The sequence below is a fragment of the Arvicola amphibius genome, chromosome 6, assembly GCF_903992535.2.
Source record: "Arvicola amphibius chromosome 6, mArvAmp1.2, whole genome shotgun sequence".
NCBI classification, from domain to species: domain Eukaryota; kingdom Metazoa; phylum Chordata; class Mammalia; order Rodentia; family Cricetidae; genus Arvicola; species Arvicola amphibius.
The window spans coordinates 93372927-93661284 of NC_052052.2; the positions used below are offsets into that span (position 1 = coordinate 93372927).

Genomic DNA, 288358 nt, shown 5'->3' on the forward strand with positions numbered 1-288358 from the left:
TATCGCCTTGTCCACATGTCTCTCAAATGTATCTCTCTAAAGGTATCATCAGCTCTAATTGCTCTTCACATTGGCAGGTTGAGAAAAGACAGAAATATCATTTCCCCACAACCTTCCAAATTTCCATGAAAACCAAGTTCAGGAAAGAGACTGGGTTTATTAATGTTATTTTGGTTAACTGTCTGGAAAAACTTAAAGTTAGCAATTAATTCAATAATTTTTAAATGCTTACTCTATACCAAGATATGTGCTGATATTTTCACACCTCTTGACAGGATCCTTGAGAACACAAAGGAAGCAAAAACAGAAAAGGGTAGCGGACTCGGCCAGGTCTGTCTGCCCCTGGAGTTTGTTGGTTCAACAACAACATTGTTCTCCTATTTCCATTCTAGGAACACTGATGGTATCTGCCACGATGCAGCCACAACAACATTTAATGCAAATTTTAAAGGAGTTTTTGGTTGTTAAATCTGTATTATAACATGGTACTACCTAGCCTTTCCTGGGAAAAGTTACCCTTGTAAAATGACATTTCTCAACTTTGGGTAAGAAAATGGCCTAAAAAACAAAAAACATAATACTGGTAGATGGTACCTATTTGTTCATTTCAAGTATAAAAAATCCTCTGATGGATCTTGCCAGCTTTCCTTTGAACTGATGAAGTCTAGAGTCCAAGCATGTGTTGACACCACTGTGCCTTCATCTCCGCTAGAGAACTGGAGTTCTCATCTACACCATGGCTTCAGCTCCTGGCGCCGCGGGGATGTGTTCCATCATCATGTGACATCATAAGTTCATTTGAACAAACAAAAAGAAAAATTCTAAAGCAATTGGAGTAAGAATTGAGTCATATGATGTCAAGGAATTATCATTAGCTTATTAAGCGTGAGAACAGAGTTATTATTTAGTGTAAGGTCCATCTGTTTCAGTGACAGATACTAGCTTGAGTAGGATTTAAGATCTACATCTCTCATTTGATCTCAAGAGAGGTAAATGTCAAAAGCCGGAAGATGAAAAGGGGATGGTAGAGAGTATTTGGATTTTTAACTCTGGGTGATGGAGAGAAATGCATGTGCTTAGAGTTCATGGTAATGAAGGCATGAGAATGTAATATTAATGTTCTGCCACCACATGCTGGCGTGTTTCCTCCCTGCTCACTGTGGGAGCGCAAACATTTGCTCTCCTGTAAGGTGAGAGAAGAACATCTAATTTGTGGGATTTTTTTTTTGGTCTGGGGTTGGTTGTTTTGGGTATGCTTAGCCCTAAAGAGGTCTCCAGTCGATGTCAGTCTTTCCCTCCAGCTTTCCTCTTTTTTTATGTGTCATATGGTAAGATGACATTTAGGTGGTAGCTTATCTCTTTCTACCAAGTGCACTTCGGTGGTGCCTTAAAAGAAACAAATTTCTGTAGTGCAATTGTATGACTCCATTTATAGCAATAAAACATATAGAAGCGTGTGCACAGACCTTATTTGCATGGAGTAAGATGCAACTGGAGTAGGAAGTGATAGTCATTTGAAAGAGGTTCTTAAGTGCTGAACAACAATTTTCAATGCATCATTTCAATGTTTTATTACACTGTTTGCCTGTAAGTATAATTCCTTAATTAATATATTTGTATCAATACAATACATGTTGTACAAAACTTTCAAAATACCTCAACCTTTATCATCGATATGTTGCTGAAATTTCTGCTTAATACAGTTTTATGGAAATCTTTTAAAATCAGAACGGATGCTGAAAAAAACCTCCAGCCACATTGTAACTACACTGTGTTTCTCCGGAACTATAAATAACAATGTCCATAGGTAGACACACTCTTTTTACTTGTACAACGCTGGGGGTTATTAATGAAATAGCAAAGCGTTCTGTCTAAACGAGGCAGTCTTTGAAGTTTGATGAGTCTCAGCTGTGAGAGCTACTTTAAGAAGAAATATGGCCCAGAGGCATCTCTTTCCTCGCTTGCCTCTCAGGTCACCCTGCTATCGCGTATGGGTACTAAAAGTGCTGCTTTAGAAGGCATTTGTTTTTGAGACTTTTACAAAAGAGCAAATTCTGTGCCACATGGACAGTTTAAATTTTCAATTAAGAACACACATTCATCATTTCACTAGCACAGACCTGTGCCCGGACTCTTCTAAAGGGCAGTGGAAGAATTTAATACGTTAAATCCTGTCAAAAAATAACCTGTCAAGGGATGGCAAAAGGAACTCCAACTTTGAAGCTTGTAGAAAAAAAATGTATTTCTCTGTGAAAAATCATCCATCTTTAGGATCTGTTTCATGTTTCTTCAAACGTCCCATGTCAACCCTTCCCCCAAAGCAAGATTTGAAATGGAGTTATATAACTTATTGTCATGCCTTAAGCATATTATAGTTCTCTTTGATAGTTTGAGACCGTTTTTTCTTCATAGGTCTCTGGGAACAGAGAGAGGACTCTGGACTGACTTTTGCTGTGGAGAATTGAAGGGTGGCAGGATTTACAGAGACAAGAGGCTTATGGGAGTAATGGAGTGGGGGCGGGAATGTTGCAGAAAGAGCATTTGCTAGTCTGAAAGCTGCAACCTAAAGGATTTGTGTTCTGAGCACAGAAACAGGATGGGCGCTCATTGCCAAGTACGGTACCAGTAGGGGCATGAACTGTGTGTCTCATACAGCTTCACTCAGTGCGACAGAGGCACACAAGAAGGAAAGTCGTATCTATTGGGTATCTCCTTGGTGGCATGATTATGGCAGGTGGATCCTTTGCACTTGCCATCTTACGTCATATGCTGCATGAGACAGCTGCTCTTTCCCAGTGCATAGGTCAGGAAGTAGGACCTCAAAGGAACCAAGGAATCTCTCTTAAGTGGCCTCTCAGGTAAAGCTGAGCCCCAGTGTGTTCATACGAAGCCTGGGATTTTTCTCACAGCAGAAGCTGATTCACCGCAACAGCAAGTTTCTGTGTTCTCCGTGGCTCCCAGTTGATCAAAGGCAGATAAAGAACTTGCGGGATGAGTCTGTCAGTGCAAGACATTTAAACCATAAATTAATGAAAATCAATGAGGAAATGTATCTAAATGACACAGACGCGGAAGTTGGGAACTGGGTGAGGCAGTTTCAACCATACATCTATCATGTGACTCCACTGTTCTTCATCTCTGTGTGGCTCATGGCTTCCTGTGAGACTCTGACAACAGCTAGGAAGTTGAATATTTACACAAACCTACAGGGAAATGAAAGATCCCCCCAACACACACATTGCTGGTCTGGGGGTTATTAAGCCCTTCATCTTATTTAGTATAAAATTCATATAGACATGAAAATATCTGTGCGTGCCAGTGAAGGGCTCTTGGATGCCCTTAGGAACTTGGTGAACACAAATTTCCTCAATATTGACTACTGTGGCAGCAGAACTCTTGAATGGATCCATCAACAGTAAAGATTACCCAGGGCCTTGGACAATGAAGTCACTCATCTCAACCAAATCCATCAGAAGGGAACCATACAAGAAAAACATGTTGCTATGTAAAACCTGTGACATTATCCCACCCCTTGGAGCTCTGAATAATGCATGAGAAGTTTGTTTTCACCCATCAGATGAAATTATGCCCTAATTATTGCATTAAATTGGTGCCAGACCATATGGAGCAGGCTATGGGACTCAAAACATGACAGAATGAACCCTTCATTCACAAGTCAACTGCCTACAAAAAGGAAGGAAGTTGTAAGAGGAATCAGAACCTCACTGCCCACCACCAACTCTCTTCCCCCCAAAATGAGAAGCTTCAAGAAAAACCCAGGAGAAAAGTGAAGCAATAGATGGCACAAGGTAGCAAGCATGAGAATTTAAAGGGGGGCTTGTGTATGGAAGGGGGTGCCTCTGCTCAAGGCAAGGCGCTTTAGCCAGCTAAGAGAGCATTATGTAAGTCGGAGGTTAGGAAGGAAGGAGGAAGGAAGAAAAGAAGGAAGGAATGAGGGAGGGAGGGAGGGAGAGAGGGAGGGAGGGAGGGAGGGAGGGAGGGAGGGAGAGAAGGAAGGAAGGAAAGAAAGAAAGAAAGAAAGAAAGAAAGGGAGAGAGAAAGAAAGGGAGAGAGAAAGAAAGGGAGAGAGAGAAAGAAAGGGAGAGAGAGAAAGAAAGGGAGAGAGAGAGAAGAAAATTGGCATAGACAGGACATTTTACGGCACTGGCATTGTGATAAATTAGTTTACTCTGCCCATTGTTATTACTTCCTTTTTATATTTTGATATGCAGTGTTTATTAGTTAATATTACAGACTCAGCAAGATAATTTCTGGCTTGGGATCTGCCACCAATTAGCTCTGAAATTCAAGAATGTCTCTCTGGGACTTAATGAGACCTCATCAGTCTTTCTAACCGTCTGGAATACTGTAAGGCACAGCAGACATGCATGAAAAATCATTCAGTGGTACAACAGAATTAGGAAGAGGAAACTTTGGCACCAAATCCAGTGGGGTCACGCTCTGCTACTTCTAGCATGAAGGAGAGAGCTGAAACCTGAATGGATCCAATTCGTTTTTCCTTCTATACTAAGACTGAAAGCCGGAAGACACGGCCAGACAGGGACCAATCAATAAAGGGAGCAGTTTGTGCCCAGCACCACCCAGTCTTGGCTTCAGCCTTGCCGCCTCGGATCCCGTGTTCTTTCTCCCATCCTCCCCGCCACCTACAAAAAGCTTGGTTGCTGTGGTGTACCCCATCTTCTGAATTGCCCTCACCTCAAAACGAGTCGGTGACTGTCCTGGCGGCGGAAGGAGGCTCAGTTCCGTTACCTCATCAGAGAATCAGCAGGGGTGAGGGGAGCAGCAAAATACTACACATACATTGTTCCACAGCCACATTAGACTTAGTCCTCCTCTTCTCTTTTAGGTACTTTTAAGGGAAGTAACCCTATTGAGCCAGTTTACACTAAGCTGTGAGTGACCCAAAATTCTTTCACATCCTAAAGTCATTTGCACTTTAAATAGCATCTTTCAGGGAGTGGGGAGAGGGATATCATCACTTTTGATGAATGGATAGAAAGGGTGAAGCAAGTACACCAAAATCAGTTTTCTCAAGCAAGCTTTTGGCACGAGGGATATCTGAGTACAGGCAGATCAGATTGTGAAGTTACCTATGATGGGGAACCTCCTTACCCCCTTTTACGCATTCAGTTACACACTTATTTTACACAATTCCTTCCATTCCTCCTGTTTTGAATCCAGAGAGAAACTTGGAATGTTCTTGCTGGCCCTCCCCTCCGGCCAGCAGATTCCCAGGCTGAGATAGGCTGAGTCTGGCAGTGGGGATAAGGATAAACATTTGTAACTGTCTGTTATTTATAAGTCGGAAGCTGTTTATGTTAGTAAGATTTCTAAAATTCCACCACCACATTTGTGGCAATAACACAAACACCAAGTTAATGCCTAAAATCAAATCAAGAAATGGAACACATCCTTCTCGGAGGCGTTTTATTCGCTGCTTGTTTCACTGTTCAGAAGACACGAAGGAAGGGGTGGGAGAGAAAACTGTGTGGTTTTGGTGGTCCTGAGGATGGCACTCGGCATTTGGGCAGGCTGGGTTAGCACTCTGCCACTGAGCTGCCTCACCAGTTCTGAAAGGCGTTATCTCATTTATTCCCTTATTTTCATGTTCTTTGTTTAGACAGGACTCACTGCGTAGCACTGTTGGCCTGCAGCTCTTTGTTGTAGACAAACTGTCAGACATCTACCTGCTTCTGCCTCTTCCATGCGAGGGTTAAAAGCTTGTACCACTATGCCCAGCTTGGAAGAGATTCCTAGTGATTGCTCACTTAAAGGTTCACAAGCACATGGGTTTGGGAGGTCACAAATGCTGTGATATCTCTATATACTTTGAGATTTATAAAAGTGATTTGGGAATAATTAAAGCAAGGTCTACATCCATTTAGTATCTACAGAAGTTTGTGCATGCACATATGTGAACAAGCAGATGTATGAACATGTGACTGTAAACAAACTAAATATGTATCTAGGCATTACATAGATAAATATACACACATCTACATAATTGGATTTTGTTCTAAATCTATATTCTTTGCCATTCAGTTAGCACACTTCAGTTAAAATTTTAAAATTTGTATTACCACTGCCCGGCTTCTGCTAGTATTTCTTGGGGGAGAGAGTCTCATCATAAGTGATGGAAGCTACATTAAGGAGTTTTGGACAATGACTGGCAGGGAAAAATGTATACAAGAGAAAGGGGAAATGGAAGACATGCCCTGTAAGACCCAAGCACAGACTGAACCAATGGAAAAACAGAGTCTAGAGTACTGTTTCTCAACATGTGGGTCATGACCCCAGAGTGGTCACATATCAGATATTTACATTACGATTCATAAAAGTAGCAAAATTACAGTTAACGAAGTAGCAATGGAACATTTTTATAGTTGGGGTCAGCAAGACATGAGGAACTGTATTGAAAGGTCACAACATTGGAAGGTTGAAACTCTAGAGTCAATACTACAGAATCCCAGTCTTATATTTGCCACCCACTAGCTGTATGACCAGGACATGGTTCTGACCTTTTCTCATCTACATAATGAGTGTAGCAGAACCCACCCCAAGGTAGTCTGTGAACCATTTATATGCTACGTCTCTGGTACAGCAGCAACAGTAGCTGGAGATCTTACTAGATGGCCAAGGTATGGAAGAATAACTCTGATCCACCCTGACCTATCTTCTCTAGTTTATATGAACTCTGAACTCCTTATATTTGGGACTGTTCTGGGCAAACTGTCATAGGATGGAATCAACAACATTCTCATCATAGACAGACAAGTACGACTCTGAATAGATAGGGGTTCCTCTTGGGTTATAGTCCCAACCTCTGTGTACATGTGGGTTTAGTCCTACCCAATACATACATACATACATACATACATATTCCTGTGTGTATATGTATTATTGGTATATATTATTACCTATGTGTGTGTGTGTGTGTGTGTGTGTGTGTGTGTGTATGAATGTGGTGATGGAGAATAAAGCTTGAACATTTGCCTAATATGTTAACATTTATAATGTGAGCAAAACAACTTGGCAAGGAACATGGAATCTGGTTCCTCTTAATTACCCCCCTGGGTAGAAGCAAATTTAAGTTTATTTAGTTCCTCCAGTGACCATATCAGTGGCCAAAACCTGTGTTGAAGCTTGCCATGACACGAGGGGCAGGGCCTTCACGAGCTGAGTCACAGGGCCTCTTGAGCAGTTGATGTTATCTTCATGATGGTGGATTGGTCATCACAGGACTGATTATGCTGTGCAGTGACTTTGTGCTCACGGGCCCTCCTCCCCAGCCTTCCGTCCCTGTCTTTCTTCTCTTTTCCCTCCTCAAAATACCTTGCCACAGGGCACAAGGCCCCTCACCAGATTCCAGCACCTTGATATTGGACTCCCATCCTCTGACGCTGTCAGAAATAAACAACTTCTCTTCTCTTCATAAATTCCCCAGCCTTTGGCATTCTACAGCAATATAGAATGGACTAGACTTAAAAACAAATTTGCTTACATTTTGAAACCTCCATTCTCTTTATACATTAATGTCACGCTCATCTTTCATAGCTATCTTGAACATCAACATAAGATAATGTATATAAAAGAGCCTTGCAAAGTGTACATTCTAGATAAATATGACTATATCTGTTACAAAAATTAGAGTTGTTCAACAATGATGCTCAAACCTTGCTGTAAAATTGCTTCCCTGTCATCAAATTTAATACAAAGCAGATCTTTCTCAGAGCTCATCGAGGATCATTTACATAATGAAATATCTCTGTAATGTCATTTTAAGGGGATGTAGTATGTGGATCAGGCCCATTATCTGGGGGGAGGGGCGGGGTGGCTCCCATTCTCAGATTTGCCATACAGAAAGCTTTTTGATATTCACACTTTACTGAATCCAGCGATCTCACCAAGGAACTCCCAGGATTGTTGAAATGGTTGCTTTTTAACAATGCATGTCTTTTCGTATTTCAAAACACATACAGGTTGTGTGAGCCTTGCTTCTCAATGGGAACTGCTATCAATAGTTTAAGTCACAAAGTCCTGCTTTTTAAAAGGATGACAGTGTGAGGCTGGGGAGATGGCTCTGCGGACAAAGTGCCTGTCCTGGAAACACAGACGCCAGCACTGAACTCACCAGCATTGTGCTGTGTGTCTGTGACCCTAACACTAGGCAGGCAGAGACAGGCGGTTCCCCGAACATGCTGGCCAAGCAGACAACAGGTCAAGTGCTCTCCATTCAGTGAGAGACCCTACCTTGAAAAATCAGGTAGCAAGTGATGAAGGAAGGTGCCTAACATTGCCTCTGGCATCCACATGCACATAAGAACACAAACCCACACTCACACATACAACACACATAGCAATAATAGCTAGGAGTAAAACTGTGTCAATATATACACATATACACAATATAGCACAGAGACATAGATATGAACTCTAGAGTTAAAGACGCTCTCTGAACTGCAGGTTTCATCGTCTGTCTTTTCGCTCAATAACACATCTCAGATGCCTTCATGCCATCACGACAGCAGAAATTTAATGACTGTAATATTACATTGAACACACCTCCTGCTATTTATTCATCCAGCCTGGGCTCTGAGCTATGTTGTCTGTCCTCTTTCTTTCTACTGTGAACAATGTTAAGAGCATTCTTGTTGCTACATCATTGGCTCAGAACAAATTACCAGTCACTCAAGGGCTATAGGAAGTAACAAAACTGGTGGTAATGATTGCTGAATTTCCTTTCAGACAACATGCCAGCTGGTGCGTATTAGAGTGGCAATTTCCTGCTGTTGTTTATACTTATACTGGATGCTTTTATTATCGCATATTTGCTAAAGAATGCTTTAAGGGCTGAAAAGACGGCTCAACAGTTAAGAGCACTGGCTGCTCTTCCGAGGAGTCCCAGGTTCAGTTCCTACACAGTGGCACACAACTGAAACTCTAGTTTCAGGGGATCTGATGCCCTTGCCTGGCTTCTGAGAGGGCACCAGGCATCCATGTGGCACACAGACATACATGCAGAGTTGAACACCCACACACATGAAATCATTTTAGAAGAGGGCTTTAAAACATACACAGCCCCCAAAAGTCAAATTTGATTACTCCTCTACTTGACTGATCAGTTTCATCATCGACACCCTGCCGTACATCTCTACGGCATTTGTAAGAATTTATATTGTGTTTTATTGCACAGTTTTATGGAAGCACTTTGGTGTCTCTACCTTATCAATGTCTAAAAAGTTATTTTCTGAAATACACACTGCAAATATTTTCTCCTGTTTATTTCTGTGCTCTGGGAGCTGGGAACCAAACCCAGCCCACCTACATGTTCATTCTCTGAACCCCGTTCAGACGGAATTCTGAGGTGGGGCTCATTCTCATCTCCATTGCGCAGACCTGGTCCTCCCCGTTCTGTGTTGGTTGAGACCTGGTCCTCCCCGTTCTGTGTTGGTTGAGCAGGGCTTCCCACTCACTCTTTGCTAGCTCTTCCTTCCAGCTGGAATCAACTTGGTATCCAGTGCATGGCCAGCAAGCTTATTTTTGTCCCTCAAACAGCTAACCAATTTTCATAAGACATTGATACTTTCAGAAAAAAATGACCATTCTATGATTGATGGGAACGCCTCTGTGCCCCTAGGCTTGTGCACAGTTCTGTCTGTTTTGTTTAGGTCTCTGATTCCTAGTGTTCTGTTCCACACTCAGCAAATGACCTTGGTTTCATTAGAAAAGTTTTTCTACTCAAGATTGAGAAATTTTATTTTCTATTTAAAAAAAATACTAGAATTACCAAAACAATAGCTGTTTTGGCTGTTTGGTTTTGTTTTTTTTTTTAAAAAAAGAATATCATGACAATGTACTTAAACTCTGATTGGCCTCAATGTATACAAGTGTGAGCACACACACGCACACACACAAACACAGATAAAAACACACATACACACTCAAACTTAGAATCGGGTGTGTATGGGAACAGGGCACAAGACACTCCATCTTCCCTAAAGTAAAAAATCTGTACCAGTCAGATGCAAAAGGAATTTCCACTTGCAGACAAAACAGCTGTTTGTGGAAAATGCGGCAAGTTCCTGAAGTTTCTAGGCTTATCGACACCATTCATTTCCATACTGTTCCTCCATTGCAGTGGAACTGGGGATAGCATGGAGATTTTGTTCATCCTGCCCAGGGTTGTCTTGCTGACCTGAAAGTTAACCCTGCTGATTTGCGCCGACGTGTAGGGCTTGGTGTTGACTGGCTTGCAGCCTTCTTAATATTCTCTGGTTGTTTTGATTTCTAGTAACTTTAATTTTTAGTCAGCACTACATTGTCATTCTAGCCATTTCTAATAATTTATATTCTATATTTTTTTCTGTTTCCTGGGCCCATTGCTTGTCAAGTGGAGCCTGTCGTCCAGTTTTTTACTTTTTATTTTTTTCTTTGCCGTGATAAACACCCTACCAAAAGCAAGACAAGGGACAAAGGCCATTCTGCCCCACAGTTCAAGGGTACAGTCGGTCATGACAGGAAAGTTAAAGCGTCAGAAGCTTGAAGCAGCTGTCATATTGGATCTGAAATCAGGAAGCAGAGAGAGATGAACACACGCTGCTGCTCAGTTCCCTTTCTCCATTTCTGCAGCCCAGGGTCCCCTCTAGGAAATGCTGCCACTCCTCAATTCAATCAAAACAGTTCCCCACTGGCATGCTCAGAGGCCCATTTCTCAGGTGACTCTAGACCCAGTCAAGGTGACAAGTGAGACTAGCTATCACAAGTCCCCAAAAGAAACAGCAGAAAATAGCAAGCATTACATTAAATGATTTTAATTATGCAATTTAAGCGTATGTCCTAGCCGTGGTTAGAAATCCACTTGAACAAGTGAAATCATATTGAACACAAATCACCTCCAGGTGCAAGGGGGTTCCAACGATTTAAAAAGTTTTACAAAACTTCTGTATTTTGATTTCTATGTTTAAAACACAATATTATACATGAAGCCAATGTTAGATAGTCTTTGTCTTGTGCCAGAATTCTTGCCAGGACTTCTCGAGCTTAATCTTCAAGGTGAATGCTAATGAACGAATCCTATGATGTATTAGTATATTGTCCCTCACTTGATAAATCAGAAAATGGAAGCACAGAGAAGCTAAGCCATCTGTCTGGAGGCACACAGCCATGAAGCACAGAGCAAGGCAACCAGAGTTTACCATTGAGGCAGGCATCATTACACTGAACACTGAATGTGGCCTCAATTTCAGAAACCACAAAAGTGATCAATTTGTTTCAGAGTATTGACATATAAGCTTCCAGGTCAGTCAACATTGAAACATGACTGATACATTTGGAAGCTAAAGTGCCTGAGGCTCAGAACTGAACACATTTACAACTGCTTTTAAGAGCTATGAAAGCTGTCGTGTCTGTTCAGAGCTTCTACAGCAAAACACCAAAGGCGGGGGATTTACAAAGAGAAAACCTTCAGTAGCAAGTTTGGTTGTCCGGTGAGGACTACTTTTTGCTGGCAAGATAGTTGCAATGTTAGTAAACTTTCCATCACAATAACTATCTGAAATTAATCAGTTTATGAAGAGAAAACGTTTACTTTGTCCCCCACCCCCATTTTGGAGGCTGAGGCAGCTCAACATGGCAGAAGCATGGAGCTAGGTAGAGCACAGCTGCTCAACACTTGGCTAGAAAACAAAAAGGAAGAAGGCAGTGGCAAGATCCCGCAATCCCATTTGAGGGCACACACCCTCTGATCTAAACACCTTTTACTAGGCCTGGACTCTTAAAGGGCTCTGCTGAGAGGGTGAGTCTTCATCACAAGGGTTTTGGGTGTTATTCAATATCTTACCCATACCTGGCACCTGTTTCCACACCTGCAGGAGGAACCCACAGCCTAGAAGATGGTAGGAAAAGTATAACCAAACACCATCGGAAGCTCCTTTATCATACGAAGAGCTCATTGACATGGAGAGGGGCCCTCACAGACTAGTCACTTCTTCGAGGCCCCACCTCTTAATGCTGTCACTTCTTAACAACTGAAGTTTGGAGGAGACACAGTTAAACCATAGTGCTAAGAATAAAAGTACAGATTTATAAGAAATCAAGAAATGCTGCGGGTGAAGAGATGCTCCTCAAGTTTTGCTGGAGTCACAGCCTGATAAACCCACTGTTAGCTCTTAGTCATTGCTCTATTGCTGTGAAGAGACACCATACAGGTAGCTATTATAAAAGAAATAATTGAATCGGAGGGTTGCTTATAGTCTCAGAGGGTCAGTCCACTTTCATCGTAGTGGGGACATGGTGACATGTAGTAAGCCCTGGAGCAGTAGATGAGGGCTACATCCTGGTCTGTAGGCAGAGAGAAAGACTCTGGGCTTGGCATGGGCTTTTAAAACTTCAAAGCCCACCTCCAGTGACACACTTCCTCCAACAGGGCCATACCTCCCAATCCTTCTAATCCTTTCAAATAGAGCCACTCACTGGTCACTCGGTATCCAAATATATGAGCCTATGCATGCTATTCTTATTCAAACTACCACACCCATCATTAACTGAAAGTCTCATAAGGTGAAAATTTAAACCACTTATTCTATAGACTATTATAGTTTAACCTACTTCATCTCCAGACTGCCCAGGACATACTAGCCTATAGTTGGGAAGATTCATGAAGTAAAATTTAACTTTAAAAAACATTTTGTCTGTATGATCGTAAAACCTGTTCATGAAAGCACTAGCAGCAAACTGTATCACAGAGGGAGTTGTTTCTGTGTAAAACTGCACAGCTCATGGGAGGCTGTGGCTCATACCACAGCCAACATCGCAAAATAGGGTTATATGCCTATAACTACCCTCAATATCACAAAACAGGGTTATATGCCTTACCCTACCCTCAACATCACAAAATAGGGTTATATGCCTACCCTACCATCACCATCACAAAATAGGGTTATATGCCTACCCTACCCTCAACATCACAAAATAGGGTTATATGCCTATCCTACCCTCAACATCGCAAAATAGGGTTATATGCCTATCCCTATCCTCAAAGCTCAAAATTCACAGTGTGCACATAACTCTCACAACATCTTAAAGCTCAACCATCATAGGACAAAACTTCAGAAGTCAAGGGCTGTCTGTGCCCACATAGGAGTGTGTAAAATAGAGCAGGTGAAGACCCAGAAGGTGCTTGATGCCAAACCTGATGACCCGAGATCCATCCCTGGGACCCACATGGTAGAAGAAAAGAAGTTGTTCCTGCAAGATGTCCTCTGACCATCCACGCTGATGCTGTGGCATGTCCATACACTCGTACACATACACAAACACACAGATATGAATGAAATACAATTTTTAATGTACAAAGTTTTGAAATAATACATTATGATCAATAAAGACAGAAATATCACACGGCAATATCAATGAACTTGATGCCACCAAGCTTATCCAAAGACACGAGATGAAGCAATATTAGAGGAGTGGAGAAGCAGTTGTTGGTCAATATTGTGCATGCCCAGAACATTCCGAGCTACTGATAATGAAGTGAAATTATTAGGCTCATCATAGTGCGGCTGGCTTATGAGGTTTTCAGCCTTCTGCAGCAAATGGGACGAGATTTGAATTACAGCAGATGGCTGCTAATGAATGCACCAGCAAGGGAGGGAAGAATGCAAGAGTTAAGTGTAAGGAAGAAGAGCCAAGGCTTTAAATAAACATTGTCAAGCACATACTTGGTATCTCATCATGCCAAGGGCTTGTGAGGGTATTTTTAAAAGGTTCTTCATGCTACCAGTTCCATACAAATAATACTGACCCATCTGCAAAGACGTGGCCGAGTTTTTAAAATAAATGTGAAATGCAGATATAAAAAACTGAGCATACTTCAGTGAAATCACATTGGGTGGTATGCTGTTATGTCTTATCAGCTGTGGCTGAAGTTTCTGAAGATTATTTAAAACCTGAGACAGGGAGCTGGGAAGATGTCTCAGTGTACAAAGTGACTCTGTAAGCATTAAGACCTAAGTTCACATTCTTAGCACCCACTCACATAAAAAGCTGGGCATAGCTTAGTTTTTTAATTAATTAATGATTTTTCATTTTACATTCCAACCACAGTTCTCTTTCCCATCCCTCCTCCTGCCCCTGCCTCCTTCCCTCCAGCCCATCTCTCATCCACTCCTCCCAACGGGTAAGGGCTCCGATGGGGAGTCAACAGAGTCTGGCATATTAAGTTGGAACAGGATCAAGCTCCTCCCCTCTGTGTTAAGTCTGAGCATGATATCCTACTCTAGGGAATGGCTCCATCCAATAAGCTAGCTCATGCACCAGGGATAGATCCTGGTCCTACTGCCAAGGGCCCCTCAGATACTCCAATATTCACAACTGTCTCTCACATAGTTCGGTCCCATGGAGGCTCCACAGCTGTCAGTCTAGAGCTCATGCATTTTTTTTTCACAAGTTTGGTTCAGCTGTCTCTGTAGATTTCTCCATCATGATCTTGACTTCCCTTGCTCATATATTCCCTCCTCCCCTTCTTCAACTGGATTCCCTGATCTCTGCATCTGGTTCCATCAGTTACTGGATAAACGCAGTTGAGGTATTTACCAATCTGATTACAGGGGAAGGCCAGTTCAGGCACCCTCTCCACTCTTGCTAGGAGTAGGGTCATCCTTGTGGACTCCTAGGAATTTCCCTAACCCCAGGTTTTTTCTTACTTGCACCTGTAATCTCAGAACTGTGAGGTAGACTGGAGGATCTCTGGGGCTAGGCTGTAGGGCTAATCTAACCAATCGACTGAAACCCAGGACTGGAGGATCTCTGGGACTAGCTGTAGGGCTAATCTAACCAATCATCGACTGAACCCCAGGACTGGAGGATCTCTGGGGCTAGCTGTAGGGCTTATCTAACCAATCGACTGAACCCCAGATTTAGCAAAATAATGTCAGGGGAGAAACTGGGGGCAGGGGTAAGGGTACTTGATGTGCAAGCATGAGTTCAAATCCCCAGAGCACAATTTTAAATGTCAGTATCTGTAATACAAGCACTCTTATGCTCTTACGGAAGAGGAAGGTAGAGCCAGGAGAATCCCAGGAAACTCAAGGGACAGCTAACCTGGCATACACAATCTGGAATACATCAAAAAGACCTCGGCTCCAACAAAGTGGACAGCAAGGACTGGCTCCTGTGGCTGTCCTCTGCTTCCTCATACTCTGAGCAAGCTCCACATTCACACACACAGCTTCTCTCTCTCTCTCTCTCTCTCTCTCTCTCTCTCTCTCTCTCTCTCTCTCTCTCTCTCTTTCACACACACACACACACACACACACACACACACAAATAAAGAAACAAATATTAAAAATAAAGCTCTGAGAACTGTATCAGATCATTTCCTGAGAACTCCCTTTAAAATCTGGTATGATTCTTTGCTTCTAGATTTTTATTATGTGTTAAGTATTATAGAGATTCTTTCTAAAGATCTTCAAAGTAAATTAAAAATATTTCCTTATGTTTTAAAACTAAAGCAGTATTTAGTGATTTACTATGCAAGAAATAATTACTTTTAAACCTTAATAATAATAAATAATCTTGAAATTTTTCAAAGTAAAAATAAATGTTTCCTCCCAGAGAGAAATACTATTGTTTTTTTAAAATAGATAATGGCCATTCTTGTAAATATTTTCTCTACTTCCTGAGATGAATGGGATAATATTTCTGGTAACAACCAATTACCGAGTGTCATAGTGTGGAAGCTAACATAAAGTACAATTAGAGCATCATGAAATAAATTCTAGGTTAAAATTTCTTGTAGTCTAATTAAAAAAAATCTTCTAAGACTCTTGAACTGTAGGTTTGGCTTCCAACACCTTTGTCTCCAGTGTTCAGAGGTGTTACTGGGGCATCACGAGGCCTCTAACCTTATCAGTGGATTAGTGCATTGATTGACACATTTAGGTGGTTATCCGGAGGCAGTTGAAACCTGGGAGGCGGGACTAATAAAGAGAAGCAGATCACTGAGGACTGAAGGGCTCTCTCTCTCTCTCTCTCTCTCTCTCTCTCTCTCTCTCTCTCTCTCTCTCTCTTTCTCTCTCTCTTTCTCTCTCTCTCTCCATCTCCTCCTCCTCTCCCCCCCAATCTCTCTTTCCCTCCACATACACGTGAGCTCCACCACAATGTTCTGCTTTACCGCAGGTTCCCTGTGCCTGATGCCATGATGCCAAGGAACAAGGCTGAAACCTTGCACCAAAGTATTTCCTTCATTAGGTTTTATCTCTTCATGTCTTTTGTCACAGTAACAGAAATGTGACTCCCACACTAAATGGGACAGGCCATTCAATGCAGCAGCAATCGAATGCGCTAATTTTATAAGCACAAGGTAGAAGCGGTCCTGGAACTAACTTTCCTGCTATGGAAAACAGTTTGTCCTCTATCAGTTTCATCCGCTGCCATGAGCCCATGTGGCACTGGCCATTATTGAGCAGGACCTTCCTAGCGAGGCTTTTATCCTTGCTCAAAGCCATGAGGGGTTGCTTTGATTTATCCCATCCCAGAGGCAAGCACAGCTGTCGGGATACTTTCCTGACTTAAAAACTTGTTTGAAAGCATCCTGGTGTCAAGGCACTAAAAACACCTCTCTAAGGTGGGAGTGGGTATAAAATACCTTTTGTATTTTATACTCCACAGTCGTGGGTCAGAGAGTTTGGAAGCTGTCTCCAAGAGTTCATCACAAGACTGGTTCAGGTCAGCTGGCGTTTTAGAAGAAACACTGCAGCGGTTGGCTAGTGAATGGATGGGGAGAGAATGGGAGGTCAATGAAGAACCTAGAATCAGACTATGGGAAACACAAGAGAAAGGGGCTTATATGCTTGGCTGTGATTCAAGCTTAAAGCAAAAGATGATTCCTGACTATTGGTGGTACCCTAGTAAGGCAAAGTACAAGAAGTATGGTTTGAATGACTCTAAAATATTATGCAAATAGAACTCTGTCACGTAAAAAGAAAAAGATAAAACCACGTTTGTTTATGTGGTTTTGGGTTTGGGAGTTTTTGAGCTAGGGTCTCACTATGAAGCCCAGGCTTGCTTTACGTCAAGATTCCCATCTCCCTCTCCCCAGGGCTGAGATTACAGACACAGGCCACCCATCCCACAGAACACCTTTATTTGTTATTTCCTCACGCATGAATGCTTTGCAAAGAGAAGGGAAACCTATCTCCCCCTTTTGTGGAAAAGAAGGGGTGGTATGTGAGCCTTGCATTTGGAGAGAGTTGGTGGGAACGAGTCCCAGGAGCTCTCTAACCGTCTCTGGAAGAGCCTGGAACTCAAAATGATCAACCTAAAGCCCAGTGAGACCTTCCTAGGGACACTGTTTCCCCATAGTCACAGATGACTAGCTTCTACTCAGCCTTCCTCAGAACTCCACCGCACCCAACTGCTACAAGAACATCTTGAGAATATCAAAGACGACACAGAGGTAGCATACCTAAGTCCAAACTTTTGCTTTCTTCCCCTTCACACCTCCACCCCCATTCCTCACGCCATCCCCCACCCCCTAACTTGACTTTCCCCATTACTATCTATTTCAGAGATTGTTGTCATCCACCAAGACAGCAAACAAGACAACAACCTTCTCCATTACCCTTGACCATGGTCGTTCCCAGTGGCCTATTAATCACTGATATCTGTCATCTTCCTTTCTTTCAAATCCATCAAATCTCTCGATTCCCAATCTGTACTGGGCAGCTCTGGGGTTTCCACCATCATAGCCTCCTGGAGTTGGACAGACTGTGGTCTGTCCTGTCACTGCTGTGGTCGTGTGAGTCTACACTCTACCTGACTATGGAAACCTTTCCCCAACAGTTTCTTCTTCTCCTCTGGCCACACTGCTTTGTATCTCCAAAAATTCTAATAGTCTAAATCTAATTCTGCATCCTTTCCTTGTGTGGACTCTTGCTGCTCTTAAAATAAAGGCTGGGCTTGTATTTATGGCTCAGGAATAGATACTTGTCTAGAATGGATGAGGTCCTAGCTTTGGTTCTCAGACAACAGTAAAAATTAAGACTTAAGTCTTTAACATGTTCTAGGTCTGGGAATAGAGAGTATAAAACCTTAAGTGAAATTCTCAGCACCACACCTAGAAAGAAGAAAAAATGCCCTGCACTGTCCAACACACTCTGCTTCCAGAGCTCCCCCAGGGTGTTTCAGGACGCGTCCACATAGGTCTGTGGACTCACCATGCCCTCTTCCTGACCTATGGCTCTGCACATGCCTAGTTAATCCCTTCTTATTTGTTATCAGCCAACCAACTGCAAAACTCTGTCTCTTACAATCAATAGACATTGATTACAGCTTAGAGAGCTATGGTCAGCGAGGTGGCTCAGCTGTTCTTGCCCAGGCTGCGCTGCCGTGGTGCTGGGCTTGTTCATTTAGCGGAGCAGCTGTGGCCTGGCTGGTGTCCGCTGGCTGCATGGCTGTTAGCTAAGGTGTGGACATGGGGGCAAGCGCCTGTGTGTCTCATCTTTCTTCGGCCCAGCCAAGCTTATTTTTATAACAGAGTCAATTGTCAGGGAGTGACTCATCAAAGCTTATCAAAGCCTTTGTTCAGCATTGATTCAATGTTACTTCTTCTACAATCTATTGACTAAAGTAAGTCCTAGAATCAGCTCAGAGGGAGAGGGGCATGAAATGGACACTTTTGAGGGGAGGAGCTGCTGCAAGACCTTATAAAAACGTGGAAATAACCGGAGCAATTTTTGCTGTCCAGCTACCACATCATCTTTTAGGTTTTGGCTGGAGAGAAGATTCTTCAGGAGAGTCTTCACTAGCCTTCTACCTGGAGAAGATCACACTGTGACAGGCTCACCCTGAGAACACATTCCTAGCACGTGTCACAGTTGGAACTGCCTGTGTATTTGTGTGATCTTTTGCCTATGGTCTGTTTCTCCCCTGCCTTACACTGACTGCTCCAAGAATAGAATGGGAGGGAAACCCACCCTCTCTTTGTACTCACCGTGGTATTTCTAGCTTCTGGCACAAAGTAGCTCCTCGGTAAATATTTATTTGATGAGTGATGGCACTTCCCATTTTGTTATTTTCAGAAGACACTCTGTCTCCCTAATAAAATGGTTTTCTTTGTTTTAAAAAATCAAGATCTCCTGAGTAAATTGGGAATGTGAAGGGCAGGTGGGAGGGTAGAAGAGGAGTGGGAAGGAAGAAAGGGGAGTGGGGGAAATGTATAGCTCATTTAAAAACAGTAAGTAAAGTTTAAAAAAAAATCATCTTTGGGGACAGGGATATAGCTCCGTGGTCCAGCATTTTGCTGGTATGTGCAAAAGCCTAGGTTACATTCATACTGCCTTCCCCCAAGGGACTTAAAAGGGAAACTATAAGAGGATATTGCACCCCATGCAGAGGAGAGAACCCAGCTGATACAGTGACAGTTAATGCCTTTGCCATCTGGAACAGAGAAAGGACAGTAATTTGATATTTAAAATAGAGTCTCCAACAATTTTTAGCCAGGCATGGTGGTGCACACCTTTAATCCCAGAACTTGGAGGCAGAGGCAGGCAGATCTCTGAGTTTCAGGCTGGCCTACTCTACAGAGCGAGTTCAAAGACAGCCAGGGCTACACAGAGAAATCCTGTCTCGAAACAAAATAAAGTAGTCTCATGTTGTGCTTATCAACTGAGACCAAGCGCAATGGCTGAACTTGGTTTTCAGGTTGACACAGCTAAGAAAAGCGAACCTCAGTTGAGGAATTGCACCTCCGTGGAGCCTTTTCTTCCTTGCTATTTGGTGCAGGAGGGCCCCACTCTCTGTGAGTGACAGCATCCTTAGGCAGGTGGGCCTGGGCTGCAGAAGAAAGGTAGCTGAAAGTGAGCCTGGGGGCAGCCAGCCAACAACACCCCTCTGTGGTTTCTGCTTCCAGCACCTTCCTGAGTCCCTGCCTTGACTGTAACCCATAAGCCAAATGAACCCTTTCCTCCTTAAGTTGCTTTGGGTCATGGTGTTACACCATAGCAACAGAAAAGCCAAAAGAAAAATGATATTTAAGAATAAGTGAAGGTGAGACTCCAGAAAATGATCTGAGAAATGAGAACAGCAGTCAGAAAAAGCCAGCGTTGGAAGTAAGAATCAATTTCAAGAAGGAGGAAATGGCCAATGATACCCTGAGCAGCTGGGGGTCAGGGAGATAGGGACAAAACTCAAAATGACCTGTGCTGTAGAGAGCAGAGTGGGCACTGAGGGAAGTCCTGAGAAAATGTGTGTGTGATCCACAGAAGGATGTCGAAGCCTTCGCCCCAGGGTGAGGCTCAGAGGCAAATGGCAAAGCCTTTCCTTCTGGTCCACCTGTGGATGCTGACGTGTGTGTAGAAAATATCCAGCATACCTTTCTCCCTCCAGATATTCATAGCCTGAAGACTGTTCCCCACAGATTGCACCTGTTGAGATCAGTTAGACCTTCCTCCTTGTCCAACTGTACACCAGAAACCCTGCCTCCTAGTTTATCTCTTCCTAGTCAACTCCATATAGTAGACACATGGAGGAGAAGTTGGGGGAGGTTGTGGTCTCTCCAGCAAAGAGGTCTGTCTACCAGACCTCAGCTTCCTGTCTGTCTGTCTTTTCTTCTTTCCCAGGCCACTCAGTTATGTCTGTCCCTGAAGCCATGCTGGATGAAGCACTATGCTGTCTATGTTATGAATGCTTTCTCTCAAAGTGTCAGTATGTAAATTCAAAACTCCTTAGACGCGGATGGTAATGCAGACGTACTGCAGTCGACACCTTGTAACTCTGGAGATGAACTTCCAGCTGGAATGATTAAGGAAGACCTAATCAGATTCCAGTTCCCCTCCCAGTGTGTGGCATGGCCTTCATTTACATGAACATGTGAGATTATTTTAGTAATTGTCACTGCCTCTTGTGATGGGAAAAACTATACACAAAGCTGCCTGTAATCCCGTCACTCAAGGCAGGAGGATGATGAATTTAATTCCAGACCTGGCTACACACCAAGACCCTGTCTCAAAAATAGTCAAGAGCTGGGTTTGTTGCTCGGTGATAAAGCATGTACCGCGTCATTGCAAGCACCACCCAAAGAAAAGTTTAGCTTAAGTTTAATCTAATCCCATATTCCACCAACTCTTAATAAAATATCATTTGTATCAGAATACTTCTAAGAACACTTCAAAACAAAACAAAACAACAAAAAATAATATAGTGAAGCAGACAGGACAAGCTGGATCCTACTGCCAAGCGAGAACACAGCTGCCAAGCCTAGAAGAAATCCTCCCATTTATTAATTTGTTAAATAAAGGTTCACTATTGAGTGATCACCTCAACCGTAGGACACCTCCTCTGGAGTTTGTCTTTCCAGAGAATGATAACATAAAAATAAACGTCGAATAAGGTGGTCAAAGTTACCGAGAAGGAAATACTAAATGTACCAAGATGTAAGAGTGCCCATCTGTTCCCTTATAGGGGCTTTTCTGACACCAAACAGTCATAGCTGGGCAGGCATGGCGCACGCCTTTAATCCCGGCATGTGGAAGGCAGAAGCAGGTGGATCTGTGAGTTTGAGGCCAGCCTGGTGTACATAGTGAGTTTCAAGACAGCCAGGTCTGTGTACAGAAACCCTGTGAGAAAAGAGAGAGTGCAGGTTGGCTTGGCAGTTTTTAAATAGAACTGAACGGCATCAATATAGGACCTGTCGTGAAAGAGAAACAGCTGACTTCTGCCCATGGCCAGTCAGTTACATAATGGATTTTCCTAATAATTGAGATTCTGTCTAAAAATTTGGTATTTCCATTCTTTATATTTGCATTTTTTGGTCATAGATCATTCCTGTAAAAAGAATGCATAATTTTACTACTAAAATACAACACAAAGGGTTTTTGCAACGTTATCTAGTTATCTATAGTACAAAAAAAGAACATTCAAAATTTGCCTAAAATATTTTCCTTAAAATTTTCCTAAAATTACTAAGCATACTCTTAAACTTCCCTATTTCCTTACCTCTCCATTTGCACATTTATAGAAATAAGTAAATGAAGTTTAAAGATTGAATGATTTTTAATCAACAATATCTTTTTTTTTTTTTTTTTTTTGGTTTTTCGAGACAGGGTTTCTCTGTAGCTTTGGAGCCTGTCCTGGAACTAGCTCTTGTAGACCAGGCTGATCTCGAACTCACAGAGATCCGCCTGCCTCTGCCTCCCGAGTGCTGGGATTAAAGGCGTGCGCCACCATCGCCCGGCAATCAACAATATCTTATCACCTAAGAGGAGCACCATTTTTACAAAGAAAAGTTCGTACTAAAATTTAAATTTTTTTTTGTGTGAGTTTGACTCTGTTAAGCTGTTTAAGTTAGCACGGCAATAGAAGGTCATGTTGAATTTATGTTCAGAGGGGCTTGCTGAAAGACAGCTCAGAATTTGTACTCAGCCAGAGACACTGCCAGCACAATTTTAAAACAAAAACAACAAAAATAAAACCAATATGGCTGAGAGTTTGGTAGTGTCCTGTGGGAACAGTCCATTCATCTCGGTGCAAAGAAAATCTTACTAGAAACATTTAAATTACATAGTTTATTTATTCTGTGTGCACGTGTTTATGTGTTTGTGTGTGGGTGTGTGTGGGTGTGTGTGCCGCTGGGTGTATGTGGAGGTCAGAGGACAACAGGCAGGAAGGAGTTGGCTCTCTCCTTCCACCATGTGGGTTTCAGAGATGGAACTCAGGTTGTCGGGCTTGCGGCAAATGCCTTTACCCTCTGAGTCATCTCGCCAAGCCCTACGATGTTAATCTTTCAGGGAATTGATAGATGGTGAGAATGGTCATGAACTCTTTCCCTTCCTGCATCTTCTAAAATGCCTTACAGCTTTATCCTAGGAAGATAGACTTGTGTCTTCACCCATAGCCCTCTAACTTGACTTTGCAAAAAGGGTGTTAGCAAACATCACATAAGTAGAGCCTTGGAAGCCATTTGTACATAAATACCTGGGCTTTTGAGCTCCAGCAAACGCCCTCACCCAGTGGGAGAGTCTAGGATTGTCTCCTAGAAATTGAGAGACTAGAAAGCTGAGGAATTGAGCTATTCCAATGGAACTCCCAATACCTATAAGCTTTCAGTTTGTTTAGAAACTAGCACAGATCCCTGTGTGGACCCAACCCCCACCAGTAGAACTACCCAGCTGAGATCAGCTCCAAGGGCCCTTCACAAGCTCACACGCTATAGAAATGCTTGGTGTTTGAGGACACTAAACTGGAAGATGGTTTGTTACACAGCAAAAGCTAACTGACACAGGAAGAAAGAACTAAAGTCTCTCAGAGATCTATTACTAGTGTTTGTTTTTTTTTTTAAAGGCTAAATTGAAAATACAAGAATATTACTTGGGTTGGTCTAATATATGAAGCTAAAGCATGGCTTAAAAATCCCATAGTTTTGTTAAAAGTAACATTGTTCAGTGAGGATTTTGAATAAAAACAATCTAAACAATTAAGGTAGAATCTATGTTGTAATTACTACCTTGCAATGGCCCTAGACAACCAGAAGTGCTGTTTGTCTATCAGATTATTACAACCTAATTCTGACGGTAGTGCACTAATTCTTATTATAACTACAGATTCTAAATAATCTAGGCTACAGCTGGTTGGTCTGTGAACCAGTTAAAAGGAGTGCTTCCTTAGCTGAGAAAGGGTATGTTTCTACATTTAGAATGTTAAGTGTTCGTTTTTTTATTGTTTTAAAATTGTGGGAAATATGGAAGTTTTCCTTGCTGATGTTGAGTGTTCTAGAATCTTGATTTAGTTTTTCCTGGACTTTCAATAGTTAGACTCTTAGGGTTTTTTTTTTTATTTGTTTTTGTTTTACATTACAACGTTACAAAAATGCAATACTTTCAATAGAAGTCATTACTCCAGGTGTGCATTTCGATACTTTCCTGGACCAGCCATAAGTGACAGGAGATGCTCACGTCACTGGAGGTGGGGAGCACCCCTGTCACTCCCCATGCAAACCACTAGGTGAAGCAAGCTGTCTGTCTCTTCAGTGTACTCTTCACTAAATCATGATTCACTGAATGAGTTTTCTCATTTCAGTTTTCGACTGGTGATGCTTTCACCGGGATAGAATTTTATTGCTGTGAGTCAAGGCATGGCCGGGGGTATTGGGGTTAACTTCTTAGAGGTTTACAAGCCAAGGAAGCCATCAGTCTAGAAGTCATTGGTTCTCATTTGCTTTAAACAGAGTAAACATCAGCAAGACAATGGACAATGAGAATTGGCAAGACCTGAATCTGTAGCAATCAGCCTTCTGTTCGGAATGATTTGCATCATATAACCCTCATTCTCTGCTTGGCACTGAGGGCCACAGGCCTTTTGAGAAATAAAGCCAGATCCCTGCCTATCTCTGCCATTTAGCTGGACAATTGTCTAATTCTTTTCCTTTTTTCTTTGTTCCTTCATTTCTTTCTTTCTTTTTTTCTTCTTTCTTTCTTTCTTTCTTTCTTTCTTTCTTTCTTTCTTTCTTTCTGTCTGTCTCTCTTTGTTTTTTTCCTTTTTTTTCTTTTTAAAAGACTTCTCTGGGGTGGGAGGATTGCCCCAGTGCACTTATGTAGATCAGAGGACAACTCAGAAGAGTCAGTTCTTTTCTTCCACCACATGAGTCCCAAGAATCAAACTGAGCCTACCAGACCTGGCAGCAAATGTCTTCATTCCCTGAGCCAGCCCCAATAGTCTATTTTTTTTTTAAACCAAGAATCATTATTTAACTGAAGCAAGCAGTTTTCATGGTAATATACTCCCCAAGTTGATAAAAATAATCCACATTTGTAATAAAGTATTTAAAACATGGCAATCTTACACAGTTTCTAAAATATCCAACTTGCCACATATAAAGCTTACCAACATAATTATTTGAACAAAATTTTAGACAAACACCACCAGGTGATTGTAGCTTTGAGATTGGGCTGATTCTCCTCCACATGATCCCAGGTTACCAGGACGGGAACTGATGTTCTTCTTCTCTGGCGTGGGGTGTATCGCGGAGCCGGAGGAAGGGAGACCCAGGACGCAACCACGTGCATGGGAGGATTGTTTATTAAGTGAAGGGGGGTGCTCCACAGTGCGGGTCAAGGGAGGGAGGAAAAAGGGGGAGAAAGATAGAGAGATAGAGAGAGAAAGAGAGAGAGCAAGAGAGAGAGAGAGAGAGGGAGGGAGGGCGCGTGTGCACACGCAAAAAGGGGGGCAGTGAGAAGAGCGAGAGAGAGGGAAGAGATTCAGGATGACTCCAAGAGACCAGAGGTCGCTGGGAGTGGGCGTGGAAAGGGGCGGGGACCAAAAGAATAACATTCCCGGGTATTTCTTACAATAAAAAGCAAAATATTAGACATCACAGTTTGAAGGAATTGGGGCGAATTCTCAAGACTGCTTCCGGCTGATTGTGGGCGTCGTCTTTGGGGGGGGGACCCGAGAGAAGGCTGGGTGCCGGTCACATCCTGGCATAGCTGGTCTCTTTGCTTCTGACCGGTGTCTGTGGCATGGAAATGTCTGGTGTCTCTAAGGTATTGGCAGAACAAAGAACAAAGTTAAATTAAGGAAAAAAATTTTTTTGGACCAGGGAATTGAGCGGGTATCTGACCTGTTTAAGATGGATTCCTTAATTTGGCTCCCTGGAACTCACAAGAACTCCTTGGGTTTGTGAAAACAGAAGTTTTAAGAGATAAATTTGTTTTGAAATTTGTTTGGTGAGGTGACCTAGTAAAACCTCAACCTGGTAAAACCTCTCAGCTGTCAAACTGTCAGAGATCTTTGAGAAGGATAAGATTTTACTTGAGTTACCGATTAAAAATGACAGAGAACTTACTTGGTTGGCATCCAGAGCTACTCTTTTCAGGTCCTCCATGGTCGCTGAAGGTTGTGCTTGACCTTTTTTATTTAGCGCAGTCCTGCCAGGTTCCAGAAGACTCTGTGGGCTAAGAAATCTGTAGGAAGACAGGCCTACCTTGACCTGAGCAGCTAGGCTGTCAATTCCAGTGATTCTGTCCACGTCTGGAGGTCTTTGGATGAAAGGCAGTTTTGCCTAATGGTCAGCGCTCGGCAGTTGAAGCAAACTGCAGGACGTTGTTCTGCGAGCGTCTGTCTTCTTTGGAGGGAGAAGAGAGCTGCTGCTAGGGGCCAACCTGTCTCTTTTTGCTATGAAAAGTTTTTAATAATTAAATATTTAAATATCACATTCCCCAGATCTCTGAATAGTTGAGGGCTGGATTAAATATAGCTGCAGTATACTGGCTCTTAACAGGTAAGATCCAGACTTGTAAAAAGGCAGAAAGAAACTGCTGGCAATAGAAGGTTAATGTCAGAATTGACAATGGTAGAGAACAGCTTAAGGCATTTTTGTAAGAGACTTAAAAGTACATACCAGTTTAAAATATGAGATTTAGGATTTTGTAATCTGAAATGAGATGTAATGAACAATTATTATACATAGAGTGAACAGGAATTGAGCAACGTGGATGACTCTGATGGGCCCTATCAGAGACATACCATTTGCACAAAACACATGTAGCAGAGTTAACAGGAGAATTTTAGTGAAGACCTGGTGAAGAGGCAGGGTGGGTCACCTGACCTGGCTCTCAGCCAAGATGGCGACGAGTCACCTGATCCACCTGGCCCTCAGCCAAGATGGCGGCAGCCACGTGTTGCGGGGGGGGGGGGGGGAGTTACAATTTTTGAGCTGTAAGGACTTTAAGTTTAATGAGAGGGACCTAAAGGCATGATCTGCTCTGTTGCTGAGCTGCCATGACATAACAGAAGCCACAGAGGGGAAGGACAAAAGGCTGAAACCAAACGGCTTGGACTGCTTGGCTCCCATAGCTAGACCGTGAACACGCCCGCAAAAAAAAACCGTAGCACTTCAAACCTGAAGGACCGTTTCTGGCAGGTGAAATGCATGCAGATGGAACGAACATTCAGGCGCGTGACCCAGCGTCCTGGTGCCACACGCGGAATGTTATGCTTGGCTGGCTGAACCCTCAAGTGTACAAGAGGACCATTCCTCAGACAGGAGGGGTGCAGCAAGACCAAGCCTCCGTCCTGGATGGGAGATCACACCGTAGTGATCACGTGGAGAGTCAGAAGCAGGGAAGGAAGAAAAGAAAAGAGAGCCGGGAGCCCCGGGCCCCGGGTGCAAGCGGAGTGAGAGGCTTTTTTGCCGTCTCAATCACGGTCAGAGCTGGGAACGCAAGCCGGATTGAAGGCTGGAGAAGGGGACCAGAGAAGTCCCCCCCCCCCGACCCTAGAAACAACCAACAGGCCGTCGAGCGCTCAGTGACAACCAGTGGGTGGGCCAGGGTCGTTTGACCAGCTGGAAGGGAACTAACTCACGATTGAAGCCGGTGTTGGATGAAGAGCCGCACACAGGCAGGTGTTGAGATGTGAAGCAGGTGGTTTAGTCCATAGGGCCTCCGGTCCTCAGGTCTCAGGTCTCCAGTTCTTCAGCCGGTCCAGCACAGTCCGGGGGAACCAGGCTGGCGCCAAGCCCAGAGCCCCAGTCCCGAAATCCGGGGGACACAGCCGTCGGGTTCGGCACCAATGATGTTCTTCTTTTTTTGGCGTGGGGTGTATCGCGGAGCCGGAGGAAGGGAGACCCAGGACGCGACCACATGCGTGGAAGGATTGTTTATTAAGGGAAGGGGGGTGCTCCACAGTGCGGGTCAAGGGAGGGAGGAAAAAAGGGGGAGAAAGATAGAGAGATAGAGAGAGAAAGAGAGAGAGCAAGAGAGAGAGAGAGAGAGAGAGAGAGAGGGCGCGTGTGCACACGCAAAAGGGGGGCAGTGAGAAGAGCGAGAGAGAGGGAAGAGATTCAGGATGACTCCAAGAGACCAGAGGTCGCTGGGAGTGGGCATGGAAAGGGGCGGGGACCAAAAGAATAACAAGAACAATGTAGTGCCTACCAGATGAGAAGTCAGACCTACGCACATGAGGAGACACACTGTATGTGCAGGGCTTGGCTCCAAAGTGCCGCAAGCTTAGTGGAAGTAAATACGAAGTGTGTATGTAGCAGTGGACAGTGCTTGCTTAGTATATGTGAAACCCTGGGTTCAAACCCAGTACCACTATTTAAAAAATAATAATAATAAAAGCAACAAGCTCTTCTCCTTCTAGACCAGTTACTCTCCACCTTCCTAATCTGTGACCCTTAATACAGTTCCTCACGTTGTGCTGACCCCCATCATAAAATTATTTTCATTGCTACTTCATAACTGTAATGTTGCTACTGCTATGAATTGTTATGTAAATATCTGTGTTTTCCAGTGATCTTAGGTGACCCTGTGAAAGTGTCATTGGACACCCCAAAGGAGTTGAGACCCATATGCTGATCTAGACCTTTCTACTCCCAAACAAACCTTACTATTAAATAAACTCAATTTGAAGAAATTATATCTGAATCGACTATCTATTAAATAAATGGAAATTCATTCCATAGTCTCCCTGAGCTTTTTGTATTATTTCCAGCATAAGTCTGGAGTAAGATATATAGCCTGTACCTGCCACTGAAAGCTGAAGGTTAACTGCTTTGCACTTGTGTTTAGATCATTTCCTTTTAAATGATAAAATGCAACACTATAATACCCATTCTTATCTCATGTACTTGTGCCTTCTGGAGAGCACAGCCATTCTTACTAAAACAGCAAATTAGGCTAGGGGTGTGGCCTAGTGGTAGAGCACCTACCTACCACGGAGGGCCCTGAGTTCGATCCTCTGCACTACGCATACACATGTGCACACACACAGAAAACTTACACCCCGTTTTAACACCTATATTGCACATGTTTGCTTCTATAAGCAATGGGTGTGTGTATATACATTAGGTATACATCATAGGGGAGAAAACGCTTTCCCTCTGTGGACATGATTAGCACATACCCAGAGGAGAAACTCAATGACAGATAATCCAAGGAACTGGTCTAGAATTGGGACTCATGTAGCCTCTTCGGTTAGATTCAATTTATGCAGAAGAAGCAGAAGAAGGGAATGAATGGGGTTTAGGATTTTTGTGGTGGCAAGCTAGCTAGATAGTAAAGGGAATCTTAGGGTAAGTAAGACAAAGTACTAGTTTTTTTTCCTTTTCCTTTCCTTTTCTTCTTTTTTTTTTTGTTTTTTTTTGTTTGTTTGTTTGTTTGTTTTTTCCAAGACAGGGTTTCTATGTATAACAGCCCTGGAACTCACTCTGTAGACCAGGCTGTTCTCAAACTCACAGAGATCTACCTGCTTCTGCCTCCTGAGTGCTGGGACTTAAGGCATGTGCCACCAATGGCTGTAAATGCTGGTTTCTAAGGCTTGTTCTGCAGGCTCCTCTCTGGGCTAGGAAACACAGTGACTAATGAAAATTGACAACCTATGTTTAGACAGAGATAAGGAAAACAATCATTTACTGCCTTTGGCTCAAATTAGTCCTATCCCAACACACAGTATTTGGGGTTACATAGTCTAATCCTCTATAACAGAAAAATATTAAATTGACACAAATCATCCTGCAATGTTTTTAATGCAAATTTCAAGAGCCACACCATGTCCATTTAAAAATATGTGAACTCAAACACACTCATTTTAACAACTTCTGAATGTTTGATTTAGTAATCCATTCTCCTACTGTTGACCAAAGTGACATTTAAATTTTTGGGGCTATTGTGATAATTCTGCCTTTTTTCATACTTTAATGAATGGATGTTAAGGTGTTTTCCAGGAAAGTAGGATGCAGGACAGGTAACACATATTTTCACTTGCACCAGATAGTGCTGCTGCAGGAAATTGTACTGAGTCCCAATTTTCCGGGGGGGGGGGGGGGGTGAGAGTTTGTACTGTTAGATTTTGAAAATATGTGCCAATCGCCTAAGAGTACTGTGCATATTTACTTCAGAGTATTATCCTAAGTGACAGTAGCTCTTCTCTAATAACCTGAATATTTAGTTTTGCAAATAAGAAATCTACTATCAGTTTAACTGTCATCTTTTCTAGTGACATATCTTTTTTAAAAATTGTTTTTCTTGCCAGGCAGTTGTGGTGCACGCCTCTAAGCCTAGCACTCAGGGAGGCAGAGGGTAGGTGGACCTCTGAGTTTGAGGCTAACCTGGTCTACAGAGCAAGTTCTAGGACAGCCAGGCTACACAGAAAAATCCTGTCCCCCCCCCCAAAAAAAAACCCTCGCTATGGGTAAGATACTAAGTTATACGGGATGTTGGCAGCTGTTGCCACTTTTATTTTCAAAGTTTCAATCCTCTCTGTTTAGAGATGGTAAATTTGTTTCTTCTGTTATTATTATTAAAGGGATGTTTAATGCTTGGGATTGAAGCTGTGTTCTTATGCTTGCCCAGGAAGAGGTCGACCATTGTGCTGCATCCCAGACTTAAAAGGGGCTTATATACTAAAATTGGATGCACCTTAGGCATAGTGACCCTTTCACAGGGGTCACCTAAGACCATTGGAAAACACAGATATTACATTATGATTCATAACAGTAGCAAAATTACAGTTGTGAGGTAGCAATGAGAATAATTTTATGATTGGTCGTCAACATGACGTGAGGCACTGTATTAAGGGGTCGCAGTATTAGGAAGGTTGGGAACCAGTGATCTGGCGAGAAAAGACCAATCAGTTGGTCTTGACAACAATGCCTATAATCCTTGTCCTCAGGAAGCTGAGGCAGGAGGATTGTGAACTTGCAAGCAGCTTGGGATATACAACAAGTTCCAGGCCAGCGTGGGATGGAGCAGGTGGGAATGAACCTCATTCCATCACTGACAATAGCCTGGATGAACTGGAGGACATCTAAGTGAAAACCAAGAGCAGGACAACAAACAGCTCACAACCTCATTTACAATTGAAAACTAAGGAAGTCAGCTTCCAGAGAAGAGACTGACTGTTCCTGAAGGCCAGGAAAGGGGCGATGCTGCTCAGCAGTGCAGAGTTCCTGTTACACAGGATGGAGACACACTGGAGAGCTGCCGCATAGCAGGGCACAGCAGGGCAACCACAGCTGAGTTCTGTGCGCCTAACACCGAAGCAGCAGCAGCAGCACCCTATGGCAGACTTGGAATCTGCTGAGAAGGTAGACCGCTAATGCTCACACACAGTAGGTCCTCCGTGAGGTGAGGGTAAACCGTTAATGCTCACACACAGTAGGTCCTCTGTGAAGTGAGGGTAAACCTCTAATGCTCACATACAGTAGGTCCTCCGTGAGGTGAGGGTAAACCTCTAATGCTCACACACAGTAGGTCCTCTGTGAGGTGAGGGTAGACCTCTAATGCTCACACACATTAGGTCCTCCGTGAGGTGAGGGTAGACCGCTAATGCTCACACACAGTAGGTCCTCTGTGAGGTGAGGGGAGACCGCTAATGCTCACACACATTAGGTCCTCCGTGAGGTGAGGGTAGACCGCTAATGCTCACAGAGTAGGTCTTCCGTGAGCTAACCGATATGCTAATTAACTTATTGTAACCATTTCACAATGCATACATGCATCAAAACATCACATATAATTTAAAACAAGTACATATACAATTTTTGTAAATTTTATTTCAATGAGAATGGAAAAAAATGAACAACAAAAGTATAAACTAAACAAAATTTAAAAGGCAAAGTTTGTCAAAGTGAATTCTTATTAAAAGGTCATATTTTACCCTACCTATGGTTTAAATATAAAGATATACATAATTTAAAAGCAAAGCAATACAGAAAGACATTTTGCTACTATTAAGCAAAATAATATTGAAATAGTTTCATCAATCTCAGACAACGCAGACTAGAACATGAAGAAGTTGCCAGGTAAATTAAATAAATTCATATATTCTTGTTAGGTACTTACTACTAAAGTAATCAGTAACAAATAGCCTATTATAAAAGAAAGCACCAGGCTAGTGTGGGTTCATTAATAAACTCAACCCACATTTAAGAAAGGAATGGTATTCGTTTTCAACAAATGTTTTCCAGATTGACAGAGGAAGCAGCGCCTAACTCAGTCTGTGAGGCCAGCATGACTCTGTCAGCAAGATTACACAGCAATATGACACATACAGAAAATACCTAGACTAGTGTTCCTAATTAGAAAATCAAGTCTAACATGTAAGACGAATCATATACCATATGAAAGTGAAGCTCACCCCCCCCCCCCACCAAATAAAGGCTGGTTCAACATTCAAAAATAAGGCAACATTATCTTCCATGTTAACAGCTTAAAATTGATGAAGAAAAAGCATCTGGCACAAATGAAACTTTTTTTTCCTGATTAAAAACTCTTAGCATACTAGGGAAAAAGGAGAATTTTTTTTCAATTTGCTAGAGGACATTTACCAAAAACTTATCATCGTGTAAGGCAAGGAAGTTCCCTCTTATTACATGGGTCCATCATCGTGTAACAGAAGTCCTGGCTGGTGCAATTTAAAATAAAAATAAGTAAAGAGTACATGCAGAAGAAGGAGGTGGAAATGACTTTGTTGACAGGGGTATCTGTCTATGTAGAAATTCCACTGAATAAAAATGAAATAGCTGGGTTTGGTGGTGCATACCTTTAATCTCAGCATTCAGGAGACAAAGGCAGATGGATCTCTGTGAGTTCAAGGGCAGCCTGATCTACATAGTGAGTTGCAGGACAGCCAGGGCAACCTAAAGAAACACTGTCTCAAAATAAACAAAAAAAAGGAAACTAACACCTAGAATATAGGATATGAGGATAAGATACAAGCTCATGGGATGCAAGATTAATATGCAATAGTAAGTAGAATGCACAGCTGCTTTTCCATACAGCAGTGATGAATAACTAAATTTGGAGCTAGAATACAATATAGTTCACAAACAGCTTATCCCCATATGAAATACTTAAAAGTTAAGGGAAAATAGACTACATGCCTGATCTATGTTTAGGAAACTGCACATTTTTGACAAAGTATCTATTTAAATCTCCAAGCAAACATATTTCATATGAAAATGTGGATTGGAAAACTCCACATTAAGGTATCAGTTCTTCCCTACTGAATCCATAGATTCTACAAAATTCCAACCCAAAGCCTCAAAGCTATTTCACAGATATTGACATAACTACTTCTAAAGTTGATTCTGCAAGGCGATGGACCCAGAATAGCCACCAAAAATGCTGAAGAACCAAGTTCGAGAATTAAAGCTACCATCTCAAAACTTACTATAAAATCTATAGTGTCCGAGACAAGGTATTGTTGGCAATTTTATATGCATACAGATCAAGAAAATAAAATTCAGAGTCCAGAAAAAGAATCCTGATCTTTGACAAAGGAGCAGCGGTAGTGCAATGGACAAAGGACAGTCTTCAATAAATGCTGCTGTCACAACCTGAATACAGAAAAGAATAAAGAACACAGACACAGCTGGACAGTGGTGGTGCACACCTTTAATCTCAGCATTCAGGAGGCAGAGGCAGGCTGAGTTCGAGGCCAGCTTGCTCTACAAAGTGAGTTTCAGGACAGCCAGGGTTACACAGAGAAACCCTATCATGAAAAAAAAAAACCGAAAAAAAAAGAAAGAAAAAGAATGCGGACACTTTACACCTTTCACAGAAATGAACTCAACAAGAGCACAGACCACACACACAACAGAAAACTCTTAAGAGATTTTCTAGGAGAAAGCATATGAGCCCTTGGTTTGGATGGTAAGGTTTTAGATACAACACAAAACATGGATACATAAGGCTTCATTAAAATGTAAAACATCTACTGGTAGAGACCTTGCTAAGAGGATAAAAGGACACACCAAAGATAAGAAAAACAACAAGAAAAAAAAACGGCAGAAGATATCTTTACTAAGAGATTGTTCTAAAATAAACAAAGAACCTTAAAATTGAGATGTTCATTTTCTTATGAACATATTGGGATGACCATTTTCTTTAAACTTGTCAAAAATCTGAGAAAGAGCTTTGCAGATATGACTAGAGTCAGGATTTATTTATTTTTTCCTCTTGGATGTTTAGGATCCTAAGATGGAGCCTATTTTGTCTGTGTGACCCATGTTATCTCTGGTGACTTTATGAAGGGGGGAAGCCACCATCAGAGACGGTCCTGCGACAGCTGGGGTAGAAAGATAAGGCCCTGAAGATGAAAGTACGGATCAGAATCAGAGACTCCAAAACGCTGAGCTGCTGGCTATGAATGTGGAGGATGGAGTCAAGAAATGCAGCAGCCTCTATTGGCTGGAGGAGACAAGGAAATGGGTTTCCTTCAGAGCCCCTGGAGTACAAGCCTGCTAGACTTTGAATTTAACCCCTGAAAGCCATCTCAGACTGCCGACTTCCTGAGCTAGGAGAGAATCAATTTGGAATGATTTAAGCTAAATTAAAATAATTTGTTGCTCCCCTCAAATTCTATGCCAAGGTCTCTAGCTGGGACCTGTCCCTTGGTCGGTTCCGAGAAAGTGGCACGCCACACTGATAACTTGACTGCAGTTGGGTTCAGGGGAGAGAGGAAGGCCTTAGAGAGTCTGTGGAAAGCAATCTACTTGTGTGGATGGCAGTTCCTTGTACCAGGCAGCTTCTTTTCTATTGCCCTTCTGTGGCAAGGCAGGGTTTCAGCTCAGTGCTCAGCTCCTGCTCTCAAGGCTGTGTGTGACTCCTGGGAAAGTCGTCCCGGGAGTATTTCCTTAGCCAACCATCCCTCCAGCTCTGGTCCTGCCAGCTCTCCCCTTAGCCAAGCATGGTATCTCTTCCCCTCCTTTTTACCCTTTTGGCTTTTAGAAAATTCTTTTTATTTTAGCTGAATCATTTACTGACAATATTTTATATTTCTCCTTCATTTCCAAGCAATGGTTAGGGTTAATAGACTTACAATGGCATGACAGCCTGATTTGTAGAGGGCGAAAGTGAAACAGGAGATGAGATGCAGGCGAAGCTGTACTTTAGTAAACATTTATAGACTGAAAGGCATCTATTATAAAGGAATAACGATTACAAAGAATTAAATACACAAAACACCAAATTAATCAAGACAGTGGAACAAGAATAAAGAAATCTAAAAAAATGAAGAGACTTTAAAATTGGAGCCAGATGTGGTGGTGCACACCTTTAATCTCAACTCTCAAAAGGCAAGGGCAGAGGTAGGCGGATCTCTGTGAGTTTGGGGCTAGCCTTGTCTACATAGGGAGTTCCAGGACAACTGGGGTTATTCAGTGAGACTCCATCTCAAATAAAAAGCAGAAGGGAAGGAGGGAAAGGGCACAATGAAACCAATTAGAATGCCAGCAGCCAGCAATCACACTTAACAAACTGTTGAATATGTAATGTCTGATGTTGGCAGAAGGAAACAAAAGGATTCCCTTGACAAAATTGTCAGGAGAACAAAATCCTTATGGAAACATGTAAGATCTATTTGAAGGAAATAATCAGCTTTACTGATGACAATAAAAGAAAGCTTTGTAGCAAATAAAGCAGATGGCCATAGTACATCCTTAGGTAAGAAGCCCCAATGCTATATGATTGTCTAAGCTCAATTTTGTCTGTAAACTTAAAGCAATTCCAATAAGAGAAGCTCATTCTCAAGTTCAGAAAGGAGAAAAAAAGCTTATATACAATCAAACTTTTTTAGAAATAAGAATATGATAATGGAAGATTTGACTGACCAACAAGTTGCCAAAATATGAAAATACTGTGGTTTTTAAAATGAATGATTATGGGAAAATAGATGATAGACTACTGGAAATAGTCATCACACATTTTTGTCTAAATAAAAATTTACTTAGAAAGTGATATTTTACATCAATCTTCAGGGAAGACCCTATTAATAAACTATACTGGGATATCATCACATACCATGAGTGAAAAGCTCCAGAGGAATTAAATAAAAAGGCATTATTAAAAGCATAAAGGTATTCAAAGAATACGTAAAATATTTGTGTGATAATAGAGAAGGGAGGTATATAAATTTGACTATCTTGAAATGTAACATAACTTTAAAATAAATATTTTTTTTTTGAGACAAGGTTTCATTATAGCTTTGGAGCCTGGCCTGGAACTCACGCTGAAGACCAGGCTGGCCTTGAGCTCACAAAGACTCACCTGCCTCTGCCTCTCGAGTACTGGGATTAAAGGTGTGCACAACCACTACCCTGTGATTTAGATAATTTAATAATACTTCCAACATATATACCACACAGACTATTGGTGTCCAGGACAAAGGACAAAGCCCCTCTGCTAAAAATATAAGGAAGCGTAAAGACTGAACAAACCACAAATTAACAAGCAGGGTGCAAGGCATGAGCTGTGGTGCTAGGCTGAGTATTTACTTCTTCTGCTGATTTATTCCCGTGTGAGCCCTCTTGAGGCATTTCTCTCTGTGGAAAAGACTCTTCACCAAGGGCATGCAGTCTCAGGCTTGTCGAAAAACTGACAGAGGAACACGGAGCACAGAAGGTCAGCGCTGAGAGATCGGTAAGTCAGGGACACCCAGGGGCCATTGTCCCGGCACAAAAAGAGAACATGTCTGTAGATTAAACCCAACACACACAAACACTGGGTTTGGGTGGGGCCACCCAGCTCTGCCTGGCTCCTCCATTTCACTTAAAGCAAATAGCTCCACCAACTGTAATAAAACTAGCTGTTTCTGAAAAGAACTCCAATAGCATAAGAAAAGCCCCCAAGAAATGATAAGACTCCTGACTAGCAAAATAAACTCAATGCAATGAATAGAAAATCATTATCAGTATATTTCAGACAAGGGATTCATCTCTAGAATAAATAAAGAACCAAAGATTCTTTATATATTGAGCAAAGATTAAACACACATACATACCCGCACCCTCCAAAAAAAATAAATAATGGAAACAAACTCTGCCAATTAACCAGTGAGCAAGTGACCAAACAGACAGTTCTCAAAAGAAGAAATAAAGAGTCAATAAATATATTTTAAAGTGTTCAACATTCCTAACCATTGGAGAAATGCAAACTAAGGTTACTTTAAAATTCCGTCTCATCCCACCCAGAACGGCTCTCGTGAAAAGAACACACGCTGGTGAGGGTGTGCAAGGAAGAGGAGTGAGCCTCATCTCTTGTGGGTGGGATGGTGAACTAGTGTGGCCACCATAGCAATCAGTGTGGAAACTTCTCAGAAAAAGTAAAAGGAGAGCTGTCATGTGGCCCCGCACTATCACTCCTGGGCAGGTAACTCATGACCTCCACCTAGAGACACACGCACGGCCGTGCTCATTGCTGCTCTTGTTACAACAGCCAGGAGATAGAACCGGCTTAGATAACCATCAGTGGACAAATGAATAATGAAAAGGTGGTGGAATGGATTCGGCTGTAATGAAAAACAAAATTATGAAACTGGCAGGAAAGTGGATGGAACTAGAAAATGTTATATTAAACAAGGGAACCCGGGCTGAGAATGACAAACAGCGTGTTTTCTCTCAGACGCAGAGCCTAGCTGCTAATTGCTGAGTATGTATTTAGGTGGGAGGAAATGTGAGCAAAAGCCACAAAACTAGAAAAGGGCCCGAGAGACAGAAAAAAGTGGCTTTCATAAAGGGAGGGCAGAAGGAAGGCAACAGAGCATGAGAGACAAAAGCAAAAAGGGAATACTGGGGCGGAGAGTACATCAGAAAAAGTGGAACCAGAGGGAGAGGTTGTTAGAAACTAATCCAAAGGTAATATGAATTAAAATACCACAAGGAAACCTGTTGTCTTGTAAGGTAATTTAAAAGAATGAAGAGAAACATTTTTTAAAGGAAAATTCATTTTTAAGTGCAGGTATGCTAATTTTTCCTCCAGGCAAGGTAAAATAAAAAAAAAAAAATCAAAACTTTCTCTAGAAGGGAAGAGAAAAATTGACTTCTTGTGTCTTCTGTAAGTTTTGCTATTTGCCTTTTTTATACTTAAAGAATTACACATTATAATGTTTTCCAACCCATTTTATTGCAGTACTAAGATTGAGACAACAATCCAGATTTAATCAACATTTATGAAACTCAAAAGAAACAACCAAAAGCATGTTGAGTGTTCCTGTGTAGCTCAAGGTTAGAGTGGTTGCTTCATGTGCAGGAGGACCTAGATTCCATCCCTAGAACTGCAAGAACTACACCTCCCCCAAATGCCTACACTTTTCCACCGCAAGATTATTAGCGATGTGTTGGGCACTAGAAGAGGATCTAACTAAACATCAGTGCACTGTGCACCAGGAGTCAGCAGACTTTTGAAGGGAAAGGCTGCGCAGGTCACCTGCCCTGTGCCCCAGCTGTGTAACTGGACTGCAGGGGTGGCCCCCAACCAGCCATATACAATTCCTAAAGAGATGGGTGTGGCTAGTGCTGCTTAATTTACAAAAAAAAAAAAAATGGGCATAGGCTGTTCCAGGGACCCAGGAAGCGGTTAAAAAGTGAAGTTCAGGGCTGGAGAAATAGTAAGGAGCAGGAGACCTGGCCTGAAGGTTAGAGGGCAGGATGTGCTGGCAGGACCAGATTTGCAACAACGCTCTCTGATAGGCTAAGGGAGCAGGGGTAGGGCGTGGCATAGCCCTCTTCACAGGATGCTCTTCTGTAGCCAGGGATGACAGAAGGAAAAGCTCTCTCTGAAGGGAGCTATAATCCAGATAAGTTTCCAGAGCCCTGGGCCTGAGTGGTGGAGATGGAGGTCATTTAAGCAGATGACAGGAGCTGAGCTAACAGCTGTCTGTGGTCTCCATTCCAAAGCCAGAGACATAAGCCTCTGTCCCCTTTGTCACTCCTAGAGGAAGGGAATTGAGTTTTCACTGAGCAGTCCCTAATGGAGACAGAGAATGCCAATTTAATCTTGAAAAGCCCCCATCAAGTTCTCCGCTATTGAGTAAACAGCTGAATGAACTTGAAGGTGAATGAAGGAAATTATGAGAACTTCGTATACATGACATTTGTGATAATGAGATCTGTCACTGTTCTTCCCATTGCAAAATGCTCTAAGCATAGTGTTGCAGAGAGAGGAAGCAGTACGTTCCGTGTGTGCAGTATGTTCCTGTCTACATAAAAGCAACGTATATGAGAGCCTGGTAATGGCTATGCATAGAAATGAGGTCAGAGGCGTGTGCTGGGATGCTGAGCAAAGGGCAGGGGAGTAAAGGGGAAATGGGAGGGCAGAGGAGCGGGAAGTAGGGGAAGGGGACTTCCCCTGTTTAGTCCATTTGCTTTCTGCCACTTTCTCTCTTTACAGGAATGAATTTGACCAATTTAGTACAAAGGCAATGGCGGAAAAGCCAAATCTGGCACACCGCAAGTGCCATCACCTCAGGGCTCCCTCTGGACCCCACAGTCCTTCCTTCATCTGCCCACAGTGCTTTCTCCTTCCTTTCTCTGCATTCAGAGTGCCACCCCTAGAATCCCACTATGGCATGCCCCAAATAGCACAAAAACTAGTTAACTTCAGGTTTATCTTCTCCACCAAGAAGAGCCAGGAATGTGTCTCATTCATCTCCACTCTGAGATCATCTCAACTCTTAGTGCATAAGCAATGAACAATGAGGAAAAGAGATAACAAGCCCATTTCTGTCTTCAGATACGTTTCTCTGAGTTCTATTTTACCAAGGTTTTAAAATACCAGTTCAATGACCTACTTAAATTTTGATTTTGAAAGCTAAAACAGAAAAGGCTTCAATGAAGAGAAGAAAAACCTTCATTGAGGGTTAATTTTGACAAACACCAACTCACCGAGGAAGAATCATGCCATGATTAAGACGATGCAGGCAGGACAGAAATAATACCAATAGCCAATGATCCCTAGTCTTTAAAGTCCAGACCTAATGTTTATGTAACAGTGACGTGTTTGGCACCTTCTGTGTAATACAGACTGCTAGCTGGCCCTAAAAGTGTTTTTAAAAATTAAAAGGTTTTTTTTTTTCTGAGTATGTTAAACCTATGAAGCTTAACTTTGCCAAATTTTACAAGACTTGCAAAGCGACTAGGGCATGTATAAGACACCAGGTTATTAACAGAAAGTCACTAGCCCGTGACACCTAAATCCCAAATGGAAAACACTCAGAAGCAGGATTGTGAGGGCCTTGGACAGGGGCAGAGAAGCCTTGGCGAGTTCTTAGTCTATGATACACTCCTTGGGAATGAAGCTGCTCTGGGCTCAAGGTTCGGGAGCGTGGGAGTGAGGCACACAGGAGGACCTGGGCTGTTATGACAGCATGTGTCCCTTGACTGATGGCTCTGCAGCTACTTCTGCTTCTGCGGGAGGCCTCAGCAGCTTTCAGGAACTGAGAATGGGTGAAGAGGAAGTGGAAACCACCAGGGGAGCAGTGGAGACCACTTTGGTACCCCTAGTTCCTCCTAGTGGCTGGGAACTGCCTGACATTAACTCAGACCCTTGGTCTGAACAGGACAGAAGGAAGACCACTGTTCTTTGCTTTTGCTCCTCCACTCAAGTTCCCAGAGGCATGGAGAACATGGGCAGCTCTCTCTGATGCACACAGCACCTTGAAGTCAGCCTTGAGCTGTCCTGGTGACCTCATGTCACATTGCATGAGGTTTATTCCAAATATATGCACCAATTATTTTTCTAGATTTCCTGCCTTCCTTGTCTTCTCTCCTGTCCCCTTTCCCATGTCCTTCCTTTCAATAGAAGTCCATACTGGTTTCAAACTCAGAATCTTCTTGTCCCAATCTCTCAAGTGCTGGCTTATAGGTATGTGTCACTTTACTGGGGGCCTAGATTTTCTTTAGTGAAGAAGCAATGTGACAAATACTCCTCCTCAGAAAAAAGAATAAGAAAACAAACAAACAAACAAAAACCCAACCCAGCCAGGCGGTGGTGCACTCGGGAGGCAGAGGCAGGCAGATCTCTATGAGTTCGAGGCCAGCCTGGTCTACAAGAGCTAGTAGTTTCAGGCCAGCTCCAAAAAAATCTACAGAGAAACCATGTCTTGAAAAACCAAACCAAAACAAAAAACCAAACCAAACCAAACCAAACAAAACAAAAACAACCCAACTCTATTAAGGAAACTTTAGGTCTGTTTCTAGTGCTGGTGAGACTATAAGAAGCAGGACCAGAACTGCTCTTTTAAACTACCTCCCGGCAGGGAGCTCAGGTTTGCAGCTGCACCCCGCCCTACCCCACCCCCACTTTACAGCACTCCGCCCCCTCCCATTAGCATCACTGCCAAGCTTCCAGATTTCTGTAACAGTCTCCTCATTTGATTCCTTTATTTGACATTTAGGTCTCTTTCATCTCTTTGCCACCCTAGAGCCACTGGGATCGTTTAATAAACAAACCCTCTAATTCCCAAGCTCCTGCTGCATCCATTCTTTGCTAGGTCTTGGTCACTGGCCTCCATAGCTCCTCTCGCTCTGTGCTCTGACTGCCTCCCTCTGCTGTGCCAAGGCAGAAGCCCTCTTGCTGGCCGGCCCACTCTACCTGGCTGACTCCTTTTCTTCCAGATTTACAAACTTTTCCCTTGGAGAGGTTTTTCTGAGTCCCCCCTTCCCCTACTCATATCTTGTTATATATTTCAAGCTGACTTTAAACTTGTGGTCCTCCTGCCCCCACCTCCTGAGTGCTGGATACAGCATGCACAACCCCTGGGCTGGGCTTATTTTCTGCCAGGCATCTGGTGAGGGCCTCACACTATCTAATAGGATGAAGGGCATCAACGGTGAGATAGGCAAACATGCTGGAGAAAGTGCATTTTCATAAGCCACTCCTCAATTACAAATGGACTGATGTATTCTTGATGGTTCTTACAATCCAATCACTTTTCCAAGATACTACCTTTCAAATTAGACACATACTTTCAGGGGTTAAGTTCCAACATGTAAAATTGGTGGGGAGGGGACACATTCAAGTCATGCCACCTCCCTCATTCCTCCTAGGGCATTAAAAAAGCAAAAGCAGGGGGCTGGAGAGATGGCTCAGCAGTTAAGAGCATTGCCTGCTCTTCCAAAGGTCCTGAGTTCAATTCCCAGCAACCACATGGTGGCTCACAGCCATCTGTAATGGGGTCTGGTGCCCTCTTCTGGCCTGCAGGCATACACATATACAGAATATTGTATACATAATAAATAAATAAATATTTTTTTAAAAAAAGCAAAAGCAGAAACAAAAGCAAAACTAATACAGTAGCTGGAGAGAAGGCTGCGTGGGTGCAACTGCTTGCTGGGCAGACATGAGGAGGAACAGAGTTCAAACCCTCAGCACCCACAGAGAAAGCTGGACATGGCCTGGAACATCCATCTGTAACCCCAAACTGTGGACAGTGAAGACAGCAGAATCTCTGGGGCTTTCGCCTAGTCTCCCAGTCTCTGCAAGTATGCCAGAGATAGACACACACCATATACATGCACACATGCAAACACAAAATCCAACAATAAAAGAAATAATTGTGCCTTTATATAGTTCAGCAACAGAGACCTTGCTTAGCATGCTTACACAAGAGGCTTTGGTTTGATCTAGCATCACAACAGCCAATAAACACCCTGCCTTAGTTACTAGGCATTCTTTCCTTGTCATTGTGAGACAAAGTTTCACTATGTAGCCTGGGCGGGCCTAGTCCTTGCTAACCAGGCTACTCTCGAACTCACAGATCTGCCTGCTTCTGTCCTGCCCCCAAATATGTCTGGACCACCAAGCTTAGCTTAAGCATTCCTAGTAACATATAAGAATGTATTTACAGACTCTATTTAGTACATTTTCTCTGTATTAGAACTTTCATCAATCATTATGCATGTGTACAATAAGAAAAACCAATCCACAAGTTGCTTGTAAATATTGCCTAAATTTACATTTATTAAAAATTTCCCACTCCACGGTGCTGTGTTTTGCAGATATTTAGTCACGTTTACTATTGCTATTGATTTTACCGTTACCTTTGGATCAATTATTTTTGTCACAATTTAAACTTTTTTGGTTGAGTGTGGTGGAGCACACCTTTAATTTTAGCAACTGGGAAGCAAAGGCAGATGGATCTCTGTGAATTCTAGGCCAGCCTTGTCTACATAGTGAATTCCAGGACAGCCAGGGCTCTGTAGAGAGATTGGTGGTTCTTCCTGCATTGGAAGTTTGTTTCTGCTATAGAGTTCTATCTGCTAAGACCTAAACCTAGTGTGTTGACTCCTGTCCACTACAGCTTCCTGTCTTCCGTGGCTCTGGCTTAAATTCTTATTCTCAGAGTAAAAACTGGGTAACAAAGACAACCCAGGGAATGACTGGCCCTTGTGTTGTATCTTTTAAGCTCTATCTTCCCCAAGTCTGATCTGCCCACACCACACTAACCATACTGCTACCAACTCAATAGTAGATTCTTGGAATTGCTGTCACTATCCAGCTACAGAAGCCAGAAGATGTCCATAGATATTTAAATTAGGGTGAAAAATCCCCCAACTAGCTTGTGTAAAACCCCAGCCAGAAGGGGTTTGGATATCATAGCCCAGGGATTCACAGATAGTAAGTTCTGCCACACCACAACAGTATCTTCCTACAGAAAGGAACTCAAAGTATCATCATTGAGTTACAGGAGCCTACTTAACTGTATTTGGACCTTACTTGGCTTTTAGCTGCCTAGTAATATCAATATATTAACTTTAATAAAGGTCTTCCAAGTGTTTTGAATAGCAATGTTATATACCACATAAGCTCACTGTGACTTGTACATAAGGCAGTAAGAAGGGCCTGGGGGTGTATCTCAGTTCATAGAGCACTTGCCTACCACATACGAAATAAATAGGAGTTGTTTGGTATGGACCTATAATCCCAGCACTTAGAAGGTAGCAGCAGGAGGACCAGGAGTTCAAAGTCATTCTTAGCTATAAAGCAAGTTCAAGGCTGGACTGAATCACATGAGATCCTATTTAAAATAAAATAAAAGAAGGCACATAAATGCATCCAGATAACATTAAACCAAGGAATTGGAATTATCCAGTTGAAGAAAAATTTCTTATCAAAAGGGTAGTACAATTAAAATCAAACCACGTGTGGTGATGCACACCTTTAATCCCATCACTTAAGAGGTACAAGCAAATGGCTCTGTGACTTCAAGGCCAGCCTGGTCTATATAGTGAGTTCTAGGCCATCCAGTCTCCAGGGCGGAGGGGGAGGGGAGAGGGAGAGGCAGGAATGACAACAAGAGCATTCATCCTATCTCCACCTTCATTTCTGGTTGGACACCTTAGTCATCCTGACACCTCTATCCTTGTTGCTTTGGTAGAGTGATTCATACTGTTTTATGTGTGTGAATCAAGTTGGTTACAGTAAAAGACGGAATAAACAAAGTAAGAGCTGCAAGAAGCCGTAACCCCTCAACACCAGGATCTTTTCAATACCATACATTTCCCTGTCTTAGTACTTGGCTTCGGGAACATTCCTGGCATAGAGGATGTCCTTGACTTCAGAACAAACAGCAGGACAGTTCTAATGCAAATAGATGGGTCTCCCTTGACGGTGGAGGCAGCCTGCTCAGGTGCTGAATCAGGATTCAGCAGGATGTATCAAGGTTTCATGATTCTACCTGTGCTCTCCTGTCCTTGTCTATGCTACTCTCAGGAAAAATGACCTCTGCCCCATCTGTGTTCATTTTTCTCTCTGAAGGATCCGCTGACAGTGTCCAAGGGTGTCCATTTCCTGTTCTTGTAGGCTCAACTAGCTCTTTGCCCTCACTGAATTAGGTTTTTCAGCAAGCCCATTGTCTTGCATTATTAATATACAATTAAGTACATTCCAGCCATCGTGAACAAATACAGAGCTACAGAGGCACTGAAGTGGAAGGATTCATTTCAGCTGGAGGCAAGAGGTCATTGTTTTCCAGGGCCAGGGCTGCTACAGGTGTATGTGGAGTGGCGATGATGAGCAATAATCGATGCTGAGAAGCTCTTGAGTCTGGGTCAATGAAAATTTGTTAAATAAATAAACTCCTAACTGGATTAACACCACTATGAATGTTATTTCCAATAGAGCATGAGAAGCAACTTGTGAGCTGTGTAGGATGTTGGATTTGGTTGTGGATGTGTGTGTAAGGGTGCTTGTGGGCAGGATATGTACACTGGTTTAGCCCAACTCTTTTCTGAGGTCAGGGTAGAGTTTATGGGTTAGCAGCAAGGTAAGGACTGTACACTTTTTTTGGCAAGGTCTCTTGTATACCAGGCTGGCCTCCACTGAACTATCTGAGGATAATCTTGAACTTCTGATCCTCTTGCTTCGTCTCCTGAGTGTCAGGAATACGGATTTGCAATGTTATGATCTACTGCTGATTTTTAGTGTAACAAACATTCTGTAGACTAGTCCGTAAAGTGGCATATGTCAGATTATACCTATTAACACAAATAACTCATCTCTGTTTAAGCAGTTTGACCAGCTAGAGAAACTATAGGTCAAGTCCGCGAATTCTAAGAACCAATTTGGGCCGTTTTTGTTCTATCCTCTTCTTAGCCATTAATAGAAGCAAGGTATCATTCAGAGTATGATCAAGCTAGAACGGCCAAGAGGATGTAGGGGGAGACCTCAGAGTTGGAAAGTCAAATGAAAAAGAGCAAAGGAAGGCCACCACAGGATCTGCCACCTCCCTTGGTTCCCACTATCTCTTATTCTTTATCTTCTTGAAAGACCAAAGTAGGATATTAGACTTACTTGGCTTGGTAAATGTCAGGATGAGGGCTAAATTTCAGTGTGGGCGTGGTGGTGGCAGAAGATGAAAACATTTTCAAGTTAGGTGAGTATACTGATTAAGAGAAGGAAGGGGTAGCACGCAAAGTGGTTGATGGATTCCAAACAAACTGTACAGTTTGGGACAGAGTGCTTCTATCCAAAGCATGGGCTTTCAGGGAGGAATCCCAGGGTTGGCTGTGACTGACTGTCTAGTGTTGCAGCAGCAAGGGAAGGCCCAACCAGAAACCAAAAGGCATAAGGTTAGAAGTTCAAAGCAGGGACTCTCTGGCAGACAGCTGACAAAGAGGAGTCAGCCAAGGTCCTTTCCCTCGAAGCTGGGAAAGCCCGGGTCCCAGTAAAATGCTCCCGGTCCCATGAACTCTCCTGGCCCTTGGCACGGGAAGAGAAGGGTCCAGGATATTCCTGTCTGCCCCTGGCCCATGCATCTGGGGGTTCCCTCCTCGGGGTTCCCGTCACTCCGTATCCTTTCCTCGCTCCTCCTAGGACCAAGGGAGGGATGCTTGCGCGAGTGCCCGCACTCCCTAGCAATCTCCGCTGAGGGTCAGTCGTGGCTGTCCAGGGAAACTCGCTTGGCGCCGGTGCGGTAGAGCAGAGAACAGCCTAACGGTCCGGCATCCGCATCCGCATCCGCACCCGCCCCGCCCGTCGGCGCCGCTGCCCCGCCCGCCTCTGCGTCATGACGCCGGCGCCCAACGCGGAAGCCGCCGGCCGCCTGGACCAGCCGCGGGCTGTACGCCGAGCCGCGGCGGGCGGGAGCCGGGCGGGGGCGCGAGGCGAGCGTAGCTGCAGCTTAGGCGGCTGAGCGCGCGGAGCGGGCGGAGCGAGCGCCCAGGGCCGAGCGCGGGCGGAGCGGGGCTGGAGCTGTGGCGCAGCGGCGGCTGCCCCGGGGGATGCGGTTGCTTCCCCGGGCGGGCGTGTAGGGAGGGCGGGTCCCTGGCCTTGGCGGCGAGGCAGTGGAGGGGACCGAGACTGCGGCCATGGCGACCCCCGGCAACCTGGGGTCCTCCGTCCTGGCGAGCAAGACCAAGACCAAGAAGAAGCACTTCGTGGCTCAGAAAGTGAAGCTGTTCCGGGCCAGCGACCCGCTGCTCAGTGTGCTCATGTGGGGGGTCAACCACTCGGTAAGTCTGCTCTGCGGCTCGCTCCTCTTGCTCCTCGGGCTCTGCCTTCCCAGCTCTGCTTCTCTTGCAGCTACAGCGGTGGCAGGGCGGGGACCTCTGGCCGGTTGGCTCGGCCGGTCCCGGGCCCTCCGGCTGCTCGCCTCTCCGGGTGCCCCTAACCCCACGACATGCGTCCACCCCCTGGGTTCCTCCCGTGCGGCTTGCGCCCCCTTTGGAACCCAGGATGGGTGCGGGATGAGAAGCGTTCCATGTGCTTCTGAGCCTCCCCGCGCCTGTGCTGCCCCGCATCCGTCCTCCCGCCGGTCGGTGCCCGCTGCCCTGGAAGTGGGAAGTTTGTGCGGGGACCGATTCCTCCTCAGCTGTCAGCCCCGGCGGGAGAATGCTCAGGGCCCAGTCCGAACGATCGCTCCCTTCTCCGGGACCGATAGGCCCGCGTGTCTTGGGCCAGTGGGCAGGTGTACCTGTCCCGCCCTGTCAGGGAGCGTCCGGAGCTTCCCGCGGGAGGACTGTAGTGAACCAAAAGATTTTGGGCGGCAGCTCGAGAGCGTAGCTTTCTTTTTTCCTTTAAAGGCAGTATTATCGGACTCATTGAGGAAATTTATTTTTTATTTTTTTTTTGCAATGGAAAAAGGCAACGTAAATATGGCCCTGATGCTGAGCGTCTTCGTCCTTTTCCCGCATCGCCCGGCTGCTGTGCCCGCTCCAGATCTCCTGGCGGGGAGCCCCCCCCCCCCCCGCCCACCTCGGGGAGCCAGGCAGAAGTCACCGACTGCGGAAGGGCAGCCAGGGTGGTGACAGACGGAGGGGGACCCGGCGTGCGCGGGTTGGAGGTGGTCTAGAGTTAATTACGTCCGTTTGAAGGGTTGTTTAAAAGGCTGGAGGGAAGCGCGTTGGGAAGGTTAGCCTAGCGCACAGCCAGGGGTGGAGGAAGGCGCGCGGCTGCGGACTCTGCAGACTGCGGTGTGAGGGGCTGAAATAGCCTCCTGCTGATCTGACAGCGACACAACTCCAGCAGCTTTAATCTACTTAGATGGGATCAAGAAACATGATAGGCGCTGTTGGCTGAGCCGTGAAGTTTCAATGAGCTTGTGAATTTTGACCGTGACCTTACCCACTGCAGTTAGCCAGCTCGGGAGGCAGAGCTTGAGACTGCTGCCCTGCTTTTGATTTCGGTGGATGCCCAGGTGTCCTTTTCAGTGTAATGGAAATGACAGAAAGCCAGCGTGGGTTCTTACACTCTCAAATTAACGGAGTTGTTTAAAGTGGCTCCATATCTTTTATTTGTGCTTTCCCAAGCGGAGCTGGGGAGAGGTGAAACAGTATAAAGATGATTGTGTTTGCCTGGAATGATTTAAAAAGTTGAGAAGTGGTTATTTCCTACCAGTTTACTGCCTGGTTTACTGAAGTTCTCTTTAACTTCCTGACTTCTTTAGCTGTTAGGAATGTCAACTGTTAAAACAGCAGACACCAATGCCCCCCCCCCCCCCACACCACCACCCAGTTTTATTACAGATAATGAAGTTACAGTTTTCCGTTGTAATAAGCCTATAATTTAGTTATGTTTGCTTTTGTAAAGTTATTTTTCTATTTCCGTTGCTATTTGCAGCTCCCAAATTACTGCAATGGGGCCCTATAAATACAAGTAGGTTGCTGGCTGTGGACCCATGTTTATGGGCTTCCTTCCTTCCTTCCTTCCTTCCTTCCTTCCTTCCTTCCTTCCTCCCTCCCTCCCTCCCTCCCTCCCTTCCTTCCTTCCTTCCTTCCTTCAGAGTTCTGGTGTTTTGGTAGAGAGAGAGAGAGAGAGAGAGAGAGAGAGAGAGAGAGAGAGAGAGAGAGAGAGAGAGAGAGAGAGAGAGAGTGTGTGTGTGTGTGTGTGTGTGTGTGTGAGACCAAGTTTAATAAAAAGAGTAGCTGTTTGGGAATTAGTCTGAATTCCAGTCCACTTAAAAAAGTTGTCTTTGGGCGTGCTTCACTGTAACAGTTGGCTTGCTACCTTGTGTTTATTTTTGAGTTGCTACATTTGTTTTCCAGTTGTTCTACTTGGAAAATAGTGAATGAATGATGGCAGGACATGTAGAATTACTTTCTGCTGCTCTCAAGAACAGTTTCTAATTAATTCTAAGAATATACACCGGCAGAATAGTGTTATGTTATTAATTAATTATTAATTAATTAATGTAATTAATAGTGTATCATGTTATTAATGCAACACATACCAGCACGTGCAGAGCCTGCCACAGTGGAGAGGGTTGCTAAAATGCCTCTCTCATCAATGCCCATGTGTCTTTTTTTTTTTCAGGAGCATGGGTTGACAAGAAAGTTTTGTTTCTTCATCTTCTAGCAATGTGTTATTTTAAAAATAATAAACCTCACATACTTGGAAGGCATGTATTTTGGTTGGTTTTATTTTAGTAAATGATTATTGGTGCCAGAAAGATGTTTTATCATGCTTTGCTGTGCACCAAAGTTTATAGTATAATGTTAGAATAAGTAAGTCCACATTATCAATAATGAACATGTATATAAATGGGGACATTTGAGAAAGCGTGGCAGAGAGGCAGGTAATTCAAATCAGAGCCTTTCCCCTGCAGTTCTAGGATTAGCAGGGGCAATTTTATAATGTATATAGTTTTTTTAAAAAAAATTTCATCAGACTTTTAATTGGATATTTAAAGTAACCATAAATTTGGAGCACTGAAGGGAAACCATACATTTTTATCACATGAACATTTTATGGCGGAATTGGGCCTCTCCCTTGTGCTATAGTAAAAAGCTCATTGAGTCTGTTTGAATTCTATTTATTTATTTATTTATTTGGTTTCTCAGTGTAGCCCACATTGTTCTGGAACTCGCACTGTTGACTAGGCTGGTCTTGAACTCAGAACTCAGAGATTTGCCTACCTCTGCCTCTGAGTGCTGGGATTAAAGATGTGACATCACCCCCTAGCTGAATTCTGTCTTTAACTGTGATTATTCACCCTGGCATATTAGCCAGTTTGGGGGATCAATGTTTATACCTGGGATTGTCGGTAGATGAGTTGCAAATTTTTGTGTTTGTTTTTTAAGTTGACAATTTAACTATTTTTCCAGGTAATGGTCCAATAGCATCATATTAGGAGTCCCAGAATATGCAGCAAGCTTTTGGGGATGTTTCAAAGCCTGACTGGAAGACAAGTCTGTGGTGGTTTTAGAAGGCTGAACGGAGTGTGCCAGGTTGATTGTAGCTGAGCTCATTGCCATCTATTGAGTCAAAGTCTATTTGATTGAAATGTAGAAACTTGCAATTGGGGCCAAAACCTTCAAGTCCATTGTAGTGGAAATGAAAATCTTGATTTGGACGATGCGCAGTGTGGAGAATAAACCTGCCATTGTACGCTTAATTTGATATGTTACTGCTTTCTAGCCTAAAATCTCCATCAGGGAGTGGATCCTTGCCAACTTTTATTTTAAGCAGAGAATATAATTGAATACATAAAGGAAAAGATGACTTAGGAAGGCAGTTTTATCTTGTTATGTTTGAAATTAAACTAAAAATGATCAGGCAGCTAGCTTCTTAAAATGGGATTTTAATAGTGTAGGGAGTATGTTGAATGCTATGCGCCAAGACTTGTTTTAAATAGATATTCTAAAAGATTTTTATACACTGTGAAATGTGAGCTATTTGGATTAGTAGTTCCAACTATTTAGATATAAGAAGGAAGGCATAGTCTTATCTGTATAGAGAAACATGTAAAACAAATATTGTTTTTAGAAATAACCACTTTGTTGATATTAAAGTTTTGTGGCTTCAAGCCATAGAAACGCCATAGGTTACAGGAAGAGTCTTAAGTATGATGGTAACTTTGGAGATCGTCACAGTGGAAGGGAGGGTGGGAATGAGTCTTTGGGAAGAACCAGGTGCTTTGCCATCTGACTTACTTACCTTTCCCTCTTCATAGCCGCCTGAGGATCTGCATGGGGCTGGGAACCGAAGAGTTCCTAATTTCAGCTTGTCATTTCTGCTCCCCACAAGGGCTTTCTGTCTCCAGTTTAGGCCTCAGAATGCCACCAATCATCTTGACTTGTCTGGGTTCAGACAGTGGTAGTTTCCTCGTGGACTAAGTTGTAAAGTGTCAGGTGAAGAGTTGCCCAGAGAGAGTTCTACGAGCTAGGGGCGGGGGCGCCAGTGTGAGGCAGACATCTACCCTGGTATAATAAAGTTAGTGTTGATCTTGATGACTGTTGGAATCTATACGTGCCAATCTTAGGACAGCGTGCCTTGTGTGTGGTTTGGAGAGTGTAGTTTTCCGTGTGGAACATCTGAAACATGCACTGTCTTCGAAGCAAGGTAGGGCCTGGAGATAGATAATATTGTATGCCAGAAATGTACTTTCTTCTGGATTTATATTTAGATATAGACAAAAGAAGGAGGAGTCTAGGTGTAAAAGTGATTTGGATTACTATGGAATGATAATGACTGAAAATAACATAATGAGGCAATTAAAATCTAAAGTAGCTAGCTATCAAATGAACTCACCAAGTGGAACCCGACTAGCCATGCATTCCGGAACTAGTCCCACACTGTTTTTTTCCCCTTTACTTTTCAAAGGAAAGAAGCAGTCATCCCGGAGTTTACTACTGAGGCAGTGGTCTACTGCTCCCTTCAAAGACATGATTATTATTTTCTTCTCCATTAATCAAACACCTTAGCACGTCTTTAGTATGCAAAATGCCACCCTAAGGCATAATGAGCTGCTGTGCTTTAGAAAGACTGCCAGCAAGAATTGTAATAACCAACAAAATCTCTGTTAAGTTGATAGAACATGCTGCAGTCGTGAGTAGTTAGTTCTGCCAGCATGCTCTTGAAATACATAAATTTACGTTGACATGAGTTGGTGCAGTTTGGCCAGGATGGCTTGTGGTCAAGTTGAGCAGGTTCAATTCCTGCTTCATTGTTTGTTCATGGGTCTTTGAGCAGTTTGTTTATCCACCTGAGCCTCAGTTTGTGCATTCTTAACATGGAGATAATGGTGACTGCCTCAAGGTGCTATTTTGAAGGTGAAATGAAATAATCTATTAGAAACCTAGTGGTGTGTAACAAGGAGTCAGTACCAAATTTGGATGCAGTCAAATTGGTAACATATTACTAAGCACTAGATCAGCGCTTTTCCAAATTTATTATGCCTATAAATCCCACGGCTCACTTGCGGCTGTTCAGATACTGATTCGGCAGTCTGATGAGGATGACAGCTGAGTCTTTCACCTTTAGTATGATCTGAGGTGATGCTAATGGTTCGAGTCTCTCTGGGCCGTACTTTATGAAGCAAGGCAGCAGAAGGAATGACATTAAACATAGAAATGTCTTCACAGCAATAGAAAAGTGACTAAGGCAGCCATCAAGGATTGTATTATTTACTATACTCATTGATGTGATAAAATTCTTGACAAAAGCAACTTAAGGGATTGCATGCTTTGGCTCACAGTTTGAGGCAACACCACAGCATGGCAGGGCAGCTATGGTAGCAGGAACACGAGGGAGAGATCAAATCTGCAATCAAGATGTAAGAAGAAATGGATGTTGATGTTCAGCTAGCTCTCTTTCTCCATTTTGATTGGGTCTGGGACCCCCAACCCATGGGATAGTGCTGTCTACATTTAGGGTAGATCTTCTCTGCTCAGTTAAACCTTCCAGGAAATACTCTCATAGATACAACCCAAAATATGTTTCCACTGTGATTCAAAATCTTGTCCTGTTTGCAATGAAAATTAACTACCAAAGGGTAAATTAGATCTCAAAAGGGGAAGGAATGGTGGGGCCTGGCTTTGAGAGCAGGACAGAGGAAGAAAAAAGAGGAAATAAGAAACAACTGAGTGGAGCTGTTCCAGATAATACAGGGTTGTGGATGTGCATTTTGAGGGTTATTGCTTCAGGGACGGAGGAAGAAAGAGAGATAGAAGAGGAAGAAAGAGAGATAGAAAGATTAAGTATCAAAGTTGTGAATGAGTAAAAAATTTCTTTTAGGAAGATTAGGAGTGGAAGGTGAGAAATGCTATCCAATGTAGAAATGTATTTTCTTTGACTACATCTTGTTCTTTTTTGGGAGGGAGGGCAGGGTTTCACTTTAGTTTTAGAGCCTGTCCTGGAACTAGTTCTTGTAGACCAGGCTGGCCTTGAACTCACCTTGAACTCAGATCCGCCTGCCTCTGCCTCTGTTTCCCAAGTGCTGGGATTAAAGGCGTGCGCCACCACTGCCCAGCTTGACACCTCGTTCTTCTGTTTTTTTTTTTTTCTTGTTCACCTTTGTTGGCTTTATTTTCCTTTTTCCTAGATTGTTATTAAAGCCTTTTAGGTCTCTATGTGTTTTTATTACCATTTCTTTCCTTTATTGCTCCATGGGGTCCCATGGTAGTGAGATAGAAGCCCAACTCCTACTCTTAAAATAATGCTCCTAAATGAATCCTGTCGGGTTCCCAGTTCCTGAATTCTGTCCATGGACCATGCAGGGATTCAGGAAGCCTAGCGGAGAACAGGGGTGTATAAGTGATGCTGCACGGTTAACAGTGGGCCGGATGCTGAGCCAGAGAACTCAAATAGGCTGAATTCATGAACCACTGCATTGAGTGTCTGGTATGTGTGGGATTTTGCCCTGCACCCTAACCATTAGCTCAGGAGTCTGTTATCATTTCTTCTAGATCTTTTCTATATAGTTCCTAGTGTTAAAAGCTGTTCTTGGGTAGACAAATCATAAGCTATTGGTACTGGGTAAAACTGTTTAAAATCATTTTTTCCCCATGACAGAGAAAGTCATTTCTGTGGAAAGCATGTAGGCAGAGAATAAATGTATAATTTATTCATGTAAGACATTGTTGAAGAGTTTTAGAATAGTAACTTACTGTGTTGGTCAGAATTTTTGTCACTTTGATAAGTGACATCCTAAACAGAGAGAAACAACTGACAAACAAAAGAAGTTTGTTTTTGGCTCATGTTGCTTTGGGCCTGAGGGGAGGCAGTGCTGGGAGCAGGGGACTGGTGCTGCTCAGCTTACGGCCTCCTGGGAGCAGAGTGGGAGGACGGGAATGTGTCAAGGGCAGAAGTACTCCCTTCAATGATGTGGCTCCAGTGCCCCACTTCTTAAAACGAGGCCCTACCTTCCACAGATACCATCTCCCAAAAGTCTTTTAAAACTTGAATCTCTCAGGGGTTAAACTGTTGACTATGTCAGAGAGTTTATGCTTTAATCCTCTCTAGAAATATTTTCATAGACTCACTCATCTCTTAGACTAGTAGATATGACAATCAAAATTAACCCCACACTTACCTAAAGATGAATTTGTCTGTCTCTTTCTTCTTTTAATTTTTAAAGGTTTGTTCTGGCTCACAGTTTCAGAGGGTTTTTATTTAGGTAAATTAATGTATTTATTACTTGTGTTCTGTGACTTGTGTGGAGAGCAGAGGATGAGCTTGGGAAGTTGCTCTCTTTCCACCTTTACATGGCCTCAGGGGATTGATCTCAGGTGTCAGACTTGCTTGGCAAACGATTTTTACTTGCTGAGCTATTTTTCCAGCCCAGTGTTAAGTGTTTCGAGTGTAAGTCTTAATAGTTTTTCAAATGGAAGTGGTTAGGAGCTGGGTTGTGGCCGGAGCCTCCTGTGATAACACTTACTCTGGAGATTGTGATGTGGACTGTTAGTTAAGATGGGTATTCTTGACCTGGCAGCAGGGTTACGTCTTGATAACCCTCGCATAACTGAAAATAGCCTGGATGCTTTTACTATAACTTTCAGGACATCTAGCTCAGCCTAACCTAGTTTAAGTGTGTTCAGAACACTGGCACTGGCCTACATTTAGGCAAGGTTATTTTTCCTGTTGCTATGGCAAATATTTATTTCCGCTCACTATTCCAGGTTGTAGTCCATTACAACAGGAAGTCATGGAGGGAGAAGCTTGAGGTTGTTGGTCACATTGTATCCATTGTTTCCATCCATCACATTGTATCCATTGTATCATCACATCATTGTATCCATCCATCCATCATATTGTATCCATTGTATCCATCAATCGTTGTATCCATCCATCACATTGTATGGGTTCAGAAACAGAAAGGGATGAACGCTTCTCTCTAGATCACTTCTTTATACAGTCTAAGATTGCAACCTAGGGAATGACGCCACTCACGGTGGATACGTCTTCTTGCCTCAGTCTAATCAAGATAAATCCCATACAAGCATGCCCAGAGACCTTTCGCCAATTGTTTCTGGATCTCATAAAGTTAACACTGAGATCAACCATCACATGATGTAAGATAGAGTCTATATTGTTGAAATAAAGTGTTGATTGTCAAGTAATTTATTTAATATTACCTGAAAGTGAGAACTGAAATGGGTATACGAGTATACCTTATACCATTGGAGGCTGAAAAATTGCGTCATCACCAGTGTTTTGGACTGTACTTGTAAAATGCCTAAGTAGTTGCTGGCACATATTAAGTTCTTATTAAATGGTAACTTCTATTATTATTTTAAAAACACCATAAGTGTTAAGATATGGTAAGTTATTAGGTTATAAGTTAAATTAATTGTTACTTCTTCCTGGCTCATAGTATCAGATTATCATTATATCTGGTATTATGTATCTGTGAGTTATGAATTATTATCTTAGAATTTTCCATTTGCCCTAACTTTGCTTTATCTCTTTGTTATCATGTTTATTTTTGTATCTTTAATGCCTTCACTAGTGACTGGATGGCTAAAGGTGTCAAAGTCTAATTCACATTCATTATTATAAATTACATGAGCTTGAATTGATATCTCACCTTTTTTAAGAGAAAATGAGACACTTTAAGGCACTTCAGCTGCAAATTGTACACGTTATGGGCCTTCAAACTGCTCATAACCTTAGGGAAAATAGACACAGGACAGACATATGCACACACATCTGGAGTATTGGAGATTCTGGGGCAGAGGCTGTTGAGCAGTGTGGGCAGGCATAAGCGTTGCTAAGATCACACTGAGCACAATCGCAATGAAGGTGAAGAGCTTGGGCATGAAAATGGAGGAAGACCACTTGAGCCAGAGGAACCAGCTGCGGCAAAGGCCTAGAAGCTCACAAGGAAGGCTGTATGGCTGTAGCAGAGCGAAGCAGGGTGGTAGGAAATGGGGGCTGAATAACGAAGAGCTGGATTATGATTGCTTCATGAAGAAGTCTTCAGGAGAGGTGACATTGAGGGGAAGTTACAAAAGACGAAACATGGTCTGTGACAGCTGGCAAAGATAGCGGGAATGAAGTAAGTAGTTGGCTCTGGCTATAGGGCCCGAGGCCTTGCCTCCTACTCTGGGGCTCATGGGACAGTGACACTAGACATTACCCCAGAAACTGTTGGGTTGTGGGCCTCCTGGAGCACAATGGGCATTTTAACTAGCAGGCACTTTGTGAATAGTTTGGAAAAGCACCAGCTAGAGCATTCTGCTTTCAAGTCCTCAGGGTTCTTTGGTGTGCCCCAGAGGCTGATGGGAAGGGCAGATTGCCTGTGGAAATTAGCCCCACCCTACCCTATCCTCACCCAGAGGTTGTTGGTTTCTTTCCTTCCTTTCTTTGCGGCACTGGATGTAAATATCCAGGCAGTCTTCTGCCAAGAGGATTGAAAACCAAGGGGCGAGTTGTGGGAAGCCTCAGGAGAAGGGTGGAACAACAGTTTGGGCTCCAGTTTGAAGAGCTGAGAAGCTGATTTTAGAGAAAGTCACAGCACCGACAGGGTCACTTGCTAGTCTTTGTAAGTCTCCAGTGGCACTCACTCTCCATTGTGCATTTTCCACTGAGATAATTCCCCCCATTTCTTCAGCATAGACTTAAAGTCGTGTCTCTTTTCTCTCGCAGTGGCTGTCCTTCACTGGGCATACAAAAACCGCTAAGCGTTGATCTCTCCACCGTCCAGTCTAGTCTGCAAATATGCTCGCAGATATGCTGGGAACTGCCTACTTTGGTGGGTACTGGTCACACATTGCTGCCTTGATTTCAGATAATAAACCTTAAATTCAATTTCTCGGTAGCCCTTTGTAGTTAGTGGCTACTGATTGGATATTATAGCTGAGGTGTATCCCCTTCAGCTATTGGGTGATGCTGACCATTCTAGAAATTTCCATCTGAGGTGACAGCAGAAACACACTTCGGCTATGGTGTCTCTCACTTTAATATGTCCTCTGCGTCTTGTCCATTTTCACATTCAAGATTGAAAAACCAGGACTGACGCTGTTGCCTTTGTCCCTGGTGGCTGCAGTGCCCCACCCGTTCACTAGCCTTGTCCTGAACTTGCTCCAGCCCATCCATCACAAGCCCCTTCTTTTCTACCGTGATGGTTGATCTCAGTTGTTGTCACCTGGAGACACAGGTCCAGGCACACCTGGTTAGCCTCCGGGCCAGCCTATAGTGCTTTATCTCATTCCGGTTTACTGCTGGGAGAAGACCTGCCTGGTATGTATGTGTGTGTGTGTGTGTGTGTGTGTGTGTGTCCGGGATACTGGACAGTACAAATGGAGAATGGGAGCTGAGCAGCAGCATACCCTCTCTGTCTTGAGCTCTCAGCTCAGTTCCTGACCGGTTGTCTTCATGTGAATCCCTGACAGGCATCCCCATCCTTCCACTCCTCCACTCCAGCCTTGTCTAAGCCTGTGTCTTCACCTCTGTAAACAGACACAGGTATTCAAGCCAATGCCTCAGCATTAAGCTCCAGGGTCCTTTTCTTCACTGCTCCAGGCTCAGGCTCCTCTAAGTGCAGAGCCTGCTTGCTGCTCTTGTTATGTGCTGTCCTGAACACAGCCCTCCTGTAGTCTCCCATTCTTGAACCCAGATTCTCTAGAGAAGTGGCAAAAACTTCTGACATGTATGTGATCGCTTGTCATTTCCTCAGTCAAACCCTCCAGAGGTGTCCTGCGACACCCAGAACAAAACTTGGACTCTTGTCTTTGGCTGCTGTATTACTTTTCTTATTGTTGTGACCAAAAAAAAAAAAAAAAAAAAAATACTGACGAGAAGCAATTTAAGGGAAGGATTGATGTTGGTTCAGACACAGAAGACATTGTGTAGAGAGCAGCCCATGGCTGTGGTGGCAGTGAGGCTACCTGCACACATCTTGCATAGATAATCACTCACAGGTATACTTGGACCTGTGTCTCCAGGTGATTCTGGATCTCACCAGAGATGAGAGGGAAGAGAGAGGGGAGGCAGAGAGTGGACACACTTAGACCAGAAGTGGGGCTTGGCCCCTGGCAACCCACTTTCTACAGTTGGGACCTATCTGCTAAAGGTTCCACAACTTCCCAACAGTAGGCACCACCAGCTGGGGATCAAGTTTTCAAACACATTTTGTATCCCAGCCATATCATCTCTTGAGGCCTTGCTGGCCTCGCCCCGCTTCTCTTCTTGCCACCATCGGTTCCCTCCCTTGGTTTTTGTTGTTGTTGTTGTTCTGCAATCACATGAGAATACCCACACTGGTGTTTTTCTGGTCCTTAGACAACTGCTCAGAGCAACCATAGCACTTCTGTGTTTATTTCTTCTTGGTCCATTTACAGTGTTCTCTCAGATTCTCGAATGGTTCCTGTACAGCTAGCCTCTCTAATCTAATGTTGGTACTGTTGCATACCTGGATTTTATTCTCTCCTCTTAAACAAAGTGCTAATTTGCAGAACAACTGATGTCTTGTCATGTCTACTTAGCTATGCTCTCTACACTGAGAACCTGCTTGTATATATACTGTTGTTGGCTGAGTGGCACAGGAGGCCCTTCATGCCCTTCCACTCAGTCCTCGTCGCGTGTGAAGGTTGTTTGGTGTGACTGAGCACGGTATTAGAACATGCTGCTGAGCTGGTTGTGCAATGCCCTGAGAGTGGGGGAACTTGCTGCAGGGTGGAGATAAGAAGTGTGGGGAACCACAGGGCTGTACCCAAACAGCGCTGCGTTCACAGAGCAGGCAGGAACTTTGCCTGGTCTTTGCCTCGTGCGCAGAGCAGTCTTCAGAGAAGCAATTTCCTCAAAGGCTGATGGAAGCGAAGGTTCACCCAGTGAGTCCTGTGAAGACTGGAGCTGTTTCTAAGTATGTGATGTCATTATGTAGCCGAGTCTCACTGCAATGTGGTCACAGCTTAGTCCATGGGGCTTACCTCTCTGGAGGCCTTCAGTCCCCAGAAGTGTGTCGTAATCTAGATTCCATCAGCGTGTTAGGCACGGTGGCAGTCCCACTGTCCCAGGTGTTTGTGGGTATTCTCTACGGTGTATTGTTTGGTGTATTGTTTCTGCTGAGTCTTCCCAGGGCTCCTTATTGCCATGCCCACTTGATCGTCTTGACTGTGATCCGTCCATTTCCCTTGGACAGTTATTGAGGGAGGATTTCTTGAATCTTAGGATGGAAGACTGTTTTTGTCCAGTGCCTCTGGGAACTGTGGACTTTGAGCACACTAACATAAACTCACAACTTGTCCTATTTGGATCTCTTGGTAATTTGAATTTGGGCTGCTTCCTTTGGGGGAGGAGTGGATTTATTCTCCTGGCCTGGAGGCTGTCAGTCTTTAACACATGAAGAGGGGGATCCTGATGGACTCCTTGTTCAGACTCTGCTCCCTGTTTCTACCCCACAGTCAGGGATAGTCACTAACTTGCTTGTATATCCACTTTGACCATGGTGTTGGCAGGCATCTCCCCCTGTTGTTGTTGTTGTTTGTTTGTTTGTAATGTCTTTAAGAAGGTAATCTGAGAACACTTTATTCACGGTGCCTGCTTGTTTTTAGTAGCAGAGCTGATTGGAACAACTCTGTTGGCAGAATTTAAAAAAATGAAGCCTTAACTACCTTCCCTTCCTTTCTTCCCCTCCCCTGCTTTCTCCTGCCCTACTCTCTCCCCTCCCATTCCTTTCCCTGTAGTTGGAGCTTACAAGTTTGGGCCACCATCCTGGTGTCTTGTTTGCTTTCTGTTTCTGCGATCAAGCAACTTGGAGAGGAAAGTGTTTATTTCAGCTTGCTGTTTACAGTCCATCAGTGAGGGAAGTCAGGCAGGAACCTGGAGACAGGAACGGAAGCAGAGGCCATGGAGGAAGGCCGCTTACTGGCTTGTTCCTCATGGCTCACTCAGTTTGCATTCTTATGTAACCCAGGGCCACCTGCCCAGGGGTCAGTCATTAATCAACAAAGCACCCTAACACTCCCCTGCAGACAAACTGAGGGAGGCATTCTCTCCACTTATATTCTTCCTCTCAGATGGGTAGATCTGTGTCCTTCATGGCTGCTGGGAACTCAGGTCCCCTGTGTGTGGCAGGCACCTCACTGACTGGGCTCCAACCCCTCCCCCATTCTTTAGTGACCTGTTAAGACATCCGTAGAGGTCCCTTCTTAACTTCAACATTCTGGGGTGAAAATTTATCTTGGTTTCTTTAAGTGTGCGCATATTTTAGTTTATTTCAGTGCAGAATACTTGCCCTTGTTTTCAGTCCAAGCCGACTGCCTTATGAGTGGGTTACTAAACGGAGAACACCAAGAGTGTGGTTGGTTAAGTCCAGGCTCAGAATTGGACAGGGAGACGAGGCTCTTAGAACTAACCCAAGGATTCCTACTGATTATATCGAGAGAGGAATTTTTATTACCTTTTCAAGAAATAGCATTGGTTTTGGGATGCCTGAGTCACATACCCATTGAAAACAACTGCGTAAGAGGGATGGCTCTTTTGGCTCACCGCTTCAGAGGATTCGATACAAAGTTGCTTGGCCGCTGTGCCTGAGCCAGACATCGTAGCAGTGCAAGTGTGTAGCAGAGGGCAGCTGTTGGCCTCAAGCACACAGGAAGGAGAGAGCAGCGGGAAGTAGCTGGGAACAGCGCACCTTCTCCATTTAGGCCCCATCTTTAGAGCCTGGGAAATCTCCTAAAATAGCCGCCAGCTGGAGACCAAGTGTTCAAAACATTATCTACGAGGAAGTTTCAGATTCAAACCATAACAAATAGTCTCCCCCCCTTCAATAAAAGGGAGAAATTTTCAGTGGATTTTTTCTCACATAATATATCCTGGTAATGATTTCCCCTCCCTCTACTTCCAGGTCTTTCCTACCTCCCCTCCCATCCTGTCCCACTCCCTTTCTGTCTGTCATTAGAAAACAAGCAGGCTTCTGAGAGATGGCAATAAAATATAATATGATAAAACACAAACTAACAATTCAGAAGGAAAAGGGCCCAGGAAAAGACACAAGAAAGAGGTATAGGGGCAGAGATCCACTCATTGTCCGTTCAGGAATTCTGTAAAAACACTGAACTGGAAGGCATAGATTATACATAACCTGTAGAAGAGAGAGCAAGTGAGATAGCAGAATGCTCGTGTGAGAGAGTGTATGGAAATAAAATAAAGTAAAAATAAAATATAACATTAGAAAAAAAGATCCTGATACATTATGAGACAGGCACCCCCAAAGATGCTATTGAGTTTGTTTTCTGGTCACCATCTACTCTGTACGGTAGCCTACCCTTAAGATTAGTTTGTTTCTCCAGTGAGAGTCTTTTGGAGAAAACGAAATTTTCATTTGCAAATGGTTATCGATTGGAGATAGCTTCTGGATTGGGGTGGGGCATGTATACACTTCTCCCAGCTCTAGGACCTCATCTCTTGCAAACCCATGCAGGCACTGTGCATGCTGCCTCGGTCTCTGAGTTCATATGTGCATTGATCCTTCACCGAGGCTCTATGTGGGTACCAGCTCGACTCTCTCCATGTTCAATGAGTCATAACAAATATTCTCAACCAGATTCTTAAGAATAAGGTCTTTTTATTTATTCCATACAAATTTATTAGCCATTTATTAAATATTAGATGCTGATCAAGGTCTTAAGAAAAGATGAATGGCAAAGTCTTTGCTTGTAATGAACAAGTCCACATTCTGACTGGGAAAATAGACAGGGGATTGTAAGACAGGAAGTAGGTGGGGTTACTGAAGTGTCTAATTCTTTGTGTATTTGGTGACATGTAACAGTTACTAATCAGAGTAGCTAAAGGAAAGTGGGGGGGAGGTACAGTTGATGAGTAACCCATGATGCTAAGGGGCAGGAGCCTGACCAGCACCCCGCCCAAAATCAGGACTCAAAACAGGTTACTTTCTCTTGGGGTGTTGCAATTTACAGTCTCTAATCTTTGTACATGGTTTTTTATGGTGTGTGTCGGGGGGTGGGGGTGGCATGTGTGTGTATAAGCATAGAGGCCAGAGGAGGAGGTTGGGAGTCTTCCTCTGTTGCTCCCCACTGTGTTGAGATGAGATGGGGTCTCTCTTGAACATGAAACAGCATTCCGGCTAGACTAGGAACGTGTGGCCGCACCTGGTTGTATGTGGGCATGGGGGGATGGGGGACTTGGAGCTCACGTTCTTTACCTTCCCAGCCAGCATTCTTATCCACACAGCCACCCCCCTAGCCAGAGCTTGAGCTTTTCTGAACCCTTTCTCCAAGTGTGTTCATTTTCCTGGTGTTTGTAGACGAGAACCCACACAGTGCCAGGTTTACTTGTCCCTGATTTGGGTACATTTAGATTATAATCAGTCACGCTGAATCCTAGTTTCAGGTTTATTAAAAATGAGACAAAGCCTTGGTGCACACCCAGAGACAACCCACTGTGGCTTTTGGAGCTGGGTAGCTGGGTACTGCCTGAATGGGTGTGGCTGTTCTCAAGCCTTACAGTCATCCTGGGAGGGGCACTCCCAGCCACTCAGACACCTAGATGCACAGATGTCCAGAGCATCAGAGGGTTTATACACTGTCTGGGGAGACTTTGTGGTATTTGAGTGGGATCTTGAAATTCCTTAGGAATTAGGTTGGAATTCACATGGTGGGGAAGCTAGGGAAAATGGGGCATAGGCACGGTAATTAGCAAATGTAGAAGCCAGAAGCATGAATGGCTCGGGGACTGCTGAACCTTTCTTCAGGTACAAATCTGCTTCTCTGTAATTTGGAGGTCTCTCTCTCACACGCTAGTTCTCAAATAACCATTTAGAGACTTAATATTACTTATAAGTGCTTGACCGATGACTCTGGCTTATTATTAACTAGCTCTTACATTTAAATTAAAACCTTTTTTTAAAATCTATGTTTTGCCACGTGGTTCTTGACTTTACCTTATTTTTTACATGTCTTGCTTCTTTAGTGGCTGGCTGGAATCTCCCAGACTCCACGTTTCTTCTCCTGTTATCTCTGCTTGTATTTCTCATCTGGCTCTATCTTGCCTTGCCATAGGCCAAAGCAGTTGTATTTGTCAACTAAGGAGAGCAACACATATTCACAGTGTACAGAAAGACATCCCAAGCATTTCTTCTACTTAAGAAAATTATTTTCTGTGCATGATACAGTACTTTGCCTGCATGTATGTATGTGCACTGCATGAATGCCTAGTGCCCTGGAAAGCCAGAGAGATCATCAGAGTCTCTGGAACTGGAGTAACAGGCTCTGAGCCACCGCGTGGGTGCTGGAAAATCAAATCCCGGTCTCCTTCAAGAGCAGCAAGTACACTCAACCACTGAGCCATCGCCCATCCCCTCTCCTGCATGTATAGGTTTAGTCATTTCCATTTTTTAAGGACATACTACTGTTTAAATAGCTTTTGTTTGCATTTGTTTCTATAGGCTTGGTCATTTATGACTTGAATCCTGTCTGGAAATGGCCGAACGATTCTACTTTTAGAGTTGAGGTTGATACAGAATATCATTTGTAATAAGCTTGGTTGTGGGTCATTTGTTTTGAAGGTGCCCAGTAGCAGTAAACTCTCAGGGTGAGTACCCCAGAGTGCCACATAAAGGCCCTGGCTGTGGGAATCCGTGGGAGCTGGTTTGAGCATTGCCTTGTGCACATTGTGTCCAGAGCTGCCTTAGCCAGACAGGCCATCTCTCCCACCTGCTTACAGGAACCCAGCAGACTTTCTGATGTGCCTGGAGGCACTGCCAGCACCCCAATTCATTCACCCAGTCTTCCTTGAGTCCAGCACTCTTCAATCATGTTCTCAGATGTAATCATTTTTGTTACTCTGACAAAATACCCAACCAAAACAACTGAAGGACGGAGGACTTTACTTTTGGCTCATAGTTTTGGGGTACTTTCCGTCATGGCAGGGAAGTCGAAGTAATGTGAGGCTATGTAATGCTCATCATGTTACACCTGCTCTCAGGAGACAGAGAGTGAATGCCGGGGCTCAGCTCACTTCCGCCTTTTTATGCATCCAGGCCCACATCCCTCAGACAGAACTGTTGAACCAGGTGCCCTGCTGACTCTTGGGTCTTTCCACTCCACTCCACTTAGTCCAGAGACGTCTCTTTGGCGAGTCTAGATGTTGTCAAGCTGACACTACCAACCCTCACACCAGTATCTGTATCTCTGAGGAAGCTCTCAAGAGGCGCCTTTGCTGGAAAGAAGGGAAAAAGTCAGATGTTTCTGCAGTGTTCTCTTGGCAGGTTTGATTCTGTTTCAGAAAATGCAGGATTATGCGATCTTCTCTGCCCCATGCTTGTTAGACATTCAAATTCATGTGTAGAGGATAGGGGAGCTGAGAATGGATCCTGTGATGCAGGAATCCTTCCTTCCATGGTTTCCATTGGGCCCATCACTGTTTAGTGTCCTCAAGTAGTTGTAGCTGGATGCAAAGCGCATCAACAGGGAGGCGGGAGAGAGCTTGGTAGAACAGACGGAGCACCTTGCTCAGCTGGCAGTGGCTTTCCCCTGCGCATGGCCCAGACACTCCGTCTTGGACTATGTTTTTAGAGTTGTTTTTGTTTCTTTTGTATTTTTCATTCTAGTGATAGAGTTCTATAGATTTTAATAAAGGTCTCCCTAAAATCCCCCGCATGTGTAGAACATAAAGCTTTTGGGGAACACACACACATTTCATCACAACAGAAGGATTTGCATTTACAAGTTATTGTGGTCAGCTGTGTGCCCAGCCTGACATCCTTCCAAACAAATAGTCATGGTTGGTTAGATGATTGGTTCCATGGACTGGAGGCCTTGCTGTCTAAATGATCCCTTGCCTAGAAAGTGTGGAGACACACTGTAAACATCAATGAGTAAAAAGTGTAGAGACTTTCACACAGTAAACATGAATTTTTAAAAAGAGTTTAACCCTGAGGCTGAGACCACAGCCATGTGTATGCTCCACAGCAAGCTTTACCTCCAGCCTGAGAACAGATTTCATTATGGGCCCCTTGGATTTTCCTAGGAATCTTCCCTTCTGCCCGGTCTGTTGTCCCAGCGTCTCATACTGCAGAGACTATTCAGATCTCTCATGGGCGTGCTCTGACCCTTACATTACTGTGCCCCAGAATGACCCTCTGTGCTGGTAAGCCACTGCCTTCTTCAAAATCCACCCTTGCGGCCAGCTTGCAAGTGTACATTTGGAACAGGACCCAGTTATAAATTAGGTCCTGCCTGCACCGAGGCAACAAGTCCAAGTGCTTTGGCATAGAAAAGTCTCTTCAGCAATGATTATGATAAATCAGCGAGGCACACCTCCCTGCCCCACCCTGAGCCAAAGCAGGAAGAGAGCAGTAAACTTAAGTGACATTTTAAAAAGAAAAAAATAGATTAAAGGAGCTAATGCATCCCTTTCTCTTGCTTTTTTTCTTTAGGTTTAAAGGACGCTAGTGAATATTTGATCTAGTCCCTAGCCAATGGGAATGTTGTTTAGTGTTACAGACATATCCTTAAGTGTCTTTAAGTGGTGTGTTCACATAGTTTGAATAGAATCTAAGTTTCATGAGGTACTGTTATATGGGATATTTTCTGAGAAACTTGGAAGCTCACCTAGCTGTAACTCTAGAGAACGGTAACTATAACTGCCCTATACACAGCAGCCAGGGTTGTTCACCTAGCTGTAACTCACTCTAGAGAACAGTAACTATAACTGTCCACTCTAGAGAACCGTAACTGTAACTGTCCTAGACGCAGCAGCCAGGGTTGGTGTTGTGCTTTCTTCCCAGCATCTTTTTCCTTCAGTTTTTGAAATTATACTGTCTTTATTTTCCCATGTTTTGTGTATTTTTCACAATGAAATTTTAATTGTTTTTCTTTTTAGACAAAATCTCATGATGTAGTTGTGGCTAGCCTAGAACTTGCTTTTTAGACAAGGTTGACTCACAGAGATCCACCCCCCTCTGTCTTCCAAACTTGCATGCCACCACACCCTGCAAATTTTAACATTTAGTGCATAGCTTTAGGCCAAGAAAGCTTTCATATTCTGTCTAGTGGTTCTAGTCTTTGCTGTTGCAGATCTTGCTGTTGTCTGGGTAACATTTGTTCTTGTTTTCTCTGATTCCATGCAGCAGTCTCCTAGGGAATTACTTGGTTGAAATGTGAGAATATTACAGGGTCTTGACATGTGCTGCCAAATTCTAAAAAAAGTTTCTCCAGTTTTAATGGGAGTAAAATGGGCCTAACTTCATCCTCTGTCTTGCTTTAAGTATTTCAAAGTTGAACAGCAAGGCTTCTATTGCTACACTCTTATTTATTATGACCTCTGAAGACCCAATGTTACCAGCTATTGCCCTGTGTGGATGGTGCATGGTATAAGGAAGTGTGGTCAGTGGAGACATTCCCTAGAAGGAAATTTTGTGGCCCCGGATCCTTCTCTCTTAACTTCTCTTTAGCTCCCTCTTTCCCCGTGGAGGAAATGGGTTTTCTCTACCAGATGCCAGGTAGAGATGAGATGGTCCATCATGATTGACCGTGCTAATGTAGACCCATAGTAGCAGGCTAAATAAGCAGGAACCAGTAAACCTTCCTTCTTTTGAAGTTGATTATTTCACATATTTTGTCACGGTGATGGAAAGTGGACTTGTATACACTGAGATGTCTATTTATAGGAATTTTCTCCAGCTTCACTAAATTGGAACATGTGTGTGCATTGGGAGTGTCAGGGCTGGAGTTGTGAGCTCTTCTTCCAGAAAACCACCTGGCCCGGAGGCTGACTGGAGGGTGGCTGGGCAGTGCTTCTTGGGCTCTCCTGTAGATGCTCATGCTCTCTGAAACAGAAAGCACGTTCGTGTGGTTGCTGGTGGTTGTTTACACCACCACGTGTAAACAACATGACTGAGCATATGCCTTCCTGGAAGCCCAGGGTCTGGCAGTTGGCTGGGGTGAAGCAGGATGGTGGTGGTGGTGGGACAGCATGAGCTGGAGGTTGATAACTTACCGGGCAGATGGTGCCCAGACTCCATAAGGATGTTAGCACCATTTACACTTGGCTTATGTCAAATGGTCTAAGCCTATGTGATGTTTATTGTACTCGGGCCAGAGCATTCGATGGCAGAAGTTTGTAGCTGGTAATCCAGCCTGACCATTCACCATTACACCTGACCTTTGGATGATTCAGGTGAAAGTGTTGAGAAAATTTAACATGACATCCCTTTGGGTCCATAATTAGAGTGTGCATGTTTGCTTTCAGAGGTTGGATGCTGTCGCCGTCTGTGGTCCTGTCAGCCTTGGCTGTTTGATTTGGTGTGTGCCTGCTGTGTTGGCTGCATCATCCGGTGTAGTGAGGAGCTGCGGGCAGGCCTGCTTTTCGTTCCGCCAGGCTCCTGCATGGCTAGCTTTACACACGAAATAACAACACACAAACTGTATTCTTTTAAATACTGCCTGGCCCTTAGTTTCAGCCTCTTACTCACATCTTGACTAACCCATATCTAATAATCTGTGTAACACCATGAGCGGTGTCTTACCTGGAAAGATTCAGCATGTCTGTCCTGGTGGCTGGCTCCATCGCATCTCTCTCTCTGAGGAGAGGCACAGCAGTCTGTCTCACTTAGGAGAGGCGTGGCATCTGACTGAGCCATCTACCTCACTTCCTTCTTCCTGTTCTGTCTACTCCACCCACCTAAGAGCTGGCCAAGGCAGTTTCTTTATTAAAACAGAAGAACTCTCCCACATTATTTCCCCTTTTTCTGTTTAAACAAAAAAGAAGGCTTTAACTTTAACAGCAGAATTACATATAACAAAACAGTTATCAAGCAAGAATTACAGTTACAATATTTATATCTACTTTATCTTTTATCATACATAAGGAAAACTATAACTATCTATCTATTCTTCAACTCCATCAAAGACTCCAGAAGGATATAATATTACCTAAGTAAATGAGAAGTAAGCAACTTGCAAAACTCTAGAAATCACAGAGACATCTTGCTGCCTGGACAGTCAACCAAAGTTTTTTTGTACTGTTGGGGCATCCATCTTCAGCCTACAGGCCCATAGTATCCAGCAGACTTTTCCATGAAGCAGGAAATTCCAAAGACAGTTCAGTCACTTTCTGCTGTGTCCTGCAGAATGTCTCGCAGACTCTTTCATGAATCAGGAACCCCGAAAGACCATCTCACCTTTAGGCAAGTTCAGCAGTCCTCTCTTTGTGGGTTCTTTGTGTCCAGTCTATGCATCAGTCCAGGCAAGAGCAGTTTCTTGCCCAAATGACTATCAAACTCCATAAGTAGCCTCTTCGATGCCCATCTTCCTCTTGAAGTAGCTTGTGCTGCCAGGAGCAGATGTGTCTCATTGTCATGAAAAGTCCTAAGTTATTAAGACATTTAATGCCATATTTTGCAGTCTTTGAAAGATATGAAGAATGTCTAACTGAAATATATCTCTATATATCTAGAAAATCTAACTAACATGACTATAAGCTTTACTATTATCAATGATTATTCCTTAACAACCTATAATCCGGTGTTAATACGTTAGTCACCTGACACTGCAGCCCTTCCGAAGCCTGACATAGCCAGCTAGCGGAAGAGGAAGCAGTGAGAAAGTGAGGCTTGTATTCTAAAGCTCCTCTGCCACCCACGCCTCCACTGTTAGAATGCCATGCTACAACCTGGTGACTGTCATTGCCACTTCAGGAACTGAATACAGGATATAAATAAAGACCTTGGAAAACAATTTCTTTAAATCTGAACCTTAATTGATTCTGTTTTTTATTTTTACGTCTATGGGTATTTGTCTGTGTGTGTGTCCTTGTGTGCCAGGTGTCTGTGGAGGTCGGAATAGGCCATATGACGTTCCGGAACTGTGATGGCGGACTGTGAGCTGCCATGTGGGTCCTGGCAGTCAGTCCATCCTGGGTCCTCTTAACTACTGAACCATCTCTTCAACCCCCTGATTCTCATTTTTTAAAGTTTAAAATTAAATTAAAGGGCCTTTTGTAAAGATGATAGTATATATTTTACTTGGATGCTTCTAATGACAAATTATGCCTTATTCTATTATCACTTAAAACTATAAATGCTGGCACAGAATGAACCATTCTTCATAGGCTTCAGGAAACATGGGGCTTCCCAGTGGGAAACAGAATCTTTAAAAATTATGGGTATGAATCTCTTGTACCCTTTCTATTAAAAAAAAAAAAAACAAGAATGTAGCTTGTTTCCTCCTGCAAGAGCTTCATGGGTTTTCAGAGGAATGTTGTGAATGAATTATTTTTCCCTTTAGCTGGAATTACCAAATACTTCTTTAAGATAAATATAGTTCCATTTTTGGAACTTCAAAACAAGATGCCACTGAAGAACACACTTGGTTGGACCTTTTATATGAAGACGAGACCCCTGCGGTGGTGTCTTGAGTTCATCAGAAAGCTTTGCTGAGACGTTCAGGTGCACCGAATGAGAGGAGGTACAATAAGTGACTGCCGTGACACCAGTAGCTACTGAGGAGGAAGTGGGGACGCTCAGGAGACCTCAGCCCCCGAGGCAGAGAACTGCAGGCAACTAAGGAAGTTGTGAGTGGGAGAAACAGTCTTCCCTGGGAAAAAGCACAGCGGTTGCTTAATCCGCACCCATGGTCAGCCCCGTGGGGGAACAGATTGCAGTCAAACTAACAGATTCTTACCAAAGTGCACCAAAGAGGTGGCCAGGGGCCACTGACAGTGCCCAGTTCTGCCACATGCAGCCTAAATGTGGGCTGCTGGTGCGTTACAAATTCTGTGTTTCTTGTCCTCTTTAGTACATTTGTTTATTGAGTATGTGCATGGGGAGACACATGTGTAGCTCCCTTACCAATTGAGCTGTCTCCCTGATTCATATTTTTATCTTTTAAGGTAAAATTAGCTACAAGTAGGTGTTCTGATATCTTCTCATGTAACAAGTCTCTCTGTTCTGACAACCAGCTCCCAAATAATGACATGGAGACTATTCTTTCTTATGAATGTCCAGCCTTAGCTTGAATTATTTCTAGCCAGCTTTTCTTAAACTTATCCCATCTACCTTTTGCCTCTGGGCTTTTACCTTCTGTATTTCTGTATATCTTTTCATTCCTTCCTACTCCGTGTCTGGCTGTGTGACTGTGTGGCTGGTCCTTGGCATCCTCCTTTTCTTACTCCCTGTTTCTTCTTCTCCTATTTGTTCTGTCTGCCAGTCCCACCTGTTTCTCTTTCCTGCCTAACTATTGGCCATTCAGCACTTTATTAGATTACTCAGGTGTTTTAGACTGGCAAAGTAACACAGCTTCTCAGAGTTAAACAAATGCAGCATAAATGAATGGAACACATCTTTGTATTATTAAACAAATGTTTCACAGCATAAACAAATGTACCACACATCTTCAATTAATATTCCTCAATACTTGACCTTAGCTTAGACTTGTTCTTAACTAACTCAACTTAAATCAATCCATTTATATTAATCTATGTTCTGCCACATGGTTTTACCTCTCTTCCGTCTTGCACCTCCTATTTCCTTTCCATGTCTGACTGGTGACTCTGCCTTTCTTCCTCCAGAAGGTCTGCCTATACTTCCTGCCTATCTATTGGCCATTTAGCTTTTCATTAAACCAAATCACAGTGGCATAGCTTTACACAGTGTAATCAAATATCTCACAACATTCTTACACCTGATAGATTGTCTTGCTTGCTCCTTTCCTTAAAACACCCCTTCAGAGACTTTTCCATTCAGTAAATGAAGAAGCAACTCTACATTGTGCATCTTTCCCCAGGTTCTGGATTTATTTCAAAAGTTTTAAAATGCTAAATGTGGACTACTTCTCCCATCCCTTATTTTCTGCTTGGGAGCAGACAGGAGCCCTGGAACAGTACCTCGCTGCTCTGGACCGTGCTCGGTGTGCACTAAGTGCATCTGTGGGTAGTGTGGCTGCCTGGTGGCTCTCCTGCTAACCTGTGGGCTCTGCTGAAGTCGGACTCCCTGACAACTGGTTTCCTTCTCACGATTTCTGGCTCAGTGTCTTTGCATCCAAGCATATGGCCTTGACATTATCTACTTGGTTCTCTTTTTATTTCCTTCTTGTCAGACACATAATGCTTCTTCTAGTTAGGACTGGGATGTGGAAGTGTTTTCATAGATTGACCCTCATTTCCTGAGATGTAGCTGTCTAAGGGACCAACATGCACTTGTAGAATACGTAATCAGCCTTAGAAGGAGGTGATGGTGAAAGCCTTATTCTTCAAAACCCTTTGTAGTGTTTAACAATAAAAATGTAAGTTTTTTTAAAGTCACTGAGCATCCAGTAAAAATACCAACGTACACAGAGAGGGAAGAGGATACATTTCCTCCATAGCAGTAGCAGAGCTCTTGAGAGGGAGGCTGATCTTTGAACTGCACACCTAGCACGCAGTTTCTCAGCTGGGTCAAAGTTGTAGACCAGCTTTCTGGAGACTGCCAGTTTTATTTTATTCCCAGGTTTTGAGAGAAATTTGTTATGAGGGCATAAGCAACAAAATAAATGGCACCGGTAGATTAAAAAAGTTAGTTCTCTTAAGGGTATTGGGTTTGCAGAATTATTACTAAGTTCTGTGAAAGCAGAGGCACAATGCAACCTCGGGTATTATGTGGCTGCTAGTGTGGCTCTCTGCTAGTGTGGTCATCTGCTAGTGTGACTCTCTGCTAGTGTGACTCTGTGCTAATGTGGCTCTCTGCTAGTGTGAGTCTTCTAGTGTGGCTCTCTGCTAGTGTGACTCTGCTAATGTGGCCATCTGTTAGTGTGACTCTGCTAATGTGGCCATTTGTTAGTGTGACTAGGCTAATGTGGCCATCTGTTAGTGGCTGTCTGTTAGTGTGACTCTGCTATTGTGGCTGTCTGTTAGTGTGACTCTCTGCTATTGTGGCCGTCTGTTAGTGTGACTCTGCTATTGTGGCTGTCTGTTAGTGTGACTCTCTGCTATTGTGGCTGTCTGTTAGTGTGACTCTGCTATTGTGGCTGTCTGTTAGTGTGACTCTCTGCTATTTTGGCCATCTGTTAGTGTGACTCTCTGCTATTGTGGCCATCTGTTAGTGTGACTTTCTGCTATTGTGGCTGTCTGTTAGTGTGACTTCTCTCTGCTATTGTGGCCATCTGTTAGTGTGACTCTCTGCTATTGTGGCCGTCTGTTAGTGTGACTCTCTGCTATTGTGGCCGTCTGTTAGTGTGACTCTCTGCTATTGTGGCCGTCTGTTAGTGTGACTCTCTGCTATTGTGGCCGTCTGTTAGTGTGACTCTCTGCTAATGTGGCTGTCTGTTAGTGTGGCTCTCTGCTGGTGTGGTCGCCTGTTAGTGTGGCTCTCTGTTAGTGTGGCGCCTGTTAGTGTGGCTCTCTGCTGGTGTGGCTATCTGCTGGCATGGTTGTCTGCTGGTGTGACTCTTTGTGACTGTGGTACTATGCTAGGGTAGCTCTCTATTAGTGTGGATTTTTTTCCTGTATGGCTTTCTATACAGAACAAACATGAATAAATGATTCCTTCAAAAATAAGCCTTTCTATTCTGACTTGGTAGCAAATTGGGGTTATTATTAGGGGCTTGAGGAGCATGGCCTCTGTCTGCTGGCTGATAGAAGCCGCCTGTGCCATGTTGGTAGGAAATGTGATGGAGGAGAGTCATCTGTCTATGTGTTACTTTCATTGGTTAATAAAGAAACTGCCTTGGCCCTTTAATAGGACAGAAAATTAGGTAGGTGGAGTAGACAGAACAGAATTGTGGGAGAGAGAAAGCAGAGTCAGGCAGACGCCTCAGGCAGATGCCATGCCTCTCCTCTCTATGATGGACACAGGTTAAGATCTTTCCTGGTAAGCCACCCCTCGTGGTGCTACATAGATTACTAAATATGGGTTAAGCAAGATATGAGAATTAGCCAATAAGAGGCTAGAACTAATGGGCCAAGCAGTGTTTAAATGAATACAGTTTCCGTGTAATTATTTCAGGGCATAAGCTAGCCAGGCGGCCAGGAACCGAGTGGCGGGAACACAGCCCACTTCTCCTTCTACAGAAGTGCTTCCTTGTCTTGTCTTGGAGGCACAGCCTGGATTGTGGACAAGAGGGAGGGCCTGCTTTACCTTTCTAGAGGAAGATCCTGGGCATTTCTTCATTTTTATCCATTTGTTGTTTATTCCTTGACAGTTTTGAGCACGTTTAATGTATTTCATTTTTCGCTTCCCATTGTTCTCATCCAGCTTCACTGAGCCCATTGTTCACAAATCCCTCTTCTTATTTTCTTGACTTGCGTTGTTGTTCATTTCTTTTTCTTTTTCTTTTCTTGTGACCCCCTGAATTTAGAGTTGCTTGCATGAACATGGATGGGGGATTATTGACTAGAACACGGGTAGTTTAACAGTGGCCACACTGCTGGAGAAAGCTGACTTCCCCTCCCCCAGCAACCATTAAGTGGCGCATCTGTGTATGTCACCACAGCTGCCGTGAGTTCATGGGTGAAATGCCATGTCATAGGCCTTCATATTTCTAGAAAGCCCCCAACAAAACCTTCAGTGGGAGCCCCCGAATTCACAGCTATAGGTCCGACAAGATAATGTATGGAGAGAAAGGTCAAGTGCTCAGTGTTGGAAGGCTCTTCATTCAGCATGTATGATGTTTATTAAGAATATTCCGCGCTGCTCTCCTCATCTCAGATAGTCCGCTGTGTCTTGCAGCTTTCCAGTGTCGGGGGTGCTGATGTGTGGCCCGGACTGCCAATGCCAAGGAACGGGGACTCAACTGTAGTTCCAAGATGCTTTGGGCAGCCCTTTCATCGATAAAAATACATTTTTCATGAGACTTGTGCTTTCTTTCTTTCTTCTTTTTCTTTTGAGTTTGTTTGCTTGATTTCTTGCTTGCTTTGAGAGAGGGTCTCCTTATAGCCTAAACAGACCTCGAGTCTTCTTGGTCTTCTTGCCTCAACTTCCAAAAGAAGTTGAAATGCTAGGGCTATCATGGGAGTTCTGAAGTATGACCTTGAGGGGTTTGACCTTGAGGTTTATAAAACAGGGTTGCCATTGCCTCTTCTGCCTTCCTCAGGGGACTCCATGGGGGACCACAGAGAAACCAAGTGTTTAAATCCTTGCTTGAGCCCTGAGCAAGGCAGGCAGGGAGATTTTTTTGCCCGGTGTCCCACAGCCCCTTTGTAATAGCATTTGACCTCTTTGTTATTTTTCCATTTCCATTTCCATCCATTTACATCCAGAGGAAATTTAAATTGTCGATTTCAAAAGTCAAGGCGGCAGAGCATTTAAAACAGCAGCAGTGGCAAAAAGCTGGCTCTGGAGCCAGACTGTTAAAAGTCTAGCCTGCCATTTGCCCTGGACAAATTGCTGATTGCCAGTCTTTCCAAGCCCTATTTTTCTCCTCCCTGAAATGGTTGTCTTGTACTGTGTTGCCATGGCACAGAATGAGGCAGAGTTACACAGCGTCGGCAGGGTTGATGGTTGTGGCTCATAGACTTTTGTGGTTTGTATCCTTTGTAGGGAAACTCCTTTGGAAGGAGACACTTCAGCTTTCAGAAAGAGAGACCAAGAAGAGTGGGGGAAGGGAGGCCATTCCTCTTGGGAACCTTGATTTCAGATTTAAGAACTGATGGACCAGCTGAGGTCCTGGCCTAGCTCTTCCTGTGTGACCGTGAGCAAGCCAGCTATCCCTTTTGTGTCTCAGTTTTCTATGATGATGGTAGAATTAGCACATAACTCATTGGGTTGTGTTCCCCACTTAACCAAGGTAAGTTTTGACTTATAAGACACACAGAACTTTAGAACAGTGGCTGGCATGCACCCACGCTTTTTGTGACTATCTTACTGCTGCTGTGATAATATTACAGTCCAGATGGATGCAAGTTTAAAGAAAGGTCTCCTTAGAGTAAAGTCTGGGATAAGCAGTCACGGGGCATCTTTATTCTTTCTGTGGGACGCCAGCATTGAAAACAGTGAGCACATTCTGGCCCTGTTTGGGGACGTTCTGACGGTGACCATGCTCTTACACACTGGTCTTCCCCAACACAGCCATACTTAGGCTTCCGCAGTGGGGAAGATGTTGTGGGATGTTTGCACCTCTGGGCAGGCTGCAGTCGTCAAGCTGTTAGGTTCCCTTTCATATATCTGCTCTTCAGGGAAATGCCTTCGCGTGTTGCTTACATTTCCGAGAGGAAGCCCATATTCCTTGTCTGTCCATCCTTGGTGCTATGACAGCATGGCAGAGCAATGTAGTTTTCTCAGAAAAATACTTTTAGATATGAAGGGCCTCTTAGTAGTCAGAAGTAAACTCAGTACATGTCACCAGTGTGTGTGTACAAGGTGGTTTGATATAGGGCAAGGAAGGGGGCTGGGGGAGTGTAGCCTGGAGTGTGGGGAGATCAGGGGCTAGCCTGGTCTCCCAGTCTCACCAAACCCTCCCTAGGGAGAACAAAATGACTGGTCTGTGCATTTGAACTTATAGACAGACGGGCTGGAGAGATGGCTCAGCAATGACACTCACTGGCTGCTCTTCCAGAGGACCTGAGTTCTGTTCACAGCACCTACAAGGCAGCTCACAACCATCTGTAACTCCAGTTCCATGGGATCTAGTGCCTTCTTCTGGACTCCACAAGTATCAGACACACATGTAGCATACAGCATACATGCAGGCACATAAAATAAGAAGATACAATTTAAAAATGAAGTTAGAGGCAGACAAATGAGTCTATATATGGTTCTTTTTGCAAATCTACATTTGGTTTAGATAGTTGGTTATTTTGAAATGTTGACAGGTTATGAAAAGCCCAGATACTTTGCTCATGCTTCAGGATGTGGGTCCCTGTGAGGAGCTCCCTGGGGACAGGAACACCTCCTCATCTGCACTAGTGACTCTGTTACAATTGATAGAGAGTATCAGCCACCTGTTTAGGGTGAACTGAACCAGAGACCTCATGCATGTGCGTGTTTGTGCGTGTGTGTGCGCGCTCGCGTGTGTGTGTATGTGTAGTGTACAAGCGTGTTTAATGGACTCTCATGCTGAGTGTCTACAGTGCTGTCCTCCCTTGGCACTCGATGTTAACAGCTAAGTGTTCTGTCACCAACTTCAGGTTTTTAATGTTTGTTTTATTACTACCTTTTAGAAGAATTTTCTCTTCAAAGACTGTTGTGAATCATTTTCATGTTTGGGGATATTTATTATTGCTAATAAAATGCTGTCTACATGTTGAGATTTTTTTTAAAGCTCATGCTGGGGGCTTCTCCTGTCTTTGTAAATAACCTGTAGATGTTTCTCCTCCTTTTTCTGTCCTGATTTTCTTTTTTAAAACTTTATTTAGTGTTATATATTTGAGTTTTACATGATGGTATTTTAGGGTATGTATAGATAGTGAAGTGGTTACTATAGTAAAGCAAATTAACATGTATTTGCTCCTGTGATTACCTTTTGTGACAAGGGAAGCAAACATTTAAATGCCATGAAGCTTTAATTTACAACAGCTCTGTAGACTTGTCCTGTGTACCTGCTCTTCAGGCCTGTGCTCTTAGTCCTGTGTTAAGCCATCTCTCCTCCTGTGTTATCTTATTTCCTATCATCTCTTGGTCTTTTGTAATTCTACAGATAAGTGAGATTTTGAAATACACTGGTTCTGTGTTATTTCACTTAGGAAAGTGTCCCCAGGTTCCCTGTTGTGGCAGAGGTCAGGATCTCAGCACTAGTTTCTCGGCTATATGAACTGTGAGTTGTTGGGCCCCGGGTACAGGACCCAGTTCAGCACAGCAGACTATAACAATTATTGATGAGACCTTAATGTAATAGGATGAACACTGCACCTGAACAAGTGTGGATGAAGCACCTACAGCTTGAGAGACTGGCTGTGTGCCTGCCTCGGCTTCTGGAGTGCCCACCATAATAGATATGTGCAAGTGGAGTTGTTATTTTCTAACCTCTTAAAGACTGCTGTTGTTGGGGCTGGAGAGATGGCTCAGAGGTTAAGAGCACTGGCTGCTCTTTCAGAGGACCTGGGTTCAATTCCCAGCAATCATATGTCAGCTCACAACTGTCTGTATCTCCAGTTCCAGGGGATCTGACACCCTCTTACAGACATACATACAAGCAAAACATCAATGCACATAAAATAAACATAAATAATTTTTTTTAAAGACTGCTGTTGCTGAAATTCTCTGCACTAGGTGAGTGGAAAAATTAAACACTTTCCAGTTCTTCAGACAGGACCTTATGTAGCCTACACTGGCCTCTTAACCAAATGCTGGGGATTACCTGTATAGTTACCATATCTGGGTTAATTTTTTTAAAATCTCCGGGACTTTGATTCTGTCATAACCAAATTTCACAAGGAAAAACTTCATTTTAGTGATTCACCTTTCTTTTGAGATTTGTTACTATCAATATTGTAGTTCAAAGAAATAGAGACTTTAATTCTTAGGTCTTAACCTACTCTGCCTATTTCACAGTGAGTACTTGGTACTAGTTATCAATTACTGGCTTTAAAAAATGAGGGTCATATAACACTGGTCTGCATATCCTCTCATGCTGGGTAATTATACATTTTAATTGCAGCCTCATAATTTTACATTCTTTCAAAGGCCTGCTGAAAATGTAAACATCAGAATTCTTGAAGAAACACATGTGTATATGGCAGCTGTGCAGTGGTCAAAATGAAGTGATTGTCATGGACTCTAAAGTTCTCTCATTACATCTGTTCCTTATGGGGGCAGTAATCCTACAAGCTCACAGGCTTGCTCAGTTGGACCCTTGTAGAAGTTGCCAGCTATGCAAAGGTTAGACAGCTGCGTGTGGTATGCTTGGGGGGGACAGCTGCAGGCAGGCTGGCCTGAGAGGAGCAGCCCGCAGCACAGCACCTCTGAAGAGGCTGAGCATGGAATGCAGGGTGACAGTAGAACAGGGCAGCACCCCCACCCCGTGTCCCCAAGGACATTCAGCAAGTGGTCTCTGTGTGTGTCCCCAGGGCAGCTGGTTCGTGACTCCTTCTTCTTCTTCTTCTTCTTCTTCTTCTTCTTCTTCTTCTTCTTCTTCTTCTTCTTCTTCTTCTTCTTCTTCTCTTCTTCTTCTTTCTTCTCTTCTTCTCTTCTCCTTCTCCTTCTCCTCCTCCTCCTCCTCCTCCTCTTCCTTCTTTTTCCCCTTCTTCTCTTCCTTCTCCTCCTCCTCCTCAACCCTCCTCCTCCTCTTCCCCCCCCTCCTCCTCCTCTTCTTCTTAGCTGTACGTTTTTTCAGCTCCCCTCTCTGCCTCTCCCCTTACCCCTTCAGCCCTCCCCCAAGGTCCTTATGCTCACAATTTACTCAGGAGATCTTGTCTTTTTCTACTACCCATGTAGATTAGATCTATGTAAGTCTCTCTTAGTGTCTGCATTGTTGTCTAAGTTCTCTGAGATTGTGGTTTGTAGGCTGGTTTTCTTTGCTTCATGTTTAAAAACCACCTGTGAGTGAGTACATGTGATAATTGTCTTTCTATATCTGGGTTATCTCACTCAAAATTATGTTTTCTAGCTCCATCCATTTTCCTGCAAAATTCAAGATGTTATTAATTTTTTCTGCTGTGTAATACTCCATTGTGTAAATGTACCACATTTTCCTTATCCATTCTTCAGTTGAGGGGCTTTTAGGTTGTTTCCAGGTTCTGGCGATGACAAACATAGCTACTATAAACATAGTTGAGCACATGTCCTTGTGACATAATTGAGCATCCTTTGGATATATACCCAAAAGTGGTATTACTGGGTCTTGAGGAAGGTTGTTTCCTAATATTCTGAGACATCGCCACACTGACATCCAAAGGGGTTGTACCAGTTTGCATTCCCACCAGCAATGCAGAAGTGTTCTCTTTTTAGGCGTGACTCTTCTTACAGGAAAGATTCTCAGGAGACTCAGGTATCTTACAGATAAGTGATTCCTTCAGTATAAGGAGTCTTCAGCCATTAGAACTTAGGGTCCTCTGATAGAAAAGTTTTTTTGTTTATTTGGAGCTAGAAATATTTTTAAGGGGACAGGGAAAACCAGTTGAATATATTTTTATTTGAGTTTATTGCATTTGTCTATCTATCGTGTGTATATACATATGTGTTTAGCATGTACACCATGGGGGTTACAGGGAGTAAACTCAGGTGGCTAGGCTTGGTGGCAAGTGCCACTACCTACTGTGCCACCTCACCAGCCCAAAACAGTTTTTGAATTATGAAAAAATATATACAGTAGAGTCAAATGAAACAGTTACAAGTCAAAGAATAGCTACATCATATGTGAGCTGTGGGGTGGGTTGATGGATAAGCTGGAAGATTTATTAAGTGTTTTGCTCAGCAGAAGCCGGCTGCTTCAAGGGAAAAGCAGGGTGTTAGAGAGGGCTGTTGACCAGCTGCACTGTCAGTACCGTGGACATCCATGCTGGTGTCTGATAAAGAAGATTCAGCCAGGTATGGTAGTATATATCCCAGCACTCAGGTGGGTGAGGCAGGATTGTGAGTTCGTTCAGCCTGGCCTACATACTAAGATCCTGCCTCAAAATAGATGAGAGAGAAAATAAAGAAAATCTATCCTGTAATATCTCTGAGATTGTTTAAATTTACATTGCAATGATGGTAAATCTAAAAGTTGATTTGCCCCCAACCCCAGACTGAACTTGGGAAATTTAGTGTATTAAGTATGTACAAGTGAGGTCATGCACTCATGATGGTGTGGGAAAGACTACATTCTACACCTAAACATAGAACGTTGCACGTCTGACCGGATAGATGTCACCCAGCTTCTGTCAGGTTTGGGTGCTGTGTCCCTTGTGGTCAATGTCAGGATGGTCCAGGCTGTTCTAGAACAAAATGAAGAAGATGCTCCAGGCACTTGTTCTCACATTTTTGTGCCCTGTGCACAGTCACGTGTGTGTTCCATCACTGTTAGGAGCTAAGCTGCAAAGACTGCTGGGAAAGGGTAAGAGGATGAGTTGGAAGAGGCACTGTGGTTATGAGAAGAAATCACAGTGGAGAAAGATGCTGTAGAACAGGGCTGAGGCTAAGGCTGAGGTCTCCAGCGTAGGGAAAGACAGATCTTTCCAATGAAGCTGGTATTAGAAGGGACACATAGATTGATGCCTTCTGCAAACCAACCCTGCAGAACTGAGCTCGGGAGCTGCTGGTACTCATGGGGGCTCGTGGGAAAGGGTAACATGGTTTAAGAGTTGCTATGTTTCATTTCTCAGCTCCTGTACACAGCAGTGAGGGGGAGAGAGTGGACGCCTCCGAGTTCTCATTTGACAGAGTGGAAGTCAGCTCAGAGAGATTGATCAGGACCACAGCCAGCTGACTTGGCCCTGCACCTGTCTCCTGAGCCACACTGTGGGTGGTGAGGATACAGGATCCAGGGTACCGTGTGTCAGACTGTCTCTTCTGTCAGGCTCTTGGGATGAAAAGCTAGAAAATGTGACCACTACTAAGGTCCTCACAGGGCCCTCGCTTCTTTCCTGTGTCGGCTGAGTCTGGGACAGCAAAGTGTCTTCTCAGAGCCCTTCTTAGACACAGTGATGATTGCCTGGAGTAAGGTGCTCTATTTTATACGGTGTGAAATCTCTTCATTTTTCTGTATATGTACCACACAACATACTCCTGCTTATAAAGAGACAGCCTCTGCCAGGCCAAAAAACAAAAAAACCAAAATGATCCAAAGGATGATTGTCATGTGAAAACAGGACTATGGGTGGCGTAGACATGATGGTGCACAAAGCTGTCCTAACTGCTCAGCCTGTGGAAGATGGTTACCCAGACTTCCCCTAAGTCACTGCCTCCGTCATGACTGGTGCAGCTATGCCTATGTAAGGGTTCCTGGGCCATCTGTCTCTTCAGGCCCTGGTGGGGGTTCCAGGTGTCCTGCTGATGGTTCATGTGGCACCCAGAGACGGGGATGGGGGGAGGATTCACTCTTTTGTCGTGTTTAAAGGAAAGGTGGAGTCTCTATTTTTGAGACCCTGTCGTATCTTATGTGCTTACCAACTCCTCCCTGTTCCTGTGGCCTCCATTGTTCCTTTGCATACTGCTTGCCAAAGCAGGAACTACAGACCTCCAGCAAACACCTTTTATTTTATCAGGAATAATGTGGTCAGAACTGGGGAGTCTTCTGACTGAGTGAGGGCCAGTATGAGCAGCTGTGTTTGAGAGCAGGCCTTTCAGCAGTGGCGAAACAGCTTTAGAATACCAGCAGGAGGTTTTCCGGGAAGGTAGCATCACTCTTCAGGCGGACCAATGGAGGGCAGGAAAATCACAGTGAGGGTCCTTGGAGCTGTTACAGTTGGCGTGGGAAATATCTCCACAGACTTGTGTGTTGGAACACATTGCCCCAGTTGGTAGTTCCGTTTGGGGAGGTTGGGGAACCTTTAGGCGATGGGCCTAGTTGGAGGAAGTGGCACTTGGGGGTGGTGTTTCTAGACCCACAGGGCTTCAGGCCCTATCCTCTCCATGGAACAGGAAGTCCTAGACTCAAACCACGCCAGTTCCTCTCCTGCCATGAAGCTGTGTGCTAAAAGTCCTTCTAGCCCTAAATTGTTGCTGCTTTCTGTTTTTGTTCATGTATAGACGTATGTGGGGTGAATGTACATGTGTGCAGGGTGTGTGTATGTATGAGAGAGAGAGAGAGAGAGAGAGAGAGAGAGAGAGAGAGAGAGAGAGAGAGAGAATAGACTCTGAGCTGATAGCTTATGCCTTCCTCAATGGCTGGGGATGTCTCCTGCTGAATGCAGACACCACTAATTCCACGTAGTCTCGCTAACCACCCTGCCATGAGTTCTCCCTGTCTTTCTTTCTAATGCTGGGGTTCCACATTGCTCCCATGCCTGTACGTTTCTATGTGAGTGCTGGGACTCTGAACTCTAGTGGGCATGTTTCTAAGGCAACACTTCATCTCCCCAGCCCCCTAGACTCTCCTGTAAGGTGTTTGGTCCCAGCTACAGAAGACCTGGTGCAGCGGGTATGGTGAGTAGTAGAGGGTACACCTAACATAGGATCCTGGATCCAGCCCCCAGCCCCCAAATAATGGGAATCTTGCACACACTAGACACGTAGTTTGCGTTTTCCTTTAGTTAAGAGAAGAGTGGATGGTGTGCTCTGCACATGGGGCCTGTCTGCACATGGGTGCAAAGGTATGGGTATTATCTTGGACATTTGGATTGACTGTAGAGTAAAATATGAATCTGCTGTAGAAGGTCCTTCCATCCCACCGCTCATTGTGTGGAGCCAGGCTGCCTTTGAACCTGCTGCTCTGCCTTTCTTCCTTAGGATAGGATTGTTTCCCCACCGCACACTGGCGTGAAGTAGCCAGTGAGGAAGTCCCCCCAGTGTCCCCGCCTCCAGTCTGGATTAGTGTGATGACGCGCATGTGATCTTGCTCTGCTATGATATCACTTTAGGGTCCATCAGAAAGTGTGGTGCCATACTGGTTGATGTCGAGGTCATGGGGCCACTAGGGAAGTCTGGCTGGCAGTGTTTCTTTGCTGTGCCCCGGGGCACTTCAACATTGTGTATGATTGAACAGGAGATTGGCAAGGCTGAAACTTGGCTGATGTTTTTCACTTAATTCTACCAGAAACACTGGCATTTTAAAAAATTGAAACAATTAAATTTGAAGACACCCCTGTCTTTCACTGTGGTGTCCAGGATTACCCTGAGCTCGTAGACTCAAATGATTCTCTGGACTCTCCCAAGCCAGTTTGCTCAGCTGAATATAATTTTTGCCACTTAATTTTTGATGCTTTAAAAGGAGTTAAAGGGCCAGGGAGATGGGCACTTGCTGCATAAGCACGAGGCCCTGAGTTAAGATCCCCCAAAACTTACACAGAAATACAGGGCATGACTGCGCCTATAATTGTAGCATAGCTGGAGGCAGAGACAGGAGGGTCCCTCAGCCTTGCTGGTCACTTTCTTACCTCCAGATTTAGTGAGAGAAGCTGTTTCAAGAGAAAAAGGCAGACGATGGTTAGAACAGCATGACCTCTGGCCTCTGCATACACCTGCATATACATGTGTGATCTGACCCCACTAAATCTTAACAATAAACGAACCAAGAGACCTAAACCTTCCAGACACTTTAACTGATGTCCTGGTCCTATGAAATCTGTGACAATATAAGCATGGTCAGCTGTTCATTTAGACAGAATCGAGTAGCCGCGAGTGTTTCATATTTTTAGATTCTTTTAAGAGCCCTCAGTGGCCTCTCACACCGACTCTTCATTACATTCACCTCCCAACCTTTTAATAAACCTGGAAACCGCTGCCATTATGCAGGCCTTGGTGAGAGGACCACGTTATGCGACAGCACTGGGTCGAGATGCTAAGCAATATTTTAGCTTTATTTTGAGGACATTTCCCAGTGCTTTGGGAGGATGGTATTGCTTGCCATTAGCTAAACTCAGCCAAAGAATGTGTAGGAATCTTGACAGTGAAGGGGGAGGGGGATGAAAGTATTTTTAAAAAATCCCTTTGTTAATGGAAACTATAAAACCCTCCAAGTTTCTCAGGCCTGCTCTGCCAGTCATTCTGCAGAATCCCATATGGTAGGTGCTCACTGTCATGTGACCACTGCTTCCTGTGTAGCAGCTGGTCTGGTCTGAAACGGACTGTGTCACCCCAGAGGCTGCCTTGGAGACCCTGGGGAGCTCTTCCCAGGCCTTCCTGTCTAAACGCCTTGCCTTCCGTGCCTGTATCCGAGGCTTCCCTTGTACCGCTTCCACAGCTGTAGCAATTTGTTGCTTCCTGCATTTCAGCCTGACCCCTCCTATTCACTGTGAGTAGGGAACCCTGCTAGGAGAACCCCCAGCACATACATTGTACTCTTCTTCCACTGTCTTTCTGTTTGCGATACTGAGAATTGAATCCGTGGTCTGTGCATCACAGGCGAGCGTACTGTCCTAACTATCACATAGAAGAAATACAAGAAGAATATATTGTGATACAGCAGTGTACCCATGTTTCTAGTCCTGGCAGGTAGACTTTATCAGACTAACCTGCAAGCTTTGCAGACAGAATCAGCTCTGAACACATGCAGCCATGCATGTGTGCACATGTGAGGAGTGTTGGCCCTGGGCCACACCAGGCCTCTTATAAGTTATCAGGCAGGCCTTTCCTGACTGAGTCCATAAGTCGCTAGCCACTTAGGTCTGGCTCCTCCCACCACTTCTGACCCAGCCTTTGCCGGGATACCCAATACTAGCTGCCTTCTCTCTCTCCATTAAGTCCATAAGCACGAGGATGTTTTCATCTTCTGTTCTTGACTGTGCTCAACACCAAGAACACTGCCTGGAACTGTAGAAGGTTAAGTGGGATAAGCCAGTCCTTTCTTCTTGCTCTCCGCTGCTCTCCGATTGTTTTGCTAGAAGGGCCCCTGAATCGCTGGATCGCCCACAGCTGTCTCCCAGACTTTCCGGCTGAAGGGTGTCTTACCCTCGCTCCTTGTGTTGTGAAGTGAGACAATGCAGGAGAAGAAGCAACGCCTGTGATTTCACACTATCTCACACTTGGCAATGCATACACTAAGTGCTATTTTATTTAAGTACTGAAGCAGAGGCAGAGACAATCAGCTTGAAGACTGAGGGAGAGGTTCTGCTGGAGAACTGACTGGTATCTGAAGTCTCCTGGGAGTCACATGGCAGCTGGGAAGATGTGTCCTTACTGTAAACTTTCATCGATACTATTTCTTAAAAGAAGGAAATACATTTTTGCTTTATTTAGATGCCATTATAACCTTAGTTACTGAAACTGCTACTTGGTGTAAAGTCTAAAAGCAATAGAAATCTTTTACGATGTATCATAGTTTCTGGTTCTGAGACCTAGTTTTTCTAAGTCACCCAGGTAATTTGCTACATCTCCTGGGCTCAAGCTATCCTCCTGCCTCAGCCTCCCGAGTGTTTGGGATCACAGGTGCCTACCACAGTGCTTCGCTGGACCACAGGGTTGGGGCCCATGCTGCAATGCAGTAACACATTTCAAACGCTGAATATAGAAAGAGATGAAAACAGAAGCACTTTGGGGAAGAAGAGGAACCACTCACACGAAACACGGAAACAGAATAGAAGCCACGAGGGGTAGCAGTTTGCCCACTTCCCTGAGAATGGTGGTTGGAAAATTCTAGTCAGCACCTCCGTGCCACAGTATCTCAGGAACAGATAGTGTGTAGTACATTATTTTATTAAAAGATAAGCCCCTTTCCTTTTCCAAGTTAAGAAGTTAAAAAAAAAAATCGTGTCCAAGATTGACAACCAAAAGCCACCAAGCCACTGGTAGTGCTGTCTTTGTCTCCCAGGCTCTGAGTAGAGGGGACGTGACAGTCCATGTGTGTGAGGAACTTCTCATGTCCTGAGAAGCATACCACACTGATCACCATTACACTTGGTATAAAGTAGGTACACTGCAGACACTTGTGGGCTGTGCGGCTGGATGGCTGACAGAATGAACCTAACATGGTGATCTCGTTTAGTTGCTCAAAACATGCTCTCTCTCGGTTTTCTGTGTTATGGTTCTTAGGAGAGGTGAGCACTAAGCATGGGAAGAGTTGGGGGGGGAGGGAGAGAGAGAAGGAGGGAAAAAAGAAGGGGAAAGGTAGGTTAATGTCAGAAGTCTTCCCCTGTGGTTCTGTATCTCATTTTGATACAGGGTCACTGACTAAACCCAGAGTTCCCTGAGTGGTTAGACGGACTGGCCAGCCAGGTCCAGTGGTCCTCCTGCCGCCATCTTCCCAGTGGCAGGATTACAGACATTTGGGACCACACTTGGCTTTAATGCGATGCCTGGGATTCAAACTCAGGTGCTCATGCTTCTGTAACAGGCGGTCCTGCCCACTGAGCCCTTCTCAGCCCTGGAGCATGGGCTTTCTAGGGGAATACCTGCCCAAAGGCTGAAAAAGGTCGGTAGAGCAGTGTAGTGTGAGCACCGTGCTTCACAAGGCCCCACAGTGCACACAGCAGCGTTTGCTGGCTGCAAATCTGTCTCTGTGACCGAGTGCTCCGCTGTTAGCGTGCACGCAGTAGATACGCCACCAAATTAGAAACAGGAAAAGCAGCCGCTGAGAGACAAAGGCTCTGTTATAGCCCCGAGGGCGGGGTACGATGTGTTCCTGCACAGCAAACCTTCTGAGGAAAATAAGTCGGTTTTCAGTGGGGAAACAACTTTTCATTTGGCTGTAATATTCCTCTGCTATGGCTTCATGAATTCAATAAAACAAAACTAAAGAGAAACCTATTCTGTTGGTGGGAACATATAATTAACCATAGAAATTAGTGCCATCGAGTAATTACTGAGGAAAGAGGATTAAATGCTGGGATGAATAAAAATAGTCTCTGATATTGTTCTCCCCGGGATAAGATTGTAAGGCCTGTCAGTCATGCTGTGCAAGGGTCTGACTTGTTATTGGTTGGGTCGGGAACAGCACTTTCTCATTCCCTATTACATAACAGCACAGCAGAACATGCAGGAGGGTTCTCCCCCTTCCCAGAGGGTGTGGTGTGAGGAGCTGCAAGAACAGGGCAGTTATGTTGCTGGACATTCTATTTCGTATATGTTTAAGTTGCATTGCCATCATTTTACACCTTTTAAGATGACTTTCTAGCTGAAAAGAATGCTCAGCCGTTTAGAGCACAGACTGCTCTTGCAGAGGACCATATCTGGTTCCCAACTCTCACACAGGAGGCTCACAACCCCGGAACTCCAGCTCCAGTGGATCCGAAGCCTCTGGGCTCTGTGGGCATCTGCATTCACCTGTCATCACCCGCTTCTCTGAGCTCTTCTCAAGGCTTGAAACAAGACCTCTAGCCGGGAGCTGGGACAGCTGATTTAACCCCTCCCCCGCCTTGGTCGGCTGTGGTTATTTTCCCTGCTTTAAGTTTTGAACATGTAAAAGTGAGTCAGCTCCAGTTCCTGGCATCAAGGAGACTGCTTTGTTGGACAGCCATGGAGATGAGTATTCTGTGAGGCAATATGCACGCGCGCGCGCTCGCGCGCGCGCGCGCGCGCACACACACACACACACACACACACCAATGGGGCAGGACTGTTTGCATGGCAAAGGGAATAAAACTCAGGCCATCCCTGGTTTTGAACCATGGGGAAGACTCCCCAGAGGCGAGGCATGAGCCACACATGGGTCTAGGGGGTCATTCAGGCCAGAGGCGCTTGGCAGCAAGAGGAGGTGGGACTTGAGGCTGCTCCCAGGAAATGGCCGGACCCTGGTTCTGTGCCTGTGCATGAAGCTGTGTTGACACCGCGGAACTCTGGGGGAACTTGGAGTTTCTCACAGCTTTCGTCTACTGTTCCGCTGTTGCCCACACGTTTAGAGTTCTGAGGGATGCACATTTTCTCTCTCCAGTTTGACAGAGTTTTAGAGAAAGACATCCAAATGAAAGTCGACATGACTCAGGTTTGAGTTTATCAGACTCAAAAAAGTCCCGTCCTCCAACACCCCCATTCTCTTGACTCTCATCTCCCTGTCTGCCTTGTCTAGACCTCTGTGTCTTTCTGCCCCATCTTAATCAGCCCTCTGGAATTTATCTCTGGATCCACCTCCTCGGGACTTTATTTCTCATGCCCTTCCTCATTTCTATCCCATTTCCTAGAGATGTCCTACAGATACGGCTGGCTTGCTCCCCATCCTGATGCCTCTTCTCAGGTATACCTTTGGCAGACACATTCTGTGTTTCCAAAAGCTGGCATTTACCAAAAAAAAAAAAAAAAAAAAAAAAAAAAATGCACGTCTAAGAACTAGATCATCTTCTTAGAGTCACAGCGCTAGAGCTGAGGAGTGGCTTAGCATTTTGTGACTGTCTGGAGAGAGCGGTGAGGATGGTCAGGGCCGTTGCTCTATTGTCCATTGTCCCTCATTCCTGTCCTCCCCGTGAGCTGTTGTGCAGTCAGTAACTGTTCCCTGAGGGCTGGCCTCTTGTGTTACTCAGGGTTGAGTGGCCTTTGTGTAAGACAAACAAACAAAAAACCCAAACAAAAGAGTTAGCTGCGTTGTATCTGTTTGTGTTGATTTCCAGAAAGAAACACTGGGAGCCTTTTTTTTCTTCTCTTTAAAGAAAGAGATGTTGGCCGGGCGGTGGTGGCACATGCCTTTAATCCCAGCACTCGGGAGGCAGAGGCAGGCGGATCTCTGTGAGTTCGAGGCCAGCCTGGTCTACAAGAGCTAGTTCCAGGACAGACTCTAAAAAAGCTGCAGAGAAACCCTGTCTCGAAAAACCAAAAAAAGGAAAAAAAAAAAAAAAAAAAGAAGAGAAAGAGATGTTGGTTTAGGCTCAGACATACCTTACATAGATTATGTTAGCAGGACTGAATACAGGTAAAATGTACCTCCTTGTTTTTATAATGGTTTTGATGTTTGTCAAAAAATTGGCTATCAGAAGAAATGATTACCCATTAACAAATGTTACACTACTAATTATTTGATAACTTACTCTTCTCTGTAGATGCTAATTCAGTCATTAATTTTTTAAATTTTGTTTACTTTTGAAACTTTAACATTTCTTCATGGTCATGGGGCTGCCCACCTCATGAAAGAGCAACCATTTCTTTATATTTGTAGAAAAATATCCTCGGAGGTAAGACCCAGCTCACCAAATGGTATGCACCAAACGTGTGTGCTCACACATGTCAGACTCCAACTAAATCTGGATACCCAGGCAGTTAAACTGGAGGACTGTCACTTTCCAGTAGCCTTTTTGTGAGAAGGCCTGTCAAGCCCCTTAAGCTCTGACTGTACCCCTGGACCCTATACATCTCTGTTGTAACACCCCACTCATTGTAATTACAGCTCCATCGTGGGGCGTGGACCGTCTTGCTGTTACCGTACTTAACAGCCCCCAGTGGGTCTGCCCTGCCCAGCCACATGCCCTGATGACACGTGTGGGTGCAAGGACCCTGGGACACTTAAATCCGTTAGTGCTGTGCCTGACCAGGATGAGTGTATTCAATAGCTGCTCATTAAAAATTAATCGGAGATGCCTGTGTCTGCCCATAGGCAATCGGCAGCTAAGGTTTCTAACTTTCCGCTTCCACCTTTGTAGTTAATAAAGTTCATATTTCCTCTTAAATATTTCTTTCTTGCCAAGAAAAAAGTGGTCAGTAGTCTATTAGCTATTTGGTAACCCCGGTATTTTTATTTTATGTATATTCGTGTGTGTAAGGATGTGTGTGTGTGTGTGTGTGTGTGTGTGTGGTTTTCTTTGGTCTTCACAGAGAAGTGCGTGCATCCTCCTGTGTTCACGACTGACTGTGGAGTGGTTGGCAGAGGGAACGCATCCCTTCGGCCTTTGAAGGGCCAGTGTGAGATACCAACACCAGCTTCTCCTCTGCCATCTCACATTAGCCCAGTTTTCAGGAACTTGCTTCTCACTGCAGGTACAGCTGTAATTGTAAATTAATGTTTGCTTCTAGGGTCAAATACATATATTACCTTCTTTAAAATTAAAGGCTAGAATTGTATTACTATCTTCACCAACAGGTTTCCTTTGCATTTGCTTTTTTATATATGAGTGGGGAGGGGATGAAGCATGTGCCATCCTTTTGTGAAGATATCAGAGAACCACTTGAGGGAGCTGGCTCTGTTTCCGCCATGTGGGCCCCAAGGTTTGAACTCAGGGTATCAGACCTGGCTGCAAGGGCCTTAATCTATTAGCCATCTTGCCAGACCCCTTAGCAACATGTGTGTGTGTGTGTGTGTGTGTGTGTGTACACGCACGCTTGCTTACTCACATGTGTATTCTAGAAATTGAACTTAGGGCCTTGCACATGTGAACTCTATCACTGAGATATATCCTCGGTCTTTAACAACTTTTTTGTTGTTTGTTTGTTTTGGATAATGTGTTATTTATTTCATGGGTCCACACACATTAATGCACTTCTTGAGAACACCATGAGAAATGCCTGCTAGAGATCCATGCATCCTGCTGGCAACACCAGAGAAACTTCCATTTTAGAAACAATACACAAGGGGTAGATACATGGAAAGATGAAATATCGCAGAATTAACCAGTTGCACCAATTGTAGTCTGTTATGTTTCTTCTCAATTTGAAGCCATTTTAGGGTTAAACACAAGCATGCACTCTTTAACCATCTGAAGCGCTGAACTCCGCTTTCCTTCTTTACTCTGCTGTCGCAGTTTTGAACGTTTGTGTCTGTTCTGAGTGACGTCCTGAAGTTTGTTTCAGTCACATCTGCTTCCACAGAGACAACCTATAAGGGTTATTTGTGGGTGTCCCTCCTCCCCTTCTCTCGGTGATAGGATCTTTTGCTATGTCATCTTGGCACCCGATACTATGTAGCTCAGGCTGACCTTGTACTCCCAGCAATTCTCCTGTCTCACCTTCCTTATTTATTTTTACTTAAAATAACTTATGTAAAAGCTAGAGAAATAGAAAAATGCATTTTACTAATTTAGCTTTAAAACCATAAAAAATGATAGTCCTCATTATGAAAAAGCTTTTACTGAGCCATTTTTGAGTTTCCTATGTAGCCCAGGAATCGAGCCTGACATACACCATCTGCAGCCCACTGAATAGGTGAATGGGCCTCGTAGCAGACGCCATACAGAGGTAAGGACGCAGCTTTGTATCTGAGAGCCTGTCTGTAGTCCAGAACTTGGGAGACTGGACACGCAGGGTACTTTTTTAGTTGTTTCCTTACTGTATCTCTGTAATTAAATACATTCAGGTTAGAAATCAGGAAGCCATCAGGTTGATAGACCTGTGTGGAAGTGACTTGCTTAGTCTCAGCTTCCACAGCTGCATTGCCTATGCCCTCCACTTGGAAGCTGAAGCTACCAGCATTGGGTGGGCACGAACTGATTCTGCAGTGATGCATGAGGAGTAGGCGGGGTCCCTAAGCTCCCACCGTTGTGCCCGTCCTCTTCGCTCTGCACAGATGAATTCTCGCCACTCCTGCTCTTTACAGCTCACCTCTCTACTGAAAATTTACCCCCTTCCTTTAGTACATGCGTACAGCCTTTCCGTCTTCAGTCTCTCTTTCCTTTTTACTCATTTTCTTCTGATTATAGTTGAAAACCATGACAGTTCCTGTGAGGGAGTTTCACAACCGTGAATCTTTTATAAATTATAATAAATTATATATTTAATTCTTTTTCTTTATTTTTTTTCTCATGGTTTATTTTTTTTTTATATTTAAAAATTTCCATCTCCTTCCCTCCTCCTCCCCCCTCCCTCCCCTCCTCCTCCCCCTTCCCTCCCCTCCTTCTCCCCCTTCCCTCCCCTCCCCTCCACCCATACCTCCCCTCCCTCCCTCTCAAGGCCAAGGAGCCATCAGGGTTCCCCACTCTATGCTAAGACCAGGGTCCTCCCAACTCCCCCCTGGTCCAGGAAGGTGATCGACCAAGCTGAGAAGGCTCCCACAGAGCCCGTCCATGCAGAAGAATCAGAGCCCAGAGCCATTGTCCTTTGCTTCTCAGTCAGCCCCCACTGTTGGCCACATTCAGAGAGACGGGTTTGGTCGCATGATCCATCAGTCCCATTCCAACTGGAGTTGGTGATCTCCCATTAGTTCTGTCCCACCGTCTCCATGAGTGAACGCACCCCTCTCGTTCCTGACTTTCTCCCTCATGTTCTCGCTCCTTCTGCTCCTCATCAGGACCTTGGGAGCTCAGTCCAGTGCTCCAATGTGGGGCTCAGTCACCTTCCCCAAACCGTGAATCTTGTAGTTAAGCACAAGGCTTACATGCGCTGTTCTTAAGTCTCCAGTGACATGCTCAAATGGTCGCCTCAATAAATTTAGGCTAAAAATGCGCTACATAAGGATAATGCTTTATTATCAGATAACAACAAAATGTAGGGCACTGAAGTCAGGGCTGTTGTGTTGAAAATGAAGCATATTAAAATGAGTAACAGCAAGTCATGAGGATTACAGCCTCAACTCTTACTATGAAATTATCTCATCTCTTTTTAGGCCAAACCCACCCATGTTTATCTGAAAGCTTCAGCCTCCAAGAAAAGAAAAGTTTTCTTTTATAATTTTAAGTATTTTGTGTAATGACTAAACGTTGCAGATAGGATTAGTATGTAAAAGGAAATTGTGTTTGCATCTTCTGCATCGACACGCATGCGTCGGACTTTACAGGTTATACTTTTATGGACTTGCTTAGTAAGAGAATTCTGTTCCTAACATTGGCTATTCTGGATCTTGCACTCTGAGTTTTGAATAATGAGCTCAGAAACTCACTTTAAGAGAGCCCAGCCATTTACTCAGGACCTACTTCATAAGCCAACAGCATGCTTACTGGGTACCCTGCTCAGACGTAGTCAAGAAGCATCTAGTTCACGCAGCGCAGCTTTTGCTCACCAGCCCAGAACGACTGGGGCTTTTGCTTTGGAATCACCTCATTGTTAGCGGGGTCTGGAATGCGGAGGACCGCTGCGAGGCTCCCCTGCTTCGGTGTTTCAAGGCGGGGCTTTCAGAGACAGGTTACACATGACACCGAAATCCAGAAAACTCTACAGCTTCTCGTATGTAGGAGCCATTATCGATTCTAAAAAGTTCATCCTACTTTTTGGAAAACTATTAACACCCGAACAAAGGTTTCTTGTGTGTCCTTTGTACATGTATCAGTCTTTCCACATGCCAGAGAGAATTGTGTGAAAGACACATTTTCGAGTTACGAAGAAAGGCCAGTATTAACTTGTCTAAGGGGAGTCCAGTTTTATAATTTTGATTTATTTGAGTGTGAAAAATTTGTATCCCATGGATTCTGCCATGAGGAAAATTACATTTGTTAGATGTCGATGACAGTTTTTTTTTTGTTGTTGTTGTTGTTTTTTTTTTTTTTTTTTTTGGTTTTTCGAGACAGGGTTCCCCTGTAGTTTCTAGAGCCTGTCCTGGAACTAGCTCTTGTAGACCAGGCTGGCCTCGAACTCAGAGATCCGCCTGCCTCTGCCTCCCGAGTGCTGGGATTAAAGGCGTGCGCCACCACTGCCCGGCGACAGTTTTTTTTCTTATGACTGCTGATTTTTTTAAATAATTCTCAATTTGTTGAAAAAAAAAAACAAGTCAAACTCCACAAATATACTGTCCTGTTCCTGTTTTTATTTTTGGATGAGCGCAACACGTTTGGAGCCAAAGGGCCATTCGTAGAATCTTAAGGTATGTGTTGCCCTGGTTAAGACCTGGTGATCCACAAGTCATTGTGGTCTGTTTCGACAGCGCTGTGTTGTGTTGTGCTTATACACGCATCACAACTTTCTGCTGATTTTCGTCTTGCGAGCTGTTAATTTGACGCTAGCTAATGGAGTGCCACTGAAACCATTTGCTTTCATTTTCTTGCTGTTGGTCAAGATCTGGCCTTTTCAGCGTCTCATAAAACCGTTAGGACCTCCGTTTACCTGGTTTATTGATGTGTTTGACATGAGGGCGGAAAGTTTCATTCTGACTCCAGTGAGGGATTTTTGTGCTAGGCAATGCATTTTTATCTTTACACAGTTATAGTGTGCTGGAAACATGCATTTTATCTAAAGCTAGTTTAGTCAATACATTATTATCTTTGTGCAATTATATTGTGTGGGTTAGAAACATACATTTTACTTAGAAGTAAGTTTTACTGTAATGAATAGTGAGTGGATTCACCTGATCTCAGAGAAGGGGTGTGGGGGCAGGTGGGAGAGAACAAGAATGAATGAATGAACACCCCCCACTTGGGATGGAACCTGGGTCCCAGTATGTGGTAGGCAAGTACTATACCTGAGCCGCACTCCCAGCCCCCCACCCCAGTCTGTACTGTTCATGTATGCCTCATAAAAATACGTCGGCCATGGACCGAGTTTCCTGGAGAGGAGCAAATCCCATCTATTCTGACAATGTGCCAGAGTGTCATTCCTGCCAGCAGGGGATTATTGTCTTTTTTTTTTTTAAGTTAAAATGGAGATGTGTGTTGAGGGATCTTATCAAACATGAGTGTCTGTTTGAAGCTCTGTTTCCAGTGGGGCCCGTTTTAAAAGAGTAGCTGTCCTGGAAACAGTGTGCTGAGAACTTTAGAACATTGCAGGTTGTGTGGCTGCACATAGCATTTGAAGATAAGCCGGCTGTGAACTGGTGCAGGATGGCTGAGCTCCTCGGTGTCTAGAACTGCCATCTGAGATGCTTTTAGAAGCGTCTTTCTTCTTGGTTTTCTTTAAGATTATAGCTTTTGGGTTGATGAGCTTCCTAAATTAATGCCATCTGGTCCACCTGCATAAAACGCCACCTTTTTGTTGCTGAGTTGGGAAAGGGAGCTTTGAAGGACTGTGGTTTCTCTTTGGATTTTTATCTCAGGTCCCTGTCCCCATGGTTAGATGACAAACTGAAGAGTGTGGTTGGTGGCCAGGAAGTTTTCTGTTGACGTCAATGTAGCTCCACGTTTCTAGGTGTTCCTTTTGAAATCCATCCTAGCCGAGCAGATAAACTCCACTTCCGCACTTCTACGTGCAAATTCATAATGATATAAATTGGGGTTGGGAAACAGATAATGATAAAAGAAACACAATTGGGATTGGGATTTGAAGAGAATAATTAAAATGTGTTCATTGGTTAATCTCTTTTTCATTAAGATACTTGTATTAAGATACAGTCTTTGCTTGGTGAGATTTCTTAGAATTCTGTCTCAAACATCATAGAGAGTTCTGTGTGTTTAGTCATTCTGGAAAAAAAAAATTGGAAAAAACTATCAATTTTTAAAAAATATGTAGCTTTTAATCCCACAGTCATACTTGATAATCTATTCCATAGAAATAGAAGTGGTTCACCGGTTAATAACAAAATTGTGCGTGTGTGCGCGTGCGTGCGTGCGCGTGTGCGCGCACATGTGAGTATAAATGATCATTGTGTGTAATAGTAGAACATTGAAAACAAAGAGAATGACCTTTTAGTACTGAAATAGTTTGGCCGCAGTGCATCTATTCAATGGGAAAATTTAAGTTAGTTAATTGGGTTAGACCAGCAGCATAGGAGGAAATCTACAAAATTCTATAAGGTTCGGTGAATCATATGACATAAAATATTTTTAAATATCTTCTAATCATATTTTAAAAACACAAAATGTTTTTTGTGTTATTAAAGATTCATTTTAAAATTATTTTATTTAGGTGCATCTGTGTGTTTGGTATGAGTGTACATAAGTGCAGTGCCCACAGAGCCAGATGAAGGCATCCGATACCCTGGAGCTGGAGTTACAGGCAGTTGTGGGCTGCCTGGAGTGGTTCCTGGCACAGGTCCTTTGGGAGAGCAATAGGTGTCCATCATTGCTGGACCACCTCTCCGGACACACCCCCATCCCATTCTTCCTTCATCAGAGCATGGGTTGTGAAGTAAAGTGATAATGATAGGTATTTAAGAGACACTTATTCATGTAACTTTGTGTGTATTTGTGTTTGGGTGTATTGAATGTAGAAATGAATGCATGTGTGCAAGAATGATCAGAATATTCATGGTGATTGTCTTAGATATTGGTAATATAGAAAGATGTTTATATTTTTCCTCATTTTTTTCTATTTGAATTGTTGAAGACCCATAGTTACAGAATGTTAAAGAAAAATAAAGCTTTGTTGATCAGAGGACAAAAGAACCATTATGTCTAATGTTGATTCTGTGATACCTACAAAAACCCAGGGCTGTGTCTACAGAAAGTGTTAATAGAGACTCAGAGAATACCCATCGTTCTTCAATAGTAATATATATTGAATTCATACAGCTAACTATTTCTTTTGTGATGAGTCTCTCAAACATCACCAGTTAGTGTCAGAATCCAAGGTAGCTTAGTGTTACAGAATTCTTGTCTGTAATGCACACAGATACTGACCTGGAAATAGAAGAAAGACTGAGAGATTGACCCACGTTAGAAAACATGATGGTCAAAAGACGCGGGCAGATTGGTGGCACAAAGGCTTCTTAGTGTGTGATCAACATGAAGGGTGTGTCTGTAGAACATGGGCGAGAAAACACAAACGGAAAAACCACCAATACAGAACTGTGAATGACCCACAAGCTCAGTAATGTCAGTGCAAATGAAACAATGCTTAATGGAACTGGTGCTAATTGAACAGAAGCTGGGAATACATCTTATACACAAGAATATATGCCCAGTTCCATAATTCCTTTCCTAAGGACGTATTATGGTGTAGTGAATTAGAAACTTGCTTATGATGCAGCCTGTTTGTAATGATCGAAGTGAAGGGAAAATTACAAATGTGTAAAAATAAGGTGATATTGTATTTTTTTGGGGGCGGGGATTGGTCTTTTTCTTTTTTCTTTTTTTGTTGCTGCTGCTGCTGGTTTTTCTATTGTTGTTATTGTTTTGGAATTTTTTGTTTTTGTTTTAGGTTTCCCTCCTTTTTTTTGCTTTTATCCTTCCTTCCTTTTTTCCTTCCTTCCTTTCTTCTTTTTTTGTTGTTGTTGAGACAGGCTTTTTCTTTGTGTATCCCTGGCTGGCCTGGAACTCAGTTTTTACACTAGGCTGGCTTCAAACTCATGTAGATCTGCCTGTATCTTTCTCCTGAGCTGGGATTAAAGGTATGCGCCACCATGCCCACCAAGATGACATTATATTAAGAACTATCCAATTGAGATTTATGCCGTTACAAATCACAATATAATTATGCATTCAGATGAAAAAATTAGTGAAATTAATCTAATATTTGAAAGGGATTAAAATCAGTAATTAGTTAATAATATGCATATATTATTTTGTAAAATTATTTATAGAACGTTGTATAGAAAAATGTCTAGTGATTGCATATCAAAATATAATAAAGTGGCTTGGGAAACTGGAGAGATGGCTCAGTTAAGAGTACTTACTGTTCCTGCAGAGGATCCAAGTTTGATTCCCAGCACACATATCAGACAGATTACAACTGCCTGTGACTCCAGTTCCCACTGGCCTCCCCAGGCACCCACACACATGTGGTGCACATAAACCCTCGGGACTATCACCTATAATAACTTGATCGATCTTAAAAATGCAGTGACTCGGGCCATTGAGATGATTCAGGATAAAAGTGTGTGCTGCACAAACCTGATGACTTAAGTTTAATCCCCGAAACCACGTGGATGGAGAGAACACTGATCCCTGGAACCACATGGATGGAGAGAACATTGATCCCTGAAACCACATAGATGAAGGGAACACTGATCCCTGAAACCAACTGGATGGAGAGAACACCGATCCCTGGAATCATTGGATGGAGAGAACACTGATCCCTGAAACCACGTGGGTGAAGAGAACACCGATCCCTGAAACCACGTGGATGGAGAGAACACTGATCCCTTGAACCACGTGGATGGAGAGAACACTGATCCCTGAAACCACGTGGATGGAGAGAACACTGATCCCTGGAACCACGTGGTTCCACACGCTTGCTCATGAGCATATGTGTGCAAATTCACAATAGTACTATCATGATAAGAATAACAGCAATAATAAACTCAGTGGGTATTCCTGGATAATCTCTTTTCTCTCTCTTGACATTGTGTCACCATTCTGAGAAAACTCCAAACTCTTAGTAACCATGCTGTTGGTATTCAAATAAATACGATTCTGGGTATATAAATGTGCTTCTTATAATTAGATAAAACGATCAGTTGATACTTTAAGAAAAAAACAACTCCAAAACACATAAAAATTACGTATTACAAGATTTCTTCACAACTAGGGGAGAAGATGAAGGTTAAGCTACTTTATTAGGCACTTACTGTGTGCCCTTTCTTCACATACATTATTCTAGCTAAGTGTTTGTTTATTTGCTAATTTAGCAACTTTATAATGGACATCTGTTGCTATGTTATGGTCCCAATAAACAGTCCTTTTTATAGGCAAGAAAAGAGTCTCATAAATCTACCCTTGGAAATCACATCGCTAGTGAAGTGGAAAGCCAAGGTTAAATCCAGCCAGAATTGTCAGGATTCTCCCGAGTTGTTGATGCGAGGCTACAATGGTTGGTCTGCCAATGGTCACCCGACTGTCAGTAGGAAGAGTAGAAGCCGAAAGAATGATTCCAGAATTTGGGAGTTTCCCATCTGCCAGCATGATCTGTCTGCAGAGCTCCATGCTAAACCAAGTGGACTGGCACTCCCCAGTAGGCCCAGGCTGGGATTTGTCAGTGACGTTTTCTGCATTTCCTGGTGCTGTCTGTGAGCTTTTAAATGATGCAAGTGGACGTCAGGTTACAGGCTCCTTTTTCATGTGCTCAACTTCACTGTGAAGTGAGATTTTAAGCTAGCTGAAAAGTCTGTATTTCTCCCAGTTGAACAATAGTGTACCCTGCATATTAAAGGGCAGAGCTGAGCACAGGACGCAAGAACCTGTAATTACGTGCAGAATGTTTTCAGTTGAGTCTCTTGGCGTGCATACAGATGGCAAATCGAGGCTGCCCTTTGGAGAGCTTACAGCACACCACCTCAGAAACCATCTCCAGGTTTCAGTGGAATTGCTCAGAAATGCTGAACCAGACCAGGGAGAAACTCCTCTGTATTAGGGAAGGCCTTGGTTCTTTGAATTGTTTAGGAAAGGGTTTCCCCAGGGGGCTGATGTATGGAGCTAGAGGCAGAGCTGATACAGAATACAATGCAGTAGAGGAATGTTGGTGCCTGCATTAAGCCAGTGGGCTTGCAGGCATGAGCAAGGGGCAGGCGAGACTGGTCGTGGGGGCCCAGTGGGGAGGGCAGCCAGCCTCTTCTCCCTGGGACGTGAACTGTGGACATTCTTGGCGTCTTCCTCTTGTCATCTATTGCTCTCACCTTTCCAAACCCTGGGTTTGTAATAAACTGCCAAGGTTATTGTATCTTTCAGGTAAGGAACTTTAATTTACGATCCTTTGGTGTCTGGCCGAGTTCCTTGTCAGCATTCTTTCACTGTGCCGGTCCCCTTGCTCAGAGTCACGCTGTTTTCTCAGCCCCCCCCCCCCCCCCCCGTTCTCTTTTCTCCACGCTGGGTCCCTCTCTTCCAGCACCTGTAACTTCCTGCCCCCAGACACTAAAAGGCAAATATTTACTTGCCAGTCACCCGGTCATCCATCAGTAGTTGTGTCAGAGGAGTGCAAAGCAGTAACAAGCAAGTCCCTTGTCCTCGGCCAGCTTGTACACCTCGGATGTACACCTGCCTAGCCCACACTGTTAGCACGACGTATGAAGGCAGTGCCCCAGAGCTTTAGAGGCCGCAGGATCTCCCTGAGCGGTGGCTGCCGTCCACTGACCCTGCCATTATCCTGGAGGAAGGTCATCTCTTCTAGAATACTCCCCTCTGCTGGCTTCCACACACCACCTGTTTCTTTCCTGCCTCAGCAACCCAGGCCCGTGGCTTTGACTCTCACCATTGTTCTCTTTAGAAAGTGCATCTGGACAGATAGATGCCTCCCAATACCCATGGCTCAGACTAAGAAAAAGGTGAATTTTCAAGAATTTATCAGTCACAACAAAACTCCGTGTGATTAGTTTTCAGGTGTTTGCTGATTATCCTATCTTTGTTGCATGTGGTTTGCAAGGGTGGCTAAGGTCTAAGGCCCAGCACTTAGCTCTCAGTAAGGTACACTATCTGAGATGATTCCTGTTCTGTGTCCCTTTAAAAATAAACTTTATTTCTGAGAGCCACTTCAGGTTCTCAGTGAAATTACTAAGAGGAATGGGGAGTTCCTTTGGGCCTCCTATCCCCACACACTTACAACTTCCCTCACTTTGATTTTCCATACCACGGGGACACGTTTATTAAAAATCAGTGTTCCTACATTGACACCTGCCATCCCGAGTTCAGAGTTCACATTAGAGTCCACTCCCAATGCTGGGGATTTGGACAGATACATAGAAATGAGAATAATGACAGCTCTCTACCTGTTGAATGCATAAGTCAAGATAATCAGCATCATAGTAGCATACATATTTTTTTTTACTTTCAACTATCATGTACGTTTCTAGAATTAAAAGGTACAGTGTATTGATGTGAAAGGGAGCATAGATTATGAAAGAAAAGCCTGATGAAGTGTTGTGGTTGATAAAGGCGTGGCTAGTGAGGGCCAGCACAAGGCTGACTCAGCTTACAAATCTTGTTATGTTTCAGGAGCACACATCTTGCGCAGACAGAGATGGGCCAGTGCTGGTATTGGTTTCCCAGGATCCTGTGACTCACAGAGGACAGAGATCCGCCCTCTCATCTAATTTCCTACCTGCCCTTCAAAACAGAAAGTTCAGAATCCTCTAAACATTTCTAGGACCCTGATTATGTACCAAGCATTATGGCAGGGAGTAGGTGCCACAGTCAGGGGTACAGGAAATAGGTTCATACCTCCCTAGGAGCCAGTGTCCTGGAGACAGTCCTTAAAGGAGACCTTGCAGCCACAGGGCCGAGGGTTTTGCTGTGGATAGGAGGGGTGTAAGCTTCATCAGCCAACTCATGACCAACCCTACACCCTCTACAGCAGTGCTTCTCGACCTTCCCGATGTTGCAACCCTTAATCTTCATGTTGTGGGGACCCTAACCATAAAATTATTTTAGTTGCTACTTCAGAACTGTTTTTGATACTATTCTGGGTCATAATGTAAATATCTGTGTTTTCCAGTGGCCTTAGGCAACCCCGTGAAAGGATCATTTGACCCCCCCAAAGAGTCTGTACCCATAGGTTGAGAATTGCTGTTCCAGAACCAGATCTATCCTTTACGGCTGCTAAATAAAAGCTTTTTGTCCAGCTAATACTCATGGTGCTTGAATCGTCTTGTAGCTTCAAAGGACATATATCATGAGCCTATGGGCTATGCATGTGTAGGGAAAGGGAAAATAAGGCATTGACGGCTAGAGAAAGTTAGAGTCTTCAAATGGAAGTTTCATAGAGGAAGGGGCAGGCCTTGTCCATCTACCTTCTGCACATTGGAGGGAGAGAGCTGAGATGTAGCTCCAAACTTGTCAGACATGAGCTGTCCCCAGGAGTTTGGAAAAGCCTGGAAACTTACTTAGAGATATTATAGAACCCTTATGGAGAGGATACAAAAAGCTTAGAGCTAGATTGTCCAATATTTAGAGGATTAAATACAAACTTGGGTAAGTTATTAAATTTCTCCCAATTCAATTTTGTCTTCTTTAAAATGGAGATAAAAATCCACCTGTAATGAGATTGTTCCGCAGACTTTCAGGGGTAATGTCTGTAAAACATGTGTGATATTACTGGACTTACAGTAACTGCTGAGTTAAGACGAGGGTGACTCACCCCCTGGGGTCTGCAGCCGCAGACAGCTCTGTGGTGCCGCTGGATTGGCATAGCTAAAAGGCTAATCATTGTTTTTAAATCAGAGAAGTGTGATTTTTATTCTGATTGCTGATCTTGAATTCACTATCGTTATGTTTTGGTCTTTTGCTAGGTTACATCTTTTGTTCTTGCTGTTGTTTTGAGTTTATTGACATTGGTTTTCAGACTCCTCTATTTTGTAGACCAGGCTGTTCTCAAACTCAGAGATCTGCCTGCCACCGCCTCTTGTGCTGGGATTAAAGGCGTGTGCCACCACACCCAGCTATATTATTTTGTTACTGTTTTGATCCAGAAGTGAACTTGCTGGCTAGTTTTTTTTTTTTTTTTTTTTTTTTTTTTGCCCCAGCTTATGTCATTCTCTCAGCTTACGTTTTCTAGTTTTCTAGTTATATTTTTCCAGAGTGACTTGTCTTGGGCATGGCTTGTGCCACCACATTTCAAAGAGCAAACCTTCCAGTGTGTAACTCTGAGATCAACAAAGAAAATTGAGGAAACAGTTCTGTTGTGGGGCGAGCAAAGCACTAGTGTGTTTTATTCATAGGTTGCGTAGGGAGAAATTATGTGTTTCTTTTTCTGCCTGCACTTCTGGTGCCACATTTTTATAGCAGTGGCCTCGGTAGAGGTTGTAGTACCCCCAAATACGTAAGGCTCGCTTTCTAAGGCCAGCTGAAAAGTTATTTTTTAAATAGTGCTCGTGTATGTATCTACATCCACCCCAAATCCTGAGTGTTAAATTCAGTGTAGGTGCACCCGTTTTATTGATGATGCTAAGGGCATCCTTTTGGAGATCTTGTGGACAAAGAGGAAAGTCTAAAATTGCTTCTGGAGGAATTGTCACAAGTTTACAAAAGCAAAACTCCAAAATGTATGCAGTTCCCTCTAAAGTCTGGCATGAGCCCCTAAGATACGAAGGCAGGGGCAAACTGGTGGCTGTGTTCCTAAAAAGCATCATTACCATAAGTGTTTGAGAATGGTTCCCAGCCTTTCTGGGGACTTCTGCAGGTGATGCTTCCTGTCACCGAGGCAGGAAGTCCTGTACTGCCAGCAGGGTTGTCTCCACCAGTGGGCGTGGACTGTTGACGCTTATGAGAGTGTTGTGTTCCTGTGGGAGGCCTGAACTCTGCAAAGTGACAGTCACTGCGGGCCATGTCAACACAGTATTGTGTGCTGGGGCAGATGCAGAACAAAATAAAACCTGACCCTGGACCTGCTGAGTGCACTGACATTGAATGCTGAACACTCTTTGGATGCCCTTGGGAACCAGGGCACACTTAATCAGGCTAAGGGACTTTAACATCTAATTGACAAGTCATTTGGGACTCTTTTCAAAATCGGGTTTGCAAGTGGCAGAAAATGAACTGTTTTAATCAGAATGGGAAGTCCAGGTGTTGCTGCAGCCAGAGGCTCACGTGGGTAACTGCTGCTGGCTTCAAGCTGTCCCTCTGTGCTCTGTGCTTGATTATCTTTACCCTTAAGGTAGCAAGATAGCCCCAAAGCTCCAGCCTTTCTTTTCTCATCATCGAGTGCAGCGGGGCAGAGTCACTTGCCCCTAACTGAGAGTCCAGATCGTAGGCAGGGCAGTAGCTGGCCCAGTTGGGAGTTGGTCTGTCCCAGCAGGAGCTACCATTCTCACTGCACAGGAGTGCCTATTTTCTGGGCGCAGGTCAAGTTCCGGCTCTGGAATCAGAAAGGGGCTGGCATACAAGGTGAGACCGTGGGAAGTTGTTACCAGAGAACTGAGGAGAGGCAGGGCAGAGCAGCTAGGGTCCAGCAGCTAGGAAGAAAGAGGAAACAACAACGACAAACAGAACACTTAAGCCATAATCTGTTTTATATATATCAATCATACACTATCTCCTTCAGTGTGCAGAGAGAACTGGAGTCATTGCGGCATTAATGTAGAGCAGATGGATATGAACTTGACCCTTGAGGATGGGTACAACTTTTGGTTTAACATTCCCAAAGTGCTAAAGTGTGGGCGCTTCATAGCAGAGCTTATGGCATCCGTTGCACCCCCTGTGACTCTCCCATGGAAACTTCCTGGAGAATAAATAGTACCATACTACATAAAAGACACTGCCCTTAAGACAGGAACCAAGAAACGGGATTCCTGACTTAAAATATTGTACCATTTGAATGTCTGGGGAGTGGTCCGTCAATAGTCCCTAAGAAAGTGAGTTATGGTAGAGATGCATGCTGGGATATTTTCTACCCTGCCAGTGTGTTTACATTTCACTGACTAGTTGCTGAGCATCCACTCATGACCATATTTTGGAGAAGTTTACAAGGAGATAAGCCAAGCTACAGAATTGCTTCTAACTTGAGCTCAGCCACCTGCAGGCTACTTCAGAAGGAAATACATCAAAAGATCAGTGGTTGCTTCTGTTCTTGATGTTTTACCTGTAGTTTCAAAACAAAAGCCCACACAGCTGTGAGCTGGTGAAAAGAAGAGGCTGCGCTGGAAGCATACACCATCAGGCTCCTGCAGGGACAGTTCTAGAAGACATAGCAACTGTCACAAATGGTGCCTCCAGCTTCTGCAGAGGCCCCATCCCAGATAGCTGTCTGCTTCTGAACACACAGGAGCCGAGACTAGTGTACCAAAGTAAGAACTCACATGCCATATAAGAGTCTCCGAAGGCAGCGTCGTCAGTGCTGATCCCGTCTTGACTTTCCACACGCACCTCTGTCCCTCAGTGTCCCTCAGGGCATCCCATTCCTCCCCCACCCCCACCCCTGCCATCCTTTCATCTCTCCTCGGAGAACTGCCTCTCTTTTCTGTCTCTGGATTTTCCTCTGACAACCCCCAACCCATTTTTGCCACAGATTTCTTTATTTGTAATCTGTAAAGCCTTCTTTTCAGATCTCGTGTAGTACCCTGTGATACAGTGTTATAATCCCCAGTTAAACTCAGTAAGGCTGAACTGAGCATGGGCGAGCTCACACCCACCTTCCCAGGATTCACCCCACTGCAGCAGGGAGTTTGCAAGTTAAAAGACAGTCCGGGTTACCTAGTGAGGTTCAGGACAGCACAGCTACATAGTGGGATCTTCTTACCAAAGAGGGGAGGGAAAGCCTTGGCCCAGTGATTTTAATGTGCCTAAAATTAAAAAAAAAAAAAAAAAAAAACAGATCTGCCCTGGACTATGGCCCTCACTGCCTTGCTCCTGAGGAAAGGCTTGGCCAGGGCCAGCAAGAAGACCACATATTTGCTCGAAATTACATGCATAACCAACCTAAGGAAACTTGAAGACTTTACTTCTTAATGACAACTAACTAGCTCTGTTCAGTATAGTTAGCGACCTTCATTCCTGCTGCCTCTTCAGATGGTGGTGCATTGGGAAGGCAGAGGTATGTAGGCAGACTCTTCTGTCTCACCTGCCAGCTCCCAAATAACCACACAGAGAATTCTTATTTATTACAAAAGCTCAGCCAATAGCTTAGGCTTGTTTCTAATTAGCTCTTTTAACTTAAATCAACCCATTTCTATTAATTTACTTCCTGCCGTGTGGCTTTATTACTTTTGCTCTGCCCATGTTGCTTTCCTGCTTCCTCTGTGTCTGCCTGGCGACTCCTAGCAACTCCTCCCTTCTTCCTAGTGTTCTCTCTGCCCTGGAAATCCTGTCTAGCTATTGACCATTTAGCTTTGTATTAAACCAGTTGCAGTGAAATATCTTCACACCATGTAAAGAAATATTCTACAACAGGGGCAGACAGATCTCTGAGTGCCAGGCCAGCCTGGGCTACATAGTGAGACATTGTCTCCAAAATAAATAATATAATAAAGTTCTTGGCCTACGCTAAGGAGTCTTTCTTGTTTTAGGTTCTTCATGCCTTGTAAGTTGGATAGTTTGTCTGCTTCCAGTGCGTGTTGGCATTACGGGTCTGTTTCCAGTGCGTGTTGGCATTACGGGTCTGTTTCCAGTGTGTGTTGACATCACGTGTCTGCTTCCAGCATGTGTTGGCATTGCAGGTCTGTTTCCAGTGTGTGTTGACATCACGTGTCTGCTTCCAGCGTGTGTTGGCATTGCGTGTCTGTTTCCAGCGTGTGTTGGCACATCCCTTTCTCTTTCCCCAGTACATTCTTGGAAAGTAAGAACTGTATTTTCCATTTTCTTAAGAATGAATCTTCTCCCAGGAAGAAGTTCAATAAGGGCTGAGTGACTGACCGACCGACCCCGAGGAAATAAAGTCATTTATCCTCTAGGAACATGTTTATAGCATTTCTGGAAATAATTATGTGATTCAGGGTTTTTTTTGAAAATTTTACTATAACATCTGTTTTTCACAATTAAATTGGAATTATTAATGGCCTTGGGCATCTGTGCCCAGCAAAATCATTTGCCTTTCCAGAACCCCTCGCTGTGGGGTTTCCCTTCCTGCTTATTACATCAGGGCTGAGCAGCAGGCGGGAGCACCATACTCACCCACCAGAATCCAGTGACTGTTTACAGAGACTCCCAGGCACCTCAGACACTACAACTGCTTCCTCTTCCTGTGAATTCTGATCCACAGATCAGCAGTCATTCGGACCCCAGGATCTGCTGAAGGCCTCCCTAATGTTGAGACTGTAGGTGAGCCCGATGCTGTGGGGCCTTCCCGAGAGTCACAGCTCTCAGGAGGTTGACACAGGGAGAGCCACTGGAGCCGCAAATTCAAACCCAGTCTTGGCACAGTGGTGAGATAGCGAGACCTCATCTCAAAACCAAACACCCAGCATAACAAACCAACACAAAGTCAGTTCGGATGACAATCCCAGCACACAGTCTTGGGACAGGATCACTAGGGCAGTGCTGTGACCCACTGGCCTGTGGGAGGAAAGGCACTGCTGTGTTCCTGTTTATTCCTCACACTGGGCATGGACAGTTGTGTTTGTGGCATTGAATGTAAGAGAAAAATGAAGAAGGTGGTGAGACAGCCTGCTGTCGCCAGGGGACTCAGGCCTGTACACGTTCAAGAACAGATGTTCTCATCACCGTGGCCTGGGGATGGAGGTGTTCTCAGAAGAGGGCTGGGAGCGTGGGAAGGAAATGGCTTCCCTTGGGTTAGAAAGTTTGACCTTTGACCTCCTTCATTTCCTTATGTCCCCTCCCCCCCATATCTGAGGGTTTCCTCATTTTCCATACGTTCCTTATCTATCCTGGCAAACAGACTTGTCCATGGATGTCGCCCTGAGCTTAATTTACCAGATGATTCATACCCCGGGACGGCCGTTGCTGGAATGTGTTTTTCAATTGGGATTTTCTTCTGACATAGTGTTCACTGGATACATATCATTTCCCGCTTCTCTGGCTGCACACACGGACTGTCATCTGAGTGCTGACTGAGTTTATTAGGCAGGGGGATGGAGATTGATTTTCCATGCGTCATTTTAATATCCGTTGGCTGTTATGAAAGTAATAATTACCATCAACTCATCAAATAATATGCTTCAGGATTTTCTTTCTAAATCATAGCTACTTAAACCTTCCAATTTTACTTATTTCTTAGGGTTGCTATAGCCAGGGTGTCTGTCACCATGTAGACATTACTTTGCAGAAATAGCTGCCAGAATGGCACGGCTCGGTGCAGGAGGACGGTGACTGCGAGGAATAGATAAGAATGGTCACGTGTAGCTTATCAAGTCATGAATATTAATTACTGGTTGTTAAATACATATTGAGTCCTGTATCACTCTGAGTTCAGTTATAGAAAACAGAATCTTTGGGGAAAACTGATTTGAGTCGCAGGTTTCTGCGTGCTTGTGTTCACACACAAAACGTGCTCACACCCTTTAAACATCATGTGCTCACACACATGAATAACACATGCACACGTGTACCACAGAAACTAATTTGAAAGATTAGAACTGTGCTGTGCTGATGTACAAATGCTACTGAAATGAGAGTGTGTGCCTGAGGCCGAAACTCGCCTTATTAATAGTAAACTGAGAAGAAGCCCGTGCTCTTGCTTGCATAGTGCTCCAGCAGTGTTCTCTGGTGCTCCGTGACAAGGTATGAGTGCAGGTACTCCCGCTTCCATTTTACAGTGAAGGAAATGGGGACTGAGAAAGAGTGCTGTGGCTGTATGGTATTTACAGCCACCTGCAATTCCTGTGATGGGCTGTCTGGTCACCAGTGTCCAAGAAGTCCCTACCGGCTTGGGAAAGAGGGGTGCCATTTGTGCTGGAGGACTGGTCTAGAAAGGTTTGGGACACAGTCTGGCCATGTGTGGGTTTAGTATAGTGCTTAATGAGCCAACCCCATGATTAGCTCAAACTTCATTTCTGTCCCCAAGGATTTTAAAGGAGTAAGTAAAGCAGGTACAGCACACAGAGACTGAGCTGTCTTCTGTGTGCAGGGAGAGACTGCCTGTGAGGATTGAGGACAAGGCAGGTGATATGAACGGCCTTAGGAAAATAGAAACAAAATGGTCTAGGCTTTTGGCAGGGACTGCATGGACTACACCACTCACTGAGGGGACCGCTGTGGCCGTGGCCTGCCCCTCCTGCAGGGCTGGTTTTGTGTCTGCCGCTGCAGCTGTACGGAAGGGAGCCAGCTTGCTCTACTGTCCAGTTAACCATTAGCCTACATCCACCTCCTGCCTCTCATCCTGTATATCACCTCTCCAGTCACTTCCGACCCTCAGGCTGCTGTCTGGCCACCCCCTCTGTGCCCACTACAGTGGCTCTTCCATGGGAAGCAGTGACAACTGTGGACTACTCCACAGATTCAGAGCAGCGCCAATCACTGCCTGTCTGTGTAGAAGAGAATTCAGGCGACAGTCAAGTTGATAGCTTAAGAACACGAGCTCTAAGGGCATGCGTGGGGGCACACCCGCAGGCCCAGCAGTGGCCAGGCTGAGGTAAGAGGACCAGAAGCTTGAGGACTGCCTGCAACACGCAGTGAGACCTGGGCTCGGCAAGAACCAGAAAGTTAACTTTAAACAATACAGAAACTTTTCTTTCTGAGTGGGAAAAATACAGTCCAAAGAGAAAGACTCTTTCAGACATTTGTAGACCCATCTGATAAAGGAATACCGGAAAATGTTAAATTATTCATAAGTTGCCTGATAACTGGTAAATAAATGCATGATGGAGCATTTAGAATTTGGCACGGCCTTCTAGAGAAGCCATTAAACAGATGTATTGTGCAACAACAACAAAAGGTTTTAGTGAAATTTTTATTCTTTTAAATTGGACGACAGACAGCTAAACTCCAATTAGATCTACAAGTGAACATATTACCATGGTCTAGTTAGTTAATTATCGTATCAGGGCCATTTGACTTAGAAAACTGGCATTTTGAGGGAAGTCAGAAGACTGACTCTTGAAGGTCAGCTGCTGGTGTGCGGCGCGTGCTTGCCGCGCATCTTCAGCCCCACTCTGACGAGCACAGATAACCCACTGAATTACTTTCTTTCTGTTTGAAGAACGTGTGTAGTCTCCAGCTTTTATTGGCCAAATTGATCTCTCAAAGACATTGTGGTCTGGCACGGCCACTTCTTGCTCATTAGGCTTGGAGTGTATTCTAAATAGCTACATTCAATTATACTTGTTGCCTGGGAACATGTGGAGAAAATGTGCCTCTTGCAGACCACAAGAGCCAGGAGGGGGTTGTGTTTGATTGTGGTTAATCTGCTTTCTGTGCTTCCTGGAGAGAAACTGCTTAAGTAAAGATCACATGTGCTGGGGTTTCTTCCATAAAAATCAAAAATATGTATGAAATAGCAGGGAAAAGTCACATATTCATGACCGTTTTCCATTCTGAGTGAAAATGCTGGGAACAGATAAAATGCGTATTATCTAGAACATGTGCTTAAATACTTTCAACGGCACCTGTAAAAATCGGAATAAGAGGAATAATAAAAAGAAGCTGCCCTGTGGGCGGACCTCTTTTGTGAGGGCTCTTCTTTGGGTAGGTAATAGCCCAAGGCCTGTGTAATGCCAGCTAACGGTATCAGCGGTATCAGCGGAGTGCCTACAGTGTAAGGAGTTAAGGAATTAACGGACTCTCCTACATTTCTAACTGTGAGGGGTTTTTGTTCTCTAAGTATTTTCTATGCTTAATATCATCCATTGTTAGGCATTTAATGTTTCTTTTTTTACTTGTATATCAGAAGCTGGAATCTTTGTAGAAGAGAGGGGTGTGGAAAATAAACAGTAGATAACCCCTGGGTCATGTGATCTAACTGGTGGTAGCCCAACAGGAAGATCTGGCAGGGCCACAATTTTCCAGGCAGGCTTTGAAAATGAAGACAATCAAATCTAAACAGTCTTGAAGGAAGGGGTTCTCCAGGCCTGGATGATGGTGGGTCGTAGAGAGGAGAGACGTGCCCTTGGAGTTTTCATTCCCTGTGTATTTTTCTTGGAATTTTGCTCTTCTTTTCACATACGATATTTGTTTGCCTTTTCTTAGCCCTCTGCTAGGCCTGATGCTGGATTCTGTAACTAGTCTTTCTCTGCCCCTCCAGCCAGCTCCCAAATAATGACACGGAGACTTATTGATTATGAAAGCCCAGCCTATAGCTTAGGCTTGTTCCTAACTAGCTCTTATACCTTAAATTAACTCATTTCTATTAGTCTACATTTTACCACATAGCTTTTTATCTTTCTTTCTGTGTGTCCTAGACTCCCTCCATGTCTTGTTGGTATCCCCCCCCCCCCCCCGTATCAATTATCTCATCAAGCTTCCTCTCTCTGTCCGGAAGTCCTGCCAATACCTCCTGCCTAGTTATTGGCTGTTCAGCTCCTTATTAAATCAATCACAGCAATGTATCTTCATACGGTGGGCACATATCCCACATCAGGATTCTCCTGCGGCATCTTGGCAGTGCTGTTGAGTACTCCAAAGGGTCCTCATGTTCACTTGTGAGTTCATGTACATGGAGTCACTTAATGGTAGCTGCACTTCAAGCTCCCTCCCTGGACCTGATGAGCAGAAGATTTCCACCATCTCCTCTGATCTGTTAGGGGGTCATATGAGATGTGTGTTCATGGGAAGAAGTGTCGTGGGCCAGCTCTCACATCGGCCATCTTTTCTTGTTGAATGCGGGCAGTGTTCGCGCTGGCTTTCCCTTCACAGTGCTAGGTGAGATGGGTCTCATGTTATCGCTAACTCTCAACGCCTCCTTCACCTTTCATTTTCTCATCTGGGTTTGTGCTTCTACCTCTGCTCCTGTAGCCTTCCATAAAATAATGGCATGTTTACTTTAGGACAGAACAGGAAACACATTGTCATTTAGATATGAAATTATCTGCACGAATCTTATTCACCCGCCCCATGCTGTGGTGCTGAAGATCCCCTATGCCCTCCCTCCTTCTTACTCATGGTCTCTAGTCCTCCCTGCCCCACTTATTATTTCTTGGAGCCCATGAAACAATAATAGCAATATTTATATATAATACGTATATATAATAAAGTGGTATATTTATTATTATTACAAAGGCATTCTGTTTCCTACCCTGCTCTCACCAGCCCCTCTAAGCTTCCTGTTTGACAGTCTTTGTGGTGTTATAATAAATACTCGGTTTACTTTTCTGAGAAAAAAAATGCCCCTTGATCATCCAGTCATTGACTATCTCAGCTCTTGGTCCCAGGAATGACCCAGCAAGGCCCCAGTATATCTCTTTGGTAAGTGGTTAAAACTGGGTCAGATCGAACTATATTACACCATAGGTGGGGCTCCACAGAGCCCCCTTGGCATCCTCGGAGGGCCACCCCTCTTCCTGAGACACCCTGCCTGAGCCAGAAGGGGCATGAAAAGTGCTCTTGGCACTTCTGGTGTGGCAAGGGCCTTTCAGCTTTCACCCTAACCAGCAGCACATTCCAGAAGCGAGGGTGCTCTTGATGGTGTGCCAGTCAAGCCAGTTGACTTCCTGTCTCTCGGGAGGTTGTATATTTGTGGACTGAAATCTGTCACCTTTGAGAAGAGAATGAGATGACTAGACACAGAACGGAAATGGAGGCCCTGGAACTGCAAGCTATTTTTGTGAAATAAAAGAGGAACAAGCCCTTAGCTGAGGAGTATCTGAGTTCATTTGATAAGAATGTAAACACAAGTCTGGAAGAAGTCTTAGTCTCCTGTCCTTTTGGTTTGATTCTGGCCACAGCTGGGGGTTTGCCGAGAGACACCTACCTAGAGGTGAGTCCTTCAGAAGGAAAGTCCTTCCCTGAGCAGAGTAGCCTGGTCCTGCCAGAGTGGAGCATGCTGGCTAGTGTACGCCTCTTAGTTTTTGAGAGCCTCCAGACTCCTTGGTTTGCCCGGGTTGTTACATTGTTAACAGCACAGCAGATGGGCTCATTGTTTCAAGACAGTTTCTACTTGTGACCCAAAGCAATGTCTATGGTCCTGTCTCTTACTTGTTATATCCCAGGAAAATGAATCCCCAAGCTCTGGTTTAAAAAAAAAAAAAAAAAAAAGGTTGCGTGGGGTTTGCTGTCTTGTAGGTTTGGAGTCACACCCATCTGGAGATTGCTGAGCAGTTGTTTGCCTTCTGCAGTTAGCAGGGAGTTATTGCACATACAGGACTCCTAGGTTGGTCAGTTTAGTGAACTGTCTTCATTTATAAACCGTAGGTGGTTTGATAGCCCTAGTGTAGGTCCTGCTTTCTCTCCCCTCTTCCCCATTTCTTTTGATTCAGGGTTTCACTGAGCAGCTCTGCCTAATGTGGAGCTCACTGGGAAGGCCAGCTTCAAACTCATCTCCAAAGTGCTGGTTTAGGGACATGTGACACCAAGCCCATCCCTAGCTTAGGACCTCTTCCAGGCTGCATAAGTGCGGCTATGCACTGAGCTTCTTATGTCAACTAAACAAGGGTCTTTGATTAATTCTTTTCCTGAGACAGACTTATGAATAAACCGTGGTTGTCAAAAGGCAGTGACTATTTTAGCCATGACTCCCACACAGTCCGTTACTTGTGTGTGTTGCTTACCTCTGTGTATAGCTTGAATGTAGACAAAGATAACATGGAAGCAAATGCTGACGTCTTTGTTGGTTTGTCTAAAGATTGCCGACCGCTGGGCCAGACTGGTTACACGGGAGAGGGACCAAGAAGAGGTGGGAAGTGGTAGGTAGCCTGGGACCTGCTGTAGGAAACTAGAGCTCTGAGGTCCCAGCCGTTGTTCTGGCTCCGTCCCCATGAGGAGCCTGTCTCATTTCTACATTCCAAGTGGGGAACAGTCAGTATGTAGTGACACAAGATGAGACAGATTTGAGGTGTAATTAGGATGCATTAAAGTCACAGGAAAGAAAGGGCAGCGATAATTATAAAAATACAAAACTACCTAGGGAAATGTGAGGGTTATAGGACTTTAATGAACAAGACCAATTTTTTTTCTGGGAGCCAGAGTGTATAGTTTTCATTGGTCTATTCCAGTCTAGGTACTTTCATTGAATTACTATTTTCTACTTATTATTTTTATTTTTGAGACATGTTCTCTGTGTAGCCCAGGCTGGCCTTGAACTCACCATGCTCCTGCCCCACCTTTCCAAGATTACAGGCATGCGCCATCTTGCCCACGGCACGTGTTGTCTTTTTAACTGACTGAGCTGCAGGTCTGTTGAAGCCCATTATAAATTCATGTCCTTTGAGAATGGAACACTACGCATCTACAACTTCCTACTCTTTATCTTAGTAAAATGTGCACATGGTTATATTTTGAGTGATGAGCTCGATTTTTGCTAGCTTCCATGCCTTTTATTAGTATAGTTTTATTTGATTAGATGTTAAGTATCCTCAAAACAAAATGGAGTAAAGCCTAGAGGTTTGTGAGTGACAGAAACCCAGGTGCGCTAGGCAGAAAGGGGAGTTTCTCTGCAGATCTAGGGACAGTCCTGCAGCCCAGGCTGAGGTTGGGAGGTGATGCTGGCCAGGACCTTTCCCTGTGCCTCCTGTGTCCTACAAACTAGATGGAACGCTGTCTACTTCTGCCTTTGTGTCTCTGCTTTGCCTGGTGGGGCCGGCCTGGGAGAAGCTGAGAAAGAAGACTCGGTACACCTGCCCGGGTCTTGCTCGCTCATGCACTGGGCAGTGTGTGGCTAGGGAATGAGGAACTGTGCTGGTTGGGGAGCAGGTCGTGGCCATAGAGTTACTGCTTCAGTGAGAACCAGACAGCTCTGGGCATTGAGAAGGGTAGGATACACATGGCAGGCCGAGCATTCCGAAGAGAAGGTTGAGTATATATTAATTATGTAACCATGAAAATCTTTCAAAGAGAGTGCACGATCTGTCCGTCTTCACTGTGCTGCAGTCCCTAAGGATCTGTTTTCTGAAATAGAGTCTCTGTCACGACAGTGGCCTTGGTCAGCTCAGCACCCTTCACAGCTCACGCCCTTCTGTGGGTAAAAGTGGAGCCTTCTGGAGGAGCCATGGAGTCTCCCCCACTTCCACCATGTATGACCTCAGTCCTAGGACTCTTTATTTGCAAACAAGGAGTTAGGGTAGCTGGTCTCCAGAGACCCCTCCAAGTCCCTCTGCTGTGTGTGCGTGCAGCACCGTATGCCATCAGGTAGACTAGCATGGACAACGCGGAGTACAGGGGTAGATATAAGAAACTGCAGCCACATTGCTTTGTCTGGTCGATAAGGCTAGAGCATGAATAAAATTTGGCATTTTTGTCTGAATCTTTCTCATGCCTCTTAATGCTGCTGATCGCTTTTTGGTTTGGTAATTTTCCCCTAGAAAGCTAGCCACCATGTTCTTGCTGTGTGTTTAGAAAAAGAAATGTACTAGTGCTCTTTCTTTTAATCCAGCTGCAGCAGCCCCTCTCTATTGCATCTGCCCTTCATTTCCCCTTTACATTAGGGAATACAAAACCAAGGCATGTTTAAGCAACTTAGTGTCAATCATGGAGGCTAGAATCCATTTTCCCAGGCCGAGGAGAAGGTAAATAAATTGGATCTAGGGAGAAGGCTGAATATTAGGATGTGCCCATCATTGTCTCTTTCAGCGGAACTCTGTGAGGAGGATGGCAGTCCTTGAGGCTCTGCACAAGTTGCTGGGCGAGCTGCCTTATAATACAGCATCAGCATAATCCACTCTTGGGTCCTTTGCGGGGCAGTAGGTCCCAGCCAGCCAGCGTTCCTGTCCCAGCTGCTGCCCTGCAGGCCAGTTATGCTCCTTTTACCCTTTAGTGCCTCAGTCTCAAGAACAAGACCTGGTGCCAGTGAACAAACCCAGCCCTCTGCAGAAGGAGTCCTAGCTTCACTCTTTCACTGGGAGTACCCTTCTGTCCACAGAGAGAGCACTTGATTGTCACCAAGGTTTGTGGGTAGAAAAATACCCGGTGCTGCTAAGGGAGAAAATTTCCCAGGATGCAGTTCTATCATCATCCTGTGGTGAGTCCCTGTTAAGTTAGACCCATGTATCTTTATATAATAGTCTTAATAGTTTGAGACATCCAGCAAGCTTCTTGTAAAGGGTTGTGTGAAATATCTGCTTAACTCATGGCTTTAAATTCTAACCAAAGCTCTCTTAATCCTTTGCTTGAGATAGCCTGATGATTTTTTTGTTTTTTTTTTCAAAAAGGAAAAAATAAATAAAGACAACAATGACTGGTTAGTTGAAATTTGATTCTTCGTAGTACAACTGCCAGCTTTAATTATGTTTGGAAATTAAAGTACGGCTGGATATTGGATGAAATTTGGCATAATGATTTTCTTGACATACACTGAAGTAGAGATTGTGAATTTGTGCTGACCAAGACGTTATATGACCTTAATTGTTCCTGGTTCTCTGAATTAAATATGTCTGTTTTGTTGGTGCTTTGAAAATGCAACAACAGCAAATTTCAGGCCAGGCCAGGCCAGGCCTGTTGGCAAACACCTTTAATCCTAGCACTTGGGAGGCAGAGGCAGATGGATTTCAGAATTCAGGACTAGCCTGTTCTACATAGCAAGTTCTAGGACAGCCAGAGCTATGTAGTAAGATCCTGTCTTTACAATGTGCGTACACACACACACACACACACACACACACACACACACTCACTCAATACCACACTAAGTTGTACTCTATGGCTCTTTGTATTTGCTATAATAAATAGCCATAGGGTTTCTATGACTTTTTAAAATTGGAAAATTGTAATTGTATATTTATATGATATTCTGGTACACGTGTGCTTTATGGAATTATCAACTCTGGGTGATTAGTATGTCCATCACCTCACATACTTGTTTTTATCTCTGCAGTAAAAATGCTTAAAACCCTTTTTTTTTTTAGCTTTTTCGAAAGATAAGTTATTTATCCTAGTGTACATCGCACTGTGAAATACCAGAATTCACCCCTTCTGTGTAACCGAATTTGTTACCACTAATGGCTATCTTTTTTTGGGGGGGGGTTAATTAGGAAAATTAGATAACCTCGTGTCATGAAACATTGTACTCTAATCTCAAGGATTTAGAGGTGAATTTGCTGTGAACTTTGCTGCTCTTTTCTTACCAGTTGGCATTCCTGATTTATCCACCTGTTTCTTCTTTACCTCCAAGTCAGTTTTGCCCTGAAGGCGGTGGTGGTGAGAATATGCATACATTTAAAAGGAGGAAGAAAAGCCAGGCAGTGGTGGCACTTGTAAGGCAGGCAGATCTCTGTGAGTTCCAGGACATCCAGGGCTACACAGAGAAACGCTGTCTTAAAACAAACAAAAGAGATAAAGAGAGTGAAATAGAGAAACCTCACACAACTCCTGAGAAATTAGGAGAAAAACATTTTTTTGAGTGTCATTAAATTAATTCAAACATTTTAAAACTCCCTTTGAATGGCTTTTAGTGCAGCTCGCGTTGTCTCTGATGTTTTGGGAAGCACAGCACATACTGTCTCTGCTCGGGGTGTTTGTTCCATGTGTGGAGGACAGCAGTACCTTCTCCATGTTCTTTCTTGGTTTCCTTAGCTCCACCAGATCTATCCACCTAACTCATTTGCTTCCTCATGTTCTGTTTGGTGGATAGTTCGTGAAGAGTTGTTGTTGTTGTTGTTGTTATTGTGTTTACCCCTCTCTCCTCCTGACCACAGTGCTGACTGTAATTGGTTTTCCTTTAGGTATAAACAAACTAATTGGAAGGTGAGTTCCCGTGCTTCGGGCTGTAGCCTCCAGATTATTCCTTCCAGCTAGGTGGCTTCTCAACCACTGTCCCCTCAGGGTGTAGCAACACAGAGAATACATTTTAAAAGTTTTAAAAGTGTGCTGGAGACCTTTGGGGACCAAAAAATGTGGCTAATGACTCAAAATAGTGTATCACAGGAGTGCTGCATTTAGTATTCGGGAATAGCAGTGCCACAGATAGTCTAGGACACATGAGTGTAAGACCTTCAGTAAGCTTCAAAGTCAAACATATGTCTTGGAAAACAAGTTCGCCAGAAAATTTCTTTCAACTACATAGAGAGTAGCAAAAGAAAGGTGCTTTCTCTCCCTATTAAACTCTCATGTCTGCTTCCTAGCAGAACTGAATACTTCCTTTAAAAAGTGTTAGATGGAATCGAGAAAGTGGGGGATATGAGTTCTGCTAGATTCCCCGTGCCCTTCTGTTTTCATGCTTATGTAGGAACACTTAAAGACACACTTTAAAGAATAACTGCCTAAAAGTACTGAGAGAAGCTGTAACATTAGGTCAGATTAGCTGGGAGGTGGTGGCACACGTCCTTAATCCCAACACTCAGCAGGCAGAGGCAGGAGGATCTCTGTGTGTGTTCAAGGCCAGCCTGGTATACAAGGATGGGCTCCAAAGCAACACAAAGAAACCCTGTCTCAAAAAACCAAGGGAGAAGAAAGAATTATGTCCAATTAACCAACGCATATGACCGTGTGTATAGAGAGATTTAATAAGGAAACTTACATAAACAAGAGATTGTTAAAAGCAAAGAGGCAATATGAGAAGGACGATGGAGTTCATTTAGAACGATGTACTTTTAATGTCCCACACTCCAACTTTATATGTTATAGGATGTTTTAAAATCAAAAGCAAATGCTTTTCTGCTTTAATTATATCCATTCTAAGCAAGTACAGCCAACTGGGAGGATGAAACCTGCTCCAGAGTCTACACCACCGTTTTCTACGACCCAGCCTCCCCGAGCCGCCCCGGGCTCATTACTGCAGGTTGCACCACAGTCCAGCTTCCAGGGGACTGCTCAGGACATGGGTGATGGGAGTGGCTGATGAACTATAAAACACAGGATCTCCAAAGGGACAGACTTTGCAGAGATGATTTTCATTCATAGATCTGTTACAGGATAATTTTTAAATTATCCATTCAGGTTTGTTCTGTGGATTAGAAAACACATGTTTAAAAGTACTGCCGTGGGTGTCTGACCAGGTACACCAAGAGCTGTGCACCCCAAGCGGGGCATCCTCTGAGTGCCCCTCTGAGCCAGACCATCTTGGCAGTAGCAGGGCCAAGCATGAATGGTTCTGCGTCATTTGAGGCAGCTCTTTGTGCCCTGTGCTGCCTCACTGCCTGGCTGAGTGCACCGGACCATTGCACTCCCTTTCGTACCTTCAAAATGCCACTCAGTTGACTGACAGTTCTTCTGGTTCACTTCTTGTAGCCACCTGTGGACGCTAGGGTGTAGATGAACTAGAATGCACCACCTACACACACACACACACACACATCTGGTGCTGACTTCGCTTAGGCTGCCACAAGAAGGCCAGGTCCAGGCAGAGTGTATCATACTTGTGTTTGGACGTCGTCTGCTGATGTCTTGCCGGCTGGAGCAAACTTCACAGCAGAGAGCAGTGTCCATGCTGGGGTCGGGGGTGGGGGTGCTGTTATTCCTTAGCAATTACTAGTACGGAGTTGACTAAGTTTGGACTAAATCTGGACCCTTAACTTGGATTCTAGTAGTCTGCCCTTCAGACTTGAAGGCAAGTGTTTGTATGCCCTGTTCTACCTTGAAACTGTGCAGGAAGTAGCAGTGCGGCCCTTGTGTAACAGAAGCTGCACCTGCAGTGGAATAAGAGACAAAGTAAACGGCTGGTGATGGTAGGAGGTCGCTGTAGTCCCTCAGCGTGGCTGGAAGGGAACCATCTTCCCCCCTTCTTTCCCAGAGAAACCCTTTCATTGTTCGTTGCCACATCCTCTGTCCTGTTCCAGGCAAGCATGGCACCTCATTGACTCTGAATCCCTTTGTGACATTATGAGTTCCTCTAACGTGGTTCTTCCTGGAGCTGAGCGAAGATCAGTTTGCAGATTCTTTCGAAGCACTTCTAGCTGCAGAATCCTTTTTGTAACTGCACAGACATCCCACGATGTGTCTACTCACACTCCAAAATAACGGGTCATGCACTTGTTCCACATTGGTTCCTCTCCTGTTGTAGCAAAGCTTCCTGTCCAAACTAAAGCCCTGTTCTGGCCACTGCTCCCTCTTCCCCATTCTCTGTCTTCCCCCTCCTTCACTGCCCTGTGCCCACTGGTACTCAGGCCAGCTCCGTAATACCTGGCATGCATCTTTCATCCTTCCACCTCACTCTGTGGCATCCATGGAGTTGACGTGGAGAGTTCCTCGTCATATGACCACCTCTAAGCCCTGACTCCAGGCGCTTACAACTCATTGTATGACCCATGAAGTCATTCCTTTCCCGTTCCCTCATCCAAGCCCAAGTCCTCTTCCTTCCATTATTTCCTCCGCCAGTCTCTGCTCTCAGTAGTATGCAACCGTCTCTTCCCTTCCTGTGCTCATCCGACTGTTTCTGTCACTTAGTTACGACCCCTCCTCCATCTTGGTTTCTCCGTACTACATACCTCTGTAAACACAGAGCTACGGAGATTATAGCTTTAAAAGCCCAATCACAGAGCAGTTTTTAATCCCAGCGTGATGCGTCACGTCTTCAGTCCCAGGACATAGGAGGCGGAAGTGGGAATACAGAGTGTGCAAGGCTAGCCTGGGCTACATGATAATGCTCTATCTGAAACCAACGCAAACTAAACAAGCAAATAAGGCATAGTTACCTGATGGGGGGGTGGGGGGTGCGGTTGCTCAAATTTGGAGTTTTGGAAGAGGATACAAACCTGTCAGGTTTGCAGGTTGCAAACATGACAGAGCAGGCTTTTTTGGCTTTTTCCCAACAGATTAATATGTATTGAGTGAAATTAGAGGTAAATTTTGCTTTATGTGATTTTTATGTGCTCAGAATGATTTCTCTATAAATTTAAAAGTTAAAAATTCTTAAGAGAGTTTTCATTTCTGCTTGACAGAGGAAACACCTTGGGAAGGAGCACTTCAGTTAATTAACCCCCTTAAACAATCTCTTATAATTTAAATAATTATCCATTAATTAACTTTACAAATCTGGACTTTTAAAGATGATATTTCAGAAGCCGGAGAGATGCTTCAGCAGTTATTATCATTCTCTGCTTGCCGAAGAGCTTAGTTTGGTTCCAGCACCCCCATCGGGCTCCCTAGTGCCTGTAATTCCAACTCCAGGGGATCCGTGTGGACACTGTGGGCACCTGCATTTACCTGCACATCCACAGGCCTGTGGATCCACACACACACACACACACACACACACACACACACACGTAAATAAAAAAAAGTGAAATCTGTTAAAGATGCTGTTCATTATAATCAAAGTAAATATGGGGGCAGTGACATGTGCAGGATATAGCGGGCAGTGACACGTGTGGGATACAGCGGGCAGTGACACGTGCGGGATACAGCGGGCAGTGACACGTGCGGGATACAGCGGGCAGTGACACGTGCGGGATACAGCGGGCAGTGACACGTGGGGGATACAGCGGGCAGTGACACGTGGGGGATACAGCGGGCAGTGACACGTGGGGGATACAGCGGGCAGTGACACGTGCGGGATATGGCAGAAACAACTTCCAGGGAGTGGGAAGCACTATAGGAAAGTCAGGTGACCTGATGCCCTGCGGTACACTTTACAGTAAGGAATGATACAAATGGAAGCAGACATAGCCAGTTCTAGAACGGGCGCCCAGTTTTGTCACAGCTGCCTTCCCACACCCCTCAGCTGACTCCTCTGCCCCCGCTGTCTTTTCTGGACAGCATCTTGCAGGTGGGTTGAATCCATTTCAGCTGTCTGCCCTGTTGGTGGCCAGCTGCACTTCCTTTCATCACCAATTCATGCCTGGAAGTCAAATGACTGTGATTTGAATTTGATTTACCAACATTTTTCTTTCAATAAAAGTCAGTAAAGATATAGTCAGTGTTTTCTCAGGGAGAGTGGACAGCAGTGGCAGGCCCGCTCCTGTGCATGCAGAGCTGACAGCAGTGGCAGGCCCCCTCTTGTGCATGCAGAGCTGACAGCAGTGGCAGGCCCGCTCCAGTGCATGCAGGCAGAGTGGACAGCAGTGGCAGGCCCGCTCCTGTGTGGACTCTATTGTAGGAGCAGGGTGTGCACACAGTAGCCTAGGGCACTGACACTGGACGCCCCATGCTCCGGAGACCCCACCTGAGATGCCTTGTCAAGAGTTTGACTGACTTGTGTGGGCCGACCCCTTGGTCCCTCACTTGCCGACCTGCTGCCATACTGGGGCAGAGATTTGAGGAAACAGTGTTACACTGTCATAGCCATAATCTGTCTCATTGTGTGGTGCTCACTTTAGGAACTCTTTTCAGGGCACTCTGTGAACAGCTTCTGAGTATAGCATTGAAGAATGATAATTCGAAGCAGGCATGGTGGCTTCTGCCTGTGATTCCAGCACTTAAGGGGCTGAGACAGGAGGATTGTAACAAATTCAAAGCCAGCCTGGGCTACATATTGAGTTCCAGCCCAGCCTGGGCTATAATCTGTGACCCTCTCTCAGAAAAGAGAGTGGCCGTCCAAAGTGGAGCCCAGAGGTGCACAGCTATCATCTTAGCTCTCAGGAGACAAGCAAGAGGAGCTTGAGTTCAAGGCCTGCCTGGCTGCAGAGTCCGAGCCTGTGCCAGCAGAGCTGGAGCTGAGGATTGGAGTTCAGTGGTAATGCAGCCTAGCGCGTGCAGGGTCCTGGGCCTGGAAATCAATGACAGCCCCCACCATGTATCTCATCCACTCCCTGCTAGGGTTTGCTCCCCAGTTACTCTGTCCCCACCATGTATCTGATCCACTCCCTGCTAGGGTTTGCTCCCCAGTTCCTCTGCCCCCACCATGTATCCCATCCACTCCCAGCTAGGGTTTGCTCCCATGTTCCTCTTCCCTTTCCTTCAGCTGGTCCCTTCTCTCTGCTGAAGGCCGTACCCTATCCTCAACCACTGTGCCCCCTCTCTTTATCTGCAACTGGGGAAAAGCCTTGGTTCTCAACGCGAGGAGGTAAGGTAGGAAGAGCAGAGGATCGTGTAGACCTGCAAACACTGAGAGTCTTCTTGGAAGCTTTGTGTGTGTCTTCTCTAGTTGCTGTCTACCTGTAAGCAGCTTTCTTCTGGCTCCTGTAATAGCCCACCCAGCAGGTTTTCTTTCCTTGTAAAATGTATGCCCTTTTCATTTATTTATGTGCATATAAACAAGAGGCCTCCCAGCACCACGGCTAAGAGATACAGTGTCTCCAGCCCTGACCCTTAATGTACCGACATGTGCAGATGGAGTGCCAACATTTAAGGGGCATTTAAGGTTAAATGAAGAACATGTTCTAGAGGCACAGCAATGGGCTGCAGCACGGAGCCCTGTTTTGGGGGTACAGTGATGAGCTGCAGCACAGAGGCTGTGATGCCCCTAAATCCTGGCTCTCCTCCTCCTCCCCCAGGGGTGCAGTGTGTGAGAGCTGAACCTGTGTCACAGGCTTGTTAAAGTGACCCCGTAGGAGAGACTGTAGAACATGAGCAGACACCTGGTGTGTAGTGAGCCCCAAATAAATGCTGGCCTTGGCGACGCTGGATTCAGTTTTCGGAAAGGGTGGATGCTGCTGATGAAAAGGGCTGCAGGGACAGAAAAGCAAAGATTCATGGCAGTGTGTGAAACGGAAGTGTTTGCCCGATGGAAAATGTCTCCACTTTCATCCTCGTTCCAGTGTAGCCCAGGCTGGGATTACAGGCATGTGCCACCATACTTGGCTATCCCCTCCCCCCATAATTTCTATTTAAAAACAGTCCATAGGGGTTTAGTATTCATTCAACACTGAGCTGGACGTTCAGAAATGCGGTTCCTACGTGTGAATTCCACCGCTCCTGCTTATGGACTGGGAGAGATGTGGTTTACCCAGTGGGACCTGACGTAGTCCCGAGATGCATTCTGTGGTGCAGAAGCCTCTCAGACCAACTAAGTTGTAGACTAGGGAGAGAACCAAATGACGCACATTAAACTAAATACCATCGGGATCTTCATTTTCAAAGAATTTCCGTCAGATAAAAAAAATGTGACAAAGCGAAGGCCAAGAGTCCCCAGCCTGTAAGAGGACCAGCAGTGCTTGGTCAGGGTGGCATCAGCTGTCTCCATGGTGAAATTATTGTCCCCTTTGCTCTTGAGCATCTTCCTGTCACTATCCTGCTTCTCATCAGACATTTTAACACCTGCTGCTCCTTCTTAGCCTGAAGTAATTAGATTTGCACATTGCTGCATTTCCGTGTTTCTGTTGTCCCTCCCACGGTTAGTGTTGGAATTCCACTGTAAGGAAGATGGGTTCTTTCTTCCTCTTTAGCTACTTCTCCAAAATTGTAAAAATAAGCACAAACTCAAGGATTCTTACTTTGCAGGTTGCCGTGCTAGCCAGTATGGGCTGCCATAACTAGAGACCGTAGTCTGGATGCCTTAGACAACAGATACGGATTCCTTACAGCTCAGGGAGCTGGAAAGCCCAACATTCCTGGTAGGGTTGTTTTCTGGTGAGATAACCTGCACAGGCCACCTTCTGGTTCTGTTTATACAGCCCTTCGCCAGACCACGTACTTAGCATGACTTATAGGGAGGTGTGGGGGGAACAAGTAAGCTTTCTAAATATCCCTTATTAGACACTAACCCTGTCAGATCCAGCCCCCCAGCTCTATGACATCATTTAACCTTAATTGCCTAAATGTTGGTACTCCATCTCCAAATGTTAGTACATTAAAGATTAGGGATTTGACATACAACTCAGGGCTGGAGACAGCAGACAGATATTAAGGCTAAAATAGCTATCACCTATTACCGTTATTATTTATAGGAAGCCGTTTTAAAAAATTAGTAGCAAAGATTATTATTTATTGCCTCTATACAGAGCACATGGAACATAGGGCATCGTTTCTTTATGGTGGTCGCATTGTGGTAATTTGTCATTTTAGTTCCTGCCCAGCTCCCACAGCCTCCATTTCCACGTCATTAGCCGTTTGGTTTTGTTCCTTTGTGTGGATGGTGCTGTGGCTCGAACCCAGGACCTTGCTCATACTGGACAAACACTCTCCCATAGAGCTCCAGCCTAGCGTCCGCTCTATTTAAAGAGGAGAACTGATGTGTCCTACCTAACTGCTGGCTTAGATGGACCCAGGCTGACTGATGGACACTGAGCCACCCCTCCAATCTGCATGTCCTTGCTGAGGCTTAGGGGCCATTGCAGTTCCAGAAACCAACACTTAGAACATAAGGTTTTTGTTGTTGCATTGGGGGTGCTTTTTCTTTATTCTCTGTGGCTCGTTCTAGTGTTTTATTGATAATCTTTTATTTGCTGATGTCTGAAAACTGAACGGTAGTGTCATTGATCTAAAGGGAGCAAGCACAACAGTTCCTGAAGCTGCTGAGTCAGTGGACTCTCACCCCCAGGGGAAAGCGGTTTCGTGGCCGAATCCCCATCACTTAGAAGAGTCGTTCTCTCACTCATACTGTAACAGTTGTTTAGTGATTCTTACTAAGCAGCTACTTTGATATGGTCCAGATAACTACGGAATAGTGCACTTAACATGATGTTTATAACCTTAAAGTATATAATAAGCACGGTCAGGACTCACAGTGTTCTGTGCCCTAGGGGTTAGAGGAAGCAGGCTCAACCACATAATGAATACTGTGATCACTGGGGCAGAATAAGTCATCATTGAAATTAGAAGTTGGGAAGAGGAAATGGCCCACAGTCTCTGACAGTTTCACATCACACAGGGGGCTGCTGGAGCCTCGCTCCTGTGGGCACTGGCAGTCACATAGGGCTCGCTGACGACACAGAGAGCATTGTGTAGGTGGTCCAGTCAGCTAAGGGGGAAAGCCATCCAGATAGCTTTCTTTTCCCCCGTCATCTGTATTAGTGTAAGTAGCTTCGTCTGGCTTGGTTTGCTTCAGTGTATACTCCGCCTGCTGATTCAAATCGGCAGAAGAAAAGTAGAGTGACTGAGTTAACCAACCCACAGACCGGGATGGTGATATCTGCCAAAGCTGTGCTGGAGGGTTTGTCTTCTGGCAGAAGTGGGAACCCACTGAAAATTTAAGTTATAGGTTACGTTATTTGAATCTTCAGTTTATCTTCGGATATTGTTTATGGACTGTTTAAAAGTCCCTCTCTTCTGGGAACATGGCTTAGCGAGTAAAGGGTTCGCTGTGCAAGTCTGAGGACCTGACTTTAAACCCCCATACCATGCAGAGCTGGGTGCAGTCATGCCCAGCTGTAACCCCGGTACAGCAGTGGCAAGATGGGAAGCAGAGACAGAGAGCCCCAAACTTGAGGGCCAGCCAGCCTGTGGACACACACTGCGCACCACAAAGAGACAAAGGGCAGAAGGTGAGAATTGACCTCCACGTGTGCATGACACGTGGGCACGTGCATATACACTCACATATACACAGAAGTAAAAACTTAAAAATTCACTCCCGGGCTTTAAAATATATAGAATTATGGGGTGTTTGAAAAAGGATAGCTTGTTTATAATGAGCTCACCTGGTAGACTGTTTTTCATAAAGTCATTGCCCACTTGAGCTCTCTGCAATTGGCAGAGAAGCCTCACGGGTCTAACCTGCTCTTTATCCAAATTCATGAAAAATCCGTGAAAACTAGTCATGGATAGCTGGGCAGGAGGGGTACACACCTTTAGTCTCAGCATTCTGGAGGCAGAGGCAGGCAGATCGCTGAGTTCAAGGCCAGCTTAGTCTACAGAGTTCCAGAAAGCCAGGCTACACAGAGAAACCCTGTCACTGAAAAACCAAAAAGGGAAAGAAAAGAAAACCCACACTAGCCATGATACATATAAGATACTAAGTTAACCAGGCTGTGGGCAGCTGTTGACACTTTCATTTTCAAAGTTTCAGTTCTCTGTGTTTAGAGATGGCGAATGTGTTTCTTCTATTATTATTATTAAAAGGGATGTTTAATGCTTGGGATTGAAGCTTTGTTCTTACTCTTCCCCAGACAAGAGGTCTACCATTGTGCTCCATCCCCTGACCTTGAGATAATAGGCTCAAAGGTGCTTATATATTAAAGCTGGATGCATCCTTAGGCATTGTTTGATTGGCTGTTAACAGACTGTATGAGAGTCACAGGAAAGTTCTTTTTTGTTGTTTGTAGTTAATAAGAAAAGCTACTATTTCCTTCTATACACTTGAAAGTATTTAGGGTGCCACTTTCTGGTTATTTCCTGGGCCTGGGAAGGTGATAAAGGCTCACAAACGTATATAAAATTATAAAGCTTATTTTAATACTGGATGTGGACATTCTTCTTTAATTTAAAACATGATGCAGACACACAGAAGGAAACCTCTTTCTTAAGAATTCCTCGACCAATGGAATGAGTGCTTGGTGAAGATTTTTACTTCATTTACAAGTTTTATTTGTTTGGAGTAAATATGCTTTTATTTAATCAGATCAAACTTTTTGCCTGGTAAATGAAGATTGATCCTGTGTCTTTCTGAAAGATCTCTAAGAATATTAAAATTCACTTTTCTAGATACAATGATCAAGTCACATTTTCAGTTTCTAAGTAAAGAAATTAGTTAAAACTGTCCCTCAACTTTCTTGTACTTTGTCCCCAGGGATGGACAGGAATGTAGAAAGACAAATCTATGTAGTCTCTACCCTTAACACACTTGTAATCTGGGAGAGAAGAAAGCTATCCGCAGGCCAACTTTGCTCTCATCATGGGATGTTTGTTTCCTCTGCAGCTACAAGTGTTGGTTCTGTTCTTCTCTTCTCCTCAGACTGTCTTTGTATAAAGAGTCATCAGAGTTCTCAGATAGTTGCTGTTACTGAACACTGTGGGTCTTCTTCAGCTCACACAGGCAGAACCCTTGCGTGGTTTGCTGGGAGCAATGAAAAACTTAATTTATTAGGCATCATAACAAATTTGCCCACTGCCACAGGAAGTGGGTTCTTTTTCATAATAGATTTTGGCTTAACACGTGCAAGAAATTTCAAGTAATTTCTTAGATTTCCATCCTTGATGAGCAGGAGACAGTGCTGTCTCTTTAGGTTACCTGGAGTTGATGCAAAAGAGACAGGTGCTCATGACAAGTTGTTAGAGAAAACAGACTGTTCAAACCGTGCATGGCTTCTCCAAAAACCTTTCGGGACAAGGGTAGCTTGTTCTAGAAGCACGTTGGAAAAGCCAGGAGCAGAGGAAGGTTACCTTAAATGCCTGCAGTTTGCTCATTATATTGATAAAAGAGATTAGCCCTAAATTTCTCAGGAAAAAGTCCATAAAGGTAGTTGATCTGTCATGACAAGAGAAAGTTTTGGATGTTTTTGTAATAGTTAAGAGTACAGTTTCCTGTTCAAACTTTTAGAGATTTCCAAGTTTAAAATCCAGAGAACTGCCTAAACTAAATCTGGGTAGATTGTATCCTAAATTCATGTTCATAGCAGGTGGATAAAGAGGCATTACTGTCAGCTGATCAGCTAGGAATTAGGATTCTCTGTCATCTAATTCTGGTGAATTGACCCCTCTATTTTTGTAGTGATATAATATGTAGAATGATGTGTTAAGAAGAGGGACAGAAATGTTTCTGCCATACTCATGTGCAGGCAAGTACTCTTTTTTATAAAGTAATTAATAAAAACAGTAGTACTTTTGTTCTTTTGACAGTTTGCAAATGGAAGTATTTGTGACTAGAAGATATGTTAATTGCTGTGGCATGCTTTTAAAAATTAATGAATCATTAAACTGCGACACTTGTTTTGTTTTTAAAGCTTGTTGCATGTTGTTATTTCTAAAGCACTCCATCACATTATTAGTGAGTATGCAAGCATCTGAGAAAAAGTTTAAAAGTATCCAATTTTAGGCTGGGGTGTAGCTCAGCGGCAGAGCATTTGCTGAACTTGCAGAATCTTGGGTTTGATCCCCATACCACATACCCACACCCACACAAACAAATCCTGATCTCAACCACATATCTACTCTTTGCATCAAGATATAAAATGAGGGTTGGGATGTAGCTCAGCTGCTGGAGTGCTGCATAGCATGCATGAAGCTCAGGCCCAGCCCCAGCCCCAGCCCCAGCACCCCGGAAAACCCTGCGTGGTGATGGGTCCCAGCGTGCTTTCTCCTGCTGTGATGAAACAGTATGGCCAAAGGCGTCGTGGGGAGCGGTGGAAAGGGTTTATTTAGCTTACACTCCCATATCACTGTCCACCTGTAAGAGGTGGACTCAAAGCAGGAACTCAAGCGGGAACCTGAAGGCAGGAACTAAAGCAGAGGCCATGGAGGAGTGACTTCCTTGAAGCTGCTTACTGTCTTGACCAACTTACTTTTCTTATACAGCCACTCATTCAGACATTGGTTGGGCCTCCTGCATCAGTCATTAATCAAAAACAAAAAATGCCCCCCAGACTCACCTAGAGGCCAATCTGATGGAAGCATATTCGCAAGTGAGGTGCTCTCTTCCAGATGACTCTAACTTGTGTCAAGTTGACAAAAACAACAAAGCAAAAACCCTCACAAGCACAGTGGTGCAAGCCTCTAATCCCATCTCTTATCAAGCGGAAGCCGGAGAAGCAGAGGTTTAAGGTCATCTTTGGCAGCCTATGGAGGATATGAGACCCTGCTGCAAATAAATTAATTAAATTTTTATCTAAATAAGTGATTTTCTGTAGTCCACTGTGACTTGTGTGGGCATGGTAAGACCCAAGCTGCGAGATTCTTAGAATAACTCTTCAGAGTAGAATATCCTCTGTTCGGAAATGCTTTCCTTCACAAAGGAGAACTATGCCAAACTCGTCCTCTGCATGCCTGCCTTAGACACAGCATTGTTTCGCTCAAGTACAGCAGCTTGGGAATGCTGTTTGCTAAACAGTTACTTCTTTTTTAGACAGAATTTGAGTTGCTTCTCAGTTTGCTTGCTTGCTTTTTCCTCGGTGCATATACACATGGCTGAGATAATTTTAGGCCAAAGAATGTGACCAGCCAGAAAAATGTGACGAGTTCAGCATATCAAATAGGAAGGTTCATAGCTTAGTTAATGGTTTTCAGTACAATATGTTCTAAAAATTGAGGGAGAAGAAACCATCATAGAACATAAAATGATTTATGTACTAAAAACTCACCCATATAATCATTGGGTATCTTTTTAAAATTAATTCTCTCTGTCTCTCTGTCTCTCTGTTTTTCTCTCTCTCTCTCTGTTTCTCTCTCTCTCTCTCTGTTTCTCTCTCTCTCTCTCTGTTTCTCTCTCTCTCTCTGTCTCTCTGTTTCTCTCTGTCTCTGTTTCTCTCTGTCTCTGTTTCTCTCTCTCTGTTTCTCTCTCTCTGTTTCTCTCTCTCTGTTTCTCTCTCTCTGTTTCTCTCTCTCTGTTTCTCTCTCTCTCTCTCTCTCTCTCTTTCTCTCTCTCTCTCTCTCTCTCTCTCTCTCTCTCTCTCTCTCTCTCTCTCTCTCTCTCTCTCTCTCTCTCTCTGTGTGTGTGTGTGTGTGTGTGTGTGTGTGTGTGTGTGTTGTGGACCCCCAGGACATCATACATGCTAAGTGATGACCACTGAGCTTCGCCCCTTGAAGTACATTTGGATCCCACCCTTAGGTGTTTGAAACTCCTTGAATGACTGCTCACACAAGCCCACAGGAGAGTGTACTAGGCTCTTGCTTCATTTTAAAATGCCATGGAAATGCTGGGCCACAGTGGGGACACCTCGGTCTATGTGGCCCCAACTTTAGAACTGGAAAGTCTTGGTGCAAAGGCCTTATCAGCCTGTGGAGTTGGGTGCAGGGCTCATCCGGAGGATCCTGACTTTGCCTTTTCTGCACCATTTTCCTTCCAGGCAGTTTGTCATCTCAGCCATTACTTTTGGTGAGTGCATCATACATCATTAGCAGGGAGCAAACAGCCTTATGGGAAAGGTTTTGACACTATTTAAAGGGTGATGTTGCCCTGACCACACGCCAGTGTGGAAGGATGGGCTCTCTGTCTCCATTGTGCCAACTCCACCCCAGAAAAAGACTGTATTAGAAACATCTGGGAACCCTTTATTTCCCAAAGCCCAGCAGATTTTCTGTTTTCTGCCCAGGGGTAGATGAATAAAGATGTGTAAAAATTCTCACAACAGTGGGCTGCAGGAGATTTTAATCCATGTAGCTCAGTGTATGATCTGAGCATACTAACATGTAGGCCGAGTTGTATTTTTATGTAAATGCCACTACACACCCTGTAGCCTATTTGCAAATTTTAGAAGTCCAATTAAATATTTAAATAATTTGAACACTACGAAGAACCTGTAGCTTTGGTTAAAGACTGTTTCTTTCTTAGTTCAAGTTCTATAATTGTTTAATTATTTTTCAAAATTGTGACCTAACCATGACTTCCTTGAAGCTTAGCTCTGAGTTCTGTGCAGTTTGCTTCTTAGCTTTAATTGCTTTGTTGTTGAAAATTACACCTCACAAACATACATAAACCCAGATAATGACGGAACGCTTCCACTGCCTGTGGAAATTATCATGTTCTCTCTTATCCCACGCCAGCTGTACTGAGGTTTTATTTTGTTGTCTTTTAAGTGCTGCAGTTTTATTTTCCTGAAGACTTCAGAACTGACCAAGAGGTTTGTGTGTCTTTAAACGTCCAGTCACCGTGTTCTAGACCAGTTAATCAATAATCAGAGTGCTCTGCCCACATTTCTCATGGACTAGATAGAACATTCTAGAAAGAGTTTTTGAATGTGGATATGAGTGTGCATAGGTGGCCCAAACACAGCTGTTTGTTTGGAGTTATTGCCAAGCTGGCGAACATGGAAACTTACAAATACTTGCTTTTCATTTAACTCTCTTTCCAAAACTTTGGTTTCTCTTGAAAAGGTGTCGCTTTCTGACTTACTGTGGAGTCTCGCCTTTCCCCAGAAAGGAAAGGTGTAAGGTGCGTTTCTGGGGGGTTTGCTTCTAGGTAGCATTCTGCTGAGCAGCACCTTTGAGGACTGGCAAGTTTCACCAGTGTCTACAGGAAGCGCATGACTCACCCCCTAAATTCTACAGTGTTGAGGGCCTGTGCTCCACTTTCCCAGAACCGCACATAGTCATTCTTCAAAAGTAGCAATCGCTTAGCAATGCCGGGCAGGGAATTGCTAGAATCAACTTACCTTGGTGCAGCTATGAAGCAAGCTTCCCTTGGCTGTGTAATTTATTCTATTTTTAAGTTCTGAACTTTGACCCTATCTTGAGGGCATCTGTCAACAGTAGATATTAGCTGGTAGAGGGATCCATGCCAATTTGGTCTCACATTGGCTTTTGTGCACCTTTAGCTGTTCTTTCCCTAAAAGGAATACAGAGCGTTTCTCTAGTGTTGTACAGAGATTGTTGTGTTTGTTGATGTGTCTGTTTGGGCTTTTGCTGTTAATGGTACCTTATATGAAGCATAATGAAATTTAATGAAGTTTAGTGAAGCACTAAGCTTGGTAGCTGGGTGCCACATGAAATGCATCATTGAAAATCCTATAGTCACTGTCTGCAGACGCTCATCGCCCATACCTTCAGCTAACCCTCGAGATACAGTGTGCATTTAGGGGAGGGTTAGCATTGGCAAATGTAGTTGAAAACCCATGTTTTAAATGAGGTTTTTTTAGTCATTTGTGTTGTTTCGAAGAACTCTCTTCTGTGTTCCATGCAGTGCTTAGCACTTGGATTGACTGGTGGAGGGAATGCCCAAGGTCAGCTCCACATGTCTCCACATAGCTTGGGTCTGAGGTTTCTCTGCAGTCATCCTTTTAGGTGCTTGCTTGCTTTGTGGGTGTTTGTTTTGCTCAGGTAGGGATGGGTACACATGTGACTCTGAGGACCTGGGCACGCTGAAACTCAGTGCATTCGATGTAAGCAGCTGCACAGAACACAGGCTGAGACTAGGCACATGTATTGCATACAGTCACGGGGGAAGAATCAGCTTGTTCATATTAGTTCATCTTCCATCCTGAGGCTTTGCTGGCCAGTGGGTGAGGTCTGGGTGCATGGAGCATAATGCTTTTGGCTGATGGGTGGGTGACAAGCAAGGTAGCCTTTGTAATATTGCCAGTGGTGGAGCTCCCCCCCCCCCCAGGCCTTTTTTTCCAGAGGGGAACACTCCAGTGTCCCCAAGGGAGTGGTCCGGACTGACTGCTGGTGTGCCTGCAGCAAGGCAGAGGGTGGAGGAGTCGTCCTGGGGATTGGAGTACAAGTTCTGTTTACTCCTGGACCAAGCTGGTACCTGGCTCTTAAGCCCAGAGCCTCTTGGGACCTGCTCTCAATAAATCAGCCCTGGTCTCTGCTTTTGAGATTCCAGCTATGGGGACTTGGTAACAGCCCAGTTACAAGTTCTTGTGTGTTAGGACAGCAGTTTCTTCTCTTTGGTCAGTTAAGTACTCTGCTTATTTTCTTTCTTTTAAAAATTCTCTGTGATTTCTCCTCCCTGCTGTCTGATGGGCCAAGTCTTTGTCATGGGTTTGTTGTTGTTTTCTGTTTTTCATCCCTCACCTCCTCTCTTGTCTTTCCAGTGGAGTTTCTGGAAGGGAGAGAAAAATGCAGTCAATTCAGCTGCAAGCAGGAGTCCAGGAAAGCACCACTGCCGGCATAATGGTAGCCTTCCTCATATTGTTCTGGGGGCAGATCTCGGGTGGTGGAGCCGGCTGCCCTTCTGCTTTGTGCTTGGAAAGGAAAACAGAAGTTTAGCCTAAGAGACCAGGAATACAGCACTTCCTCTCTGGAGTCTTAACACGTGTTCAATAGGGAACTCTCTTTAAAACTCCTCTCTGAAAGAAAACAAACAAACAAACAAACAAATCTACCACACTGACAACAAAAAACGCGCCAAACTGTGCAAAGGTAACCCTTCCCCCATCTTCTGCAAGTTTTACTGATGATGCCTATGTGATTGGCATGCTGAAAGGCATAGCTATCTCACATTGCTTACTTTTTCAGCAAATTTATTTTGCTCTCTGGGATGCTAACAGGACCACTGTGTGACAGGCCACCTCATCTTCTGCATGGCGATTTGCACCCCATTCCAAGAGGGCTGTGAGAGTTAGGACCCCTGTCAGAATGGCTCTCTGCACCCTATTATCCAATCCCGGATCCCCTTCATGGGGTGCACGATTTGAGAGTACCCTCATTACAAGATGAATTTCCAGGAAGTGGTAAACTATTTGAGCATATTAGATACTGACTAAAAAAAAAAATATGTCTCTTTGAAACTTTCCAGATTCGTTTCTTAGAGTCTGGATAATTGCTGGCATCGTGTCACCCAGAGGGACAGTGTTTATGTACATTGACACCACCGAGTGTTTTGCTGTTGTTTTTGAACATCTTGAGCTGCAAGCAGCAACAAAGTCTCTTCCTAGCTGAAGGGACTGGTCTGTGTCAGTCACTTTCCTGGTCACTGTGGCTGTTGGTTCAGGTCTTCAGAAGGTTGTTTGTCTCTGCAAGAATAGGGTAGGGGACAGAAATGGCCATACCCTTAAAGGCCTCCAGCTAGGTGTCACATTCCAGAGGAACCCCACAGTCTCCCAGCACAGTGTCACCAGCTGGGAATAAGGAGGACAGACACCTGAGCCTGCAGGGGAATTGCAGAGTCAACTTCTCTGTCTAGAGCAATGGTTCTCAACCTTCCTCATGCTGTGACCCTTTAGTACAGTTCCTCATGTTGTGGTGACCCCCAACCATAAAATTATTACATTGCTACTTCATAACTATAATTTTTGCAACTGCTATTACTCGTAATGTAAATATCCGATATGCGGGATATCTGATAGTTGATCCCCCAAAGGGGTTGAGACTCACAGTTTGAGAACTGCTGATCTAGTAGGATGGTAGGGGATTTAAATGATTCTGAATCATTGCCACATGGTTCTTGTTCTTTTCTGGGGTTCCACCCAGTGCCCTTCTAGAGGCAGCTTGCTGAACAAACAAAGCTGGAGATGTGATGTGGCAGCTTCAGGTGTGTGCTGTTGGCTTCCCCAGCTGACCCTGAGGTACCAACCTGGATGAGCTCACATAGATCATTGAGGAATTGTGGGTGGGGGGGAAAATCTGTTAAAATCATTTTTTTTTAATTTGTGTTTATTTAGGGGACAGCTTCAGGAAGGTGAGGCACTGGTGTCCTATGACACCTGACAGGGTGAGCAGTATCCCAGTCAGGAGACAGAGATGAATGGCGAATGTGCCCAACAAGGAACGAATCCCTGCGACCACTCACATCAGAGACAGGATGCAGACACATGCCACGTTATCACTTCCTGTTGTAAAAGAGTCCAGAAATCTAGATTCGTGTGTAAAATTTATGAAGTCTGATAAAGATAGGTACTTAATTTAAGCACTTTCTAAATCACTGAAACAAAAAGCACGTCATTTGACTTCTCAAATTCATTTTTAACAGCATAATGTGAGATCAAGGCGTTGGGGCTGGACAAAGCAGTAGGACTAGTTCTCAGCCATGGGTCTCTGGACTTCAGGCCTGGCATCCTTCTAAATGAACCACTTTGTAATGCTTGTTTTCACTGCGAAGTCTTTTTTAGTTGTTGTTTTTTTCTCCCGTGTTCCTCTGTAATAACTTATAGATTTCTGGCCTTCATACAGCAATTTAATGTTGGGTTCTGTGTTTTATGGGTGGTAAATTTTAACATGAAACCATTCTTTGGGTGAAGTCGGTAGTGGGCCAGCCAGTGAGCCAGTCCATCAGAACTCTCTTTGGAATGGTGCTGGGAAGATGGCTCAGTTGGTAAAGTACTTGCCTCCCAAACATGGAGTCCTGAGTCCATTCCCCAGAACCCACAGTAAAAAAAAAAAAAAAAACAGGTGAACATTTACTGTCCCTGTCCTGGAGGAGGTGGGGACAGGCAGAACCCTGGGGCTCACTCCCAGCTAGCCCAGCCTACTTGGCAAGGGCCAGGTCCATGGAAGATCCTTTCCCAAAACACACACACACACATGTGCGGAGGGGGAGGCAGGAAGAGCACTATTGATGATAGAACTCTTGGCATTATGTTGTTAGATGGTAGAATTTGTGTTTGCCTTATAAATTCAAGTAAGATTCCAAGCCAGAGTTTAAATATTGCTGCTGACATTTATTTTTATTTTAATCAGGTAGCCACTATTCAAAAGATTGACTTGGTCATTCTTGCTCAAGAGGAAATTACCCCCTAAGTGATTAATTTAGTTCTTAAGTTTGCAGGCGACGGGACAGACTCTTTTGTCTTGGCTTATATTGTAGCTTTGCTATCAGAACGGTTTCATTTACCCTGTCAAAGTGAAATATTATTTTCTAGATATTGGAAGGTAGCTCACACTTGGATCCTGTCATCTGTCTGATCTACAAACACAGAAATGTTAGCTTTTCCAAAATGCCTTCAGAAAATGAATATTGATGGAGCCGCTGTGGAAAATTGACCCCTCGCCCTGTGACAAATAAAAATACACTTCACAAACATCTTCAGCTGCCTGGTTTTCCTACCTCTGTAATTGACTCTAATTTGCTCTGCCTGCCCCACAGAAACCTCAGAACTTTCAAATTGCTATTTAGTTTGCAATGTCAGCTGTAATGAGAGCCACTCCAGCCCACGTGTGGGCCACTTGCTGTCGGGGACCTTGTTTGGTTTTGGTTTTTGGTTTTTGTTTGTTTGTTTGTTCTGGAAATCCTTAATTGTTTCAACCTATAACAGTGACAAGATTGTAAAAAGTATTCACAAATGATATGCAAATTTTTATTGAAGGTTTGTTTTTCCTTTGCACTGACCTTATCAATTATAAGTGGGTATCAAATTGATACTAAAAAATCTGATTTTAAAAATTTAGGTAGTTCTGTCCAAACTTAAGTTAGCAGGAAAAACATAAGAGAAAATAGAAAACATGATTTTTCTTTCTTCCTTTTGCTTTATTCTGCCGTATTCTATTCTGCTTTTGTTGTTGTTGAAACAAGATTCATCTGTGTTGCTCAAGTTAGTTTCAAACTGTTGGTTCTGGCAACTGAAAACCATTGTAACTTGCAAAGCTGTGAGTCTCTGGTCTGTTCTCATCCAGTCCTGTCCTCTGACACCCAGTGACAGTGTAGGTGGCTCAGAAGAGCTTGGGGAGAGAATCTTGATGGTGTTTCTAAGTCACACAGGGGAAGATATTTTCTTATAAATGCAGCTGGGGTCTTTTTTTTTTTTTTTTTTTGTCTCTTTTGGGGAGACTCAGTGAAAGTTCCCATTTGTGTGTGTGTGTGTGTGTGCGTGGGCCCTCTGGTATGGGAATTGAGTAGAACGTGCCAGAACTTCCAGTTCCTACCATACCATGTAAATAATACTCATTTCGTTCATTTCCTATGTGGAATGAACCTCAAGGCAGAAAAAGTGATTTGGCAGGAAAATCGTTGCATGCTTTATCAAAGGGCTGCAAAGGAATATTTTAGGATGAGTCTGGTAAGGGGAAAATATTTATTTTCAAATAGCAATACTGGAAGGGCGCAGTTATTTGTTTGTTTTTTTTTTTTTCCACTAACTAACTCATCGCGTTGTTTGTCGTGAAGCGAGGATCGTTTTGTGTGAGCCAGAAGCAATCGAAAGCCTAGTGTAGGAAATCTGGTAGGGCACACTTGTGATCATATCTTCCTAAGACGTCAGTCGGTGGTAACCCGGCCTTCTGAACAATCGTGTTGACTTATGCATGGAGTTCCTTCTCCTGCTGGGTCCTTGTTGGCCCTGACTCCTTGGTGCTTATTCTTCCTAGTGATCTCCCCCAGCTCTCTGCTTTCTGTCACTGAACTGTGTTTTAACGTGGGCGCTCAGTTTGCTTGGCTTGAGATTGGGAGGAGGGGTGAATGGATGGCACCTCTGGGTCCTTCCCATTCCCCTGTCGGCACCTCACATCCTGCCCCAATCATAGGTACCCTTGGCTTCCCCAGGAAGCTCCGGAGCCCTGGAGCCCACAGTTGCTCACCCTGGCTTCCTGTTTTAACTCAGTGAGTCATGAGCTCTAGAGAAGTGTTTTTGTTTTTGTTTTTTTGTTTTGTTTTCCTTTGTGCAACAGTCCTAGCTGTCCTGGAACTAGCTCTTGTAGACCAGGTTGGTCTTGAACTCACAGGGATTCACCTACCTCTGCCTCCTGAGTGCTGAGTGCTGGGATTAAAGGTGCGTGCCAACACCGCCTGGCTCTAGAAAAGTATCTTTACTAAAATCAGAGTAAATGCTTTAGGGTCTCTTTACACGCGAGGGATTTCGAGGTTTTGATCCTTTTTTTCTTGGCTGAATCAAAGTCATTTAATAGGCAGGAGAGGTGGTGCACCCCTTTAATCCCAGAGAGAGGTGGATCTCTGCGAGTTCAAGGACAGCCTGATCTATGGAGTGAGTTCTAGGCCACCAGGTGCCACATAGTGAGACCTTGTCTAAAAACAAGCAGAAACAAAAGTAAAAGCCAAAAGCATCTGCCAATTATCTATTAGTTTGAAAGCATGGTGTTTTGGATGAATGTACCCAAATTAATTGTCATAAATAAAAATGCCTCACAGTTTATGAATGTATCCTTTGCTTGGCTTAAAAAGTATATATTAAGTGTGTTTTTTTCTTAATGCCTCAGTATGAAGCAGCTTTTGTAAGGATACTTTTATGTGCCTTAATTTTAGAACCATTACCAGTTGAATTGGGACTTACTTGTCTGTTTCTTGTCCAGAATTTGCTTGCTGGTCCCAACTTTTTCCAACATAATTGCTTGCTTACAGTGTGAATTTCCTTCAGGAACCCTCGGAAAAGCACACACCTGTGCTTTATGGTGTTGGTGCTAGCTCGCCTGTGGTAGAAATGAGAAACGTCAAGACACCTTTCCCAAGTAGAACTGTAGGAAACATTCACAAAATGCTACTGTGCTTCATATTAACCACGGAGAATTGTCTGCAATAAATAATTACTCTGGTAATAAATGTTGCGCCCTTCATTAATAACTGTTTGGAGCATTCAGATCGAATGCAGCTTGAGTGACACACAGAGGGATGATGACAGTTGAGTGACGAATCCCAGTTTAGTCTATGTGGTTGAACCACAGCTGGTCTAATTATAGACTACAGTACATATTCAATTAAATGTGCATTTTCTATTGATTTGTTATTTTTAAAAAAGGAATTCTTTAGAAGTTTGTAACACAGCAGAGGCATAAATTTTAGTCTCTTAATGGCTCCTTGCTGTGAACTCTCAACCTCGAGGCTGGCAGGAATGTCAAAAGGCCTGAGTTTGGGAAATCTAGCCAGAATGCTGGAGTCCTTACTACATGGTCTTGAGTTTCACATACAGCCTGCCCAGTTAATAGCTAGAGGCTAATCCCACGGGACCTGGATTTCCTTATCTGGAAAATGGGAATAATGATAGTACCTATACTACTAAGTTATAAGTATCAGATAAGATGCTGTTTCTAGAAACCCCAGTGTGGCATTTGGCAGGTGTCCGGTCTTAGCTATGGCATTAATGCCAAGTATTAAAGTGAGTTCAGACAAAGCTGAGCTGAGGCAAGCCGTCTCCCTGGCTCCCTTCCTCCGTCTTCACACTAAGCCAACTCCCCTCTGCCCCCCCCCCCTTCCTTAACTCTTGAATTCTAATACGCTCAGGTCATTTGGGCCTTGGTACGAACAAGCATTTGTGCCAGCCCTCCCCAGCCTGCCGTAGCCTTGCTTCTATTGATGTTGACAACAGAGCTCCTTTATTTCCTGGCATATGTTAGATCTGGGTGCTATCAGGCTCTGTCCCCAATGGCTCTGCAGAGAGGCAATGCTGAGCATCACCTGTGTTTTGGGGGTGACTGGCACGGCATAAACAGAACCATGAGATCCTTCTCAGGGTACAGAGAGACCCAGCCAGAGACCTCTCTGCATGGATGTGTGTCTGATACGCTTAGAAAGTTCTGAGCTGTGTAAGACGGTGTGTACAGCTGTTTGATCACCAGAAGGCACTCCCACGTATGAAAGCGGTTCTAAGAGTTGATTTGATATTTGCAATCCTATAAAGTGTGCCCTTTGTTTGACTCCATTCTTATCTCCAAAAATGAAAACGATTTGGATTTTTATAACATATGCGTATTCCTAAGGGGTGGGGACTTTTAATATAGTAGTGGCTAACACAAATCTTTTTGTGTCCTTCCATGAATATCGTATAGCGTACATAAATACGTATGTAGTCTCAACTTAAATATCTATAAAGACAGAAACTCTTTTTAAATACTGAAAAAGGCTGGCCGTGCAGTCCAGTGGTAGAGCACTTGCCTAGCATACATAAGGCCTTGGACTCCATCCCCGCACCATATAATAATGATGACGACGATGATAATAATAATAGAACAATAACAAACCATTGTCAGTTTTCTTTCCAATTTCGGGATGGGCCACATGGAATGACTGGACTAAAGTAGAATGCCAAATCAACAAATCTTAAAACTTCAAAACCCACTGTTCAGAAATCTGCAAGCTCAGTCAGGAGCCCCACATGAAGTTAGCAAAGAGGATTAGTTTATCCTCATTTGAGATGGGAGCTCATTATCATTGCCTGTATCCACTGTGGTTTTGAACTAGAAGTAAGCATCTTTCAGAGTGTGCAATGTAAAGAGAGTAAAGTCACCCGGGAAGTTGGATGAGCTTTCAGTTATAATGCTGAAGTTAACACATTTCAGTAAAGCTGATGAAGGACCACTTACCTTATGTACCCAAATGAAGCATTCCTACAGAAAAAAAAAAAAAATAGATGCTCAAGAGACACGGTTGGAAACACATTGACTACTAATTAAAAGCTGCTTCTGAGTGCCGGCTCCTCTGGATCATTGTTTTTTCGTGGGTGGTTAATTCACCTGCCCCAGGAGTTTGAAAGAATAACTTGACAGGGGAGGGAGACAGGAAATGTAAAGCCTCTGTAAATGAAAGACAGTGTAGAAGAAAGATAAAATGGCCCAAAATTTTTTACTTTAACTCAGTATCAACCTTAGTTATAAAGGAAGAGAGCAAGCTGAGGAGAGGCTTGGTCTGTGAAGTGACTGCTGTATGTCACAAGCACCAGGACCTGGGCTCTGATCCCCAGGATCCCGGCACCCATGTAAAAAGCCAAGGGTGCTCCTGGAAACCACAGCAATGGGACCGGTAGATCCAGACAGGTCCCTGAAGTTCATTGCAGCCAGCCTACCCAATGAATGATATTTCTGTTTAGAGAGGGATCCTGTCTACACAAACACGTACACACACACACACACACACACACACACACACACACAACTACTTGAGGAAAACATTGAATGTTAATCTTGGGCCTCCACACCCACATACGTGTGCACATTTCTGCACTAGCAAGTACACATATCACACAAACCCAGTACATACCTAAATCAATATATATGCACCCAAATCACAGCTCACTGCCCCTGCAACATGACTTCAGCTTCACAGCCTTCAAGAAGCCTTTCAGCTCACCCCTGCTCTGAGTCCCAGAACACTCACTGTTTAGACTCAAGCATTTCTTTTAGCTGCCTTGGACTTGAGTCTTGGGTTCAAATGCCCCGCCCATCCACTCTAGTAGGAATTCCTCCCTGAGGAATTGAGTGTCACGGATTTCTCATTTTTGCGTGATGGTCCTACAGTTCCCTTGCTCCTCTATATACCACACTTGGTCAACAAGAGTCTCAAACCCCAAGAACCCCAGCCACCCAACCATGGATCTCTATGCCTGTTCTCTGAACCATTCCCTGCCAGCATGGCACTTACAATTTGGTATGCAAATGGACTCTGCCCCAAAGCCAAGCCCCGTTTCTTCAAACTTCATTTTCTACCTTTTACACTGGTCCTTCCGGGCCCGTTCTTTTCTTTTTAAGTCCCTGAGCCACCAGCTCCCATGAGCTGTGTCTAAGAAAGTGTTGGAACCAGCATCAGCCTTCAGGCTTCCCTGCTGATTGCCTTTACTGAGTCCAGCGTGCTGGATGCCCCTACAGGAAGGATGGTCTCCTGAAATCAAGGTGTCTTTCTAAGAAACCAGAAGTGCATTAAAATACATACCCTAGCAAGAAACTTACTGTTTTTTTGCTTGGTTTGGTTTTGCTTTTTGGACCCAAGAACCCTTTAGAGTACCTTCCATTCTACAGGAAGTACAGATGTTTAAAGTGTTTTTATTGATATCAGTGGGGGAGAAAATAGCACGGTGATCAAGGGTGAAAACAACCAAGAAAAAAAGTCAGGGTTTTCACAGTCATATGTCAGAACCACCCCGTCACTTCCTGTGGTGTAAAGGAAACGGGATTCTATGCTTTGTCCTCTGGAGTCACACCTCTGCTCTTTGTTCTCTTTGTGAGATAGCTTGACTGTGTAGCCCAGGCTAGCCTCAAACCTTCCTTCCTCTTCTTCCAGACCCATGTGGAAGTGTCCACAGCTGACTCCGCTTTTGCTCCTGACCCCGTGTGAGCTTCTCATTCTCACATCACCCCATGAAGCTGTCCTCCTCCTTCCTCAGTGAAAGTCCTTAACTGTCACCTTCAAGCCCCATCCCAGTGTTTACGTTTAAACCCAATTCCTATGAGAAAGAAAAGACCATATGATGTCAGCATCATTCTTCGGGTGCCCCAGCATATAAATGATACCTGTTAATTCAGCAAATATTTACCTCAGGATTTAAGATTCTCTTTCTCAGATAACACTTTGTTCACACAGGAAGTTGTCCTAGAAATGGGGTCAGGGGAGTTCTGAATTGAGTGTCTGGAAGGGACGAGGAAGACAAGGGAGGAGGATGTGTCCCTGAAGGACAAATAGCCTTCAAGTCTGGCCCCCATGTTCCCCCTGTGCCACCCAGGCCAAGGGTGGGAGCTGGGAGGAGTGAGGAGTGCAAGAGGACAGAGTTCACGGTGGGAAGCAGAGGGTGAGCAGAATGCCCGCGTTCACCAGGTTTCTTTGCCAGTATGGTGAAGAGTCCAGTTGTCCTCATCGGGATGGAAGTAACCAGTGCTGTTTATTTTGTGTTTTTTCAGATCAATGAACTGAGCCATGTTCAAATCCCCGTCATGTTGATGCCAGATGACTTCAAAGCCTACTCAAAGATAAAGGTGGACAATCACCTTTTTAACAAGTGAGTACCAGTCATCTTCTCTGGAGCCTGCCCTGGCTGTGCAGAATAGGACTTTTTGTGACTTTCTGTAATCACATAATTTTTTCAATGGGTGGGAGTAAAGTTTTGCTGGTGAAGTTAATCCTTGATAAACATAGCCATCTGTCATATTCAGAGAAGTGGCAGCAGGCCCCCTGGGATAATATCCCTTTGCCATATGGCATATTGTTCCCTATGAGTATCTTATATATTAGAAGTGATATCCTCATTACTATTTAAATTTTTGGAGCTGTAAATTACTTGGATTGTTTGAGCAGTTATGGACTTCTGTTCTTGTACACAAAACTTTGAAAACAGTGGCTTTATTAATAAAAATGACTATGTTATAAAACACTAAATAATTAAGATGTGTTGTAACATATAACTGGATGTCATGTTCGGGCATTGCTAATATCCATCATGTAAATGGGATGCCTTTGATATCATTATGCAAAGTCAATTACATATTAGGCAGTTCATCTAAAAACTAGAGATACAACATGGTCCTTCCCTCAAAGGTCTCACAGCCAGGACAATACCTGGAAACTGACACATATTCCAAAGTAAATAGTAATAAAAGGGTGTGCGCAATTAGTATCCATTGCTCTGTTAGAGCACAATGGAGGGGCAATTCTGTATTAGTGGGATGAGCCCAAGAGTAGCCTCCCATATCAGAATTAGTATGAAACTTCTCTCTTCATTTTCTCTTTGTTGTAGTGTGAGGAATTGAACCTGGGGACTCACACATGCTAGGCGAGTGCTCTACCACTGAGCTACACCCCAGCCCTTCATGCAAGGTCTTAAGTAGGATGCTGTTCTGTTGCAAACGTATGGGTTTGTTTCTCCCCATAATACTGTTTAGAGGTTGAGTTCATGAGTGTATAAATGAGGACATGTGACTGCTCAAAGGCATGGTTGAGGGGAAGGAAGTTTTTATTGTAGCTATAAGGGAGAGTGCAGCCAGAGACATCTGGATGGGTCCAGAGCAGGGAGAGACAGTAGTACAATGAACATGGTCAGTGGACTGAACTGGGCCATGGTGGGGGCAGGGAGCAGAGTGAGAGAGGAAGGCGAGAAAGAGAGAGAGAGAGAGAGAGAGAGAGAGAGAGAGAGAGAGAGAGAGAGAGAGAGAGAGAGAGAGAGAGAGAGAGAGAATATGCAAGGACCAAGAGAGCTGGATCTTGAGAGCACATGGCCAAAATGGCAGGGTTATATGGAAATGGGAAGTCATGAGCTGGAGAAGTTTAGGGTAGGGTGGAGTGGAAGAGCTGAGGGGAGCCACAGGTACTGAGTGAGCCTGGAGGCAGTGTGCGCTTCAGTTAGCCATTTGTCCTGAGTTTCTTTTGGGCCTGTGGATTTGGAATGTGGGTCTTGGGTGTCTGGCCAGCGTGTTTGATGGCTGCTTCCACAGTAAGGTTGACACTGCTTACCCTTTTTCACTGCCATTTTGTCTGCTCTTCCTTCATACACCATTCCATACTGTCCCTCCCCACCCCTCTCCTGAGAGAGTGGCTGGCGTGGTCGGCCAGGATGAAGGGTAACACAGTCTCAGTGGGAGACAGACAGCACTGTCAGTCTTTCCCCTCTGTCTGTCAGATTTGGTTGGGTTGTACCTGTGGAGTCCATCCGTGCTTGCTGTGGGCGATGAACTCTCACCTTCACTGCTACGCACAGATCTGAGGGGGCATCGGGAAGTCTGCTAACCTCCTGTCTGTCTGAGCCTCATTCCACAATGTGACCATTGCAGGGAAAACATGCCGAGCCATTTCAAATTTAAGGAATACTGCCCGATGGTCTTCCGGAATCTTCGGGAGAGGTTCGGAATCGATGACCAAGATTTCCAGGTGAGCTGCTTTTGTGATATGGGTTTGCACTATCAAATAGGGCTTGTGTTTCAGTTCTCATGAGAGAGTTTGCATGCACAGTTTCAGTGCTCATTCTGAAGTTAGGCATTCTGGAAGTTAAGGTCTCTGCATGGTTGGATTTCAGTGAGATGCCTAGAGGAAAAGACATGGATTTTCTGTGGAAAGAGACTTAGCTCTGTGAACACTGTCACTTCTAGATGCAAGTTTCTGTCAGCCACACTCGAGGGTGGGGTGTGTCATCAGCCCATGCAAGCATGTAGGCGTGTGTTAAATTCATGCTTCTCTATTTTGGCAGAGGCCACTTAGGAACCTTAGGGATTGTGTTCTTGCTAATTTGCAAGGTTGCAGGTTGGCAAACTCTGTCTCCTTCCGCATCGTTCTCATTGGGCTCTGCTTTGTGTCTCACAGTGCTGCACTGTGGGGCCACGGCCCTCTTGTCACCTGCAGGAACCTGCCAGCCTGCCCACTGTTGGTGTGTCTTCCTTTCCGCCAACCTCGCACTAACAGGCTCTCACTTCTCTCGCTGCTCTCGCTGCACGCGCACAGTCTCAGTTGTGACTTTGCCATGTGATGTGGCTTTTTCACTAGCGGCTGCTTCCTGGTCAGTTTTGCAGAAGGCCTGCTGCTCTCTTAGCCCTTTCCATTGCTGTGATAAGACACCATGACCTCGGTAATTTATATTTTGAAAAAGGAAATGTTTTTGTGGGGCTTGCAGTTTCAGAGGTTGAGTCCATGACTGTCAGCGGGCAGGCATGGTGCTGAAGCCTTAGCTGAGAGCTCACATCCTGAGACACAAGCATGAAGCCGAGGGAGCTGACTGGAAAGGGCATGGTCTTTTAGAACCTCAAAGCCTGCCCCTCAAGACGCACCTCCTGCTAATCTTTCTCAAACAGTTTCACCAACTTCAACCAAGTATTCAGATATGTGAGCCTGTGAGGGCCGTTCTCATTTCAAACTCTGCACCTGCCATTGAGTCCTGAGCCTCTTGTGGACAGCAGAGCCATAAGTGCTAAAGGTTTTGTTTGCTTGGTTGTTTTAAAGCAGAAATCTAAGTTCTAACTTGTCATAAGCCTTCTCGAATAAATAAACACTTTCTCTAGCTTGTCCTGAATTTAAACCTGCATCAAGCGCCACATTATCTCTCCAGGTGATCTAACAGGGTAGTATTGCCACAGCTTGCTCTATGGTTTCTCTTGAATGCGCTCATTCAGGCAAACTCTGCTTGCCTAACCTACCTTCCTAAAGGTTAGGCTCCCGTTCCCCACCCACCTTTGTTAAACGTTTCTAAGAATTTCTGCCATGCTTCATTGTAGCAGCCTTTTTTTATTCATCTATTTGTTTTGTTGATTTTTATTGAGCTCTACATTTTTCTCTGCTCCCCTCCCAGCCCCTTCTCTCTGCTTCAACCCTCTCCCAAGGTCCCCATGCTCCCAATTTACTCAGGAGATCTTGTCATTTTCTACTTCCCATTTAGATTATATCTATGTATGTCTCTTTTAGGGTCCTCATTGTTGTCTAGGTTCTCTGGGATTGTGATTCGTGGGCTGGTTTTCTTTGCTTTATATTTAAAAACCACTTATGAGTGAGTACATATGATAATTGTCTTTTTGGGTCTGGGTTACCTCACTCAAAATGATGTTTTCTAGCTCCATCCATTTGCCTGCAAAATTCAAGCTGTCCTTATTTTTTTCTTCTGTGTAGTACTTCACTGTGTAAACATACCACATTTTCCTTGTCCATTCTTTGGTCAAGGGGCATTTAGGTTGTTTCTAGGTTCTGATTATGACAAAGAATGCTGCTATAAACATAGTTGAGCACATGTCCTTGTGGCACAGTTGAGCATCCTTTGGATATATACCCGAAAGTGGTATTACTGGATCTTGAGGTAGGTTGTTTCCTAATTTTCTGAAAATCACCACACTGATATCCAAAGGGTGCTGTACCAGCTTGCACTCCCACCAGCAATGCAGGAGTGTTTCCTCTACCCCACAACCTCTCCAGCATAAGTTGTCATCACTATTTTTGATCTTGGCTATTTATCCATTAAGATGGAATCTCAAAGTTGTTTTGATTTGCATTTTTCTGATGACTAAGGCTGTTGAGCGTTTCCTTAAGTGTCTTTCAGCCATTTTAGATTCCTCTGTTGAGAGTTCTCTGTTTAGGTCTGTACTCCATTTTTTATTGGATTATTTGTCCAATATTATTATGATTATTTTGATGACCAATTTCTTGAGTTCTTTACATATTTTGGAGGTCAGACCTCTGTCTGATGTGGGGTTAGTGAAGATCTTCCACATTCTGTAGGCTGTCGTTTTGCCTTTTTGACCGTGTCCTTTGCTTTATAGAAGTTTTTCAGTTTCAGGAGGTCCCATTTATTAATTGTTTCTCTCAGTGTCTGTGCTATTGGGGTTATATTTGGGAAGTGGTCTCCTGTACCAATGTGTTCAAGTATACTTCCCACTTTCTCTTCTATGAGGTTCAGTATGGTTGGTTTTATGTTGAGGTTTTTGATCCATTTGGACTTGAGTTTGGTGCATGGTGGTAGATATTGATCTATTTTCATTCTTCTACATGTTGATGTCCAGTTATGCCAGCACCATTTGTTAAGTATTCTTTCTTTTTTCATTTTATATTTTTTGCTTCTTTGTCAAAAATCAGGTGTTTGAAAGTTTGTGGATTAATATCTGGGTCTTTGATTCGGTTCCATTGATCCTCCTGTCTGTGTTTATGCCAATACCAGACTGTTTTCAGTACTGTAACTCTGTAGTAGAGTTTGAAGTCATGGATTGTGATGCCTCCAGAAATTTTTTTATTGTACAGGATTGTTTTGGCTATCCTGGTTTCCTTGCTTTTCCATATGAAGTTGAGTACCATTCTTTCGAGGTCTGTGAAGAATTTTGCTGGGATTTTGATGGGCATCGCATTGAACCTGTAGATTGCTTTTGGTAAGATTGCCATTTTTTACTATGTTAATTCTGCCTCCCCAAGAACATGGGAGATCTTTCCACTTTCTGGTGTCTTCTTCAATTTCTTTCTTCAAAGATTTAAAGTTCTTGTCATACAAGTATTCCATTTGTTTGGTTAGAGTTACTCTAAGATATTTTATGCTACTTATGGCTATTATGAAGGGTGACCTTTCTCAGCCCATTTATCATCTATGTAAAAGAGGGCTTCTTTTTTTTTTTTTTGAGTTAATCTTGTATCCTGCTACATTACTGAAAGTGTTTATAAGTTGTAGAAGTTCCTTGGTAGAATTTTGGGGGTTGCTTATTGTACAGGATTGTTTTGGTTATCCTGTTTTTTTTTTTTTTTTTTTTTTTTTTTGTTTTTGCTTTTCCATATAAAGTTGAGTACCATTCTTTCGAGGTCTGTAAAGAATTTTGGTGGGATTTTGATGGTATGAAACTATCATATCATCAGCAAATAATGAGAGTTTGACTTCTTTTCTGATTTGTATCCCATTGATCTCCTTTTGATTTCTTATTGCTCTAGTTAGGACCTCAAGAACTATATTGAATAGATATAGAGCCTTGTCTTGTACCTTATTTCAGTGGGATTACTGGGAGTTTCTCTCCATTTAGTTTGATGTTGGCTGTTGGCTTGCTATATATTGCCTTAATTATGTTTAGGTATGTTCCTTGTATCCCTGCTCTCTCCAAGATCTTTATCATGAAGGGGTGTTGTTTTTTTGTTGAAAGCTTTTTCAGCATCTAATGAGATAATCATGTGTTTTTTTTTTTTTTTCAGTTTGTTTATATGGTAGATTACATTGACAGATTTTCATATGTTGAACCGTCCCTGCATCTCTGGGATGAAGCCAACTTGATCATGGTGGATGATGGTTCTGATGTGTTCTTGGATTCAATTTGCCAGTATTTTATTTAGTGTTTTTGCATCAATGTTCATGCTTGAGATTGGTCTGTAATTCTCTTTCTTAGTAATGTCTTTATGTGGTTTGGGTATCAGGGTAATTGTAGCCTCATAAAAAGAGTTTGGCAATGTTCCTTCTGTTTCTATTGTGTGGAATAATTTGAGGAATATTGGTATTAGTTCTTCTTTGAAAGTCTTGTAGAATTCTGAGCCAAAACCATCTGGTCCTGGGCTTTTTTTTGGTTGGGAGACTTTTGATGACTGTTTCTATTTCTTCAGCAGTTATAGGTCTATTTAATTTGCTTATTTGGTCTTGATTTAATTTTAGTATGTGATATTTATCTAGAAAGTTGTCCATTTCCTTTAAGTGTTCCAATTTTGTGGAGTACAGGTTTTCAAAATATGACCTGATGATTCTCTGTATTTCCTCCGTGTCTGTTGTTATGTCCCCCTTTTTATTTCTGATTTTGTTAATTTGGATATTCTTTCTCTGCCTTTAGGTTAGTTTGGATAAAGGTTTGTCTATTTTGTTGATTTTCTCCAAGAACCAACTCTTTGTCTCATTGATACTTTGTATTGTTTTCTTTGTTTCTATTTTGTTGATTTCAGCTCTCAATTTGATTATTTCCTGCCATCTAGGTCTCTTGGGTGAGTTTGTTTCTTTTTGTTCTAAAGTTTCCAAATGTTCTGTTAATTTACTAGTGTGGGATTTTTCCAGCTTCTTTATGTAGGTGTTTAGTGCTATGAACTTTCGTGTTAACACTGCATTGTGTCCCATAAATTTAGGTATGTTGTGTGGTCATTTTCACTGAATTTTAGGAAATCTTTAATTTCTTTCTTTATTTCTTCCTTGACCCATTGATAATTCAGGTGAGCATTGTTTAATTTCCATGTGTTTGTGGGCTTTATGGAATTGCTGTTGAGTTCTAGTTTTGAGCCATGGTGATCTGATAAGGTACATGGGGTTATTCCATTTTTTATATCTGTTGAGGTTTGTTTCGTTATCAAGTATGTGGTCAGTTTTTGAGAAGGTTCCATGAGGTGCTGAGAAGGCTTATTCTTTTCTGTTTGGATGGAATATTCTATGGATGTCTGTTAAGTCCATTTGAGTCATAACATCTATTAGTTCCCTTATTTCTCTGTTCATTTTTTTTGTCCACCTGAACTGCCCAGTGGTGAGAGTGGAGTGCTGAAGTCTCCCACTATTAGTGTGTGGGGTTTAATGTATGATTTAAGCTTTAGAAGTGTTTCTTTTACATATGAGGGTGCCCTTGTATTTGGGGCATAGGTGTTCAGTATTGAGATTTCCTCTTGATAAATTTTTTTTCTGTGACTAACATGGAATGTCCTTCTTTGTCTCTTTTGATTTTAGTTTGAAGTCTATTTTTTTTTTAGATATTAGGATAGCAACACCCACTCTGGCTTAGGGCGCTGGTCAGTCCTGCTTCTGTAGAGTTCACTGCCTCAGGCCTGCTGTCTTCATCTGTATTTTATATCCCAGACACAGCCTTTCCTAATCCTCCCCTCTTAGTCCCTCTCCCCCATTATCTACCTTCTACCCTTCAATTCCCTCCTCTTCCATCTCCATCCAGGAAAGGGCAGGTCTCCTATGAGTATCGATAATACATGGCATATCAAGTTGCAATAATTCTAAGCACTTCTCCATATATTAAGGCTGAACAAGGTGACCCAGTATTAGAATTAGGGTCTCAGAAGCAAATAAAAGAGTTGGAGGCTGGGCGGTGGTGGCGCACGCCTTTAATCCCAGCACTCGGGAGGCAGAGGCAGGCGGATCTCTGTGAGTTCGAGACCAGCCTGGTCTACAAGAGCTAGTTCCAGGACAGGCTCTAAAGCTGCAGAGAAACCCTGTCTCAAAAAAAAAACAAAACAAAACAAAACAAAACAAACAAAAAAAAGAGTTGGAGACAGCCCCTGTTCCCGCTGCTAGAAGTTGCATAAGAGGTCCAAGCTACACAACTGTAACACACATTCAGAGTGCCTAGGTCAGTCCCATGCAGGCTCCCTGATTGTCCGTTCCGTCTCTGCGAGCCCCTATGAGCCCAGCTTAGTTGATTGTATGAGTCTTCCCATGGTGTCCTTGACACTTCTGGCTCCTATATTCTTTTCTTATCCTCCACAGGAATCCCAAACTCTGCCTAACGTTTGGCTGTGGGTATTTGTAGCAGGGTTTCTTTTGGATCCAACCAGCTCCCAAATCATGACAGAGACTTATTATTAGTTATGAATGCTCAGCCTTAGCTTAGGCTCATTTCTTGCTCACTTTTATGATGTAATTTAACCTGTTTTTCTTCATCTATATTTTTGCATTGGGTTTTTTTTTTCCTATCTTTCATTTTGTATGTCCTGCTGCATATCTGGTGACTGGCCCTGGGCTTCTCCCTCTCTTTTTCCCTCATTCTCTTCTGTCTTGAGCCTTGAATCTTGAGATTCCTCTTATACTTATTCTCTCTGCTTACAAGCTCCACCTATCCTTCTACTGCCTAGCTATTGACTGTTCAGCTTTATATTAGACCAATCAAGTGCCTTCGGCAGGTAAGGTGAAACAAAGCAATACATCTTTATAGAGTTAAACAAATGCAACATAAACGAATATAACACATCTTTAATAGGTAAAGTAATATTTCACAACACTTCATTAGGCCTGAGACCTTGTTATGCTTTGAAAGAGCAGAACTTCCCAGGTAACGATTGTTCAGTGGGGTCATAGACTCCACAAAGGCTCAGGTTCTGAGCTGAAACTCTGGGCACCAAAGGAAGACTGAGGGTTAGAGGATGCAACATGCAGAGTCTAGGTATCTCTTTCCTTAAGCAGTTCTGAGGTCACTAAAGTTGGGACTTTATTGATCAAACAGAAACTTGAGCCAGAAGGTGGTGACACATGCTTTGAATCCTATCACTTGAGAGGCAGAGGCAGGTAGATCTCTGTGAGTTTGAGGCCAGCCTGGTCTACAGAACTAGGTCTAGAACAGCCAGGGCTACACTGAAAAACCCTGTCTCAAAAAACCAACTCCCCCTGCGCCAAACACATAACAACAAAAACGAAAAACAAACAAACAAAAAATCCCAGAAACTTAGATCCCAATCATGGGCAAATATGTTTATGGTTTAATGAGTGACTTTTTACAGAATAATTACTGGAGTTTTTTTTTTTTAAGATTTGTGTAAAATAGAAAAGGATAATTTCATATGGCTTGACATCTTAAAGGAATCCCTGCCTGACTCTGGAGACAAACACGATTGTGTCCCTCCTCTATCCCAGCTTTAATTAGAATATAGCGAGGGGCTGGTGAACTTGCCCGGTCACTGGAGTGAGTGCCTGCTACACCAGCATGAGGACCTGAGTGTGATCCTCACAGGCAGATCTCGCTGGCCAGCCAGTCTAGTTCGTCCACGGTGGGCTGTGGGTCACTGAGAGACCGTGTCACAAAACACATGGTGGGAAGCAGTAGAAGACGCCTATGTCACCTCCAAACACATGCATCTGCATGTACATGCTCCCGTATGCCCTACCACGCACGTACAACACAGTGAACAGTATTGGCGTTTTACAGACTGAGTTTTGAGGGCACCGCTGCAGAATCTTCCTATGTTCATTACAGAATGAACTCTTTGCATGTCTCCTTGTCAGTTCTGTTAAAGAGGTTGAAAGCGATCCCGTTATGTTCTGAGTTCTGTGTTGTGGCAGAGAAAAGTAGTTTTAAAGTTCCCTAAAATGACAATTTCGCTGCTGAAATATTAAGGTGCCACTCGTCCCCTAAAAACACCACCATATAAGTTGATATTTATGTGCAAATCGCTGAAAATAGACTTGGAAAGGAAATGAGGCAAGTGGAGGGTTATTCACGAGTTGCTAACCGGCAAGTCTGTTGACCGCCGAGCTTGAGAGACCAGAATGGAGGGAGTCGGCTTGAGCATGGTTCACCGTGGAACACCTCTTTTCGTCAGCTCTGCCTGCTGCTCCGGGCATGACATTGATGCTTTCTCTTTGCCAACTGTGTTTCTACTTAAAATGTTTTCAGTGAGAGTTCAGAGTTCCTTCAGTAAACCACAGTGGACTTTCCTTTCCTCTCGAAACCTACATTCTTTTCCTGAGCCCTATTTTCCAAAGCCTGATCAGCACACTGGGGTGTACCTCGATGGTAGAGCACTTTCCTAGCATGCACCGGTCTGTGGGTTCCAGCCCCAGTACAGGACAGCACCCCACGTCTGGGCCGAAGACGAGGTGATGAAATGAGGCAGAGCCCAGGCTGTTGGCTGAGTGGACTGTCCTAAAGGACAGCAGTTGTGATACTCTGGCTCTCTCGTTGTACCTGGCGGGCTCCCGTGGAAAGTGTGAGTGGGCGAGATCCAGGGGAATCCATCAGCTCAGCTACCGGCCAGCCTACATAGCGGGAGACACTGCACATGAGTACCACGTAGTCACGCGTTCGTTAGGCAGCCTCCTGCCCCTCCTGAGTGCAGCCTCGTGAACACTGTGTTGAAAGGTGGCATCTAAACTGTGCTGAGAGCATATGCTTAGCCTGTATGACACCTTGGTCCCACCCCTTGTACCAAAAATGAAGGGGGAGAAAAGATAATCTTTTTCTGATCTGAGCCTGGAGTACCCTTCCAGTGTGACAGGAAAAGTTGGGCCGACAGACTAAGCTCCTGTCACCTTTCAGAGACACTGGCCTGCTAACTGGAGCAGTTGTCTGGCTGTGTTTGTTTTCTGAAGCGCTTGTATTTTAGACAGGTGACCTTAAATCTGTGTGGCAATAAGGACCTGGATCATCTGATTCATCTTGTATTTGGGTCTTTCCATTAACTCAAATGGGTACCTATCTCACCTTGTTTCCTTAGCATTGTTGACTAGAGGTCACTTTGATAAAGTAGAAGGAGGTAATTAGCCAGCCTTACTGAGAACTTAAACATCCTAAATTATATTGAAAATCTCTTCTTACAGTCAGTAAACAGTTGTGCCTTTGCTCTGGTTCTGATTTCATGGGTGTCTTTAAGTTTGGAGTTTGCTGTTGTTGTTGTTTTGGTTTTTTTCTTGCTGTTAAGGACAAAACAGTTCCATTATGGGACCTTTATCACTAATTAATAATACCATCCATGATCATCACTTTTCATTACTATGACAGAATACCTGCGGGAAATAACCTAAAAAAAAGGAGGGGTTATTTGGGCTCATAGTTTCAGAAGTTATAAACACATGATGTTTTGGATCGTGGGGTAAGGCAGAATACCATAGTTGCAGAAGCATTTGGTAGAGAAAGCTGCTAGCCTCTTGCCTGCCAGGAAGCAAGGTTGGGGAGGAGACTGGAGGAGGAAGAGAACAAACAAGGTAGGGAGAGAGAGGAAAGGAGCCCTTGAAAGCCCTAATTAACCTTTCACCAAGTAGATCCAGACTCCTAGCTTCTATCCCCACCCAATAATGCCATTGGATTATGACTCCATCAATGGCTTAATCTACCCATTAGCTTAGAGCTCACCCAGTCCCATCAGCCCCCAGGAGCTCCACCAGCTGGGGATCAAGCCTTCCTGGGACATTTCACATCCAAAGCCCATAACCACTAACATACATAGACAAATGTGTGTGTGTGTGTGTGCGCGCGCGCGTGCGCGCGCGTGCATGCATGCATGGTAATTTCAGATTCAATCTGACTACAGTACCTTAGTATGTGTTTAATTCTATGATCAGTTTGTGATGTGCTCAGACTGAGTCACAGTTTTCTGATTATTATAGGTCCACATGGTCCCCTGCACCTGCTTTCTTTCTAGATGCTTTTAGATGCTTCTTTTTTCTGTATTTCTCATACCTCAAGCCCTGGCCTCTGCCATTCTGATTTCACTCAAGCTATTTGACTCTACATGTATCTATTTGTGCTCCTGAACATCAGATTCTATCTAAACATTCCAGACATCTCCCCTACTCAGTAGTTCTGGGACTATAATCATGTGCCATCCTGCCTGGCTTTATGCACTCAGGACGGAACCCAGAGCCTCATGCCTATTAAGCAAGCACTCTACCAACTGAGCTATAGCCTCGTTTTTGAAGCCAGGGTCTAGACATTCTTGGGATACAGATGAAAGAATAAAGCAGTCAAAAGATGTTTAATTCGCTCTGAGAAAATCTGCAACCTTGCTGGCAAAAATCTGCAACCTTGCTGGCCTTGCCAGCAAGGATATTTGGGCCTCTAAGACAATCCTGGGAAGTCAGGTGGAAGCTCCCATCTGCTTGTGAGCTTCAGAGAGGACTGCCCACCAAAATCCAAGAAGTTGCCCAGGATGGAGCCTGCAATGTTCAAACTAAATACAGGGCACAGTTGAAACCGAGCCCTCTTGTTCATTGTGTTGGATAATACCAGGTTTTGTTTTCCCCCACTGCGCCTCCTGAATTAGAATCCCTCATTATTCACGTTTGATGCCCTTTCTTCTTTGTGTCTGCAACAGAGAATTCTAATTTTAAAAATAATTCATTTTAAAGGCTAACATTTTCAACTTCTGATGTTCTTGTTTTAAGTTTCAAGCTCTAAGTTGAAGAACTCCCCAGTTCACTAAACTTAGAGAGTGGGGGGATCCCACCAATACGTCTGGGATGTCAACTCTGTTGAATGAAGATGTTTTCAGTATAGATTTCTCAAGCTGACTTCAAACTAATGAAGGAAGAAACTATAGTCTTGATTACTTCTACCCTTTCCAGGGTACCCTTGAGAGTTCTGGAAGAAAGAGACAGGGGCAGGGGCATTTGTACAATGTCAATCAACTGGGTAGAGAGGGACCTGTGGGAGACACAGATGGGGAATGGCCACACACAGAGAAGGTGGCAACATCTCTGAATGCCTCACCCTTATTCTGCACCTAGCAAGCAGGCCTGTGGTTCTTGTGCAGGAGAGGAGAAATGTTACATAGTCTGTTTTTGGTGTGTGTGTGTGTGTGTGTGTGTGTGTGTGTGTATGATTTGAATGCATGTGTGCATGCATGTATGCATGTGAGCATACATGCAGAAGGCAGAAACTGATATCTGATAATCTGGAGCTCATTGGCTGCCCCAGGAACCCCGTCTCTATCTATCTTTTGAGTGCTGAGACTACAGTGGGTTACTGTACCCATCTGGCTTTATGTGATTCTATAGATCCTAACTTGGATGGCAAGTACTCTATCCACCAAGCCATCCCCCAGCCTCTGAAACCTGGGAGTGGGCTGGTAAATAATTTTTAAAAGATTTATTTTTGTTTATGTGTATTTATGTATACCACATGAGTGCAGGAGGACAGAAGAGGGCATCAGGTATCTAAAAGCTGGAGTTCCGGCCCTTGTGATCCACCCTGCATGAGTAGAAAGAGCAGCCAAGGGCACCTGGAACTCTGGACCATCTCTCCAGGCCTCCTCTTACCACATACACACCTTTTAAAGGTAGTGTGATGGTTCATGAGAGGTAAGAAAATGGGAGGCTAGGAGAATCCCAGTGTTTACAGAGGAAAAGAGAACCAAGTCATTTGTCACTGACAGAGAACAGCTTCACACAACTTCAAAGAGAGTCAAACAGAAAAGTCAGGGCCAACGGCCAGTGAGAGAAAAGGAATAGCACCAAAGAGGAGCTGCTGCCCCAGCAACTCAGAGAACAGGTCAAGTGGGTCTCTGGGAAATTTGGAGCTTAATGTAAGAGATGGGAAGTGAAATGGAGTTTCTGACCTGTGGCTTTGGAGAAGACCATGAAGTGTCCACAAGAGACTGTGAACCACTCATCTGAGTGCCCTTGGTGGTACTCATAGGAGTGAGCAGGAGGGGCGCAGCTCCAGGAAGCATGAGCACGGGAGTCCTTGTGGATTCTGTCTCTTGACAGTCACATTGACAGTGTCCCCACCTGAAGACGCTTGTGCGTGCAGTTCCAACTCTTGCTTCTTCACTCCTGGGTGATTGGCTTTGCTCAGCTGGCTCTTGCAGTTTGTTCTCGCAGGATAATCACATTCTACATCACACGGGGCCCTGGGTGGTGGCTCTAACTGTTCGTGGAGGCCCTTGGGCTAATACACGCAGGAGTTCCGTCTCAGGTGCTCAGCACTCTGAGAGTAGCATGCACCCCACAGCCAATCTGCACCCGATTTGGGGATTTTTTTTGCTTCCTCTTTGAGAGCCCGGAATATGCTTTTCCCTATCACAGCCCACCCCACCCCTAATCCTGCCATCTAGCCCAGGCTTCCTGTTGGCCTGTGTTTCCTTCCCTCAGCCTGTTTGGGCTGTTCCTCACTGTGTATAGCCCAGGCTAATTATTAGTCAGAATTAGTCGTACCCTGGGTATGAGGTAAACACAGTGTTTCCTTTTCACAGTCTTTGGTTGCTGGTGTCTGGTATTTCTGTCTCCAAAGTCAAGTGCCACCCTGGGAGTTTAAAATGCTGCTCTCACAACTCTCTGTGAAGCTCCTGCACTTCCGTTCTGCAGTCCGTTAGACTCCATCGCTGTCCTCCCCTTTTCTGAGAGTTGTTTCATTATTGATGAGCATTAAATGTGTTTTTCTCCCCTCTAAAGTGAAAGCCAATCTGTGCTTAGGAGCCCAGTTCAGACATTCTTTGAAACTCCCCAAGAGCTTAACACAGGGCTTTGAACACAGTATGCATTTAATGACTCCTTGATGGTCACGGCTCGCATGTTGGTCTTTAACAGTCTGATGATGTCAGAAGACCACCTATGCTTGCTCACATATGTCCAGGGTAATCCCAGAATATAGCCTTTCTGGGCCGTGATCACGCTGTCCTCCTGGGCTGTGGAATTTGAGGCCTGTAGTCATGATCCGGAGTCATCCACAGAATTGGGATTGGTTTCCAGGCTTCAGGTCCATGAAACAGGTCGCCTGCATTGGGGAAGAGCATTTCCTGGGAATTGGTAGAACTGGATGAGCCTTGGGGCTTCCGTGACTGATGCTGTGACCCACCACAGTGTGTCTCGGTGTTACCTGTGAAATGAGGGAGGATAGGGAGCATGAGGTGGGGACCCACTGGCAGAAGCAGGTCGCTGGATCAGAGCTTGTCCCAGCTTCACTCTCCTTCCTGTCCATCATGCCCGCCCACCAGTCTCTCCTGCTGCCTTCATGTCCTGCATGATGCCCCAGGCGACTGTGCAAGCCTCATAAACCCGTCCTACTCGAGTTGTTCCCGTAAGGTGTTTAAGTCACGGTGACCTAAACTGTAACTAATACATGTTCTTTAATATTGATAGACTCTTTTAGGGAGCTAATGACTTCCCGCATTTGAGCTTGGCAGGATTGATTTTCCAAGTGTTCTTCCTTCTGACTAACATTAAAAAACGTTTCATATGTGATTTTAACATTTTTTATATTATTTATTTTGTGTGTATATTATGATAAAGAGTGGATTGAGGTGCCACAGTACCCAAATAGAAGTCAGAGGACAACTTACAGTTCTTTCTTCTACAGTGTGAACCTGGGGATCCCTCTCAGGTCATCTGTCAGGCTTGGTGGCAAGCACCTTTACCCACTGAGCCATCCTGCTTCATATGGGACTTTTACTAGAATATACAGGCTACCAACAAGGGGGGAAACTACAAAAATATATGCAAATATGAGACTAGGTCAGAGACTTAAGTGTGAAAATACTTGGTATTTTTTTTTTAAAAGGTACTGGAGAAAGTAACAGTTACTAAAACGGCATGTTTTATGAGAACTATAAAGGATTGGTGATTGGAACGAGCTCATTAAATTGACCTTTATGCTTTCTCCTCCTTCTGGAGGCTCCACTAATCCTGGGCCTCCCACTGTGGAGGTCAGCATCTTCAGTGCCCACTGTTGGAAGAGGCTGCACTGTTAATCCTTTGCTGAAGGGAAAGGATGGTAAATTCCCAATTATAAATGCAGAAAAGCCATTGAAGGGGGACTTCTCTCATTATCTTGCTTTGTTTCCTGTTGAGGGCTGCTAGAGCACCTGAGCTTCAAAGGCAGCTGTTGAGGTTGAGACAGGATATCAGATATCACAAGACCAGAAACGTGTCCATGGAAAAGTGAGCTTACATATCAAATTGTATGCTTGGTTTTAAAAGGGACGGCATCATTAAGTAGTCTCAGAGCACAGTCAGCTTTGTCTTAGAACTTCAACTTAAGTCCAAACGCCCATCTTACCCTTAGCTCCAGCCAGCCCAGGAGCAGCCCGAGAAGCAATATCTGCTACCTGTGATGTGTCCCCTGCAATTATGGCTAGGCACTAAAATGAGCAGAGATCCCCTTTATTGCCCCTTTGCTCAGCCTGAGTCAGCAGCATAGAGTCTGTAGTTTGCAGAACTGTGCCGTCAATGGCCTCATGCAGGGATGCCTGTGTTTCCGAGCATTGGAAACAGTGTGTGGGTTGCTTGCGGCATCTTTGTACTATGTGAAATGTCTGGAACAGGCAAATCTACCACCACACGAAGTTCTCAGGTGAGAGCCAGAGAAAGGAATCAAAGCAGAAATGGGTACAGAATGCTAAAAACGCTCTAAAAGGATATGGCAGTAGCTGCATGGCTTTGTAAACACACCAAGCCTTCTGAGTTGTGTGCTTTTGGTTAGTGGTATGGTCTGGGAGTTGTTTCTAAATAAAACTACTGAAAAAGAATGTTTAGGGGCTGTCAGGATGACTCAGTGGATAAAGGCATCTGGTGCCAAGCCTGATGATCTGAGTTCAATTCCCAAAACCCAGGTGATAGAAGAAAGCAATTACAAGTTCACAGGGTCACACACACACACACACACACACACACACACAAAATAAATTATGTATTTACATAAAAAACAAAAGGATGTTTAGGGGCACAGGAGATATGGTTCAGTAGGTGTAGTGTTTGGCATGAAAATATGAGGACCTGAGTTCAGGTCCCAAGCACCCACATAAAAACAACGTGCTCCAGTAACCCAAGTGCAGCAGAGGAAGACAAAGGAGCTGCTGGGGTGGGTGGTCAGCCAACCTAGCTGAACTGATGAGCTAGCTCCAGGTTCAGGGAAAGACTGTCTCTCAAAAAAAGATGCATAGACCAAGACGTCCAGCATCAACCTCTGGCTTACATACATGTACACATGTATACACACAAACACATGCATACACACAGACACATGCAGGCATACACACACACACACACAAGCAAAATTGATTTCTTTTTGAAAATAAACTCAGAGTTTGAAATTAGTGTATATTTGGTATGAGATTTTTCTCAATATTGATTTTTGTCTGCCTTTTTCTTGGGACAAGGTATATCTACTTATGACAACTTTTAAAGGATTATAGAATTTATGAAAAGAAATTTTCAAATGTATAGAAGAAAAGCTATAGCCAATGCATATAGCATGTTTTGTATTTTGTTTACATTTATCCATTTTTTATTTCATAAAGTAATGGTAAATCATTGGCCATTTCCCAAATTTCTGGGAATTAACAGTACTAATTAATCCTGGTTAATAATTACAAGAGGAAGTAGGAAGCTTGGAGACCATTCATGAGCTGTGTCATGGGAGAGGGCCATTGCTGTTGGGCTGTGATTCTTATTGCGCTGGCTTTTGTTGCAGACCTCTTTTGTCCTGCTTCATGTCGCCCCTGCCTCCATCTTTAGCCATTAGTTTGAGAAGATGCTGAACTGTAAGCAGAGGTCAAGGACAGAAGGAGAACCTTGGGGGGGGGGGGGGGAGTTGTATCAGCTCTCCTGGAGAGGTGGTAATAAATTATCTTCCAACAGCAAACCAAAGGAGCAGTTACCCAGCCCAGCCTGGAGAAGCCCTGAGTTTTAGGGCCCCTTCAGGAGCTTGCCTTACCCACAAACAGCTGCGTCCCTGAGGACTGCCAAGAGCTGCCTGAATGGAGTCCCCTCCCTTCCCCCTCCCCTTAGTCAACCCTCCACTCTGATAGATTCTAGCTGGCACTTCCCGAGTCCAGGCAGGGCAGGATTGCTGACAGCTGCGAGATCTCCGGTGAGGGTCTACGGTCCCTCTCCACCCCCTTCCATGCAGGAGCTTCAGTAGCCGGTCTTGTCACCGTCTCATTTGGGAGTCACAGCTGCTCCGACTAATGTAATGGCAATGCTGTGCCCAGAAGTGTCTCCCAACAGCTGGGGATTTTCAACTTGAGGCTGCTCCCTGAAGTGAATTGAATTCTCTGATAAAAACTTGTTGTAGAAAGGACTGTAGCAGATAATCCCATCACTTCTGAACTGATCTGTGCGGACCCTAGACTTAGAATTTAAATAATGTCAACCTTATCTCAGCGCGAATACCTGTCCACACTCGTCCACAGCGAGGAATTTGGGCTTTCGGAGCAGCAGATCTCTCCACACCTGGGCTGGGTGTCTGTGGGTGATTTTGTCTGACCTTTTCCTGAAAACATATGAGTGGATACAATTCCTGAAAAGTAAGTGTTGTACTTCGGGAAAGGGGATAATGAAGATCAAAACAACCCCGAAGTGGCACTTTTCAGCCTTGATTGGATCTAATCTGTCTTTCTTTTTTCATCCGTTAATTAAAATAAGTTTTTTTTTTAATGCCTCTGTTGGCCTTTCTTCTTCCAAACTTGCCCACTCCATCTTCTTCCTCCGTGTCTGTTTCTGAACCTAATATTGTGGAGCGCAAGCTACAAGTCCTGGGTGCCTTCCCAGTGTGTGTGGGGGGGGTGGGGATTCCTCTCTCGGTATTTTCTGCTAGGGAAGCCTGTATGCTTTTCAGCAAAGGAAGACAGAGCGGGATGGATAGAAGCCAGTGATGGAAAGAGAACTAAAATTCCCCAACGGCCCTAGCCTGTGTGAGTTAAGATAGGCATGATAAAGCGGGCCACGTGACGAGAAACACATGAAGAAGTCGTAAGGCTGGCACTGCCACTGTACCCACAGGACTCACAGGAAATAAACCTATGCATCCTCCAGTCCCATCTTCTTGCTGCATAAACCTGCTCCCAGGTGCAACACCACAGGACTCTGGTCCTCCTAGAGTGTGTCCCCCAGTCACACAAGTGCCTCAGCTCTTGTCTGCAGAGAAGACAGCTTCGACTTGTGCCTCCTCCAGGTGCTGTTCAGCAAAAACCTACCTCTGAATGAACCAAGACTTTGTACACAGGTTAATAGAAACATACATGAAGTAGCTTGGGCAGCTTCAACACTGTGACTGCTGCTGATATTTTTCCACACACTTGACTTGGCAAAATTGAAAACATGGGAACAAGTTTGATTTTGTGCCAGCTGGTTCACACTCTAAATTGGTATTAGAAGGAAGGTGTTTGTCACCATGGAAAAGTCAATATGAACTATCCCATTGAAATGGCTGCACACACTGGAGCCTGAGGCCTCATATGTGCGCTAGCATCTGGGTGTGTTCCTAAGAACTCAGATGAGCCTTTGCTGGCACCCTCTGGGTCTGTGTTCTTATCTCTAGGTTGAGGATGTTGGAACAGTCACTAAAGCTGTTTCCGACTCTGATTTTTTTTTTATGGTGAGAAAGAGCCCTCAGAGCACCTATAGGTCAGCCCTAGGTTCTGTTTCCCACAAGCCTCCCTTCTGTCCAAGCCTCCTGTATCAGTGCTGGCGTTCATTTTCCTTTGCAACAGAACAAGGACCTCAAGCTGTTCCATATTCCATTCTATTAGATCACAGGCTTTGAATAGAGCCCTTCCTTTAATGCAGATACTGTCCTGAACACATTTGGATCTGTAAAGTGTACCTTCTATAGCCTTGTGAATTATTGTCATCTTCTCTGAAATGGTGGCCTAAATGTCTTAATCACACCGAGACTATGGTGGCCTTAGAATCTCCTGACTAGAATCTGCTTAGGAAACATGCTCTGAGCTCTTCTATGATCTGTACCCCCAATCTTTGCTTAAGCACAGAGCCATATCTTAGTGCATTTTGGTTTGGGTTGGGTTTTTGATTTGGTGTGCATGCCTGTGTGTAGGCGTGTCTACAGGTGTGTGTGTGTGAGTATACGTGTTGGGATTCATGTATGGTGGAAGCCAAGACTTGATGTCTGCTCTCTTCCTCAGTCACTCCTCTTTAATTACTGAGGCAGGGTCTCTGGCTGAAACCAGCTAGTCAGCTAGCCTAGCTAACCAGCTTGCTGCAAAAACCTGTGTCTCGCCTCTGAGAACCTGGATTACATGCACGTCAGTTCCTATACTCAGGCTTGTGTGGAAAGTGTTTGAGCCACTAAATCGTCGCCTCAGCCCAGGAAATGTGGAGCGTTGTCTGTTTGTTGAGTTATCAAAGATCTGAGGTAGAGCATTGGCTAACTTAGCTCCCTGTCTCCTGTCTTATTGCCCTTCACTTTATAGACCAGAAATTGAGAATCGGAGAGGCTAAATGACATACACAAAGGCTGAGGAGTGGCAGGTGGGATAAAGGAGAGAACATTCTAGGTATCTGACCCCCATCTTCAGCATTACACTGCATTGCCCAGAAACTCAAACAAAATTATTTTACTTTTTAAACATTTATTTGTATTCATGTATTGTTTTATCCGAATGTTTGTGTGTGCGCTACATGTGTGCAATGCCTGTGGAGCCAGAGAGGGCGTTGGAACCTTTGTGGCTGGAGTTAGACATAGCTGTGAGCCACCATGGAAGAAGAGCAACCTTAATTGTTGAGCCATCTCTTCATCCCATGTCTACCTCAAACAAGGCTGTAAAAAAAAATTCCACAGTTATGTTTTGTAATGGCCAAAGTTTAGTCTTGACTATCAGTCCTTTTAGTCTCCCCAGGGGGAGTTTTAGGACCTGAGATATGTCATGTGACGTCATTGTGTGTTTTTACCTTCAAGATTGTGAGCTGGCCTTCTGCAGAGCGTGCAGCCACCCGGAAGCAGGCACTTTAACTCTTTTGACTCTCTAGCTGTCTGTTAGATGAGGCTTTCACTAAATTTGAGTAATACATTTTATGTTAATGTGACAGGCACAATCTAAATTTTGACAAAGTGTCCCTAGCTTCACCGACTGTTTGGAAACCAAGAGTCTTAAGGAACCGTGTTATCATAGTCTGAAAGTTGGGGGCTAAGGTCTTACACTATGTTGTTAATGCAGCTTTACCATCAGTAAACACATGCAGCCTTGCCCATGCTCAGTGTCGTTAATGAGGTGAGTGGATATAGCTTCCCGCTTTCCTGAGCTTGGGTTGGGAGGAGTAGAATGACCAGGTTGTTAGAGCATGTGTGTGTTACTGCATACTAAACATGCTCTCACACACTGCAGATGAAACACATCGCAGCCATCACTCAGGAGACCCGCAGTTATCACAGGTGGGCCACAAGTCACCTCCATCAGCATTGTCTACGTCCTGGAATGTCCTGACACGAGCCTATGGAGTCAGGAGCTGCGGTCCCACGTAGTCTCTAAGTTGGTTGTGCACCAAGCTTGCGCAGCATTGACTAACCAGCTTCCGATTTGTTCTCCACGGTTTCCGAGAGGATGGGTTACTTTCCTAGAGCTACGAAACTCAAGACGGCTCATTTTGTCTGTGTAATGGATTGAAAGATTTCCAGAGCTAGTGAATGGCATCACTGGGTGAATATGAGGGGACTTTCCAGAAACGATTAATAGATGTGGCAGTAACTGAAGGGGAAAGACACATCTGGAGAGTGAGCAGCACCATCGAATGACCTGGTAGCCCAGGAAGAATAAAGTGTGGACAAAGCCAGAGGCGTGCCCACGTGTCCCACCCACACCCTCCTGATCTGATGCCCACATGTTCCTGCCACTGTGTTCTGTAAAGCTCATGGGACCAGGTAGCCATGAGCCAAGCCTACTGAAATCATGAGCCAAAATAAATATCTCCTTCAACAAGTTGTATCTGTTAGGTAGTAACCCCTTATGGCTGAGAACGGGTGTCCTCCACTATTCCTCCCCCTCCCCCCAGAGTTATCCTGATGTTTCCACTTCCTCTTCCTCCTGTCTAAGTCAGTTGTTCCTTGATTTTATGGCTGGAGGTAATTTACAGTCTTAACAATATCTACAGTCCTTATTTGCAGCGAATACCCTTTTGCATATGAATGTTTGGGAGGGGAAAAAATAAGACCATTAGTAACATATAATATAACTTTTTTGCTAGCATTTACCCACAAAAGGGGCATTCACTTTGATTTTCTTCCTTTTTATTCTAAGCAGGAAGTAGTATAAAGGTTTGTTGGGTTTTTTTTTAACAACAACAAAATAATTAACTGAGAATTAAACTTTTGCTAATGTCCCTATTTCTTCCTGAAAGTACTTTCATTATAGTCTATCTACCTGATGAATTTCAGTTATCTTAAGAATAGTTTAACACTGCCAAATCTTGATAGTTAAAGTCCTGCTGGAATTACATGGATTTGTGTTTTTCATCTCTAGTTTTCTGATAAGCTAAGAGAAGCAGACTTAGTTAATTGGCAGTCTTCCCTCTGCACTTGGCAGGTGTGCTTGCTTACACCAGAGCCGAGCTGCACTCTCAGGATGTACCTGGGAAATCAAGATAAGCCGATGGGCCATTTCCCTCCTCAGCTGCTGTCCTGTGGTCTGGTTTTCCCGGGCATGACCCAGCCCTGCTGTATTTCACCTGGAACTGTGAAAACTACAAAGTAGCCTGAATATGTAAAGCAGAGTCTCCCTTCAGCCAAAAATCTGTGGCACCCTGATGCTGCCTGCCTCTCCAAAGTCTCCTGTGTTCCCTGGAATTGTTTAGCCCACTGGTTCCTATGGATGCCTGGTTCATAGAGCAAACTGAAGGGGGAAGCAGCTTTGCCTTTGAATCCCTGTCCACACAGCCTGCAAGCAAGGCCTGGAAGGGGATGATGTCATTGCTCAAGGGTGCAGTTAGCAGTGCTGAAGCCCAGACTTCCTTAGACGCAAGAGTTCACTAATGCCGCCAGTTCCATGACCAGTGTAAAAAGAGTGGGCCAAACAGGGGAACTTCCTTGGCCACTCAGAGAAAGAGACACTGATGGGGGTCTCATGTGAGATAAGAGTCGGAGGGCCTTAGCTGTCGTGTGGACATCCTGAACCACATTCTGGGGTCCATTGCTTTGCAAAGAGTCTCTGCAGAGAGCCCTTTCCTGCCCACTCTCAGTAATGCTCAAAAGTTACTGCAGAGGGGTGGAGGATGAGCCAAGCCAGAGTCTAATAAGTTCTTGTTGAACACACACTTGTCCAAGCTCCTGTTTCCTCTACAGGTCCGATTAGCTACTTAAATACTTTGCTAGTTTACTAGTTGAGAACCTAGGTTCTAGGCCAGCCATACAAGCTGAAATTCTGGTTCTTCGTTTACTGACTGTGACTTTTACTAAACCTCTCTCAGTGCATCTCGTCATCTATGAAGTGATGTGGCAGAAGGCACCATTGCAGAGGCGCAGCGTCCTGGCGGCCTGCACTTATGTAAAGGGATGCTCCGTGTCCATGCAGTTTTCTTTGTGACTAAAACCTGGTCCTATTCAGAAGAAAATTTAGCCTGAAACTTACTATGTAGACCATGCTGGCCTGTGTGGGTCTCATCTACGTACAGAGTTCTAGGCTAGCCTCAAACCAGGCATAAGGTTGTACATGCCTTTAATCCTAGCTGAGGCAGGTGGATCTCTGTAGATTCAAGGCCAGTCTGGTCTACACAGAGAGTTCCAGGTCAGCTAGGGCTACATAAAACCTTTCTCAAAAACAAAACCAGGATCACCTAGAACTTGCTCCCTTCCTCCTGATTGCTCTGTACCACCATGCCCAGCACTTTTCCCTTTAAAAAACATTAAAATCATAGTACTTACTCAGCTGTTTCCACTTCATGTAAGAGACTTGCAGTTGAGTTATGAGAATTGTAAAATAATGTCAGCCACTTACCAGTTTACTCCAGACACAAATGTTCTTGCTGTGACGACAGATGATCCAGATCCAAAGAGCCACACCTTAACCAATTCTCTTCCCTCCTCTTCTCTCGCCCCACGGGAAGAATTCCCTGACCAGAAGTGCACCCCTCCCCAACGACTCCCAGGCACGGAGCGGGGCTCGGTTTCACACATCCTATGACAAGAGATACGTCATCAAGACCATTACCAGCGAGGACGTGGCAGAGATGCATAACATTCTCAAGAAGTACCATCAGGTAAATGACCCCTTCCTTGTCTTATTGAATCTTAGGAACAGGTTTACATTCATGCTGAAGGGTCGTCAAGGCCCAGCTTCTAAACTTAGCCAGTGTAAATGGGACCACATTTGACATGAGAGCCTTCTTAGCCTGGTGTTCCAGAATGACTGGCCTGATTACTGACCCTTAACATGAGAATGCTCATGCTCACATTTACATAATCGTAATCTAAATTATTTAAAATAAATTTAATCCAATGGTGCTTTCAGTGATCACTATGGTAAAAATCACTTCCCTAAAGATCTGGCGGCTTTTCGGAAGAGTCCCTCCGTGCCAGGAGTCGGGCGCTTCCCTCCGAGTCTGTGTCTCTTCACACTACTGGCCCTCTGTGCCACGAGTTAGATGGAACCCCACGTCTGTCTGTTTACACCACCGAGTCCTCCCTACGCCGCTCTCACTCTGGCTCTTCCTGTCCAGGGCCCACCTTTTGCCTGGTTGGACAATGTAGAAAATTCTCCAATTTTAGAGTTGTGCTGGTAACTTCCTGTGCCAGTTCATCCCCAACAACTCTCATTTTGTAGTCACCCTGGGGGTAGAAAGAGCTGCCTTGGGGCTGTGTTCTCTCCCTGCTGAAATAATCCCTAGTTCTGCATGCCGGAGCACAGATCCTCAGGTCCAGCAGGATCCATAACAGACGTACTATGAAATAGGAAGAACATCAAGTCCAGAAGTCAGACAGTCCTCAGTTTAAACCCCAGCTCAGGGACCTCCTTACCATGTGACTTCTAGATTTGGGGACCTGTCTTCTCCCTTATACAGTGAAAATATTAATACCTCCCAAGTCCTGAAAATTAAATAAGAAAACACGATATATCAAGTGCAGAGCAGAGTAGCTGGCACATTCCATGCTCAGCATATGAGAAAGTAGTGGCAGTGATGGTTGTCATGTGACCGTGACGTTAATGCCTGCCGTGTCACAGTAGCCAATAATAGTAAGTCATCCTGAGAAATTGTAGTCTCACTGCACAAATGTCCCTGCCATTGCAGTAATTATCCTCAAAAGTAGTGTTTAAAACACGTGTATGTGCTGGGTGGTGGTGAGGCACACCTTTAATTCCAACATTCAACACCCAGGAGGCAGAGGCAGGTGGATCTCTGAATTCAAGGCCAGCCTGGTCTATAGAGCAAGTTACAGGACAGCCAGGGCTACACAGAGAAACCCTGCCTCAAAAACACAAACTAATCCACATGTATGCATGCACTCATGGACACACACACACACACACATACACACACAATTGCCTTTGCGTCTGTCTCAGTCTGCGTGGCTATATTAACACAAACTGAATGAATGACTTAGGTGTGGAGATTTTTATCTTGTAGTTCTAGAGGCTGGGAATTTGAGATCAGGGAACCAACATGGTGGAGGGCAGGAGAGGACTCTGCTTCTGCTGGTGTTGTCTCTGTCGCCTCACTTGAGGGAGGGGGAAACTCTGCTGCCTTCTAGTAAGTACATGGATCACATGCTGAGGAGCCCATCCACAGACCCATTTACCAGACAATGGTGATTAGAGTTTTCAACGTTTTATTTGTGTGTGTGTGTGCACGCACAAGTGTGGGTGCATGTGTGAGCGAGTGTGCATGTAAGTGTGCCAAGTGAGTGTAGGTGCCTGTGGAGGCAAAAAAGACATCAGAACCACCCCCACCCCCTCCAGAGCTGGAGTTACAGGTTATCGGGCTTCCTGATCCTGGATGCTGGGCACCAACTCTAGTCTTCTGGAAGAGCAGTAAGCACCCGTAAGAGCTAAGCCATTGTTCTAGCTTGTGATTAGGATATAAAACTATGACTGTTGAGGGAACACAAATATTTAGCTTTTACCTTGCTTTTACGTAAACACCTTTAAATTCCCCTCAGCAGTAAAGACCGGCTATCACAGACACTGTTCCAAGTAAAGCTGTGAGCCCTGGCTGCATTAGACTAGGATTTACAGAGAGTTTAGGCGTATTTGTCAAGCATCAGCCTCTGGGACTGTGTGTTTTTAAGGCAGCTCTCACGTGTTTGTGAGCTTTGAAATGACTTGTTTAAAGTGTTACCTTTGGTCGTGCTCTGTGCCCTACCTAATGTGGTGGACCGTGTCTTAGCAATTGTCTTCCAGACGCTGCAGATGTAATCGATCGCATTTCACTTGCAGTGAAGTCTGTAAACCTTTGCATTGCATTTTGTTTCTGGAAACCTGTGACTGCCTCTAATGTGTTTTCTGAAAGCATTAGTCTGCCTTTAAGTTCATTTAACATCTAATACATCTTTGATAACAGCAATTGCTTTTGAAATTTGTTCTGCCACGCTTACACTACTGCCTATTATTAAAGAACTTTTGAAGGGCCGGCTAATCCCTGTGAGGGTAAAGACACTGACTTTGAACCGCCTGAATTCCAGCTCATCACCGCTTCATGTGCTTCCCCTTTCTGGGATTGGATGTCACAGCCGTGCATCCTTCTTATGCTTCACTTATCTTGGAACCACTCAAAGCAAAGTGGTGTCTTGTGACGGTAAGAATATATTCTGATAAATGGCAAAGATGCCTTCTTGACAAGCCTGGGCTCAGAGTGAATCCTTCAGCATTACAGAAGTCACAGATGGAGCCGTGTTCTAGTTCCAAGTCTGAAGCTGTGAGAAACACCTAATCAGCAGCAAGTTAGGGGAGGAAAGTGTTTGTCTTCTAGCTTCCCAAGGAACAGCTAAGACAGGGACTCAAAGCAGCTAGTCACATAATATCCACAGTCAAGACCAGAGGGAAATAAATGCATGCTTGCTGTTGCTCCCTCAGCCGGCCCTTCTCCTTCTGCAGCTCAGAGCCTCCTCCCTAGAGAATGGTCCTGCCCACAGTGAGCTAAGTCAATCAAGACAATCCCCCCATAGAGATGACCACAGACCGATCTCATTCCTTATTGAAATTCTCTCTTTCCGGGTGACTTCAGGTTATGTTGAGTTGATAATAAAACTAACCAACACGAGGTGTTTTTCCTGATGTAACTCCAGGGTTCTGTATGCATGCTGGACACCAAGACGTTGCCGACACACTCTGGGATCACTCACAGTACTAAGATTTTTTTTTTTCTTTTTGTCCCACAACTACAAGACTGTTGGTTTTTTTTTTTTTTTTGTATGCCCTTTATTCAGGAGAGTCACACTTAGTCAACATCTGTGTTTTCTTCCCATATTACAAACTGTATGCTTTAGATAAAACTTAAAGCATCTCGTCACTGGGATCCACCACTGTTGAACAGTTTACTTACAGGACACTAAATCGGAGTCAGATGGCATAGACCTTTGCTATCTGTTGCTGTTTATGCAATCTGCGTCCTCACATCGCTCACCAGTGCTCCATTTCATTAACTCGTTCAGTTGGGCACTTATCCATGACCACGTTCCAGAAAAGATTCGGAGTCGCCTTCAGAGAAATAAAGACGAATTAAAAAAAAAAAAAACGGAAGGGTGGATAAAAAGGAAAGACTCTAATTGCAACCTGAAATCAGCCTAAAACTTATTATTTGGTCTTCAGAGCATTTTAGGAGAACACTTGCTACCTTGAGGGCCACCTCTTTGAGCTGAGCTGCCCGGTAGCCGGAGGGCATTGTACTGGCTGGTTTTGTGTGTCAACTGGCCCAAGCTAAAGTCATTAGAGAGGAAGGCGCCTCGATTGAGGAAATGTCTCCATGAGATCCAGCTGTAAGGTATTTTCTCAATTAGTGATCAACTGGGGAGGACCCAGCTCGTTCTGGGTGTGGCCATCCCTGGGTTGGTGGTCCTGGGGTCTATAAGAAAGCAGACTGATTAAGCCACGTACAGCAAGCCAGTAAACAGCTCTCCTCCATGACCTCTGCATCAGCTCTTGCCTCCAGGTTCCTACCCTGCTTGAATTCTTGTCCTGATTTCCTTCAATGATGAACAGTAATCTGGAAGCCAAGGCCAAATAAACCCTTTCCTTCCCAACTTGCTTTTGGATTGTGGTGTTTTCTTCGCAGCAATAGAAACCCTAACTAAGACAAGGCATTTTCTCACTTGATTAGAGAAACAAAAAAAATCCCTCCTTTTATATAACTCTAGCTTGTGTCAACATAACTCTAGTTTATGTGGAATAAAACTAGCCAGGACAATTGTTAACTTGACACACAAACACAACACTGTTAGACATAGCCTTTCCTTTCTTGTTCTTCCCCAAGATTACACATTAATGTCAACATTACAACATAACATTTTTACAAACTGTAAAAGTCCCACCATTTCACAAATTCAGTCTCTCAGCTGTGGACTCCTGTAAAATAAAAAATACATTGGATACTTTCTTACTCCAAGACAGAAGAACCAGCGCATAGTAACAATCAACTCAGAATGAAACCAAACCCCAAAGTGTGAATAATTCAGTACCCAATGTCTGGGGCTCACTCACAGTCTTCTCTAGGGCTTGGATCCTTCTCAGCTTTGCCATCCGCAGCACCCACAACTTGTCTTTTCCCAGCTGACTCCTCCCCACTGCTGCTGCTGTTCTTGGTGGTCATCCCATGGCACTGGCATCTCCAAAATGCCAGGGTCTTTTGCTGCAGCTGGACTGCATTTTTACCAGTGGTCTCTCATAGGTTCTCTTCATGGTGCCAAGTCAACATCTTTGCAAGACCCCTTCAGTCCTGTAACACCCCATTTTGTGTTACCCCTTGGTACAGTCACCACTGTACCTTACGCAAGTCGGACAAGGGCCTGGAGATTGAAAGAACACACAAACAGACCTGGGCCATTCGAAAGGAGATCAGCTGAATGCCGTTTATTTAGCCTTGGGGAAAATCTTATATACCCCACTCCTGCTCAAGGAATTCCACCCAGGCAGGTGGGAAATTACCATATCTAACTGCTGCACAAGGACTTCCACCTAGGCAGGTGGGAAATTACCATACCAACAATAGAGTCAACAATGCCCTACAGCAAATCACCAGGCGGGGCAGAGGGAGCACAGGAACAAACAGAACGCTTAGTCATCTGACCAGAAACTGTCCTCAAGATGAGCCCCAGGGACAAGGGCAGACGCGGGCCCTACACAGTCCTGGGCCTTTAACTGCCTGAGGCTGCACATCACTCATGGCCTCTTCTGGCCCCTCACAGTGCCAAGCCTCAGCTGCCCTCCATGACCCCTTCATGCCTCCAAAACCAGTACCACCTGGGTAACTCTTACACTACCAAGTTTGGCTGCCAGGACAAGATACAACCTCAGCCACAGCTTGTGTGTGCTGACCCCGAGGAAACACTTTCCAGAAGATTCCACTTCACTGATGCTGCTCTCTTCTCAATGACCACTGACTTCTCAGCTCCAGCTGACTAGCAACGATTGTTACAGGAATGCAAAGGCTTCACTTCAGTGGTACCAGTCTCTTGTTAACCACGGCTGCTTCTTCAGGGCCAGCTAACCTGAACTGCAGCATCTTAATTCAGAATAACAAATGGCCCCATTAGCGTCTTTAACCTTCCCTCTGAAGCTTCACAAGCCAGGCCTCCATTGTCTGAACTGCTCTCAACATTCTTGGCTTCCAAGCTCCTACAGACCAGCTCACCGGGCTCTCAACATTTGATGCCTTTTTAACCCAAAGTTCCAAAGTCTTCTACAGTCCTCCCAAAACAATATGATCAGGTCTGTCTCAGCAATATCCCACTATCCTGGTACCAACTTCTCTTAGGATTTCTGTTGCTGTGATAAAACACCATAACCAAAGAAACTTGGGGAAGAAAGAGTTTATCTGGCTGACACTCCACAGCACTGGTCATCACTGGGGGAAGTCAGGACAGGAGCTCAAACAGGGCAGGAGCTGATGCAGAGGCCATGGAGGCGTGCTGCTTACTGGCTTGTTCCCCATGGCTTGTTCAGCCTGCTTTCTTACAGCAGCCAAGACCACCGACCCAGGGATGGCCCCACCCACAGTGGGCTGGGCTCCCACCGACCCAGGGATGGCCCCACCTACAGTGGGCTGGGCTCCCCCCATTGTTCACTGCTTGGAGAAAATGCCGTACAGCTGGGTCTCATAGAGTTATTTTCATCAGTTGAGGGTCCGTCCTTTCAGATGACACAAAGGGACGTCGTTTTCATTCTGTTCTGGGATGCTCAGAATTCATACACCTTTATCTATATGAACGTTTTCTTAAGCTAGCATACAAAATGATGAGGTTTGCTGCAGCATTTCCACGCGTCATTTGCTTTGTTCTTACTCTTCCTGTTCCTGCTTCAAGTGGGCCCACAATACACGAGGGTTTGAGTGAGTCCTAAAGTTTTCTGAGGTTGAAAGGACCAAGAGGCCAGCCTCGGGAGACATCCTAACTAAATTCTTTCTGGCATTATTTTATGCCCGCCACCCCTTGCCAGTGTGTGGTGTAGGAGGGCATTGCAGGACAGGAATCTGGCCCAGCCAGTCTCCCCCACACACCGCCTTTGCCCTAGCCAATGGCGAGGCCTTGGGTTAGCAGTGCCTTTCGTTCATTAGGGCTGGTAAGATGACTCAGCAGGGAGAGGCCTCTGCTGCCCTGACAACCTGAGTTTGATTCCTAAGAGTCACATGATGGAAGGAGAGGACTGTCTCCCTAAGTTGTCTTCTAACCTACACATATATACCCACCCACATATACAAATAGATAAACATAGTAAAACAATATTAAGAGTTGTGCTAATTAGGTAAAATCATAGTCGTGACATGCTCAGGACTATGTCTAGTGAATAAGTACTATATAAGAGATTGATTAAGATAATTAAGTACCGTTCTTATCTTTAACTTCTTATATCCCACCCTTGAAATCATGTACTATGTGGTTATGGACTCGTTTAGTCCACTAGGAGGCATGGTTCCAGTGGCAGATGGCACTGAGGCAAACTGATAGAGGTTTAAGCCACCAGACCTTGGGAGGTCCTCACAGTTCCAATGATGTCCTTGTCTTCCCTAGTCCACTCTGTGCTAAGGAAAGCATCCTGCCTCAGACCAGCGGGGAAGTCATATTACACATAGCAAATCTGAGTCTTCTGTTTGATTTTCTCTTTTGTGTATTTGGGGAAATAATACTTTGTAAATATGCTTTTCTTCAACTCACTATTGGCTCTAACACTCCCAGGTCTTACAAATGATGGTTACTCATCAGCTAGTTTGCTAAGCTAGTCAGAGGGCATGTAAAAATGAGGCCAGGGAGGTAGCTCAGTAGCGGAACACATCAACTTTTTGATGCATGCTTATTCTTTCTGTCTTGGATTTTGAAGACATAATCTCACTATGTAACTCAGGCTGGTTTTAACCACATGGTAATCCTGCTTTAGCTCCCTAAGTGCTGGGATGGGGGTGTGAGCCAACACTCCTGGCCTCTGTGTTTCTTTAAAACATCTGATATTTAAGATGTTTATGGTGTACTGTTGATAGGTCAATCCTTGCAGTTTCTGAGACCTGAGTTTCCTGGCCCTCTGGTCTAGTGGCTTATGCAGTTACTAATCAAAACCAATACCAGACTTGGGGATCACTGAGGATCAGTGCCATGTGGGACAGAAGAAAGAGGCAAGATTGGACAGAGAGAAAAATCACACCACTGTCCAGCCGTGTGATTCAGCAAGCTGGTGGGGCACCATTGAGATGATCCCTGAAGCCCCAGCACAGCTGGATGCCCTATTGGATGACTGTAGACACAGAGGGAAATACATCTGGCCAGAGCAGAGTGGCGGGGTCATCCCTGGGGGCATCTGTGCATCGCTTCTCCTTCCCTGCCACCCCACTAGCTTCCCACATGTCTGATCATCTCACAGAGCTTGCTTCAGCTTACTCTCTGGAAAGCCTGGGACTTGATTTACTGCTTTCAAAGTTTCTCACTGATGGAGGAGGAGACAGAGACTCCACTATAGGGGTGCCAGTCCCCTTCAAGGATTGCAGCCAAGCAATTGGGGTCCTGAGCTCCCTTCTCCATCACTGAATTCTCTGTATTGGGTTTTACCAATGCCTTCTCCCTACTTCAACCCCTCTTTTAGGGTGCTAGCTCTGCAACTGCTTCTGGGCATATCTGCCCCAGTTCCCACCACCCACCCCCGTCCTCAGTTGTAGCCATTCCAGGCCCAGAGGACCACGTACCAGCCAAGCTTCGCATTAGGGCCGTCAGTTCTCTTGCCGCTTTCAGTAAACACCACTGATTATAGGAAGCACTTGGGATCACTTGCAAACTTTCTACTTCATTCTCTTGCTCCTTCTCTTCCTTCTTTGCTGTTCTGGAGGTGGAAGCTAGGATGTCAGCCAAGCGCCTTGCCATGCACAAAAGAGCCAAGTTCTTTTGCTGTAAATGGTGATGCTATATGGATTCTCCTTGTCTTAGTGTTACAGATGGAAGCAATGTAATACAGCATCTGCATGTGCACATCCTCTGTGGCGTCCCAACTCTAAGAAGTGCTGTAAACCAGGGGGTCCAGCCTTTTTCTTTTTTTCTTTTTTTCTTTTTTTTCTCTTTTTTTTGGTTTTTCGAGACAGGGTCTCTCTGCAGCTTTAGAGCCTGTCCTGGAGTTAGCTCTTGTAGACCAGTCTGGTCTCGAACTCACAGAGATCCTCCTGCCTCTGCCTCCCAAGTGCTGGGATTAAAGGCGTGCGCCACCACCGCCCGGCTAAAAGAGCACCACACACTTAACAGGCTGAGCTACTGCCCAACTTGCTGGGTCCAGCCTTTTTCAACCACATTGCATGAGAGCGAATTGTCTTGAGCCACCCGCAGCACTACAGAGGAATACTGATTCCTTTCTAAGCCTGATTTTCTGGAGTTTAAGAAGAGAGTTAGAATGCTGGGGCTGCAGCCTAGTGGTGGAGTACTAGCCGAGCATGCGCAAGACTCTGGGCTGTAGCCAGCATCGTAAGAAAGGGGGGCGCTTCATTTGCTTATTAACTTAAATGTAGTCATCCTTTTGTTTTGTTTCTTTACCCCGAAAGCATTTAAAGCCAAAATAAATTGTATTAAAGGACAAATTGTTTGTTATCCCAAGCCAGGAACTTAAGGAAACTTTTCATTCATTCATTCATTCATTCATTCATTCATTCAGTTGTTTTTTTTCTAAAAGTCTCTCTCTCCCCCTCCCTCCCTTTCTCCCTTCTACTTCCTGTCCCTCTGATGTCCGGGTGGGTGGTGGTGGTGGCGGCAGTGACAGCGGTAGTGGTGGCGGTGGCGTCATTGGTGGCAGTGGTGGCAGTGGTTCAGTGCTTCATTGATTAAGAGGGCTTCTTGCTGTTCCTGAGGACCAGAGTTTGGTTCCCAGGACCCATGTCTGACAACTCAGCACTGCCAGTAACTCCAGCTCCAGGGGATCTGACACCCTCTCCTGTCTTCCGTAGATCTCTCTTTCTGCAGAGGTGACGTAAGCTAAAACAGACAAATCCACATACACCTAAATAAAAATAATCCTTTAAAAGAAATCATAGCCACAGGCACAGTAAGGATTACAGATACTTTAATCTTCCAAAACATTAAGTGCAATAAGACTTTACAATGCAGTGTTAATTTGTTGTTATGTGAAACTCTCAGTTCAAGCCTCTTTTTTTTTAAAAAAAAAAAAAAAGTGAACCCATGTTAACAGCAATTTTGAAATCCAGTTCACACATCACAGCCCTCTCTGCTGGAACCTTCCAGAGGCTGTGGATCTTTGAATGCCGTTCATTTTGCATGAGAAGAGCAGCAGATAAGAAATTGTAAACCTTGTTTTCAGCCCAAGGGCGAGGGGAACTGTCATCTTGAGGTTATGACGTCCATATATTTTGCAAGTCCGCTTCCAACAGGTATTTTCTTCAATGCACTGCAGGTCTAATAAGCCCACAGTCAGTTGTGAGAGACCCAAGAAGAGGAAATCTGTCTCTATTGATGATGCTATGACATCACGTGTACATAAACGTTTGAGCAGAAGGAAGAACACAGCACCAGTTGCTTATATTAGAAACACCGTTACAGCCATCCATACTGGCTGCATGTTAAAAGAAAACAGTTTCTGAGGATGCTCTAGGAATGAAACAGAAACCATGCAATAATATATAATGTGGGCAGGTAACATGGTGTAGTAAACAGTACTGAATAAAAATCATTTTCGTGTAAGCATAGCTAATGCAGTGACTTCCTTCCTACTGAGAATGTGTCGGACTCAGACCCCAGTGACTCGAATTAGCCATCAAGAATAGTTAACACGTTCACTTGTTCAAATTTAGCATTTGTGCAAATGAAAGCTCAGGTTATGGGTGCATTCAGGGGCCAGACAGGGCTTCTTTGATGTTCCAGAAGAGCTTGGTGACATTGGGAGCTCAGAAGTGTGAAAATTAGCGTTATCATTGGGTCCCAGAAAGCAGTGCCTCCAGGAGAATGCTGGCTTTGAACAGCACTTGGGAGCAGCGTCAACCTTTGTGTAGACAGTCCCTGTCCTGCCTGAGAGAGTAAACTGTGGTCTGCCACTTACTGTGAATATCTGAGTCGTGGGAGACAGCCTGCAGTGGAAAACAGCTGACTCCCTTGGGAGCTCAGAGGGTCCCAGCACAGAAGTCCTGGGACTCTTGCCCTCTAGAAAGACATCTACCGGTTCTGTGAGGGCTCTGAGCGTGGTGATTTGGTAAACTGGTTCATCACTACAACACTTGGGAACACCCAGGGTAATTGTGCCCTTTGGCCAGTTGGGGAGTGTTGCTCATCCATACTATGTTGCTCGAAAAGGAAGTAAATATTTTTACCAGCAATTTAAAGACTAGCTCTGAGGATTAGTTACCACTCCTGTTCTTTGCTCCTGAGGCAGGATCTCAGGGTGTAGCCTCAAACTCAAGGTCACCATGGTTCCTCCTCCCCAAGGGTGGATTAACAGGATGCACCACCATGAGTAATGACTTTTCTTATAATCTGGAAATTAAGCGTGGAAAAGGGAGAAAGCAAGATTGCTCAGATTGCCTTGTGCCTGTGGGCAGAGGTAAGAAACAACTGGATGCTAAAGATGTTTTAGCTTTGTTTTTTAAGGGCACCAAACATTAGATATTAAAGAAAAAACATTGTGGTTCTTGAAGTATTTGAATAAATCATTTTCCTGACTCACCTGTGATCTTTATAGTCTTAAAAGGGAAATTTTCGGAGTTGTGAGCCAAGAGTCGCAGAATGCAGCATGCATGTTTAAATACTTTATATCTGCAAAGAAACTGCCTTACCTTGTACACATATGCAACATTATTCATTTTTGGAAATTAATTTACAGAGATTCCTTGAAACAGGGATCTCCCATCACACGTTTAAAAAATGTAACCGTTCCTGAGCTAGCAAAATGTCTCAGTGGGCAAAGGGCTTGCTGGGAAAGCTTGAGAACCCGAGCTGGGATCTCGGGAACCCACGAAATGCCAGGTGGGAAAGCCCTTGGATGTAATCAAGGTGGACGGTGGAGATGGGAGATTCCTCAGGGTCTCAAGGGCCAGCTAACCTGGTGCCCAGTGGTGAACAAGAGATTCTGCCTCAAGGTGGAAGGCGGGATCTAGCACACAAGGTTGTTCTCTGACCTCCACAGGCATGCAGTGGCGTGCATGTGCCCAGAACATGAGTGCACACACAGGCATGCACTCAGGCACATATACACACACAAGATAAAAATACTATGTCTCTGCATAAGTTTCTCTGAGAGTGTTTTAGAAGACCCCCAGAGGTCCTCCCTCCTCACTCTTCCTCCCTATTCCTTCGCTCCTAAGCCTCCTCATCCTGTGTGTCTTCTTCCTTAGTTACCTGAGGCCCTCTTTCCGCATTTTTCATGAGGAGTGGTCTCACTGTGTAGCCCAAACTAACGTTGAATCTTCTCACCTCAGCCACCTGCCACTCTCGTCCTGAGATTAAACATGGGTACCACCACACCCATCTTGCTCAAGGTGGCTCAAAAGCACCAAGTTTCTCCCTACTCCCTGTGGAGGACCCAAGATTCCTTCCTGGTCAGTGTGAAGATAGCAAGGGTGGGGAGGGAAGAAGACCCCTGTGGATTTCTCCACATCGTGCTGTGGACTGAAAGGTCACCATTTGCCATCTCTGTAAGTCCATACATACTTGGGGACGTTGGGAGAGTTTCTTCTGTGAATTCTGTGTAAGTCATCAGGTATCATTACTGACTCATGTTTGGTGACACATTTGTGTCTGTGGGGCTGTGACTCAGCTGCCTTTCCTTGCACTTGTCACTGTCACACGGTGCCTAATATGCACAGAATGAGAGACTAGCTCAATAGCTCTGTGTACAGCTTGTGAGCTGTAGCCCTCCCAGAGCCACCCTGGTTAACCGTGGAATAGCAGTTCCCACAGTCCACGGGTACTTTGTCATGGCTCTGGGATGGGCAGTTTCCCTCTTCAACTTGACCAGTCTAGGATGGCTTGGGAAGGCGGTCTCAATGACAAGCTGTCTAGACTAGGTTGGCCTGGGGCCTATCTGTGGGAGTTCCTAGTTAGTGGGAAGCCCCGCCCATGGTGGGCAGCACCGTTCCCCAGGCTGGGGGAGAGTGAGCTCCTCCATTAAGTGCTCTGCTTTACCCCTGTGTGGTGTGAGCAGTCACTGACATCCCTGCCTTGGTGGACTGTAACCTGGAGTTGCGAGCCACTCACACTATTTTATCCAGCAAGCAGAGGTGAAACCGAAACATTTTTATCTCTCCACGGCTGACACATGTAGCAGACCTTCTCAGAGCGTCAGCCCCAAATCGTGAGCCAGAGACTTACCATTAGTTATGAATGCTTTGCCCTCCTTTAGGCTTGTCCCACCAGCTCCTGTAATTGAATTTAACCCATTTCTCTTCATCTACGTTTTGCCTCAGAGCTTCTTCCCTTGCTTTCATTGTGTATGTTCTCTGTGTCTGGCTGGCTGGCCAACCCCTGGCATCTTCTTCTCTTTCTTCCTCATTCTCTCTCCCTCCTCTGAAATCTAGATTCCTCCTACTTTTTCTTTCTGCCTGCCAGCCCCACCTGTCCCTCTGCTGCTAGCTGTTAGCCACTCAGCTTTTTATAGACCAGTCAGGCGCCTTAAGCAGGCAAAGTAACCCATCTTTACATAGTTAACCAAATGCGGCAACCTTTACATAATAAAGTAATATTTCACAACATAAACAAATGTAACACATCTTTACATAGTTAAACAAATATCCCACAGCATAAACAAATGTAGCACACCTTTATATAAAGTAATATTCTGCAAAATAAACAGATTAACACATCTTTACATAGTTAAATAAATATTCCACCACAGACACGTGCCTTCCTTTTCCTTGTGTGATGTGCTTCATTTATTCTGACATCAGAAGAACCTCTGAGCCTTCCCCCTCATCATAAACCAAATTGTAGTTTTTCTTTCTGCTTTCAAAGTACAAACATTCAGTTTCTAATCCAAGAACTGAGAGTCCTGCTGTAATTGTGAACAAAGCAGTAAGCGTGGGAAGGTCCACACTGCAGAGCATCTGTAAGACATCCCTTGGGTCATTCCCCACCCCCTTCCTAAGTGTATGGGTGTTTTGCCTGCATGTCTGTCTTTGCCGCTGTGTGTGCCTGGTACCCACAGAGCCAAAAGAGGGTGTCTGAACCCCTGAAACTGCAGTTACGGATAATCGTGAGATGCTTTGTGGGTGCTGCGAATCATACTTGGTTCTTCTAAAAGAACAGCAAGCACTCTTAACCACTGAGCAGTCTCTCCAGCTCCTTGAGTGGCTTTCTGAATTTACTCAACATATTTATGTTTTAAACGTACTTTACATGCTAGGGACACGTGTTGGGGATTTTGTAGAAGGACAGAGCCACTTGTTGGTTCCTGCTGCCCAGAACCAAAGTAATCACACAGAAACTGTATTAATTAAATCATTGCTTGGTCTATTAGCTCTAGCTTCTTCTTGGCTAACTCTTACATATTAATTTAACCTATTTCTATTAATCTGTATATGGCCACATGGCTGTGGCTTACTGACTAATGTTCTGGCATCTGTCTGTCTGTCTCCGGCGGGGCTACATGACATATCCCTTACTCCGCCTTCTTCCTCCCAGCATTTCCCTGCCACCTCTATTCCTTGCACAGGCCCAAGACAGTTTCTTTATTAAGCAATGGGATTCACTACATACAGAGGGGAATCCCACATCAAGATTTGATTGTGAACAAAACAGCAACAGTGGTCCCTTCATGGGACTTATATTTTGCAAAGATGCTGCACTGCCTGAGTTGAGTCCTGTGTGAGTGAAGCTCAAAGGATGATTATTGACTGGAAATAGAAAGCCTAAGACCCTGCTAGGATGCAGAGAGAATGAGACAAAGCAGGAGGCGAGGATGTGAAGGATGAGAGGATGAGAAGGCTCCGGGCATCCCCACGTGTTCTGGGCACATGGTGAAGGAAGAATTGGCCCGCAAGTTAAGAAAGAGAACCAAGAGAGAGAAACTAGACAGGTACCTCAGAAGCCAAGTTGAAATTAGACAGCAAAGACCTTGAAGAAGGTCACATTCTCTATGGGAAGACTGAGAAGCATCTGCCACCTTTACCAACCCCTGAGCCATTGATGATCTTAGTGAGGGCAGGTGCCCTGAAAAGGTAGAGGGCAAATTTAGTGGGGACAGAAGTTCCAGAGTGAATGGAAGACAAGGAAAGCCATAAACCAAATGCAGATAGTCAGGAAGCTGGTCAAGAGGTCATAGGTGAAGAAGGATATGAGCCAAATACAGGCATGGGTTCAGTTCACCTTCTTCATTTGAGCAAGAGAGAGAGAGAGGAGGGAGGGAGGTGTACGGGTGAACCACAGTGGAGGTCAGAGGACGGTCTCGGCTTCCAGTCCTTGCTTTCCTCCCTGTGGGAGGCAGGGTCTCTTATATTTTTCACAGCTTCTACAAGGCCATCTGGTCCTCCTACCTCCAAGGATTCTCCTAGCTCTTCCTCTGGTTGAGAGGAACCTGTGCAGACTCGTGCACCCCATTCCTGCATGGCTTCCACTGCTCATGCGTGCACAGCAAGGTGTTTACTCACTAAGCCACCTCCTCAGACCCCGAGTTTTATTTTCTGATATAAAACTTTTCAAACATGAAGGAAATTTACATCATTTTGAGGTTTTGCTGAATTATTTGAAAGTAAATGACATGTACATAGTGTTTCTCTCTAAATACTTCATTTTGCTAAATACTTCTGTTTGCTTCTCTGAAACGTAGGTCTTTTAACCTTTAACAAAAATAATGGATGATTAATCCGTCCCTCTTGACCACTAAATACCTAGTGAAGGCATCTGCACAGGTCTCCAGTTGGCCTCAGTTGGTGCCTGTGGGGGAGGGAGTGTTTGGGTCTTTGTTCAGTTTCATGAAGGAATCTGAAGCCCACTTAGACATTGTCGTGGAGTCCTGAACTGTAGAAGGAACGGTGGGCTGTGTCCCGCCACCCGGCTAGCTTTACCCAAAATAATTACACGGAAACTGTATTCTTTTAAATACTGCCTGGCCCCTGGCCCCTGGCCCCGTTATCTGTAGCTTCTTATTGGTTGATTCTCATATCTTGCTTTAACCCATGTTTAGTAATTTATATAGCACCACGAGGTGGATCGCTTACCAGGAGAGATCCTAACCTGCGTCCATCTCGGAGAGGAGAAGCATGGTGACTCACTATGGCGACTGCCTGAAGCATCTCCCCAACTCTGCTTCCTTTCTCCCACAATTCTGTTCTGTCTACTCCACCTACCTAATTTTCTGAAGTAACACATAGACACTTCTCCATCACTGAACTGAGGGGAGACAGTGATACCTGAGAACTCAAGGTAGATCCTGGGATAAAATGGAGGGGGGTTCTGGAAAGAGCCTGACCCTCACCCTGTGCTGAATTTGAAGCAGGCAGTGAAACCTAACCGGAGACTACCTGAAGATCTGACAGCAGGAAGTAGAGGTCATTCCCTGCCAGCGGCACCTTTTGTAGGATGAATTGTATAAGGGGAGAGTCCAGGTCTCTCTATTACATGTTATGCTGGCACACACAGTGCTTGGCATGTAACAGATACTCAGTAAACATGTTTTATAAATGAATGTCGAGAGTACAGATGGGCTAAGATTTCAGGGAAACCGAAATATTCAGATTACAAACACTACTTCCACACTACCTCATTCTCATCAAAACCCTGTCATCAGTCATTTTGTTCCCTTGAAAATGGTTTTGTTTTCCAAATGCAGGAGTCAGAGAAGTGGAGCATTTCATCTGAGATCTCGCAGCTTTTGAATGGGTCCTGGCAGCGTGCGATTAGGTCATGTAGTATTCCTGTGTTCTGTAGGCATTAGCTTAGAATCACTGGTGTGCAGGTTGCCTCTAGAACACTGGTTCTCAATCTGAGGGTCATGACCCCCTCGCGGTTGAATGACCCTTTCACAGGGTTACGTATCAGATATTTACATTATGATTCATAACAGTAGAAAAATTTCAGTTATGAAGTCATAGCAAAATAATTTTATGGTGAGGGTTCACAATCTGAGGAACTATGTTAAAGGGTCACCGTATGAGGAAGGTTGAAAACCAGTGCTCTAGAAGTTTCTGTCCTTGGTGTTAGGAGTTTGTGAGCAGAAGGATGGAAAGATGTCTCATCAGTTAAGGGCACTTGCTCTCCAGAGGCCTCCATTCTGTTCCCAGCACCCACACTGTGGCACACAACCATCATTAACTCCAGTTCTAGGAGATGCAACACCCTCTTCTGATACCCTGGGGCACAAGGCAAGAACCTCATGTGCATAAAATAAAATAAATCTATAAATAAAAACCTTAAAAAAAAAGAGTTTGTGTGCAGAGCTGCCTGGGTCTACTGGGTCGGCTCCAGCACTCAGTACCTGGAACACTTTCCCAGGCTCCCATCCAGAACTCCAGCCAATGGGTACAACTTTCTCTCCTGCAGAATTGCTGATCCTTAAGTTCTTTCTTCGTTCTTAGTATCAAAGGCAGTTTGGCAGCACTGACGTGGAAAAGGTGGGCTTTGATGTGATTTGTGGCTTTGCGCGTGTTTATACACTCAGGAGTTTGAGGTTCATTTAATCTGTGTTTTTCAAAGTATTCATCAAAGAGCCCCATGGGAGAATGGAACCTTTGAGAACATGTGACACTTGTTGACAGAATGCATCAAAGTTGGTTGTTTTTGCCGTGTTATCTAGACTTGGAGACAGGGAAGCTGTAGTGTGTAGTGGGCGTATTTTCAAAAACAAAAGCTTGGCGATTTCATGTACCACTCAACTTCTTTAGCATGGGTCATTGGGACTATGGGTAGAGCCTCTGGGAGCCAGGCTCTCTGTGGCTCTACAAAGACACTTATCTCGGCATGCCTTGGTTTTTGTAGTACTGGGATTGAACCTCTCTCCTTCTGCATGTGTGGTAAGTGCTCTGTCATCCCTGACACCTTCTTAAGGATAAAGATGTGAGTGGGAGAGGTGATGAGCCACTGCCCTGCCTTGGGGGCCTCTAATAGCCTTCCATGTCTGCAAAAATAATTCCTGTCCTAGAGCGACCCCCAGAATGGACACTAGGACGCGGCTGTGAGGAGTTTGGAACAGGGGCAGATAGATGTGATGCTACAGTTTCTTCCCAAGGTTTTGAGTGAGCGCTTGCATTCCCAACATTGGTAACTGAGAAAGAGTGGGGTTCAGTACAGACTGTGGCATGGGGTCTTTTGACATGCTTTCCCTTGCCATCCTCACAACTTTATTCTAGGTGGGCATTTGGGTACTCTGTTTTCTGGGAAGTGAAACTAAAATATAAAGTGGGTTAGTTAACTTACCCCAAATCCCACAGCATGTAAATGGCTACCCAAGGATTTGTGCTTCATCTCCCTGGCTCATGAGCCCGTTCCCTCCCTCACGCAGTACAGATGCCCCCAGACTGAGTTAAGACCCACTCATCCACCTTCCCCTACTGGCAAACAACACACTTTTTAATCCCTTAAATCGCTGTGGGAAATTTCCTTTCAGCCAAGAACTGTTAGCCACCTGTTGTGCGTTAGCAAACCTCAAGTCAAATTATTGGCTTCAAATTATGCTCCACTCATCTATTTAAAGTAACAAGCTGAGATGAAACTCGGTGGAAGAAATTAGACTGAGCTCAAGTAGACAGCTCAATTGTTATCTGTAAGGAAAGGGGCCGAAGCATCTTTGAGATTTGTCAGAACTCTGCATAGCAAAAACCAGATAGACACTGTTCAGTTCTAATGAGGAGAGCCAAGGACGTTTTGTTCTTAGTGAGTTAAATATCCCCAGACTTAATATTTACCACTAAAAAGTCCAATTAGAACATTTTTGCTAATGTTTCAAAGACTCAAAATAGGGGTTGGGGAGATGGCTCCATGAGCAAGAGCACTTGTTTGGTGATGTGAAGACCGGGGTTTGAAAGCCCCTTGCCCATGTAAAACACCGAGCAAGGCTGTGTGTGCCTGCAACTCCAGCACTGAGGGGAACAGACAGGCAGATCCTGAGAGCTTCCTGGCCAGCAAGCTTAACCAAGATGGTGAGTTTATAGATGGTCATTGAGAAACCCTGCCTCGAGGCGATGACACCCAAAGCCCTTCTTGGTCTCTGTACACTGGCACAGGCACGCTCTGTACACTGGCACAGGCACACACCCCCATGTGCGCAACACATATACATACCAGAATAACCCATCTACAACCCTTGACTGTTGGTGAGCACAGTGGGTAGGGCACCCACAACACTGGAACTGTGGTGTTGATGCTACCCTGGAGGTTTCATCCCTGTGTCATAGACGTTAAAAGGCTCATTTAGAATCTTCCCCCATTGTAAAGGCCCCTGTGGTGGTACCCATAGTTTATCAATAACTGCTTCCAAGAGGAAGTAGCTCCCTCTTGTGGCTTGTTGGCATACGACCCAAGTCATGTGTGTCTTTGCAACCCTGAGACTTGATGGCAGGCAGAATCTGGCCAGGGAACTCCAGCTTCTTTGTAGCTCAGGCCCCTTCATGCCCACTGAAGTCTAGACGAAAAACAGAATAGCTAGGCCCCTAGTACCAGGCTTTCAGCAGCCTCTTCGTTACCCTCCACTACACCAGCTTCAAGATCAAGGGATGAGGTCATCCTCAGGCCTTCTGGGGAATAAGAAGGACCTAGGTGGGCTGTCCCTGCAGCTGAAAGGATTTCCTTTCTTGCCTTGTGCTTCTGTATCCAATTTTGACATTATGGATTAGTTGAGCTACTGAAAAAAAATTCTCTCTTTAGTGATAAGATTGAGTGTTCTACCGCAGCTTCCAAGGTGAGGTTTTTTTTTCATTTTTTATTATTTTTATTTTTTGTTTTGCAGGAGAGGTTACAAGGGCAGAGGGAAAATGTGGAGGAGGGATGGGGAGGTGAGTGGGATGGGGAGCATGATGTGAAATTCACAAAGAATCAATAAAAAGGCTTTTTAAAGATTATATATATGGAGAACACAGACCAGAGGGGTGGGAAACACCAAGTGATTGTTTTCCGAAAATAAAGCCTCAAGAATTAGAAATTCTACTTTAAATAAGCCCCACAATTAGAAAGGCCAAGTTTCACAGTGATCTACCATGTTTTGACGGCTGTTTTTCCTTTCTCTCTCTCTTTCCTGTCTAGTACATAGTGGAATGTCACGGGGTCACCCTTCTTCCTCAGTTCTTGGGAATGTACCGGCTTAATGTCGATGGAGTGGAAATATACGTGATTGTTACCAGGAATGTGTTCAGCCACCGTTTATCTGTGTATAGGAAATACGACTTAAAGGTGAGATTGCCTTCGGTCATTTGCCTTAAGTGGCTCCAGCTTACCCATCCATATTGTATATGTTATAGTTAATTGTGTGAATGAAATAATTCAGAGGCACCTTGAGTTCGTATCTCAGTCCACACTGCTACAGTCATGTCAGCCAATGCCGTGTAGTGGTCTGTGTGCTGGGAATAGTTGATGAGTGGAACAGACCCGGGCAGCAAGATAGCCCAGCAGGCAAAAGCACTTGCCCCACAAACCTGATGCCCTGAGTTCACGCCTCAGACTCCAAGGTAGAAGAAAAGAACAGGTTCCCCAAAGTTGACCTCTGACCTCCACTTAGACATGCCCAGAACACACACACTACAGTAAATAAATAAATAAAAACAACAACAGAACAAATCTTTAAGGATTATATACATATAAATTTTTTTCATTTTATATATATTGTGTATATATGAACATATATACATATTACTATTATTATTACTTTAGGGAAATGATACGCGCTGTGGGTAGGAATGAACAGGGAAGGCCACACTATTTTGTTAACAGTAAACAAGTATTCTATTGCTGAGCTATAGCCTCAGCCCCTTTTCTTCTTATTTTTAGAGAGGGTCTCACTCAGTTGCCCAAGCCAGCATTAAATTCACCCTGAAGTCAAAATAGGCCTTGAACTGTAATCCCGGCCTCGGCTTGCTGAGTGGCTGAGATCACAGGCCTGTTCCCCCAGCTGGCAAGGCCTACATTGCTAAGCAGGACATGCGGGCACCAGTAGAGAGCATGCAAGAAATGGGGGAAGATTCACGACAAAGGAGACAGGAGATCCCAGAGACTGGACATCTCAAAGATGGCAGGAAGACGGGGAGCACTGGAAACTGTGGCTGCAGGGGCATGATCAGAGATTTACAAGTTCAGACTCAGCCAACTGTAGTGTGATTGCATAGCAAAACAGAGAGGGTTGCATTTCTATTTTTTAAAGAAAGTTTTATTGATGTATCATGTGTGCAGTCTGTCTTATCTATGCATTTGCAGTATAGTGACCAAGTTCAGCAGGAACCACAGAGACTTTATGGACCACGGAGCTAAATATATTTACCCTATGACCCCTGCAAAGGTTTTTTTTTTTTTTCCCCTTGATCTGTGGTACTTGAGTATCAGGACTTTTCTTTTTAATCTTAGAACTCATTCACATGCACAAAAGAGGACCCTAAAAAGGTTTGTCTTGTATAGGTTCTGTCTGTGGATATCTACAGTATTAGAAATGGATGCAGGGGCTGGAGAGATGGCTCTGTGTACTTGCTGTTCTTCCAGAGGGCATGGTTAGTTCCCAGCATCCAGCAACTCATGACCACCTGTGGCTTCACCTCCAGGGGAATCTAATACCCTCTTCTGGTCGCTGCAGGTTATCCCACTTACCCTTACACATAAATTAAGTAAAGAAAATCTTTGCTTAAAAGAAATTTATGAGAATATTAAACATAAAATTATAAAATATTGAAATTTATATTAATATTATGAATAGCTACCTTAAATAATGAAAAGGTATTATGTATTAGTGGATTTTTATGAAAATAGCTATTTTTAAAAAATGAAATATTAGTCAGACAAACATCATGATTTTGCTTTTCTTTTCTTTTTTTGCGGGGGTGGTTATTCAAGACAGGTTTTCTCTGTGTACCCCTGGCTGTCCTGGAACTCACCCTGTAAACTAGGCTGGCCTCAAACCCAGAGATCCAGCTGCCTCTCGTCTGTGGGGCTAGGATTAAAGGCGTGTGCTCCCACCACGCAGCATGTTTTATTTTAGTTAAATCTGTTCTCTGAGTTTCATGTGTGTACATGGTGCATTCCATTCTCGCTCAGCCTTCCCTCCCGCCCCTTACTTCATATCTCTGCAGTGTCTGCATTCATGTGAGAGAGTTGGGGTGTCATAGCTGATCCTGCTGTCAGTAGAGTGTGCTGTTATTTGATTGGGTATTGTTTGGTGGGAAAGAATCTGAACTCACACAAATATATAGTTGGAAAAGAGAGGGATAATTGTAGACATCATTGGATAATACACCAAAACGTAACAGTAATATCTCCAATCTTGTTACACTGAGGAATTTGTACCCTGTTCATTAAGATCTGTTGTCAGTTGCATGCACTGGTCCACGTGTGTGGTTTTTAGTTATACATGTCTCACTGAAGACATATTTGTTTCTTTTTTAATTTATTTTATGTGCATTGGTGTGAAGGTGTCAGATCCTCTGGAACTGGAGTTATAGATATTTGTGAGCTGCCATGTGGGTGCTGGAAATTGAGCTTAGGTTCTCTGAAAAAGCAGCCAGTGGTCTTAACTGCTGAGCCATCTCTCCTGCCCTGACATAGTTGTTTCTTAATTAACATAGTATCCCAATGTCAGCATATCGAATTATGCAGTATCAAAAGTCATGTGACCATCAGCATCAGCCACATTGAAAGTCTTTCACATGGGAAAACTGAGGACAAATACAGTTTCTCAGAAGTCTAGTTTTCATTGATAGCATTTTAATCGCTGACCTCAAATCCTGTCAGTCATGTGGAATGACAGAACACAGCTCATCCAGACCCTTGCGGCCCCATCTATTGTTAAGCAGGTGTTTTCCAGTTCATTTGTGGTTTTCTCAAATAAAAATGTGTTCTGGAAAAGAAGGTAACTAATTCATAACTGTTCCTTTCAGAAGAATGGCTCTGGGCAGCATCCATTGCTTAAACAGACATGCTATATGCATTTCCAATCTGATTTTCTCTCCGAAGCTAACCAACTCCTTTGCTCTAGTCTAATATCGGTTCCCTTCATGATTGGCCACTTTAATGGTCCAGGATGATAGCTGTGGATTTGACAGTGATCGAGGTAATGAATATCATAGCATTTCAGGCATCTGGTGCTGGGGAAAAGGAATCCGTAACTCTGTGATCTTTCTCCAGCCAGTTCAGTAAACACATGGCGAGACACAAAGAATTGAGTTAAGGATTGCTGAATTCACATATTTAGGACTCTAATGTAAGAATCAACTTGTCTATGTATTCCTTGGATTTTCTTTTGAATTAAAACCTTCCACAAAAAGGCAACTTTCTCTGATTGAACTCTGCCTGCCCCCCAAACCCCCATCTCCCATCAGACATTTTGGCTAACACACCTCTGAGAGGCTGCTTTTGAAAACTGGTGCAGCCGACTGGGTGCCAGGAGATCAAGGGCTGTGTTTTCTTCCACTTTTTACCCCTGTGCCAGCACAGGGCCTAGAACAAAAGAGACATCGGGAAGCCTGTGGCTTTGAAGGAGTCTCCAAAGTGAAGGGAGTCAGAGAGCGCTCACAGAAGGTGTGCTGGGAGCTCAGTGGAACTCTCCTTCAGTCACTACCTGGGGAGAGAACAGCACCATGGTGCGGGGAAGGCGTCAGAGGCAAGGATGCTCCACACCTGGAGGTCATGACATGGGCAAAGGGGCATTCCGTGCTTTTGTTGCCAAAATCTTCCTTTTGAAGATAGTGAAAGCAGCCATTTCTAGCAACTGGTACGGTTCTGATCAGTGTTTAACCAGTGAATGTTCAAGTGATGCCAGACTCTCTGGTTTCCAAGCAGGAAGGTAAGGTCCAGAGAGAATGATGAGCCAGACAAAAATGACAGGAGGGGGTTGGAGAAGAGTGAAGAGTAGATAAGAACACTTGTAGGGGGAGCCACAGACCAGGCGAGGTCTGTTGGGGCAAGGGGGACACACTGAGGGTGGACAGAGCTGGGTTTGTCTCACACTGTGTACACCTCATGCAAGTCCATCCATTCTGACCACTTATTTGTGTTTCAGGGCTCTACAGTGGCTAGAGAAGCTAGTGACAAAGAAAAGGTAAGCACCATCATGCCTCCTCCCTGTCCGGGGAGCACTGGGTGTGGTTCTTCCCATTCCCCCGCTGCTGCCGCCAGCACAGCCCGCACCCCTGCAGCCTTCATCACCTTCCTCAGTGACTATCTGATGCTGTACCTACTAGTTATGTGTGCAGTTGACACACATGGGTCACAGACAGCCGGCTCTGCACGGACAGCTGCCTGTACTGTCAACTGAAATGGAAATTCCAACTCAGAATGTGGGTCCTAGGGGTTGAGGAACTTGGGTCCCGAGGCCTCTTTACCCCAGTTCACCGTCTGTGACCTTGACTGTGATCTTTGCCTCTGTTCATTTTCTCGGCCATTACATATTGACTTCAAATTTCTTTTCGAGTATACAGTGGTAAGATGAGGTCAGAGTTGGTTTTGATTTTTAAAGTGAAATATGAAAAGACTATAAAAGACTATATAAATCAAGTAACACTTGAATCTCATTTGCTTTCTTTTATAGAATTACAGACTTGAATGGGTCAGTCTATAGGGGACATTATAAAGTGGCTTTTCAGTTTTAAAAGTTAAAAATATAATATTTCAGTATTGGTAAATAAGATCCGGGCTGCGATGGGATTGATAAAGCAGAAAGAGAGTTGGTTAGATGCTAGTGAAACATTCCAAGTGACAGCCGTAAATGACCATGTGTGTTTATGCTTTATAAGATACATTAGATGTTAACAGGAAACAGCTCATCATGAACAACTAAGTTCTTAGTTGTGATTATTTGCAGAAGTCTTCCTGAGAGATCTAAGTTTTAAGTCAGTTTGAAGATTGTAATTAGTTCAGATTGGTAGATGGAGACATAAAAAATTGGATCCAATTTTGTTAAAAGTGATTACTTGGAAGAGATGTGGATATTTAGGATTAAGTGGTTTCATGTTGAAAAGATTTTTAACAACTATAACAGATCGGAGCACAGATAGAGAGATAATTCAAATCTGTTGGGTTATGGCAGAAGTACAGTTCATTACAGACATTTATTTAATGAAAGACTAGAAATAAGCTTTGGGCTGTTAAATTTTTAAAAACTGCCATTCTAAGCAAAATAAAAAAATAGTTTCATATGTGATTCTTTTTCAAAATTAAATACTTTTAAGTTAAGAAAAAAATTGGAAAATGGCTTCCTACATGTAGATCTAAATTAGCCCAGATTGACACATTGATTGACAGACTGGGGGAAAGGCTTGCCTGGATTCTTGAATATTCCTACATACCAGCCTCAGAAGGGTCTTCTCTGTACTATCTCTTTAAAGTTAGACTCTAGGATTTTAATTTTTTTCTTAATTTCTTTTAGAATATTATTTTGTTTCAATTTGAATTTTATGAATTTGCACATCTACTGTGCTGTGTTCATTCAGAAGTGTGTGCATATGTGCACACAAGCATGTGTGTGCACGAACATGTGTTTTCATGGTTACTGTCCCAGCCTCAGGGACTGAAATAATGGGTCACTCAGTCACATCCTGCATGAAGGCTAAATACGGTGCTAAAACAATTTACCCAGGGTCCTTTTTTTTAAGTAATTAAGTAAATGATCTGGTTTCAGATCATTTTTAGCAGAACAACCCATTTATATATTTATATTTCCTCCACCTTCATGCATGATTTCAAGTGTTTGATTTGGTACACAGACAGTCCTGGGCCCTGGGCCTCCTGCTATGCAAACACCGTTGTTGCTGAGGCTGACACTCTTGCCTTGAGGAAGAACCCAGGGCTTTGCACTGTGTTGGAGGTTTGGGGATCTGACAACTCTTCCCTGAAAGGTCAGAGGCTTTCTAGGGCTACCTCACCTATCCATGTATGTTTCAGATTCTAACTGGGAAGGGGAGGAGAAATCGCTTGCACATATGGGATGCAAAGGCCATCAAAACTGACAGTCACCCAGGAGAATCTGGTCCACTATCTGGGAGCTTACTGATAATCCAGAAACAGTTGCAACCATTTAGTGGAATGCATTGCCATAGTTGAACTCGGACACACTGGGCTTTTAGGGTCTTTTTTTTTTTTAACTGTTTTCTTTTCCTCTCCTTTCCCCCCTCCCCCATTGGTTTTTTTTTTCCTTCCAGGATAAGTTAATAGTTTTAACTATTCTTTAAAAGCATAGCCCTTTGTGGGAGTTCCTGAGTAAAACCTTAAACACCTTCAGAATAATCATTGGTGCCTGTGGTTTGAAGTACTTGGGGAAGGCTGAGAATGCTTTATTTCCTATCTTTTAGCCTCTTAGACAGGAAAGCTCGTCACTGCGGCTGTAATTGCCATGTGTCGCTGTTCAGAACCATCGCCGTTCTGCAGAGCGCCCTTCCCAGACTCTCCACTGGCAAAGCTCAGCTTAATTAGTGATCGCAGTTCTTCCCCTTCCCCGGGACCCGTTCACTGCAGTCATTATTTAATTTCCCATACTTTTCACTTGTTGATGACAAGTTTAGAAACTGTCATTTTCAATGTTTAGTGATATAGGTGCAGACAAGTCCCATCCCTTGAATTTCTTCTTGACACACAATTAGTGTGATTTATATTAGCATAATAATGGAGCTGGAACTGGAGGAGATAAAGTCCCGTATTCTAACAATAATGGAATGACTTTGTGGCAACAAGTATCAGAACATGCATGTTCAGATGTCTAGAGGGTTTTTTTTTTTTATGGGAACAGTTCTTAAAAAAAAATATTGTCAAATTCTGACAGCTGCTATGACTTGTTTCATTCCCTAATTCTTTTCTTTTTAGTGGAAGGGCATCTTCCATTCATGACTCCAGCAGTTTCCCCCGCTCTAAAGGAGACAGAAATGTGAATCTCCCTGGTGGTCGACCTTTTCACAGCTGCGCTCCGATTCCAGTGTGACATCAAATTACTAATTATAGCTGAGCGGACCGCTTTTTACAAATGACAGTCTTAGCATGCTGCCAGCCAGCCAGCTCCACAGCAGGGACTCTGGGGGAGTAAAAGGAAACAACGTAACTGGACTCACTTGATCTCCAGGGGATTTGACCTCACTCTTTAAAAAGCCGGTGTTCTCCAGAGAGAGAGTCCCGGGGATTTACACAAATGTGCATTTTACTCCTCATTCCACACAGGTCTCCAAACTCGGGTGAAGTGAATCCCGTGTGATGGGAGGCAAAGGGTCAGAACACGAAGATTCCTTTTAACACGCCACTTTTTCCCCTGGACCCACTGGAAAGAAAGCAGCTGCCCCGCAATTGGCATTTACAGAGCTGTCTGTATTGGCAATAATCGTCGTTGATAATGGGCCTCGGAAAGCCTCCTTGTTGATTCTTACGTATCACGAATAGCACTGGCGATTAAGAGGCTGCCACTGGCTCTGACATTTTACCTAGTAGAATTAATCGTAGAACTAATCATCCATACCCTCCCACCTAAAACTGCTTCCCCCAACCAGTTTTCAGCATTTCTTCTGAAGTCTTTAAATGGTCCCCCAATTACAACTAATACCTATCCCTATCTAGTCCTTGCACTTAGAGGCAAGAATCGGAGGGTACCAGGCCACTGAGTAAGGTAGAAAGAGTTCAGCAGTGAGCCCTTCAAGAAATCTTTGTCCAACATGCCTTTCCACTCTGGGCACCCTGTCTGCTCAGGGGAGATTATTGGGGACTCTCCTCTGCAGACAGCTAATGCTTTAAACACACTCTGTGTTTGTTTCCTCTTCTCCCAGATGGAAGGGAATTGCCTTCCTTCTTCGGTGGCATGAAGAACACCCAAAGGGCAGAGCACACTTTCCCTTCAAAACAGAAGCACGAATTATTGTGCAGGCCTTAATTTTTTTTTCTGCAATACTGGCAGTCAAACCCAAGGCCTTCTATATGCAAAGCAAGCAATGTGTCATTGAGTTCCTTCCCCTGCTACAGAACTTAAAAGATAACAGCAGGAACTTCAGTCCTGTGGACCAAAGATGTTTTATAAAATAGAAGGGAGTTTGGGACAGCTGCATCGGAGAGTCAGTGATCTGAGTCCAGCTTTAAGACCAAGCAAGGAAATGCCAGTAATGGAATCTTCCTGGAGATTCCTCTAGGAATACTGGCCAACAGTAGACCACAGTTAGAGTCCTGCACTTAATAGTCATCAAAATTATGCTTGTTCTATGAAAAGCTTAAAGTGACTGATAACATATTCTGAGACATATCAGCACATGTGTAAGCATGCCCCTTGGGAGACTTTGAGGAAAGCCCGAGAGTATTCTGGGAAGTGGAGTTGTTTTGCTTGTGTTGCGGGAGATGCTGGAGATGGAACCCAGGGGTCTTTTGTGTGCTAGGCAAGAACCCTATGACTAAGCTGGATCCCTTGCTTACAAGTAGGGGTTTCCAACTTTTAATTTACTTGTAATTTTTCCTGACTGGTAAGCCTGGCATATGAAAAACTGATGAGCTCATGCATTGAGTCTCATGAGCATCTTCCAGATTTGGCACACACAGCAGCATTGAAATCGCTCAGCAGTTTTAACATGAAGTACTGTGTACTCAGCCAAGCATTGGGAACACACAGGGCTCTGATATTAGAGGTGGGAAGCCCTGTAAGCCAGCTTACTTCCAGCAAAGCTAGGGAAGAGAGAACATGTCTAACATGTAGTATGTGCTCTGAATTTAGGCCAGCCTGCTACAGATGTGCAGACTTTACAATAGTATGTAAAGTTTACTATGTTCATGTTAAGGCAGAATCAAGAGGACTTAAGAAACTTCTTTTTGAGTTTTCAGTCTATGAGAGTTCTCACATTGTCACCAGCAGTAAATATTCATGACATAGAATCTTTGACCAAATTGGAACAAACCTATTTTTTAATCAATATTATTCTTGGCCAGGCAGTGGTGGTACACGCCTTTAATCCCAGCACTCAGGAGGCAGAGGCAGGCGGACCTCTGTGAGTTCGAGGCCAGCCTGGTCTACAAGATCTAGTTCCGGGACAGGCTCCAAAGCTACAGAGAAACCCTGTCTTGAAAAACCAAAATTAATTAATTAATTAATAATTAAGTATTTTTTCCTTCTAATTTTTAATTAAGTGTGTGTGTGTTTCTGTGCACATGAATGTAGGTACCTACAGAGGTCAAAGGTCTTGGGTTCCCCTAAAACTGGAGTTGCAGGCAGTAATGAGCCACCTGAATGAAGGCTGGGATTTGAACTCAGGTCCTCTGGAAGAGTAACACATGCTCTTTACCACTGAGTCAACTTTTCAGCCCCTGGAACAAACCTGTTTTGAGGTCCTATTTTGTAGACCTTAGAGACCACTGTTTAACAGCCACATTGTTATTTATGGAAGAAGATCAAACCATCACCTTTCATATAGCTACTTAACATTCATTAAAATGCGAATTTTCTTTTTCTTGGTTGGTTGGTTGGTTGTTTATTTTTGGGGGGGGGATGGTTGTTTTGGTTTTGGTGGTTTTATTTCGATTTGATCTTTTCTTGGGTGCTGGGGGTTCAAGACAGGATTTCTCTGTGTAGCTCTGGCTGTCCTGAAACTCACCTTGTAGACCAGGCTGGCCTCAAACTCACAGAGAACTGCCTGCATCTGCCTCCCAAGTGCTGGGATTAAAGGTGTGGGCCACCACACGTGGCTATAAAAGTATTCTTAAGTAATAACTTTGTTTACGTTATCTTAAGATACTTAGAGAAAATAGCCCATAGCCAGAGTTTAACAGTTTTAAATAGCAATATGACACTTAAACTTACCACTGTTTTGCTTTTAATTACAACACAGTTTCACGGGTGTACTGAGTATGTTTTTCTTTCACATTCTACATATAAACAGATTCCAGTCTAAACTGACGAAACTGTCCTATCCAGACGCTGATGACAGATGTGGCCATTCTCCTTTTCCCACTGTGGATGTTAAAAGTTAATAAGGGTCTCGTAGGCTGTTTCCCTACCTAGGTCTACGTCAACATCTGCCCCTGTGGATGAGGAGGTCATTACGTGTCATCTTGTGGGAAAGCACCTGTTACCTTCGCCCCTTCTCAGTGAGCTTCACCCACATTCACTAATTTGCCTTTTCATGTATCAAATTTGTGGCTTAGCTGTTTGGGGAGGCGGAACTGATTTTATTATAAATCCCTAGCATCTCTTGTTACCCAAAATTGATACCATACATGTGATGTTATTCCATCAACTGCTTTTATCCTGCCTCCGGTGTGAGGATCGCCTACATTCTCTCCCTCCCAGGAACATTCTGGGGAATTTCCTACCTTATAGACTGATTATTTTTTCTTTTTATGATGAGCATAGAATTTTATTCTGTTGCATGAGTTTATTTTCATTTAGGTGAGCTTGGAATAACAAGTAAATTAGGAACATAAGCAGTCACTGGTACAACAATGACTACATGTTTTTTTAAATTGTTTGACTTGAAGTGTCCCAGGAATAGCCATCAAAAACACACCAAGTAACCATCTTTGACGTTGAGGCTTACAGTGAAAAACATATTTAAGTAGGTTACTAAGTGATCACATCAAACAAAAATTCATTTCATTCTAAATACAAGTCCTTTAATCGCAACGTATGATGATACATCTAATCCTCTGCATTAAAACCTTCTGGTACCAAATCCTGTTTGCGTTAAACACACAAGTGTTACCAAGGCCCTCATCTTCCGTGTACGGTTTGTGTGCAGGACTGAAACAAAAGCGGCTCCGTGTTCTATAATCGTGGGCTCTGTGCATTAAATCTTAAGAAGCATATATTTCTCACTTTCCTATTGCTAACACCATTTGTAATACAGTTGGCTATTTTGTATAAAATATAGAATGAAAATAAAACCCAGTGTTGTTTTAGTTTGAATTCTGTATGTTCTAGAGTTATAGTTGTGACTGTAGACACAAATTTAATTTCTTGTAGTATTTTTTAAATTTCATCTGAAAGATAACTTAATTTTTTAATTGAATACAAAAGCCTATATCACTTCTCATCTTGTAAGCCTTAAAATGGACTGCACTAAACTCTGTACAAATAGCAGTAGTTGAGCATATACATGCATGTATATATGTGCTAGCTAATCCTTATTAGAAAAAATTACTTTCCTTAAATTATTTATGTTGGTTAAAAAATTGGTAAAAATATTATATTGATTAAAAAAATCCTTACATTTTTGGTTTTACATTACGAGATTCTGTAAAAAGTCATAATTTTACATTTTAAGAATAAAGGGTAAGTAATACGAAACAAGTTTTTGGGGCCTTGCTCTTTGCCTCCTGTCTACCTGGCTCCATGGGAAGCATCTGGAGCCTCCCACCTCCTTCTGCTGAGGTTGCCACCTCCCCAGGTGTCTGTCTCACCTCCATCCTTGTCTCCTGAGCCATCCGCGGAGGCTTGTGGTCACATCTAGAATTGAGTGTGCTGTTCGGAACATTTTAAAGTCTCAAACGCCAGGCTAAATCTGCTCCTAAAGGATCCTTTATCTCCCTTATTAAGCCGGGGGGATTAGAATTAATTAAAAACTTACCTCCATGCTGAATGTGGTGCAGACTCTCCTGCCCTTCTTCGTTTATCTCTTAGATCAGTATTGCAGCATGGTTTGCTGCTCGCTGGAGGACAGTACTGACCGCTGAGAGAGTTTAGTGTAGGCTTTAGAAGAAGTCAAGAGCTTTCACTGTTTCTGCAGATGTTGCCCTCCCATGGCTCATAGCAAGGTCAGTGTTCCCAGGGAATTCACTGCCTCCTACGAATCAATTTATAGCTCCCTTCTACTTCGGTCATATTTTCTGGCCACTACGCATGGACTTTTGCTTTAGGTCAGCAAAATTGCAATCACTAAATCACACACTATGATGAGACATTCCCCAAGAAAATCTAAACCATAGAAAAGTAACACGAGGGGGAAAAAAATTCCTGTCTTTGGCCGTATGTATAAAAGCATTAGATTTTAGTCCATAGGTTTAATAAATATTACATCAATTTAAATAAGTATTCCAAGAAGTAACTTAGCTAATTTTTATTATACGGCCACATTCTATTCTTGAGTTTCTAGTTTTTGTTTGTTTTCTTGTTGTTGTTGTTGTTGTTGTTTTGTTTTGTTTCTTTAGGATTACTAGTCAGGGTTTTCTGCTGGGTAACCTCTGCTACAGAGCTCGGGTTCTCTAACCAGTGAGACAAGCATGTGTGGAACTGGAGCCGCCGAGGCAGGCAGTAAGAGTCACTGTCTGGTGTCACCGTGGCTGCATCTATCCAGTGTGTTCCCTGGGTCACCGTGTGCTCTGGACAGCAGCCCTTGGATACACTGAGTTTGCCAGCCCTGCTGACAGATTCTTCAACATAGAGGGCTGCATTGCAAACCCATGTGCAATATGTGACCAGCGAGTAAAAACTGAAATCAAAGGTTTATAGTATTGATTTACTATATTTATTTATATATTGATTTATATACTATATTGATTTATATACTGTATAAGTTATAGTATATATATGTCAATATATAAAGTATTGATTTATATACTATAAAACACGGTTTATAGTATTGACGGCCTAGGTTTTACCTTATCTTTTACGATCCTGGAAGGAAAAAGGAAAGGGCCGAGAGAAGACACACTCAGTGAGTGGGCAAGCACTATATGTTGCCTTCCAGTTCACACACCAACCCTGTCACGTAGCTGTGATTGTCTTCCTTACTCAGCTGAAGAAGCAGTGTGGGGCTGACCAAGCAGCTGGCCCAGGTCATGGCTAGTGAGGCAATGTTTAATGTGACACCGTGTAGAAAAGAAAAGATAGCTGTGCTCAGGATTTCTCAGTCACAGCTTTGTCTAAAGAAGCCATGCCCGCAAACATGGCAAGCCAGTCACGGGAACCACTGCTCCGCCCCTTCAAAGTGTGTGACTCGTGAAATCCTCATGACAACCCTCTACTTGCTGATACTTAAAGATGAGAAAACCAAGTCACAGAAGGAGTGACCTGCTGAAAGACACGTAGCTAATATTTAGACAGCTGAGATCAACCTAACAGCCAGTCTGGGCCCAGCTGTATATAGAACCACAGGCTTTGGTCCTTATCCCCTGGACAGAAGTAGGAGTGCAGAGTCAGCCCATAGCTGGGCATTTTCCAGCATGCAAGTGAAGGACTGGTCACGTGCTCACTCATTTTATCCGGAATCCAGATGCAGACACTGGAGTGGTAGATGGTGGGGAGGAAGGTGCCTCTGGGTATGTCTTTAGCCGTGCTGATTGATGTGTTTGTCCGTCACACTGATAGCGATCCCAAATCTTGAATCCAGCCCTTACCTTGCCTGCGATGAGTGGGTCTGGATTTGGGTGTGTTACTAAGCACTGTTCTAGGGAGAGCATCTAGGAAAGGGGCATTTGCCCACCGGTATTGGACTCCTCTCCTCCGGCTGCCCTGCCAAGGCCCTGCCTTTGCCTCTTGATCCTGTCAGTAAGCCCTTAAGTCATTTAACCAATCTGGACGCCCTTTTCTGAACTTGATCCAGTCTAAATAATTCACATCCTTAGTGCCTGTGAAATTCACAAGCAAGCTTAGTAATATAGTACAGGGTACCCAGAGTTTTATGAGGTAGGATTAGACTTTCCCCTGTCACATGGGGGAATTCTGCTGGGGTGAGCCTGAAATGGCATTCATCTTCGTGAATGTGACTTGTCTTCCAAACACACAGAGTAGAGTGTAATCTACTCTGTCATCTGTGGCATATCATCTTAGTCCTCAAATGTCTTGAATTCACACAAAAATAAAACAAAAACATCTTTCTCCAGTAATTTCTTGCATATATAAATGGGTTATAGAATAAAAGTGGATGCCTAAATCCCTAACACTCTCCAGCTCCCACCCCGTAAGCCCAAAGCATAACTGCACAAAGACGTTCAAAATGTCTTCCTGGAGATTCTCTGTCCCGGACTCCCAAGCTTTATGGGGAGGTCTGACTGCTTCTCCGGGGCCCTGATTTTTTTTTTAACATCAGAATCAGGTGTTTCCTCTTACTGCTTTCAGACTGAAGCTTGCTAAAACTTCAGGGTTTGTGTTTCATTCACCTCAAAACACTGTTTGGGGAGCTGGGATGATATCGCAGTGGGTAAAGTGCCATGCAAGCATGAGAACCTGAGTTCAAATCCCTCAGGCCCAGGTAAAAAGCCAGGCACAGTGGTGTGCTTCTGTAGCCTCTGCACTGTGGGGGAGATGGGGTGGGTAGAGATAGGAGAGCCTACATAGTTATACATATGTATACATGCACTCCTCTCTCTTTTTTCTCTCTCCCTTCCTCCCTCCCTCCCTCTCTCTCTTCTCTCTTCTCTCTTCTCTCTCTCTTCTTTCTGTGTCTCTGTCTCTCTCTCTCTCTCTCTCTCTCTCTCTCTCTCTCTCTCTCTCTCTCTCTCTCTCTCTCCTTATATTTATAGTTCTAAATCCAGTACAAGTGACATCCCTGTCTGTGACAGTAACTCAGGAACTGCCTATTGAATAGAACCCTTGAATTTCTAAAACTTGCCAACCCTTCTTTATAAAGAGAATGATGTTGATGATGATTTCAGTCACAATATACCCAAAATGCTCTCTTCTCAAAGTGAAGCAAAATAAGTAAAGCTAGTAATTTAGAAATGCATAGTACAGTATACATATACATCCATACTGGACAATGTATGTCTGCATACCTTTGTATTCTTTATAAAATGAGAGGGAGATGTGTATCATTCAGACATTTGAAGGGCAAGAAATGTCTGAAAAAGAACCATTTGGGGATCAGTATTAGGCTAAAGGGAGCAGTATATTATATTGGATTCCTTGCAGCTGAAAGTAATAAGCTATGGTTAGCAGAAAGGAATTGGGGTGGGGGAGGTGGTTTGGCCTTTGAACTTTCCCAGAGTGCAGATTGCACGAAGTACAATCCACATAATCTTAAAACTAGATGCCTGAGTTCTATATGCCTGGGCACAGGCTAATGCTTTTTCTCCACTGTAACCTACACTTGGAGTTTCTCCAGCCCTCTTGCATTGGTGAACAGAAGTGCAATTGCCCGCCTGCCCTCTTGGTTACTTGTAAAGGGTAAAATTTCCCAACTTAATCCACTGTCTGGTACAAGATTATTTCTTTGGAGTTATCCAGTGGGAATTCCCCTCCTGGCTGTGGTGGGGAGCAACTGCCAAGCCTCTGATTGCATGCACACAGCTCATGGCTGGGACTCTGTTGGGCAAGAGGGCACTCTGTAGTCAGCATTCCGTTTAGGCTGCCCAAGAGTGTCGGAGGGTATTGTTGGGTTGTACAATACATATGTTAACTACTTGGAGAGTTTCTTATAAGAAAGTAAGCCAACGAAAGCCACCAGGTTCATTCCTATGGAAATCATGAAGTGTCACTGATGGGGAGCATGCCAGCCTCTGATCCCTGTAGGAATGTTTCCAGTGGCCACAGCGCACTGGCTCCCCTGATGATGTCAAGAACCTCACACTTCATTGCCCCTGCCTTGGTGGGTGAAACAAACTTCAGTGTCCAGGATGGAGAGAACAAATAGCTTCTAGGCTTTAGTCAAGCTCTTCCCTCTTCTTCTCATTTGTTCTAGGCCAAAGAGCTTCCAACTTTAAAGGATAATGACTTCATCAATGAGGGCCAAAAGATTTATATTGATGACAACAACAAAAAGATATTCCTGGAAAAACTGAAAAAGGATGTCGAGGTAAGAAAAACCGATAAGAAGGATATGCCACTGGGTCACTCGACTCTCCTGGCTTTTTAATTCAGCTTTTCAAATCTATAGTGAAGGCAGAAATGTATATATTCTACATTAGCTGTGGCTCACATATAAGTAGATAGGCCCCATGTTACAGGATCTGGTTTTATGATGAAGTATGTCAAGTCAGGATGACAAAAACCAGAGAGCCCTGCTGTCCCTGGCCTTTGGTGGTGAAGATGTCCTACCCACAGCAGCCAGTATGGGAAGGGCAGGAATGCTGGCTTCGCTCCAAAACCAGAGCATGTCAGACAGGAACACTGGTGACTCAGAGTCGGTCACACTTCCCTCTGAATCATATCTCCATGTTGGTATGCACAACCTCACCTCTGTTCACTGTTTCCACCAGCTGTGTGGACACCATGAGGCCAAAGAACCAGCCTTGCCATGCCTAGGGCCCAGCATGGAGCTGTTTGGGTCCATGGTCCTCGGTGAGGGTGGCAAGAAATAGGACTCATTGTTCCAGTGAGATTTTAGCCTATTATAAAAGAGATTTGTTCTTAATACTGGTTTTTTAAAAGAATTAAAACCTCTTTTTATCATTTTGTTTATCTTTCTGTTTGGCTTCCTTATTTCATTCTTCCAGTAAATTCAGGGAGGGGGAGTTATTGTCTCGTAATTTGTCGAGACAGTACAACAATAATTTTAAAGCAGACAGTTACTCACTAGGTTTCTCTTAGCTATTACTTCTGTTCATGCATGTGCCCCTTTTTTGTTTTTACTTTGAAATACTGTTTCCTACATACTGAGATACGCTACTTAGACAATACTTGGAGAAAGGCTTTGTGGAAAGAATGTCTTTCTCAGTCTTTAAGCAAAAATAATTTGAATGGCTAAAGAATGAATGCCATGCATTTGATTCCCCGTGAAGGCTATTCTCGGTTACCTGTAGGTTATTAACTGCATCTTTTTCTGTTGTTTAACCTCCATGGTATATGTATGTAGATGACTCCATGGTATATGTATGTAAATGACTTACTTGCACAGTGAGTCGTTTGGTTTTGTGGGGGGTTTTTGTGGTTTTGGGGTTTTTTTTGTTTTTGGGGTTTTTTTTTTTTTTTTTTTTTTTTTTTTTTGTAAGGTAAGTGTTTTTCTCGTGTACCATTCTTTCTCTCACCTTTTTATAATGAACAGTTTGCTCGGTTGTCAGTGCTTCCTTTAAAAACATCTGTTAGTTAAGTATTTCCTCTTTGCTTGACAATCAACTTGATCTATCTGGTAATTAAGAACTGCAGCATAGAGGAAACATTTCTTTTAGATTTTCACTTCCTAATAAAAAAATTTCTGATCCCAAAAATTATCATTTTAGCAGTTGTTGTAAGTATCTCTTAGGGTGATCTGTGACCTACCCAAAAATTTTGGGTTTTTTTCTTGCCCTTGGTTGCATACCACGTAGGGTAGTAAGCCTCCAGGAAGAAGGTACCCTGGGCAGTTCAGACCCACAGTCAGTGCTTTTGTTGTCTCTAGAAACGCTGGTGATTGAAGGGTTAGGTGGGTTAGTCCTGTGTATGGCTCTCACATACAAATAGCTGTTAGGGGCAGTGGAGGCAGAGCATAAAGTGCTCATTCATTTAAAATGTTTCTCAGTGGCTGGTAACAGTGTCTTTACTTTTAAAACCATGCAGAAGCATCATTAAATTTTTAAGCAGGTAATTATGCTGAAACAACTTGACATCTGGTCTTGATAATGAGACTAGCATTTAATCTAGTTTTCTTTTTTCATGAGTTCCATGCTTTCTAATTTTGACAATTGGCCTGACTGCTAAAATTTCAAGTTGACATGCCTGCATGTGTGTTTGTGTGTTTGCGTGCTCATGTGTGTGGGTGCTATTATGTGCGTCTCTGTGTATATTATTTTCATTTTTTAATTTTCTTTCCATAAACTATTTATGAGTTTAAGCCAGACATGATGTGCTTCTCAGAATACAGAGGCAGGTGGATCGCTGTGAGTTCAAGGCCTGCCTGGTCTACAGAGGGAGTTCTAGGTCAGCTAAGTCCACACAGCAAGACCTTGCCTCAAAAGAGGAAAAAATTTAAAGAAGAAGCAAAGAAGGTCAGAGTTTATTATAACTCAATAGATGGCTTGTGTTTTTCTTTGAAAAAGAAGACATGATAGTCATTTGAAAATTTATTCTAATTATTTTTAATTTATTCCTTGCAACAAAAATCCTCTTTTGTTCCTATATGCCAGGCAGGATCTGGTAGTCTAGATAACTTTCATACTTACATTCTGTATATATATGAAACCCCTTTCCTTCAAAAAAGCTAAAAAGATGCTTGGAAAGAACAAAACTCTCATTTCTCTCGTGTTTCTTGTCAACTCTGATTCTGACAGAAAGGAAAGTCAATGACACCAAGGCCCCCACATCACAGTTTAAATCTGTGCTCTCCCAAGTGTCCGGAGTGCACTCTCAGCTTCTCGTGTTGTGGATCCACAGCTGTGGCGATGCACAAAGACTCGGGAGGCAGGTGGACAGCATCTATGGAGCGTGGCGTTTTTCCCACTAAAATTACTTTCTTCAGCCTTAAAACACCTACTTCTGTTTGGGTGCCGTTACTCTCCATCTTTGTCCACTGGAAAGTTGGTCCAGGGTTGCTGGCAGACAGCTACCGAATCAGACCATGATTTAAATACTCAAGAGTCCACACTCCTAACTACATTAACATGAAATGTAGACCGGGAGCTGCGAGAGCACAGCCAAGACCTGGTGTTCTGATACGGCTTTAAAGGAGGATGACTACAGTTTTTTATTTTAATATAATCTTTAATTCATTTTTTTTGAGAATTTTATGGGGAGTGCAGTTTTTAACAATGTGGTCAAATGCTGAACAGTCTGGTTAGAGTTTTAATTCACGTCTCATAGAGTTGAGAGGTGGGTTTGAGGAAATAAGGAAGTTCATTTAAGACTGCTGAGAATAGTTTAACCTGCTTCTTGACCACATGACCTGGTAGAAGAGTTGGCTTCAGTACTCATAAAAATCATGAGGAGAAGGTACCATCTCCAGGAATTAATACAGACCAGTGTGTGTGGGGGGATGGGGGTGGGTGAGTCCATAATGGGCTATGTGCTTGGCGTGTACAAGGCCCTGGGTTCAAGACCCAACACTAAAAAGAAAATTTAGAAGACATGTATTTGGCATAATGAGGAATTTATTCTAAAGAGATCAGATTAGATTGGATGTTATGCAAGGAAAGAAGAGACAACCAGAGGCCTAGCAGCACAAGGCTTATTTAGAAAGGCAGGCAGGACCTAAGCAGTTCCGAGTCTGCACTTTGAAACATTATATATTTTTAAAATAAATACATGAGTTAAGACAGGCATGGTGACTCACACCTTAATCCCCACACTCAAGAGGCAGAGACAGGTAGACGGCTATGAGTTTGAGGCCAGCCTGGTCTACATACTGCGCTCCAGGCCAGCCAAGACTACATAATGAGACACCCACCTCAAATACATACATGCATACATACATGCATACATATGTACGTACGTACATATGAAGATTAAAAGGGCTAGTAAGGGGAAAGAGTAGATATGTCTTGTGTTTCCTACATTCGCAGGGCACCAGTCCCACAATGGAGCCCTGGTCCCTAGCCTGCCTTCTTCTGCCTGTGGGCTCGTACTATGATTTCTCATTGGGACTCTCCTCTACCCACAATGTTTTGGTTTTACTGCCCCCCTCATTCTACTGAGCCACCAAAGTGATTTTCAATAAAGTTAGTGAGAGACGAGAGCTAGCGAGTCAGGAGCCTTTCCCACGTGTGTCTCCTCTTGACTCATACCTGTCTTCCAACTTAAATTATATAGACAAGTTCCGTTTCATTTTTATCCGGAACCTCCTGACCTGCCATGTCACAGACGTGCCCTTTATATGTGGAAGCAAACTTCCTCCAATCCAGCCAGTGGCTTCCATCACGCAAGAGCGATGGCACATTCTCAAGGAGCTGAGGCCCTCCGCCTATTGCAGCTGCACTCTGCAGAGCCCGCCGACAGATGGGCTGCTCGGGCTGCCCTCAGCGCAGCCGTCCACACTTCAGCGGATCAATTAGAATGTTGCACACCATGTATCTGTGTGCATCCAATTAATTAGGAAAATGAAAGGGAGAAGAGAGAGCATGGGAAGTCGGGGAGTTTGACAGGCGGGAGGGGCCAGACCTACAGCTGGGTCTTGCCTCACCAGACACTGTAGCCTTGTCTGGAAAGGGGGGCAGTACCCCTGGGACCGCATGGGAAGCAGAGCACGTTAGCGTTGTCATCAGCCAGACCTGGAGTGGGCACAGAGGGGGCGCGGCGCTTACCTGAGCACTGACACTTCACTCACTGGTTGATAGGGCCATATGGGCTTTACTTGGTGGTGACAGACAGCATGCTAATTATCTGCTAGGAGTATGCTTAATTCCAAGTGTTTTCCAGAAGGCTCCTGGGAGCTCTGCTGGAAGCTACCTGGGGACTGCCTGGTTCTCTCCATTAGCCAGTCCTCATTGTTGAGATAAGCCCCCTCCCCTACCCCCAGGGCTCTTCCCTAACATCTACTTATGCTCTTAGGAGTACCTCCACTTCTACATAATAGATGCCCGCCTCAGAAACCAGCTTTGCATTTGGGCGTGAGGTACAATAACCCTAGGTGCCTAAGATGTTGAAACCACATGAAGGAGCCTCTCGGGTCCCCATTAGCATTCTTTCCGCGCACTCCCTTGCAGCCTCCTCCAATGTGTGTTCTTCTGATCCTAAATTCTCCTAAATTCTTTGAATTTTTAGCAGTTGTTAAGTTGGAACTGACCTGTCCCCCTCCCCTCCAGTTCCTTGCACAGTTAAAACTCATGGACTACAGCCTCCTGGTGGGAATCCACGACGTCGAGCGAGCAGAGCAAGAAGAAGTGGAGGATGAGGAGAACAACGGGGAAGAGGAGGGAGAGAGTGACGGCACCCACCCCATCGGGACTCCGCCCGACAGCCCTGGGAATACACTCAACAGCTCACCACCTTTGGCTCCTGGCGAGTTTGATCCAAACATTGATGTTTATGCAATTAAATGCCATGAAAGTAAGCTCAGTGCTATTGGCTCTTTCTGCCTAGAAAGTGGTTTGATTTTTGCACCGTGATCTATCAGTACTTACAAGGGTGCTGCCATGCAGGGCTCCTTCTATTGAGTCAAATGTGTTGATATCAGACAGTCCTGTGTTTAAAGGGAACAGTGGTTCCTCGTGTTAAAGGATGAAAGAAAACTGCAAACCATTTTTGTTGTTTTGTTTTGTTCTTTAGACAGGGTTTCTCTGTGTAGCCCTGGCTGTCCTGGATCTCATTCTGTAAACCAATCTGGCTCGAACTTGCAGAGATCCTCCTGCCTTTGCCTCCTGAGTGTTGAGATCATGTGTTGTCACCACCACCACCTGACCTACCATTTTTTTATATACACACATACACGTGTGTAAATAATGGATATGACAGATCCTTCTAATGTATTCTGACAGGTGTATACAGCAATGCAGCCCAGCGTGTTTGCAGATCACAACCTCAATGTTGTATCTCAACGTCAAAAAGCTAGATACCCCAGATTACATAAGCAATTTTTTGAATTTTTTTTTCTTGCCAGGCTCAATGGCAAAGGCCCATAACCTCATCTGTCCTGGATGCTGAGACAGGAGGATCACAAGTTTAAAACCTGCCTGAGCAATTTAACAAGAGCCTGTCTCAAAATGAAAGCTGGTCTGTAGCTGTAGCTCACTGGTAAAGCCCTTGTCTGGCATGTGTGAGGTCCTGGGTTCAAGCCCCAGGACAGAGGCTGGAAAATCCTACTTGACTCTCTTTTAAATAGATCCAGTATGTCACAGATCTGTCTTGAAAGAGGCAAGTGTGTGCAGCCCACTGTGCCCCTCAGGTGACCTCATGGGAGAGCTGAGTTAGCATTGCATAGCCTGCCTTTTTAGGGAGGTAGAGGCAGACCCTGACACACCTAACACAACAAGGAGTCACTGCCCCTTCTGCTGTCCCTGTGCTGGCACCTGCGACCCTCCTCCACAGTCACACCTGTCTCAGCCCTCAGGGTCTATCTAGGTGTTTGCTTGTTTCCTGCCTTAGCTGCATGGGCATTGCAAAAGCTATTTTACTGATATAGTTTTTAAAAAAAACTGCCTATTTAAATAATAAAATAGTCAATTTGTTCTACCACACATCCCTTTTTTTTTAATTTGGCATATCAGCCAAGCAGGTTTGGGTTGTATTTTGCTATGTTTTTAATTTTACCCACCGAAATCATTCCTTAAACATAAGAAAATTAGATATAATTGAATATACATTTCTTACTCTTTATAATTGAAACAATATATTTTTGAAACTATGTAGAAAGTAGATAATAGAGGCATAAAATCCTTTATTCAGCTCTGATACTCTCTCCAAGGGGAAGTATGTACAGTGTTGGTAGTAGACAGGGATTAATAAGCATAATTAATCCTACTTGTTTTGCAGAAAGCTCTAACAATGCATTTTTCTTTACACAAACTACACTGTCATTAAATAAATGCAGATTAGGAAACAAAATCAAAGCCCAGATAGCAGCCTTCGTGCGCTGTTCTGACTTCCAGGTGTTCTTGTTTTGGTGCAGGGAGCCAAGCGGGATGTGGTTTCTGGGATGTGGTTTCTTCATTCCTCCACTGCGTCCCCTGCCTGAGTAGCTTGTGTTTGTTCATGTGTTGTCACATGTCCCACAGCCTCTGCTCCCCTCCCTTTCCAGACTCACCCAGAAAAGAGGTCTACTTCATGGCAATTATTGACATTCTTACTCATTACGATGCAAAAAAGAAAGCTGCCCATGCTGCAAAAACTGTTAAACATGGCGTAAGTACTGGCTCCCTCCCCCACCCTTCGCCCCACAGGTTCCTGGTACTGCCCGTAGCCTGTGAACACTTCTCTGTCATTCTGCCTAGCTGTTCTCGGTTCTGGGATGAGGATTATCTGGGGTGAGGGGTCAGCATAACCAGGTAAGGCCAGCCTCAGTACGAGTGCTTACCCTGCCTTAGACTCAGCCTTCCACACAGAGTTCATAGCCCTGCGCATCTGTAGGTCCTTCCATGTTTGAAAAACACCCCAAAGATGAGCATACTTGAGATAGTTCAGTGTTTTCCTAGGAAATGCTCCGGCCTGACGCAGGTGCTCCAAAATGTACAGGATTGACTTTCTTTTCTCACAATAATCTCTTTTTCTGCCACAGACATCTTTGCGTATAAGATCAGCGTCTTGTATCCGCCCCCATCACTTACCATGCATGGATCCAAGACACTGCTGAATCCCCATTAAAAGCCTTTGGGGGACATTCCCTTCTCCCCTCCCCCTTTTTTTTTTAGAAAAAAAGGGCTTCAGTGAACTTTTACACCAAACCTTTTCTCCTACATAGGGCCGTTAGTGTGAGGGCATTTAATTTAATGTAATTTTAGTATATTCCCGCTCACCCCACTACCCGTTCCTCAGTGGATTTTTTTTTTTTTTTAATAATGGAGACACTGAGGATGACAGCCCCAGAAATAACTCCCAGACGTTTGATATAGTACTTCATGCCTGTAATCCCAGCACTTGGATGACTGAGGCAGGAAGGTTGAAAGTTTAAGGGTACCCAGGGCTCCATAGGGAGACACTATTTCAATCTAAAAAAAGTGCAGTACATTGGAAGGTTTCGAGCAGAAAGGTAATGTCTCAAATGTGACTGGTTTGGGGGGGAAGGGTGTGTTGGGGTTTATTTCTTTTTATTTGCATGCATGCATACATGCATGGTCCCTGCAGGCACCAGGAGAATGCTGGATCCCATGGAACTGGAGTTATAGACAGTTGTGAGCTGCCATTTGGGTACTGGGACTAAAACCTGGGTCCCCTGGGAGAGCAGCCAGTGCTCTAACTGCTGAGCCATCTCTCCCACCCATTTCTGTTGCTGTTGTCTTCCATTTTAATGTTGCAGTGGTCACAGGTCTGTGTTAGCCGTCTCTGGGGCTTCCCCAGACCGGCCTCATTTTCACACAGATTCCTGAGAACTTTGATTTGCTTGTCCAAGTGGCAGCGATACATGTGAGTAGCAGTTTAAGGACACGGGCTGCTCAGCTGTGTCCTTAACTGTGGGGTTGGGGTGTGGCTAGTGGTGAGGTGATTGTCAAGCGTGTTCACCTGCATTTGGAATTTGCTGTAGATGCTGAGTGGTAATTTGAAGAAGGAGATTATGAGCGTCTCATTAATATCCGTTTTCTTCACAACCACCTAGGCTGGAGCTGAGATCTCAACCGTGAATCCAGAACAGTATTCAAAGCGCTTTTTGGACTTTATTGGGCACATCTTGACGTAACCTCCTGCATGGCCCCCATGGACATGAGCGCGGGAAGGCTGGTGGCGGCTTCGGTGTGGGAAAGTTACAACCAAACCTGATGAAGCACCCACCTTGCAGGAAGCAAACCTCCTTGTTTACATCTTCAAGCCGAGATGACTGAAGTGGGGGGCTACTCGCTTTAACAGCTACCTGATATTTCCCAGCACCGTTCTAGCTATTTCTGACTCTGTATGTGTGCGCAGGTGTGTATACACACACTCTAGCACACATTTTAAAATAATTAATTAATATTAATTAATTAAAGCCAGTCAGCTTGAATCAGAGCTTGTAACAACCAACCCCGTCTGATTCCAGCCGTGGCTGAATGGATAGATGAAGGGACAGCCTATGGGGAGGGGAAGAGGAAATGCCTGCCAGCACAGCCGTGGCAGCACCGCAAGATAAAGTGCAGCTCACTTTGCTGAGGTAAGATGTCAGAGTGTTCACTGATGATGATGGTAATGATAGCAATGATGATGATTAAAAGAAGGATCGATTTACTTCAAATGCTACACTCCTGGCCCGCACAGAGACTGCCCCCCAATGATGGTTGCCTAAGCGCACAGCCCCAGGCAGAAGGACGCTAGCATCTCCCTGTGTACTGGCTCAGGGCTCTGTCCTAACCGTGTCACCCCTCCCCGGTGTCCCAGGCTGAGCCCTTCATCTTCCAAGAGTCTGATGCCAAGACTGTCTACAATTTCACCTACCTAAATGCTTCCAGGAAAACCGCTTGCTTCTCTTTTCTCGCCTGGAGACTCTCATCGTTAGACCCTGGTGATGAGCCGCAGAAATGCATTCTGCAAAACAGATGCATAACTGCCCTGAAAGGTGCATAGTTTGGGGCAATAGGAGCTACACCTCCCACTGCAGAAAGATGAGCAAAGGGTTGAAATCCTCCTGTAACCCAAGGCAAATCCCAATTAATGAGGTTTATGTTCAACCATTGTTGAAAGAGTGGCATTTTGTTATGTATTACCCCCTTTAACTGAAACCCTCAGTTTTACTGTTTACATGGTTAGAAAAACAGGGATATTTTTGAATCTAAAAATTTAATATACAGCATGTGATTTTTGAAGTTTACATGTCAAGCCATTTTGCAGTGTAAGGAACATGTTGTGTTTTGAGATATGTCTTGCAGTTGTGTTTTTGAGTGAGTGTTTTGTTCGGAGTACCTAGTAGACAGGCTTTCACGTAAAAGCAAAAGGATTTTGTTCCTCGAGATGTGTATTTATCAACCTAATGTTTATTAAACCCAAAATCTGGTTATGTAAGTTCCTTGCCCTAAACTGTGCTGGTTGTGTTTAACCAAGTTAAAAGCCTCCCAGTACCAATCATGTACCCACCACCTCCCCTGTGTTCCTAAACGGCCTCAAGTAACAGAATACTTCACTTGCTTAGAGTATTATCAGCTTACATGCTGTGCTGAAGCTGTGCCTTTAAAACCCCCTGTTTAATATGTGAGATGGTCTTTGTGGGCAGTTTGGAAAGGAAAGTAAAAGTCCACCTTTCAATAATTACTTAGAAGTCAACAAGCCCCAGGGAGGCTGCCTTCCCAGTCACTTCAGTTCAGGGCTCTCCAGGTACAGCTGTGCCCGATGTGTGGGAGCCAGCATCAGCACCGTCGGACCCCGACGTACTGACCTGCCACGATTCTTACCTGATGGTGTTAACTCCACTGTAACATAGGTGTGCAAATCTGTATTTGATGCATTTAAAATAATCAATGCTGTGTGATTCGGTTTCCGGGCACTATTAATAGTGGCGTTTGAAGCTCTACTGTAGCTTTTGATCTCAAAACTTACAAACCCAAGAGCCCAAACCTTAAGTAAAACCAGAAGTACTCATACATGATCTGAGTAACCATTTCCTCGGCGGCCAATCTGTACGCTCGTAGACGTTTACGAAAAACGCTTTGGTTTTTGTCTGTAATCATCTCTGTCATGCAGATAAACTGTTTGGACAAAAGCGAGGACGTGTGTGGTGTCCCAGTGCTACCACTGCACTCAAGGCAAGAGCCAGGCTTTATGAATAAAGCACTTTGATGCCTCACACAGTTGTGCTTCTCTGTGCTGGCGACTACCCGTGAGTAGGACTGGGGGTTCCTCAGCCAAGGGATGTGACAGTTTTTAACCCTGTAGGGCCTGCCCTTCAATCTGCAGTGATTAATAAGACATGGAAATGACAAATGGACTCCTTACACAATAGACAAGTAAAAACAAAACCACAGACGGGGCTGGAGGACGGCTCGCCACGCCCAGCACTTGCCGCACAAGTACCCACGTAAACGCTAGGTGGGCATAACAGCCCACTGCTAATTCCAACACTCCGAAAGCAGGAGAGGGACAACTAGACTAGCCATATTGGCAAGCTTTGAGTTCAAGTGAGAGACCTGTCTCAATGGAGACCTGACTTGAGGAAGCCTCCTGATGTCAAATCTCAGGTCTGCACAAACACACACACACACACACACACACACACACACACGTATACACACACCTCAGTGAATACTGTGTAAAGGTGTGCGATTATTTACAAATAACCCATGCTAGTTTGGTCATAGCATGTTTTGAACCTTCGTTGTACCATGAGGAGAGGGCTGTTTGCGTGTTCTGCTGTCGTGAGTGTCCAGCTGGCAAATACGATGTTTGCTGCGGTAACAGGTGTTCCGAAACTATAATTTTCATGTGATTGATACAGCAGGGTGTAATTTAAGCATAATGCACACTTTATGTTGTTAGTTTGAGTATTGGTCCACATGGAAGATTAGGCCAACACAGAAAACCGCACCCTGCTGACCTGAGCCACAGAAGACACACAGCCTTCCATCTCTGCCTTTACTGTACGTCTGACACCACACATAAGTCATCTTTGCCTTCTTCTGCTTTGTAGCGTCCAAGGGCTACAAGGTTTTCCATAGCCTTGCCACAGGTAACACTCAGCTTTTGTGGAAGTAACTTGTTCTGATCTTTGATGTGCATGTTTTTAATCATTTAGCATGTTTGAAACTGGACTGCCATTTTTTAGAGAACCCTTTCTTTTTTTCCTTGAGTGCGTATAACTGGTGGGGTTTGGGGCTTTGTGCCCCTACTTCTCGTTTTTCCAGAAATTCAATGATTGCTATGGTTTTCTGTTTTATCTAGTGATAATTTCGATCTGCATTTGTCTGAGAATGTAAGTGCTGAGTGCCTGGTGGTCATTGGAGCAGCTTAGTTCAGGTTCCTTTGTTTGGTGTGTGTGTGTGTGTGTGTGTGTGTGTGTGTGTGTGTGTGAGAGAGAGAGAGAGAGAGAGAGAGAGCACTGGGGATTTGAACTCAGGTCCTCAGCTTGGACAGCAAGCACTCTTATCCAGTGAGCCATCTCCCCAGCGTACACCTCATTTTCTTAAGTACCAATGTATTCAGCCTTAGTCACATAATGTGGAGATTGTTTTATTTCAATCATGAAGTATATTTTTCAATAGGGAAGGAAGGAGCTCTGCTGGACATGCTGGACATGTTGAATTCCTGTGCCTGAGTCGCGTGCCTCTCTTATTGGATCTTGACTCTCCCACAAAGGCCTATGTGTGGAACACTTGGTCCCTGGCCTGTGACACTATTGGAACTGGTAGAAACTAGAAGGTGGGAATTTTCTGAGAAACGCAAATGAAAGCTATATTGAAATTGCATCTCACCGCAGTCAGAACGGCTCTCATCACGAACACAAGTGACGGCAAATCCTGGGGAAGGTGGAATGAGCCCTTGTCAGCTGCTAGTGCGGCAGCTGTAGAAGTCAGTAAAATGTTCCCAAAAACCAAAAACAGAACCACTCATGGCCCAGGCTATCACTCCAGGTGTGGACTCAAAGAGTGCTGGATCACAGTTCCTGAGCTTCCTCTTTGTGTGTGTGTGCACATACATGTGTGTTTACATGTGCGTAAGCACACGTGCATGTTTGTCCGTGTTTGGAGACTCAGAGTTGGCTTTCTCCATCAATCTTCATTTTATTTATTGGTTCAGGGTTTCTTACTGAACCTGGAGCTCACCGATTCTGGCTATTCCCTCCAGCCAGCTTGCTCCAGGATCCCTGAACTCTGCCTCCTGGTTGCTGGGCATACAGGCAACTGCTACACCTGCCCAGCTTTTACGTGGGTTCTGGGGGTCCAAACTCTCACAAGTACTTTACCCATAAGCAGTCTCCCCAGCCCCACCCATGTTCACTGTGGCACTATTCATAATAGTCAAAATAACTGTAGTGGTTAATAATCCAGCCATTAACTAGTGGTTAAAAAAATGTACTGTTATACACAATGGAGTTTTATTCCACAATAATAATAAAATTATGTCATAGATAAATGCAAGGAACAGTAGACTACATTAAGTGAATTAAGTTAGTCTCAGACAAATACCACATTTTCTCATATACACAATTTAGGCTTTAGAAGAATATTGTTCTAAGACTAACATGGAAGAGGAACCATTTCAGAAGTGGAAGAGAAGCAATGGGAAGGGAGGGGATGAGGATGACTGGAGATGAACATGACCAAAATACATGATGTGCATGGAAATGTCACATGATTCCCATTGTTCTAAACACTGAATATATACTAATAAAAAGGAGGCAGGGGTTGACAAGGTGGCTCAAAGGGTCAATCCCTGGAACCCACATGTGAAATGAGAAAACTGACACCTGCAAGTTGTTATCTCATGAGATATACCATGACATGCACACCTACACACATGCATACATACGCCCCAAATGTCATTTCCCTGATTGTGTTAAAGGTGAGGCCTAGGAGTCAGAAGTTAGGTTATGAAGGGGTGCCCTTAAAATAGGTGTGAACTCAACCTCTTCTGGTCCCCATCTGCTTCCCAGCCATCGGGGTGAGCAGGCTCCCTTTGCACCATGGCACTTCCGTGACACAAAGGTCCGAAGTGTCAGGGCCCAGTAGCCATGAAGCCGTTAGCTAAAATCAACTTTTCTCATTTGAAAGTGACGGTCTCTGGTGTTCTGTCACAGAAATGGGAAAGTGGCTAACACGCCAACACACTCGGCTCAGCCTCTCTCCAGCCGTCCTCTGGATCGGACCCCTTTGTACTTTTCTGAGTTAGAATCCAAAGTCAGATGAGCACAGAAGAGTACCAGGAAGAAACACATCCGATACTTAACCTAGAATGATATTCAAAGTAATTTTCTAGAAGAAAGCCCCGATGGGCGCAAGGGGCACCTTTCTATCAGCCTGAATGTCCTCCAAAACTTGTTCTGTTTGTTTTGTAATTACGCGGAAATTCTGCTAAGGAGCAGTTAAACCCCATCCTCTGTAATTTTCCGTCCTCAGCACTATCCAGTTTAATTTCATGAAAGAGGGGACAGAAGATTATAATTTCATATGTGGGTTGCAATAAACCTGTGTCGTAAATCCACACCTGTTGCTGGAAGAGGCATAGGGAGCGGCTATGACTTAACGTAGCTGCATCGTGCATGAAGCTCCTTGGTGGTCTCCGCCTCGCTTTCTTAAGGTCTGACCTAAGTGTCTTCATCTGCATACTCTCTTCTTTCACAAACCATGCACTGGAGGATCTAAGTGAGCTATCTGAGGTCACAACAAAGGCATAACCAAGGTGAAAACTCAGCTCCGTTCCCAGAATAGAGGCTCGTCTCATGTGTGGGCTGCCTGGAATCTCACCCTCAGATTTTTCCAGTATTTCTTTTTTAGTCCAACCGTCTTCTTGTCATTAATTTAGTTTTGTTTTCTGATCAGGGAGTCTCACTTACTATATTTTTCTGTTGTTGTGATCAAATACTTTGACAAAGCAACTTAGGGGGAAAGGGGGACCCTCCACTCTGGCCCCAGCTCAAGGGTACAGTCCGTCTTGGTGGCAGGAGCTTGAAGCAGCTGTCACATCACATCCGCTCTCAGGAGGCAGAGAGTGGTGAATGCAGGCAGCTAACAACCCCCTTTCTCCACATCCACAATCCAAGATCCCAGCCAGGGGACAGTGTCACGCACAGTAGGCGGATCTTCGACCAAGATACTGTCCCCTGCTTCATCTCTCAGATGGCTCTGGACCCTGTCAAGCTGACAACACTAACTAAACTTCTCTCTGAAGGCTATAAAAATGTTCCTCAGCCTACTGAGCGGTGATCTCTGGAAGCAGAACTTGATGTACCAAGGTGATTGGTGTTGGAAACTACTGATTTTAATGGCTACCTGATTCCCACTGATTGTGTGTGTGTGTGTGCGTGTGCGTGTGCGTGTGCGCGCGCGCGCACGTGTGTGTACTCATGTATATGGGTTCACATGCATGCATGGAGGGCAGAGGTCAACCTTGGCTATGATTCCACAGGAGCAGAGTTAATTTCCTTCATTTGTGAGACAGGGTCTGCTAATGGGACCCCAGGCTCACCACTTAGGCTGCACTGCCTAGGTCAGGAAGCCCTAGAACCTTCTCCCCAGTTACCCAGTACTGACTGCCACCCTACCTACCTACCACTCCTGGCAAGAACTTTACCAAGCGAGCCATCTACCCAGACCGCTGATCATTTAAAGACTTTCCAACCTGCATCTTTTCCCTCCCTTTTCCCTCTACTTTCTCCTATCCTATAAACAAAGCAGCTTTTTGTTGATTATAACAGAAGCCAGCAAAACCCTGGCAGAAAGCCACACCAACCTGCTGCTGCTTTTTTTTTTTTTAAATCATAAACAAAGTTTTATCAAAACACAGTCCTGCCCATTCATGCAGCGATTTCTATGGCTTCTCTCAGACTGCAACATCAAAGTCCGTTGTGGAGCAGAGACCTTACAGCCCGCAGAGCCTAAACCAAACCCTTCCGCCCTTTACAGCAGTCTGTTCAGCTCCAAAGCAGAACTGGCTCTGAGTCTTCCAGCATCACTCCTTCGGAACAAGGGATATCCACTAGCTCACCTTCGGTGACCTCTCACCTAGATAAGAGATAAACAAAGTTTGAAAATAACCCCAAAACTTGCCAGCAAAATTAAATATTAAAATCTGTTATGTTTTCAGATTGAATAAAGTATGCTTGTTACTACCCTATCGGTAATATGCCCATAGTGGTTATCTCTGGCGAATGGCTGTTCTGAGATCCACTGGTTTTCACATTGGGATGATAAAGGGGAACTATTTTTTTTTTAAGACATTGAAGGAATGTTTGGAAAGTCTACGGGTGACCGTACCTTGTCCTTTTGCTCCCTGTAGTCCCTTTCTCTCGGACTTGACTAACTAGATATTCACTGTGGTTAGATTCCCTGCCTTCAGCACATTCACGGTAGATAATAATAAACTCCACACAGAACCACTGTCACACGTGTGTGTGTCAAATCCCAAGATTCTCTGGTCACATAATTATATATTTCCATGCATTGCCACAGCCGTCCCTGGAGACCTGCATGGTCCACGGAGAACGTGGACTTTCTGTCTTGGGGTGAGGTTTCTCATGCTTGTGCTGAAGCTGATATGCCTCCGTGCTTTTCACTGAAAGTGTGGGATCTTTGACTCTGCTACCATCATCTGAAATCACCACAATTAGTAATGGAGTTTCCTAACCTAAAACCTACTTAGCAAGGATCTTAACTATAAATTATTCAGTCCGTTTGCTTTCTTGTGGACAGCTCCAGATACTGTGTGGGTATAGCAAGAGCATGAAGTACCAGTGGATGGAATAGTAAAGTCCCGTGAATTCTTCCCAGGATCCCCATGTGCCACCGTCAGTGCTGCTGCCACCATCCTGTCTCTAGTGACCTGGGAAAGTCCACTGTGTTCCGTTTGTATCCACACCAACATGTCATGGCCTTTGTCGCTAGCGACACAGAGCCGCGATGCCCTTGTGCTTTGTTGAGGAAAGTGGACACCTCTAAGAGATGGGAGAGGAGCCACTGGTACAGAGATATGTACTCATACTGATGATTCTTGAGACAGGAGGATTGGAAATACAGCTGGGGCCCAGGGGTACGGCTCGCTAGGGTAAAGCCCTTGCTGCGAGTGCCTAATGACTGAGTTGGACTCCTGGAATCCACATAGAAAGACAATTACAGTGGTGTTTGTCTGTATCCTGGCGCTCCTATAGGGAGATGGGAAGTAAAGACGGGATTGTGCGAAAGCTCACAGGCCAGCTAACCGAGAGCACACAGCTCAAAGGCAGAAACAATAAGAGAAACCCTGCCTTGAAACAAACTTGGAACCAACTCCCAGAAATTGTCTTCTGACCATTGTACACATTTGGCAAGATGCACCCAACACTCAACATACGCAATTAATTATTCAATTAAAAATAAATAAAACAAGAATACAGCCAGCTCTTAGCCAATAGTCTAGACATGCTCTGTGAAGAGTTGAAAATGTGGGCCCCCGCATGGGGCTGTATCACTCTGGGCCATGTCCAGGGCCAGCCTGCCAATGGGCCATGAGGGCTGCACTGCGGGTAGTAGGTTCAAGAAGTCTCCAGGGCTTGCCTATGCAAGACAGTTTATACATCAAGACCAAGCAGATTCTCTGCAAATCCATGTGCCTACGGAAAGAATGGAAACACGAACACTTGTCATAACTCATGTTGGCAGAGCTCTGGACATCAACCGGAAGCTTGCAGCAATCGAAAATATCTGTTCAAGGACAACTGAAACCTAGGAAACACACAGAGCTTTCTGTGTTTCATTTTACTTCCCCCTCATTCGCTTCCATACAGCTCCATAAGACCACTGTTCCACGTGACCACTGCTCCACACTACAACTGTTCCACACTACAGCTGCTCCACATGACCGCTGCTCCACACTAAGAGTGCTACACACTACAGCTGCTCCATATGACCACTGTTCCACACGACAGCTGCTCCACAAGACAGCTCTCCACACTACAGCTGCTCCACAGGACAGCTGCTCCACACACTGCTGCTCCACAAGACAGCTGCTCCACATGACCACTGCTGCTCCACACTACAGCTGCTACACACGACAGCTGCTCCACACTACAGCTGCTCCACATTGCAGCTGCTCCACACGACAGCTGCTCCACACGACAGCTGCTCCACACGACCACAGCTGCTCCACACGACCACTGCTGCTCCACACTACTGCTGAATAGAACATTCTCACAGCACCAATAACTGAAAACAGGCACCCACTGGAGAGGACAAAAGGGACTTGCAGCTGTTCTAAGGCCAGCCCCAGAGAAAAGTCCATTCTTTGACCTGCCCAGCAGCTGCAGAAGTTTATCTGCAAGTTCTTCGCAAAGCCGAAAAGGTTTTCTCCCGGGAGCCTTGGCTGCAAACCATCAGTGATGACCAAGCGCCTAAAGTGGTGAGCTCAGTTTATCAAGCAAAGGAGTTCTTAAAATATATAAAAGGAGGCTGGGCTTATCTGGCACACACCTGTAATTGCAGCACTGGGGAGGCAGAGGCAAAAAGGGTCACTGCAAGTTCAAGGCCAAGAGAAAACAAAAACAAAACACACAAGCAAACAGAACTAAAGGGAGTCACTGGGAAGGTGGCTCAGTGGATACAACATGCCGCATGCCTGTGTGACTAGAGTCTGGATCCCCAGCACGAATATAAAAGCTGAGGGGGCAGGGTCCTCTGCACACAATACCTGCATTTGGGAGGCAGTCACAGGCTACGATCCCTGAGACAAGCTGGCCAGTGCTGAGAACTCTGGATTCAGCTGCTGGGTCCAGGGGGGTCGCTGTCTCAGCAAATAGAGTAAAGAGCAATTGAGAAGGACACTCAGGTCAACTGCTGCCCCCCACACACTCACACACAAGGCCACACATGCCAACAGGCATATACACACGTGTGTGCTACAATGCACACACCCTCATACATAAACAACAGGTAATCAGTGTGGTGGGATGGCCATTGAGGGCTATGGACAGTTCCACCCTCATCTGAAGCACTAGAAGGCCACTTACTGTTCACGTGCAGGTCTGTTCTCACACTCAGCCAAGTCTGAAAACGGCTTCAGTCTCTCACTTCTGGCCTTGAGTCTCTCACTCCTGCCACTACAGAAAAAGCTCAGCATGAGGCCCCAAGATCCAGGAGTAGAACATTCCTGCATAGGCAGGAATGGAGACTAAGACAAAGTCATAGACAGGTGGAACATTGACAGTATGTGCCCAAGACCACACAGGGTCTTTCAGCAAAGGGTCAAAGCATCTAAGAAAATATCTGTTCTGTCTTTAGTCAGCCACTTAGCTAGGGAAGTAACCGCTTTGCACACAAAGGATAGAGGTGCTCTTGGAAGAGTTAAGAGGGGACTGTGAGCATAGCTCAGTGGTAAAGCTCTCACCTAGCACGCGCAAAGCCCAGGGTTCTAGCCCCACCACTGCAGAAACAAAACCCAGTTCAGAACAGTCACCATACTTCAGCGCTAAATTGGAGATCCCAGCCCTGGGAACCAGGCCTCTGGATTAAGGAGGAGAGTGCAATTTTCTGAGTTATGGATAGCTTGATATTGAGTATAAAATCCTAAAGAATTAAAAAAAAAGTTGCGAGGCAAAGACAGGTGGATGTTTGTGAGTTCAAGGCCAGTCAAGGTTACATAGTGAGACCCTGTCTCATAAACAAAAAGATGTTTTTGCTTGACTCTATTCTCCCTCAGGCATCTTAAAATTGCTTCTCTGTTTCTGATAAAATTTTAAATGTTTCTACTGTTTCCCCAAGTTCAATATTCCTTGCATTATTTTTTGTTTGCTCTTAGTTTGTTCAGTTCACCAGCAGAGCCGTTTGCACGGAGATGCTTGCACTAGTGAGCGAGTGCACTTCAGGCGTGTCCACACAGGCATCTGCTGGAGCCTCTCCGCCACCCTTGCTTCCGAACTTCCTGCCACTACAGAAAAAGCTCAGCATGAGGCCCCAAGATCCAGGAGTAGAACTTGCCTGCGCTGCTCATTTCTAACTTTGGGACCCTCGGAAAGAAGCCAGAATGGTGCCTCATGCCCACCTATAGTCTATTATGGCAGAGGCTGAGGCAGGAGGATTGTGAGTTCTGGGCCAGTCTGGGCTACACAGTGAGACCCTGTCTTAGGAATAAAACCAGGTGTTCTTAGAAACAGTGAAAGTTCCATCTCTCAGAGCCTGCTCTGGAGTGGGGGAAGAGATTCATGGCTGACAACTCAAGGGACATGCAGAGGACACAGAGGGCATGAGGTTGTCCACCCCAGGTCCAAGTTCAAGTTCAATTCTCCTTCGCACACATAAGCAACCGCAGGTGTGCGAAGAAGCACAAGGAGCAGCGAGTCCGCTTTTCAAGTCTCCGCATTTATAGAGGATGTGGTAGTTTCATCGAGAGTTAAAATCCCACCTTCTCAGCACCCCAGGCAGATTTCATAAATCTGGCAACACCCAGGCTCTGGCTGGTTGGGCAGTCTCAGAGCCTCTCTGAATCACAGGAGGCAGAAGTGGGACCAGATGTCAACCCACCTCCTCATTAGTCTTGGATTGAATGTCCCTTCCGCGCTTAACCCGTGAAAATAGATGGCAAAGCCACCCCACCCCACCCCCGCCATCCTCTCCTTCCTCATTTCTATTTCTCACTTATTTTATTTATTTGTTATTCTCCAACCATAATTCTCACAGGGACAAGAATAAGCCAGACGTGTGAATCAGATGTCAGCAGCAGCTCCATGTCTGCAGGCAACAGCCGTAACAATCAGCAGAAGGGCGGGGCTGTGTGGGCGGCCATGACCAGACTGTCAGTCAGGTGTCCCAGACACTTGTAAAACCAGAACTAACACAGTACACGCTTCCAAGACACGAGACCTCTAGATAAATAGAAAAGGCAGACCGCGGGACTTGATTATGCAGAATATACCTCATTTAGCAAACTTTTATTAGGTTTCTATTATGTGTTAAGCCTTGTGTGAGCCAGTGACAACATGAAAGTCAGCATGCCAAAGAAGCTTCCAGGCCAGCCTGCCTGCTTACTCCAGTGCCGTGCCCCTGTTCTCGGGCGCCTGTTCTTGTCTGCTTGCACGCTTTACCTTCTAAGTGGAAAGCCTCGGGGCTCTTGTGCTTTTATCCACCATAAGAGGACATACTTGGATTCTTTGAAAGCTGAGCTCGAATCCCAGCTCTGTGCCTGTGGGTGGTCTTAGAGCTGGACTTTCACGTTCTAGAAAGGGACCAGTATGTAGCTACAGGGTTTTGTTGGTGATGAAATAAGATTGTTGAGTGCCAAGCATTAGCACATGGTAGGTGCTCATGTCCCCCAAACTGTCCAGGACTGTGGGTTTGCACCAGAGCTCGTTACTAATGATTAGAAGATTCAGTGACTCCACTTTCACGCTGTCATCTGACATGGAGGATTCGTGGGATTCTGTAGATGCTCTCACAGACCCGCCAATGTTTTTAGTTTCCGTTCCTTCCTATAAACTATAGCATCAGAAAATTGTTCTCCCCTCTCATCCATTCTTTCTGCCTTATATTTTCTTTCTTTACTTTGTGAAAACAAAGTCTCATCATGTAGTTGAGACTCGAATGGAGCTATGCAGCCCAGGCCCCCCTTGAGCTCGGTGCTGGCGTTACAGACATGTGCACTGCGTTGACTCTTTATCCTCACAGGGTGTCTCTGAGTGAGATTCATTGTATCTGCCATAAAATATTGGTTCAGAGTCAATGTCTTCCAAATTGCTGACAGGTGAGACACAAGAGGAGCCAAGGTGAGTCCCCAAGCAGAACTGGTTTGTGCTCTAGAAGAAGAGAGGCTCTTTTCAGACATGCATAGTAAAGAGCGACAAATAGGCTCTGACATTTTACAACCGGTGAAACAGACTCAGGAAGAGGAGCTCTGGAGGAAGGTGGGGAAGCAAGGACGGATGTTGGCGCCACATCTGCCTTCCAATTGGACGTTTCCCAAAGACGGACAACATAGAAACCTCCAACTGCTGTGACAGACGGCCAGCCTTGGGATGCAGTTATTCATCCCCAAGACTCTTTCCTGAAGACTTCACACCACCACCTTACATACCTTTCTCTTTATCTCCAAGTTCCTCATCAGTCTGACATCTTCCTGCAGTCCCTTCCTCATTAGTGGCCTCCAGCTCCAGGGTGGCTTTTCTGTGAAGTTAAAATGCGTGCAGACTCTCTCGGAGTCTTCCTCAGTGGCTCTACAAAATAAATGATTAAAACAAGCTGCATTTGATAGGAATCCAGGAAAGCTCATGACTACCATGCTCTGTCCTGGGGAGATACAGGGCTGAGGGGGAGTTCTTGGATGAATGTCCAGCTTCCTGGATGCTGTGACTAAGTCATCCTTAGATATATCACCAAGAGATAAATAAGGAAAACATTTTTATTTTTTTGGTTTTTTTGAGGCAGGGTTTCCCTGTAGTTTCTAGAGCCTGTCCTAGAACTAGCTCTTGTAGACCAGGCTGGCCTCGAACTCAGAGATCCGCCTGCCTCTGCCTCCAGAGTGCTGGGATTAAAGGCGTGCACCACCACCGCCCGGCAGGAAAACATTTTTAAAGAGAAAAGAAGAAACAGCACAGGAAGGGGAAAAGTTTCAGTTTGGTTGGATTAGGAGTAGTCAAAGTAACAAAGAGAAAATTCTGTCAGAAATTCCAAAACTTAGGGGTTTTGCTTCTGGCTTAAATCAGCCAATCCTTCTTACCTGCCAAGGGTTCTGGTCACAGAACCCAGTGTACACACCATGGAGAATTCCACTTAACAAAACAAAGATCAAGCCAATCAACCAAGGTCAACTTTCTGGCCCCACTGAAAGATTCTCTTCATCAAAATTTAAGTGCAAATTAGATAAGAGAAAGTTTCACAACCTAAAACTAAAAGTTCAGATACAAATTAAAGCAACTCGGACACCAAGAAGGGGAAGTTATCCGGAAACAAGTCTATGGAGTCTTCTCCTGAACTGTGCAGTGAGGAATACCTGTTCGCTGCCATGTCCTAAAGGCTTTGTGGCTCACCAAAGAGTCACATAAATCATGCTTGGCTTGCTCTGTGGGGTGTTAATGCCATTAAGGCCTTTGAAGGTTTTTTTTTTTTTAAATTAAGTGGGTCTTTTAGGACATATTCATTAGCTTAACCAGAAGTCCCCACATCGAAATCATTTGGGAAGGGGGCTTCCTACAAGACAAAAGAGCAATGGCTTTTTTTTTCCTGTGATGGCAAAACCTTTTCCTCATTCTGTCCACCCAGCCTTCCAAACCAGGCACATTTCTCCATGCCTGCCTAGGTGCTAGGAGCTCCTTCAAGGCACTTGTAATTTCTCTTTCACCCAACACCTCCTTTAACCCACGTGTCATTTTTGTAGCTGACATTTCTGCATGCACGTCTGTGTGTGTATGTGTGTGTGCATGTGTGTGTGTTGTACACACTTCTTAGTGTGTATGTGTACACTTGCTACTGCAAGTGGTACCTGTCTGGTGGAGGCTAAAGGTTAACATCCGGTGTCTTTTTTCAATCATGCGCCACCTTTAGTTTTTGAGACAGTCTCTTACTGAGGCTGAGGCTGTGGCTGTGCGGCCTGTGAGCTCCAGGGATCCCTGTCTCCATTGCTGTAGCAGTGGGTTACAGGCACAGGCCACCATATGTAAGCCAGCCCTTTCTGTGGATGCTGGGCATCCAAATTCGGGTCTTCATGTTTACCCGGTAGTCATTAGTCTGACGGAGCCATCTTCCCAACCTCTGCGCCTTCAATACTCACCCATTCCGAAAGACCTGATCGTGTCTCTAAGTGTACTAATTTACTTTTAAGTGCTTCGGACTGAGGTAGTTGCTCAGTGCACAGATTTCTATGAAAAATATTGGAGGCTTCAATGAAGCAACATGTTTGTTTATATTTTATGGAAGACTCTAGAATGTTTTTACAATGATTTCACGCTCAGAGCTGAAGGCTGACATCACCTCACTTGACTCTTGACTGCCAGGTGAGTTTCTCCTGCTCACCTCCTAGTCCGCGCTCCTCTGCTGAGAAGCTCTGCTTGGCCGTCTCCCAGCACCCCTCACATGCCCTTTCAAAAACGTACTTAGCAGAAAAACCTCACTTTCCTTTCCTAATTCCTCAAATTAGGAGGAGGAACTCACGATGCATGAAATCTGCAATAATAGGATTACTTCCTAAGCAATTAAACATTTTCTCACTTTAACCCTGGGATGGGAATCCCAGCCAAATGCTGCTTACAAACAGAATGGTATTTTTTAATAAAATGATGTCTTAACTTCTCTGGGCAGGTTTGGTTTCAGTGAGTTTGAAAATGGCTCTTGATTTGCAAATACTAAAGCAGCCTTCAAGGAGAAGCAGCTGCAAACCTTTTCTTCACGTTTATTTTGATTAAGTTTTGTTTTTTTTTTAGTAAATAATTAATTTTGCATTTCTTTGGTGTGCGTGCATGCTCACACAGGCACAGGAGTGGCAGGAGGTATGAGGTCGAACCCTGCCACAATTTTCAGGAGATGGTTATCCTCCCACCTTAAGGCAGGGCCTCTGTTGCTTCTGCGCTGTGTGTAGCAATGCTAACTGGCCCTCAGCATCTGGAGATCCTCCTGTTCCCGCCTTCCCTCCCACTGTAGGAATACTGGGCTTCTGTGTTGCTCCACCACGCTTACCTTATGTAAGTTCCAGGGCTCAAACCCTGATCCTCAGGCTCGCTAAGCGAGCACTTTACTCACTGAGCCTTGTTTAGGCTTTCATAGCAGTGGCTCAGACTGACCTCAAATCTGCCGTGCTCCTCTGGCCCAGCCTCACAACTGCGGGCATAACCGGCACGAACCTCCACGCATGGTGCTCTTGGTTTTCTTCTCTCTTTCTCCCTTCCTTTCTTCTTAGTTGGAAACCTCTAGGGTGTTGTCCTAGCTGCAGGAGCAAGAGCTCTCTCCCCTTAAAGGGTATGTCCACTTTTAATTGTCTTACCCCTGACGGTTCCAGCCTCACTGAAAACCGTTCCTCCACACTGCTCTCCACTCTTCGCCCGTGATTTCAGGTGACATGTCAGTTTATGCTAGCTTTCCTTAATCCTCAGACTCTTCCTTTCCCTATTGACCACTCAAGTTGTATTTTTGGGCATTTTGGAAATGCAAAGCTGTATGGCCAGTCAAATAAGTAACCATGACAAGCACGGAAAAAGGAGTTAATCACAGGGAAACTCACTGCCTTTGACCTCGTGGTGGTGGCTTGCAATACCCACACGTGCGTGAGCATTTTGTCGGTATTCATTTTCTCATGAGCAAGGATTCCCTTGATAGTGAAGTAACTATTAACTGTGTTTAATGCTGATTTTTATTAACATGCATGTCTCGGGCCTCTAACTTAAACTAATCTGTGCCCTGCGTGGTACTCCTATATCCTACGTTGTTACTTTAACAAGCTCTGACTTTCATGTGAAACTTTTTTTGTTTTTGTTTTTTAAGACAGGTTTTCTCTGTGTAGCCCTGACTGTATCCCCCAAAACTCACTGTAGACCAGACTGGCCTTGAACTCAGAGACCTACCTGCCTCTACTTGCCTCTTCCACTGGGTTAAAGGCATGCACCATCAGACCCAGCTCTATGCAAAACTCTTAATAAAAGTTCATCGTAGCTCTCTTGAACGGGTAAATTCCCTGATTTATCAGCAGAGCAAATGGGGCAGACAAAAGTAAAGGGTTTCCTGGCACCTCATAAAAATCCCACACCTCCTGGGGCAGGTTCCAATGCCTCCTTCCCTGTTTTTACTTGCTAGGAGACCAGCAGCCCTCCCTTCTAGGCCAGCAAGTCTTATTAACCCAGGAATTGATGTTGCTATTTCAATCTAATCATAAAGGTCACATTCTGTAATGGCAAAAAGACACATTTGCATAGATCACTCTAAGTCTATTGTCCCATGAACAGGGCCAGGAACTAAACAAAAGCTTTTGTGAGCAGAATGATCTTGTGTGACTTCTGAATCTTTATCTTTCTTGCCTATCTTATCTCTCCTGACTGTACAGCCCAAGTCACAGGACATCACTGCTGCTGTCAACTTGGGACGGGTTGGTTTAATTCCAAATGCCATGGGAAGAGTACGTACGGGGAGCGAGGTAAGGAGGCAAAGACACTGTTTACTATGAATAATTGCTTGCATCCCCAACCCCGTAATTCCTATTTTTAAAGGTGGAAGGGAAGCAGAATGGCTTGTGTTGGCATAACTCTGTGTAAAAAGGAACCAACGTCCATACTGATCATCCCGAATTGCAAGGTTGGGTTTTGGGCTTGGACTCATAGCAGCGCGTCCCTGCTGGCAGAAAGCAGCTCCTACCAGATTTGAAGATAAACACACAAACATGTCTCTTTCCAGCGGTAGCTGCCGTGAATGGAAGCGTTGTCAGCCGTCCTGAGAAGCCCGGGAACAGGGGAAGCCGAAAGCACCCGTTGTCTCTGCTCGAGCTGTCCTCACTCAGCTGCTCTCCTCACACCTAGTTCCCACCAGTCTCTGGAACAGGACTGGATGGGCTCCCAGCACTGGAAACTGTTCTCCGTGATGGCTCTTTTATGGTCTTGGCAAGCACATACAATACCAGCAGAGAGCGAAATCCTGCCTGCAAGGGAAAATAAAACCCCAACGTAACTGCACTGGCCCTGAGTGGTATTTTACATGTTAAGATTGCTCAAGATGTTTATGTTAAAAATCCAGCCTCGCAAAGGAGGCTTGAAGAAAAAGGACCATCAAGCAGCCGAAATGCACACAGATGCTTCTTTACTGCCCAGCCGCAGCGGGTTTGAACAGCTTAAATACCTGATACAAACTGTCATTTCCCAGTATTCGAAGGTCTTTCTCCCATAATTCTGTTTACTTTACGGATGCCTGTGTCTGGTACTCCATCTCCTCTCTCGCCCTCTTTTCTCCTTTTACCCTTATTCTAGATTCTTTCTGTCTTAATCTTGGGGCCCGGGATCTAAGGGAAGTGATATTTGTTAATTCAAAATCATTGAAATTATTTTTTTTAACTCACAGACTACATTTGGAAATGTTCTTTCCTCGTTCCACACTTTCTCCAGGCCTCTGTGTCGGGGCCCAACATCGTCCCTGATCCCACCTGGACCTCTGCCTGCCTGGGTTAGCCAGTTGTCACATTACCTGACACCTGATTCACAGGTCAGGCTTCCCTGCTGGGTCAGGGCTCCTCCCAGGAGCTCGGTCCCTGCTGCTCTCTGCACCGCTTTGCCCCAGAGTTAAGTCCACAGACCTGGAACTTCCTTCAGGCTTCAAAGAGGAAAGCCCTCTTCCTATGCATGAAAATACTGTTTAAATTTCCCCAAGCGATTAATCAACCGGCCGGGGTCCACTTTCTCAGTCACTTCCTCAGTGACAATAATCAGATTTGCTCAAAAAAAATCATTTTCATATAATCTCTCCTTCCCTCCTTCCTCGCTCTTCTTTTTTAAAACTGTGTTCATCAACCACAGCCCAGAGGCCACCTGCCTCCAGGAAGGCACTGAGGCAACAGACTCGGCAGTAATGAGTTTTCCCACTAACACGGGACCTCAGATGCCCAGTAAGTGACAAAGCACGGTGCATATGGAAGGAAATGAAAACGGGCAGAGCTCAATAACCACCTTCAAGGAAGAAGGAAGTTGGCCAGCTGTTTCCTATTCAGAGTGAAGACAGGAGCGAAAGACACGGGGTAAGGAAGTCAAGAGAAAAGCAAGACTTTCCAATAAACACCACACGGGGGCTGAGGCCACCGGGGCCAGGGGAAGCATTGCCAAGGATGACCAGCCCCATGAGAAGAACCAGACCCAGGCGGCTGCAAGGGCAGGGTTCTGGCCAGGGCTTGCAGACCCCTGCGTGAATGGTGACTCCTTTCAAAGTTGTCTGAGTTCACGCCATCTGTTTATTCTAACAATTTATAACCAAAGAGCAATGGAGACAAGCGCCAAGGTAAGAGAGATTTCATTTCCTTGCCCACAGACCCAGAGAGGTAAAGTCAGAGCTTCAGTCCTGCCTGAGGCTCATGTGGTTCGGCCATTCCACTGTCTGCAGCAATACGGGCCACTGTCTGCTGCAATATGGGCCATTCTTCTTCTTCCAAAGGCCACTGCAGAGAGAGCACCCATCCATCACTCATTCCTTGAAGAAAGACTGAAGGCATGTTACAGAAGACAGCGAGACTCATCAACTAGAAACCACAGTCACATCTAAAGATTTATCCTTTGGGAGCTGGAGAGATGGTTCAGTGGTTAAGAGAACCGGCTGTTCTCCTAGAGGACCTGAGTTCAATTCCCAGCACCCCCATGGTGCTCACAACAGTCTGTAGCTCCAAGAACTGACACCCTCACAAGATATATATATATATATATATATATATATATATATATATATATGTACACCAATGCACACAAAAATAAAAATAAATAAGTTATTTTAAAAAAAAAAATTCATGCCTTCATCTGCCAATAAGCAATTCCATCTCAGTGCTGGGGGTTGGAATTTCAAAGAGGTGAATACTTCTTCCTCTCCCTACCAAACTTGGAGTTGAAAGAAGCCAGAGAAAGAAGAGAGAGTGGAGAGAAGGGAAGGAAAATGACCACACAAAATGATAGGATAGAAAGGGACGATAGGTACCAGTTTGGTCTTGAGAAGGGCAGTGACCTCCCATTAGAAGGTTGGTCTCTTGAGGGAGGAACATGAATGAATCCACGCAGCCAGGGCAGGGGTCATCCAAAGCAAAGGCCAGCATGTTTTTTGAAGGATTCCAAAAATGTTATACAATACGCAGAGTGGCTAAAATTAAAGCTATAGAAATACCGAATGTGAGTGAGGATGTTGCACAGCTGAAATGTCCAAACATTGCTGCAGAGACTGAGCAGCAGTAGAGTCGCCCTGGGAAACCACTTGCAAGAGTCTCATGAACTCAAACATGTATTTGCCCATGATGCAGAAATCCTAGTAGTAGATATTAGCAGAGAATTTCAAACACATACTCACAGAGAGACATGCACAGTCTCATTCTTAGCAGCCTTAAACAAATAGCAAAGACATAATCTAAAGAATGGGAATTATAGTATAGCCACACAATGAAATACTACTCAGTCGAAAAAGAAGAACAAACTTCTCATTAGACACAGCATTCATGAATATCAAGGATGTGAGGCAAAGTAAAAGAAGCCTGGCTGCATAGTCTGTGATTCCATTTGTATGAAATTCTTGGACAAAATAATGATGAGATTACGATGATACAAAGCAGGTCAGTAGTCAGCCAGGCTAGAGACAAGAGGAGGGAGGAGAAATCTAAGGAACGGGAGCAAACTTTCCTAATCCCGATTGTGGGGTGAACGTCCATGGATGATTGAACTGGACATGGGACAGAGCAGAGTTTGTGTAGAAATTAGACTCCACGCAATCAGATTTCTAAAAGAAGTCTTGTGTGCCTGCAAAGAGGATGGAGTGTATTCAGGAGGTTCAGGGCAGGAAAACATCACAAATGGGTGACAAGAGTCTTCGCTTTTAGAAAGGTAAGATGACCAGCTGGGAGTGGCAACACTGCCCTATGTACAGGACACAGCAAGAGGACTGAGAGTTCAAGGCCAGTCTGGGCTACACAGGGAGATCATCTAATAATAATAATAATAATAATAATAATAATAATAATAATAATAATAATAAAAGTGCATACACAGAGAGAGAGGGAGATATAGCTCAGTTTTACAGGGCACACAGCATGCACAGGACCCTGGCTTCACCTTGTATACAAGAGAATACAGTTTTGAGGACCCCGCCTCTGCCTTGACTTTTCAGAGCATAAAGGGACCATAAAGGGACAGTTCATACCCAGACCACTGTACAAACTCTTCCTCCCTGGAATACAGTACATCCTGAACCAAGAGCCGACCTAACTCCCAGTGACTGACAGACCCTTCGCTGTGTGCTAGGAAAGCCATCGTGTCGGGCTTACAGGTGCTAGTGGTGAGGGGAGAAAATTATTTTAAAACTAAACGGTCCCTTTGGATAGCTTTTCTGACAGGGAGACAGTAGCACGGGGTGAAAGGCCTTGTGGCAGTGTTTAGCGTGGCTCGGAAAACAGATCTGACTGGGGTGGGGGCAGCGAGGGAAGGAAGAAAAGACAAACACAGAGAGGCCCAGAAAAGCTGGCGTGGGGTAAACTGGGCCTCTCTGATGGGGAAGTCGCAGCACCCTGGAAGCTCAGAGTGTTTATTACACGGAGATGAGCAGAGAGGCGGGGCCATTGCATACCGCTGAACAGGGGGGTGGAGTCATCGCATACAGATAAACAAGGAGGCAGGTTTATGGTTTAAAGTTGAAGGCGGGTTTAGTCAATCTGGGCAGGAGTAGTCTCTGCAGGGCAGCGGGCTTCGGGCAATAAATATCCAGGGGCGAAAGTGTAGTGTTAATCTATTTTCTGTACACACATGGACCAGAGGAAGGCTTTGCCATTCCTCGGAGCCGCACCCTGGCGGGGGAAGCGGCGGGGGGAAGGGGAGGAGTGGGGGGAGGGGGTGTGGGGTCTAAATCTGTGACATGGCTGTCAACAACACACCTTCACTCAGGATCTCTCTAACTCAGGACTTTCTCTGCTCCCTGTTCCTTGTGGCCAGTGTCCCTTACTCATCATCTTACAGCCTCCAGGAAGGGCTGTGTGGGTCCAGTTACACAATGACCCTTGCTTTTAGCCATGGAACCCAATACAACCTCTCATAAATCAACCCAAGCTATGACTGAGATACAGTTGAAATTTCTGTGTCCTAAGGGGGTGAAAGGGGGGCATAAACATGCCCCTGCTTGTGTTTCTCTGTGTGATTCTTCCTGAGAACTATCAAGTCTAATTGTCTGCTAGAGGCAGAAAGCAGTGGCCAAGTGGCAGAGCCCGCGTTCCTGGGTTCTAGTCTCAGCATGGCACACACGGATCAAAATGCTCGGTTTGTTTTGGTGACGACTGAAGTACTGAATGGGAATCTCGGGACCTTTGGCATTGCTAATTGTGCTCTGAAAGTCGACAGCACACCAAGGTTCCTACACTAATTTGCCACCTCACTTTTACAAGCAAGTGGGTTTCTCAGAGTTTGCAACCAAGGCTAGCAAGCACACTTTTCAGAATTGCTTACGCAAACCAACTAAACTTTGCAGAACTTAACGCCTACAGCTCAGTGAAAGGGACTTTGCTCATGGGTATTGTATAAGGGGAAGTACTGGATGTGCTCATTTCTGGAATGTTCCTTATTTGAGAAGACTGAGCAATGTCCAGCCCTTGGGGATTCTACCTGTCTGCATGGTTCACGAAGGTTCTCTAACTTTGTCAGTGACTTTTTTGTGTCTGAGTGACCCTGTTGTTTGTTATTGTTGTCTTGAGGGGGATGACTCTCACCTGCTTGCCCTTCAAGCCACACCCTGGCACTCCTAATGACATTTGTGTTTTGTATAGTTCCATCTTCAAGAACAAGTTTGCCAGCCTAGAAAGATGGCTCAGTGGTTCAGAGCACTGTCTGCTCTTGTAGATGATCTGAGTTCGATTCCCAGCACCCAAGTGGTAGCTACTTCCAGGGAATCTGATGTCCTTCTCTGTCCTCGACAGGCACCAGACATGGACATACATGCAGGCAAAACACTCATACACATAAAATAATGAAATATTTTTTAAAGAATCAATTTGCATGATTAGTTTTTCATGGTTTGACTGTGCCTCCCAGAAGTTCATGTGCAGGAGACTTAATCCCCTAGGTAAGGCCCCAGGTAGTAATCAGTAATGGATAAGGCCTGACGCAGGGTCCTCCAGGCAGGTTGGCTGATGTCTTTGTGAGAGGAAGAGAAAGTGAGCTGGCAGGCTTGCTCTCTCACCACGCAGTACCTTCTGTTGTGCTGTAACAGCGCAGGAAGGTCCTCACCATATGCCAAAGTCATGCTCTTAAACTTCTCAGTCTCCAGAGCAGGAGAAAAAACAAAACAAAATAAAAGCAACAAAAATTCCATTTATTATAAATTACCAGGCCTCAGGTATTTTGTGATAGCAACAGAAAATAGACCAAGATACCTTTAAGGTATGAACTATCACTTTATGAATGGAGGATTAAAGTCAGTTGATATTCAAGTACCAAGCTCAATATGCATTTTAAAAATCCCAGGCTGGGGGCTGGAGAGATGGCACAGTGGTTAAGAACATTGCCTGCTCTTCCAAAGGTCCTGAGTTCAATTCCCAGCAACCACATGGTGGCTCACAACCATCTGTAATAGGGTCTGGAGCCCTCTCTGGCCTTCAGGCATAAATATTGTATACATAATAAATAAAAAAACCCAGGCTGAGTACCTACCATGGCTATTCTCATGGGCTGTGAGGGTCAGGAACAATGAGCCACCAAGTAGAAAATCTCTGCAAACTGCCATGCAAATCCAAGAAACAAAGTAGGTCTCGCAAGGAGCAAGGTGATGATTAACAGTTGTTAAGCCAATGCTGGGCAATGGCTCTCTCCGCAGCTGGGCAGACCCAGAGGTCACTGCCCAACTGAAAGAAAGCCAAGGAGGAGCTAGGAAAGAGTCCAGAGCCAGATAAAGGCAGACATGGCCAATCCAAGCCATGGAGGCTGCTGTGCCAGGCCCCTGACTGGAAACGGCTTTGCCGTGGTTTAGTTACTCGGTGTAGGAGGTGGATCCTGACAGCCAGCCAACTGTTCAGAATCTAGATTTAATCACTCAATTAATAATATTTTATGAGCATCCACCACATCATGGGGCCATGCCAGGTACCACAGATGCAGAATCAGACAGTTGACCTCTGCATTCATGTATCTTGAATTACGTTGATTTTGCCTTCTGTCTCTGGCACTCGATTATGTTATCTTTTGAATCAGGAATGCTTTATTTTTTTACATTGGATTTTTTTCTCATTTAATTTGGTAATAATTTTGGGCCACATTTAGTAACTAGGGCCATTAAGAGATACTGAGAGATACTGGGTGACATTACGTCAGTAACAGAAGGATGGATAGCCCCCTGGTGTTTGAATTGTGTGGATCTTGAGTTGGGGTGAGTCCAGTTGAGTTGATGACCTTCGTACACACTGTTCAAAGATCTGCCGGATCCAGTGCAGTCTCCTTGGGACAGCAACTCTGTGTATTGCTTCTGCAGCCCTGCACACCATCCCTGCGAACAGTGCACGCCTAGGAAACGTTTGTAGTCCTATGGACAGGCTGTGAGTTAGCTGCACATCACACTCGGCTCTCCTTTTCACGAACACGCAGCTTTCTTTACCTCCTCGTTCCTCTCCCGGACCTACAGTGTATTTAGCGTGGTCATTTCTTCTTCCTTCCCCATCGTGGCGATCACACAGCAGGAGCCAGCGCCAGATTTAGGGCATTTTTATAAGCATGAAAGAACCTGGGTCTTCCTTAGCTGACTCACAAGCGGAGCCCTTCATTACGTGAATGACGTTAACAGGGTGGATTTTCAAGTGCCTCATACTTCCCATGAAAAATTCCCACAGCCCCTGCTCCTCTTCACAGCTGTGAGCCCACACTGATTCAAAACACCCTCCAAATCAAAGGGAGGTTGAGTGCAGTCAAATGACACATGGCTTTCTGAGATTTCACGGTGCTGCCCCTCCTCTACCCACAGGGGACTGGCCTGGGTCTGAATTCTGTGTTCAAGGTACTGTTTCCGAAGTGGTTCACGACTTTGCTAACAGGCTCTGTCATCTGGCTGCTGGTGTCGGGTTTGTGACGGGGAAGTACGCTGACTTTCCACGCGTCCTTGGAATTTGGAACTTGACAGCAAATTTGCTCATGTGTTTTCCCCTCCAAACATTCACCTGGTGTTTCAGGGCTGTGAGCCTCTGTTCTCTCAGGCTGGACTCTCCGGGGATTAACAAGATGACAGCGATCTTTGGCAGAGCCTTTTCACCTGCCTCAGCCTTCCCGTTCTAAGCGAATTTAACACGTCCAGAAACTACTGGGTCCTTTCCACCTCTGTGGTTGTTCCAAAGAAGCAACTAGTATCCCCACAGTTAGCAAATATTGACTAGAAACACACCAGGAAAAAAGTGTGAGGCAGGATGCAGAGGTACGTAAGGGATGTCCTGCCTCTGACACAGCACTGGCAAACTGGGTAACCAAAGGGTGCTGCCTGGAAGAGGGGTCAGACAGAGCTGAACCATGGGTAGCTAAAGGTTGCACAGGCAATAAAGGCTGGTGATTAGAGACTGTCAGTCAGTTCACCATCGTTTTAAAGAGCGGTGTCTTTATAAATAAATACATAAGACCAAGAGAGCAATAACAAATCTAGTCTGGGGATGCAGCTCAGTGGGAGAGGACTTGCCTACCACGTGCAAGGCTCAGAGCTCAATTCCCAGCACCAGGACAGGGAGAGATATTAATAATAAAATCTACGTAATTGACCAGGAGTCACACTCAAGACAACAATAAAGACGATTTTAGTTTGAATCCATCCTGTTTTATTTTTACGTGGTTTTTTTTTTTCAACCCTCTCACCGCTACTCCAATTTTTGGATTATTTTCATGTAGAACTTCTTAGGCATCCACTATGAACAAATTTGGATCTGGGCCAGCTAGGGACTTGTCTCAGTTCCATTATCACCAACAGAGAAGAGACAAGACCTGTGAGGCTAGCTTCCTGAAAGTTGAAATGGAGCTAACAAGGCTTACGCAGTGCCTTAGTGAGGAACAGGCTTGCTGTGCCAGCGTGAGGTTCTGATCTATGGCACCCACTTGAAAATACTGCAAGAGGTAAGTGCCTGTACCCCAGCTCTGCCGGGCAGAGACTGTGGACCCTGGGGGCTCACTGACCAGCCAGTCTGTTGGAAACAGGGAGCTTCAGGCTCAAGGAGAGACCTTGTCTCCAGGGAATAAGACAGAGGGTGATGTCTTCCGTCCTTCTCTATTGTCCTCTACTCTCTGCATAATCAGGGCCTCTCTCTCTCTCTCTCTCTCTCTCTCTCTCTCTCTCTGTGTGTGTGTGTGTGTGTGTGTGTGTGTGTGTCTCATCACACACACACACACCAAACTAAACTAACAAACAAAGAGTAGGTTAATAAGCCTGACTGGAAGAGATTATTCAGAAGATGAACTACAATGATGGGTTGGAGTCCCTGACACGGAGCAGACATGCAGGGTGCGCTCCACTAGACGACAGCCATTCCTATTTGGAGGGCTGACTCCTCTGATTTAGCAAGCACAAAGTGACAGGCAGATGTCTTATATGGTGGAGGCATACGACAGGCATGTGATAAATGGTCACTGAGTGAATGGTTGGGTTAATTAAACAAGGTCTTTTCACTCCATTTAAAAGCTACCATCTATGGAAATCAATAAATCATAGTTTTACAGCCTAGAGACATTGGAGCTGCATTATTTGGGTGGGGGGATCTATCACACAGGATGCTCTCATTTACTTGACCTCCAAAAAATGAGCAAATAGGTCTGGCATTTTTTATAGCAAAGACCGGCTGGTGAGCTCTTGTATGTGAGAAACTCAACTGTACTCGAGACACGACAAGCACTATTTAAATACAGCTGATCGAGGCTGCTGCGCTCCAACTTGAAGTATTAAGAATTTGACTCTTTCTCTCCTCCAATAAGGACTTTTCTGAGCCCTTGCCGAAAGCAACAGCTTCCCACCTCACCCCTTCCAATCCTTCTGCTGGAAGGTGGCCAGGTGAAGCTTTAAAAATGGAAGCCACAGGTTTGTTTAAAATAAATCTGCTTTCTTAGAAAGGAAGATCTTCACCCCAAAACACACCACTTCCCGAGCTCTTCTCCCAAAAAAGGAATTTGGAAACTGTTTTAATTATATGAATGTTGAGATTTTAAAAAAACATTTTGAGCCCTGGGCATAATGTCAACTTGTTTGCACATTTTAAGGAGTGTCTGAAGGGAGACATCAACATTGAGAGGCCAAAAGGTAAATAGAATGTTGAGTAACATGAGCGTGCACACACACACACACACACACACACACACACAAACGCACACACAAACACACACAGAGAGAGAGAACAGGGCAGCGGGGACAATAAATCTGCTTCTGGACTGATTTCTTGGGATTCTGGGCACCATGTTGGTTACATTAACCTCACAGTTCAAGGATTTGCTGTTTTCTGAAGCCACCACACTTTGAACACCCCCATGGTATCCATTGAGAATAAAATACAACCTGTACTAACTTACTCGTGTTTTTATTTTTATTTTTAAAGATTTATTTTCATTTTGTTTAATGCGTTTGAGTGTTTTGCCTGCATATATGTATGAACACCACATGTGCATGCCCTTAGGGGCCAGAAGAGGGCATCAGATCCCCTGAAACTGGCGTTACAGGTGGGTGTGGGTCACCCTGTAGGTGCTGGGGACCAAACCCAGGTCCTTTGCTAGAGCAGTGGACGCTCTTAACCACTGAGCGGTCTTTCCATTGCCCTCACTCACTTGGAGTTTGAGATGCTCCTCCCATATGCATTGAGTACACAACCATTTTAGGGGCAAAGCTTTGGGCAAGAATAATGATCTCTGGGAGAAGTAAAAGACCCTCACTGGCCATCTCTCTGCTGGGCTGGAAGAGAATGAACACTGATAAGAAGATGCCCATGATTTCTGGGCCCCTCACAACAAGCAGGCACTACTCTGCAAACACCTGACTTTCCTCAACTTCTTCATCTATGTTGAAACTTACAAGACGGCCAAAGACACATTTCTCCAGCATTGGTAAAGAAAAGGTAAGGGATTACTTGCCTGTGCAGAGTGCTGACGAATACTGTCTGCTCATACCCTGCCTAACAACTGGTTAACACCAGGAGCTGAACTCCCAGGAGTTCTGCAAAACTAGAAAGAACCTTGAAAGGGTTGTGAGTGCATAGTAGGAAGGGAGTAGGAATTCTAGATGAGAAACCCTTCTCCCCAGGCCACTTCTCTAACTCCTGGGCCTTGGGAGTACCCAGGGAAAGTGAGCTGGCTGATTTTATGTTAACCTGACAGGCTAGAATCATCTCAGAGGAGGAAACTCCAGCTGAGAAAATGCCTCCATCAGATAAGATTCGTAATACGGAGACTGCTTGTTCGTTTCCCAGACACCCAGACCTGAATAATCATACAAGCACTAGAGTAATTGCAGCACTGTTTGGCCAATGGCTCAGGCGTATTTCTAGCTAGCTCTTTTATCTCCATTTCTATTATTCTGTGTATTGCCACAAGGCTGTGGCTTACCAGTAAGGTTCTGGCGTCTGTCTCCTTCAGCAGCTACATGGTGTCTGCCTAACTCTGCCTTCTTCCTCCCAGCATTCAGTTTAGTTTTCCCATCTTGCTCTATTCTGCCCTGCCATGGGTCAAAGAAACTTCCTTATTACCCAATGGTAATAAAACATACTCATAACCTATAGAGGGGAATCCCACATCGAAGACTGGGCTGTAGGAAAGCCCGTAGAGCATTGTTTTAAGTGGTAATTGATGCGGAGGGCCTAGTCTGCCATGGGTAGAGTCACAATTGGCCTGGTGGGGTTGGGTTCTATTGGAAAGCAGGTTGAGCAAGCCATGAAGAGTAAGCAAGCCAGTTAGCAGCAACCCTCCATGGTCTCTGCCCTGTTTGAATTTCCATCCTAACCTCCTTCAGTGATAAACTATGGATGTGCAAGTATAAGTCAAATAAACCCTCTCTTCGCCAACTCCCTTTTGGTCATGGTCATTCATCACAGCAATGGTAATCCAAACCAAGACAGATTAAGACAAAACATCTTAAACCCCTCTGGGAATGTGTTTTAAAAGATTGAATAAGGGGGCAGAGGAGACAGCCAGGTGGTAAACTGTATGCCCTCCAGGCATATGGACCTGAGTTCCATCTATAGACCATGCGAAGCAGGGGGCAGTATTTCCCACTTGTAAACCCAGCACGGGAACACAAAAGCAGGAGGATCCCCGAGGCCTGCTAGTGAGCATCGAGACCCAGTGAGAGACTATGTCTCAGAAAAATCAAGATGTTTGGCTTCTGAGGAAGGGTACTCAAGGTTGAACTCTGGCCAATACACACACACACACACACACCCCACAGGAGGATCACATAGGAAGACTGTCTCCACAAAAGAGTTCAGTGTGTGTGTGTGTGTGTGAGTGTGTGTGTGTGTGTGTGTGTGTGTGTGTGTGTGTACTAAAATGCACAACTGGAAGGTATAGACTCAGAAACTTGCACTGTAAATTTTAAAAGAAGTGACTGACACAAATGGTTTTTTTCACCCTAAAAACATAATAAGTAGCACAGGAAAGATCATATAAAGTCCCCATGAGGCTGCCTAGGAAAGTATCTTACATATTACTTAATTTTTTTCTTTCCATTTTGGAAAAGTATAGGCATGAAAATTACATCTGAGTTGACAACAAAATGTATCCTTTTATCCAGGACCCATGCGATACATCATTTCTGTGCTTTGCTTTAAAATGCTTTTACAACCACAGATATTGAAAAAAAAGTAGACATATCTATGCTGGCTTCTATTAAATGAAATATAAACTGTTGTTTTTACGGGAAAAACATGTTAACACTCGCGGTTACTTTAGCATCATGATTCTATTTATTCATGACTTCAGTGATAGAAAATGGCAAAATTATATGGCTGGCTTCAATCAAGCTCAAGCCTGACTTGTTAAAATTGGGATAGATTCCTTCCTAATTAATTTCATAATTATCAGTTCTAATTAGCTTTGGAAAATAATACCACATAATCGAATAAGCACTGAGTTAACAACCAGTGCTGTAAACCTGATCCTTTAGATCCTGAATCTACGTTTTGAAGTGTCAGGTACAGATCTAGAGAGCTCAGCAGGTAAGAGCACTTGCTGCTCTTCCACAGGCCCTGAGTCTAGTTCCCAGCACCTACATCAGGCAGCTTACAACCACCTGAAACTCCAGCTCCAGGGAATCCTGCGCCTCTGCCCTCCATCCATGGGTACATTCCCTACTTGCAGAAACACACACCTACACATAGTAACAAATAATAAAAATAAATCTTGAAAAACTGACGTCTACAAAATGTCAGAAAGCCAACCACAGAGTAAGACACTTTGTAGTAAGGATAAAGGAGAAATGTTATTATATATAAAATATAATGGAATTGTTCAAATTCACTTGGAAAACACCGACAACACATAAAGACCAAAGTCTATTCACCACAATTTATATATAAAAAAAATTGACAAACATCTGGGAAAATCACATTGGTCTTCGTTCTATCAAAGAAACGTTCATGTAGAACAAGCCCCAAATGCAATTCTGTGCTTATCACGCAGCATCTTTTAAAAGTAACAACACTATCCAGTGTTGCAAGGAGAAAGTGAAACCAGATTTTCTCCTTATTTCAAGAAAACCTATTCTCTATGACTATGCCAGCATAGGACAATGTGGTGGGCACAGGAGAATCAGAAAGTAAGTTTCTACCCTGGAAATGGCATCAGTAAGAACTAGGGAAGACAAAGTCGGTGGCCGCAGGATCCGGTGCCAGGGAGCAGGGGCGAGAGGTCAGCCTGAGCTTCCTGATGCTCAGCCACTTTCCCGGGTCTCTCACCACCACTCGGGGCCTCAGTTTTAGAATTTGCAAAATGGGATTAATAAAACTACCTTCTTTGGCTTTTGTTTGATTTGGTAAAATCAAATGTGCTCTTTAATTGACTTGACAGGGGCACCTACACGGTTAGCGCTTAGTGCCTGGGCAGCCTACGTTGCCGCTGTCCATTAAAGACCCAAAACCAGCATCTGAAGCAACTGAAATTTTCATTTACAGAGGCATAGTTTATTTAATATATTATGGCAAATCATCAAAAGGGTTTGATAAGCCATTTTCTTAATAATCTATAGAAATGAGATGTTTATATAGTAGGATATTAAATAAAATAGCAAACAATATACTCATTCTTATAAAATGATTCACGTTAAGTACATTGTTTGAAAACAAAAGCAGTCGTATGAGAGTAAATGGATTGTGGCTGATTGAACATTATTTTAATAATGACATATTTCCATTTAATAAAGTGGTATACTAAAATTGAGCCTGGCAAAAATGAGTGAACACTTAAACACATCTTCGGCATATTAAATAAGCCAAATGCATTTTGTGGAGCAGGAAAAGAAAACTCAATCATTTTCTTATTCATTTCCATCTACTTAATTAAGAATGTTTTTCCCTTAAAAAGCCCTCCACTCTTATCAAACTAGCACTTTAGAAACGGGCTCATTGTGGAACACAGCATAATGCTCCACACAGAAGCAAAGGCAAAAATCCTGGTGTTGCTTTGGAGGTGTGGAACATCAGACACTGAGGTCTGATGGACTTAGCAAAAACCGGTCCTTCCTTTTCTAATGCTTGAGAGCAGTAAACAAGGAAACAGACATATTATGAAGGAAATGTTACACATAACCAATCAATTCCCCCATTTAAGTTTAACGCGTCAAAAAGGAATCAATTAAATCCATAATTCAAGGATATTTGGGGAAGAGATAAGGAAATGTGCCAGAGCTCCACACTTGGTACCTTGCATGCAAAAGATAACTTTTCATTTGCTTCCTGCGCTCACTTCCTGAGAAAAGACGAAAAGACAAAAACATGAAAGAAATAATATGCACGACTGAACTTGTTAGGTATGAGAAGAATAAATGAAGCAATGTATTTAAAAAGGTCCAGGAAAATAAAGCACTCTAAGCTTATAGGATAGCTTACTAAAAATGATGTATGGGAAAAACGCCTCCTCCAAACTGGCCTGCAGACAAGTCTGTGGAGCACTTTCTTGATTAATAACTGATGTGAGGCCCCAGCCCACTGTGGGTGCTATCATCCCTAGGCAGGTGGTCTTCCTGAGTTGTAGCAAGAAGACTGAGCAATCCGTGAGGAGGAAGCTGTGAAGCAGCCCTCCTCCATGCCCTCTACTTAGTTCCTGACTCCAGGTTCATGCCTTGAGTTCCAGCCCGACTTCTTGTCATGACATCGACTTGTCTTCCCCATGTTGCTTTCGGCCTTGGTATTTCCCACAGCGCTAGAAAGCAAGCTTGAATAAATGGGTTCAGAGAAATAAAACACGTGCTTTGAACTATTGCAAATTTTGATTGCTGAAAATAAGAGAAATGTCTGAGCGTCGGTCGCCACTCTCAATCTGGCTCTCACCAATGTTTTTGTCCTTCCTTTGGTTTCAAGTTTCTCCTACCTTCTTCCTTCTTATTTATTAAGATAACCTTATCCCTGATCCTTTCCTCTGCTTTAACTAACTCAACCGGTGCTAGGTGTCAAAGGCTAATTGACTAGGAGTAGGTAAGTCCTTCAGTGATGCCTCCTAGGCAGATTCTGCCTGGGAATTCTTCCTTGAACTCAATGCCTTAGTTCTGCACCATTAAACAACGATTGTCAGGACTGAAGAGATAACTCAGTAGTTAAGAACAAGATTCCTATTCGGTACCCAGCATTCACAGTGGGTATCTCAGAACTGCCCATAACTCCAGCTACAGGGGATCTGATCTCTGGCCTCCACGAACACCTGTACTCATGTGCCCAAACTCACATGCACATACAGAAGATAAAAAATAATAAAAATAAACCTGAATGTGTTTTTTTAGAAGACTGTCTATTATAGTCACTGTTTAGTTGGAAGAGTCACCCCAGCCCACTGGCAGCCATATATACAAGGAGTCAGTCTGGAATGTTTGGCTGGGGGTGGTCAAAGCCCCCTCTCCTGGGAGTTGCCTCAGTCCAAACTCCAACTCTGAGAAAGCACGCCAAACAGTGACCCTTGCCTGGGGAAAGTCAAGACCACTTCCACAAGCTATTTAAACTGCCCCCCCCACCCCGCCAGAGAATGAACACGTGGTCCCCCCCCCCCCCCCCCCCCCCCCCGCGTTTCCCCTTAAGGGCCACCCTGGAGCGCTGGCATCCATTAAACCTGGGCTTTTTCTAATTCAGTCTGATCTGGTTTGATTTGGATTATTGTATCGGCAGAGCTGGTTACCGGCCTAAGTTAAGTCACTTGTGGGGTTGAGCTGAGCAGCTGTGGAAGAGCAGTTTGGAATAGCGCCTCGTGGACAGCAGTGCTCCCGTCTACTCTCATTACCACGTAGGCTGAAGATTCGCTGTCATGTGTATCTAAGTAGTTTTCAAAAGTGGTCAAATTTCCAGTTATTTGTTGGGCCCAGTTCTAGCTATCAAAGGACATCCTCTTCCTTCTGATACTTATTTTGCACGACAGCAGGCAGAGGACCTGAGACACTATAAGCAGCATACAGGAAAACCTAAGCGAAAGAGAGACGACATCGAATTCTTCCCAGCTCCCAATCCCCACACCAGGTGCAGGGTGTAGCTGAGTGTTGGTTTCTCAAGTGTAACTGGAAGGTGTGTCTCGTTATCTGTACTCTATAACACACAGGAGGCGTGACAAGTCCAAGACAGTTAAATGTGAACGCTTGCCACACCCTGAAGTTTCTCAGTGAAGCAAGGCCGATTGCCAAGGGCCGAGAATTCAGTCAGCCGCCTTGGAGAGGTGCCCTGTAAAACCATCAGTCCCCAAACTGACAGTGCTTTCCGCTGTCTCTCCTTTGCTTCACAGGGACTGCTCTAGGCCGGAGCTCCTGTTCCACTTCTGCCTGAAAGTCCAGCCTCTCATTTCCTCTGGGCTCTGCTTCCTCTGCCTGCAAGTGTGTGTGCGCGTGGGAAGGTGGGTAATAAGCAGTAGTTACAAGATGCTAGCAGCAGTTGGCTTCACCTGAAGTCCTACAACAACGGAGGACTTCATTAGGTTGTCACTCCTGCTGCTGCTGCAGAGGCTGGAGAGGCAGCAGGAGGTGTTTGGTCCAGTTCCCTGTGCTATGTCAAAGCCAGGCTCACGGTGACAGACTAACAGCTTTCTGAGCCCAGTTCTAGTATTGCATCATCCTGGGAGGGCCTGGGGTGAGGCTAGGCTAGCAGAATTCAAAATCGGCTTTCAGAGACGTTTACTGCCAGGGAAGATGGAGTTGTGGGTAGGCTTTCTGAGAGACAAGTACAAGTTGATACATGACTGATTTTTATCAAGTTAAAAAGTGCAATACAGCCGGGCGGTGGTGGCGCACGCCTTTAATCCCAGCACTCGGGAGGCAGAGGCAGGCGGATCTCTGAGTTCAAGGCCAGCCTGGTCTACAAGAGCTAGTTCCAGGACAGGTTCTAGAAACTACAGGGAAACCCTGTCTCGAAAAACCAAAAAAAAAAAAAAAAAAAAAAAAGTGCAATACAAAATGCAACAGCGGCAGGTAGGTCTGTGAGTATGCATGCAGCTGAGTATAGGGGAGAGAAAAGTGGGGAGGGGGAGAGTGATCTCAGGACTAAGATTAGCAAAGAATATTGTGCAACTATTCTTGGTTAGATAAAAGACTGATAAAGGCGAGCCTAGAAAACTCCCACTAGGTGTCCAGCTGCCATTCTGTGATTTTTAAAGAACAAGAGACCTTTGTACTTGCCCATTCTCATTGTACCTGCCTCTGCTTACCCCAGCAAGAAGCACGAGGTGCAGCAGGAGTTACTCTACGCAGGCTCTGTGCTGATTCAGAAAGAGGCAACACAAACTGCATGTCCCTTCAGAGAAGGCTAGCTTCACATTAGCATAAGGCTGCTGTGGGTCACTTGACATCATTACTGAGCATCCACGAGGTGCACGAATAGTGATTTTTTAAATGCCTGCCTGGCCTGCTCAAATGCCCATCACTGCCACCCATGGTCCTGCTCCATGCTCTCAGTCCCCACTCCTGCTCATCCTGCAGCCTCTTTCCCATTCTGCTGGCCTTGGATTGGGACACAGCTGGAATGTGGCAAAGCCGAAGCCATTCTGTTGCAGTTTTTCAGACCTCTGGTCTGACCACCAAGACAGAGCTCCCAGCTCTAAGCCTGGGAGCTACTGCTGCTAGCCTAGAATCTGTCAACAGTTCTCAGCCTGTGTGGGTGGCAACCTCTCTGGCAAATCTCTATCTCCACAAATGTTTACATCAAGACCCATACCAGTAGCAAAATTACAGTTATGAAATAGCAACGAAAAGAATTTTATGGTTAGGGGTTAGCATCACATGAGAAACTGTATTAAAAGATTGCAGCATTAGGAAGGCTCAGAATCACTGATCCGTGTGATTTACACAGGAACCATCAGTTTGGTCAGGAAATAAAACTAATCTTACCTCTTAAACCCCCAGCAGAAACTACCTACATACTGCAGCTAGTCTTGAACATCTGAAGTGGATTTCTTTTGGGTGATTTCAGGAGATGGTTTAGACTTTAGGAAACTCCGGTAACCACCACTTTGACCACTGATCTTTAAGATCATGAAAGGTCCCCCTCTCCCATTGGATCTATGACAGATCTGCATTTTAAACTGATCCAATACTAATTTACCTACTTTGGTAATATTACCCAAATTCTTCATTTCCTTTTGATGCAACTTAAATGGGTATCATCTAAATAGAGAATTTAAATTTATTTTGTTTAGTTTTTTGAAACAGGGTCTGCATAGCCAGCCTGTCCTCTAATTTACAGTTCTCTTGCCTCACTCAGCCTCTGGAGTGCTAGGATTACATGAATATGTCATTGTGCCCCTCTGTTACATCTGTAAATGATCATAATAATCCCAAGAGCATGGACAAAATCTATCTGCTTTAGGCAACTGTTTGTGGGTACCCAGAACCTTGGGCTAAAATCAGCTGAATTCAGATGTTTCTCATCGACTTTGGCCTCACCTTTGAAGTCTAAGCGTCGTCTGCACAGAAAGAAAGAAACACCTCAAGGTAACGTTCCCGACGGGTTGCTGGCCTCCTCTGAATTAGCGAGCCTAGCTTTCTCTGTCCCTGGGATATCCCAGGCCTCGACTGGACTGCCCTGGTGATGAGGGTGCCTCCTGGGCTCTCTCCTAGTCCCTGGGATACAGAGTCGCAGAGCCAGGCGCCGGAGGGAGCGTGACCTGCTCTGCAGAAGTCCAGGGCACTCCAGAACGGATGGCCTGGGCAAGAGAAGGTCTGGGCAGTGTCCCCCAATGCTGAGCTGCACCCCCCCAATTGTTATGCAAACACACTGTGCTTAAGCTTCGGTCTCGCTTGGATCCTGAGCGCCCAGAGGACTGTGAACTGTGTAGGCTGCCAAGACCTCCTCCAACAAACAACCCAGAGTTCAGATCCCTTGAGTGCCAGCGTCTTCTTTTCTTTCCACTGAGTGGTCCTAGGAGCACTGGGAAGAGCCCTCGTAGGAGTGAAATGCCCGGGAGGCGGACAGGGTGGTGTTACAGCGCGGCTGGATCAACCGCTGGAAACTTCCCGGTCACAGTGGAGTGGAGCTGCCAGGGCTGCTTTCCCTCGTGCCGGGATGAAGAGTCAGGTGCCCTGAATGAAGAGTCATTTACTAGGCGAATTCAGCGCTCTACAAGGGCTGCCCTAACCTGGCAACCCCCATAGGCTGCTGCCTTAGGATTCTGGGGACTTAGGAAAGAGACATAGAGGCAGGATCCTTTGTAGCAGAGTGGTACCAGGTTCGGGGGAAGGGAGCGCAGGACTGCCCGGGAGGTAGACAATCTAGAGCGGGGAGAGGTGATTTTACCCGCGCAGAGGCGCTGCACATGGTTTCCAGGTTGGGCGGCGCTACACAAAGTAGGACTTTGAGCCGAGGGGGCCTCCAGACACCGAAACCAAATGATCCCGATTTAAGGAGGCCTGAGTGGCAGGAGGCTGGATTTTTGGTTGAGCTACAATTAAGGGAAGATAATTAAGCCCGAAGCCGTGCATCTTATTAATATTTATAGCCCGGAGCAACAGAGCCTTCGCCGTCCAGGAGAGGGACCCTAGTTTCCCCGACCAGGGGCTTCGCAATGACTGGGGAGGAGAAAGGTTGATGAGCAAAATGGGGGTGAATCGCGCTTCTGCTCTTCTCTTAATTACAGGAGCAGGAAAGTCTGTCGGGAACGGACGCAGGCGGGGGTGGGGGGGGGGAGGGTGGCTGTCGGTGTGTCCCAAGGGCCGCAAGCCAAGCCGGGTACCCCTAGTCTGGACCCGGTCTCTTCCTTCAGGACCCCAACCGCGCTTTCCTGCTCCTGGATGAACAGTTAAAGGAACCGATCTTGAAACAAGGATTCCCCGTAGAATTTTCTTTTCCTCCCAGCCTTAAGCGCACGCCGCGAGGGACACAGTGATTAAATGCAATCCTGGCTCAAAGATGACCCTGCAAGCCCGCCCTCTGGCCTCGAACTTTCTCACGTGCGGTGTGCGGGGCGCAGGGCTGCAGACCACCGCACACGCCCACAGGATCTCGGGGATCCATCGCAGGACAGACAGGCCTTTGATTGCCGCACTGCACGGCCAAGGCAAGGGGACCGAGGGTCTTCCTGACGCGGGTTCTCTGGCTTCCCAGCAGTCTGCTCCCTGCAAGCCTCCGTGCCACCCACCACTGAGAGCCGAGTAGGGACCTTCAGCAATTTGTACTTCACGAGATTCTCCAGATTTCTGCTCTTCTAGAACCGTGATGGGGGAAGGGAATGAAGCGGGTGGAGGAGGGCGGGAGCCCCGCGCCCCTGCTTCCTCCTCCCCGCTCCCTCCTTTCCTTCCCCCCACCCTCACCCGCTAGCCTCCAGCAGCTTCAGCCGTAGTAGCCTCCACGCCTAGTGTAGATCGATCCGTAATAAACGCGGGGTTCCGCGGGGGGCGCCGCTGCGGTTCCCATGGCAACCCTGTGCTTCACTGCAGTCCAGGAGTCTCGGTCGCACGCGCTGAGCTGAAGATGGAGCTGTTCACGATTACCACGGTGGCGTCCAGCCTCTTCTTACTCCTGCTCTTCCTGGTCTTCATCTCGGTCTACATTAACTCTAATCCTCGCCCACAACCTTTGTCCCAGAACTGTTAAATGAAGGGGAAAAAGAAAGGGGTGGCGATTTGTCGTTGTCGCAAGGCGTGGTCCGGATGGAGCCGCACACCACAAAAGATCCTGCCAAGGAAGACCCAGCCTTCACCAAGGCCAGATGTGGCGGCACCAGACACACTCCACGAGTTGTGCCCAGCTCGTCCAAGCAGCTGTGAGGGTTGATTAGCCCTGACACCAGAGAATGATGAGGAAGAATGGCCGTGTGTCAAAAAGATCAACGGGATTTAATTATGACGGTTGAGAGTTATAGCATAAAGGCTTGCTTAACAAAGAGATGTAGAATGCATTATAAGCGAGTTATTTTTACACATCTGTATACACACACCTGAAAAGGAAATGTTTTGGTAGGCACGAATGCATTTTCTATATATAAAAATGTGTGCAGTTCATGGGTGATGGATTTAAGCAGAAGGAGATGAGACGGTGATGTTAATTTACAATAATGATTATCATGTGCTGAACATAAAAACAATACCATCTATTAGATATCCTGGTTTGCACGTGCACACCTCTTAACGCTAGCGTGAATACAAAACCAAGGTAGCTATGCCGAGCATCTAAGCTGTTTTACCAAACGTGAGTGAACCTGGTGGAGGAGTTATCTATTCCAATGCCAACTAGATTTTTAAAACAAAAACGTCTGCTCTGACTGCTTCGTGCTCCCTGAAATACTGTACACTGGTATTTAACGTTCACTTTCTTGACTTCAATTTCTCTGGTATCCAACACATTGTTATTTTCCTTCTTCTTCCTCGTGTTTCTATTTTTAAAAAATAAACCTTGAAAAATTATAAAATAGTTGCAGGCTTAGAGAAAAGTTGCTAAGAGTTCTCCACCACCCTGCCCTCAATGTTTTCAGTCATTGACATTCGTCGTGATTAACTGCATGAGTGTGGGACGTTTGTCACCGCTAATGAACTAATGTTAACACATCATTATTAACTGGGCTTCATATTTCATTTGGGTTTCATTAGCTTTTCACTTCCTTTTTCTGTTCCTGGATCCCATCCAGGCTACATCATATTATGGTTGGTCCTTTATCCTCAGCCAGGCTGAGAGAGTTTAACTGCTTATGACCTTGACAGTCAGAATTATTTTTGGTTTTGATTGCAGTATAATTTATATAGTGACTTGCAGAGCTCAAGATGAAGTGTCATGAGCGTGAACGGTTACATCCTCCTAATCAACTCTTGTACAGAGAACATTAAGTCTAATGTTTAAAATATTCTCACAAATTTACAATTGTGTTTGTAAAGTTTCCCTCATTCATAACCACAACCTAATAACCATTTTCTCAGGATCTTTCAAGTCCAACCTACTATGTAAAATTGCTCAATTTCCAAGGATGTTAAAAAGCTATTAACCTGATGGTAGCTTAATGAGTCATTGATCATTTACTTTGAATAATCTTCTTTTGGACACAATTTAGGCTACTGACCTCTGTTCTAAAACATTTTCCCCCCTGTAGGGAGCCCAGACAGGCAGCTTGAAACAGGAAAATCCAGAAGCCAGTCTTAGAAGGTCACCAGGATGGCTAGGTGGTCTCAACAACAGCCTCTTTGACTTTTAGTTTTTAATATTGAAGCAATAATTAGTGCATTTATTCATATACAGCTCTTGGGGGATTTGTTTTTAAGTACCACATCTGTAATTTTTGTCATAGTCCACTGACTCTCCTAATTGTAGAAAAAAGTTACCAATCCACATTTTCATAAATCTTGAGACTTTGACACATAATGTAAGCACTCAAGATGTGTTTTTAAGCAATGCAAATGAACAGAAATGGCTTTTAACAATGAGGAGAGTGGGGACAATAGTCTTAAAGTCATTGTGAATGTTGGTGCTAGCTGGAGCCCAGAGCTTGAGGCACTTTAAGCAGATAATAATCAAACCCTACCTTAGTAGACAGTTCTCTTCACTGTAGTGTAGCACTAAGCAGCCTAGGTGGAGCCCATTTTTTTGATGGTAATATAAAGTCACGTCCATCAGAAAAGACAAAACAACCAAACTACATTTTTACCATTCATTAGCAGCTGCTGCTTGGTATTTTGTTAAAAAAAAAAAAAGCCACCACAAACTTGCCCAGTGAGGTATAGACTCTCTGGCCAAATTTAGTTAAAGCTGGTCAAGGTGATGTTCCTCTCAACTGATTCTAAGAAACTGCCTTGTGGATGTTTTTTTTTTCCCTGTCTTTTTAGTCAGGTGGTATTTATGTCAGCACATTTCTGGCCCGTGTTTTCTTTCCCTCTCCACAAATAAGAGCAAAACCAATCAGAGTAAAAAGTTGATACTGTGTATTTTGTAAGAACAAAATTTTTATTTTGCCATAGCAGAAGTCTTTTTAAAATAAATCCTTGTAATTTAGGATTAGAATAGATAAATATATCACGTATTTAAATTCTTATTTAGATCAAGTAACATGAATAATTACCTTCCAGGATAATAGTTTTGAAGGAAAAGAGAAAACAAAATTTTGAGGAGCAATACTTTGTTTAATGAAGTTTTCATTTAATTATGGCCAAGGAAAAGCATAGTGTTAAACACTCTAGCTGTACCATTGTGTTGGTTGTCTAAAGTTTGGGTAACTATTAGAAGAAAATTAAGTGTGTGTGTATGTGTGTGTGTGTGTGTGTGTGTGTGTAATATCTCAGCAACTGCCATTCATGGTCTGAGAGCTCAGCTGAAACACACACACAGACACACACACACACAAGTTTCACAACAATGGTGAGCAAATGCGGCTCTGCAGAGAAATATCCAATCCACATCTGGTGCCGCCACTGACTTGAGAGCGACTGTCATCATGCTGTTTTTTCATTCAATCAAAGTTTGTTTATTTTGTGTGTATGCGTGTTTTTCTAGCATGTGTGTCTGTATACCAGGTCACACAGAGGTCAGAAGAGGATGTCAGAATCCTTGGAACTGGCTTTAGATGATTGTGAGATGAAGGTGCTGGGACTTGAACCCAGTCAGTCCTCTGCAAGAGCAACAATTGCTCTAGACCACTGAGCCATCGCTACAGCCCCTGGGCATGTCTTTTAACTGCCCTAGGTTCCAGTATCCTCAATTGTAAAGCAGGATTAATAATACATAAATTTTATACAGTTGTTATTCACATGAAACTATTCACACGAGATTGGAGCCCAATTGAAGCAGTTGACCCTAAAATGCCCTCAGTGAGTGATAACTGCTGCTAGCTCATTGTTTCAAATTCCTTCTGTAGCCAGACACATACAGTATACATTCCTGAAGAGAAACCAAATAGGAGTCTAGGTTTGAGCTGATGACAACCGTTCATTTTAACAAGTTCTCATTTCTGGCCTGTAATAATCACAATATTATGTTAAATGGGAATGTATCTCTGGGCAAACTTGTCCAAAGTCTCACGTGAAAGAGCTATCATTACACTCAAGCCCTGAACAATGTTCCCCTCGGAGCACAGCGTACAAAGACCGCAAATTATCTTCATTTCCATTGACTCTGCTGGGTATCAAGCATGTGTCAGGTTCTGTTCAGAGCTGGCTATTCACAGACAAAACTCAGTACCTCAAGAAGTTTACCATGAATCAATGGAAGATATAAAAGTAAATGTACAATTAGTGTACATGAGCTAAGCGGGGTCTAACCACACAATTTAGCTGTGTGTGCATGCAGGCTACAGGACAGCAGAAACCCTCCCAGTGGCCATGCCAGACGTGGTGTGGAGGAAGAACTATGGTGCTGATGAAGGCGGGGAGCATCTGAACCCAGAAGAGGCTGTGGAAGGAGAAAATGGATTGGATGTCACAGACAGAAGAGGTGAAGTCTAGTCACCCAGCAAAGAGAATAAGGAAGAGGAAAGGGAAAGAAAGGTTTCTGATCGGGTGCTGGGTTAATGGTTCGTCTGTAAAGGGTTAGGGATGAAGATGTTCTGTGTGGTTGCAGACTCACAAGTTCTAACTGATGGTCACACAGAACAAGTAGAGTCCAGGTGATGGGTGTATGTAAGGCTAGACAGGGAGGGGGGCTCTAATATTTATGCAGAGGACAACCAGGAGGCTGCTGCTGTGGCCACATGAAAGAGGGACAACAAGACAGAGACAAGGGTCAGTGGATGAGCTCACAGGCGTCCACTGAGGTCACATGCAACTGGATGTGAGATCTAGGATAAATAAGTCAACAGAAAACAGCAAGAATTTTCTGTGAACCATGAGTATCCTGGAAAAATCCCAACAGGTTAGGGAGATCAGAGACATAATGTATAGCAATAGGAGAAACACAATTAAGCCTGCTGCAAGCTTTACCAGGACATTCTATTCAGTCCCCTTTCTCCTTAATTCTTTTAGGCCAGGATAATTCACTGTAAAGATAGGTCCATGGTTTCAGTCAATGGGAAAATTCAAAGAGAAAGGTCCTCCTCTGACCTCCCCAGGCTTTAGGCACACACGTAGTACACATACATACATGCAGGCAGAACACTTATACATGTATAATAATAAAATCTTTAAAAAATTAAAGGCTCTTAAGGAATAAAGTATTAAATATTAAACTTCAAATAATAAAACTGATTTTTTTCAAAATAGATTTCAAAGAGGATGGCTGTACATTCACTGGGAACCAATACTGGGCACACAGTGGGGAGTGAAACCGTACTTCGTCGTTCAGCTTAAAATTTTATGTTTTTCTCTGAACTGAGTGGCTGACTCTGGTCTGTTTTGCATGTTGGTCACTGACAGATCCACTACAATTTGTATGATTAGAAAAATAAAAAGAACCCAGGCACTCACATCTGAAAAAGAACTATTTACTGGGTATGTTTTATGTGCTGCGTTCAGTGCACAGTCAGAGAAAGGGCCAGAGGGCAAACCAGGAAACAGGGAACTGATTTCTGGCCTCAGGGAACTACTAAGGAAATAAAAAGCCCCAGCAGAGAATGGTGACATCATGCAGCAAAGCTTAGATGGGGGACACCTTTCTGCTGGCCCTATCAGCCAGAAAGACATGGTGACATTATTCAGCAAGGCCCCTTCTCATTGCCACAGCACTGACTCACAGGGACCATCAAAGAATTCTGCTCAGGATTAAACAGAATTTGTGGAGAAGGTGGTTGTGAATGTGGCATGGTGGTGGAGTCCTTGAATAGTATTTGCAAAGCCCTGGGCTCAGTCTCTAAGTAAGGCATGGTGCATATTCCTGCAAGTGGGAGGCACAGACAGATCATAAGTTTCAGGTCAACTTGACCTATATAGAGAGCAAGACATTAAAGAGGAGAGAGAGAGAGAGAGAGAGAGAGAGAGAGAGAGAGAGAGAGAGAGAGAGAGAGAGAGAGAGAGAGGAGAGAGAGAGGAGAGAGAGAGAGAGAGGAGAGAGAGAGAGAACACTTAGAAAAACAAAACTCAGGAAAAGCCTGTACTGCTTGACATCAAACACTGCAAGTGAACTATGTAGTGCTCAGGTTAGGACTGATCTAAAAACAAATCCATTTACCTGTTTGTATTCTCTCTCTCTCTCTCTCTCTCTCTCTCTCTCTCTCTCTCTCTCTCTGTCTCTCTCTGTCTCTCTCTGTCTCTCTCTCCCTCTCCCTCTTCCTCTCTCATCTGTCTCTCTGTCTCTCTCATCTCTTTTCTCCACTCTGTGTGTGTGCATGTTCGTGTGTGTGTGCATGCATGCATGTGTGTGTTGCCAGGGATGAAAGTATGTTCTGAGCAAGCACTCTACACTCCTAGCCTCAAATGCATTTATGCGCTCTAAGCATTTGATGCCATTAACATAGCTAAGTCTCTTTGCCCTTATCTAGAAAATGACATTAGGGCTGTTGTAAGAATTAAATAAGTTTTGTAAACTTAAATGCTATATCATATTCATGGATATTAGGCCAAAATATACAGTATCTGAAGTCAGAACATTAATAAAAATAAATAGATGCAGTTTAATTTATGTGGGAAGATAAAATTGGTGTTGTGGAATTTTTCTTTTAATCTTTTATAGATGTTTCATGTAAATCATTTAATAGAAGTCTGACCTTTTAGAAATTTATACTGAAGGGTGAAAAAATATGATACCCAGAATCAATTTAAAATAATGTAGTAGAGGTGGGATACGGTTCTGTGGTAGAAGACTTGTCTGGCAGGCACAAGGCCCTGGGTTCAATTCCTACCATCACAACACAAACAAAAATAATTAAAACAATGCATTGCTGCAGCTCAGAGGCAGCATGCCCAAAGCCCTGAGTTCAGTCTCTAGCACCACCATAATACCAATAGGCAATAATATGATGCCGACGGGGCTGTGAGTGGGAACTGGAGAAGGAGGCGTGTATAAAAGCCTTCATCCTAAGCAAGGGTGAAGCTAGGCTACAGGTGGATGAAGACTCATTCCATTGTGCTGTCTACCTTTGCACATGCTTGAACTTGTATTAAAAAGTTAAAAGACGACAATAAGAAACTCAAAATCTGTAGCCGTATTTGTATGTATCCTCTGTGGAGTGTGAATGCCCAGTTTTCTTATCAGAGCAGGCAGGCATGAATATCTGTCAACCTGGGACAGAATCACGTTGCTATGGCAACTCTTCACTACACTAAATGGTTGTGGAGTCAAAATGGCGGCAGCCTCTTATGACAAAGATGATCCGTATATAAGAGAGAGATTTAACCCAAAGAAGCCTGCTGGGCACTTCCACTTTCTAAGAGAACTTCCTTCCCTTGCTTACCATAAAGTACAGAGGTGTGGACAGACCCAGAATCTCGAGATCATAATGAGGATCCTTAGAGACAAACAGTCGGAAGAAATGTCCTTGATGCCTAGTCCTTGCTGTTTGCTGGACCTCGGGGCCCAGGTAGGAAGCAGTTGGTTGATAGGCAACAAGACCCCCTTATCAGGATGACAGACCCTCAGCAAACATCTGCTTCTTTCCTTTTACACCACTTCCCAACATGTGCAACTGATCAGTGGCAGGGAACCTGGCCCGAGCCCCATTTCCGACCCATGGACTATGTTCCCATAGAGGCCCACCAGCAAATTTAGAGACACAAGAAAAGCATCGTGTGGCTGAGGGATCTCTGGGCATCGTTAAGTCCATCCCCTGCCTTCAGAGAGATTTTGGCTAAATCATTCCATACGGTGACTTACGTGACCAAGAGATTAACGCCACAGAACACCAGGCCATTCCTGTTCCACAGATGGCTTTGCTGTGGTCCCCACTCCTTAATCTGGTTGCTGCATTATCCTGGGCTTGTTATCTCATCTCGGTGTATTCATTCTCGAAAAAACAAAAAACAAAAAAACCAACAAAAAACAAAACAAAACCAAAAACCAAGCACACAAAAAACCCTCTTCCCTCAAGATTTATTTATTTACTTATTTATATGTCTACCATGTTCTGGCATGTTTCTTACATGCTGGAAAAGGACACCAAATCTATTAATAGATGGCTATAAGCCACCATATAGGTGCTGGGAATTGAACTCAGGACCTCTGGAAGAGCAGCCAGTGCTCTTAAGCTCTGAACCATCTCTCCAGCCCTTCCCTGCAGATTTGGAAAGCAGGATGAGACCTGTGGATATGTAGCAAGGAGTGCTGAGGTGACTGAAGCACCTGTGGACAAGGGGACTGTACAGGGCAGCTTCAGTTCCTGCTGGGCCACCTGGTCCTCTCCCCCTTCATTAGCCTTCTTTTTTGAGAGTGTCACAGGCCAGCCCAGGATTTGGCTTCCAAAAGCGCCATGAAGACTGGCTATTTGAATTTCCAATAATTCCTTTATTTTTCAGTTTCTGGGTATTAAGTGAGCACCTAATACAAGTACACTAGAACACGGACTCTACCTCTATCACACGCCTCCTACACTGCTCTCTGAGCTGCCTCTTTCAACCTCTCTCCACCCAATCAAATTCAATTCATTCTGATGAAAAATATCACTGACCTGTTTAAAGACCTGTGTAGGTACACAGCACGGCCCAGAGAGCCACTTCCCAGGGTCCTGTGGGAATAATAAAACGTTTATTTTGATTGCATCCAAATGTGGGGTTTGGCTTTATGTTTTTCTGACACTAGGTGTTGGCTATAAGAAACCCCAGCATCCTGCTTGGCATCAGGGCTTCCAAACATTTCTAGCATGGCAGAAAGTCAGCTGCCATGGACTTTAGTATCTTTCCAAGGTTGGAAACAGACTTGTCATGCGGCCACTTCTGTTCTATGCTTTTGACTTCAAATAGAAATGTTGACAAGTGGAAACAGCCCTTATTTAATAATTTTTCTTAATATAACACTTGAAGATAGTAATGTAAAGTCTTGCTTTTGTTTTTCAGAATGTTTGAGACTTGTCAGGCTGAATGGAATAGTAATTGGTGGAACATGTCTTCTCTGGCACCCATAACAGTGTGCTGGCTCTGGAAGGTGACATGCATTTCCCTTCCTAAGCTTTCCAAAGGAAAAAAAAAAACCAGAGTCCACTAAGCACAGTGGGGCTGAGGCAAGAGCACATATGAGAACTGTATGAATATGAAGAATAAGGGCATGGGTGGAAGCTCCCTTGATTCCAGCTGGTAAAGGGAGCTATGGTAAGTTCTACAGAAGTGAGAGCATTTTCAGATCTTTCTTTCTAGCCCGTGGTGTGCGTCTAGTTACTTTGTTGGTCTAGAAAAGGAACATCTGAGCCAGTGAGATGGCTCTAGCTCACCACCTGAGTTCAGTCCCTGGAACTGAGTTTGTTTTTCTTTCAGTGAGAAAGAACCAAGTTCAAGCAATTCGTCCACTGCTCCCCACGTGACATTGCGCCATCCACCCAGATGATAATAATGATGATAATAAATAAAAATGTAAAGGTCACATCAGAGTGTGAAGCAATATCCTTGATGTCTGTGCAGGCAAATGACCCTGCTGAAGCCTATAGAGCTAGGCCAGCATTAAACAAAGGAACAAACGAGCCTTGAGTGTGACCTTCCCAATGACCACTAGAAACTGCAACTAGGGATGGCTAGTGGCTCATTCCTGTCGTAGGCTACAGAGTGGCATCAGTTCAGCCAGAGCAACTTAGTAAGACCCTGTCTGTCTCAAAATAGAGAATACAAAGAAAGGGAGGATGTAACTCAGTAGTAAAACACTTGCTTAGAATCCATGAGGCCCTAGGTTCAATTCCAAGTACCAGGAAAACCTAAAATTAAAAAACAGTCATTTAGTTAGGGGTGTGGCTCAGTGGTGGAGTGCTTGCTTAGCAAGTGTAATGCCCTGGGTTCATTCCCTAACTATACAAGACACACACACACACACACACACACACACACACACACACACACACACACACGGACATCTTTCTCTTTTCCTAAAAGCATAGCAAAGATGGGTCAAGGAGCGGTGACTAGAAGTTCAAGAAATCTGTGAAACAGTCTATTTTTGGTAATATTTGCCATGATTTAAAATGATTAAAAGTCAAAATTCCAATGCAAAAAAACAGTAAATAAACAAATAAATGCCAAAATTCCAACAACACTTTGTAAAATCCCATAGGAAGATGCAGATGAGAGATTTTCATAAAAATGTTTGAACCCCAGTCTGAGAATACTTGTGTCTATGTGGAAAAGAAATGAGCCCCACCAGGCCCACACATAGGAGTGGAAATATTACCAGTTAGTGGTCATAACTTTCATCTTGCTCCCTCAGCATGAGCTGGAAACCCATACCCCTGGCATCTCAGAGTCTTTGAAATGGCCCCTGACATTGCTTGCTTCAAATCTCACACCCAGGACTCTCTATTGGAATGGTCCTTGGTTTTAGCCCTTCCTATTTTAATGAAAAGCTGCCGACTCTAGATACTGTAGCCAAAGGCTCTGAAGTCAGACAGACTTGGTATCTGAGTTCCAGATACTCTTTTTCTCTATCTGTGTCTCAGGACTAATCATGCAGTCTCAGGTTTTCCAGCTATACAATGGGTGCTCATACTAAACTAACCTCTGCGACAGAAATGTCCCCAGGACCAAACTGCTTATCACAGCCCCTGCTCTTGGTCCTCAGCTAGCTTTCACTGGTCCTCGTGGAGTCACAGTGCTGGTTCTGTTAATGTTGTTTCTGCTATGGGCCACGTCATGCTGGAATTTAGTGGTAAGTTTTGGGGACAAGACTAGAGAACAATGTGGGGTACTCAACCTTAAAAAGCACCGAACCTGACTTCTGGCAATAGTCCATGGTTGGTAACTCTGATTTCCCCTTTTACGTGGCCTTCCCCTTCTTTAAATAACCTGTCCCCCTGTGGCCTGAAAGGAACACGACTATCTATTTCTTGTGTTTCTCTTTCTTACCACATTAAGCATTTGGGGAAATGTTTGAATATGTATTGTTCTGGATCTTGTTTTTAGTTGTGCTATATTATGTCCTGTTTTGACTTTAGCGTCCCCAGGAACTCCTACTTTGCCTAATATTTTGTTCCCATTCCACTCCCTAAACAACTCCTCCACCCTGAGACCCAAATCAGTTCATGGGTGTGATTCCTATCTTATGCTCCCCACCACCAGTTATAGACAATGTGCAAATCCTAGGCTCAGAGGACTAATCCCAGCTCTGTGCCAGCTCATTTCAGTCACCCTCCTACTGCTTCTGTGCTGCTTCTGTGCTGCCCCATGAGATTTCCTGATAGGAAAAGGAGTCCTCAGACTACGCTAAGTATTTCAAAATGTCAAACAAGGGCTGCTAAGATGTCTCAGAAGACAAAAGGCACATGTGGCTAAGCCTGATGACCTGAGTTTTAGCCTCTGAATCCACATGGTAGAAGAAGAAAACTGACTCCAGCAAATTGTCCTCTCATCTCCACACATGTACACTGGCACATGAACATCCACCACAAAATGAATTAAATAAACAAATGTAAAAAGTCTAAACATCTGTAGGAGGGTCTGTGTCAGTGTCTGTAGGTGGGTCTGCCTTAAGGGCTACGAGGTCTGAAATACTGTGAACTTTGCACTTGGCTAGAAATATGTCAACACTTGGGACTGGACAGTTCCTCCTGCTGGTCAGATGTTCTGAGTGGAAAGCTAATTAATTATGGCTTTTTCCATGATGGGAATTGAAGATAATAAAGAGTTCTTGGTAGTTGCCACTGCTCTCATCAGTTCCTTTACTAATGTGTGTGTTCATAATTATCAGACTAAAGGGGAACTTGAGCATGTGAAATTAGGATGCACCTTCAAATAAATCCGGTGCCTGCTTTGCCTGAAGCCCCAACGTCTGGTTCCTGTGAGGCTACAGACATTCTGCAGGGGGCATTTCCTGTTGAAATGTACTTTCTAAAAGAAGCATCACCAGAATCTTTGGGGAGGAGGTGTGTGTTACTCTCATGTTGGCAGAAAGCAGCTTCACTGGGAAGAATGGTCATAGGTTCTTCTCTGCTCCTCTTCTAGCCCATATCTACCAGCCTAATTACATCAATAAGTTCAGCTTTCCTGTGCTTGATGTGTTACAGCAAATGAGTGGAAATCCTACCCATGTCTTTCTCCTCCCTGAAACAGGGGCCATAGTCTGTTACACTTGGAACTATGTGCTGTACTAGAGATGGAACCAAAACCCTGAGGGTACTCTTAGTCCATGTTCAGTTGATGTGAAGAGACACCATGATTACAGCAATTCTTTTTTAAAAAATATTTATTTATTTATTATGTATACAATATTCTGTCTGTGCGTGTGCCTGCAGGCCAGAAGAGGGCACCAGACCCCATTACAGATGGTTGTGAGCCACCATGTGGTTGCTGGGAATTGAACTCAGGACCTTTGGAAGAACAGGCAGCGCTCTCAACCACTGAGTCATCTCTCCAGCCCCCTACAGCAATTCTTATAAAGAAAAACATTTTATTGGGACTGGCTTACAGTTTCAAAGGTTTGGTTCATTATCGTCATAGTAGGAAGCACTGCAGCACACAGACAGACATGGTGCTGGAGAAAGTTGAGGGTTCTATATCCGGATAGTCAGAAAGTCAGAACAGAGAAAGACATTGGTCCTGGCTTGAGCAAATGCAGCGATGCATTTCCTCCAATAATGCTACACCTGCTAATCCCTGTCAGGTAATGACACTCCCTAATGACCAGGCATTCAAATCTATGAGCCTAGGGGCCATTCTTATTAAACACCACAGTACTAGGGGCATGTAAACAAACCTCTCAATTGTAGACACATATTTTCCCAGTTCGGGGATTTAAACTCACGACACTGAACATGCTAGGCAAAGCATCTGTCTCTGAGGTACATCCTGATAGGGTCTTTTATGTTTCATGATTTCTCTGACATTGTTTGATGAGCAGTAGGAATTAATGGCACTTTAAACCCACAGAAAGAGTGGTCATCTAGAAAGTCAGCTTCACACTGGGTAAATTTCAGTGTCTGAGGGTCCTTAATCCTCGTACTGTCTTACCCTCTCCTGGACTGGTCGTACTCATGAATAAAGCATCTGAGGGAGGAACCACCCTCAATTGGAGCTCACTGATCCTTAGAAATGTAAAGAATTTCTTTAAGCATCTACCTTTGAGAAACGCTGTGGTAGTACTAGTAGACAATAGCATTTTAATTATGAATCTAATATATCTGTATCACAAGACCTGGCAATTTCAATGATCAAGTACAGTTATTATATCAAGCATTATTAGAAATAATAAACCTCCATTATTTGAACATGCCCATAATCCACATTAAGATTCTATTTTAGCTCTCCTTAGCAATATCAAATAATATGGGTGGGTTGGCTACTTTCAAATGTATTAAATTGATTTTGTATTGTCAGGAATAGCACTGAAAGACCCTCTGCTGTTTCCGTCATGAACCTTGCCTGGCTCTCATGCTTCAGGTCACAGAGGCACAGCGCAGCAGCTTTTCCGTTCTCTCTTGAGGGCCTAGTAAGCACTTGTTCTGTGTCACATTCTGCCTTCTTGGATGTGTGTGTTTAGTATGAGCTGGGGCCCAGTCTGGGGATAGATACTGAGTGCCAAGGCTGGGCTGAGCCTGGGGAGACTGGGCAGTGATCCTAACACAGGCTCAGGAGGCAGCTTCAACCCTTCCAAGGTTTTTCTCTTACGGGATTTTGGCTTTCCAGCTAACAGGGCCTGAAAACTCTCCTTTAAGACACATTCATTGGTTTGTCATGCAACATGAGTTGACATTGGCCAAACAACTGCATTCCTCTTCTGGTGGGAACACTGGTTTGGAGATGCCCGGGTGCTGTGATGAAGAATGCCAGGAGCAGCAGCTGCGGTTGTTCACATATTACACGACAGAAACACGCTCAAACAATCCTGCCTCTTCGGAACGCCTATATTGCTGAGTGTGTGGAGTCTGCAACAGATGAGTGGGATAAAAAATTAGGAAAAATTAAAGGTGGATTCTCCTTTAATAATAATAAGACCTCCAATGAGAACAATGTGGGGTAGAAAAACATTTGCCAGGGACACCTGGGAGGTGCACACAGAAGAAAAACCAGGATTATCCTGGCAAGAGAGAGCACCTGCAAAGGTGAAGGGCAGGATGCACTGGCAAGCAGGCTGCTCTGACCGCAGCCGTGGGACTGCAGCCATGCATGAGCAGAGGGGGGCTGGGTCCTACCTGAAACTGCTTCATATTGCAGGGTTCTCTCTTAAGATACTGAACCGCGACCAAAGGAGGAACCCAGACTGCTGCTAGACAGTGTTAATCCCTCCCCCCTCTCTCCCTACTCCCCATCCTCTTTTCTCCCTCTTTCCCCTCTCCCTCCTTACATTTTGTTAATGCTGGAGCTCAAACCCAGGACCTTGCATGTGCTGGGGGAAGTGCTCTCCTTGAATTACATCCCAGCTCTATGCGTAAGATTTCTTTATACTGCTATTGTGATTGACGTTCGCATCATAGCTCACGGATCTGCTGACCACCCATCCCCGACATCTCCTGTTCCTCATGAGAGTCGTTTCCACTGCAGGGGAGTGTCACTCGACCGCTTCCTGATAATCAGAGAGTTGGGTTGTTTTCTGCAACTTTTATTATAACAAATTAGACTGGGGTCATTTTGTATAAACATTTCCCTCTCCTATGTAAAAGTAAGTTTGTCTCGGGACATGTGTCTAGCTGTCACCCCAGTTTTATGGGACAATACGGGTTTCCTGACAACCTGATAATGGGTGAAAACACCTCTATCTTCTCTTTCTAGTTTATGTCCTTCCGGAGACTTGCGAAATATAATGTCGTCATGCTTCCCAACAAATATTCTTAGGGCAACAAATAAAGTTACAAAGTAATTTAGTGAACAGATTAAAAAAATATCAATTGGTATTTTATACCCTAGTAAATCTGTGGCCTATGGAGACCAGCAGAACAATTATAGACACAGCAGGAGTTCTGTAAAGCTATCTTATTATTTAAAAATCAATGTGTTTTCTAAGGGCTAAATAAATTGTTCTTTGGAAGGAAGGCATTAAGAGAAGCCAATAATCTTTAGAGACATTTACTGAGAGTGACCAAGTACCTATGTGATTTAGACACCACCATCCCGTTTATGTGGTTCAGGCACAAATCTACATGCAGGCCACTGTCCTTGTATCTCAGAGCTTCCCATTCTAATAATAACACAGCCACGTTCTTTTTATTGACCACAGGAAAGTGTAATATGCCCCTGGAGGGTGGCTCGGGGCAGAGCTCTAGTGGTTTTAAAACAGTGACTTCACTGAGCAGCTTCACGCAGGAAAAGCCATGTTTTCCAGTCCATTAGGATGAACCCCCAAATCAATTTACAAGTGTATTCATGAAAAGAGAGATTTCTGTCGGGCTCCACTTCAAAGGCCAGCTTCTAAGGGGGGATTTCACTCCCTCCAGCTGCCTCCAGGATAGGACCCTACTCTTAAAAGATTTGTTTGAAATTTGCGTAAAATCCATCAGCTTCCCAGGGAAATAGCTTCTACCCCTGAGTAAAAGCCAGGCCCTAGGTGGAGCAGCAGCCTGTGGTATGATTGACATTGCTGGATGGATGGATGATGGATGGATGGATGGATGATGGATGGATGGATGGATGGATGGATGGATGATGGATGGATGGATGGATGGATGGACAGACAGACAGATGGATGGATAAAAAGAAGCCACTGTGAAGCAATCAAGCCTTCTTTCTGGAGCCTGTTTCCAGAGGGGCCTTTGGAGGGGTAACACTGGAAAACCCTATGGACAGTTGTAGTGTTGGTTGTGGTGGGCACCTGTATTAAAGCTAGGATGCCCTGACACAGAAACCCCATAGGAACTGCTAAGTGAGCTCTGTACAGAGAAGACTACAAAAACCCACAATGTGCCGAGGCCAGAGAGGCTCCTGGACCTGTGTGGTCTGTTCCCCGTGGTGTGTGTGTGTCCTTCTGACGTCGTGTGGTCCGGATGAGCACACTCGCAGCATCTGTGTCACTTCCCTCCAGGTCCTAAGAGACTGGCACGACCAGTGCAATGACGGTTTAATACCCTTGTATAATCTGATAATTTGGTAATTGGATTTCAGAAGGTCATCAGAGTTCTAGATGACATTCCAAGCTAAAATCCCAAGCACAGTTATTACTTTAAGTCAGTCAGCCCCAAGTCACCAGGAGCCTCTGGGCCAAGGCAGCATGTTGTTTTTTTATCTTGGAGTCTCTGGAATAATATTTTGAGCATCCTCTAACTGCATCAACAGAGGGGGAAAGAGCGTCTTACTGGACTCCTCCATGTGGAAACGCAGTGTGACCAGACAGACCCACTTTGAATTCATGATTGTTTCTCAACAAGTAGGTCATGGAGCAGAGTGACTGAAGAGGCCGAGAAAGTCTTTCTGACATGTTTTCTGCCACGGGACACAGGGATTGTTCATTTAGGGGACTTACTGTTCTATTCTGAGATCCTGGAGCTGGACACCGCTCTAAGGAGGGAGATGGCGGAGCAGGAACAGCACAAAGGGAGGGATAATTAATCAGGTCGTTACTTGGCACATGGCCAGAGGTTCCTTGGCAACACGAATCCTTCAGCTGTCAGCAATCAGAACGCAGGCAGCTTTCAATTACCACAGCTATTGGTGGGGGCAGTGATGTGGGGAATCCAAAACAGCTGATAATCCCTCCAAATCAGTTAGCTTCCCTTTTGAATGATTTGTGTATGCATACACACAGTTTCTTCCTCTCGTGTTCCACCTAGAGCAAAAATAAAACTGATCTGCATTCCTTAGGCACACACCAGTTGGTAAGAAGGTTGGCCAAAGGAAACTGGTTCCCAAATGAAATGCTTTTGATGGGTCATACACTCATGGATTATCAAGACTTTGATAGAGGTGATTCCATAGATTCACATGACTAGAAAGGACCAGAAGAACTTTTACTTTAAAGTCTTCATTTAACAGAGGGAGAAACAGCCAGTTGTCCAAGAGCTTGTGGACAGCTCACTGTCTGTCCTACCAGCCGTTATCATATTATTCCCAAGAATTCTCCTTCTGTTGCTTGTTCCTTTACAGTTTGCTCCCATGGGGAGAAGCCAGAGGAACCCAGGTGTGGCATTAGTGTCTGTACTATAAAAGCTAAGATGTCACACTCCAGTACAATGGTCCTGATCCTGGCCGCTCACTCTACTCACCCAAGGAGCATTAAAGACATTTTCGGTGTGGCAATGGTGGCATACACAGAGGCAGAGACAAGAGAATCATGAAATTGAGACTAGCCTGAACTACATAATGATAATTTGTCAAAAAAAAGTTTCTTGAAAAATTAGAATCTGGAATGGATACAGGGGTCAGAGGCACTATTGGTGAAGCCTGGGCACCAAAGTTGAAAGGGAATTGAATTCAAAGGAAGCAAAGCTGAGAATCGCTGCCCAGAATGCTCGCCTTTTCTTCTGCTGGTTACACAGTCTCAGACAAACGCTCTCTGCGCTCTGTCCTTCAGCGTCCTCCATAATAAGATGAGGGTGACAGTTTAGTACTTGATGGAAGGGTGTAACACATAGATAAACTAAAGAGTCCTTAATATCTAAAAAATATTATATAGATATCATCTGCTGCTATTAGTGCCATGTCTGAGAGGAGGGGCATGCGATAGCTGTGTCTGAAGACATTCTGCTAAATAAGGGTCCCTTCTGAAATGTTGGCTTGAGACTGAAGCTTAAGCCGAGTTCTCGCTCAATAAAATATCCAAAATGTAGAAAGGAAGCTGGAGGGAAAACCAGCTGTTAAAAACCGACGCACTACTAACTTGATGAAGGAGAACGGGAATACTTTAGTAGGTTAAACTCGGGTGGCATCTGTAGTTTCTAAAGTTACCATAGCATCTGGCCATCATTCCCTCAACACTTCACATCATGCAACAGCTACTGCCTGCCTGGATTTGAGCATAGCTGAGGTACAGCCATGTTACTGCTGTATTACAGTCAGAGCTCTCTTTAGGCAGTTTTGATACTCCTCACAAGGGATGAATCTCTAAATAGACATTTTATTTCCTAGGCCCAAGTGACAGGAAACCCTTCAGATCTGTTCTTCTGTGGTTTTAACAAGTTCTGAATAATCTTTCTGTGGTGCCAGGAATATTTTGGTTTTTCACTGTTATGGACTATACCCAAAAATTTATTGAAAGACTGACCCCTTAAAGTAATGATTTTTTTTTTAAGAGAAAATAGTTAGCTGTCAAAGGTGGAGCCCTCAGGAATGAAATTAGTGACCTCACGACAGGTAAGAGAGAATGTGCTCTGCTTCTGCAAGTCTGGATGCTAGCCAGAACCCAATGCCAAAGTACTAACCTTGGACTTGCAGATTCCAGAACCATGAGAGATAAATTTATATTATTTACAGGGCATCTAACATGGCATTCTGTAATAGTAGTCTCAATCAAGACACCCATTTTTTATTAACAAATGGATACATTAATGAACAGTCAATCGGCCTTCAGAAATTAACTTTACTCTTCCTCAACAAAGTAGAGAACAGTTTTGTTTTAGGAAGAAAGGCACGCTGTTAAAAAAAAAAGGTGAAATCAAACTCCAAGGATTTTTAACAAGCACTTCTTACAAAATGTCAGCAGGTAGGTGTCTTTTAAAGAAAACTTATAGAAAAAAATTGATATTCATTATTGGTAAGAATACATCGGCATATGTTTGTATTTGTAAATTATATATGCTTTAAGATTCACAGTAACCGCAATGCTCCAGAAAACTCACTCTGGCAGCCAGGGCAGGCGCATAAACCAGAACCTGGATAAATGAACTTGCAAGTCCTACACAATCCAGACATGGGGAAGCAGATGCTGGACAAAGAGGCAATCCCCTTGGTTCTCTTTAGACACTAGTAGAGCTGGCTCCCGTGTCATACAACGACTGGCCGTCCGTGCCTAGCGTAACCTCACCAAGACTGTGCCTAGACTTTAGAATCTAACATGTCACCCTTTCGGCTGCAAAGCCACAACTTCTCTGCATCTCGGTTCCTTCATTTGTGTGTATGAGAAATAAATTAGGTAACATGTAAAATACTTTGTGCCGTCCCTGGCCCACGATGGACATGTAATAGCCATTAGCAATTATTAATACTGTGCTTGTCAAATTATATGACAGCTTGACTGGAACCTCATCACTCTCCGTATGGATCATAGCACACACACACACACACACACACACACACGCACACATGCATGCACACACGCACACACACACGCACACACACGCGCACACACCAGTAGGACACTCCTCTATGGCAGTGGAAAGTCAAGCAGGTAGCCATAGGCTGGGGAGCAGGGGGACCAGGAAGTGATCTGGTTGCCTGTCTTCTACAACCATCCCTTGTGATGGCTTGGTTACAGTGTTCTGCTATTTTCTCCATGGTTTGTTGCATTTTCCATGCACTGTATTGCCCATGCAGGGAAATGAAAACTTCATCAGCCTGACTGCTTTGTAAACTTAAATCTTAATTCTCTCACTCTGCTTAAAGTGTTTGGTATCACGCCTTTTTCACCTTCGAAATGTAGTTTCCTTCCCCCAGATGTGTTCTCAAACATTTTTCTTAAATAATTATTAGATAATCACACTTAGTCCCAAAAACGAAACTGGAAAATGCTGGCATACAGCATGGCTTAGGGAGGTTAAACGAGCTGCATGACATCAATACTTGAAAGGTTTGCTGAGAGCAACACGTGTTTATATAAATCTACGAGGGTTAAGGAGCCCCAGAGGCGAATGAAAGACCTCTCTTAAGGGGCTTACAATGTCAAGGAGAAAATGATTAATAACGTAGGATAATGGCTAGGGAGATGGCTCAGTCAGTGAAATGCCTGCTTGCCTTGCAAGCCTGGGGACTGAGCTTGCTGCCCAGAACCAATGTGAAAGAGAAAAGGGAGCTTGGTGGCACAGCCCCGTGATACCAGTGTGTGAGGCATATAGAGGGTATGCAAACAGGCAGATCCCTGGGGATCACTCGCCATCTAGTCAGGCTGTATCAGCCAAAAGCCAGTCCAGTGAGGGACCCAAGGTGCCTGGCACCTGAAGTTGATTTCTGCCCTCCACATGCACACATTTTATCTATCCACCCATGAACACACACACACAGGAATCAGGAGAAAATGGTAAATCATGATAGCCAACTCTTGACGGCCTGCTTTCCTCACCATCAACGTGGAGAATAGCTACACCCTTATTGAATGACATCAGGAAGACTGAGCGAAGGAATACCTTAAAAGTACCAACACGTTAGCTGGCGAAGCAGGTGGCTGAAGGTGAGAAATACTTTTCAAATAACTGACAAACTAAACTTTGACATAAAAACACTGCTTTAGTAATTTAAAGTACAGACTTAACGCCAGCCACCCAGAATCCACAACCTCAGGGCTTGGCACCAAAAGGAAAAACAAAAAGCCTTTATGCTTAGAATCCTGCATGCAAGTCAGATGAAGGAAAAGATTTTTTTTAACACATAATCTTTGGGTTTGGGGAAATAGTTGTCGATTAAAAACTTGGAGACAATGTGGGGTTGAAGATATGGGAATCCAGATATTCTGAGTAAGCAGTGCTATGCAAACTGATTTTTCCGAGTGCTGTCCACGGTCCGTTACCACACCTTGTTTAGCTGTAGCGATAAGCAGCCAAGGACACTCAGCTAAACTCATAGGACTTTGGACTTTGTAGAAGTGAACAAGTCTCACCATTTATCGCTAATGTTGGTGATTGTGCTTGGAGACCATTTTTCCAGTTCCTCTTGACTGGAAAGACTGCCTGCAACAGATATCATTAAAACATTACAGCTCCCCAGAGGACAGGCTGCTTTGAAAAAGACATGTCCCTAATTGGCTTGCCAGCTTCAGCACAAATGCCTAAGAAATCACACATATCCATAGGTAAAACGAAAACATGTTCACACTGAGGTGAGAAGTCATTGTTTTAGTTGTGTTATTAAAACAGATCCTGTACCAGAAAAGGACTTTCCCAGCCTTCTCTGTTTGCAGCCCTACAATGAGAAGCTCAAAGCACATGTGAACAGTCACACTGTGGTGGTGCCTTACACATAAGCACTCAGCTGCAGCAGCCCCCAGCCTTGGTCCCTACCCAGCCCATCACATTCTTTCCCGAGTCCACCTTCCCAGATCACTTCGAGGCAAATTCTAGACATTATATCATTTTACTTGTAAACATTACCACACCTAAAATATCTGATAAGATGTGCCACAAATTGGCAATGTTCATATTTCTAAATGTCTCATGATATAATCAAAAAACAAAATCAGGATCCTGGCACTGGAGAGACAGATGCTTCAGCAGTCAGGAGAACTTACTGCTCTTGAAGAGGATCCAGGTTAAGTTCACACAACCCTCTATGACCCCAGTTCCAAGGGATCTTCTGACCTCTGCCAGCTCTAGGCATGCACATGGTACATAGCCATACATGTAAACAAAACACCAATCACATAAAACAAAATAACCTGACATAAAAAACAGGATCCAATAAAGCACACACTTGTCAACTGAGTATGTCTCCTGCATCTCTTTTGTCCTAGATCCCTCTTCCAGCTCTTTGTACCACTTACAATTAGTTTTTACAAAAAAATTTAGTTCCTTGTCCTAAGAAGTTTTTCCCCTTCGGATTTGCTATCTGTATCCTGAGGTGGCATTTGACATCTTCTATATTCTGTCTTCTGGCAGCTGGTAGTTGGGAGCCTGGGCCACATGTAAGATGTTTAAGTGTTTCCCTTGGTCTTTATCTCCTTTCATTCATTCAACTTTTTCTTAATATCTACTACCCGTCTATCTCTGCAGATTGCTGTAGAAACAAAAATGAAACAGAAACTTGGAAAAAAGTCAAGGAAATACAAACAGAATTATAATCAATATGTTTGGTGATAAAGTTTAAAATCACTGTTAAAACATTCCCAAGTGGCAGAAGTTTCTAAAAAGTTGTAAGCCTCCAAAAAAAAGACAGTGCATTTCTTCATAGTAACCTCAGCTCACCCTTCCATGAGAGTTTCCTCTATTTTCCCAGACCATAATGAGTCTCGTACTAGACCACTACCAAACACTATGTGAAAAAATAGCAAAATCACACACACACACACACACATACACACACACACACACACACACACACACACTCACACAGAATGTCCCTCCAAATGAAAGGTCATAGCTAGTGCTTCTCTTGACTTCCGTATAATCATGCTCAGGCCTATGATGGAGAACCTGACACACGTGGAAGGCAGGCAAGTATCTTTGCAGAGGATCTGTCAGCTCTAAAAACAAAGCGTCCTCTTACTTTTGCATAGCTTCCCATCTGTTTCTGCACTCTACACTCTATCAGCCCAGGAAATACTTCTATTTTATATGGAGGAAATCAGAGCCGGAAGATGTCAAACTTTCCCAGAACCCTACAGCCCATTACACGCGAAGCCAGTGCTCCTGGCTTCCAAACTTATCAGTCTTTTCTTTATATCGTGTTGCAATTCAAACGCCAGAACACTGTGGAAAAGGGAAAGGATTCGATATATTTTTTTTAAAGCCCATGAAATAGAATATAAAAAGGATACCATAATTTTCAAGCTGAGGAAATAGTTGTGAAATTAGAGCTTAGATGCAGTTATGGTACTTGTAGGAAAAACTATGAAAAAGAAGTAGAGACATGGGAAAGACTTTGGGCAAGCTGTCCGTATCTATACATATGAATACATATGAATGACAAGGTATGACGGGGCTTCTCTGTGTAACAGCCCTGGCTGTCCTGAAACTTACTTTGTAAACTAGACTGCCTCTGCCTGAGTGCTGGGATTAAAAGCATGCACCATCATGCCCAGTTAATTCTTATGGTCAGATGGTCAGAAAGAAGCCCTGTTGGTCCTTAAAGGAAGATGAGGCAGAAAACTCATGGCCATAGCCAACTCCTGCTTTTTACCAGCCATCCCAAGATTCGGTAATTAAACCAAAAGCACTTCATTTACTCACAGTTCTTGGGGCTAGCAATTTAGGCACAGATCAGTGAGGCTAGCTCTTTTCTGACCCATGCGTTCATTGACCAGGGTACCTCAGGACTGCAGGACTGAAATAGCTTCATCTACATGCTAGGAACTTTAATGCTGTTGAGGAGGGAGGGAACCTTTATTCTCCTGTTTCTCTCCCTCCTTCCCTGCCCCTGAGCACTAACCCTATGCACTCATGCCCCTCTTGGTGCTGTGACACAGCTCATCTTTATGTGACAGCTGTGTTCCACATGGATAAAATATGTCATACAGCGTAGCATCATTTCTATTGTATTCTGTTGACCAAAGCAACTTAGAGTATCCACCTAGATTCAAGAGCTGGAAAATAGATTCTACTCCTAATGGAAGGATAGTTTGGGCACACTGCAGAAGGCTATGGCTAGGCTTGCCGAAAGAATCCAGATACACAAATTTATTATGTATGAAGGTTTTATGTATATATGCTTATATCTATTTGTAGATGCCAGAGGTGTGTGCCCAGTTTTTTTCTCAGTTGTTTCTCCACACACCATAATGCTCTCCACAGACCACAATGCTCTCCACAGACCACAATGCTCTCCACAGACCACAATGCTCTCCACAGACCACAATGCTCTCCACGGACCACAATGCTCTCCACAGACCACAATGCTCTCCACAGACAAGGTCTCTCACTGAACTTGAAGGGCACTCATTCAGCTAGGCTGTCTGGCCAGCAAGTCCCAGGAATCCTCTGGTTGCTGCTTCCCCAGCACAGGAGATTTTTATGTGGGTAGTGAGGATCTAGACTCGGGTCCTCATGTTTGGAACAGCAAGCTTTTATCTACTGAGCCACTCCCAAGTCCCTGGAGTTATTAAATTAACCCCAGAAAAGGCAAGCTAATCAATAATGACAGGAAATAGATCATGGGTTGTTTGAGAATGGTGGGTGGGGATTTTCAGCAAAGGCACACGATCAAAATATGGAAGTGATAAAAATGTTCTGTACATTGACTGCTGTGGTGTACACACAAAACGCACATTTAATGTGTGCATTTACAGTAATTTTATATTTATACTCCACAGTGTCTTGATTTATGGCTAAGAAAAGTGACTATACACACAGTGGCACACACCTGTAATCCCAGCACTTGGAAGGTAAAGACAGGGGGATATTGAGTTTGAGAACTACCGTTTTAAACACACATCAGAGCCGTTATATGATTTCCTAAAGTAACTGCTCCATAGAATCTTCTAGATGCTTTATAAAGATAACAACTCCAATTCCACTGGTTCTAATTTAACTGGCCTAGGGCAGGCTAGGGCCAGTTTTTAAAAGCCTCCCAAGTGATTCTTGTATGCCAGTCAACACCAAGACTTAATAGCACGGTGAGCAATCCTACCTGACCTCAATGTTTAAGCAATGGCAAAAGGGACTAGCCAACACCTGTCCTTTAGAGCAGAGAATGAGCAGGGAAATGCTCCAGCAAATCTGAAACACAGTGCATTCCAACATGAAACGGGGAGGAAGAAAGTCTACTTAAGCTAGCGCCGTGAGTACTTTAGACTTAAGGGAGAAATTTTAGAGAAAACTAATAGAATAAAATCAAATACAGTATTAAATAAATTAGGATTGACAATTCTTTCTGAGGCTGTGTTATACACAGAATCTTTTCATACAATCTGAATTTCTAAACTAGTATCATTTACTACTTTCTAAAAATCCTCCAATAAGTCTGGTATAATGGTAATATACCTGTAATCCCAGCATATAGGAGGCTAAAGCAGAGGATGGCTGGGAATTTGAGTCCAGGCTGAGCTAAAGTGTGAGACTCTGTCAAGAGAGACAAAGACTTAGAGGGGGATATGAGAGAGAACATGGGAGGGAGAGAAAGAAAGGAGAGAGAATGAGGGATAGAAAGGAAGTCCATCTTGAGGGCATCTATTTTTAAATGTTTGTCTAAAGCTGCTATTTTCTGCATGGTTTGTGCTGTGTTGTAAAGTTGGCTATGATCAAAGTTTAGGTGAAGAAAATACTCTTATAGAAGGGTAGGGGTTGACTAGATAGAAATTATTTTCATTTACACAATAGCCAACAGAAAGAAACCAAGGAGATTAGACTTTATACAAAAATTGAAAATTCTTTTGTTAAAGTTGGCTTCTTAAATGGCTATAAACTCAAATTGTATTTCATTACATTTTAATTCACATATTTATTTTATATATTTATATTCTGAGTAAATTGAGGGACAGGAAACAGGAAATTTTTTTTTACTTTATTAAAATACTGAGTTTATTTCACATGTATATTTGTCTCCCTACCATTTCCACATCTGACCACCACTATTACTATGTCCTATCATAACATTCCATACATACTTAAAACCAAGTAAAGGGTGGAGCTCCATCCTTGAAAACTAAACAGGCATTTTAGACAACACATTCTTGGCAATGGAACCTGGACAACATTTATCAAACACAGTAGGGAAAGTTCTCACTTTGCATTATAAAAAGGACAGCCAGATATATCAACTGTTACAGAAATTAAGTAAGACGGAATATTTCAAACTGTTTAAACCATTTTCTTAAAGAGACTTCCTCCACTGCCAGAGATCTTGGATAGCCTCCTGGTCAGTCATCCGGAAGCAATTCTTCACATAATTAATGAACTTTGCTTCCACTTTGGGAAGAGAGCCACCTTTTTCTATACTTGCTTGCATTTTTGCCTTAATGTCTTCTACAGAACTAGGTCCTTTTGGTGTTTTAGGGGTTTTTTCCTGTTTTTTGAAGGACTCTTGACCCTTTGATCTTGGTGTTGATGGTTTTAAGTCTTTTCCATTTTGGTTTGATTTTTGTGCATTTTTGGCTGGGGTATCTCGTACAGATTTCTTCACTGGAACTTTTTCTTCAGCTTCCTCATCATCAAAATCATCATCATCATCATCTTCATCATCCTCATCATCCTCATCATCTTCATCATCATCCTCATCAAGTTTTACTTTTTTCTGTGGAACCTTGTTGCCACCTCCAGGAGCAGATCGCTTTCCAGACATACTCAACAGTTTTACATCCTCCTCATCTTCATCTTCAGACTCTGCATCTTCCTCTACAGCTACTAGATGCTGTCCACTAATGTGCACAGGCTCTGAACCACACTTCAATCTTAAGACCACAGGAGGTGTTATTTCAAATCCCCCAAGAGAAACTGTTGGCTGTACAGACATTTTCAAAGTTGCCAGTGTTACTTTAATTGGACTGCCTTCATAATTCATTGCTTCTGCCTCTACGATGTGTAATTCGTCTTTTGCCCCAGCACCTAAACTAACCGTTCTTAGAGATAACTGGTGCTCATTCTCATCATTATCCACCTTAAAGTGATAATCTTTGTCGGCTTTTAGTTCACAACCGAAAAGGTAGTTCTGAGGCCTTAGAGGGCTCATGTCCATGTCCATGGAGTCTTCCATGAGGTGGAGGCGCGTTCTTCGGTGGTAGAGAAGTCGGACGGAGGGCACTGCCTGCTGCTCCTCAGAACAGGCACGCAGGACGGAATCACGCCAGGGCAGGAAATTTTTTTTAAAGTGGTGAAGGGACCCAGGGTCTAAAGAGCAGATGGCAAATGAATGATTAAAATAGGGGAAAAGATGCAGCAGAAGAAAGGTCCTGGTAGTGGAATAAAGAAGAGGAGTAGAAAGACTTTTGTCCGTTCAGGGCTGTATCTGAGGCATCCAGACAATGCCTGGCACGTAGCAGATGCTCACTGGTTGAACATACTTGAATGCGTGGCCTCCAAAGATTTCTCCAGTGTTGCATATTAGGGTGCCATACTTAGCGCGATGATTGCAGATGAACGCACCCCTCTTTCTCATGAAGAGCTGGTCTGGCTCTACTCTGACAGGTATTACAAACCTGCCTTGGCCAAGATGTAGACTTCTCTTAATCAAAAGTTCCAAGACATGGAAACTGATACAGGAGAATCCCTGGGGGGTGGCTGGCTGTTCTGAGTCTCCACACTCCCCTTTAAGTACTTCATCTCGTTTTCCTCGAAACTGAAGGGGGCTCGCCCGATTTTCTTCAGAAGCATGGTCCAGATGTGTGTTTAATGGTGAATACTGTGTAGGTATTCTTAAGTCCCACAGCAGCCCGCCAAGGATGCTACTCAAACTACCGTACACTGGAGGGGAGCTCGTAACTGGAGACCAGTGAAGAACAATTATGGACGCTCATTTTCCTCGTACACTTTAGGTGAATTGACAACAGAGTACCAATCGCTAGAATGAAAAGCAGCAGAGGAGAAAACTTGCTTTTTTCCTTTGGAAAATGAAATGGTAGACTGGCTACCTCTTAGCTATTCCTTATGGGTTATCGAATCAAAAAATAAAAGTGAAGTTAGGAACAGTTTTCCTGTGTCTTGTGATTTTTATCCTCAACTCACAGGACCCTGAAATAACGTGATTGCTTCTTAATTGCTGACTCGGCAAATATCTGCAAGCGCCCCCAGTACATTGCCAAATACCACACTAGACTCCAGAGAAAATAGTGAATCCCTGTTTTAATAAGTTTATAGGGAGAAGAGAAACGAATTAACAAATATGAAAACTATATAATGTTAGCAAGAGGTTAAATGCCTGGACTGTGGGGGGTAATTTGCTACAAGAAACTCTAAAGCCAAACTTGACTTCTTATTCGGCCTTGCTATTTTTTTGTTTATTTTGTTTTGTTTTCTCATTTCTGCCAGGTTATATGCTCAAACAGATGCCTTCCCTGACTACTCAAAGCCCGTCTTCTTGGACTAGTTTCTTCCTACATTCGCTTTGGGTGGTCATAAATCTTATGATGGAACTCCTAACCTAACTCTAACCCAGGTCGGTTCCCTCCCCTGGTTGCCAAGGCTCTCTGGTTCCATTGCTTCTGTCCAGGGTTGTGCACCATGCAGGGCAAGGCCTCGACGGAAGGAACAGCACCAGCTGTGTGTGGTGCCATCCCCAGCTACACAACATGATGGTGCAGGGAGCCAGAGAACTTGGTTCTGTACAACACTGTAGAGCATGAGAAAACACCGAAACATTAAAGGGGACGAGGGCCGATAGCTCGAATCCGAAAGGGAAGGTTGTGCACAAACCAAATGCAATCCCTCCTCGGGCGCACAGACCAAGCCGCCCTGTGCGTCTGTGAGTGGCGGCCGGGAACAAAACGAAAGTCGGCCCCGGGGCCCGGTGGGGACAGGCCGAAGCGCCGCCGGCTTTGTCCCCTCGCGTCCCGACACGAAGTCTCCCAATGCCCTGCAACCGGGACGCTGCACAGGACAAAGCTCGTTCGGCTCAGCGGGCGGCGGCGATGGCCACCTCGGCCCCTGAGGAGCCCAGAGCAGTAGCGGGAGGGCCGCGCGGTTGCCACCTCGCGAGCTCCGGGCCCAGCGCCGGGGAGGGAAGTAGCGCCGTCCGCGCGCGGAGTGGGACGCCCATGGTGACGCGGAGTGAGACGCCGGGTGCAGTGCGGCCGGCCCGAGTATATAAGCGCTCAGCTTCTGTGTGCCGCCTTAGTAGCTGAAGTACGGGTTGTCCTGCTGCTGGGCTCCCGCTTTCAGGGAGCCATAAGATCCATCATCTGTGCATTCCAGTGGCTCTGCAGCCGCCCAGCTGGAGCCCTTGGTCCCAAGGGCAGTTACAGGGCATGGGGTGTCCCGAGGAGATGGCGACTTCAGCCTCAGGGAAGCCCTGGGTTCCAAGCATGTTTTGCCAGCGCCTGTTCCACGTCGCTCGGTCCCATCTGTCCCCTCATGCTTCACAGCAGGTGCTAGCGGGTTGGCAGGAGTTGCTCGGCGCTCCCTTCCCAAACGCTGTCCATCAGGATGGCGAAGAGGAACCGAAACCAGGACAATGCAGGGAAACCTGTCCAAAAGCATATCGTATCCCAAAAGGTGGCACAGCATTAACTCAGTGTGAATACAGCTAACAACTCACACGAGCCTGAAAATATTATACTATGAGGGGAAACCTCAGGAAAGACCGTGGTCAATTGGAGTCCCTGATGGAGTTTTAGAAGATGTAAACTAGATATACAAAGCGTCTGCCTGAGCAGGAAATGAAAGGATTACACTGGAGGCCAGAAAACAATTATGTATCTTGAAAGGAGTGGTAGTTACATCTTAGTTGCCACAATTCAACGAACTGCAATCAATCTAAATGGATTCTATTCTACTTGAACTCTAAATAAATTCCTAGAAAGTTGGAAGTCTGAGGTAGGGTGTTTTGGGGGAGGGGATTTCTACCTTCTCATCAAATCTTAGCACTTAGAAATTGCTCTCAAGGTGAGCTTTTCTTTGGCAGTGTTTGGGTATTGGGTATACTTTCCTAAAAACCTCACAATCCTAACAAGCCATGTTTCCTCCCTGTTTCGGCTCTTTAGTCTCTTTTGTGTGCTGCCTTAGCAGCCATCAGTTGAGATCAATGCCAAATATTGCTGTTTGGGGTTGGGAGAAAGATAAAAGTTTGGGCTTCTATTTATTTGGTTTCTACTGGTGTTTCCTCACAAGAGTTAATTCCTGATCATGGGATCGTACATGTTTTAAACATTAGGAAGTTTGAAAAGCTGAGATACATGTTTTGTGTAAAACAGAAATCACGGCAATAAAGCTGTTAGCCTGAGCTCTAATTATATGTTTTAGGACATTTTCACAAAACTGTGTTGTGTTTGTTCTAAGATCACCAGGAGAGGCTAAATTACAAGCCTTCTAAAGCAACCTCTAGCTCATAATGCTTTGTAGTTTTTCTTTGCATTATTTTAAATATCAGAGAGTTAAGTTCATGGTTTTAATGATAATAACCACTGTTGCAAAATGTTTATTGAAGATTTTTCAGGCCCATTCTGGCTCCCACCTGGCCTGTCAACCATATGTAACTTGATCAACAGTAGGTGGAGATGGGACTGGCAAGGGTCATATGTTAAACAGAACATTTCCACTGTTCTGACCACAAAATCCTCCCTTTCCTGGCCACTTAACAACTGTTCCATAATCTGCAAACGCATGAATCGAGTTCTTCTGCTGCAGACCTTGGTAAGAACACACCTGCAAATTTGCTTTTCTGTTGCCACAGTGTTCTCTATTTGTAATTTAACTGCTTAAAATTCTAACCTTGAAAATCATTTTAAAAATATATTCTGCTTTCCTCTTCATCTGTAGTTAGTGAATTGGTTGTTAGAGTGGAAACCTTTTCTCTTACTGTGTTTACAGTGTTTAATGCTTGAAAAACATTTCATCTGAATTTAATTATGGCAGAATGAAGCAAGGCTGTGCAGATAATGTGAACGTTTTCAAAGAAAGAAAAAGACATTTAGGAGTATCTTAGGTTCTTCATGTCTACGCAATAGCAGAAGTAATCTTAAAGGGACATCTTCTTAAATCCTGGCTGCTAGTTTCTCCAAAATTTATGAGGACAATGTTCAGCAGCCATGCAGGTTTATACTTACAAATAGGTATTGCCCTCTCCAGTAGGTCAAAAGGTGACTGTGGTTATGTGCTGTTACTCAAACATTTTTAGAATTCTTTATGCTACTAGTGTCTGAGTTGCATTTTAAATGACATATTTGGTGTTAGCAAATCTTTGTCCTCTTAGAGCAGATCAAACTGTTAGAAATATCTGAAAGCCATTTGCAACCACAGCTAGCTTAGCAGCATTGTTTAACAAGTGAAATTTCAATGAGAAAGAATAAAACTAAGTGAACCGGGCAGCACTTAAACAATAACCAAATAATAGTAATAGTAATAATAATAAGCCTCCAAGGAAGGACATTTGAAGAATGACTACTGAGAGAGGAGTTGATGAAGTAGAGACTAATTAAATGAATTAATTCAAAAGGAAAGAGATAAAGAAAATGAAAAATCTATTTAACAAATTATATAAAGCATAAATAAAGCTGTAAAAGACGAAGGAGATAGCACTGATAAGGAGTTTCTTTTTTAGAGTTCATGTTGCTAGCATGATTACTTTTTTGTTTTTTGTTTTCCTGGAAAGACATAAATTGCCAAAAAATTAATCAAGAAGGAAGAGGAAAATGAAGTGTAAATCAAAGCTGAGGAAGAGCTTTTTAAAGGCTTTAGGCTTAGAAATGCTAGAGGCATAGCCCAGCAAACTTCATAAGACATAGAATTCCCTTTTAGAGTATATAATATGATAAGGATTTTTTATAAATTGAAATGTATTATAAAAATTTTCCAAATGGTACAAAATTTTTTAAATGTAAGTTCACACAACAAACCCAGTGTCAGCAAATTAAATTGAAATACAGTAAGTCACTTTTAGCATAGTATTTTTTTCTAGAAATAAGATTTACTTTTATTTAATTTTTTTTAACACAGGGTTTCTCTGTGTAGTCCTGGCTGTCATGGACCTTGCTCTGCCCCTTTTTGAGACAAAACTCTGTTGTTGAACCTGGAGCTCACCATTAGCTTAACTGAGAGCTCCAGAGATCGTCCAGTCCCCTTCCCACCCTGCCTGGCCCCCTTCCCACCTTCCCCAACCCTATTCCCACCTTCCCTCGCCCTCTTCCCACCCTCCTCAGCCCCCTTCCCACCTTCCCCAACCCTATTCCCACCTTCCCTCGCCCTCTTCCCACCCTCCTCAGCCCCCTTCCCACCTTCCCCAACCCTATTCCCACCTTCCCTCGCTCTCTTCCCATCCTCCTCAGCTCCATTCCCACCCTCCCGCCCCCGTCCCCTTCCCACCCTCCCCCGTCCCTTCCCACCCTCCCCCTCCGCCCCCTTCCCACCCTCCCAGTCCTGGAGGCACACTTGCTCATTTCCTGCTCGCATGTGAGCTGGAAACTAAGTCGGGTTCTCGTTCTTGCATTGATGGCTCTTCACCAATGGACCATCTCCCAGCCCGTGAAATTTTAAAAAGTAAAATCACACCTGTATATTATCCTGTGCTTGCTTTTTAATTTCATAAAGAAACTTGACTGTCTTTCATGTCAGCATGTTTTATAATTGTTAGGAATAATTACATGAATGAATCACAATTTTTCTCTCACTAATTGGTAACCACTTAGATTGCTATCCAGGTTTCTCAGTAAAATAGCAGTGGAATCTTTGCCTACTAGGGAAAACCATCGCTGGATGCCTTTGGCTATTAGTTAGGACTAATACCTAGTAATGGAAATGAAGATCAATACAGGAATAGGTTATCTCTCCCATCCAAGTACTGAGCAGGCCCATCCCTGCTTAGATCAGAGGAGATGGGGAGCATTCAGGGTGCTGTGGCTGTAGACATGAATAGGTATTTCTAAGCCTGTATCCTCTGAAACTACATGCAAAGGCGTTAAAGGTTGTTGAAGACAGTTGATAGGTAAATGTCATATCATTCACTAGACCTGTTCGTATTTTTAAATTTCTATACTTGATCATATAATCAAAGAACCATCCTTATTAAATCAAATCTAAAGATGCTTATTGCCACTGTTACTATCTAAAATTGTTGAAATACCCAAAAAGGCAAAATGTAAATAATAGGGAGACCATTGCAAAGAAGTAGGGAAATGCTTTTATTTGCAGGTAGTATTTTGCCTACAAAACTTTAGAGGCCTAATTGCAAAGCTACTGAGAAATATTGTAAATGGGGGCGTGGATGATGGCTCAATGAGTAAAGTGTTTGCTGAGTGAATATGGTATTAAAGGCCATGGTAGTTCACACTTTTAATCCCTGCACTCAGGAAGGAGAGGCAGGCAGATCTCTGAGTTCAAGGCTGGTCTGGATAATGTAGTGAGTTCTAGAACAGACAAGACAAATTACACAGAGAAACCCTGTGTTCGGAAAACTTACTGTGTGTGTGTGTGTGCATGTGTGTGTGTGTGTGTGTGTGTGTGTGTATGTGTGTGTATATGTGTGTGTATGTGTTTGCTTGTGTGTGTGTGTGTGTATACATGTCATCCCAGCACTGGAGGCAGAGCTAGAAAGATCCAGGGAGCCTTTTGTTCAGCTAACATAGTTAAAATGGCAAGCTTCAGTTCAGTGGAAGACTCCATGGAAGGAATAAGGTAGAGAGTGATAGAATGAGACCCCTGATGTCCTCCTCTGGCCTCTGTAGGGATATACACAAGTGTGTGCATCTATACAGATGCACACCCACATATAATGCAAACATACTGTACACATATATACATACATATATGTTTATGTTATATATAAAAAGATTTTGCAGTGACCTACCGGTTACCTGTTGGCTAATATAACTGTTTAAAAGACCCAATTTAAAATAACTAAATGATCCTATTCGCACATAAGTAATATTGGCAATAACTGAGTGAGATCTATATTCCAAAGGAAAGGGGGAGGGGCAAAGACTTGAATAAATCAAGATATATATATATGCTCCTAGATAAATATTTTCAATTTTAACTTAAAAACTCTGATGGGACAGATTTGACTTGAAACAATTTCTACCTAGGGGAAAAACATAGTAACTAGAATAGATCTGAAAAGGAAGAGCAGAGATGGTCCCTGCACCAGATGTTAATCCATATAACTAGAATAGATCTGAAAAGGAAGAGCAGAGATGGTCCCTGCACCAGATGTTAATCCATATCATAAATCCTTAGTAACCACAGTGATACTGAATTACTGAAAAAGATTAACTAATAAATTAATATTTTAGAATAGGTAGCTCTGAATTCAATGTGTCAGTAAATAAAGCATCATTAATGGGGAGGACATGGTTTATCAACACGCAGTACCAGGAATCCTGGCCAGTCACTGCGGGGAATCTGGTGGAACACATGCTTCATACACACTGAAGCTCATCTCGGGTCAAAGGGAGGCGTGAAGAGGTTAAGGTCGGAAGCGTGACATGGAAGGAAGGTGTGATGGAAGTCAGAGCAGGGCTTATTTGTGATCGCTGTCACATAGGAGAGGTAGCGTCTGCATCTTAGCATCGGCCCTCCATGGTGGTCTGGGAATTCGTACAATAGATCCATATACATGTATGTCAGTGCACAAAAACCCTCAGAAGAGAGACTCACTCATCCTATTTTTTTTTAAATGCTCAGATTTTTGTCGTTCTTATATTTTTCTTGTTCTCACCTCAATTCTCTTCTATGGGGCAACATTTAGGTTGTAAATGCTTTTTTGTCCAGTTTCTTTTTCAAAAGTATCCCTGAAACATGGCACTTTCTTATATTCTCTGGAGGAGGATTTAAAATTTTGCTGAGATCTAGAAAATGACAATAATGGAAATGATAGGGAGACGATTGCCTGGCAGTGAAAGGGTGCTTCTCTGTTTACACAGCACTTTGGCCTACAGAGCTTTACAGAGCCAGATTATCTCCTTACAATCCCCACTTCCCAGACTAGAAAGGATGATTTCTGTGTGTGTCTACACACACACACACACACACACACACACCACACTTCTTTTAAGCACAAATAGATATCAAAGCGAAAAACAACATAAACAAAACCATCTGAAGTAAATTTATTAATGAAGCCATAGGAGTGAGCTGGGTTTGGTGAGAGGCCAAAAGGTGCCTTCTGATCCTCAGAGGATTGTCTCAACCAGTGTCCTCACATCTTACTGCTCCCATCCCTAAGTGCTACAGGCCACACAAAGGGATGACGGTTTAACTGTAGCAGTATCCAAATAAGAGAACATTCCAGAGACTATAAGAGTCTAAGAGAAAGTGCCCTGACTTCAGTGGAAACCCTGCCTTATAACCTGCATTTGTGTATGCATTTACAGGGAACAGAAGCAGTTGTAAGCATGTTCCGACCTTGTGATCTGCAGGAATTACCTCATGTAACCATTACCAAACAACCCTAGAACACAGGTAATTTTGTTTCTTTATTTTCTACATTATAGAACTTAAGTACAGAGAAGTAAAGTATCTTGCTATCATCCACACAAATGGAAAGTGATTTGAGCTCTTTGTAGGAACTCTTCACAACTTTGTGAGGGGGGGTCAAGAAATATCCTTCCTAGTTTATACTAAGGCAATGGGAAGCAGAAACGGGTACTGGAATTAATACATTTTTGTTCAACAATTGGAAAGAAAGAGCTGAGCACAAATAGACATGTGATAAGGAATGACTGGAGGGAAAGCAAGACTTAAAAAGCCTGGGTCAGACAAAAAAAAGTGCCCTAAACGTTTTCAGATAAAACAAGAGCTCATTAAAGCAGAAAGGGCTAGAGAACAGGCGAGTGGTGATCGTGGTAGTGGGATATTCAGACCTCTGTGAGAATGGAGCCGTGCCCACGGCCTTAGAACTATCAAGAGCCATCGCAGTCTAGATAGTAGACAGTAAAAGAAAACACCACACACACACACACACACACACACACACACACACACACACACACACACACTGTTTCCCACTGTTTGGGAATCTACCTTCCTGAAATACTAGCTCCTGTTTGGTCTCCCTGTTTATGTAAGACTCTTATTCATTGTGTGTAACTGTTTATCTAAGACACTTGTTAATTTATAGCTCTGCTTATTTACATAGCTTTTGTTAGTTTAGATAACAAGAGTGTAAGTTGGATGTAAAGCCACCACAATGAAGTTTCGACTGAGCAGAAGGATTTTTACTTACTTTCTAAATAAAAGCATGGCAGGGAATTTTAGGTAACCACTTTTAGAGTTTCAGAACTAAAACGGTATCTGTTAGCCTCTGAACTTGCTGCTTTATGTTTTTAATCTCACTTCTTTATAATTCTGAAATATTCTAGAAGTAGCCTCGCAAGAAACATGCATATGATGGAAATCCGACTTTTGTCTGGCTAATTTGGTAGACACTGAAACTGATGAATTGATAAGAGTGTTTAGGTTTCTGGAGTCTAAACTTGGTGCTTTTATGTCAGCACAAAGGGCAATTTGTTTACCTCCGCTATGTTTCAACATTATCCAAAAGTTTTGCATAAAGGTATATCCCTATCAGATTTACCATTAATAACTTCCATCTAAATCCTCTCCCAAAGTAGGAAATTCCGTGTAATAAACCCTTCCCAACCTCCCCTGCACCTCTCCAAAGACATTCTTTCCTCTCTAGTTCTTTGTTATCAAAGTCCTTTGGTGATTTATAGCAACCAAACAGGTTTCTAGTATTTGATCTAATAGTTTTGTTATTTTTAAGATTTTTTTTGACTGAATATTTTGGCTATGTCTCAGGAAAGAAAAATAAAGACACTTTTTTAAATCCATGGTTATAGCAACCTTTTTATGATTTTTTAATTGCTAGAGCTGGCATGCATAAACACTAGATGATTCATTCACTGAGGATTTGGATGCTGGTGGAAACCCAGGTGAGTTAAGAGAAAGGCCTGGAACTTGTGAGAAAAACTGTGTCAGGAAAAGAAAAGGAGACTCAGCACGTGCAGGAAAACAAACATAGCCAGCTCCGGCTCTGCTAGTTAAAGCCCGATAAAGGCCAAGAACACACAACACTAGGATGGGGGAAAGCCGAGGGGAAAAAGTTTCTAAGCTGACTATTAAATAGATGTAACTCACTGACTAGTGTGCTCATGTGGGATTTTAATTACTCGGACATCTGTTTAGCGAAGTGTACTACTAAATAGGGATCAAATACAGAGATCAAATTACGTGGTGAGGGGAGTGGAGATGACATTCATGAGTCAGAAAGGAGAGCCATCAGCCAGGGGAAAATCAATCCTGGCTTTACGTCTCACCAACAGAGAAGCAATTATTTTAGATGTGGGGCTGGTTAGCATCCTCGGTCATGAATTTAATTAAATAACTCTCGAGTGGCAGAAAACAGAACAAAACACTGTATTTAACTGTCAGTAAGACATGCAGCATATAAATGATCCAAATTCCCCCTCTTCCCTCCTCCTCCTCCTACATAGATCTGTAATAATTTTTCTTCCCTTTCCTAACTTAGTCTTTTCTTTCCAAAGGCCTCATTGGTATAGATGGTTAAATCAGAGAAGCAGGATTTAGTACAAAAACCATTGCAAAGGGGTAATTTAAAATGTGGAAGGAAAAGAAAAGATGCAAGGATTGAGTCGCCATTTGAGTTCCTTCCTTGGGCTCAGTACAAAAGCTAATAAATCCACAGGAATATCTTGAAATAAACAAAACCTCTGTGACACTCTTACTGACCCTCACTTGGCACCTTGGATGGGTAAGGCAAAAGACACAAAACTTAAAAGTTCAAGTGGTCAGAGCAAGAACTGTAGGAAGCGTCCCTACGCATGGAAGAGACCAAGAAGAAAGTATATAGTTGCTTTCGAAATGGATGTGCTGAACCCAGTCTCACTTGGTATAGCCACTGAGAGCCCCCTTTTTATCATGCATCATCTCAGGACTAACTCTGTACTCAGGTCTCCTTCCCCCTCCTCAACTACTTCCCTAGGCAACACCAAAATTCTTCCATGACACAAAACCAGGATCTATCTGGTTTCCTCCAGATGCTGGTTCTCTGTTTGCAGAGAGCAGAAGCAAGCTGGGGAGAACCTAAGTGACCGTACACATTTACAAACATGATGGAGAACGTTCATTGGTTAATTAATAAAGAAACTGCTTGGCCCAATAGGTCAGAACATAGGTGGGTGGAGTAGACAGAACAGGATGCTGGGAGAGAGAAGACAAACACTTCAGGCAATTGCCATAGTCAGTGACCATAGCTCTCCTCTCCAAGATGGACACAGGTTAAGAATCTTCCTGGTAAGCCACCCCTCGTGGTGCTACACAGATTACTATATATGGGTTAAAGCAAGATATGAGAATTAGGCAATAAGAGGATGAAACTAATGGCCCAGGCAGTGTTTAAATGAATACAGTTTCCGTGTAATTATTTCGGTTGTAAAGCTAGCCGGGTGGCAGGACGCAGCCCCACCGCTCCTTCTATACAAACATGCTTAGAGCATCTCATGGAATAACTAAGCTCTGTGTGGTTCATTCCTACTGCCTCAAAGCCAGAGCCCACTGATTGGCTGCCATGAATCACTCTAACAGATGTGATTATCACTGTTTCATGAGTAAATTTTAACATTCCCAGGAGACTCTGATTAGTGAGTTCACATAGTAAATATTCAAACTGAAGTCGTGAGATATGTTTTGAAAGTCTCCTTACAGCGTGGGGTCTTTCCTTCTAAACTAGTCTTTTCTTCTTCTTCTTCTTCTTCTTCTTCTTCTTCTTCTTCTTCTTCTTCTTCTTCTTCTTCTTCTTCTTCTTCTTCTTCTTTCCTTCTTCTTCCTCTCTTCTTCTTCCTCTTCCTCTTCTCCTTCTCCTCCTCCTCTTCTTCTTCTTCCTCTTCCTCTTCTTCTCCTTCTCTTCCTCCTCCTCCTCCTCTTCTTCTTCCTCTTCCTCTTCTCCTCCTTCTCTTCCTCCGCCTCTTCCTCTTTCTCCTCCTCCTCCTCCTCTTCTTCCTCTTCCTCTTCTTCTCTTCCTCCTCCTCCTCTTCTTCCTCTTCCTCTTCTCCTTCTCTTCCTCATCCTCCTCTTCCTCCTTCTCCTCCTCCTCCTCCTCCTCCTCCTCTTTTTCTTCTCCTTCTTCTTTTCCCCTATCTTAAAATCCTAAAATTGCTCAGGCACTGCTAACCTCAGCTGAGTTCATGTGGCTGCGTGGATGCCAGAACAGCAGTCTTGTCATAGAGAACTTGAACTGAGCCTGTTCCTGCTTGGGCAAGCTGTCTTTTCAGAGCATCTTCACCTGGGCTAGGGATGTCATTGAGTGACAGAACACTTGACTAGCATGATCTAGACTTGGCTTCATCAACAGTACCAACAGCATCAGTATCAACTCAGCCAAGCAGAATTCCTTTCAGGGTGGCTCATGGAACCCTGCAGGCTTGTTCTTTCCGTAATCACCTCTTGATCCCTTCCTAGCACTGAGCTGAACACAAAATGGCCAAGTACGGCTCCCTTCTTGCCCTTGTGAAAAAACTTAGATGTGTATCTAGAATAAGCAACTCTCTAAGGCTTCCCCAGAATAAGCTCCTGTGAACACTGGGATCTAAAACCTCTTCCATTGTATAGAGACCTAAGGATTTTGCTTGGTGTGAGGCAGTCATTGCTACTGAAGGCAAGATTTCATGCTGCTCAGGGCCTTCATTGCACCCATGGAATGAGAACTGAGTTGACTCCATGAGGAAGCATAGCCTGGTGTTATTTCTTTTCATGCTATAATTCACAGAATATGATTTGATTGTGGAGTTGCTTTTTGAGAAGTCGATGGTGAGCCAGTGAGGTAGCTCAGCAGGCAAAAGTGTAAGACCCACAGGTTTGATCCTAGACCCCAGGTAAAGTTGTGGAGAGACTTGGTTCCACAAAGCTGTCTTCTGGACTTTACATGCCTGCTGTGGCATGGAAGCCCACACATGCCTATGACACACAATATTAATATAAAAGACACTTTCTGCCATTAACATCCAAAACCTACCCCAGAGACACAGTGATGACCTCTTCACCATGTAAATTCTAAAATTCTCAGGAAATCTGAAGAACTTGGATTATTTTTATCTGGCTGAATTCTGATGTGACCCAGTTACCTCAGTGTTCTTAAATTACTTTTATTCAAATGAAGGTATTAATTTTAAAATTTGACAAATTATTAAGATTCATTCTGGTTGTAAGTAGATTTAATTCAGTTCATTTCTGGAGTTGGGTATAAAAATGTCTAACCATATGGAGTAGTACGTAATCACAACACTATGGAGGCTGAGGCCAGAGGATCTCAAGTTCAAAGCCAGCTTAGGCTGCAGGCAAGACCTTATCTCAGAAAAAAGAAAAAGGGAAAATTTTTTTTTAAAAAAGTGTAACTCCACTTGAGACCCAGGGAGCCCAGGATCGTTGTTGACCTTTGATCCTGAGAAAGCCAGGGGTATTCGTGGGGAAACCACAGTTGCTGAAGCTGCACTGGATCTCAGTCTGAAGTGCTACTTCCCCCTTCTCCAGCACTCCAGCCCATCCCGTGCTGGTCTAGGCACACAGCTTGGTGCATGCAAAACCCACATCCTCACAGGCCCTAGTTGCCATGCCGACCCCAGACATCATTTTGTTCTTCTCAGTTTTCTGTTGAAACTAAGAATGGACAGCAGGAGCTACCGTACACCATTGCATCACGTGGATCAAATGCTCTTTCCTTCCTGCAGGCTGTAAGGCAGCCCTGCCTCCTCCGGGAGACCAGACTCAATAATCACTATTGGTACAGAAGTGATTACGGTCCTGCTCCCATGGCATACAGAGATTAGAGTACTGGATTGAGTGGCAGCTGCATTTTAAAGTATAATCAGGTCCTTTAATGACATATCACCCCTCCAGGAAACAAGGTTTCTTGACCCACAGAATAGGTTTGAGTAACAGGAAGTACAATTGCTCAAATATGCCACTGAGAATGACGTGATGGAGGGTCATGCCTAATTCCCTCAGGCCTACATTTCCATGTATTGTGTTTTGAACATAGCCCCCATGAAATGTTCATTGATTTAGGGTGTCATCTCTAGGCTGGAGTCTCCAAACTGAATAGAACTTGTGGACTCTTCTGTGTGGACATCAGACAGTAGCAGGAGCCGGATCGGTCTTGGTGAATGAAAGGCCACACAGTTGAAACTCTACCTGACCATTGTCCCTGCCACACTTGCTGATCCATGCCTGGGCCTTTGTGCCAGCACTATGGTTACTCAGTTACACATGTGGCTTGGTGGTGAATGCTCTTCAGTGTCATTTAGGGGACAGCTAACTTCCTATTCATACGAGGGATTCTCCAGTGTCCCTGATCAAGCAAGTACCCCTTGTGTCTTCCCTTCAGCCACACTTCTCTCCACCCAAAGTGGGTGGCCAGTGGACACCAGAAACTTTCTCCATTGTAAGGAATTCCCCTCACCACCCCTTTCAAGGTCACCCCAAGATTGCATAGGAAGCAGCATCCACTTTAGTTTGCCCTCTTGGCTAAACCATCTGTGAAAAAATGGGTTCCTGTTCCCCTCACCCATAAGTTTGCTCAAAGGGCAACCCCATGCAGCCATAGCTGTGAATACCAGCACAATAGCAGTGGATGACATTTGGGTCTAGTCCCTAAACTGGTGCCTTCCCTCTGTGTTCATGCCCAACCCCATGTCTGCTTTTTCCTTTTAATGACAGATTACTTCTAGGCCCACCCGTTTATGACTTGTGTGTGAACAACCAGACCTCTGGCTGCATAGCTGATGTTGCCCCATGGTCAGATGATTCATCCAAGTTAGGTCATAGTAGTGGAATGTTGTTTCTATGGGTGGTGTGAATCTTGCTCGGGATTCCTAGAAGTCTGTGCTGTGGTTCTTCTTTTATGATTCCTGGTAACTTCCTGAACTCCTCGTCCCAATAAATCCCACTAACACCATAGGGTATTCTGAGAGGTGTGTCAGGTCTTCCTGCTGTAAAGCTATTCCCTGGTTAAAGGGCTAGAACAGCATTCTGGTGAAAAGAAACCGCACTAAGTACGTTTTTGAGGGGAGCGCTGTCTCCTTAGGCAGTGGGATTGAGGTTTGAGACTTGTGCAGTTCTGGAAACTGAGCTAGCGACTGCAGGAGTTTTCTAGTTCGCTTTTTGTTTCTGTGAGCAGAAGCGACTCGGGAGGAAATGCTTTGTTTGCCTTACAGGTTACAGCCCATCATCGAGGAGACTTAAGAGGAGACCCATCCATTCGTGGTTTATTGTTGTTCTAAGCTGTTACCTTGTAAACCACCCCATCTTTCCTGTAGAACATTAAGTTCTATTAACTGTCTTCATAGCTATATGACTAGGACCATTGAATGACACAGTAACCTTGTCCTTTTGTTGCAATAATTGCACAGTTTGCTCCTGGCATTATCAGGCTTCTGTTATTATTATTCTGGGATCCTATCCTTATTTCTGTGAAAGAGCCCCATTCTATAACTGTGTCTTCAGTCAGCTCTACATACACAAGAAACCGCCACTGAAGTCCTTAGTAATCGTTACCTAAATGTACTTTATCACATGCTCTGTCCCGTGGGCTCTGGCTGGTCATTTTCTATCCTTACGTAGTATGACACTTGGAGTCACTGGTACCTTTTGTCACCCTACTTTTACTCTCTTGTACAATAGGCTGCTGTTTCCTCCAAGTTCCTAGGAGCCATCCTAGCCCTAGAGTGCTCCCACTACCAAACTCTCCTGTACATAATGCTAGACAGAATTCTCTGTGATTGCAGTGCTAGGTATGAAAATGAGCCCAAATCGTCCTTTTATGTGCAAAAGGAAATCATCACCACAATAAGGATTCTCTGCTTGTTATATCCCAGCCAAGGTTCTTGGCTAAATGGAACACAGGTGAGCTGCTGTCCTGGGAGATATCTGCCTTGTAATAATGGTATATCATCAGCAAATTGTTTGGGG

The 288358-nt window shown here is 44.2% G+C and overlaps 2 protein-coding genes across 3 annotated transcripts; one reads left to right on the forward strand and one right to left on the reverse strand.

Moving 5' to 3' along the window:
- Positions 1-46439: 46439 nt before the first annotated feature.
- On the forward strand, positions 46440-210919 carry Pip4k2a (phosphatidylinositol-5-phosphate 4-kinase type 2 alpha). Of its 2 annotated transcripts, none has more exons than XM_038333403.1 (10): positions 46440-46747; positions 141342-141439; positions 143205-143301; positions 165104-165256; positions 184842-184988; positions 188794-188832; positions 200357-200470; positions 205326-205569; positions 207257-207360; positions 208769-210919. In XM_038333403.1, the coding sequence occupies exons 1-10, from the start codon at positions 46604-46606 to the stop codon at positions 208847-208849; spliced, it is 1221 nt and encodes a 406-aa protein (XP_038189331.1). In that variant the 5' UTR covers positions 46440-46603; the 3' UTR covers positions 208850-210919. The 2 variants fall into 2 exon arrangements, with proteins under 2 accessions (XP_038189331.1, XP_038189332.1); XM_038333404.1 differs by lacking the exon at positions 46440-46747 and adding an exon at positions 111253-111276.
- A 60373-nt stretch (positions 210920-271292) lies between these two features.
- LOC119816979 (nucleophosmin-like) lies at positions 271293-272570 on the reverse strand. Its single transcript, XM_038334092.1, has one exon. The coding sequence runs from the start codon at positions 272484-272486 to the stop codon at positions 271608-271610; it is 879 nt and encodes a 292-aa protein (XP_038190020.1). The 5' UTR covers positions 272487-272570; the 3' UTR covers positions 271293-271607.
- Between the last annotated feature and the right edge of the window lie 15788 nt (positions 272571-288358).

What these genes read in the sequence shown, in the direction of transcription:
- Pip4k2a (XM_038333403.1), top strand. Translation starts at nt 46,604, where the DNA reads ATGGCGACCCCCGGCAACCTGGGGTCCTCCGTCCTGGCGAGCAAGACC. An exon ending in TGTGGGGGGTCAACCACTCG is followed by an intron (nt 46,748 to 141,341) that starts GTAAGTCTGCTC and finishes GTGTTTTTTCAG; the next exon opens with ATCAATGAACTGAGCCATGT. An exon ending in GACAATCACCTTTTTAACAA is followed by an intron (nt 141,440 to 143,204) that starts GTGAGTACCAGT and finishes TGACCATTGCAG; the next exon opens with GGAAAACATGCCGAGCCATT.
- LOC119816979 (XM_038334092.1), bottom strand. Translation starts at nt 272,486, where the DNA reads ATGGAAGACTCCATGGACATGGACATGAGCCCTCTAAGGCCTCAGAAC.